At 40.4% G+C, this 243,793-nt stretch overlaps 2 protein-coding genes and 1 long non-coding RNA gene across 3 annotated transcripts; 1 reads left to right on the top strand and 2 right to left on the bottom strand.

The window, feature by feature from the left end:
• Positions 1–373: 373 nt before the first annotated feature.
• Positions 374–9,570, bottom strand: LOC144721033 (thrombospondin type-1 domain-containing protein 7A-like). Its single transcript, XM_078598328.1, has 5 exons — positions 9,333–9,570; positions 8,286–8,368; positions 7,132–7,345; positions 4,157–4,244; positions 374–3,465 (listed from the first exon to the last, which is right to left on the bottom strand). Exons 2-5 carry the CDS (start codon positions 8,352–8,354, stop codon positions 3,384–3,386), a joined length of 453 nt encoding a protein of 150 aa, XP_078454454.1. The 5' UTR covers positions 8,355–8,368; positions 9,333–9,570; the 3' UTR covers positions 374–3,383.
• LOC144721148 (thrombospondin type-1 domain-containing protein 7A-like) lies at positions 9,286–192,205 on the bottom strand. Its single transcript, XM_078598543.1, has 20 exons — positions 192,148–192,205; positions 168,523–169,258; positions 167,486–167,818; positions 150,656–150,919; positions 146,413–146,594; positions 142,274–142,342; positions 141,010–141,168; positions 129,531–129,779; positions 110,171–110,362; positions 105,511–105,757; positions 79,951–80,267; positions 77,584–77,762; positions 66,277–66,497; positions 47,976–48,129; positions 39,820–39,961; positions 37,597–37,712; positions 25,496–25,613; positions 24,543–24,688; positions 16,241–16,421; positions 9,286–9,428 (listed from the first exon to the last, which is right to left on the bottom strand). Exons 1-20 carry the CDS (start codon positions 192,203–192,205, stop codon positions 9,286–9,288), a joined length of 4,206 nt encoding a protein of 1,401 aa, XP_078454669.1.
• Positions 192,206–211,950: 19,745 nt separating this feature from the next.
• LOC144721032 (uncharacterized) lies at positions 211,951–212,586 on the top strand. Its single transcript, XR_013585830.1, has 2 exons — positions 211,951–212,047; positions 212,543–212,586. It is a non-coding gene; the product is annotated as an uncharacterized LOC144721032 (long non-coding RNA).
• The last annotated feature ends 31,207 nt before the right edge of the window (positions 212,587–243,793 follow it).

Genomic DNA, 243,793 nt, shown 5'->3' with positions numbered 1-243,793 from the left:
CGACGCCTGCTCCGCGATGGCAGCAATCTTTGACCCCTCATCGAATATCCGTACAAAACTCCTGCTCCAGAAACAGGGGGACACTGAAATGGCCCTGGTGTTCTGCAGCCCTCTCTTGGACAAGTGACCCACCCTCCATGGATCGAGCTGCCCTCGACTCGCTCGCCCTAGAGCGGCTCTTCGCGCTGGCAAGGGAGCTTGGCATTGTCCTTGCCATCGCAGACGATCACATCCCTCCAAGTCGCTCGAAATATACAAGCTCACCTGAGCCTAAGAGGATGGCCTGCAGCGATGGTGTGCACTGATGAAAAATGGGACTTGGAGTCCAGCGATGGCAGTTCAGCGTATGCATCCTGAACCCAAGATCAACGGCGAGGAGAATGGCGAGGAAGCCGGCCGCCGATCGAGTGGACACCAGGGAGTGCCCCGCCGACTGCGCCCTCTTCGCGGGCATGCTTCAACTAAGGCCGGACGGGACACATCGCCAGGAATTGCCGTCTTCGCTTCGGTGGTTCGCCCAGGCCCCCCTCAATCTCTAGTGTCAGCACCTCCTCTTCCCAAGGACCAGCAGGCGAGTCACGGCGCACCATACACACGGCCGTTTTCCTCCCATCACTCATCCACATCGCACCTCGCGTCTATTCACCCTGTTACTATTCATCCCGTCACGTCGGAAGCTCGCCGTGTTGGGCCGTTGGTTGCGGGACTGCGGGACATTGAGCAGTGGTGTGCATTGGCCTATCGAGTGGTCGGTGCCGCGGCGGGTTCGTCAGATGTAATAGGCCTTATCCAGGGAGTGCAGGTCCGGGTGTTGTTCGACACAGGTGCATCGGCCACCTTCATTTCGTTACCTATTTTCCATTCATTTCCAGCGTCACCTTGGCCTCTGGAGCAGGTTGATGGGCCATGTGTAGCAGCGAATGGTGGTAGTGTTGGTGGTAGTGATGCTGGTGGTAGTAGTGGCAGTGCTAGTAGCTGTGTACACGTGGTGGTGCGTATACGACCAACTCTGGCTGCTGGTGGTGGTGGCCGCTGAACCTGGACTTGGAGTTCAACCAGAGTGCGGGGAAACTTGAAACTGACAACTCTGTGGACTCACATCGAGTGAAACGCAAGAGATCTAAGGGAATGACAGCGCAGCCACTGACGCTGCTGAACCTGGACCTGGAAAGTTACGTTTAACCCGAGAGTTATGACAGTTACGTTCCCACATGACTCGCCGTCAGTACACCGTTCGCCATGGAAGGGACATCGTTCCTGGTCCAGTTCTGGCCCTTCTCCTCCTTCGGCCGTGCTGGACCTGTTACCCGGGGACGGGCCGGCCGCAGGAACCCACTCCCGGAGAATTACGTTCCGTTGAGGAATATAGGATTGACGGCGCCACGGACCGCTGCGCCATTCTATCCTTGGCGGAACAGACTGCACTTTTACACTCCCAAGAATTATTATTATTGTTGTACTCTTTTTTTTCTCTTCTTCTCATGGTTCTTGTTGTTACCTGTGTCACGGGTTTACGCGTTACTAGAGTTGTATATGAGGTCAGCCGGGATGGCTGGGTTTTTTCATCACGGGGGAGGGGGGGGTGATGTGTAACGCGGGGGGGTTAGCGAAGAGAGGGTGCAACTGAGGTCACGCAGGTGTAAGCGGGAAGATGTGGATCAGCCGCTAGAGAGGTGGCAGCAATTAGGGGGAGAAGCATGAATCGAGTGGGTGCATCTGGGGACGAGCAGGTGAAAAGCGTTGGAACACAGGGTAGACGCCGGAGAGGTGGGAGATGGAGACGATAAGAGAGAGCACGTGTTGGAGGTGCCGAGGAGGCACCAGCTTAACTGGGGGTAAGTGAGGACCCCTAATGAAGAGGGAGATATAAGAGAGTGTGAGGAGCAACATGGGAAGTTGGTTGGTTGGTACTCAAGGGATGAAGACACAAGAGTTGGGGAGAAGACACCTGGGACTTCGCCCTCCTCACCTCGTCCTCCCCAGCAGTGTTGGTTGATCCCCTGCTGGGGGCAGGGACGAGGGTGGAGGTGTGAGGGAAGCAGGAGAGAGTTAACGGAGTATTTAGTGAGAGAGTTAGCAGAGTATAGAGTGAGAGAGTTAGCGGAGTATAGTGGGGAGTTCGGAACAAGGGTGTGTGTGTGTTAGTGTAAGTGAGAAGCATCCACACTGGATGTGAGGTAAAATAAAGTGACACAGGAGAAAAGCTAAGAGTGTCCGTGTGAGTACATCACTACACATGTAACAGTGTCATATGGTGCTCTTAAGGCAATGCCCAACCCTTCACATTGCGACAATGGCAAATATGTATGCATCAGAGACACAGAAACAATATATCCATGGCAGCCAATAGAATACAATGACGACAACGACACCCTTTTCTATGGAGCCCAGCAGAATAAATGTGCAGCACAGGACTATGATGAGACGAAGCATTAACCGTCATACAGTACTTGATGTGTTTCCAGATTGTTTGTTGTAGTCCTGTGTGCACTCTCTCGCTGCAGATGGGCAGCATTATAAAGAGCTCCGAGAGGACGTTTGTGACTGTCAAACCAAGACTGCACTAACGTAGTGCAATAAGCTGACCATTTTCACCATTTTGTATTGTCTTTAAATAGTCCTCGGTTGAGATCTGTGTTGAACATTTGAGACTATCCTGCATTTGCAGTTAATTAGTTGACATTGGAAAGCTGGCCTTCTGCTCATCCAAGGCTGGCATATCACTAGGGATTAACTGAAACTGTGAACAGAGCAATTAAATGGAAATGAGGCAGTCAAACCTGACAAAGTACGTCTGCTTCAAGTGTTCTGGAAACAAGAGTCCATCTTTAAAGTCTCATTATAAAATGCAAGCAGAATCTGCAAAGATAATTAAGGTTTGTGGCAGCTCATATTCTGTTATTGGTTTTTCTGACTTATTTTATGGATTTTTCTACAGCTAAGAATGCAGCCTTCAGCCATTTAATGCTGATTTAAACACAACTGGATTTTGAGTTACGACAGCCTTTGTCTCAATCACATGTATTTTTCATCTTCTTTGAGAATATCAAATAATCTTCTTCCCGTCGGGGTCTGCTTACCATAATTTTACACATGGCTTTAGTCCTTTCTCTTGTTTGTAGTAAAATAGAGGATGAAAAATAATCCCACTGACAAGAAAAGACAGAACACACACTTGTCACACCACTTCACCAGGATGCTGCAGGATCGGCAGTTTCTTTTCATGACGTCTGAAGAATGAGATCCGTTGAAGGCCCTTAAAGTTGTGCCAGGTGACAGAGGTCTTCACTTCCGAGTCATCCCAGCAGAATTTTCAGCTGCCAAATCCCTTAATTGTATCTTTATCCAGCGACTACAATCTGCTGTCCCTGAAGACACCATGGCTAAAGGTCTGCATCCCCATCGTATGCCAGGGGCAGAGGCTTCCTCTTTGGAACACGCCGCATTTGTCGTTTGGGTCTTTTGCTATCAACAGAGCAACACAAATGCATTAATAAGGGAGTCATACAAGCCGGTTTGCAACATGAATTATAAATGCTCACCATCGATATGAATCACTCAAAATTAATTTGCTGTACCTTGCAGCAGTGTGTGCAACAACTATAAACTTACGCAAATCATGAAAACAATCAAAATCAAGGCAATTTCCCCATGGTATGAGACCTTGAAATTGTATATATATTATTTAAAGTGCATTTTATACAGATTAGGCATATCGAGAAGAGGCATAGCATCATTATACATCTAAATAAGTGTTTAAAATATAATTCTAGTATTTACTGCGTTGGGGGTTATAAATTTAATTCCATGACCAATGGTGGGTGTTTATTTTTTCTGGGAAAACACTACGGTATCTCCATCATATGTGAACATTTTTATATTAAAATGCACCGTGCATTGTACACAAAAACGTCATGCTGAATTCTGACCACTATATGTCTGAGTTTGGCTATGAGTAACTTGGTATAAGCAGCAATGTCCCTATGACGATACACGTAAAAATATTTTAGTTAAAGCTGATCTATCCATGAATACGAAATGGGGCATATATATATACACGTATGGAAGGTAATACTACTGTAATGCTCAATGCAATGGCAGGTGTGTGCATGTGTAAATGTTTTGAGAAGTGGAAATGAAAAAGAGGACCACCCACCAGGCGAGGTAAGTCATCGAAATAATGAAAACCAGAAGCACGAGAGCCGCTGCTGTAACCCCATACACCCAAGTCCTCAACCTGCCATCTGGGAAACACAGTGGTTGGAAATTCACAATACATTTTAGTTCATCAGCAAGAGTCGTGCTTTTTTTTTACGTGTGTCACACAAAGAATCGCGTAAGCAATCATTAAGGTTCATCTAGTCTCTGAGATAATTATAAAATCACTCCAGTGACCATGACATGCACCAAACCTGTGTTCCACGATATACGTAGTGCTCTATAAAGAATGACTGATCAGTAATCAATCATATATGGAAATGCCAGTATTGTAGAGGCTAGTCTAGATTAATCCACTAGAGAGAACTTGTGAGTTGAATTATTACAGTAATAAATTACTACAATTTACTCGGCCTCATCTTTCATATCATAAATTACTGTACTTTGTCAATCAGACAATTCAATTCATTGCATGACTCGTTTTTATGTGGGGTGTGTTAATCTACAATCATTGTGGATCATTAAAAGAATGCAAGAAACAAAATAAAGAAACACATACATAAAACACTATAAAAAATCTATCACTATGCTTCATTTAATAAAATATGACCTCCAATGTCTGCATTGTGGTTATCGATGTGCAGTTCAGCTTTATGGGTACATTTTAAAAATGTGTCTCTCTTAACTGGAAGACATTTTGTCAATTTAGTATATTGCATGGTAGACGTGACCTTAATGATTTGAGCACACGGGGCATTGTAGAATTTTTCTCGTTTTGAACAAAATCTTTCATAAGCAAATATTATCTTAAAATTAAGCAGCTGCATTCCAAGCGCTGTTTAAAATAGATATATGATCAGGATCCATTTTTGGGAAAATTGGAATATAGCACAAAAAATGTAGTGTTATGTTTCTACACAGATTGATTACCTCATGCGTATCAGCACATCATATGAGGGTAATGTGATGCATGTTAAGGCTTGTTAGTAAATCAACTGCAGTGAAATTTTCAAATGCTCTATAAATGTACTTCAAGAGGAAAGCTGTCAGAATAGGACCGTAATTCAAAATCTGTTCAATGCAGAGAGATTAGAAAAAAATCTGTTCAATTGCCCTTTTCTCTACAACACATTGGCGAATTTGTATTTTAGTGCCCTTGTAATGGCTTCCCATATTACGGCACTATAGACGTTGTCATAATCAATGTTGTTAATATAGTACAGGCACAAATAATGCCACTTTCCAAAGCACACCAACATTTTATACTGGGCAGGATATAATTACACATTATTTAAGGTTTCAAATGCTGCAAGCACATTTTTTTTCAATGTTTAGGAGCAGCCGGGATGTGCAAAAATTTGCAATTTTTACTCTTCAAATTATTCTGAAGCAATTGGCAAGTGCATAAAAGTTCCACAGAGCTTTTGGCAATTACAAATTTTAACAAATAAGTGAAGTAAATCCCTACTTCTATTTGGAGGAATTAAAATGTGAAGGAGGAGACAATAAGTGGGAGAGCTTTCTGTCATTAGCCAACTCCGTGGGTATGAGGGCAGCAGAGCATAGTCTTGTTACCCCACCCCCTGTGAATCTCAGAAATAACACACAGCGCTCAGAAATAACACACAGCGCCGTCCTTGGGAAGCCCCACGAGCCAAACATGGATTAAGTGGCATTATTCTTTCCCATCACCACTGTATTTCAACTCTATTCTGGGATACTACAGATGGTTGAATGCATACCCCATGCCTTCCTGAAATTGTTTAGCCCAGATGGCCGTGTGTGCCAGTTTGTAGATGTCGGTAATGCACGTTATGGCTAGTTTAAATCTATTCGTGGTCTACAACTGACAGGGCTGGTAGACATGAAGAGCTGCACCAAGGAGGTAGTGGTTGAGAGGGCATACGAACTGCAGCATTCAAAGGTAAAAAATGGGTCTTTTGGCCTCGTGGTAAAAACGATGCATAATTAAAGAAAAGCATGGCTTTTTTGCAGAAACAGTAAAAAATTCCCCCCTCTGGTAGTTATTTGTAGATTTTAGTAAAGAATTTAATCAATCGCATTTTAATCAGATGGAATTCCCATTTTGAAAACGTTTTCCATACTGCTAGACGGCATTTTTTAAAAATAAATATAGGTGTTGTGGGAAATGCAATAAATCAGGTCAAGTTTAACAACATTGCTGGGTGTTTCCGGAGACCGATACATTTCAGAGTGCTGAACTGGAATTGTAATTACACCTGGCCCTCAAGTGCAATGACCTGATATGTCAACTTATTTACAAATGACTATACACAGAGACATTGCATTATGAATTTGGTTTGGCATATTGTAAACTCTGCCATGTGATGCAACACCTCGATAACAATTGGTAAGATATACTGCTTCGTGTAGATAATGGGCAATTCATGTGTCTTTAAAAGTCATTGTGTGATCTCATCTTGCACAGGCAACTTTTAAACGTTGGGTGATGATGCATTATGTTTTTGGGAGTCCTGAATGTAAATGTATTTGTCTTATGACACGAGGCTGGTAGCACGATTGTAGCTTAATTGGGAAGGCAAATATTTAAATTAAAAAGTCCAGCAGCAATGTAAACGCACATTAAGTAGCATTACCTGTGCAATCACCTGGACAAAACATATCCGCTGCCATCATAATATCATAACCTGGTCTGGATGCCTTCGTTGCTCTCATTCTAAGTGTTCACGCGCACACACTGAGTGAAATGCACGTCAAAGTGTTTCCCCAGTGAATTCAGCGCGAGGCAGTGCAAATTTGTTTTGGTGATCCTGAGCTACTGTCGCAAATAGCACTGCCGTAGCAATTAGTTATTGTCAACAATGACTCGGGACCATTGTTGAAAATTACACACGGGAGTGTATCATTTTCAACAGTGCTATGGCAGTGCTTGTTGCCCATCAAACAATCAACGCATTGAAAAGGTGAATGATAAAAACAGAAGATGTTTACCTGGCCCATAAGGCTGCAGAGTCCACGTACGCAACACCTCACTCGGCCCAGGGTCATCGGTGTTTTCCCATCCAGGCCCGTGGTCCGGGGTGGCCGGCTGCCCTTCATTCGGGGGCTCCCCATCCCGGCTGGGCTGCACCCTGCTGCAGTGCTCCAGGAGACCTCGAGGAGTCATCACCTCTTGGTAACCCTCCTCACACCGGCACACGCCCCCCTGCACAAGACGGAAGACGCTTTGGACATTGGTCATTCTTGACGAAGTTCTTTTTACCCTTCCCTTTGAAGGCGTGGGGGATGATGCAACGGTTTAATGGTTAGTTACGCTGGATTTTAAATACAGAGGTTGACAGTCCGATGCGGCATGGCAGTTGACGCATTGCATACGTTTCTTAAAATCCCCCAGCAGTAAAAATAGATACACCACAGTTAGTCAAGCAGTAAGGCCGCGTGAGGTGGCATGAAATGTGGGCGCTCCCACCTCTTCCAAGATGTCTGGCCAATGTGGAAGCGTAGGCCAAATACGCCCTAGAGGGGTTCTATAGAGCTCCCCGTCGTGGATGCCATTCTTCCAGCAGTGGGAAAAGCAATATATTCTTGGGCTGCACCTTTATTCGTTTATTTTTTTTACAAAATATGAGGATTTAAGAACTAAATATTGTCAGGATAAAGGTTTACCTTTGTGTTATGTCAGGCATTGGCAGACTCATGCAACATGTCGGCAACTGGCATTTTTTTTTGAAAAACTGCACATGTATAGCTTTCTGAAATGTATCAACATATGTGGCTGATATAGCCTGGCCAAAATATCCAGTTTCAGTTTAATTATAATGATTCACAATGACCATTACAAATTAAAACTAGTCCCAAACTAAATGAAGACGTCAAAAACATTGATTTTGGGTTTTTCTCGGTCTTTTCTAGAAGTTGAATGTCATGGTCATTATCATTATCATCAGCCACTACTGCATTTGGATACATAAAAAATTCGAATATACGAAAACGTATCTGTCGAGTTAAAACAAGTGATCCTAAGCACTTATGAAAGGACAGGAATAGATACTCAAATATGTGCACTGTAATGAGAACTACTATATGGCAGTTCTATCACGTGGTTTAAGAAGACTATGTATCCAATACCCGTGATCATTCCCTACCTGAGCACAATAGGAGTTTGGCAAGAGGCAAGGAGGTTCACACACTCGCACTGACTGTGGCTGAGTCATTGGTGAGCATCCTCCTGCAACAAAAACACAATTCGACATCATTTTAATATAAGGCAAAGACTTCTGTACAGTAATGAGTATTACACACGATTGGAAATGTAAGGGCTATGCCAAATAATTTACAACCGTTTAAAGACTAATATAATGACTATAATATAATGACTGCTCAAATATGCTGGTAATGTGAACAGATGTTCCTTGTTAATTTGCACGTAATAAACCAATTAAATAATAAATGACAGGCCTTTGTTGATCCCCTGCTGGATATACACCTCGTGTCGTCGTGCCAGTAATGGGAGTTGTTTGACCATACTTCCCCACAATGGTATGGTTGGGTTAGTGACGTTGGGAAGGCCAGGGCTGGTTTAGATATCACTTGCCACTGATGCTATCCATGGCTATGAATCAATCTCAGCTCTGCGCTACCAATGCGACTCCACTCCATACAATATACCCGACGGAAGTGTTTATGGGAATGTAATTCACATTTCAATGGAGCGAAATACTGCAGCTATTCAAGGATCAATTTCAGAATGTATTTCCATTATTAAAAGGCAAAAGGGTAAAAAGGTAACGGTGCAGCCCTGCAATTGATTGCTCATGCAACTGCTGGTGGAAGGGCCTCTATTCGAGGGTATTTGGCCTTCTCTTCCACACTGGTCCGACATCTTGGAAGACCCGAGAGCGCCCACACTTTATCCCACCACGAGTGACCTGCTGATCTGCGAGCTCTGGTTTACCCATTTATGCTGCTGGGAGGATAGAGGTGGGGGGGGTGGGATGTAAGAAACTTCCATTGTTAAGGGTGATATAAATAAAGAAAGTAAGCTCTTGGAGTTGATAGAAGAGGCAGTGTTTTGGACAGCAAATGTAGCGGTTGTGATACTTTTTTTTGTAAAAGTAAAAACGACAGTGAAAGCCTAACAGTCGCTTACAGCTCCCACTGCTTGCGCGGCTGCAGAATGGACTTGTCAGTACCTGTAACGTGGACGCCGTCAGAGCGCTCGCACCACACCTGCCGCTGAGCTCCCTTCCAGGGGCTGCTTTTCCACTCATAAGTGTAGCAGCTTCCCTCTGTAGAACAAGGTAATGGAATGTCAACACAAGACCAAGAAGGCACCTAAGAGACATGAGGACCCCATAGAGTGCATTGTGCCATTACTAAAAAGAAACCCAAAAATAGCTGCGTGTGCTCTCTCGTAAAAGTTCAAGTGCCTTGAGGGTGAACCTCTATTTATTATGTTTTATATTTTTATTATTTTATTACTTCCCTTCTACGTGACTTTACCGAAAGAACCAAGAAGATGAACCTCTATATTTTACTATTATGGAGTGAAAAAGACAGAAAATGTAAATTAACTATATTTGATATTCAACTGAAATTAGGTGGGAATGGCTACAGGGAGTAACTTATTTTTTTTTTATCAACATGATACGTATTATAAAGTGATCAATCCTTTAGACTGGTACAACACTAATGAATGATTTACAATACAGAAGTAGATATGATACACGTGTATGCTGAGATGTGTGTGGACCACCTTACATGACCAACTGTAACAGCTTGGAACATTTAGACTGCCTTTGAGTTCATCCAAGCTGGGTTTTTTAAAAGTTAGATTATGTGAGGAGCTCTAGATATTTGAAAAACATTGGTGGGTTATTCTCACTATTTGCGCTGGCCTGGTCATATAATCTGTATGCCCAAACACCACATGCATACGCAGCTTCGGTTTGGCTGCATAAAAGAGGCTTCATGGATATGGCATCAAAATTGACATCTGTGGAGGGTGTGTGTGAAAGATGCCACGAGGCATCTAGAAGCAACCACACACCAAAAACAACGGGAAGCAGAGAAGCAGCCGTGGCTGATCATTATTTTAATGCAGTTGGCTCACGCGCAATTGATTTCTCTAAGACTGTGTAAGCCCACTGGCTATCAACAAAGATTCGTTCATGAAGCCATCCATATATACAGACACAGACACAATTTCAACCGAGAGGATGGGTACAAACTCGGCAATCATTGGAAGGACGTCATCAAACACTTTAAGTCATAACTTGTTGTATGTTTCCTTGTCACCTTCCGTGCTTCAACTTGGTGCTCTCTGACCCAGGGCACATATGCCCCGCCCACTTCGTTCTGACACCAGTACGCTTGTGCCACACCCATTTTTAAACCTTTGAAAACAGTTGCTTTCAGTGGTCTTATCCCTTTTTCCTCCTGATGACGATCGCTTGTGTTGTAATCGAAACGTAGTTTTTATTTAATTTACTTTTATTTTTTCTATCTACGTGACGTTACCGAAAGAACCAAAGAAAACAGAGAAGCAATGTTCACAACAATGAGCAGAGCATCAGGTGACTAAAACACAGCAAGTTGGCACATTGGGGAGTATGGGTAATGCATTTGCCAGTTACCTAAGTTATTTATTCCATAACATCTGGGTCTCTTCGCCGACCTCCAGCCAGAAAATACTTGCCACTGCACATGGCTTCAGAGTATATATATCATTATACAAGTGCCATGGAGACGTAAACACAGCTTGGTTGTGAATGCTGGCTATTGCGTGGGTGTGTGAGATAAAATCGAACCGTCACAGTCGCGGGCCTCCCACGGCTGGTCAGGACAAGAGTCTTGATCTCCTCCATCCAGGGCGATGACAGCTCGGGACCGAGCTTGCACTCCAACCCCTCCCAGCGACACGCTTCCCTCGCATGTCAACTGGCATGGGCCCCACTCTGACCAGTCACTCAAACGACAGTCACCTATGGAAGGTCAAGGGGACATTTATCAAACATTTAATCATCACCATCATTAATAATGAGCATTGCCACGTCGAATTTTTTTACTCTGTGGAATACTTTCAGTTCAATTAAGGGGCATTTATACCCAGCCGAGAATTTACGTGTCAACAGAAACAAATTGAATTCACAAAGTACCATATCGTAATGAGACGGAAAATGCATAATTATATTTAAACCATTATCTCCAAAAAGTGACAACGCTCACAAATATTAAGGCGAGTTCTGCTCTTAAGAAGCTATTAAGGCAGGAATGGCACACATGGTTTGATGTATCCAGCACCATGCATGGCCACTTTTGTCTTCAAGTGTGGATATTTGTCCATGCACAAGGTAGACATTTTAGACCTGAGTCAACAATATAGACACTTCTTAATAACCTAACAGTAAACAACACGCGAAAACATGTATTAAATAACAGACTTTTGTTTTATATATGCACATACACATATCATCATTATCATTAACAATGTATAGCAAGCCTCCCAAGAAACCATTTGTTGACTGTTAACTATATTTTCCCATGTGTTTCATTGGGAAATGCTCTGCAAAATGAAACTATTGATTAGCATAATGACGAGAAAGTGTGCCAACACAAATTTGAAAAGAGACACTTGCAAATGTGCACACTACCCTGTACCACTCGGCCAGAACACATGCTGCATTACTGCATACATTTAAAATTCCACATGCAGTATATTAAACAGGGGAAACAAACAATAAAGTTTGCGAAAATAAGCCAATTATTCATTGTTGTTTTAATTTGCCCCATGAATACATTTTCACTGATGTCCCCTAACAAGATTGTGGCAAAAAACTTTTTGTTTAAGCCTTGTTCATAATTAACATTTTGCAATCATGCCAGGAAATTCCCTGAAGTCAGATTAACAATGTGAAATTATAAATGAAAGACATAAAAAAAGTATTTCCTAAACATTATTTATTTTATCAACAGTTCAAGTAACATTTGGTTCCAATCTGCCAAATATGCTGATTTATGTAGTTATTGGAATAAAAATTCCTAATTGTATAGCCCATATTTCTCAAACTGCAGGACCTTGTGCCTCTATCTGCAAACCATTTCCCACATCTGCCATTTATTTACACCAGCTGTCACCAAGACCCTAATCCCTGCTTTCAACTATGGTGAGTAAGGGTGTTAACTACATCGCCTGGTATACAGAAGGTCGTGGGTTCGATTCCGACCCTTGCATATTTTCAGTTTGCTTGTTCTCCCCGTGGTTGCGTGGATTTTTCTCGAGGTCCAGTTTTTACCTCTACATTTAGAGTCAACATGCGTTTAGAGTATTTGGTTGCTATAAATTTCCACATGATGAGCTACTTCGTTGAGCTATCATTTGTGGCCACTGCTAAACTTCTCACCTGCATCCATAAATGGGATCACATCACCCCAATACTTTCTCCACTAACACCCTATCCATCCCAAATTAATTTCATAATCGCAATCACCAAGTTCAAGATGCTCCATGGACTCGGCTCTACCTACCTCTCCCCGTAATCTCACTCTATTCACAAACACTCAAAGACCCAGGTCAACCTTTGCCTATATAATCTGAAACACTCCTTCTCAGCTGTGTTGTGCTCTCCACTCCCTGGGCCCTGTTCAAGTACAAGCTCAAGATGTGTATTCTTCTGCCTGTGACTGATTGCCTCGGTCTAGCGCCTGTTTACCTCAGTGAACTGCTCTCACGCCGTACCTCCCCTCGCAATTTGCACTCTCTGGACTCGGGGATACTCACCATATCAACGTCAAAGAGGTGAATGCTAGGTGACCGTGCGTTCAGCTGTTATGCTCCAAGACAATGGAGGAACTCTGCTATCCACCCCCCACATCAGAAATTGTGTCGACACTTTTACATTTAATTTATAGTATTGCTATTATCAGCTTTTATTGTGTTTAGTTAAAAATGTATTCAAAATTGGGAGTTTAGATTGTTCTTGTAGAGTGCGTTAGATTTCGGCATGAAAGGGGATTTACAAAATCAAGATTTTTATTACGGAACAAATATGTCCAATGTTTCCTGAAATGTGGTCAAATTTATAATCTATATATTGTATTGTACATATGAAGTTAAACGTTGCAAATAACACATCGCATGCGAAAATATTAATATTGTTTCATTAACACATCCACTGATGTCTTTTCATTTACAATGAGATAACCTATAAATCGCAATATGAATGAGAATGTAACAATGGAACCAATGGTCAGCTTTCAGCAGCTAACTTGAGGAAATTAGGATCGATTATTTTTGTCTAACTCTACGAATACACAATTTAAAAAAATGATGGTTGTGTTTACTATTCATCTAAAAACATAACTACCTCACATGAAGTAATGTTGGATAAGCGGTATGACATGTCCCAATCAAGACCACTCAACTACTTTATTTAGAGCTGCTCTTCATATTTAGTTTGTTGTCCTTCCCCCGCACGTCCGATTAGCATGGTTAGCAATGTACAGAGCAAAAGAAGTTTAACATACATTTCATACATACATAAAAGACAAAGATCCCCATATAATCTTAACAGACTGTTGGAGCAAGTGCTGTTAAACGAGCACCTACCAAGGCCGACACAGCACACGAGGCGGTGGGTAGCCAGTAATGTTCACACATCGCACCAGGTACTCATTTGAGGCTGAGTCGACCTAGGGAAGACTCAGGACCGGTTCAGATAATCATCATTGATGTTGTCCGTGAGCAGGAATCGAACCAAGTTCGTAGTGCAGCGTGCCAATTGCTGCACTACCGCTCCTATAAACGTACCACTGGTCCCACACCTCTCCCACTCCCATCACTCCTTGTCAGTTCCCTCAGCCCCTACCTCAGAACCCACATCCCCTTATTGCCCCCAGATAACTTAAGGCCACAATACACACACAGAGCGCTCCAAAGCGACCTGCTAGCCCAGAGCGCATCGCAACAGGAGCTGATGGTCTGAGGCGCTGCCTCTCTGAGCGTTTGCTCGACGTGTCAGACATGCTTCACCATCTGATTTGCAGCGAATGTCTGCCGTCTCGAAGCAACGCGACACACCCCCACCAGAATGTTTCAGCGTGCCCGTGCAATTTTGTCTACGCCGCTTAAAAAAAAAAGTGCCCTCTCCAAAACGGACCGTTCAACAAGAGCCTAAACCTCTGCCTTGCCTCGCAGCACCACGGCAGAGCTACCCTGCCCGTCGAACGCACCCTTATATGTCCGTGCCTCTGAGTCAATTGTTTTTCATATTGCGATCGAAATTGGCTCTCGATTGGTATTCATGCCATAGCCTCTGCACCTCCCTGAAATGTTTTTTTTTTGTTTTACATCCCCCCCAACCGCGCGAACACTGCCGATGGGTTGAACACTGCTGAATCGCTGGTTCATAATAAAATATTATATTATTTGATTATCTTTTATTTGTATTATTTTATTATTTCCCTTCTACGTGACTTTACCGAAAGAACCAAGAAGATGAATCCCTGCAGTCACGAAAGCTTTAAATCATTATGTTGTAGTTATGCACAATATTTTCATCGTCATCAGCCACAATCAATGCACTGCTAAATGATGGCTTAAATTTTCATGTAAAACATAACATACTCTACGGTAGTTTTATATCCAGTAAAATCATATGAAGTGCTATCAAACTGTTCAGAATTGCTGTACGTGCCATTGCTTCCAATGTGTTTTAAATATTAAGGAATGTTATATGAGCTTGTTAATAAAAAATCTAATTGTGCATGCAATTAATATCAGAAGGCCACTATTTGTCTACAGACAATGTGTAAAACGTCTTTCATATTTACGTGCAAACTTGAGATGTTTTACGGTGCAAAAGGTAATTAGTCAATTAATAGTTGCTGATGAATAAAAAATCGAATGTAGCATACATATTGCACAAATTACAAAACCCACGGCCATTCAAACAACTCCTACAGTGTCGCTGAATAAAAAATTAAGAGTCTAATTGAAATTACATTGTGATGTGACCAATACATCATGATTAATTGCGTTGTGTTTGCTGGCATATGACGTGCAGACTTTGTTTAGCAGGAACAGGGTCAGTTCGGGTGGGAGAATGGATAGTCACGGACATGTTTTCCTCGACATATTTTCCGAGGTTATGTTGCATATCTACTCAGAGCTAATTAACTTCAAATCAAATATTAAAAATCAATGGCTCTGACACAAGTTGAGGTGCAGGGTCGGTGACCACAACTTCAAATGATGCATAACACTTGACCATACACAATCATAAGACATCATGTGCATCTCCTAATGAGGTTTGTAATTACCCAGAAAGGATATATTTAAAAAAAACAGGATCAACAAGGACAGGGGAAGGACAGTTTGGGGAGAAAGAAAAATGTATGTTTTAAAGTTACGTGCATTTTCTTTTTGCATATTAGCTAGTGACTTTCCATCGCATTTGGCAAAGGGATATTATTTTTGCAAGGAGATAACATTTTTGAAAAGTTAAAGTACACAATTGTTTTATCGCCATTATCATCAATCATAACACTAATGCTTCAAAACACATTTTGCACACTATTATACTTGAACCAGAGATATGGCTTTAAATGGCCAAAAAGCTTAAACCCAACCACGAAGTATAAAGCCTCGCAAAACAAACATTCCTCTGGATCTAAATCACAGACAAGCTTATTTTTAAATCCTTTATATTAAGTTCACTTGCTTGCTTGCTTGCGCGCTTACGACCGTGCCAAATCTTTCGGTCGTTTTTTAACCCACTTCCCGTGATCCAATCGAGTTGACATTTTGCACACAGACTCGTTGTACGTGACAATTTATTTTCGTGAAATTTTTTTTCCATAACTTTACACTTTTTAGGAATTATTTTTAAATTTAATTACCAATTGCTTAATGCTGGCAGGCAATCATCTGACCCATAGGTGGCAGCCATCTCAAGCCAGAGGACGAGAGGAGGACTCCAGCCGCCACGCATATAAAGGATTTGGAGTGAAAAACTTAGTTTTTACGGGTTAATTTTTTTTTTCGCAAGTTCGCAAGGCATCTTTCCATTCGACTCGTATGTTTGGAGGAAATAATTCCAACCTGGACAGGGGACGCTGCAGGGCACTCGCAAGGCTGGTTGCTCATCAGCACCCAGCACAGGCTCCGCTTCTGCACAGAGCTCCTCCTCCACCGCATTCCCAACGCCTGCGTCCTGCTCCGTGCCGTTGTGAACCAGGCACGTGAGGTTCCTCTCCCGCGTGCCCTCTCCACAGTCGCCACCCTAGCGACACGAGGACGGGGAACACGGTTACCAGTGCATTGCGGATAAACGATGGGATGCGGCGAGCGGCAGAGGGTTTAGTCCGCCGGGTGTTTCGTTAGCGGTTGGTCTGTAAGCGGCATCACCGGAGTCAAACAGTGGTAGAATGGTAGCTTCAACAGTTTGCAGGCGTAATCGAATGGGAAAACAATGTTTGTTTCTACATAAAAATCCTATTTTTCATTTGATTTTCTTCGATATGTGATCAATATGGGGTTGTATGCATGTATGTTGAACTTATTTTGCAGCGTATGCAGCCAACCATGCTAATCGGAGGTGCAAAAGAGAGTTTAGAGATAAGCGGAGAAGTGAGGGACAGCACGAGAGAAGGAAGGGGCACGGTTGAGTGTACAGGGGAGGCGATGGAAGTATTTTCATGCAAGAGAGGAGGATTATCCTGCAAGGTGGGAGGGATGAGAAGGCAGTGGTGAGGGATGGCATCACGGAAAAGATTGAGAGCGTTTGCAGTAGTGCTGGAATTATAGATGAGGCACGAGGATGCAGTAGGGATGTATGTGTGTGCAGAAGGGAGTGATTATAGCGAATGGAAGACAAACATACACTTGCTTTATAGGGGTTTGAGAGTACAGATGGAAGGGATAAAACAAAGGTAATAAGAGAGAAAGGAAACGTGCCAGAAAGGTCGAGTTACCCATGTGCCAAAGGAAAATAGCAAATAAAAATGAAACACCAGAACAACATGGAAACAGAGACAAAAATAAATAGGGGAGGCATTTGTGTTGTGCAGGATGTTGGAGGAGATATTTATATCAGGAGAATGCAATTGTGAAGGGAGCAATATAAAGTATAGAGGTATGGGTGTGATGCAAGAAGAAGAGATTGGCAAGTCACGGAGGAAAGTGTGTATACTCTAAAGGTCGATGGCATTAAATTATCACTAATGAAAGATTCATATGTCAGTCTGCAATTCCTTTGCCTTGAAAGCCTGAGCTAGTTTTTACCTTGCTGGTTAAAGTAGGTGGACTGCACAGGATAGAATGCTTTGCAAGCAACACACAACCACAAAAGCTGCCCCATTTTGCAGAGAAGTGAAGTATAATAGATAGGGCTTTTCTCTGCTGCTCTTGCATAGTTTAACCTATTGCTCTATTTCCTTTGAATGATAGGTAATATCATTTTAAAGATTTCCAACGGGTAACAAACATCTTATTCTAATTCCCATGTTTACTTCTTCAGCTGATATACACGGAAAAATGTTTCGTTATTCTTAGACCAAAGTGGATATTCATAAATTATCCATGCAAGGTGCAGGCAATTATGATTGTGGCACGATGAATATCAAACCATGAAATCTTTTAACATTTTAAAGATGTATGTTTGGTCCAACAAAGCAATGTGCATTTGTTTAACATATCGACGTGCTTGCATTATCAGAAGAGCAAACGCTTGAAGATACCCATTGAGAAGGTTATCAATCTTATGGTCAATAAAAAAAAATACAGCTGTGTATCAATCCATGGCTGGAAGAAGACCTCCCCATGCAGTGTTGTTCATGGGAGTTTAATTCTGGTCCAGTGCGGATTGGTGAAGATGGCATTCCCAGGTCTGGCTCAAATATCGCTCGCCACTGATGTGAACCTTGACCAGGTGTCAAACTCAGGCTGCTGGGTTCACGGAGCAATGCATGAAGCAATGCACCACTGCTCCATCACTACGGTATACAGGCATGTTTAATTAATGGGCATGGGTAAGAGTGAGAGTGATGAGATTGTATATCTTAAACAGAAAAGAATAACGCATTGATCAATGTGGGTGATAGATACATTTTCAATACAATGCAATGTTTTATTGTATATTTTTTTACAGAATCTCTAAATACCATACACGGTGGGCTGATGCACTAGGAGAACAGATGATGACTGGGATAGGGGCAGGAGGGAGACATGGGGGAATGGTATTGGACACCCCTAGTAACTAGTGTCTGTGTGTCTCTTGCTTCATAAATATCTCCCTGACCGTTCGTCTACCGATGCATTGATCTAATTATTTATTCACCTTTTAGAATATTGTACACACGTTTTCAGCAATTTAGCGATTTGAAGAGTACCTTTGGGTTTAAATTGCTTTTAACAGGTGGTTAATTTGGCACACGGTGACCTTGGTGGCAATGTCGTAGGGTGATTAAGAGTTGAACGCAGATAAGGCATCAAGCTGTCTCCTCTCAAGGGCGGGACACTTTGCAATCTTCACTCTCCCTCTACTACAGAGCCTCGTTTTTACTGTCACACGCACACACAGCAGTGTTTAGTGTGGGCCAGCAAGCGGCATGCTGATTTACAAAGGTGTGAGTGGACTGAGTTAAAGTGACTCAAGGTGTAAATGTTTCGGCTGTATATGGCAAATCCACAGAAGGTTTGCAGGTCTTTAGCACCTTTAATAGTTTGAGTCAATGTGCAGTGCGCACAGGTATTTTTTTGTACACGTCAATATCTTCAATTACACAGAATGCTTGGCAGACATGGAAAATGCTGATGAGTGTTAAGATGAGCTGAATCACAATAGACATAGAATATATACGGTGCATATCGGGCCACATGACAACTTGGGTGGTGGAGGGGTTATGTATGTGCACGCATAGTCAAGCCGTGGTTTGTAAATGTGTTTGGATAAAATATGATCGTGCATACAAATTAATAATACGCAGCACTGATATCAGCTGTGTATTATTCAAATACTGTAAATAATTAATTTGCGGATTCACGTTCCTGATCATAATATGTGCTGAAAACACATTTATCTGTACCATTTGGAGCATTAATCTCATCGCATGGCGTGTTTTTTTTTAGCTCAATCAAATCTGTAAAGGACGAGAAAAAGCGATCATCACAGAGGAATAGCACAGGATGTAAAATGCATTAATGTCACTGCTGCATGTCAGTAGGTCTCATTTTCTCTCATTCATTTGTATGGTGAGGCAAGAGAAGCACAATGCACTCCTTCAGCAACATCTGACGGTTTTTGCATAATAGACAAAGGCGTTGTAGCTCTTCACGCGCTTTTAGCTGCAGTGGAATACATTGTTTTCCCACAAGTACAACACAATTATCCAGATTCCGCGAATGCTCTTCCAAGGAAATGAAACAAAAAACACCCCTACGCTAAAAGCAAGCCGTGCTGTTTAGAGGAAAATTGAGTTTTGCGTGAAGTGGGAGTAAGGCACTAACATACACCATGACACTGTATTGGCAAACTCTATTCCTATCTATTTTTTTTATGAAGGGTGGCCACCAAAAGTTCAACAATATCGCATCACTTTCTATTCTCAAAACACAAATGTGGGTCGAATGAATATACACACTGGGGCCGGTTTTTTTATATCATAAAGCATTCTGAAACGTTGATGTATATGCGTTTTTTATATTTACTCACTGTGGATGGTGACTCAGTGGGAGAGTGGCAGATAGACAGAGTCTAGGATTGCTGAACCTTGGAAATGCATGGCCTCATTATAGTAAATAGAGCCAGAAAGCTCTTACAGCTCATTATCGTGCCTTGACATTTTCGTGGTGGGAAGTCAGGCAGAACAGTCCACGGGGCACCCAAGAAGTGTCGTTGTGTTTCTACCAAAAATGTTTCTGTCTCTGTTGCCTGTGTTTTCACCTTCAACATGTGGGGATCGTTGAACACTGTTTAATAAAACAAAATTAATCATTATTCAACCCCTCCCACATTAATGAGAACAATGACCAAGTTAAAACAAAGTATTCAACGTTTGAGACCAGATCATTGCCCGTACGTGATATTTTGCGTTGAAGTCGCACGCAACACATTTAGACTTTTTGATAACACGGCACAAAAATAATTATTACACCGAACTATTAAGTCACTTAATTTGAATTGTAGTTGTGAACATAGATATGAAAGCTTTTGCCGTACATGTCAACCATAATATTTTGGCTTTTATTAAACCACTTTATGTGATATATTGACAATAAAAACAACCTATATGCATATTTATACACATTATTAATTTGGTGAAAGCAGAGCACAGAGGGAATTTATTTTACAGTTCATGAATACATTTAAATTGTAAATAGCATAATAAGAGTTTATTACCACCTAACATCTTTCAAAGGCATGTTGATGTGGCCTACGCATTGGCTAGTAAATTTTAACAAATTATAATGGAGATAGAGATGGACTGAGATATATTAATCTCTTTTACAGATACATTAATTCCCTGCAGGGGAAATAATGCACTTGAGATTTGGCAAGGCAGGGATACTAAATATGAAATTGTTCTAAAGCACGATTGTATCCACAATGCTGAGGTTATCGACAAATCCCCATGTTATCTAAGCGAAACATTTCCCCTCATTTGCACACCACACTGATCACTGTTTTCTTCGAACGAGTTAATCTAACGACCATGACTCTGATGCGTTTCTGAGATTTGACAATATAACTCTCCATTTAGATGTGCGCAAGCTGAGTGCTAAACTTTGCCGAGGACAATACATAAGTGTGATTATGACAGTTTAATAAGAACTGTCATATTCAGAACCCCCCTCCCCCAACCCTGCACTTGTTAAAAAACGACTCAACTTGAAGAATCCCAAGAGTTACTCTTTAAAACAGCGTAAATTGATCAATGAGGGAGCCAGCATGGTAGAACAATAACCACGATACTAATTAAGGGTTTCACAGGTTATTACAGGTGTGTGACATTAAATATAACTGGAAGAAGAAATGCCTGAAGTGACTTATTTTGATATTGCAAACGAAAAATACTAATATGATTTTAAGCAGCAGCTATCATGAAATGGAAACACATAGTTAAGAATCTTTACGGCAAACCATAACATAATTTTTACTTGTGAATACATATTTTTTACATACTTAAAACCTTTCATGCAACATAGTTTGCTTAAATGTTAAGCAAAATAGTCATTGTAATTGCATCATGTACATGAAAAAAATGCACATGTATATTAAGTTCATATTTTTATGCAAATCGGTTAGTTGATTCTTGACTTAAAGCTTTCGTTACTGCAGGAATTCATATTCTTTTAGGCTTTCGGTAAAGTTACGTAGAGCAAAAAAAAATAACAACAAAAAACTACGACGTTTCGATCGCAACACAAGCAATCGTCATTGTAGTTTTTTGTAAAAAAAAAATATTCTATATGACTTTACCGAAAGACCCAAAGAATACGAAAAGTTGATGTAATATGTTTTGTATATAGTATCTAATTTTTGTTGCCAATGGACACTGCTCCATTTTTTTCACCCATGAGCAGTGGAAAAATATGATCGTGCATACCTGGAGGCGAAATATAATATTACAAAACACAACAATGTAAGTACGTAAATAAAGAAACACTTGGAAACTAAGGGTAGTGTTGATATCATTACAAAACAATTGTAAATTATATTACACTTTTAGAAAATTTGTTTTATAAATATTTTTCATGTTTTACCGTTAAAAAAAAGAAACATTTCCCCAAAGTTAACATATTAAACAACATTTGTGGCGTAACGAAAGCATTTTGTAAAAATCTGCTGGAACAATGCCACTTCAAGATGCTTCTTTCTGGCAAGATAAAATGCCTTCTGTCAATAACACCTCCGTCTTGGGACTCAAATGGATCTCACTCAAGCATTAGCCTGCCTCATTATTCACCGCAAACTAATTAGTCAGACCGGAGGCGGTTAATTTTATCCTTTGTGAGAATGCATTCGGATACAATTAACGTCCGCCACTGCGAGTGTCTACGGCGGAGGAAATTGTTGTAAGGTCGCTGTGACCGAGACGCTCATACAAACTGACTGACAAACAGCGAAAAATGTAATTAACCAGAGCATGACTCAGAGGCCAATCAACATTTAACAACGTTAGTGCTCACGGGGTATGATCCCACTGGGCGTTTGCATTACTGATGGTTAAATTAATACCATTTCAGTGTGAATGTTGGTCACGATTTAGATACACAATTTAAAAAAAACCCTATACGTAAAATTATTGTATTTTGGAAATTTACCAACGTACAATATGTGAACATCGCTAAAGTAAAGCTCTTCATGTAAAAATATATGAACACAGAACATAATTTAAACATATAATTTATTTAAAAGCTTATTTGGAACAAATTGTGGTGAAATAAAATTTGCAATGAAACCGGAATTCATAATTTCAGAAGACAAACACAATTTTACTGTTCACATTTCAGGTCTTTCTTCGTTGCAACAAACACGGTATACTAAATAGAATGCACACGTACACGTGAAGTGCCATGTGTTGACCGCCTGGATGATATAAGACTTAATAAGATATATTTTTTTAAATACCAAAGATAAAAAACGGGAAAGGGAAGTTTTAGGCCCTTCCAGATGCCGTTATACAAAGGAGGCATACGAGTCTTTTTCTGACAAGAGTTTACTCATTTTACTATTTTGCTTGTTGTAGTACAGAGTTAGACTGACGGCCTTAATCTAAGTTATCTTGTGGTTGTTGTTGTTGTTGTTGTTTGACTTGCATCCTACTGGGATTTTTGCACACAGCGTTGGTGTATGGTGTTTTTCTGCAATATTTTGCTGTCTTTTCTTGGATTTTATGTTTGCACTTAGTCACATATTCACTTAAAGATGTTTTCTTGTTCATGTTTTTTGTTTGTTGCGATTGCACCCGATTCAAGAGCCGAATGGCTCACATGGCGATACTTAATAAATGAACTTGAACTTGATCTAAGATCCTCCCTGGACCATCTTTCATGAAATATATATTTCTCTCCACACACTATACAATTGTATTCCGACTGTACAATTGACATAAAGGCACTAAGCGAATAATAGTCATTTAAGGCACCGCCTACAGATTTCTACACAAACGGCAATACTCATACAATACAGCAAATTTACACAAACCAAATCGGTGAGATGCTGCAGCACTACCACTGGTGACTCTTCAATAAGCAGTGCTTACAGCCACAATGGATTGTGCAGACGAGTGGTTTGCTTGCAATCATCAAATGATGAATATGCTGCATACTTTTTACATAAAATTGGGATCCACATAAATGATTACAAATGTGATGCATGCAATGGCAATTCTGCAAAGGACACAGGATAACCTACTTTATCCCAGCTGTAACATTGACATCGAACCTAGGGTCGCAATACAACTGACCCAATAATCCAGCTTTATCAAATTTTATTTGTCAAGTGCACTGGTACCATTCACCAACTGACAATCACCAGTGTGGTGAAGTATGGTCAAACAACCCCCATGACTGACTGAATGGGAAGGCTTTTCATCAAAAAGTGCATTGACCAAGGGCTTTAATTTAGTGTTGTTATTGACGATAGAATTTATACAATTCTTAATAAACATTTTTACAAACTAGCCTTTTGCCCGTCCAAGGACGGGTGTATTGCAGTACATCTGAAACTTGCAAGCGAAAAGCAGACCACGACGTGATATTCATTGCATCAATTCGTGTGCAATTTGTAAGGGCGCGGTGACACAGACCAATTTCATTTTAAGGTTATAATCCCTTGTTCATCATGACGTCCTTTTTACTTTGATGTCTCAAAAGCGTTACGGAGATCGCGTGACGCGAGGGTTCTGCCTTTGTAGTGAGGGCTGTGAGTTGACGCTGAGGAGGGGGGGAGGCGCCTCGCCCCCCACATGTGGAGTGACGTCACCCGCTAATTATTATCAATGGAGGGGGGGTGTCAATTTGAAGGACGTCACCTGTTCATGATTATTAATGAGGGGGGCTGTTCGATGTGGAGTGACGTCACGCACGGGACACACAAGACATCCTTGGCTCATTTTCGTAATAAATTTGCTCATCTGATAATGCAAACACATTGCTCTGTTAACAACTGCATTGGGACTGAACACAAACAAATGACAACGTTGCAATAATAGTTGAGGAAGCATTTACACGAATCAATTCTGAATACTGTTAATAATATTTGTGATATTAAAAACCAAATATAATACACCTTATAACCTTTACCATTGTCTCCAAAGGAAATTTGTCGTTTTTACATAACCTTTCACGTAACCTTTTGACAGGTCATGATCGACACGTTTTATATGTGTGCGTGTGTTACCTCCACTTTGCATTCAGACCACACTCCAAGCTGCCAGCGGTAGCAGGGTGTGACCGCACAGGGCTTGTTCTGCTCCATCTGAAGAGGGCAAGATCTGCCCTCACCGCGTGGTTCCTGCAGAACCCTTCGACTCCTGTGCGTCCAACCTGTATCCGCACACAAATGAAAATGTTCGCAGTGGTAGGGCGCGCTGTTGTTGCTGTGTGTGATCCCAATTGGGTGATTTGCGGGTATATTTCAGCATCGGGATGTTTGGCAAATGCCATTTACATTGTGTGTTTCATAGCAAGACAACGTGATTTTCATCGAGTATGTGCCACAATTAACCACGTTTTACTGTGAGATGCATATTAATGTGATATATTTCCATTTACTTATTTAATTTAGTGTTATATTACTTAACATGCTTTAAAATATGACCAATAAACCAGATCATATATTTTACCAAAACATAGTGCAAGGAGCAAAGAGTACAGTGTGTCTTTGAAAACAAAGGTGTTAAGGCACTTACAAATAAATACATAAAGCAAATTACTGACTTATTACATGTCCCCATATTACTCTCTCAATGAGCAACAACCCACCCTTCATTTTATATATGCCATTACGCAGAATTAATTATTCATGCACACCCGAGTCTTTTTCCTTTTGTTGAAAAGCCCATATATGCTTTTACCTCAACATAATTATCCACGGTTATTACACGCTCACTAAAACACAAACACAAAAACATTAAGACGCTCCATCTTGTCGCCGAATGAGAATTGCATCTTTTTTAAGTTATTATTATTTTTAAAAAATTCGTCATACATTTGAATGAACAGGACATTCTTATTAATGGCGTACAACGAGAGAGGTGCTGAAACGCAGGGGCTTCGCGTCACTAGACTCGCGAAGGACATTTTCCGTGCGGGTTGTGTTGTTTTTTTATGAGACCGTGACGCGTGGCGCACCATTGAGTCCACAGGTGTGGGAGCAGGAGGTCCAGGAGGACCACTCGGAGAGTTGGCAGTTGAGGGAGCACTCCACCGAGCACGGATCACCCATGCCACGGGGTCGCTCCAAGCCCAGCTGTGCAACGACACAACGAAATAACGGAGTATTCTTAGGTTTTTTCGGTAAAGTCACGTAGGTAAAAAATCTAAATTAATAAAAGTAAAATAAAAATAAAATACAGCAAGCGTGCTGTGACGGTTCCACCTGAAGACGGAAGCTTGTGTTGCCTCCGAAACGTCGTGATTTTTTTATTTTATTTTACTTTTATTAATTTTGATTTTTTTACCTACGTGACTTTACCGAAAAAACCTAAGAATATGAATACTTGCAGTCACGAAAGCTTCAAATCTAGAAATAACGGAGAATTAGGGGTGCTTTACAATCTGAGTGAAAATCTACACATCGCCGTTGCTTGTGAACAAGCCCATGAGAAGTGAATTGGACAGAAATGTGGTTTTGGGGTATTGGACTGGTAGTACCCAGTCAGGAAACAAAGACAAGACATGTTCTGTATGAACTACACATACAACTACAGAAATAATGTCCGATAAAATATCCATAACAGTGTGCAAATTGAAAGGAGGTGGACAAACGTTGTCATCTGCAGAACAACGTATTGTATGAGAATTGCCATCAATTGAAGGTCTTTATCTTCAATTAGGCATTACATCTCATGCAGGCTTAAGTACTTGGCTAGCTTATGCAAGCTAAATTATTGCCCTATTGTTTGAACTACACAGCATAAAAACCTCACATATTTTGATCAAATACATTCACTTAAAATGGTAAATCTTATAACCATTTTTTGCATCACACCATAAATTAGTAAAACCATAATCTCAGTGCAAACGTATACCTGTTCTGCTAGTGCAATCTAGTATTGGTTACTGAGATATTATGACCAATATTCTAACGTTTGTGTTCTAAACAAACTCAGTTATATTTTGCAATATATACTGATGACTAATAATGTCATTGGATCATTGGCATATGCAGAGTGGCTCAAAATACACGAAGAGGTTAGAATGCTTAGCTGGCACCACTTTAAATCCTGGATTCAATCCAGGCCACTGCTCAAGATTAAAACTATATTCTCAGGGAAGTAAATAGATGGTCAATGACTGCACACATATTACATGCAATTCTAAGTGTCATTTTGCTCAGTTCCAACTATGAGAATTAATACAATTTATCCCAAAAATCCCATGGGATATTTTGTGGGAAATTGCCTCTTACTTTGTACAGGATACAATAGCCACTTGGTTACCTCGAGAATTTTTTTGGACAAGTTTAATGGCAAATTCTTTCTGTAGTAAGTTCTGTGACACTGTTTTGCAACAGTTTTGAAAATATTATTATTTTTCCCATGACTTGATGCCGATTGCCCAATCAGAATAAAATAGATTGAAAATAGCAAAATAAATTGCATTGTGTTTTATGATTTAAATGTTTGTTCCTTTCTGCTTTCATTTTAAATTACTCTTTTGGATTAAAAGCCACCTTCAAGGATAGCAACCCCTTTTAAAGTTACCTTGTGCCAATTTAAATATATTAGAATTATCTTTTTTGGCTGATGCTTTCACATTAAAGTATTCTAAGAGAATCATTAAAATGTAAAACCAAGACAAACAGTGCATACTCATATAGATGCGCATATAAATATGGTGTATAATGTTGGAAATATTAAGACATTTGACAAGTATTCTGACAAACATGCACGAACTAAATACGGTTCACATTATCGGAAACATTGCATGCAGTGCTGACTAACGATAAAAACAAGCTCATTAGAATGGCAGACATAAATTAGACTAAGCGAGCGACACTTATGCTTCACATTGGCGCATCCTGGTCCATTGCATGACAGCATGGAGCCCGTCTGCCACGGTGTGGGACAGTGATTTATGAAACATGATGAGCATTTTAATTGTCCATATTTTACATTAATCGCTGCGAGTTAACCATTCCATGGTCCCTATCAGTGGTGTGTGTACAATGGCTAGGTGACATCCACCCACACCCACCCCCCCCCAAAAAAATAGATCCCCTTTTGCACAGTCATTTCATGCAATTACATTTAATGTTCGGTGCTAGTTTGCGACCAATTGATATAGATTATGAAGAAAATAAAACAAAGCTTCAAGGCCATCTGCTTTCATAAAATAATCTTAGAGCACACACTTTAAGATGAGAAGTCCACTCCCACGCGAATTGCATCCAAAGTAATGCATATTCTCCGTGTAGGTGTTATACATCTGGTAGATCATTGAGTGATGTTGCTGCTGTCTTAGTGTAAAAAAAACCCCTAAAATATCACTAATTACTTCGTAGAGCATTGTCACTGCAAGTTCTGTTGCCTCATACACAATCTAGACACACCATAAATAGCACATTCTATGAGCTATAAACAGGCTGTTGGGGGGCTCCCCTGCGCTGTTTACAAATCCCCCATGCGAAACAAATAATCTCTCACAATAAAACAAATCAACTCTTATGAAAACGTGAATTATACAGCGCTCACATTTTGTCGCCGTTAAAGCGAAATGCATGATGCGTGCTAGACATCTCCTGTCTCTTAATCCTTACATCAATCCAAAAAAGGTTGACCTTGTACAAGGGGAACCCTGACAATTATTTCCGCAATGTTTCCGCACCAAAATTATTTCGTACACGTCCCGATGTTGGCTACAGTTCTACAATACAACTGTTGCAGACAGCCCCTTACGCATGAGCTGATGATATGGTTTTGAAGCTGCTATTTTGCGCAGCGAGAGTTTGAGCCATTTTTGTTCACGCTCAATTAGGTTAAAAAACATTTGAACAGCAACAACGCATTTTGCATTGGTTGAAACGATGTTTGAAAAAACAAGGTGTTCGAAGGCAAAGGTAGATTGTGGACAGATACCAATCTCTGAAAAGTTTAATATTAATTGTCTGTCTCTCTTAATCATTGGCTTCTTGCTTGGTTCCTTGATTTTCTTCTAAATTGCAAAGCTTTTTGTAACCAATCTCAGCACAAAATAAATGTACTGTTATCCAACATAGAATGCTCTACAATGAGACAACTATCATACATTTATCATTTAACAATCCAGTATACGTACACACTATGTTCTGGCTAGTGGAGAGGCTTAGGGACAATTTCATGCATCAAACTGATATATCCGCACAAGTCTGAAACGTGCAAAAATAACAATTGTTGCCTAACTTAGAGCAAATAATCTCAAGTACATGTATACGTGTACTTTTTTTTTTAATCCAGTTAATTAGCATTTTACTCTTAAAAACTGCAAATGGAAGCAGAGCAGCAGAGTAATCTGCTGATAGCAAATAATTTAGAAGAAAATTCCACGTGACTTTGATAAAACACATTTCTGCGGAGGGAGCTGGTAGGAACGTTGGGTTGCTCGGTCAATGGCCAGGGTCAATGGCGGCGTGGTGTATTCCGCAAATATGCCCGACTGTGAGGGCAGGCACAAGCCGGCGTGAGTAGGTTAAACGTTGAGTTTTATAAGGGCACCACGGGGTGACCAGCCCCTCCCCACCCAGCCCCTCCCTCCCCACTCAGCCCCTCCCTGCACGATGGACAGACGGACACAATAATCTCCTGTGGGCTGGTGTAACCAGGAGGTTCCTACCAGTAAAAAAATATATCTTTTGATAAGTTATTCTTCACATAACTTGTCTGTAGGTTTATATAATAAAATCATCTCGAAAGTTTAAGCTGATAGCACCAATAACTCATCAAATGGAACTCAACTAAGAGTCATATTTTTAATGCAGAATGTGTTACATGGTGCAAGTCATATTTGCGACAACAACAACAAACATGTTTGTGATTATACATCATGTGTGATGTTTAAATTGTTTCAGAAAATACAACATCCATTTGCTTTTATGGAAGGTATGCAATCATTGGCATACTTTGTACATTGAATTAGGTACTGATGTCGTTGGGAAACAGCAAGTTTTGTGTAAATGTGATTTTGTAAAAAGAAAAAAAAGCTATTTAATATGACAATTACTACAATAATTATATTTAGTGTATATGAATGAAGCTAATCTTAATTACTTTTGTCTTTGTTGATTACACATAATTGTTGTGTTTTTAATGTCATCAAGGCAAACATTGAACTTCATACGGATTGGCAAAGTAAAAAAGAAAATGTGTCTGCCGAGTTATTATCTCTACAAGGAAATTCAGCTACATTTTATATTTTAATTGTTAAATCTTCATAATTTCAAATATGAAGGTTGTAATATATTAACGAACCTCAAACGTTTCCTTGATGTGTTCAGATGATAACTGCATTGCCCTAAAGGCATTAGGATTTACACAAGCTACTTAAGGATCGCTGATTATTGCAATGAATTTAGCAGTACACATTTGTAAGTACAATATTAAACCCCCTCAAAAGTTGAAGTATGATGTTAATTCAGGCACATTACAATTTTCTGAAATATATAGTTCGGTTCGACAAAGAAACTTTAAGTATTTGCAATAGAATTATGTTCTACTTACTCTTAATTGCATCTCATGAATATGCATTGAAACACCAGGGCGTACATTTTATTCTATTCCAATACAGTCAAATTAGTAGAATAGTGAGTAAAACAACCACAGATGTTGCTACTATAATAGCCCATAAATGTGTGTAACGCGCGTGACGTCACTCCACATGCCACACCCCCACCCCCGTCATTAATAATCAAATAATCAATTTTACACTCACGCGGAAGGTCGAGCGAAAATATTTTTTTCGCAAAGTCGCTTCAAATGTGACGTTTCTTTACAGAAAGTGATGGTCAAAAATAAATCTACGCAGCACATTTCTACATCCGTGCGTGACGTCACTGCTAAAGAGGCCCCCCCCACCCTCATTAATAATCATGAGCGGGTGGATTTTTACACTCCCCCAGGTCGAGCGGAGAAACATTTTTTACGCAAATTCGCTTAAAATTTTACGTTTCTTTACTGACATTTTATCAAATAAATTATTCTACGCAGCAACAAAGTGGTTTTGGTATCTTTATTTATTTCTTCAGCACTTGAAACAAAAGATAAGTCAAATTTTTGCTTCTAAATTATGATAAAATATATAAATGTCTCCGTGATTTTCCAGATATTGTATCGAATTCAAATTTATTACAACCCCAGCGAGTGAAAGCAGAAGAAAAAAAAGTATCAGAGCAGTGATTTAGAACTAATTTAAGGTGAGTTAAATACAGTGCTACAGTGACATGAAGTTACGTGTTTTATGACATCGTGTTGTGCAAGATTCACTGCCATTAAATTTACACAAGATACAATAGTACTCTGATAAATGTTTTTGTAACTTTAATGGTTATGTTTGGTCTTTTTATAATTAAAAACTTACTTCTGACAGTATCAGCAGTCTACTTTCTTTACTCTTCGCTATCAATCGTCCATCGGGGAAGAAACATTTGTCAGTTCAAAGCTTCAGGTGAGTTCAAAGCAGTGCTAAAGTTACGTGAAGTGTTTATTCAACTTATTTTGAGACAGATATTGTTTGCTATTTTAAAATTGCCGTGCTCAAATTATTACAGCTCTGACTCGATCGTGTTGGAAGATCCTGAGGACGCATTTAATTACCCTCCAGAATTTTTCCACGATCTTCAGGAATGCCGCCACACACATTGGCACACACATTGCCACACACATTGGCACACACATTGCCACACACATTGGCACACACATTGGCACACACATTGCCACACACATTGGCACACACATTGGCACACACATTGCCACACACATTGGCACACACATTGGCACTGAAGACAGTCGTTATCATCATGCTGCTGCGAAATCTGAACCCGAAGAACGGTCTTTGCAATGGAACGCGTTTGATGGTCAAATCGTTACAAGATAACTTCATCACCGCAGAGATTGTGTCGGAATGCAACCGAGGCGAAATCGTCTTCATCCCGAGAATCGACCTAGCTCCAAGTCACGTCACTCTTCCTTTCGTACTGAAACGACGACAAATTCCGATAATTCCTGCGTATGCGATGACGATCAACAAGTCGCAGGGTCAGACTTTTGAAAATGTGGGTATTTATCTCAATGAACCCGTATTTTCCCATGGACAGTTGTACGTGGCTCTGTCTAGATCTAAAAATCCTCAGCGGATCAAAGTGTTCATCAAGGATAGCCAACTGCAGGGAAAACCTTTTTTAAGTAAAATTTTTGTATTTATGTGCAACAATTCCTAAAAATAGTACATCTTTAATATTACAGCTTCCGTCCTAGGACGGGCAAAAGGCTAGTATCCTATGTTCACATGATTAAAGGTGGATACATAGCTTTCTGCAAGCCTGTCAATGTGTACAAAGTATTCAAAATACACGGTGATCTATTTTGGAAGTACAAAAGCGATAATAATTGTTATTCTACCACTAAGCAAATGGCAACATGCCGGTTTCATATCGTTATGAAACGCTAGCTTGATTTTGGGGACATAACATAACAAATATACACACTTTGGACATTTGAAAAAAGTTTGATTCACCTGTAGAACCCTGCCCATCCAGTTATTGAATAATGTCATTGTTTTAAAACTGTAAACTTGTACAGTATCAGTTATTAAAATTAAGTGTTTTAATGCCTCATTTAAATAAATTATATTTCTCGGATACCTTGTCTGTTTAAAAAACAGGCACCAAATAAAATGTTGCATTTGAGAAAACACATTACCAATCATTTACTTACTCTGGATAAAATTATAGATGCATGATGGCTGTTGTTTGCAATTAATTAGCAGTTTCAAATTACCAGTCATTGGAGTTGGTTTACCCTATTTTACCGGAATGGTCAGTGTGGGTTATTAAAGGGGATACGCGGAACTGGTTTAAATATCATTCACCACTGATGCTAGCCATGACTGGGACCCGAACTCAGGTCGTTGGTTTTACGTCATAAGTCCACAAACCACTTTGCCATCGTTCTTTCCCAATTGATTCAATGACACTATTGATGGAGACTATAATACGACTATATGTCATGCTTATATTTAAGATGATGAATTTGGTGGCGTTTAGGCACACAATAACGGTGTCACAGAAATAGTTTAATAAAGCTGATGTCTGAACGGTAATTATAGCTATCCTGCTATGGCATTAATTAGTAACTAGCTTTTTTGCCCGTCCAAGGACGGATGTATATTGCAGTAAATCTGAAATATTCAATAGAAAAATTGTTCAGCTCATGATTATTAATGAGGGGGGGGGGGTTGCCCCATGTGGAGTGACGTCACCCGCTAATGGTTATTGGGGAGGGGTGCGGCATGTGGAGTGACGTCACCCGCTCATGATTATTAATGAGGGGAGGGGTGCGGCATGTGGAGTGCACGACATTCTTGTGCGTTCGTGTAAATTTCCACTCGTGCATCAATATTAATGAAGAGGGGGGGGGGCTCTTTTGCAGTGACGTCACGCACGGATGTAGCACTGTGCTGCGTAGATTTATTTTTTACCGTCACTACGTCATATTTGAAGCGACTTTGCGTAATAAATTATTTAATTCAGCTCGACCTTCCTTTGCGTTGGTGTAAAAATCCACCCGCTCATGAATATTAATGAGGGGGGTGGGCCTCATGTGGAGTAACGTCACGCGGGTTGGTGGGCCTCGTGTGGAGTGACGTCACGCGCGGGACGGACAGACATTTCTGGGTGATTATCGGAGGTGATGGCCAAGCCTTCATGACTATATTTACTTTGCAAAACACCAGAGCACTTGAAAGGTTCACATCAGTTTGCACTTTGTTCAATTTACCTTCATGCGTCATTTAGGATCTGCTGGAAGTCAGCTTTCAACTCAGCATGGATGTTGCATTAGTTAGTCAGGCAAAATTATGAACCTTTATTAATAATGCAGCAAATTTGAAGGAGTGCAAATTAAAATTTGAATCATTATTGTAATAAGGCAAATTTAATTAAAGTTGAATTTGCATGATCAAGTTTTAATGTAATATTGAAAATGGGAATCACTATTATTACGACTTTCCACTGTGTGTGTTTAAAAAGTTTACAAATATCTAACCACTGACTTATTCACAATAGGCATATATTTATATTCTGATGTAAAACAGTACACACTAATATACATTTCTTCATGTGTAATTAAACCTGCCTGTAATCATAGCTGGGGTAAAATAATTTGTGCATTCCTACTCACAGTCTCAGTTGATAATGTTACTAATAATAAACAAGGACGATAACAACATATAACACATAAAGCAAATAAAACATGAATTACATACCGTATCAACCCATACGGCTTACCCAGGGAAATTCATGTTTTAGGTCCATACGGAGTACAGCCGTTTCAATACGGGCATTTTTTGTCTATTTGTTTGTGTTTATCACTTCTGATTGGGGTCGACAGGTATGAAATTATAACAAAATATTGTACAATATATTGTGAATTTACATGCCTGGAGCTATTCACTTGTCTTTTAGAGGTGATATCATATATACCATGTTCTCATCGAGTAATAACGTGTTTCATATTAGATTTTGTTTCAGGCCATGTAATAATCTTGCCAACTTTGTGTCGTCCAGACCTTCTACTACCTGACATTATATGAAATCGTCACGCATGCAAGTGTTTAGCGTGGCAATTATCGTATGAGCTCACGGCTAAGTTGAAGGAAATGTATCACGATGTGTAATTGCTGAACACGTAATTAATATTGTAGGCAGGTAAATATATGAATAAGATATCTAATTGCTAAATTTTATTTTGAGACTTATTCTTTAACTTACTGGTGAGCTGACACAAACATAATTGTCACGTATGCATAGACACGTGACATTTTTTTCCGCTATATCGGATGGAGGAGGGTCTTAATGAGACATTCAATCAGATAATTACATGGACGAACCATAAACTCAACTATGAATGAAAATAATTGGCTGCAAAAACCTTCGTGTTAAGTGAGCGTGCCTTTTGGAGGAGTCAGATGACATGTTGCTACGGCTTCACCAGGCTCACCTCTCATCAGCCATTTTCCATATCCGGGGTACTGCTGATGATGGGGCCTACTTGTTGAAGTGGCTGTCTTTTTGTTGTGCAGCTATACCCTCTCTCCCCCTTCTCAAGCTATCACATTGTGGAAATGTTTAAAATGTGTGTTTGATTTCACAGAGAAAACATAACGCTGGAAAGCTTTACATTCAAAGATATGCGCACCTAAACATAGATGTCAAGAATGTGATTGATACATTTGTAGCACTTCTCATAACACGACAAAAAAAATCAACCATGTGCTTCCTAATGGTGTTTAAACATCAGATTCATTGCTTGTTCAAGGACAGAAAGATGCACAACACCTGGATCCATTCGAGAGTAAATCAAGATAGAATCAGCTTTAAGAGCAATTCATTATGTGATTGTTAAACACTTTTTATACCCTTCAGTTATTTTTTTATTGTCTAACAATGCTGTAGTTTATTAGTAAGTGAATGTCAAAGTTTGAAAAAAGATAAATACATTTGAGAAATGTAGATAATGAGAATGTAGTTGCAGGCAGATTCAATTGCAATTTGTTTAAGAGCTGCTAAATACATTACAGACCATGCAACATAATTTACAAGAGCATACCATACAATAACAAAACATTATTACACAATAAAGGTATCCCAATTGTCACTTGCAAAATAAAGAATTATCCCAGTGGTCTCTCACCTGCTTAAATTAAGGATACTGAGAAGATTCCTTTTTCTGGCTAGTTGAACAATTATCTTGTTCTTGTTTGTAAGTTCACGAAGGTAAAATGTATTGTTTACTGCAGCTAATTGTTCGGCCACATGATGGCCCTTTGTGATCATCATGTGGATTTTTGCATCGGTGCCCACGTGCACCAATCTCACGTAAATATGCCCTTCCACAATGTAGAACACTTAACAAAAAATGCTCTCCCTTCCCTCCAAACAATCATTGCATTGACATGCGACACACACAGCAGTATTGTGAATATGAATAAGACGTTGTTGTTGTTGTTAAAATAGCTACGTGTCAGTCTGAAACAGTATCCAGCAATTATAAACCAGAGAGGAACACAACGAGAACCCTCAAGGGAGAATGCAGGAATATTTTGTACTTTCCTTCACCACCTGTGGTAGCATAATGACCAAAAGAGGGGGGCATACACATTCAGCTACGATGACCCTGTCATAATATCATTCGAAATGAGCAAATCTGGAGGGTGACTTGCCACTCACACAAATTGTGAACATTTCAAGTCTCCTATGATTAGGACAAGGTGATTGATTTTCACACAGCTAAGTTCCTGTCGAGGGTGAAAAGCTTACAGTTGAAACATGTGAAACATTGTTATAACGATTTGAAGCTTTCGTGACTGCAGGAATCCATACTCTTTGGTTCTTTCGGTAAAGTCACGTGGGTATAAAATAAAATAAATCACGACGTTTCGGGTGCAACACAAGCGTCGGTCATCAGGCTATCCCACCTGATGACTTTCCCACCTGATGACGGACGCTTGTGTTGCGCCCGAAACGTCGTGATTTATTTTATTTCATACCTACGCGACTTTACCGAAAGAACCAAAGAGTATTGTTATAACGTTCATCAAATTAACTTACTCTTAACATGAACAAATTTGGTAAAAATCCCAGGAAATTTTACTCCACAAATATTAAACCTTAACATCACCGTGCAAGTCACTATGTGGGTCCATTCAATTTCTCAGAATGTGTTCGTAAAAGCCAAGACAAACAAATTATTGTGTTTTCTTTATCCAGTAGCGTTGACAAGTTGGAAACAGATGATAACCAATGTGACGAATAACATACAAAGCATTCTGTCATCACTTGTTGGTGTCACCTCTTCTTGGAATATTTATTGTCATTTCAGGTTAACGTATTTTAATTATAAAGTATTCAAATGTAGGATTCCCACACAAACATCGTAACAAGATTTCACGGTATAATGTTTCTCACTTTCAATTGCAACTGAAAGCTCAATGCCAAACTGTGTGTGGTATTTACATCACATTTACCGAATTGACTACTGTACCAAACTGACTGCCTCTGTGCGTGCAGAATTTCGTTTTCAAGTACGGCATTAAAAAAATGTAAGTGCATGTAATGTAAGGTATTAACAATGAATGCCTTTCAATATTCAGCAAATGGAGATGTAGATGGAACACCATTGTGGAGAATTGGCATACCCACATCCCATATGGCATGTGAATATGGAAGCTTGCTTCTATTTATCTCTTTTACAGCCATCTTCAATTTGACTCACATGTGAACAGCGATATATGGTGGTGATGTAAATCTGTAACATCAAAGGCATATCCGTGCTAAAACCAGTGACAAAGCGAAAGTGTTGACAATAAAAAGAGCAATATCTATTAGTTTATTTTTTCTTCATTAAACATGCCTAGTAAAACATATATATGTGGTGGGGGTATTCCCACCTCTTCTAACACACCTTGGCAAGCATGGAAGAGTAGAGAACATACTCTACAATGCGCACATTTTCAGAGGGGGCCCACTTTTGCCATCATAAGATATCATCAGTGTGAGGGCCGCCACACATTTGACACCATTGGGGGTTTGACAGCAGCACGATGGTGATGATGGGGGTGTTGTCACGTGGTGTCTATTGTCGGGGGTCGCACGTCAGGGGCCGCCAGTGGCCCACGGGCCTTATAGTGAAGAACACTGCTCTAAGCTCTCTGTAGTGGGAGCTCTTTTGCCACCAGTGGCGTGAGCAAGACATTCCAAGGCTCCAGCTCAAAGGTCGCAAACGGGTTTTGTTTCCTTACCCGTACCCGGCCGCACCAGGGTCGCAAATGGGTACCCGTACCCGACCGGGTACGGGTAGCCAGGTATCGGGTAGGGTACGGGTATCGGGTACCCGGTTGCGACCTCTGCTCCAGCTTCAACTTAATGTATACATAAATATGTTTAAAGCATGTTGGTTCCGAAATTTATTTCCCCTGCCTATGATGCAACGTCCTGGCAACCTTGACTCTCAGGCGACGCGCACACACACACACGCACTTACGGCTTCGCAGTGCTTGAGGTCGACAGACTTGCTGTCGCTCCGCACGCAGTCCAGCATGCGAGTGCGGCTGCCCTGTCCACACACGGCGCGCTCACTCAGTTGGCAGGTGCTCCACTCTGCAGGCCACCAATGGGCAAAAACACACGCCGCGCAACGCTGTCATAATGTGTCCACGGGAGAGCTACCGTGGGTGTGTGCGCACGAAGTTGAATTCGTAGGCTATTCAGTTTCAAAGACAATGCATATATTATCAGAGCATGTTTGTTTGCACGTTCACTACAAGTACGTGTGGTTAATGTAGACTTGATTCCTTGGCAAACAGTATCTGGGTGTTTGAACATCTTAACACCTGTTTTATTGCCAGGAAGGGTAAAGCCTATTCTTTTTTTCATACTTGAATGCGTATATTTGCGTGACTGCCGCGATACTTTTGGACGAGTACACTATTCGTGAAAATATCAATAACAGTTATTGCTTTCGTCTATCTAGAAAAACAAATATATTGGCCAACAAACGTATATCGAAGGTGCATACCCATGGTCGTACCGCTCTTACAACTATCTTGGAACCTGATGTAATTGATTGCGAAGAAATCCAAAAGGTATTTTTAGTCCAGCTCTCTGTTTGCTCTTGCATATGTTGGTGCATAACACAATAGTAAACATGAAACTGCAGTACAAATATAATTTTTACCCTCTATTTTTCTTACAATAATATTACTTGGACTTGTATCGTCTACATGCTACATTTTGCATCAAAGTAATATTGCATAATTATTTTTAAAAGCCGAACAATGAAGGATCTAAGTTAAATATTTGAATTATGGAGATTTTAAATAATCGATTCCTCGTTGCAAAACACTCCATCCACTGAGCGGTAACTACATATGTTTGGACAAGGTTTTTCCAGAATGGAAGTTATAAAACGCAGCAGTGTATTCAAGTTGTGTGCTGATGCTGCCTAAAAAGTGTCAACTAGTTTCATGATGCAACGATGAAATTTTTGAACATTCTAGAAAACAGCGTAGATCATGATGAACTGAATTTTAAACTGTCATGGAAATCATTCAAATTTGATTTCATGCCTCAAGGGAGCATGATTACATGTCAGTACATGTACTCCGATCTGCTCCAAATCGGATTGTAAAAAGGTGCATCCGTCGTAATGGACCGTTCCACATGACAAATGACATACTGCTCCAGTATGATGATTTTCTACCTCATGTCACCATGTCTGGAACAAATGTCACTGCTGTCTTAGGCCATCAGGGCACTTGTCCAAACTTCCACAGCTCTAACCTTTGTTCGCCTGATATTAATGAGCCTCCTTAGCTCAAGGTAGGAATGCACTGGTTTAAATTTGACTTTTTTGACCATAATGAGCATGATTCTGTCCACAGTGGGGGGGGGGGGGGGTACGATGAAATCTTACTCATGTGCAGATGCGAGGTGGCTTTGATATATCACAGGATTGCGAGAATGTATGTATGTATGTTTAACTTCATTTACACCATACATAGCCAACCATGTTAACCGAATGTGTGGAAATGGTGGTGGCTTGGAGATGTCTTTATCCAGCAGTGGAATGAACATGGTCATTGATGATGATGAAATGTCTCGTGGAGATGATTCTTCATTGACGTATGATCTTGTAGCTCTTAAGAACTGATGTTAGAAGAAAGTAGCCTCAAACGAAATAGTAATTTTTAATTGAAAAAAGTGTTTAATTAGTCCTATTAAAATTATACCATAAGCGCAAAAAGCATTAGCTAATTCTTGTGCATGTCACCATTATCTCATTTCCCAATGCCAGTGGCGTTAGATGGGCAACTGTCAACGGATGCAGCAGGCATTGTGGTCTGCACTGCTCTTGTTAAAGCTGTAAGTGGTCAATGATGAGCATGATGGGCGCCATGATGGCGTGATGTTAACTACGTCGCCTGGTATACAGGAGGTCGTGGGTTCGATCCCGAACCTGACGCTTGTATATTTGGAGTGTGCATGTCTCTCTCGCTATGGTCGTGTGAATTTTTCTTTGGTCCTCCAGTCATTCCCTTCAGATTGTGTTGGGAGTATTTGGCCGCTATACATTTCTTCGTGACAAGCCACTTCGTCGAGCTATCATTTGTGGCCAGGTCGCTTCTGAATTAAGAGAGCTATGCAGCCCAGTGGGTCTTCGTACCTGGTCAAATATAAAATTCGATAATAGTTCATAGTTTATTACCAGTGAGGTTATAGCGGTAGTGAAAGCAGTTTTGGTTGAGCACGCAGTGTTCGGACTCTGTGTCCTCGGGGCAAGTTTCGCCGTCGGCCGGCATGCGCTGTATGAAGCGCGAGCGAATCCGCACCGTCTCCACGTCGCACGGCTGCACTCGAGAGGACACAAAACCCATTCAGGCGGAAAAACACGCGCGTGCACACACACCACTCCGGCTCGATTTTAACATCAATGTTTTCAAAGTCACATGACCGAGTCGACTTACGTCACAATACCTTGGTGATCTCGTCGAGGAGCACAAACTGTCATGCAAACTCCGGTCATCGTCGGAGCGGCAGCGGTTTTTTGGCTAACCGTCGAACAAAGACGGTCACCGCATCGTGCGCTTTCGGATGCGCTTCTGCTGCCGTCCGGAACGCTCTTCCATGCGATATGAGGAAGCCACTGGAGCTATGCACTTGTCAATCTAATTTGAAAACTCACGTCTTTAGAACTCCTTTTTGTGTTTAGTTTGTCGTTCTTACCCCGCGCCTCCGATTAGCCCGGCTGGCTAGGTCCGATGCAAAAAATGTTGTATGTATGACATGCATACATATAAAGTGCTATTTTATTTAACATTGTTGTATATTTGTACGGTATTTGTATTTATTTAATCCATAACGCAGATATTCTGCTATGATTTTGTTTAATTTTTCCTTGCCAAATCTGTATACAGTATTTATTTTCGTAATTTTTGTGACCCAGGGCACTCTTGCAAATTAGATTATTCTGGTCTCTTCAGTTCTCACTTGGTTTAATAAAATACTCTCACTTTTACCTGCCGTCAGGAGCAATGTAACACTTGGGAGACATGCATGATTTAAACATACACATGCATTTTAGAATATGCATACATTTACAGGACAAAAATAATGATATTCGTATGGCCACATGCGGAACCTAAATGCGCATAAGGATACAAATAATGTACAAGAAGAAGTCTGTCTCCCAATGTGTAAATTAGAACAACATTTTTTTTTCAGCCATACAGGGGAGACGGAACTTCCTGTCCACGTGGGTATTCCTTACCCAGGATCCTCTACTGCAACGCACAACACACGTACACGTGGATATGCCGTCTTCAAACATTTTAATAGTATTGAAAATGTCCATAATTATGATCAACATTTTTCCTCTTTGCACAATTATCATCTGGTGACAGTTTAGAACTTTGAATGCAAAATAATAATAAAAAAATAGTCTTGCAGAGACTCACTAAATTTAATATAAAAATTACTTTCCTTCAGAATAGTTGGACTTCTGGAGAAAGTTTTGATAGAAAATCTCCATTAACAATGACATACTTTATTGCTGCTCACTGATTAGAATCAAATGGGGGAAAAGTTATATCTATCAATAAAGTTTGAATAGAAGCTGCAGGAAATGAGAAATTTCAAATATAAAATGCAATCCATAACAAGTCAGCATGACAGGATTTGCCCTTCTCCGCTGACTCATCCCACAAAGTGATGGCTGATGGCATCTTACTCTAATGCGAAGAATCCTGCCGTAAAGTCACCCTCTTTCCATGCCGTACATTTTTTAACGTCCGGGAAATGGGCAGGATTCCTCCGAGTTAAGCAGGGCTCTTTATTGAAACCTCGCACACACCTCCGCGCTCCATTGTTGACGTGAGAGGCGAGCATTGTGATTTTAAGTAGATTAAGGAGGGAACACGCCTGAGATGAGGTGAACCACGGAGATGGAGCAACGAGATCAGCTCACGTGAAGGAGCTGAGTCGATTGTTGAGTCACGAAAATCGTGAAGGATTGTGACAATGTTGGGAGGCCTTCGCCCAACAGAGGATAGAGGATAGTTCATAATTTAGTAATTTATATTTTAATACTGAAGGGATGTTTTTTTTTTACTGAGCGTGTAAGGTATATTTTAGTGTAAGACTGGTCTTCAAATGAAAGACTGTCTAGGAATATAACAAATTCCATTTGCTTGAAAAAAAAACATTTTGGAAGAAAAAATATCCATAAATGGTACATGCTGGTTTACAGCCAATAAAACTATTTAAAAAATAGTTTTTAAATTATATATATTTTTTATAGAGAATGGCAAATACAGTAATTGAAATTCCAAATGGGAGTTAAAGTTCAATTTGGGGAGGAGGGAAACAAGTAATAGTGAAGAAAATTATGCATAAATGCTAATTTTCGCAATTAGAAAAGACATTACATTAAACTTCTGGACATTATACTTTGGCAATGGACATGGTTTAAATGTCCACAGAGATTTGTTCCAGAGCATAAACTTTAACAAGAAAGTGTTTCAATGGTCGTCAAAAAAATATAGAATCTCACTTGATGTCAGGATTCAAAGTTTAAAACGTATTTTTATGGTTTTATATTTTATTGACAATCCCAATAAAGGCATTATCAATAATGGCTTTTGCGGTTATAATTAACATACACTGATACTCTACGGGAACACACTATTCATTAGTTTCAACTCAACAGAGAAAAATAGCCTGTATTGCACATATGCAGTGATATAATTAACATAAACGTACATAGGTGTTCAGAAATTATAATTTACGTTTAGTTGTGGAAATAAGGACTACTGAAACGGAGCTAATTTTGCCTATGGCTGCTTGGTGAGCTCAGAATAATATTCACTTCAAGATGGCGAATAGATTTTCATTCTTTGTGTCTTAGGGGCCGTCCATAAATGACGTCACGCGATTTTGGACGATTTTTGTTGTGTAAAACTAGTTACTACTGGCAAAGACTAATTAGAGAATCCATTGAGATTGAGAGGAACAGAAATAACTTTAATCGCTCGGACAGCTACAGGCTTAGTGCGGCCTGGAAGCGTATTATTAAATAAGATGCATTACAATTCCTTATAAGGGAAACAAGCACTAACTGATTATTAATGTAGCATAATCACAATAGAACACATTCCAAATGATTACTAATCTACAACTCGCATCGTAACAACAGCCGTATTACTAATCAAGTATATAATTACAATAACCCCCCCTCAAATCTTTGCACCTGATGAGTTAATGAGTTAATGATGACGTCACCCTGCTGCTGCTCTATATAAGAACGGGAGACACAGCAGAGCCTCACCATTCTGGCGAATTGCCCGATGATGCTGGATGCAATTACCAGCGAAACGTCGTACTCAAATTGTAAATGTTGTGGTTTCACGCTTCAACACACCGGTGGGCTAAAGCAGTGAACTATTTGTCTTTTGTCAACGTGACACTTTTTTACTGATTGGCCGTGTCGGGTGGTGGAGGGTTACGACACATTTATAAATAACGCGATCTAAACCCAAAAAATCGTTGATTATGAACAATATTGGTCGCGAAAGCCTACGTGTTAAACTGATATTTAATGAAGTAGAACGTGTTGTCTATATTTATTTAAAGTTGCGCATTTTGATGTGACGTCACATTTCTCAACCGCCCCCCCCCATCGTCACACATCGTCACAAATGTCTGACACCCCCCCCCCCCAGGTGCGTGACGTCATTTATGGACGGCCCCTTAGGGCTTCCAGAAGAGGATTTGGGAATAAAAGACATAACTCGAAACCACTGAAGAAAAAGGTAAAAAAGTGATAATGCAAAAGGACTGTGAACACAGGTCAAACGTTTTCGACAATTATCAGCCTCTGTAAGTTTAACTGGTAAAACAGCATTGGTGAATACAAAGTGTAGGTGCACTGCTTTGCAGTTTACATAATTTAATCAACAGCGTTCAGTGGTATTGTATATCATTAAATGTCCTCAATATTGGGGTCCAAATAAATTTCCATGAATGCAAATGAAAGGCGATGCAAGTGAGAAACTCAATTTCCCTACATTCTTGTGTGATTCGCTATGTTTAAATATGCTCTCTTGATGTAATATATGCATGCATGCACACACACACATGCACAGGTGGAGAATAGAATACGCGTTTATGCACGTGGAAATGTCGTTTAAAGGGGGTCACAATTCAAGCTTCAGTTCAATATTCACTGTGTAATAGATTTAAAACATGTGATGGAGCATTACCACGTGATACTATCAAAATATGAACTGCTCTATATATTCTAATGCAAGGATGATAACTTAAAATATATGAATTGCTTCCAACATGTATTTATTTACAAAAAATGTATTGAAATAGAACAATCAATCATAGAACAATTGTTAAGTTAAATAAATAAAGTTATAATAATGATAAAAAATAAAACAATTCCAATAAGAAAGCCATAGGACTTTTAAAATCGCAGCCTTTGCGATTTGCTAATCGTATTGTTTCAAATTGCGATTTTGATTTGAAATCCATTAATCGTTCAGCCCCAGCTGCAGGCATCAATCTGTCAGCTCCACACAAATTGGCTCAAGTGGTGAGCATTTCTACTGCTACAAATACTGACATATGGTTCGACGTTTTCCACAACTGCCAACAACAATCGACCGTTGAAACAACAAAACCGATTGATATATTGGTTCAACTCATCAAATACCGAATTGTCACATGATGTACATATAATTTTCACAAATACGTACATACATACTTCAGATTGCCGGTGTGTGTACAGGCAAAAGACACGAGGTTGGGGGGTTGATGACATCATCGACGTCATTGCTCATTGTCGCCACATTTGGCGTGCACTGCGGTGAGCGTCCCACGTTTCAGTATTAGTCATGTTCCGTATATATAATTTTTTTCAAACAACCTCTTGATATCTTCTTCTTAGGTTTTTTCGGTAAAGTCACGTAGAAAGTAAAATAAAATAAAAAACAAAAATCACGACGTTTCGGAGGCAACACAAGTCTCCGTCATCAGGTGGGACCGTCACAGTCAGATTAGCTGTATCACTTGATGATGATTCCTTGCAGTCACGAAAGCTTCAAATCTAGAACCTCTTGATAAGCAATCGATCGATCTCATTAACTCATCAACTTTTTTTCAGCACTGTGTTCAGTGTATCGAAGAGGTCGACTACAAAGAAGCGTAACTTGCAAAACTATAAAGCGAACGGTGCCTTTGTGTGCCTATTCTAGTATGTAATATGTCCACAATTAGTGGCAAAACATATTAAGCTATTCTTTGCAGATCTGAAATTGCACACAAACGATTAAAGGGTAGTTCAACAGTGTCCATGATTTTTCATTACCAGTAATTCCTCTATCAGTGATTATAATTATACAGCTGCCTTAAAATGCATCCCTGTGCGTACAAAATAGGAGCAAAGTAGGCGTCACCAATTAATCGCAGGCATAGCTATGAGGTCTATAGGGTGTTTAAAAACTATGAACCGGATTTGAAATCGCTAAATCTCTGCAACCACGAACCGCCCATGAATGAAACTCTTACCACTTGAAAGGGCGGGGCATAGAGTTTATAATGATAACCACTAGATGCCTCTCCCAGCGCACAAACAGCCCCTAGCCTCAGTCATTCGCAAGACGCGCTGCCTCAACGTTGGATAGGTAGCACGGGACCCCAAGACTTGGCGCTACACCCTTGGCCCCCAAGATCCCCAGACATCACATTTTCTTGTGGGGATACGTCAAAGACTGAGGTGTTTTTGTGCCACCATTAGCGACTCATCTAGATGACCTCAAAAACAGAATCACGGCAGCGGTGACTTCAGTGGAAGAAGACACTTTGAGAGGCGTTTGGGACAAATTCAACTATCGTCTCGATGTTGTCCATACAACAGGTGGAGGGCACATGGAGCATTTATAAAATGGTTACTAAAAGTTGATAACTCATTAAAACGTGTGTAACTTTTTGTGTAATTGTAATACATTGCCATCGTGAAATATACTGCTTTGAAATTGGGTCCGTCTCTTTTAAACACCCTGAATTGTTCATTTGTTGTGTACGCAGATATTGTCGTCTCCTCAGCGACAAACGAAACATTTCTAAAATCACATTTTGTTATAAGACTAGAACCGTTCATGCGTGGACCAAAAAAACATCTCAGTTGAATATCATTACAGTATAAGAATCACAACATTTTAAGTGAAATTGTTATTGACTATATTCCCACTCGAGCATTGCCACAGAATTTGTCCATGTTTAATACATCATCGAAGCAGATATGAAAACACATAGATTTCATTCAGCACAGCTGCTCACAAATTCGCATCAAATCCTGTTTTCAATAATAAAGGTGCACTCTCTGCTTGTATTGAAATCTGAATGGACATGTACAGAGTCCGACTCAAGAGTGTTCCTTCAAACATTGTCAAAACAACATCACGTATTGGCTATTCATTTTTCCAGAGTTGATGCCTGCAGGAAAAATGTTGAAGTTAGATTGAGGGGATTGACTGTGTCTGTGGATTGAGGTGATTGACAGGGTCTGGTTACCTGTGGATTGAGGTGATTGACGGTGTCTGGTTACCTGTGGATTGAGGTGATTGACAGGGTCAGGTTACCTGTGGATTAAGGTGATTGACGGTGTCTGTGGATTGAGGTGATTGACAGGGTCTGGTTACCTGTGGATTGAGGTGATTGACGGTGTCTGTGGATTGAGGTGATTGACAGGGTCTGGTTACCTGTGGATTGAGGTGATTGACAGGGTCTGGTTACCTGTGGATTGAGGTGATTGACAGGGTCTGGTTACCTGTGGATTGAGGTGATTGACAGGGTCTGGTTACCTGTGGATTGAGGTGATTGACGGTGTCTGGTTACCTGTGGATTGAGGTGATTGACGGTGTCTGATAACCTGTGGATTGAGGTGATTGACAGGGTCTGGTTACCTGTGGATTGAGGTGATTGACAGGGTCTGGTTACCTGTGGATTGAGGTGATTGACGGTGTCTGGTTACCTGTGGATTGAGGTGATTGACAGGGTCTGGTTACCTGTGGATTGAGGTGATTGACGGTGTCTGATAACCTGTGGATTGAGGTGATTGACAGGGTCTGGTTACCTGTGGATTGAGGTGATTGACAGGGTATGGTTACCTGTGGATTGAGGTGATTGACAGGGTATGGTTACCTGTGGATTGAGGTGATTGACGGTGTCTGGTTACCTGTGGATTGAGGTGATTGACGGTGTCTGATAACCTGTGGATTGAGGTGATTGACGGTGTCTGGTTACCTGTGGATTGAGGTGATTGACAGGGTATGGTTACCTGTGGATTGAGGTGATTGACGGTGTCTGGTTACCTGTGGATTGAGGTGATTGACAGGGTATGGTTACCTGTGGATTGAGGTGATTGACGGTGTCTGGTTACCTGTGGATTGAGGTGATTGACAGGGTCTGGTTACCTGTGGATTGAGGTGATTGACGGTGTCTGTGGATTGAGGTGATTGACGGTGTCTGGTTACCTGTGGATTGAGGTGATTGACGGTGTCTAATAACCTGTGGATTGAGGTGATTGACAGGGTCAGGTTACCTGTGGATTGAGGTGATTGACGGTGTCTGTGGATTGAGGTGATTGACGGTGTCTGGTTACCTGTGGATTGAGGTGATTGACGGTGTCTGGTTACCTGTGGATTGAGGTGATTGACGGTGTCTGTGGATTGAGGTGATTGACGGTGTCTGGTTACCTGTGGATTGAGGTGATTGATGGTGTCTGGTTACCTGTGGATTGAGGTGATTGACAGGGTCTGGTTACCTGTGGATTGAGGTGATTGACGGTGTCTGGTTACCTGTGGATTGAGGTGATTGACGGTGTCTGATAACCTGTGGATTGAGGTGATTGACAGGGTCTGGTTACCTGTGGATTGAGGTGATTGACGGTGTCTGTGGATTGAGGTGATTGACGGTGTCTGGTTACCTGTGGATTGAGGTGATTGACGGTGTCTAATAACCTGTGGATTGAGGTAATTGACAGGGTCAGGTTACCTGTGGATTGAGGTGATTGACGGTGTCTGGTTACCTGTTGATTGAGGTGATTGACAGGGTCAGGTTACCTGTGGATTGAGGTGATTGACGGTGTCTGGTTACCTGTTGATTGAGGTGATTGACGGTGTCTGGTTACCTGTGGATTGAGGTGATTGACAGTATCTGGTTACCTGTGGATTGAGGTGATTGACAGGGTCAGGTTACCTGTGGATTGAGGTGATTGACAGGGTCAGGTTACCTGTGGATTGAGGTGATTGACAGGGTCAGGTTACCTGTGGATTGAGGTGATTGACAGGGTCAGGTTACCTGTGGGCACTTGGTCCAGGGTCCCCACTCCGACATGACGCACTCATTGGGGCAAGGCAGCCGACACTGCCGCACTCCCTCCAGCCGCACGTCCGTGTCACAAAGAGGGTCGTCTACAGTGTCTCCAGGCCCCTCCACTGTGTTCACGACACACCTGAGAACAAAAGTACGTTTTTTTTTAATAAAGTCTAGGTTTAAAACTAATCGATGCTTTTTGCGTTTAATTTGTTGTCCTTTCCCTGCACCTCCGATTAGCACGAATGGCTACATACGGTGCGAAATAAGTTCAACATACATACAAATAGAAGTCATAAGTCTTAAAAAATCAGTTTTATCTTCCTGATCGCGTCAACGAGCATCAACCATCATGCGAACTCCGGTCATCCTCGCAGTACCGGGTTCTGGCTGGCCATTGAACAAAGATGGTCACTGCATCACGTGCTTTCAGATATGGTTTGGCGGTCGTCTGGAACACTCTTTCTTCCGAAATTAGGAAGCCACTGGAGCTATGCACTTTAAAGTCTAGATTGAAAACTAATTTCTTTAGAACAGTTGTTTATGTTTAGTTTGTTGTCCTTCCCCTGTAACTCCGATTAGCATGGTTAGCTACGTACGGTGTGAAAGAAGTTCAACATACATACATTCAGAAGCCACAAGTCTCATGTGTGTATTCTTAGGTTTTTTCGGTAAAGTCACGTAGGTAAAACATCAAAATTAATAAAAATAAAATAAAGATCACGACGTTTCGGAGGCAACACAAGTCTCCGTCATCAGGTGGGACCGTCACAGCCAGATTAGCTGCATCAAGTGAGGCAATGATTCAAGATGTAATCCCTTAAAAGCAAGTTGAGGGGGGAGGAGAGGGGGGGGGGGAGCTCATCAGAATGTGGTAGCCAATGAATGTAACGTATCGGGAGGGAGGGGGGCGGGGCTCAAAGACGGCAAGACGTGCCAAGTACAACGCATCGCGAGGGGAGGGGGCGGGGCCAAAAGGATGGGCGGCGGCGTGGACGCGATTGTGCGCAAGCGACTACTGCTGCACACGCCAACGCATTGGACAGAGAGGGGGGAGGGGAGGCCTGATACACATGATATAAAAGAACGAAAATGCCCATGTTTATACCAATGCTGGCTGAACAATGAAGAGAGTACTATTAAACACTGGGGATGTTAACACTCGGTAAAGTAAAGTAAAATAGTGTCTGTCAGATAAGATGGTCAAAAAAGTGTAATTAAGTCTTTTTTGCGTGGTTGATAACATCTTTCCAATGATTACTAAGTTTGTACCCATCATCACGGTTGAAATTATGTCTGTGTTTGTATATTTGTATGGCTTCGTGTACAAACCTTTGATGGTAGCCAGGAGGTTTGCAGAGAACCTTGGTCTCGGAAAAGACAATTTCATGAGAGCCCGCCGAGTTGTAGCAATGATCGGCAACAGCCGAAGAATCAGTTCTGCCGTGTTTCAGATCGGGCTACCACATTCTGATGAGCTCCCCCCCCTCTCCTCCCCCCTCAACTTGCTTTTAAGGGATTACATCTTGAATCATTGCCTCACTTGATGCAGCTAGTCTGGCTGTGACGGTCCCACCTGATGACGGAGACTTGTGTTGCCTCCGAAACGTCGTGATCTTTATTTTATTTTATATTAATTTTGATGTTTTACCTACGTGACTTTACCGAAAAAAACCTAAGAATATGAATCCTTGCAGTCACGAAAGCTTCAAATCTAGAATCTCATGTGTGTGTTTGCACGTTTGTCGTGCAGCAGTTAGCACGCTGCGCTACGAACTCAGTGACCCCAGTTTAATTCCTGCTCACAACGAATAATAGCGGTGATTATTTTAACCGGCCCTGGGCCTTCCCTAGGTCTAATCAGCGTCAATTGAGTGCCTGATGCAATGTGTAAACATCAGCATTGGGGAGACAAAGGTGTTCGGGCGTGGAGCTGGCCCCCCACCTGACCGTATGCCATTCTGGTCTTCATAGGTGCTCACTAACAGCACTTACAACAAACGTCTGCTCAGGCTATACAGGGATCTTTGTTTTAGTCTTATGTTTACAGAGATGGTGGAAGTCGCCTTCCAAGTGACATCAGGAAGCAGAGGCGTTGTCAGTCATAACAATTAGCAGAATTTAGGGCAGCTATCAAATAAAACCAGTTGGCAAAGTTAGAAGAACATGTGGTGCATCTGCCAGTTACCCTTGTGTGTTAACCAATAACACCTGTATCCATATGAAGACCTACAATTAATGTTGTGAACCTATTCGGGCATCAGAACCATGATGACATAATTGCCACTTAGTGGTCAATGAAAGCTGTTGTATTATGAATACATTTATCTATGGACTTATGCATATCTGCATGGGTATGTGCAAGCAAAAGTAATTTTCCTCGATAAATGCTTGAATATGCCAGCTCAGATCAACTGATGAATTTTGTGGAATCATAGGTCAGATCAGCTTTGTTCAGAATTGGATTTTCAATATGATTCAGGGCATGTGATCACAATATTAAAACCCCTGAATAGCGTACTAACAGTTTCTACATATAGATAAATGCAACAAAATGTTTGCCAATAGCAGAATAAAAGGAGTTCCCATGAGGGACCGAAATTGGTGATACTATTAATTTTGTGTTTTATCTTTTTGTTTACTGCCAGGCACGATGCCTTTTGGCCACACAATCACCAAATATAGTGTGTTGTGGGCTTGGAAAATATAAATAGCTGCTGTTATGTAGCAACAATAAAAAAATCTGTCTTTTTGGAGATTTGTGGTACACTTCACAAGATTGGACCATTGTGTTCCCACAATATGGTCACATTAACCTGACCTTCAATGTTTAAATTAGCTACCAAAGGGCTCCACGTTTTAAAAGACTTATTTATTGCTAGTGGCAGAATGACTGTGGGTAATTTCTATATTAAAATGTATTGCAAAAAAGAACAGAAGCCATACGGCAATATCTTCACGTCACTGTTGATTCAGATAAGCAATATTGCAATGAAAATTCTCATAAAATGTCAAGTGTTCATCGGCAATGACACAGCAGAAGTGCAAACTTTTATCTCTCCAAGCTAATCAATACCACCTACCATCGTTGAAGATATATCCTTTCGGTAACACGATAGTTATATAACAAGCAGTATTTATGTATTTCAATTTTCTTAGCTGTTCTTTCGTATTTTTTGTTATTGTACTACCTGTGAAATGGTGGACTTCACCTGTAAACTTGTATTATTGTCTACTGCACATGAATAAAAAAAAATTACCCAGTATTTCGTGGAATTTTTCATGTCAGCAAGCAGAAAGGGAAAACAAGGTAAACATTCTGGCCGAATGATAGCGCTCCAAAAATGCATTACTATGGGAACTGATATGGCTGCACCGAAACCTTGAGCAGAGGTGAATGCTTAAACCTGAGCGGCTTATGTCGCCGATAACGGCAAGACAGAATTAGATTCAATATCTGTTCACTCGGTGTGTGGAGAAGCATATGGTGTTTTCATATATATATAAAACGTGTCAGTAAAACAAGAAAATGTAAACATATGTCACATTGAAAATGTGCAAATGATACGTGCCCCATTAGTGAGAGAGTAAACACATCTTCCGACCTGCATAGACAATAGTAAATATTTTGCCTGTTGAAAATATATTTCTATAAGTATACATTTTTCAAATTATAAGCATAATGTGATTAATGCCTTTCAAAGAGAGCATCTGCTAATGCAATGTGAATATCTCATAGGAGAGCAATATGCATGTGCGGCTTGTGACAATATCAAATTAACCATTGGCAATAATGTCCCGTTTCATGATTAAATTCCAGTAGGCTTTCTTCGTATATAATGTTGATTGAACATGTCTGCGTATTGCGTGAGTGTGCGTTTGATTCTTCTTTTGTATCCCTTCCACATGTGGTAAACAGACCATGACTGCCAAACAACACCACTGTGAGAGGTAGAAAGCACTCGTATAGGCAATTGCGAGCACATGCCTAATTAAACGCAAATTACAAAATTTAACAAGCCCTGTATGATTTTTGGTTCGGTAACAATGGGAATAAACATCATGCTTCACTCTATAGCAAGGATCTATTTCCTCTGTGGAGTTTTCTCTGATCTGCTTGGGTCACATATAAAGAAAAAAAACTGCCATCTTCAATTGCGTTATACTATTAAATGTCTACTAACATCTACTCGAATGTCTAGAGGTATCCCAGTCAGTCTACATATGACAACAGAAGAGTATATATGAATCACAAAACCCCTTTAAAATGTTTTTACCCAATACATGCTAAATAAAATAATATATATCTCTTTAAACAATCGAAACAGGTTGATATTTTTACAGAGGCTTTTCATAATCAATATAAATATTTAATACATTTATTACAAAATTATAATGATAATTTAGGGACGACTGGTAAAGCTTAAAATAAGATGTACACCTGGAAAGAGAAAGAAACATAAATGTCTAAGCTATTTATTTTTAAATGCCATTTGCTGGCTAGGCACCTGATTTCAATCACATGGATCCAAGTGTTGCTTGATGTTTTAAAGACGGGGAAATCAATGCTTTCGTTAATGCCTAAATCGGTCTGTGCTCATGCCATTTGCGAGCTAACTCGGCCTTTATCTTTCAAGGCACATAAAATCCCTCATCCATTACTTGAGGAATTGCTGTCTCAAAATGATCGACCAGAAAGCAGAAGTCCACAAAGAGTTGCAATCCATACAGCTAAGTTACTGTGCTATAGGAAAACATTAACCAATGAGGCATAGTTTATTTAACAAATATCGAACTTAAATCCAGACATTCACAATTTGGTAATTTTCGAATTTTGAAATAATATATTTAATACTGAACAAATAACATGGTTTCCAAGTTAAAAGGGAGATATTGCACAGCACAAAATGCAAAGTATGCAGAGTGAATGGAATTTTATCAATAAAACTTTCATAATTGATGAGGCGCTTCATTAAAATACTGTATAAGCTGAAATAATTATACTTTCAATGTAGATTTTAATTCTGGCAAACTAAACATAAAAACAGCTGTGGGACAATTTAGTAATTTTCTTCAAAGGCAATGTCATTCATTCCCAGTTGAAGAAATATCAAGACTGGCTTGAAGCTGTAAAGGTAAAAATGGTTCCACTTTGCAACATATGTGAGAATATATGTGGAGATCACCTAATTTTGCATCCTTTTAAATAAATTTAAATTCGGATTTGCATCGTACCTTTCAACTCTTATATATTGAGTCAGAATATTAGTTTAAAACAAATGTAATCGCTGTAGGCAAACAGGAAATTGCACACAGCTACAAAATATTATAAATTAATATCTACATCTTATTATGTTACCTTATTTAACCTAGTAACTGAAATGCATTCTGTCCTGACGTCTCTTACTTAGTTATTTGTGGACTTGAGCGATGTCCTTTTTGTCTTTATTTGACAGCGTGATGCACTAAAAAGGAGTACTTTTTTTTCTTTAAATATAAATTGTGCATGTATAAACATTAACAAAATGTGTTTGCCCTGGTGATCATTTACAAGAGGTGGTGATAATCCGGCATGTTCATTGGTCAATATAACTCCAACATTTAAAATAACTCAACATTGTACTAAAACACTGTAATAAGTATATTATATCTGTATGCTAGTTCACCCTATAAGTAGTTTCTCCAGTGACCATAATGCTTTAAAAATATCAATACCCCGTTTATAATACTTTTAATTATACAAACAACCGTTGTTCGCCAATAAGTGTAGGTGACGTCACCACGGCTATTGTTCCAGGCGAGGTGTACCTTGAAGCGTGTTCACAGGAGGTCAGCACCACCTGTGCTGCCCAATGTGCCAACTTGCTCTGCATATTAGCCACCTGGTGCGCCACATGTTGTGAGCGTCGCTACCCCTGCCCTAAATTGTTGCTGGAGGGCAACTTGCCTCCAACTTTCCAGTAGCATCTTTCAAGAACCTCCTCCATGGAGGCCGATCTTGACACCGCTGGTACTAGTCATCAGCAAGTACAATCAGCTCAACGTCCTTCTGGACCACATCAATACATCTCTTCTCCTGCCCATGTCGTACCCATTAAGCCCCATCAATCTGGCACGCGGTAACTTCGCATGCGGCTACATGACTCAGCAAACGCAGCCTAGCCTACCGGAGAAGCTCTCTGATGGAACTGTGTCTAAATCGTTCAAGGATATGCGAGCTCCTCACACAATCCAGCCTGTATGTACATTGAACTTCTTTCGCACTATTCGTAGCCAACCATGCTAATCGGAGGTGCGGGGGAGTTCTAAAAAAAAAAAAATCTAGATTTAATAGTGACTTCCAAATATCAGAAGAAAAGGCGTTCCAGACGGCTAGCCAAAATCCACTGCGAAGATAACCGGAGTGAGATGGACCATAGGCAGCCCACCCTGAATGTTCCAACCTAGTACAGATATGCGTTTAAAGAGTGGGCAGAAATTACCAGATCATATGTATACATAACATGATTAACCAATAGGGAGCCATCCCTTAAACACACCCAGGCATTGAGCTTCCTATTATATCTGTACCAGATGGGAATTCCAGTGGCACATCCCTGGAAAGCTTCTTGAACTATGTGGTAAAAAAAATGTTAAATAGTGCAGGGGCCACAAGACCATCCCTGTTACACCCCCAGGGGAAGAGAAAATGGCTCTGACTCCAGGCCATGCCGCTTTACCCAGGCCTGCCCACAATTATGAAGGTCCGTAATGATTGGGAGTAGAGGTTCAGGGATTCTAAAAGAACAAATAATAACCCAGAGCCCTCGCCTATTCATGGTATCATAGGCCTTTGCATGGTCAATAAAACAGAGATTTAGGTCCTGTTGAAATGCTTGTGCCATTTTTAATGGGGACCACCAAGGCATCCTTCTAATCCTGCAGAACTATCCTTCAGATCAAGATGTTTGTAATGATGTGAAATAACGCAGTCTGCACACGAACAACCATCCTTCCTCAGGAGCAGTGGCAGCTCGTGACATTTCCACTAGGTGGGGCTTTTGTGAGTGACTTCTAAAACTATGGCGTTCTAATTAAGAAAAACTTCGTAATGTTATTGCCCTTCTCGTGAAAGTGATATAACTGTCTTATCTACCAATGCTGTTCCCATGACCCTACACAACCACTTTGAGACTACCAAAAGCCTAGAGCGTGTAGGCTGTGGACCTTGCTATGTTTGTGCCACCTCGCGTTGTGATATCGTCACTACAGCCATGGCCGCCTTTTCCCATCGCCCTGAATGGGTCTCAAACGGCGTGGCTACAAAGCTGCTAGCTAATTGCATTGAGATTAGTGTGTGCGAGGGGCTGTGGAAATACTCAACATTGTACATGTACAAAGATAAAGATTCCCCGTAGAGCCTTGACAGACTGTATGGGCAAGTGCTGTTATCGAGCACCGATGAAGGCCAGAACGGTACACGAGGGGGTGGGTGGCCAGCACCACGCCCCACCGCCTATGTCTCCCCAGCGACAATGTTTACACACCGTACCAGGTATTTATTTGAGGCCGAGCCGACCTCAGGGAGGCCCAGGACTGGTTCAGATAATCGTCACTGGTGTTGGCCGTGAGCAGGAATCGAATCCGGATCGCGGGGTTCATAACGCAGCGTGCTAACCGCTACACTATCGCTCCCTACACAGATACACAAGCAACATTTTTTTAAAAATCCTTCAGCTCAAACCATGACCAATATTTCATTGTGCTTTATTTTTTTCCTGCCAGTGGGAATAGCAAACCCATCCAAGTGGAAATTGTTATTTTACTTCAAATGTGAACGCAAGTCCAAACACAAACAAAAAATACTTCATATTGGTTGAACTAAGCCTACTTATTAATATGTACTATAAACTGGTAATTGTAAAAAAATACAGCCTCCAATATTTATCTCAAAAGTATATTTAAATATGTATACTATGCAAGAGCACACAATGGATATGATTGAAATATTGGAATGAAGAATCATGTTTTTTGTTCCTTAACAAATATTTAAGTTTTGATGACTCCAAATTAAAAAAATGTCAGTCCTTTGCACGCGCATTTACCCAAAAAATTTAAAATTCATTAAGCTTTGGCTTGAGGGTTCAAACGTGAATCTGCAATTGTCTTGCAATTTCATTCGTGGGTAAAGGTAAATTAAACCATGAAATGCCACGTTCTTAAGGGGGCATTACAAAGTGCTGTTGCTGGCACGAGTCCAGTTCCATGGACTCCTGTTTTCATGGCAGCACCAACAGTAACAGCTTGACGGACAGCTCCAGCAGCAGCAGAAGGTTCTGCTTTTGTAAGCGTGTTACATGCGCATTACACGTGTTACGCGCTTATACCCGAGCAGCTCTCGGAAGCATCCTACGCACTCGCCCGCGGAAATAAGGACAAATCCTTTTGCACATTTTTAGCGAGGGATGCTTCTTCAAGACTCCCCGGTATGACTTTTTTTTTCTCGAACACAAAATGTATTGGGTTTTGTTATCTGTATAAATAAAGACCTTAATCTGTGTGTCTCAAAAATGTCTAGGGTACTTCCCGACAAGGTAAAAAGCAGACATTTGGTATATAGGTAGCTTTTAGGACACAAACAACAAATCTGAAAATCCGGGATCTTTCATATTAAGACCCCCGTTCAAAATACAAGATCGCGGGTTTTTTCGTTTAATAGAGCGTTAAACAGCAAATGCAGTTAAAGCGAGAATCATTGTTCTACCTTTTATTTTTCTTGAGATATTTCGGTTTCAAGCAGGTTTGAAAGAAAAAAAAATACGCATTTTACGTTTAAATCTAAATAATTAGAGAACTGTAAAAGAGTTTCCCCCCGTAAAGTATTACTTTCATTAGTTTTTGTTCTTTCTAATAAATCGAGAACATAATCTTTAAATTGAGCGGTTTCCGATTGGTACGTCTTTAAATATAAGAGGTTTAATCAAGTCCTCAACAATTTTTGTTTTTTTTCGGAAAAATATTGTCAGGTTGAGTAAAAATATATAGTAGTTGTTAGTGTCTGATTTGAGATTTAAAAAAAATTATATCAGGTTAATTATTTAATTTATTGAAAAATGTTGCCTGGCGAAACAGGCTTCATGAACTAGTATGTAATAAATGAGTATTCACGTTCCGTCATCTTTTTAATTTAGTCATTATTAGCACCCATTCTAACTTAGGTTATTTTATGTCCTGTTGGCTTTCCGTTGTCTTTATTTTATTGTTTCAACTTAAAGCAGTTTTAATTCCAGTGTGCATGGTGTAATAGGTTGCATCACCTCCTCCAAACTTGAATTGCATATTGGCTGTGGGGACTTACCAATGTACATAAAAAGTATTGGATCGATGCGTATTGCACGTGAAACAGAAACATGGACACTGACAAAGAAAATGTAACATAGGCTCAAAAGTGAAGGATGGTGGAGATGCATGCTTGGAATGATACTGGGAGACAGTGACATGTGCGCATGGATTAGGGAACATGTGCAAGAAGAAGCGTTAAGTGGCAGCCAAAGGAGGGAATGTGCCCGAGAGGACGTGCACTGTGGAGATGGGGTGATGAGATCGGCTCGTGTGTCCGGTGCCAGGCAGACTGTTGCATCGTGAGACCGTGGGAGGTGAAAATTACATGAGGAGGGCTTCATCCAGCAGTCGATTATGACTGATGATGATGATGATTAGACTACTGATGGGCCATCTTCATGCTAAGCCCTAGGCTATGCGATGAACCAAAGTGGGCTGGGCCAGAACCCTCTTCAAAGCACTTGGGAACGCAGCACAAGATTACTGCAATCTATTTTGTGCCAGTGTTGTGCCTCACCGAATTAGATGAACAATAAAGTCATATTTTGTTCCAAAATGAGTTTATTTGGTCAACCACATTTGCTGTTTGTGGATGGTGGCCATTCCAGGCCCGCTGGCTGATGGATTTTCTTCGAGTGATTCACCTGGCATCGGCAAACAACAGAAAAGCTAAAACTCCAAAGCAGATGGACGTTTTGCTAATGTACATCGTGGCACGTAGAATGAATACCAAGATATGTGGAAGAAATAAAGACTCATGTTAAAGAGCTTAATTTCAGGTTCTGCATTCTTGTTACTCAATACTAGAAAAATAATATGTCAATTGTACTTTTAAAAGTAACACGAATAGTGATAAAAAAATGGAAAAATTCTAAAAGATTAAATTCTATAAAACTTCCAAAAAACACCTACAGATTGTTGTTAAAACATGCATAGATATTCTAAACATAAATGCAATTTAATTTGCTTCTTATGGGAATTCTATGTTTTCTGCACTGCTGGCATATGCTTCACGTTACAAATCATCACAGACACTTGCACGGCATTGGACTTGCACGTGAGTCAACGTGGCATGTGCCAATCATGTAAACTGACAGAATAAATAGCTTCGCTGGACAGAAAACCATATCAGAGGTCTGAGGGTAGGAGCCGTATGAAATGTGTTATCTACACTGACCGTCACTGAGCAGCACCGAGAAGTATTCGGAGTCCATCATGAGCTAAAATAATAAATATTTATTCCCTCCATATGTGGAAACCTCAGCAGAATTTTCTTCCTGAAAAATGTTAATTCATTTTATACGTGGTCAACATTAAAACATGTTAAAAATACACAATAGAAATGCATACACCGGACCATTCATTCATAAATTACAAATGAAAATGCTGAGCTACACTAAAAATATAATGTATTTAATAGGAACAACCAGGGTCTTGTGTCGAATATATTAATGTCTGCACGATTGTATGTTGTGCAGAGGCCACATACAGGTCAAGACACCCTCCCCCCAGGCTAGCAATAGGTCTGTCTCACCATTTAACATAATACAGCATGGCAATTACAGCCATGTAAGAAGAGCTTTCTTCAACTAAGATCCATGATACAGAATCATATGAATGTAGGTTTTATATATATACTGTATATACATAACTAGAAAGCAACCTTAGCTGGCTCCCTACTTTGAGTGCAGCCTTTGGTTGCTCAAGCAAGGGTGTTGAAAGAGCAGAGATGACATTTGTTTCAAAAAATCAGGTCTGGAAATTAATCAACCGATTTTCATGTATTGTATGTTGAACTTCTTTCGCACCATACATAGCCAACTGTGCTGATCGATGAGGCAATACTCAAGCCAAATAACAATTCCCAGAATTGTATTGAATGTAGCATCAGGGAATGTGAGCCTGTATAATAAATCTATACATGCCTTTTTTATTACCAAACAAACTAAATATACATATTTATCAGCTAATAACTGAGATATATATTTTGTATAATACAATACAACTCTTGAGGCCTGAACTCTTTCAAAATTGTTCACTAAATTAGAGAGTAATATATCATCATGAAATACTATTAAAATGTGTTGGCCTTTTATAATGGCATTCTATTTTGTATTTAAAGCATACTATAAAAGATGAGCATTTTAAAGTCTAGGCTTAATTTATTCCCCTCCGTGTACATACAAAAGTCATCTGCTGCGTGATTCTATACTGCAACACGTAATAAACACTTTATAGATTGTCGTAATGTCGAAAGCTATCACGTGCTGCACCAAAATCACTCGATCACCCAAATGAACAAGAACTCATTTGCAAAAATAAGTCAGGATGCAACTGATTGCACTCAATAAGTCAGGATGCAACTGATTGCACTCAACTGAGGCCACTTGTTAAATCACCAATGTAGATTGTGGAAACGATTAGAGGAGGCTCCAGGGCATGCTATTCCTATACATATCCCTTTGCTTTTGATACTTCATCAATAAATTATGTTTGATGTTTTGAATTGTTACGAATATAGTTATCGGGGGGCCAAATATTAAGTCTTATTTACAATATTTCCTTAACTTCCACTTTATCACTTGATGGATAATATGGATATACATCGTCACATCTATGGAAGCAATATCTAGTTAAATACCAGTTATATATGGTAGTGATATTCAGTTATATATAATTTCTTCTGGCAAAGCACTAAGTGTAGTTTACACTCCATGGCAGTCTGTCAAGGATTATGTGAACCTTATGGCGGTACCCCGGGGTACCATATAATATCCGTGATGCAGTCATTTTTAGTCTGTTGTTGTTTGGCGATGCGGCAATCGACTCATCTCGACGAGCTGTACACGATGCACCACTACGGTGCGTACGAGCGTTCAGGGTTTCAGCGCAATCGTCTTCGCTGCGTTTCGACATCGCGGAGTAGCACTGATTTCGGATTGATTGGTACCCCAGTCGCGGGGTTAAGTACAACCCTGGAAAAAACAGTGTCCCAGAAATAAAATATTTAATTGCCTCGGCCATTTTGTATTATTTGGTACCCCGGGGTAGCGCCATAAGGATTATATATTGCTGAAAACCTAACTCCAAACAGCTCAATGTGACAAACTAATTTACAAGTATTTGGGTCCCATTTTCTGGAATATTACTCAATTTCTGGGGAATTGCTGACAAATCATCTAATACAAGAATACATTTCTAAGGGGTCTTGTGAATCCTGATTTCAAATGTAATGATGGACATCCATTCAACTGTACAGTCATCTCTGTTGTTGTGTCTTCTATTGCAATGTTTTTTCAACGCAATTTTTTGCTGTTCTAGAAATTATGTTACCATTAGGTTTCTCTGGAATACGTATCATCATTATCAGCCATGATCTATCCACTGTTAGATGAAGACCTTCACATATATTTACTCAACCTGACAATATCGCAATGCCATAATCAAACTGATGCTGCATATGAGCTGATCTCACCACTGTATCTGCTGGGGTCATCCATTCTGGCACATTCTCCCAAGTGGCTGCCATTCCATCCGCAGTCTCTGCCATCTGCTGTAACTCCTTTTTACGGTGATTCCTGCACAAGCCCACTTCATTTCCTGAACAGTTAAAAATTATACCTAGATTCACGTTTGCTCTGCGATCTGTACGTTCCACTCTCTGTCACTCAGTGTCACAGCAGTCACTGATTTAGCACATTTTTACATGTAATCTTAATGCACATTTTCATTCCACTAAATTGAACAAAATAAATCACGGTTTGGATCAGATTTTAGACTAACAGCAATTGATCAAGCTGACCAAAACTCGCCAATGAACGATTATCTGAACAACATACTGCACCGATTGCAAGATCTAGAATGACATTTTGGAAGCAAGCACAAAACCCTTTCGTGATGCGATTCCAGCAATGTGTCCAACAGACTCCTGATCAGCGACCCCACCATCAGACCACCCGGTTTCGATCTTCCATGGCATCAATAGATGCAGCACTCAACCGGGTCTGTACAAACCACGGCAGATGCGGATACTTAATGCACAATTGGAAGATCAAAGACTCTCTTGTGTGCAGCCGTACTTGGAACACAATGTTGCACTACCCCAAATGCAAACGCTAATAATAGGCAGAATATCTCCAATTCACCAACTCCGAGACAAACAAATAAAATGGCTGAATTGCTTCAAAGTATTTTTTTTACAGTTGCTCTTCATGGCCATACTAATCACTTAAATACCACAGAATTATAGAGCGACTTATAAATACATAGGAAATTCATCAGAAAAAACATAGAAAATGAGAACAGAAAGACACTCAAGGTCAGTGGCGGAGGGAGCCGAGTAACGCAGGGACAAAATATCCACCCGTGTATGTACAGCAGGCCAACAGTCTACTGAGAGTCAACGCATCAGCAGAGATGCCTATGCAGTTGTTGTTAGTAGCAGCCAGTCCCGGTGGAGTTGTTAGTGACAGCCAGTCCCAGGGAAGTCTGGACAAATATGATGGGACAAAACACACAGAGCAACCATCTCAAAAACTCACCCAGCCATCACCACCACCCATCGCCACCAACCACTATTGTTAAGTAAGTATTGAATTTTTTTTTACCAACTCAGGCCCACTGAGCTGTATAGCTCTTTTTCAGAAGAGACCTGGCCATAAATAACAGCTCAACGAAGTGGCTTATCATCATGTGGAATATGTTAACAGGCAAATACTTTCAAAGCATGTTTCTAAATGTGGAGGGAAAAACCGGAGGACCCAGAGAAAAATGTATGCGACCACGGGGAAAAGACACAAACTACAAATATACAGGCGTCAGGTCTGGATCGAACCTATGACTTCCTGTATACCGTGGCGCCATAGCACCAGACACATCAGTAAGAACATCGTGGAAGAGTCCAAACATTTTTTATGAAACAGTAGCAGGCCACACTCTAATCCCCACACCTTGATATGTTGGCAGAATAGACCCCAAAAGACTAATAATAGCAGATTCTCCCTTGGTGTAATGGGAAGCACACTGGACTTGCAATCCAGAGGTTACCGATACGGTCTCCCGGCACGGCAGTTAAAACAATGGGAACGTTTCTTGAACTTCCCCCTCCCCCTGCCTCTCTTTATCCAGCAGTATGAATGAGTATACTGCACAATGTGGGTAATCCCATACCTTCCAAAAAATCTGGCCAGCATGGAATAGAAGGCAAAACACCCTCAAGAGGGGCTCTCTTAAGCTCCCTCTAGGGGATGTCATTTCGTCAGGAGTCAATTCACCAAGTAATTAGATAATAATAAAATTGAAGAGCTAAACTTCACCTAAAAGCTACTGAACAGTGGAGAATGGTGGATGACAAGAAATGGACTGTATTTCAATGCAGTTCCCAATGATGCTGGCTTGGCAATAAGCTTGGATCAATTTATTAATTAGAACCCATTAATAGCATTATGTATGCATGGAATTGGGTGTGTGGGAGATTCAATTACAGTACTTCTGATCTCTGCAAATGATATATAAATGTTACATGAAGACGAATGTAAAGGAGGAAAAAGGAGCAAAAAAAAAAGAGAAAATAAAAAACAGAAAATAATAACTGATTCGTAAATTTTGTTGTTATTTCTAAGTAAAAAAAAATCTAGATACAATTATCTGCAAGCCAAGACGTGGCAAAGTACTGTATTCTATTCTATATTAACCATTTAGTCATGTTAATTTTTTTACTTATTCACAATGTAATGTTAAAGTTATTATTGTGCCATGGGTTTAATAATTTAGCATGATTAAATGCTATGTTATGCATGACATCAAGCCATATTATGCGTTGTGCAACTGTGCAGGTATGCAATTATATATACATGCATCCTGTGTGTATTAAAACAAATGATTTTAACAATTCACTTCGTTGGTGATTTGAATTGTTACATTAATGTCGACTGGTGAATTCGAGGATGTATACTTTGTTACCCCATTTTTACTTCTTGTTTTGTATTATTTATTTCATTACGGTCTCATTTGTATAGTTTTGTTAACCTCATTTGCCTAATTGTAAAATTATCATTGTATTTATATATACTTTGCACGAATAAAAGCAATATTGATTCTGACAAAGGTGACTTGATGTAGCTTCAGCCTGAATTATTTATGTTAATTGATTAATCGATGCATCATTATTTCCTTAATAAAATAAAACACTTATTTTGCACATACTATACTGACTTACACTATGTACATGCATTCCCTTAAACTTTTTCAGATAAAAAGAAGTGGGTGGTAATCATGACAGACCAATGGGGGAATGCTCAAACTTGTTATCAATCTCCACGTAATAAAACAATTAAAGTTAAATACTCCCACTTTGGTCAATATATGGCCTCACAGCTGTGAGATTCATACAAAAAAGCACAATACCCAATAAAGGAGTAATTGCAAGCGCTCTACAAGGAACGACCCCTTTAATTTACATCACAACTGAAACCACCCATGGTACACAGCAATAAACGTTAGTAGGTAACAGCAGGCTTGTATAAGGCAATACCGTTCTGCAAATTAATATTCTCCTTTGATTATTGCAACCTGTCGAAGAGATATAGTAAATGGTGAAGTGTCAATACACATGATGTGAATTAAAAAAAATGAAAGCACAAAATTGGCTCCAATGGTATATTTTTGGCACCGTTTACACCGTCGTATGTCATGTGTTCCAGCATCCAATTCATGGGGCAAGATGACAGTTATGGAAATTCTTGGCTTTTTATAATGAGTTTAATAGAGTGAGCAATGTCAGTAGCCTTTCCAGCAATGTCAGCAGCCCCACCAACTGCTCCTTCCCATATGGGTATGGCAACACTATTTTCAATATGGCACATTGCAACAAAAACTCATCACGTATTTTCTATATGAATGCTAACAAAAATATACAGTGTTTTCTGACCCCATTATATCAAGGAACATTCTTAGTATGTTGTAAGTGTCATGATTTTCTTGTCGTTGGTAAAACCAGAGCTGCACCATGCTGATGAGACCAAAAGGTCAAAACACATGTCTGGGGAGAGCAATTCTCACCTCTAAGGTGAGAATGTGTGCATATGTGTGGATGCTCGCGAGGAAGTCACCCTCCAACAATGACAGAGGGCAATGCTCAAGACAACGAGCAGAGTGCCCAGCTGCTAAAACGCAGCAAACTGGCACAATGGGTAGGACACGTGGTGCTTCTGCCAGTCAATTTAGTCGGTTAACCCATAACCCTTGGGTCTGTTCCATGACCTCCTGCTGGCAAAAAAATGGTCCCAAAGCTATAATGGCTCAACCCGAGCTATGAATGCCTTGATATTTGCATTGCCTCTGTGCTGTTCGCCTTCCGGCGTTCCCTGGTGAGACAATGCCATAAAGGATGTTGTCTCTGGTGCAGGCCAATCAGTGGCAAAGACAATGCATACGTAATTTTAAAGCACATTTCTTTGCATGTTTAACCACAAGCATGTGTGGTTAATGCAGACTTGATGACTCGCAATATGTGTCTGTCTGGTGCCTGAACAGCTTAACACCTCCTGTATTATTGCCGGAAAGGGTAAAGCCTATTCTTTTGTCATCAATGTGTAAAATTCCAAGGGAATGTGTTTCGGCCATTCTGACAATCTGCAAAAGTGGCCCTATCCGTTATGCAGTTTAACTTACTTCATTGCCTATGACCATTCCATGCTAAACATTCTGGATCTCATCAGATTGGAAGCTTGGAAGAGATTAGCTTGCTCAGTAATTAGGGAGGTGATCATCAGGGCTTGCCAGGGTTGTGCGAGATGGCCAGGAAATTGCAATGCTGAGTGTCACCTCCGTATATGATTCGGTTTCTCAAAGTGCTGTGGTTTCTTCTTACATGCTAAATACTCATCAATGGAATCTCCTAAATATCTTAATGCAGGAGTTTTGAGATTTACTGAGGATTTACAGGGGAACACATTAGCATTAGCAGTATTGCTTCTGTTGCTTACAATACGTTCCAATCTAAATCCTCCAAGCAAAGATCGATCTATTAGGGTGATGAAACAACAACATACATTTACATTTGACAAGTAACAAAAATGTGCCTCAAAGGATTGATTTTAACATTTGGAAAAACAAATTGGTAGCAGTGCAACTGATATCTTGCTGATGAGTGTTAAAATTACGAAACAATTTCAAGATTTTTTTTTAGATGCACAATTGGCAATATATATATATCTCACAACCCCCATAAAAACATCAGAAAGGTTCAAACGAGATGGAGCCATTCGGTCCATCCAACTCATTAGGGCAGCAAACCAGAGACACGCCAGAAACTCGCGCCAACAAACACATTCCTGCGGAGGGAGCTGGTAGGAACGTTGGGTTGCTCGGTCAATGGCCAGGGTCAACGGCGGCGTGGTGTATTCCGCAAATATGCCCGACTATGAGGGCGGGCACAAGCCGGCGTGAGTAGGTTAAACGTTGAGTTTTATAAGGGCACCACGGGGTGACCAGCCCCTCCCCACCCAGCCCGACCCTCCCCTCCCCACCCAGCCCCTCCCCACCCTCCCTACCCAGCCCCTCCCCACCCTCCCCTCTCCACCCAGCCCCACCCCTCCCATTTTTGGATGCACGACGGACGGACGGACACAATAATTCCCTGTGGGCTGGTGGTACCAGGTGGTTCCTACCAGTATTATCCAAACTCTGTGGTCTGCCAGTAGCGGGTGGGGGTGTATACTTTCTATGTACGACACTTGCTGTGTATGATAAAGTAATGATTTGCACGTGTACATTTTCATATTTTGTCCTGATATATATTTACATCGTTGGAACATGAGAGGCTATATGCCAGCCTCCTCCAACAACTGGCAGCATTGCCTCTAACCCTGCTTCAACGTGTTTAATATTATATGTGACCTGTATATACATGCTATTATTTTTTATGATGTTTGTGATGCATTATGTAAAATATTAATAGACTCACCGAACTGGCCGTGTCTGTGACCCTTCTCCACAGCTGTCAGTGGCTCCGATGCGCGTCACATGGCACACAGTCCAGGGCTCAGAAATCCACACATGCTGGCCACACTCACTGTGACACGGAACAGCCTCGTACACCTGTGCACAAAAACAAAGATCCCCCCGTGTATAGCCTGAAAAGACTGTTGGGGCAAGTGCTGTTAGTGAGCACCTACGAAGACTGGCACGGTACACGAGGGTGTGGGTGGCCAGCAACACACCTGACCGCCTTTGTCTCCCCAGTGGCCATTTTTTTACACACCACACTAGATACTCATTTGAGGTTGAGTCGACCTCGGGGAGGCCCAGGACTTGTTCAGATAATCGTCACTGGTGTTGGACATGAGCGGGAATCGAACTTGGGGCGCCGGGTTCGTAGCGCAGCATGCTAACCGCTACACTACCGCTCTCCACACTACCGCTCTGTGCACACACCCCCATTCACACACACACACGACATGTACATACGCGCATTCAAACTCATGCACCCACACAAGCACACAAACGTGTGCATATTAATGTGACTCAGATGAACACGAGTGAATCAACACGGATCCAGACCTGCTCATTAAATGGCATCAATCTTGGACAGAATATTACACAGCATAAGAGATCACAAAAAAACGCTGTACACAGATGGGGTATGTAAATTACAACATAGTTTGTGCTATACTCATAGCCACTGGCACTAAACGCATCGCAGTTTAAAAGCGAATTAACTTTTATCCTCATGCAAATGGAATCATTTCAAAAGTGATACTGAAGTCATGCATATTACTTCCACCTTGGTCAACATCCAAGCAAGTTCATAGCAACCTAATGCATTTATAATGTTCATGAACAGACTAAAAATGAGGACAACCATGAGTTCACTTGTTCTGGGTCTACACATTTGCCTTATTGTGCAACAATAGAAGATGGTGCATTAAGTATTCAGGTGCACATTGGCTTTGAGGGACAATGCTCTTTCCTGAAAAGAATGCAGTGATACGAATTTATGGGTAACAGTATTTTCTTTAAACTGTGTTAAATTCAAAATTGCATTTTCAGTATCCATTAAAGATTGCACTGATTTTGGTAATGTACCCTTTTATGCACTTTGCATTTAGATGGCCATATTAGTTCTTTAAATTGAAATGACTATAAATACATAAAAAGAACACATTGTAGGCAACATTGACTTTAAATCATCATTAATGCATATTACGGTTTGGTGAGAAAGTATTTTCCTTATCGTTTCTTTTTGACACATTTATAACAATACTTATCCATAGGTTTGTCTGGCATAATATGCATATATAATGAATTTTAGTTATTTATGCCTGTCCAACATACCCCACATATTTATGTCGTGGTATGAACGCTGTTCGGCATCACACTAAACACTTTAGTAGTAATAAATCGTGATAGACCAATGCTCATGTCATTGACACGTGTTAATATCATGCAGCAATATTAGTGACAGTTAAAGCGCAAATAAAAAAACGCATTGGAAGATGCTGCCCTGTTTCTTGCTCCAGATACAAATGGTGAATGACGGCAATGGCATAACATCGAATTTCTGACCAAGATAATACCATATAGTATACGTAAATAGCCATTCATTACCGTTACATTTGTATAGTTTACATATATTTTCCATTTTTATACTTTCTACTCCACATCGTAATGGGATGTTTTGCTTTTTAATGCAAAATAAAACTATCACAATTCATTATGTATCGGAAAACAATCAATGTCACGATACATATTAATTTTAGCATTGTATATTTGGCATATAATTGCCGATATTTCAATTTAAAAAGAGTAGCCATGCCCGACATTGGCACTCCGAGAAAATGAAGGTCATAGTTAATGCCGCAATCATGTGTGGCCTTTGAATGAAACCTTATTGGGGAATTTGTGCTCATTGTTATACGTTGTACATCAGCACACTGGTATATGTGAGTCACTAATAATCCAGAACTGAATGGAACTTCAATCTCAAATAAATACCGCATTTATGTGTGGGGCCCTAAAAGGAGAGAACTGATGGGGTTCTAATAATACAGAAGAGGGTGGTGAATTACTGACCTGTGCCTTTGGAGTCACCGGGGTCAGCAAGCAATAAGGAAAGAAGGGAAACAAAATAAACAGAGAAGACTTGTTTAAACAACCCTACATGATTACATTTTGCACGATACATGTAACTTGCCGAGTGATGCACAACAATTTTGTATGGTGCAGTGGAAAAAAAATACAACATAAGATTTCCCAAAACCTTCACGACCATTGTACATCGTAGTAAAAAATAATAATGTAGATATACACGTAACAATCAATGAATAGTTTTTTTGTGTTTAAAGCATACAAGGCAAAGCTCGAGGCCAGAATATCATCACCGTCTCTCGAAAGCTACATCCCCAACGCCTTGTACAGGGATGCCACATCCCTGCCAGTCCAATTGAGGTGGTGATTTTTTAACCAGACGGGGAGAACAACCCGCTAAAGTCTGAAGCATTTTCTGGGCGAATATGTTCTGCCCCATCCTCTGAAAAGCCCCCCCCCCCCTTCACACCCTCCCAATTCAACATTTCAACTCCACCATCAACACTCTCCAACCTCCCACCACAAGCCCTGAATTAAACTGCCATTGATTTTCCTGCCGGTCATGGCGCAATTGCACCACTCAGAAAGGGACGATTAATCACTCTGCAGGCCGGTGCTATTTATCCATGGCACTCTGTGGATTTCTGGTGCCCTGAGCCAATGCTCGGGTGGTGATGTGGTGACCTCCTAAAGGCTGTGGGGTGGATTATCATCCCAGATAGTAAAACACACAGGGCTGGCCACTGCCAGCAAGTGTTCTTTGGCATATACCACAAAACCTGATCTGATTCATACTCTTTGGTTCTTTCGGTAACGTCACGTAGGTATAAAATAAAATACATTAAATTGTCACGACGTTTCGATTGCAACACAAGCAATCATCATCAGGTGGGAAAACCTGAAATTTTCTTGCTGTGGTTTTCCCACCTGATGATGATTGCTTGTGTTGTAATCGAAACGTCGTGATTTAATTCATTTTATTTGATACCTACATGACTTTACCGAAAGAACCAAAGAGTATGGATCCCTGCAGTCACGAAAACTTCAAATCTAAACTGATCTTATTCGTTTTTTTCAGATGTGATACACTCACCACAAATACCATGTAATGTTAACTTTGTATAGAATTTATGTTGCTGGAAAATTATGTTTATACAACATTGTCTGGTGCATTGCTGTGAATAGAACACTGAATAAAATGAACAAAAAAAACTGTCCACTTTGTTGCTTTGCATGCTCTCGTAAACTTTGAGTTGCAAGCAAGTGCATGCATAGTTGGTCTACCAAATTGAGAGCAATTTGTGTAATTAATAGGTTTAAAACATCAAGAATGAAAGCACTTAGCAAGCACTAAAAGAGATCCAATTCTGTTTCAGTGTAGTATTTTTGTTAATCGCTACTGAATCACAGTATTTTACACTGAAGGTGTTGAGGGTGGTAGAAAGAAGAACCAGCGGAATCTACATCTACAGAAGATTATACAACTTTAAAGCCTTTCCCCGTGATTTGTGTACATGCCGTTCAACATGTTTGGATCAACAGGAGTAAAGTTTGACTTACAAACAAATCGACTTATGAACAGACATCTGGAACGTTCGTAAGTAAAGGAGTTCCTGGATAGTGCATTATTGTGTTCTGGCTTACAAACGGATATCAAGAATGGAATCCGTACAATGGTCGGGGACTGACCTATGCAATTGTAGAGCATTCATTGTAAAGTGGTTAGGTTGATTGAGCCGAGACAGACATATTCCATGAATATATAAAGTAGTATGATAAAGAAAACACATAATAGTTCATGTATATCTATTTGCACATTCAGGGCCGGCCCGAGGCATAAGCGAACTAAGCGGCTGCTTGGGGCCCCCTGGCCACCCTGTGACCGTTTGTATTCAGAAGTTTTAATAAAAGAGTGAAGTATTTTAAGTGTTGTTTTTATTTTTTATTAATACATAACCTCACTGTATTCGTTTATAATATTCGCTATAACATTATAGTGTGACATTTGTGTCAATAATCTTCTAGCACAGATGAGTCTGCGTGGTGGGAGGGGGGCCCCCAAATCAAATTCTGCTTAGGGCCCCCAAGAGGCTCGGGCCGGCACTGTGCACATTGGTATATGTAAAACTTTCAAAGTACAGTCCATTGGGTGGCTTACTACAGTTTGAATAACATCACAGTTCCAAATAATACAATACCGCTCAAATAATTTACAAGCATAAGAAATTACAAATAAGTCTCTGGCACAAGGTAAAATAACATTTGTACATTAAGTAGTATAATTTTTTTCAGGATATTCAATCTATGCATGCATGAAAATGAGTAAAATATAGATTATTTATTTCAAGTGTATAAAGCACTGACTTAAAACTTTCGTGACTGCAGGAATTCATATTCTTTGGTTCTTTCGGTAAAGTCACGTAGATAGAAAAAGAATGATAATAAAATTGAATAAAAAACAAAAAACACTAATATAGACTGTAGCCTGGTTCTTAATCTGAGTGAGTGTACTGGAGTCTATAATGTAAACTAAGTCCCCGGTGCCTCCAGCACGTGCTCTCTCTCTCATATCGTCTCCATCTCTCTCCTCTCCGGCGTCTACCCCCTGTTCCAAGCTTTGCACCTGTTCGTCCCCAGATGCACCCGCTCGATTCATGCTTCTCCCCTAATTACAGCCGCCTCTCTGGTGCCTGATCGACGTCTCCCCGCTTACACCTGTGCTACCTCAGTTGCACCCTCCCTTCGCTAACCCCTCGCGTTACGCCACTACACATACAAGACCGTTTAATATACGATAACCATCTCTGTAGGTCATCTCTGATATTAAATAATACTGTTGACGTGTGAAACTAAAGAAGAATTGCTCTGCAATCATTTGGACTCATCGTCATCGGCCATGATCAATCCACTGCTGGATGAAAGCCTCCCCAAGCCATCACCATCTCTCACGGTCATGCAGTGTAATAACTATCCAACTAGCACCTGAGCATACGAATTTACATTACATAACCTTAATGGGAGCATTAAAATAAAATGAATTATCGGTGGTAGATGTTACAAAGCAAACATTGATTTATTTAATTATCCCATTCCCTATACACTGACAGCTTAGTCAATACTATTAAAAGTACATTAATTTTAAAAGCTGTAATTCTATTCAAAACATTACACTGCTAAGTTAAAACTCTGTGAAAAATCAGTTTAAATCATTAGGATGAAATGTTAGGCTGCAGAAAGTCATTCTAGAAGAAACGCACCATCTTAATTTGCATATTGGTAAATCTGTAACTATGAATAAGCTAATGGTCTGTTTCATCAACATTTAAGTCTGTCAACCAATGGCCCTTCTGGACATCATTAATGTCGAGCAGCAAGGCAAATCATGTCCCATCATCAACCTCTCTGTGTCTCATCAGCAGGTTGTGGTCTGCTGGCTTGTCTGGTGTTATAAAAGCCTTCCATTAGCACGTTTTGTATCTCTACAGTACAGAACATTGTCCAGATCATTATGAACTACTGCTTGTATTGTGGCAATAAAAACAACGATGTTACTTAAATCATGTATTTGTACAAAATGTTATCCACTTTGGCAGAAAATAATGCATTTGTACTTTCAGAATTTGGGAGGTGGAATGGTGCCATAAAATATAGTGGCCTGAATTCGATTCCAAGCCATGGCTAACATCAGTCACGAGTGATATCTTATCTGCTCCTGGACTCCCCTTCACTAACCTGCATTGACCTACATGATAAAGTATGGTCAATCAATCCCCAACACAACAATTTTACGAAAAGATACAAGTTGTGCCAAACACATAGCCATGTCGTCTAATATGTTATTACCGATAGGCAGATAGAACAAAAGCTTTAGTGTCTTAGAAAAAACAATATTAATTGTATCTGTTTCAGCAGCCAAGATGCAATGTATCTTTGAGAAACAATCTATAGAAAAATATATCAAACTGGTTTACATTTCTTCCACTAAGGCTGCAGAAATATTTACAATTCTTGCAAACTCATACAATAAATTTACATATTTTTGAGCCTCTCCCTTGCATAGCTACAATGCATTTTATATCAACATTTTGTATTGCTTCATGCTCCACGTACATGTGCGATGATGAATGCCTGCAATGATACATTTACAGCCCCTTGTCAATCCACTGTTGGATGGAGGCCTCGCCACACCATGTCGGAACATGAGCCACGAAGTTATCCCTCCATCAATATCGAAATGGACTCTTGTTTATATGTTTTGCAAGGATTTTTGTCAATTTATAATAGTTACATAAGCATGGCATTCTGGTGACAGGAAAAAAAACACATTGTATGTATTTCTGGGCTAAAAGGTGGCATTTCTTTGATGTTCTCAGTCCACATAGCTATCCTACTTCCCATTATGACGTTTTGCAGACACACATGAACACATATTTAATTCACTTCAGCTTATGTATTCACCTTTTTATTTTTGAATGGTGTGTTTACAACTCCAAACCTAACTGATAATTTCTAAACCTGAACATTGTTCATGCTTTTAATGCATTATAGCTCTAAGAGTAATTACCTACTACTAAGATTATTAACCGACTGCTCTTTCTCCTCTGAAGAAGAGGCATTCTGTTTTGAATGTTCACCTATTCTAAATAATGTTCTATTTGGAGGCAGTATGAGTAATGAACGTGTTCAACATAATGTTTGGGTTTCAGTGGATGTCCAATGAAGTGAGCTTGTGGTCAATTTCATATCAGTTTATTTCGGGTAAGGCCAACTGAGCTAACAAGCTCTCCTTCAATGGTAAACCGGCCAAAACGACTAATGTGGTCGCATCCAGATGTACCGAGTACAGCAGGAAGACGTTATCATCCATTGTCAATGTGGTACACTAAAATGTATGGGCTGGTTAATGAAGTGTTAGATTGTTTTGATAAATAAATTTTCATTGCTAACATGGGAGAGTTCTGCAATCAGCCAGGTGTCTGCCTCATAAGTTGTAGAGTTTTCCCAAGGGTCATGTGGCCACCAACACATACTCACATATAAGCAGGACATTGACAAATACACTCAACATTGTTTACTGCATATAGACAACTACATTCAACTTGTGTATTGGATCTGCTCTGTCTGTAAGAATGATGAGTTCTAACCTGTATTCACATGTGACGATATTAGCAACATGTGTTTTTTTCCCCACGAAATTATGGTTAACACTCATTTATTTAAATGCACTATGTATTCTAAAATCTGTTCATATATGTATATATAAAGGCATATTAGTAAGAAAACATATACCTAAGTGTTAGAATACTAAGTATAAACCATTTTGGCTGGAATTCCCCATTAAAAACCTTTAATGGAACTATTACCAAGCAAAGGTCAAATAGAATTAGATTTCACAACCTTTTATAAAGCACATCCATCTCTCTGCCTTTATTGAACTTTATGTGTGTTCTTAATACTTTGACCCCAGCACTGCATGTTGTGTAGCGACCTGTTTAATAGTAACATAAAGTGCATACAACACTGTTTTCATTAAACATGAGGATTTACAAATTCACACAAAACTGTGTGTGTGGAAGCAAGAGAGCACATTGAATATGCACGTAGTTTTGTTCACTTTCTGACACAGCATGCGGAGGCCTACATCCATCAGTGGATTGACTTACACTGCTGTAATTTGTTATATTGGGTATATAAATTGAGTAACTATAAGGTGTGCTTTAATCATGCTAAGTTAAAAACATATTCACAGATTCAAAGGTCGTTTGCAAAATATTGCACGTACGTGAAGCATAAACCAAAAAACAAACTCAATTGCTTGAAGACAAAATGAAGTTTGCTGTAATATTTCCATTACACATACCCTAGTCTTCAACTCATTTCCTCACCTCTTATCTACAGCCTGCTCTCTTAAAGGCAGACGTCGGAGCCGACGATGCTTCATGAATTTAAACGAGGCAAGGGGACTGAACCGAGCCTATAAGCCAGCATCCACAGCCAATATGCTGGTCTTTTTTAATGCTTCCCTGGATGGCGAGGTTCACATTCAGGTAATTGAGTTTAGAGGCTGTCGCTAGGAACACCGTTTACATTGAACAAACTCTGAAAATGTTTAACGCTGCATTTCACAGTGCAAAGGCCCTGCCAATGTTAAACGGCGTATAAACCAATTGAGCACAATTAATTCACTACCTCGGTAAGAGATTGATTGTATAACGTTTGGTAGGAGAAAAAAATGCTGGGGATTTTTTTAATAAATTACATTGCACATTGTAAAGTAAATTTAATATAAGCTGCACCACAGATGTTCTCGTGATAGACACGTTCAGTAATTGAATTATGATTAGCCATGTTTCACTCTATCGTTCAGTTCATATTGATTGCATTGCCCATTCATGTATGATCAACGTCGTCATTACCCTATATTGCTAACGATGATCATGTTCGGATCTTTGCCAATCCACTGCTGAAAGAAGTACTCCCCCCCTTGCATTGTCGGCCATGGGCATTGTTTGACCGCCCTACAGAATTCTGGTCAGTGCAGGTTGGCGAGGAATTGGTTCAGATATCCCTCACCTCCAATGTTAGCCACGGCTAAGAATTTAACTCAGGTCAACTGGTTCACAGTCGGGTGCGTAAACCACTGCACTACCATTCTCCTCCACCTCGCGTTTATCTATTTTATATATTTAGAAGACCATTCGGACACACTCCCAAGACATAAATATAACACACGCTGCATTTAAAGAGACTCATGAGTCTGTAAGTACATTTTCCAAATTCACTCCTGCAGGTTTTCAGGTGGATACACATCAGTTGTGGTCAAATTACATTCTGTAAGAATATTATCGAATCAAACCATATGCTTAGAAAGTTTGGGTTTGCTGACTTTTTCTAATGAACTTGGATTTCTAATAAATCAGTTGTGTTTTTCAACGAGTATTCAAAATAACAGATGTAGCCGATGCAGGTGATTTATGATGATACAATAATTTTTACTTGAATGTTCAAACCATTTACATATATTTGACTTGCACATTGTATTTAACGTCCATGTGACCCATGCAATGCTATATAAGGATACGAATTAAAACAAAACTCGTGCTACCATGACGAATTCAGAAATGTGTTTCAAACCATAACGAGCATAATGTAACATGAAAATTCGATTTTACCAACCTAGCACGACGGAGAATTGAAATAAAAAAACCTCAATATACACATTGGTTGTGAAAATGGGCTTTATCAAAGGAGATTGAAAATTTTCTTAATGGTATTCTATGCTTGAGTATAAGTGATTGGGGATGGTAATAATCTCAATGTGTGAGCATGAACACTTTCCAATCACTGCGCTCATACCAAATGAACCCTACAATTACTTTCCACCCTAGAGCATCTTATTGAAAATTTCAAATGGTCAAATTTTCACATTTCCTTTGGGACGAAAAAAAAAGATGCATTCCAAAGAAGTTTTACTTTTCAGGGAATGATGTACGTAATGTGATAAGGGCTATATGACCAGATAACTGTCAGTAGCTCGTTGACAATTACTATCACATGTTTCAGTTGTTCACTATCGGTATGAGCTAATAGGTAGGACAATCGTGAGCAGTATAGAACTAGATGTTTTTTTTAAATTTGGTGTTAAGCTGACATTTGTATTTAACAAAAGCAGGAATAAGACATTACTGTGACTCGCGACTTATAACTGATCGGACAACCTTTATACTGACATCGTGAAAGTATCCATTTTAATTAGAAATGAAATAATTATTGGTGTAAAATTAACAGCTCATACAAATGCAGTTTAAACTAAAAAAAAGCATGCATATAGAATGTATTAAATTGCACTGCCTAATGGACGTACAGGCAGATGGTCGTCGCACCCAGCCTGCCAAAATCTTGTGATAAAGGTCATAGCACACAGTGTACATCATCACACTGTTGCACATGATAAAAAGCCCGAAACTCCTTTCACAATCCAGCGGTGCTGTAATATCGACAGCGAAGGTGACCTATTTCCTTATTGCTCTGGGGGGCTATGATGCATATTGCATTTGTGCTCTTACATTTTTTGAGCAATAATCGACATTGTTTCATATTTGATTAATGGTTTGCATACATTGTGCAATTAAAAATAAAATGTTTATGATCCTCTGCATACAAACAAGAATCTATTATTGATGCATTATGTTTTAACATATAAGGTGTTTGCATGCTTACACAATAAAATAACTACACTGTTGATGACATGTACATGTACAGCACTTTGTCAATCCACTGCTGGATGAGTGCTTTAGAAGCATAGTAAAATGTAGCCACAAACGTTGCTGCAGTGCCCTCGAATGATGGCATAGCTATCCAACCACCTACAACATCTGACACTTTAAATTTAAACTTTATTGTTTTGGGCATCACCCACACAAGCGCTATTAAAGCTTCAACTTTGCTTAACTTTCGGAATTTGATTGGATCTGACATATTCCAGTTGATTTGGTCAAAGGCGCAGTGCTGGTGAAAAATACAAAATACTGTATGAAATCTTAATAGTGTTTTAATTTAGTTGAAACAACACTGTTGTGTTTTTTTTAGTATTATTAAGTACTGTACATAAAATCTCAGGCAATTTTTCGGTGTCCGTGTAGATTATTTCCCGTCATTCAATGCCTCTAGACTTTAGAGTATTTGGCTGCTATAACTGTCAACGTGATAAGCCAGTTTAACACGTAGCAGGCTTTCGCGACCAATATCATCCATAAGAGGTTTTTTGGGTTAGATCGCGCAAATATATAAATGTGTTGTTAAAACCCGCCACCACCCGACACGGCCAACTAGTAAAGGTTGTCACGTAAACAGAACATGCCAATTCGTCACTAGTACACCACACTGGTGTGTTGGAGAGCCAAGCCACAACATTTACAATCTGAGTACGACGTTTCACCAGTAATTACAACCAGCTTCATCAGGCGGCAGCCAGATTTGTGGAGAAGTCCACCTGTTTTGTTCCTTATATAGAGGCGTAGATGTGGTGATAAGCCACTTCGTTGAGTGATCATATGTGGCCAGGTTGCTTCTGAAAAAGAGCTACATAGCTCAGTGGGCCTTACTTGCGAAAATAAAATAAATGTTTAGCTTGTTTTAGATGATACACATGGAGGGCAAGTGATGTGATGGGTGAACCTCAAACCTGATTAACGTGATCCAGCTTTGGGCATGGTCGGCCTCTGTTGTAGGGTTTCTCCCGCAGCCACTTGGAGCGAACCTTCATGCCGCTCCCGCACGACTTGGTGCACCGCGACCAGCTGGACCACTCGCTGAGCTTGCAGTCCGAAGGGCACGGCACCACACACGACTCCTCCTGGTAGTCTGCACGGGTATGGTGGCGCATGCACGCGAGTGATTTTTCATGGCGTATGAAACGAAAAAGGTACTTGAGCGTCCGTTGCGTCTGTTTGGTTATTGTGCAGCATCAACACTTAACCCTGCTGCATCAACAGAAAATTCGTTTGTGATGAGTCGAAGGTAAAAGTGCAGGTCTGCAAAATATTTCGTCACTGCTAGCAGAAGGCCTCCGCTTAGGGGTATGTTGGCCTATTCTTCAATGCCGATCAAACGCCTTGGAAGAGGTGGGAGAACCAGCACTTTACCCGTGCTGCATAGGCCCTGTTCTATTGACTCAATGTGGTGGACCCATTTATTCTGCTGGGTGGCTGGGCAGATTTAAGAAACTCGCACCGTTGATTCAGCTGCCACACAGGGAGATCAAATCGGCGACCTATGGAGTGCAAGACCGGCGTACTAGAAGTTACACCACGACAGCATCCCTGTTATATATACATGTATGGGGTAAATGCAACTCATAAAGCTCCCACATGCACGTGTATATATATGCATGCACCCAAGCACACCTGTGCACAAAGAAATAAAATACATCTATTCACACACGTGTTAAAACGCCTGTAATTCATGCAACACGTGCTCGCAAATGTCACTTTAATTACACGAGGTTGACTTTGCATGGTTAGAAGTAAAATCAGATAATAATTCAATCGCTGCTAGGATGCCAAAAATTAATACATTGCATGCTTGCTCGCATTCACGTTGTCACGTAGTCAAGTTTTATTAAAGGTCATATTTTACCCCCGAAGCACTTATGAGACAATACATCTGTGATAACACCACACAGTGACGTGTTTAAAATAATGGGAAAATGAACCCTAAAAAAACACATACGGTAAGTCACTGATATTGTGGGTGGGTGTTGATGGGATGAGGGGTGAAAAACAGTGCCATGGGTTGTCGCACATTACCGATTGGTGAACCATTGCGGGTTTTAAAAAGGGGAGTGGGCTATCTGCCTTATTTAAACAAATTAAAACCATTCTAGGTCAGCATGGGCTGTATGTAAAGCTGTCATGCTGTATAGATAAATATCTGATAAGATTCAATGGAAACTGACTTAGGCAAGTCTTAGGACAATATTGGATTTGGATTGATGTACCGCGGCTTGACAGTAATAAAAATGTGGTCGTGGGTGCACACGTGTGAATAGGTGTCAACTGTGGGTTATCTATGGATTAATGAACAGGGACTTCACATGCTCCACAACAATGGCGGACATAGCATTGTGTGGTTGTGTGTTTTTGCACGTGTGTGTGTGCATTCACATGTATGTGGCTACATGGATTCATCAGTACATGTGTAGGGCATGATATGTCTATGGACATGAGTGTTTGTGTGTATGACTGGTTATAGCGAGAATAAAAAAAAAACTAAACAAGAAAATGGACAGATTCAGATAACAGGCTTTCATTAAAACACGGGGCAGATGTTTACAAAAAGACGAGCAATACTTGTTATTCCATAATTAGGTGTTGCGGTCTCAAAATGCCAGTTTAAAACAAGGTGAAAATCCCAATGAAATACTATATTCCTCCTGCCATATATGTATGTTGAACTGTACGTAGCCAACCGTGTAAATTGGAGGCGCAAGGGAAGGGCACCAAATTAAACACAAAAAGCAGTTGCAAAGAAATTCGTTTTCAACCTGGATTGAAAAGTGCATAGCTCCAGTGGCTTCCTAATATGAACATTGTTTCACAGAATAGAGTGCACAAAATTAAGCATGAACTATGATAGGAAGGTGAACGTACGTTTGTGTATACATTAAAGTAGACTTGGCATTCTAGATTTGAAGCTTTCGTGACTGCAAGGATTCCTATTCTTAGGTTTTTATCGGTAAAGTCACGTAGGTAAAAAATTTAAATTAATAAAAGGTAAAATAAAAATAAAATAAAAATAACGACGTTTCGGAGATGATACAGCTATCGTGCTGTGACTGTTCCACCTGAAGACGGAAGCATGTGTTGTCTCCGAAACGTCGTGATTTTTATTTTATTTTTATTTTACTTTTTATTAATTTTAATTTTTAGACTTGGCATCCTATGTCGGTGCGAGTACGTGGGACAAGCGCATTTGAGAGCATGAGCACAACCCTGCGTGCCCCCTGAACTGAACGCGATCGGTGCCATCTCCCGACTCTGCACGCACTCACCGGTGGTGCTGCAGAGTGCGAGGTCAGCGAGCCTGCCCTCCTGGTCGAAGCAGGCGAGCGCACGGTACGACGCGCCCTGGCCGCACTCACGCAGGTCTCCCGTCACCCGCATGCCCAGCTGCGCCTCCGCCTTTCCCTCCGGCAGGACGCAGTCGGACCAACCTCCCATGGGCTGGGGGCTGTAGTGCACGCACGGGCACGGCTGGCTCTCCAGCAGCGGGTAGAGCTGAAGGTCCCGGCAGCGTGGCTTCTTTTTGCTCTTGCCTGCCCGAACGGTCACCGGTGACGGGAGACAGAGTTCAAGCCACGAGGCCATTCTGCCGAATATCAGTTGCCAACAGGGGCAAGCCCGCAGCGCGTGGGTGGCGTTTATGCGATTGTTCGTAAGGTGAGCGACGTTCAAATGGCAGATCGTAAACATTCAACGAGCGGAGGTGGCTGGAGTATCCAACCCAATTATAAAGAGATACATTCACAAATACGCGTTGTGCTTTACTGTAAACATGCAGGAATCGATGTGAAAGATTAAAATATGTTGGTGCAACAGTCACTATTTTCAGTAACCGTTTCCTTACATTGAGATTCTGTCTCATAAGTTAACGCCATAAACAAAGTGAGCTATTAACTGCTAATGTGCTGCGTGAATGTGGCCTGCAAGCCCAAAGTTAAGGCGTTATTGCAGACCACGATATTTGACCTCAGTTGGTTGTCTATCATGATGTGATAATTTGTTTAGAAAAATTATCCTCCACTACCTTCCAAGCAGCATTAGACTGTGGTAAAAAGAAAAGCATCGCATCAAACCGCTAATTTTCAACAGCTTTCATGTCCTCAAACTATTCATGGTCAAAGACATAAAACTGCCCATATGTTGTTGTTTATGCCAAGTTTCTGTCTGCTTCAAATTTAAAGCACGACAGTTAATAGAAGGACAGGTAAACACGCGTGCACAATATTCATTATGTAAGAACGCTTCCAGTTTCCGTGGTGTGATAAAATGTGAGGGACAAAGCAAGCATGCTGTCAGTGTCCATACATTATAGAATGATCCATATCGGCAGCTGGCACTGCGACAGGCAAAGTTGTCCAATGTTAAAGATATTAAAATGAACATATGCCCTTTATATTTTGCATGCATGCCAAATACTAAAAATATATGATTTAAAAGTCGTCTAGTGTGAAACGCTGGCCAATAAAAAAAAAACCCACACGAAAACAAAATCCACATGGCGAATTACACAATACCCAGGATCACGATGGAATATAACAAAACATTCTTCCAGAAATGAATATCCCTCTAAAATGAAGACATTGTCATTCATGACTCCAAACGTGTCTTATAAATATATCGCATGCATGACTGAAGGTGATGGAGATTATTTCGAAAAAGCTATTAAGACAATGCAACAATTTATGATTCGTTTGCAACATTACGGAAAAGTAATGAATAAATAATTACCACAAAGTCATTTTCCCCTAAACAGTATGTTTGTGAGCCTTCTATTTGTTTTGTTTAAATACTTCTGACAGGAAAGATAGCTAATATATTGGGCACAGTAATCATCAATGATGGTCTATCATGAGGGAACCAGACATTGATGGTTATAAATGGGAAATTATGCGTGCAGCTACATAAATAATTTTCATTTATTTCCTTCCAATATAACTGAAATATGCAAGTATCTTAAAAACATCCTCAGCCTTCCACAGCGATTACTGTAGCTAAAATTTCTTGTGAACCGCTGAACATAGACTGCCAAGTGGAAACATATGAATGACAGAAAGTTAGTTTGTGATAAGTAACACCCTGAAATATTTTCCTAATCTGATGAATATTTATTCAGAGCTTTTGCACGTGGAAGTGAAATAAATATCAACTTCTAAATATCACAGTTGACTTCAAATAAACTTGCTTGGGATGACAATAAATCATAATACTCAACGGAACTCACATTACAAATTATGTATTATAAGAAATGCACATATTTTTCTTGGAAAATTTCCAAAGCTTTCGTTCATGCAATGAGACATGCCAATACTCCAATAAATTGCCTTAAATTGTTCTTTGTTTACTGCAATTTGCATAAATGTGTATTTTCGAGAGGAAATAAATTGGCTGCACGTTTTTGTTGCTGGTAAGAAATGTCAGTATAATGTAATCAAAATGACGGGTCTTTGAGAAAGTTGAACTGAAATTACAAAAGGACATATAGAGAGGACAGACACACTAAAACACATGATAGTCATTTTCTGGTGATTTAACAAAAGGATGAGCCACTGTAATATCAGGATATTAAATTCAGTTGCCTGCATCAATGTCTATATAATACGGTATTTAGATACAGCTGTCTCTTTAAGCTGAGGGTATAATTTGTACAATTTCCCACGGTGAAGATGCAAAGATCCACATTATCATATATATGGGTACATGTTTACATTTACTGCTAAAATAAATGAAACGTACATTTCTATTTTATAATAAGTTAACCATACATTTGGTATGCAATTTATTTCATATTTCATTACAAAGACAACCTACAATATGTTAGCACGTATAACCCATGTTGAACTTTCATTCATAGAGAGGCTGCCATACATTTTAATTTCTACAAACAAACTCAAGTTACGTACAACCCTTGTGTAACAAAACAAACCTCTGTCTAAAATCATGATAAAACCCCTAAATTTAATCACTTAGAACCAATAGAAGTGGGAGTGCAATGATTAGTGCTCCAAGTAGTTCAAAGATTCGTCTGGAATCAGAGTTGCCTTTAGATTCAACGATACATATTTAAAATTAAAGTGATTGTCGCAGTCTCTCGTGGCTGTAGGTGATCCCAGGAACCTATGACACACACCATATATAAATAAAAAAATAATTATATCTTACACACGTGATTCAATGCCTACAACATCAGCATAACAATAGGTTTACATTTTTTTTATTATTTATCAGTACTGTACGAATAATAAAGAGCGATAATGCAACTATAATTAAAATCGGTTAAATATTAGAAACCCGATCACAACAGAAACATATTGCAGGCCAGCAAACATTGATTGACCAAAACCCAAAGGTGTGAATAGCATGTACAACATATCTCAAGCCTTGTCCAGACCACGAGCTTAAATCAACTAAACGTGTGGCCATTGTGACATTTAAACCAAACAACTCAAGGCGTGAAGTTGGGACGGCTGCATTGTCGAGGTTAATCACTCTAAACAATCCCTAGCGCCACGACTAAATGAAGCGCCAGATTGGGCAGTTGAGACACCTGAGCAAGGTAAAAATTTTAAAAGTACATTATTCCTATGAATGAGAAAGTATTAAACAAATTGAGCAGAAAGACAATGCTGTGAGCACCAGGCATTAATGCACATTTAAAAAAAAAGGTCTTGTTTCCTGCCAACTTCTACAATATAAAAGCCACTTGCATTATGAGGCTTCCTTGGCCAGTAGCAAGATATAGTATTAGGTTTTTACCCTTTCATCTGGCACCAAAATCGACACCTTTATACAAGGGATCATGTTTGAAATAACCACAACACAAGCCTTTTGGCGTCATTTGGTCCAACACCAGTGGAGACTAGGCTCTAAGAAAAGCCGTCTCGGGTGTGGACCAATCAATTTCAAGGACAGTGCATATCATTATCAGAGTTGTCTCTTTTTGTTTGCATTTTGACTGCTTGTGTTGTGGTTATTGCAAACATGATCCCTTGTATAAAGGCGTCAGCTTTGGTGCCAGATAAAAGGGTAAAAACCTATTACTACTAAAAGCCACGGAAGTCTCAAAAGAGCAACAATTAACGATAAATGAAACTGCAATAATACATTCTAAGGGTTTCCTAAAACATGATTCAACAATTACCAGTACCATTATTCAACTTAAGAAAAAAAACGTGCTGCATTAATGTAAATTTAGACAGAATACAAAAAAAATCACGATTCTGTGAAATACCATTATCATCCGGATAAAGTGAATACCTCACGAACAAGGTAAATGAATCCTGACAGGGATGGCGGCCAAGGCAGGTTGGCCAGGTCGAGCATGAACAAAAAAAACATCGGTACTAATTTTCACATCAGCATCAAGCGTACGTTTAAATACCATCGCAGCGAGCAAGGTACACGAGCCACTGACCGGTGGGGGCTCGCCTTCGAGAGCGGTTCAAGCCACAGCCCGGGGCAGTGCAGGGGCTCCAGCGGGACCAGGAGGTGAACACGCAGTCGTCCTGACATGCCACGCGGCATGGCTGGGTGAGCCCTGGCGCTGGCGAGGCCCAGCGGAAGCATTCCTGGGGGTCAGCCTGCCCCCCGTCCTCCCTGCGGCATGTCAGCGCTGTGGAAACCCCCCCACCCCCACCCAGGACATAGCGGACGGCATCATCATCACCGTTGTTATTGTCAATATTGTAATAATCATCGGTGTATCGTAATCATCATGAGTGTCTTCATCAAGATGCATCAATGGGCTCTCTCTCTCTCGCGAGAGAGAGAGAGGAAGATGGCACCCTTTACGCGGCCCACTCTGTTAAGTGAGAAATCACGACGAATGGCATCAACGCAGCGACCGAACACCGACCATCAATCTCCTGGTTTCCAGAGCAAAACTGAAAAAAAGGGGTTCTCAATTATAGCGATGAATAATATAATTTTCACCACTCGATATCCTTCTTCAACAGATACAAACAATTACTGGACTGGGCAGGGGTGTGCAGGCACAACTAAACAAAAAACACATTAATCATGAGCACTGCCTCACAAAGTAAACGTGTAGTCAGTTCTAGATTTGAAGTTTTCGTGACTGCCAGCATCCATACTCTTTGGTTCTTTCGGTAAAGTCACGTAGATGAAAAATAATAAAATAATTGAGTTATTTTCATTTAGTCAGCTGACGTTTCGGGTAATGGCCCTTCCTCATAGCAGAGAGATAGAGAGAGGGAGGGCCGATATATGGAATGACTAATACAGCAGACCTCCTGGCATCCTATTATCCGTGTTTTTTTTGGGAAGGAAAAAACTACGTGGAAATGATGATTTTGTATCTAAACTAATCTTATCCATGAAAAAGTCCATGGATAAAACAAAGTCAATCGACAATGGGAATAAATTCAGAAGTAATCACTGACATCAGGATTAATAGGGGTGCAGATAAAGTTATTTTCCACGGACCATTTTGGCGCCATGGATAATGAATAGGAGTTGCAGATAACAGGGACATCAGATGAATGGAGACCTAACGTGGTTGGAAATCTAAGTGTTAGTGCGTCATTCATTGTTTTTGTTGGGGCATAACGAACCTTCTCTCGAGGGTGTTTAGGCCCCATTTGGCATAGTTACAAAAACAAATAAACAGCATTACAATAATTGACACATAGGTATATATTATAATGCAATAATCAAACGTGTAAGATTATAATTTGAGTTTTTTAAAATATAAATTGTTCTGTAATGCTCCTTATTTATGGACAACATAAAAAAAAAATTGGCATAAAAAGTTCCATAATTAAAACTAAAATATATATTCTTGGGCTTGCTTTAAAGCTCATACTGTGTGTACATGATATAAATATTTCAGACATTCATGGTTAAAATGAGGTAAATTAATATTTCCAGGGTATTAATAAAGCAGTGTCCTGCAGAAATATTGTAATATTTAAATTATCATATTAAATGTCTTGATTAATTCAGTTCCTTGTGTGAACAATCAAGATCGTACTCTGTCTATGAAAGTTGAATAGCGTTAATCCGAAGTAATGGCATGAATGTACAGCTTCACAACCTTAAAAGTGTTATTTAACCAATCGATCTGAGACACTAATTCAAGTCTTCATCTTTTCATAGTGGTCCTTTAAGCATCTCGATAGCAGCTGCCATTACCCCCACCCCCATGTTTAACTGTGCCATAAAAAGTTTGTATTCTTGGGCCAGATGGCAGCTTAAGCATTTCACTTTGCTGGGCGATGTACTGAAATCCAATAGCATTTCATGGTGAATGTATTGCAATGAAAACGGTAACAGCGTACATGGCGAAAAAATAGGCCAATATATAAGTACATCAGCGGGGAACAGAAATGGCAGCGTGAGTCATGGGGCAAGACAGAGGGCAACTGATTCTGAGAGAGTGGAGGAACAGAGTGCAGACAGTCCTCTGAAAAGGCAGCCCCCTTTTCAATCTCTTATTGAGAAATAGTTTTGTTGTATTATTGTGTACACATTGTCTCCATACGGCAATAGAAATCTACACCTGAAAGAGGTCAAATACACAATTGCACTTCAAGAGAGGACATCACAATTGTCCTTACATCTTAACCGGTGGAGAAAATTTCCCCATATTTTTGGGAAAATAGACATTTCTAAAAACGTGCCAATTGCGTCCATCCAATATGCCACAGCTCAACACGCTCACAGAGATACTGGCACACTTCCGTCTGTGACCAACAGACCCTTTAGCAATGCGATCACACGCTGGTCCAATTCCAATGAAAATACCACCTCGGCTCATAACTCTTTCTGATTCGAATTACCAAAAAGGACATTGGGGGGCCATGCAGGTCAGGGTTTGTGGAGGTGCCCCCCCCCCCATCATCATCAGGCACGTGTTTTGTTATGTTCGCCAATGCTGAATCACATTCTAAACACGGAAAACTGGCAATGCAGCGTGAGATGATGTTGAAAGTTGTGAGGATTGATCCTCGAGAAACAGGGACGCTAAAAGCCCAAAAACTTTCCAGTTTACGGTGGCTTTGTGATCGAATTGGCAGATTATGTGGCAGATTAAACGTTTCCTGTTATAGATAGAGATGTTAATTTGACCCCCTGCATGGCCCACTGGCCAATGTGCCAGGCTTAAGGTTAAGTATTAAAGGACATTCGCGTACACAGTGAAGAGCGAAGCATGCAGAAAGATTAAAAACCTGAGTTTCTAACATCGACAGGAGTGTAGCAAAATCGTGTAATTTAATCATTCACTTTTAGTGATAGCCTTTGCATAGCGCTCAAAGCTGCTCTAAGTAAATGCATAGTATATGTATCACAATAGCACAATGATAACCATTAAAATTAAAATTACTCCTAATGTTTTATGAAAGAGTAAGACATCACATTAAAAATCAAACAATGCGTTTTGTACTAAATAAATACGCTCACACCCTCGAACTGGTAAAGCAGAGCACAATTTGTCTGAGCACTTTGCTCAAGTTTACAGGCAGAACCATAAGTATGCGACTGGCATTCAAATGACCTTCTGTAATAAACATATCTTACAAACCTATGGGAAAGATTTGTGCTTCTGATCACCTTTTGGGTATTTTTTTGCTGAAGTAGCTCTATATGGATGGTTCCATCCAGAATATAGATATGGAACCTAAAAGGGGGCTGTGTTATTATAGTCTCAAGGCACAACAATTATGGCTTGTTTTTAAATCGGGATGGACCAGCAAATCTTTTTTTTTAAGTGTAATACCGCATTTAATTCTCATCACGGTTTACTGAAAGACATTAACCGTTTCGGGGCTCAGCACATTTGTAGATGTGTAATGTCATTTTAATAATTATTATTTGCTTAATGAGGAAGAAAAATCATGCATATGCATGGCTTCTGAAATATTTCCTACAAATATTTGCCGCAGGAAATGTTTCATTGGTGACGTTATTTCCAGAGCCGCACAACAAGATGATGTTTCGTGGTACATGCCATGACATCACTCATAATGACGCATGATGTGTGACATTGCAGAATGATGTGACGTCACGGGGCGATGTCATGGGATGACATCACATACAATGATGCCATGGAGAACCATGTGACGTCATCGCCATGGCCGACAAGCATGAATAATTATTGCTGGTGTTTTATTGGCAAGTGCTCAGGGTACACTATGATACTGTCATACTATATTAGAAAAGTATTTGCTCACTGGCTGGCTGGCTGGTGGACAGGAGAAGGTTAGGGAGGGGAGTGAGGAAGGGAGGGAGGGATGGACGGACACATCCAAAGATCATGTGGGCTGCTCATCTTCCTGAAAACAATCTTCAGAATGAGAATAGCTCCCTGGCATGAATACACGAATTGGCATTCATTTGAGGGTGTTAAATACTCTGCTTCACAACATGAGAGTGCTGATTAAAATATGTCAACCTGTTACATAAACACACGTGTTTTTTTAAACACATTTAATCAGTTGTGTGTGTGTGTGTGACTGCTTTACGCGATAATGTGGCGGTACACATTCCTGTGATGTGGCGGCACACATTAACGTGTCGATATTTACATTCGTGAGTGATTGCCTCAACATCTGTTATGAAAGCCGGAGTAAATTATTTTCATCCTATGCCCAATGACACACAATGCGCTGAACTTAGAATGAGGGGCTTGAACTGGTGAACTTTGAATCCAGAAGCAAGTGCACTACCTCAGAGCCAACCAGCCACCTCATTGAACTCTATATGGCAATCAATCAGGATGAAAAATTGCTTGCTGCAGCTCAGTTCAATTCCCCCAGATTCACCTTTTTTCATTGACTTATACGGTGAGGATTTTGTTATGGGTTACTGAGGGGAAAAAAATCACTCTGAACCACTGTGCAATTTAGGAAGCAAGCATTGGGAATGTCATTCTGGCTCAATGCAAGCAGCGTGAGAAAGTATGACAGGAGGCAGCCGTGCAGGGTGAGGGGTCGGTTTGAACCCTGGGGGAAGAACAGCACGGCTGATGGACTGGGGAGACGGAAATCACTAACTTCCTTTAACAAAAATCTCATTTCGTTTCGAAGTAATAAAAGAATGCTGATGGATTATAATTCAGGTAAACCTGTGTGAGATTTTTTTTTCGCTATAAATTTCTGCAATTACTCAAAAGAAAGCACAAAATGTTGTCAATCAGAGTTAGTGCGAGCATAAATTGTCCTGTCCCTGCTAATAGACCCTCAAGCAGTTTGGGGAACTGCTTCACCAGGCTTGTGGATGGTTCAGTATAGGTTTCGCACGTGTGCCTCATTATATGAATGTGATACACCTCCTTGTGACCTAATTTTGAGCTCTGTATAGTCCACTTGCGTTCACACCTCAAACATGCTTCCATGTTTTATAATCCCTGTACAGTATACACCAGTGGGAGAGGTGAGGGCACTCATAGTGGTGTATGCCTGTTGCTCATTGATTGTCATACAAAAAAAACTGTGGTTCCTACAATGTGTTCTGAACCCAGTGACCTGAGTATAATTCCCGACCATGGCAAACATCAACAGTGAGTGATATCCACACTGCGTCTGGGCTTGATCCTTCATCATCTTTCACTGATGAAGCATCGTAAAAAAAAAACTTGACACAACATATACGGGCCTTCATCCAGCAGTGGCTTGGCAAGGGCTGATAATTATTGTAATTTTTAAGAGCAACATTAAATGTGAGAAACTCAAAACATCCTGATTTTTGCTAGTAACAATAAGATCACAGAGAGAACAACAGTTTGCATGAGCGATGTGGATATCTCGATGTCGACATGTGTGTAAACGTAATAAATTAAAAGTGCAGAAGGAAACACCACAAACATCTTTCGGCTGCATCTTGAGGCATTGATCAGAATTTGTTGGCTCGAGGGGCATGTGAAATCTCACAAGATTTAAGTTAATGCTGCCCACGAACGGTTAGATTCCCCCTGAGATGTTACTTCCAAGGAGATCTAAAAACAATATATCACGTAATTTTACAGGTAAAACGAGACATTTCTGTAAAAAAAAAACAATCCCGGCAAGATGGACAAGCAAAGGCATGTCTTTAAAAAAAAGTGGTGGATAACAAGAACATACAGATTGAGACAGTGACTGATAGGCATGGAAAAAAGAGATTCATCGGTACACCGATTGTATTACGGACCTCTGATCTGGAGTCCGGGTCCGCAGCGCTCTGTGGTGCCAACGTGTGTGCCCCTTGCACCATCACCGCTGTGCCTCAGTGAATCAGGCACCAGCTGGCAGCGCCGCCACTTGTGTGTTTTCCATCTGTGCACGGAGTCGCAAGCGGCGTTAGAAAACAGGTTTAAAAAAAAAATGGGAACAAAAAGATGAGCTATGCCTTCAGGCAGGTATCCGGACAAACGTATCCATTCATTTATGGAACTATAACTGCTAAATTATACATTCTTGGCCTTTAAGTTCAAATCAATACACGTTATAATTCATCTTTCCAAGTACACTCTTTCTCGTGGTAATTACTAATTTGTTCAGTCCGTACGTACATATACTGGGTGAATGAGGTTGCCCTTTTCCTATTGTGTTTGTGTAAGACTTGTTATGTAATTTACTGAATATAATATCCCATGGTACAGTGGCGTGGCTATTGAAGGCACTGACAGTGCAACAGCACTGGGCTCCCTCGGGCTGACGGGGCCTGAGGCAACAGGCTTGTAAGGGGCCAATACCAACCACGCTTTGCCACTGCAATGGTACTTAGTGAGGAGAATGTTTCGTTAATGTGAGGCTCATTGGCAAAACATCCCATAACGAGTAGTAGTAGGTTTTTACCCTTTAAACTGGTACAAAAACTGACACCTTTATACAAGGCATCATGTTTGCAATAACCACAACACAAGCAGTCAAAATGCAAACAAAAAGAAAACAACTCTGATAATGATATGCACTGTCCTTGAAGTTGATTGGTCCACACCGAGACAGCTTTTCTTAGAGCCTAGTCTCCATTGGTGTTTGACCAGATGACGCAAAAAGGCATGACGCCTTGTATAAAGGTGTCAGTTTTTGTACCAGTTTAAAGGGTAAAACCCTACTACTATATTTTGCCACTGGTAAAGGAGGTCTCATAGTGTAGATGCGTATCCCATAACGAGTTAATAAAAACGATAAAATAACAGAACACACGGATGAGAAATATTAACCTATTCCTGAAAAAGAGGAGACTACAATATTCTAAGTCAAACTTACCACAGGAAATAATGTATATATTTGATAAATAAAAACATACTTAGAGCATTTCAGATTGTTGCAACTTAATACGTTTTCATAATAACAACATAAGTTTGATGATTATGCAGCACTGTTATTTAACTGCGCTGTATCAGAAAGCAGACAAATGGATAACTGATTCAGTCACTGTCCTGGTAGTGATAGAAAATAAGTTTGTGATTATTACGATGAGCGATCGCATGATTTCAGCAGAAAAAAGTAAATTACAAAACAAAATTGGTGATATTTATGCATTTTTATTTTTTTGACGGTGATGTGTTTGACAATGGATTTTGATTTGATTAAATTGAGCGTGTGTGTGTTTGTGCATGCTTATTTATTTGATCAACAGATGAACCGAAGCTAACAAACCATCTGGCTCCAAGCTGTCAGTACATGTTGTTCTTTAAATAAAATCGTGTATTTTACTGGTGCAACTTTAAATTCAACAGTGTCTAAATCATAGCAATTCACAAACAGAATGGGTATGAATTGTGGCCGGTTTGTAAACTGTGTATATGGTGGGATATAAAGCAATATTGAAGATAAATTTCAGGAGCCAATGCGTCAAAACAAAACTTAAATGTAGGCATTTTAACGGTTATCTTGCATTTTTGTATTCGAGCTGAAAATGGGACCTTTTATTATTGCACAGTCACTGCCTTAGGGTTTACATAAGCATTTAGACAAGGGCATGAAGCAATAAAAGGGAAATGTGGTATTTTAATATCAAAATGCAAATTTGAATGGTTATTATCTGGCCACACGTGTCAAAGATCGTTAGTGCCAATGTGTCCGTGGATCAATTTTGACATTTTTGAAGGTGATCCAATTTTTACCGATGAAGGCACATCGCAGAACCCACGTGCACACACAGTCTGCAGCTATCGCAGTTACGACTCGATGGACAATTTAAACAAGAAGATGCTGCTGACTTTGATTAAAGTCACGTTTTTGTTTGTCCTCATTGGTTTGTGTTTGTCCTCCAGGCTTGTTTCACACTTTGGGTGTCATCGTCTTGAGATCCAATTTATTTTCGAAGCTATATGAATCCATATTTATAGTAATGCATCATATTTGAAATAATTTCATAACTGTATAATACCATTGGTTTCTATTGTTTTTGTTCGATCAGCCATGATTAAAATCCAGTACATTTGCTGTATTTAGTGGGAGAATCAATGTTGAAATAAAATAAACTGCAGTATTACGTGTTTAACGTGATTGTCTGTACTTCATCCAGATTAGCACGTAAAGACAACTACACTATCGATATCTGAAAATGATTAGAAAATCAATATGCTTTAATGTTATTTTTTAACATGTTTGTTCTAACTGAAATATATTTGTCTCTGGCATAGTATTGGCAAGCGATCATCACGCCCTTACCTACGTAAAACTGATATATGATGCTAACGGCATGTAAGACAGAAGAATTCATCAAGCGCACAGCAGGGAGAAAAAAAGGTCACTGAGCAGGAAAGCACATTTAGCAAGGACGGTGTTTGTAAGTGTAATTCTACAAAATGATGGATGATCCAGGGATAACAGTGTTTTAGCTATGTATTACATTTACGTTACAAAAGGTAGTTAATATAGCCAACACACAACTTACGTGAGCCAACTTTTGCGAAATAAAGTTTTGGCTACCCTCAGCATGCCTCAGAATGAGCAAAAATGCTAAATTAATGTAAAAATTTCAATTCATAATATAGGTTTTTGGGTCAGATCGCGTTATTTATAAATGTGTCGTAACCCTCCACCACCCGACACGGCCAAACAGTAAATAAATGCGTCACGTTTTCAAAGGACAAATTAATTTACTTCTTTAGCCTACCAGTGTGCTGAAGAGAAAATCAACAGCATTTTAAAATTTGAGTAGCACGACGTTTCGCTGATAATTACAACAGCTTCATCGGGCAAGAATGGTGAAGCTCTCCTGTTGCTTCCGGTCTTAAATAGAGCAGGATCAGGGTGACGTCATCATTTAATTCAATTCAATCTGGTGCAGTGATTCGAGGCAAGGAGGGGGAGGGTATTGTAATTCTATAGATTGGTAATCATTCTATTGTTATTCATTGGTATTAACTGCTGGGTTTTGAACTTTCTCGCATTATACCTATGTTGTTCCCATATATGTCTATATACCACATGACCCAAGGACATGTTATACTGTAGAAAGAACTAGACATAACAGGAAGGTTACCTAATTCATTTAAATCTACTTTCATTATCAGCTTATGCACAGACACAGTCTCGCTTTAAAAAGTAAAAAAGAAATCCAGTAGGCATAGTAACGTTGTGTAGCCGTTGGTGACCAAGCTGAGTTCATAACTCACTGCACATGAGAACCCTTTAACGCAGCAGAGTACATGTTCATTTTATCACTTCGCCACCCTGAAGCTATGATCCAGAATATAGGGGCTGCCAGAATTGTACCTATCCCGGGTTATTAACCCTATGGACCATACAGCCACCTCAAGATGACTGTTGCACCTTACGAGTCACATGTGATGATGTTGCATTAACACGCTAACCTAAATCCATGGTCAGAGTTCAGAGAAGAAGAGACCCCCACATTTACGGGGTGTTATCAGGGTGAGTGGTAACAACACTGAGTGACATGAGCATTACACTTTAACTGCTGGGTTTTGACCTTGAGCCTTAGCATTGTAAAAAAAAACGTATTGTCCAATCCTATGTGGATTGTATGTGTAAACTTTTTTCCTCTGCTTTTAAATGGAACCAATCTTGACAAGAGCTGGAATAAAATGCTGGAATTTTCGTCGGGATAAATGGTCGATGCCTATGACCACAACAATCATTGTCCAGGAATGATCCTGGATAGTACGTGGATGGATTACCACGATGTATTGCAGGTGTTACAGGGTGCTGCGCAGAGCAGTAGGTTAGGGTTAGCGCGTTGTGCTACGAATCCGACGACCCGAGTTCGATTCCTGCTCATGGCCAACACCAGTCACGATTATCTGGGCTTGTCTTGGACCTCCCCTAGGTCGACTCAACCTCAAATGAGCACTTGATGCAGTGTGTGAACATTGCCACGAGGGAGACAAAGGCGGGCGGGTGTAGTGTGAGCCACCCACCCCCTCGTGTACCGTGCCAGCCTTCATAGGTGCTGGCTAACAGCACTTTCTCCAACATTATCTTAAGGCTATACAGGGGATCTTTGTCTTTTGTTTTTTTACGGGGTTTATGCTGTGGCTGCAGAGTGCAATGCAGGGACATTAATTGCTGTATTGCACTTATATCACCCCACGTCTTTGCTCTGTGCCCTCACCAACCCAAACTGACCTGTGTGGTGAAGTATGGTCAAATAACCACATATGACCTGCGCATCTCGGGGAATGCCCTTTACCAGCACTTTATTTATAAAGGGCTGTACATGTACATGCTGTATGCCAATGGTCTATATCACAAACCATGGGTAATGTATGTATGTATGTTGAACTTCTTTCGCACAGTACGTAGCTAACCGAGCTAATGAATGTCACCTGTACTTGGGGCAGGGAGGGACATCACAGGGTCGCTCCTCATACAGAGTTTCAGGGCACTCTCGTCCGCCGTTTGCTGCTCGCTGAGCGACCATTCGATAGCGTGATTGCCTGGCAGGGAGCATCCCTTCTGCAGAGAAATTCACAATGTTTCATTCAATCTCTCGATGCATTATCTACACCAAAGGACAGCCACTGCAGGAGCAACACACGCACATATATGTTCCATTAGATAATATATTAAACGTTAAATATGTGCCAATAATCTTTAAAACATGCCATTATAGTTTATTACAGTAATGTAGTTTGCGAAGCCCTAATTAGTGAATATGTGACGATAATCTTCATGCAATTTACTGTAATCGTGCCCATATATTTCCACCGCAATCACGCCATGTAAGCCAAGTAATTTTATCAACAACCGCCTAATGTGGCAATGCAAACACCACACGTGGCTAGGCCATGGAGGTCAGTGAAAATTGCTCTTTTGGGAACGAAATCTTCCACTTCTTTCTTAACGCTTATTAAGCTTTTTTAAAGCGTTTATCTCCTGGAGTTGTAAAAACTTTTGAAATGCCAGCAAAGGTTACAGAGAACAACCTCCCATGTGTATTGTGTGAACTTAAAAGGTCTTTCCCGGGAAGTCTGTAGTCTGTTTAGATGGGGTTTTTTTTCTGGCGGGCGGGGGGGGTAAAATCCTGAAAGCTTAAAAGGAAGCGTCATGGTGCAATGGTGTGCAGAATACAAAGAACCTTCACCAACAATCCTGCACTGCGGCTGCTTTAGAATAAATATACACGAGGTGCAAAAAAAATTATAAAGATTTGATAATTACTTAAATGTACTGGACTATCGTGGATATAAACATAGACCATGTTAATTTGCATGCAATGATGAACTTTTAAACAGATAAACACAAATTTTCGCAGAAGCTATCTTGGCATCTTTAAATGGAGATGTAGATGAAGAAAACCTCGCCTCCAAGCAGACATTTATCAATAATATATGACAGAGTAGCCTCTGAGTGACCTTACCCTTTCACAGAAGGTTACTATTTCCACATTTTTCCCATTTCTTTTTGATACTCAGAATGGTAATATGAGGAGAATAAAATTTATCATTATGATAATGTCATTGTTCATATTATGCTATCAAGTGACATTGCAAATGTTTGTGGCATTTGTTAGGTATCTATTAGTTACTGTGATCTACATGCAGGAAACACCTTTTTGCAATTTGGCACAAATATATCCATGCCAGTCCAATGTAGGTGGATCCAACTTTATGCTGTGATGCACCTGTGAATTTATTTGATACTGGGTTTGCATCATTATGTCCGTAGACACAATGTATGTTGAACTTCTTTCACACCGTACGTAGCCAACCGTGCCACGTCACTCCTACATTCCATATGAGCATACGTTGAATCCCAACGTGTACACACGATGTGTGTCAATACAATAACATTAAACATTTCATTTATACAGGAACAAAATACAAATAAATCAACATTTGAATCATGATTGTTAACCCTGAGAAATGCTCAGCAATGCAGTTACCCTTTGTTCGTGGTGATATCTGGTTTGTCCCATTATTTTTCACTGAGAGACAATTTTCGCCGATAAGCATAATAATGATGTATCTGTTTTTACTTCACTCACTGCACCAGTGAGAATTTTATATTTGGTTGATCTCTTCGGCATATTCTGCCTTGATCAATCTACTGCTGAATTAAGGTCTCCCCAGGCCAATACCATATCTCATGGTCCTGTGATCTAAAAATATATCTGGCTTCTGCACACATTAATTTCATCATTTCATCTCTGCGGTGGGCATCCTGTCAACTGTACAGTATTCAAAATACCACATTACATTTAAAGAGTATAATTTTTACAGAAAATTGTACACATAATAAACAAAAAAATAATGTTCATTTGAATAAAAATATATATTTTTGTTTAAATGTGCTTTTCTTAAACCCCACCCACATATACCATTGCTGCAAAATTAGCACAAGTGATTCATGTGCTGTCAAAATCAATGTTAAAGTTGACATTCGTATAAACATTTCCATTGTTCGGTAATGAATATTATTTCGTGTAATGGATACTGTGGGACCTGGCGTCTTACCATGCAGGCAGGTGAGAGAACAGGGAGTCCAGTCACTATAGGGGGTGACGACACAGTCCTTCCTGCACAGCACCAAGCAACGGCGTACGGGATCTGGGCGCAGGTTCTCTGGGCACCTGGGCATGGATGAGACAAAGGAAATACAGAAATGCACATACCATTGGTTATCTGGTATTGATGTGATTTTTATTAATCCTCTAAATTCTTGTTTGTTTATTTTCCCCAATTGATTTGTATAGTGATATTGGCGCCATATTCTATCCTGAGATGATAATCCAATGGGAAATCTGACACAGCAGAGTGCTCCCGTTTGTCGGAGAAAAATGCAGACATTTTAAAAAGGGAACTCCTACAAAAAATCTTAAAGTGGCCTCTTTTTATTAATTATAAGCTTGGGGTAAAATGCAGGAATTTAATCAACCTAAACGGCAAGCATAATTGTGCTTTATTTGTCACGCAGTTATTGGCGACCAGGCTGAAACCATCACTCTATTATGCCTGTGAACACAGCTTATTCATGGCTGGCAGCCCAGATTCAAACCCAGGTTCTCAACGGTGTTGCCTTTTCGCTCTGACATTTGAGCCACCCAGCCACGTCTGGAAAGCATGTTTAAAGAATAATGCAAATTTAATGGAAATACACAGCAAGCATCTGAGCCATTGATCTGTGCACGGGCTATGAAAATACCGTCGTTAGAAATGTTCTGTTTTGCGAGAGATAAAAGTGTGAGCCGCACAGTGTGGGATACGTGAGCCTCGTTTGAAGTGCTCGGTCTGTCACTGAAAAAATAAAGTCACCCTTCCCATAATTAAATCACATTGAGTTGTGTGCATCTGCATCGGTGGTTCTGAGGCAGTGTTGGCAATTCCAAATTCCCATGGTTGGGACAAGTTGCTCCATTTGACATCCAATGTCATCTCCGCACTGAGTGGTACTTATTGAATAGTTCTCTATCTATTGACCATACATTTGATTGCGGTTTGATTCCAACTCTTCATCGGATGAAGCGTATCAGTTGTTGCTGGCAAGCACTTGTTTCATGGTGCAGCACCGAAGGTGGTGGAGAGTGCAGTGACTATCGAGCCAGGTCACACCTGCGATGTTGAGGCAAGGTCATAACGGAAGCCCTTAACAGGTGCACTGAGCATGGGCAATTTGCATAGATGGATGGGTTGGGGATTTTTTTAATTTTATTTCGAGGAGTGTAAATAAAGTACCACTCAGTCTGGAGATTGCATTCAATCTTAATTTTAAGTTTTCGTGACTGCAGGAATCCATACTCTTTGGTTCTTTCGGTAAAGTCACGTAGGTATAAAAAATAAAATAAATCACGACGTTTTGGGCGCAACACAAGCGTCCGTCATCAGGTGGGATGTCATCACGCTTTCCCACCTGATGACGGACGCTTGTGTTGCGCCCGGAACATCGTGATTCATTTTATTTTATACCTACGTGACTTTACCGAAAGAACCAAAGAGTATGGCATTCAATGTCATATGTAGCAACTTGTTCCAACCATGGGAATTTGGAATTGCGAACACTGCCTCAGAACCCCCAATGCAGATGCACACCACTCAATGTAATTGAATTTGGAAAGGGTGACTTTATTTTTAAGCCGGCGAAACTACCAAACTTGTAAATATTTTATGTTACGGTACTTACCTTTGCTTATATTATAGACTACAGCCATGTGTATAATTTCATTACGTGGCCATATAATTAAAACACTCCAGCTGGGGACTGTGCAAACAAATGCCTTATTGCGTTAATCATGCTGGTGGCCTCTGGGAAATTAAGCAACAATATGAGCCTTTAGTTGCCTGCCAACCCACCCTGTGTCACAATATTGTCCTTGTGACAATGCAGTCAGCATTCCGTTTCTGTAAAATAAGGCACTGTATTGTGACAATTTGATCACAAGCACATTCTGCATTTTCATATTGTGCCAGACCATTGGGATACTACCTTGGTAATTTGGTGTAAAAAAACAAACTCTGTTTGAAAACCATTCAAATCCAGTGTTGTGAGTAAATGTTATATTACAAATTATCATTGGCCATCCCAAAACAATGTCTACTTATCTTAAAACACATTTTTTTTATTAGAATACTTATTATAAATACATATCTGACGAAACACATGTTCTTTACAGTTTCTCAATTTGAAATAGCACTTAAAAAATAGCACCATTCTGTTATAAGAAACAAGCTTTGGTACGTGACAATATTTTGGTAATGCCTGCAGAAGCATAAAAAAAGAAATTTTGTGAGGATAGACTAAATTGGGCAATAAAAAAAACACCCTCCAAAATATGTGTCCACAATCATTCCATACACCTGCTCACACACAACAGCAGCAGCAGCAGCCCTTGAGAGACCGCACAGGTGCAAATCAGGTGTGGGAATACTCGCGTTTTCAAGAGCTTTTAAATTCTACTAGAGAAAGAGCTCACACGGACCATAATCCACCGTAGGTGAGGATATGCATTTTCATCTGCATGTTTGAGCACAGCTAAGTGAGACTTGAGAAACTGATTATTTAAAAAACTTACGTTTTTTAGTGTATATTTGTTTTCTGCCACACACAAACCACAACAATAATATATAGTATTGCTCCCCTTTACATTAAAGGAAAATTTTACTTGCTTATGCAATATTAAATACTACCCAAATGGCTCATTATTGATGGAGCAGTAAAAAAAAATATTCAGCTGGTGAAAAGGTGAAAGGATTTTCCAGAAAACCTGTTTCCAGTGATATTTCCCTGAAAAGAAAAGTAACATTCACAGCACGTCTGATTCCCCAGTGGCCAAATTGTGTTTGTATCTCAGCAGGAACCAACACATATATATAAAAAAAATTATTATTATTATTATTATACAAGTGTGCATATATGACGAAGACAAAAATCTCCGTATAGCCTTAACATACTGTAGGAGCAAGTGCTGTTGGCGAGCACCTATGAAGGCTGGCACGGCGCACGAGGGAGTGGTTTGAGAGCACCATGCGTGGCCACTTTTGTCTCCTGAGTGGTGATGTTTACTACACACCGCACCAGGTACTCATTTGAGGCTGAGTCGACCTAGGGAGGGAGGGGCAGCCTAGGACCGATTCAGATAATCGTCACATGGTGTTGGCCATGAGTGAGGATTGAACACTTCTCACTTTTATTTGGCTTCCTGCACAAACTTTTTGAATATTTCACATAGCAGATATTCCAACTGTTAAAAAAATTACAACAATATATACGACTTGTTATATCGTCAATTTGTGAACAACGTTTAGCAATAAGAGCCAAGGTTACTTATATTTACTCCTGTATGATTTGTGTACGTTGCTAAAAAGCCTTGCTGGGGCTGTAATCATTCGGGGAAATGTAGCATTGCTGCCAGTGCGTAACATCGGCTGGGTAATTTTTTTTTGGTATTTAATGATATGGGTTATAAACTTTCCATCTTTTCTGATGTGCACAAGAAATCCTATTAAGATATGGCTTATTGAGCCAGTTGATTAAGATCAGCTGTGTTTTTTTCTAATAGTTTGTTTCATCTGTGTCTTTTGTAGTGTTTTATATAATTTAACCATGTATTTGAATTGTTAATGTCACTCCCATGGTCACCTATAAGGAGTCCTCTTATCTACAAAACAATGATGAATCTGTTAATAATAGAACTCCCCCTCCCCCTCTCCTTTGAAATAGCTAATAAATGACGTTTTGCTCTTGATTCATCATGCATAATTATCTGGTCTGTACCAATTCAAACGTTGCCCAGCAAGATGAAAGTGTTTCCTAAATAGCATTGGGACATTTTACATTGGAACTCGCACAGGTAAAAGTAATTCCACGTTGACCAATGCATCTCATCACGGATATTGCTTAAAGGCTGTGCTGTATGTCTCCGGCTGGCAAAGCTCTCAATCAACTTGATAAACACTTCCGGGGTGGCATCACGTTTGCACCAGCGAGCCTGCAAGCCACGAAGCCTGACCACCCCTCAGCAGAGGATTTTTTCAAAACCAACCCTTCCCCCCACCCCGTCTGCTGATATTTCCATTATGGAGTCGAATGACCACAAGAGTCTTATGGCATGAAATGAAAGTAGCTAGGAAGACTAACGTGCTCTGACAGCCTCATTTTTCATGCAATATGCTGCGCGTTCAATGTGCAGGGTTTGAGTCGGAGCCTTCTTTTCGCTTCCAGAGCCCAAAAATTCCAAACCATTATAATTAGTCTCATATATATGCCTGCATGCACCCTTACAATAGAAATCATCGCAGAATTGGTGTTTTAATATCGGAAGAGGCCACCGCATGCTGCAGTGGGTGTAAATTATATTAATTTATCACATACAATCTTTTGCCTCATTACTTTTCAGCCTTTAAAGCAGAACATGAGGCTTTCCAGTTAATACAATTAGCGCATATGAATACTTTCAGAGCACGAAACAAAGATTGTTTTAAAAGTGCAGTACAAAACATTCAGAAGATAACAGCCGTTCAAAACTGGTTGCATGATATTTTAAATTCATGCAATGAATAATGTTTCTTCAATTATGATTTAAGATAAGAAAATTAACCGTATTCATTTAGGCTTGTTGATACAAGAGATAGGAGCTGAAAGAGCTATGGTGCATTCTTGAGTAAGGAAAATATGTACACAATGTAAATAGAATATGTTACAAATATGCATGATATATAGTGCAGCTCAAGTGTTTTTTGGAGTGACACTCGTGACAAAGGACATGTCCTTTGACCTTCTACTGATAATGAACCCCAGCGAGTCATGGGGGGGTTACTTCACCACATTCGTGGTTGGGGAAGTGCAGGTTTGTGAAGGTGAGGAGAACATGCCTGGGAGGATAGAAGTACAGTAGAGCAATGGAATTTGTGGCATCAAAGCATCCCCGCAGCCTAGAACACCTGTTACGTATGGTAGTTGGCCATCAAAGAGCTGAAGCGGATTCAAACCTACTTGGCTTCTGAGATCTAAAGACATCGGGTCCATGCTGGGAAATGTGATCATAGGCAATGGACATATCTAGACAACCTATATGTGTAAACAACATACACACACCATACCTACAACACCTGAAGTATATCCACACAAAGACACTGCGCGATTGAACACGTTAATTTAAAGATTATTGCAAAAAAAACGTATTATCGTGTGTGCAGACATATGCATCAATTATAAAGCATGTTATTTGTCAACTTAATGTTACTGTCCAGTTACATCCCCTCACTTTTGGCAATATAGGCTGTTGCACTCAAGATTCTAAATCACAATGGAAACAATAACTTCCATTTTAATCTGCAGAATAATCTAAACACACTTGGGAACAGGAGACGACAATGCTCAGAAGATGAAGTAATAACAGACGATGGTTGAAAACAAAATAAAAAATATAACAAGCATATATATATAAATAAAAATTTTTCACAATAGGTCACGTGGCTCCTGCCGCTGGTGAAGCGAATGTAATTTAACAGTCTGCTTCTTATCGACAATGGAAACAATATCAAAACACATGTGCACGAGCAGTACCTAAATGTAAGCGTTCAATGCATTCACACACTCAGATTAGCAATGATAGTATATATGAGGGTACAGCCCTGGGGGGAGGGGTAAAAGCTATCACTCCGCGGCGTTCTTGTGCAGCTTCAGAGCACATGTGTTAACAGTGTAATGGTAAAATATAATCGATACATGTGAGATTGTGCTCTTTGGATTTATATGCCTCGCTGACCTGAACATTTGACACCAATCCCATACTTTGGAGAAATGATTTGACTGTAATATAACAACAATAATGTGCGCATGAGTTCAGTATATCTACACAGAATACAAACATCACCTGCACTACCATTGCACGCATACGACAATAGTAACGTATAGCATGGGGTTAATGTTTTCTACGTTAGTTTTTATTTCCTGGAAAGTATTAAGTACACATTAAAAATAAACGTTTTTTTATTAAAACATAGATATACTTCTATATATTCAAATTAAGAAAGCATGTCACTTAAAAATAATAACGTTTCTAAAGCACAAACTAACGACAACTTTCTTCGACAACATCGGTTTGATTTTGATCATATTTTTTTATAAACACATTTTATGACACTATCATCCGCTTGAGCACTGTCATGTAAAACCGGGACAAGGCCACCATAACAAACACTGCACCAAGCTAAATCTGAATATTAGGCCTCGCTTTAGCGCTCACGTTGAAAACCTGCTTTCTGAACGTGGCCATCGACATGTTCATCAATTTATTAACTTCACCCCCCCCCCCCAATTTGGGCCTAACTGAACCCTGCGAGCATTATGCACATGTGCAGTGACACCCCGATCATCACAATCTCCGGAATGATGTGAGAAACAAAACCTACGCTGAGCCCGGCATATCCTTGACACACACTGACCTACCAAGCCGGGTCCACAGAGGAACTCTTTGTACAATATCACAAAGGATGTCATTAAGCCTATAGTCGGATTCCACTGTTGGGGGAGATACAGTTGAAAAGCTCTGATCCTCAATCTCAGATTTCACCGTTGCTGCCATTAAGTCGAGGAGGATCAGGAAAGGGCCTCACAGATGCTATGCCGTTGGTCAGCAGGCAGCTCACCACCCTTCAGATCCTGTCTACTTTATCGAGTAGAAAAAAATGCTTTCTCCACTTCTCTGTAAAACAACCTCTCCCAATTGTTTCAACTGCTGGAAAGATGTCAGGGAACAACTTGGAAGATTGACCACGAAACAATGGTCTTCAAGATTCAGGTATAACTATGGAAATTACCCGCTTGAGGTGTTTCCTAGGTGAACCCCTCATCAGCAGATGATCCATGTACGGTTCTACGTGGACTTTCCTTCCCCTGAGGTTTGTCACCAAGTGAATCAGAACTTTTGGAGAGGCTGGTATTAACTCGTGACAGACCAAAAGGAAGGGAGTACATTGAATTTGTTGGTGATATCAGCAAACCTCGGGAAGCAACTGTGACGCCTCCCTCTAAGCATCTCCATCAAGCACCCACGAAAAGGTGCAGATTTTGACTTTGAGGACACAAGCTCATGAGCATGTTACCCTTATCTCTATTTTCCGTCTCTTTAATCACCTTCTTCAACTTCTCAGTATGGATCATTGACTGCAATGATCCATACTCTCTGGTTCTTTCGGTAAAGTCACGTAGGTATAAAACAAAATAATCAAATAATAATAAATAAATTAAATCACGACGTTTCGGAAGCAACACAAGCGTCCGTCAGTGTACTTGTAATCAGGAGGATCATATATACCCATTTTGTGTACCATGTGATGTCTCCATGAGAAAAAAAATATCTATTGGGATCCTGTCCCTAAATCATCACTAGATCAACATTCACCACCTTCCCTTGGTGACCTTCTAGCCCTTGAGGAATTCAGAGTTCAAGAAGAAGAAAAACTGGAAGATAATTCTCATATTGCTCTTTTATGAGCCTTCCCCTTGGACTTTTTAATTATCCCTTTCTTAAACATGAAACGTGAATCACACAGAGATGAGATTCTGTTAGCATCCTCTGGGCCATAATTTATCTTTCTCTCGTCCATAATTGTTGCCTCAGATCAAAGCCTCAAATTGCTGGGCCTTTTACCTAGGTATGTCTGTAAGTGATCGACTTGGGCCCTCGTCAATTATTTTGGCTCCTCCTCAGCCTCGGAATCGTAATAATTGCCCTGTGAATCCCCCTCTTGAGAGGGTGACTCACCCGACCACTCATAGTCATCGTAAAATGGTCCCCTAGTTAATGCCCATCCATCTCTCATGAATGATACACCTACTCAAGATGCATAAGTAGACTGTGAGGGAACTCGGGGTAAGTGAAGCCCCCCTCTGTCGAAGGCGACTGACCTTGCGCTAGCAGAGGTAGATGGTGTTTGGCCTCCTGACTTGTAGCTGTCTGACTCGGGTGAAGCTGTGCGGCTGCTTGGAATCAATTTGGTACCTGCTGTTTTCCTGTATTTTTGCACCCGTTTTTGGCACGTAAAATGAGCCATCTGAGCTTTGCACCTGCGGCCAAACCGACTCCAGCCTCTGTTCTCCGTGTTGTGAGGCATGCTCCTTCCCTCTAAGCGCTCTCTTTTGTCGACAGTGCTGTACACATTTCAGAATCCTGGGTCTAACAACCATGCAGGAAAAACATCATCCGTGGGCATCACACGTCCTCAGAGATGTATCATAGTCTGAATAAAAGCCGGGATAAGCAACCATAGCAGGATCCAGGGCACTTGAATTTGCGAACCCTGTAGGCCATTTCCTTCAGCGAGTGGCTTCCCAAGCACCTGCAACTGATGTTGAAGAATGTGTCGAGCATTGATTGCTTGGGCACAATTTTAAATGGGAAGTCTGCCAGCGCTAACATCTTTGAAAGACTCTCACGGTATTGGAACCGCAGGAATTTCTGGTGATCGGGATCTAGAAATTTTAAAACTGACGTCACTGTGCAGGGCGGGATGTAAGGTGTCACTGAACATGCACATCATGCCCCCAGGCCGTGCGTGTGTGTTTGAGTTTGGTGTTTCTTTGTCGGGTTCTGGAGGTCGGGCTGTATCAGAAATCGAATTTCAGCAATGTGGGAATGTATACTTTCAACAGTTGATATTCTATATTTCATCTCGTGGTATTTTTTTTTATTGTTGTCAGATGTTTTCAATGAATATAATGAATAAATAAGCTCTAAATACCAAATAATAATATTGTATATTCTTTGCACACATACTTGCTCAATTATATATTTGAACGCATTACAGATACACAGATGGATTTCGCGTTTCCGCGTGCGAGGCAGAAAGACGGTGTGTGTGTGTGTGTGCATTCAAGATCCTGCAAACCCAAATGTAGCGTAAGTCACGGGTTCTGCTCAGAATGAGATTTCCCCCCCCTCCCCATTCCCCACCCCACCGATGGCTGCTGGCTCACTTCTTGGCGCTGACTTGCCCCACGTTGATGCGAACGCATATGACCTTGCGCGTCTGCACGCCAGGAGCGCAGGCCGTTTCTCCAGTCGATGCGGCCGCCCCCTCCGTTGCGTTCTGCTGCACCCCGAGGCTGGGTTCCTCGGCGCAGGGTCCCCAGGGCCCCGCCTGCCAGTGGTAAACGGTGCAGGCGTGCTCGTTGCACGGTCGCCACTCCTGGAGGCCAGGCTCGCCAGGGCAGTCCTGTCCGCCTGCGGTGTTTTGAAAATTGGCGGTCGTTAAAATAAACAAAATTAAGCTGGAAACCCAAAAAAAACCGGTGTCAATAACAACCTCTACGCGCTTTCAAGCGTCAGGTTGATGCCTGCAGCATCGAGCAAATGTGCTCTATTGGTGACGCGCATCACATTTTTTTTAAACGATCAATGCTAATGCTTCATTTGCTTAAAAGCCACGAATGCAAATGTGCCTTTGTTATGGGGGCTAATTAGTAAATCTGTCCATGAGGCTTATGTATATTTTCATTTGAATTATTTTGGAATGCATCGTAAGGCACTTAGCATATGAGCTGTTTTACATGTGAATGTTTTTTTAAAATAGATATCTGATAGCACTCATATTAATTGTGCAAATGTTGTGTGCATTAGTATTTACTTCCAATGAACCTGGATGCGATATGAAAATTGTTCAGTACAACAAATTATACTTAATTTGCAGATGACACCTACAGCTGTCAAGTCGAGCAGGTGTACAAAAACGCGTACATCAAGGTGACTATTTAGGCAATTATATAACCTGTTTAAAGAGGTGCTTTAATACAAGTATTATAAGTTATAGCAGATGTTCCGTGAGAGAGTAGCAAGCACATACTGTAATTGTACATGGCACATCAACAGTGCAACATATTTCATGCCTAAATTAAAGTTTCAGACTCAGCACAAACACATTAGACTTACTAGTCTTTTTCCATGTACTTTAGAAATATGTAATATAATTGAAGTTATATCTATGGGACCGTTTTGCCAGTATCCAAAATGATCCATAATAAAGGTTTTTTGGGTTAGATCGCATAAATATATAAATGTGCCGTTAAAACCCGCCACCACCCGACACAGCCAACTAGTAAGGGTTGTCACGTAAACAGAACGTGGCCAATTCGTCACTAGTACAGCACACCGGTGTGTTGGAGAGCCAAGCCACAACATTTACACTCTGAGTACGACGCTTCGCCAGTAATTACAACTAGCTTCATCAGGCGACAGCCAGATTTGTGGAGAAGTGTAACTCGTTCCTTATACAGACGCGTCGATGTGGTGACCACGCTTCTGCGCTCTTGCGCCCTTTGAACTTGTCCTTCCTGTCTATTGTGTATATTAAAATAGTCGTACCAACGGTAATCCCTATTGAAGTAAGCTGCCCTTTGTAGGCATGCATTTATATAATGTATTATTTGATGATTCGCTTCCACGCAGCACTAAGGCGGTAGCTATCCGAATGGTTAAAGTAATTTTTTTCTTTCAATTTCGATAAATTCTCTAAATAGTCTTGGACAGAGGTAGCTAGTTTTGCACAGAACTTCAACATTATCAAAATCAATTGAGTGTCCTTGTTGGCAAGCGTGTTCTGCTACTGCTGACAGTTGTATATGGGAGAATTTAATATTTCTCTGATGTTCTTTTAGTCTTGTGCTGATCATTCGTCCTGTTTGCCCAACATAACATTTATCACACGTGCAGTTAATCCTGTACACACCTTCTGTTGATAGCTTCGGTATTACATGTTTTTTTACCAGATATTAATTTCTGTATTTTATGTACCATGCCAAATCTGACTCGGATGTTTTATTTTTCCATCAGTTACTCCCGCAATGTACGGTATTTTGATCGTTTAAATTACTGGGTCAGTTGCAATGCTCCTGTTATTTGATTTGGTTCTGGCATTCAATCCTCTGTTGATTTGTGCATCATTGTAATCGTTCATTTGCAGCGCTTCTTTAACATATTGAATTTCACTTCTCAGAATGTCACCATCTGACACTTTCTTAGCTTGAAAAGAGCATCTTTCTGTGCAGGGTGATGGTGTGACTGCATTCAGATAGGTGTCAGTATGTATTTTCTTTCGGTAAACACTGTGTGTTATTTTACTATTTCGTTGGTACGGCTATTTTAATACACACAATAGACAGGAAGGACAAGATCAAAGGGCTCGCATAATGCACATGAATAATGTACGTTGACTCAGTACTCCCCACCCCCCACTTTGCGCAAGGGCGCAGAAGCGTAGTCACCACATATACGCCTCGATATAAGGAACGAAACAGACTTCTCCACAAATCTGGCTGTCGCCTGATAATTACTGGCGAAACCTCGTACTCAGATTGTAAATGTTGTGGCTTGGCTTTCCAACACACCAGTGTGCTGTACTAGTGACAAATTGGCAAGTTCTGTTTACGTGACAACCCTTACTAGTTGGCTGTGTCGGGTGGTGGCGGGTTTTTTACGACACATGTATATATTTATGCGATCTAACCCAAAAAAACCTCTATTATGGATGATATTGGTCGCGAAAGCCTACGTATTAATCCAAAATGATGAAAAATAATTGAAGTTAATGCACTGCCATCTGCTACCCACAACATAGCCTTGCAGCCTATATCACTTGGTATGTACAGTAGTGTCCCACACAAGCACTATCCAGGCTCAATCCTGCTTCTGACAACAGACAAGATCTGGTGCATTCTGTGTGATTTCATTTATATCCCTTTATTAATATTCTGCTTGATGAAAACCTCCCCACTCCATGTTGGTCATGGGGATTGTTGTTATTGTTATTATTATAGACAAAATAATCAACAAAACAAAATCGAGAGTACATTTTCATTTCATCTTGTGTTACGTGTAAAATGTTCCTTTGCAACATGGTTTTGTTTCCAGCATCATATCCTGTTTAGATGTTTAAAATGTCATTAGTGCAAAAATATGGCCCTGGGTGCGGGGGTTAGTTGTTATGAAGCATATTGGAGAGGCATATATGATCCCTACAGCAATTGATACTTATTTAGTCTTGATACCACAGCACAATAGCCAAGTCATTCAATGAGAGGTATTGCTATTTATGAACCCACAAACAATCACGCTGCATTCCCCAACAAAAGAAGTCACCTGTGCACATTTTAATGGCTCAGCGAGACAGGACAAAGCATGACATTATTTTCAAATTGGTATCTGTTGACAAAGAGCATGACAAATCGCGTGCTGTGGCCATGACAATTAAAGGACATATCTCTCAAAATGTAACATTTACAATGAGAGTTTTAAATAACAGCAGAGCAATTGTACGATTGTCATGTCACATTACAAAGTGGTGTCTAAAAGGGAAATAAATACTTATGATTATAATTCATCGAAGTGCCTCAAGAGATACAAATGAACAAATATTTGCTCTGTGTGTGGGGAGAGGAGTAACACAGTGGTCTCTGCACCCAGTGAGATGAGTTGAATGATTGACATCTGAACTGGTCCTGGGCCCCTTTTATGAGTCTGCACTGACGAGGAAGGTGAAATATGGTCAAACAGCGCCCCAACTAGCATTGTGTGCGGAGGCCTTGATAATAATTGAAACTTATAATATCAATAGATGTAAGAATAGAAAAATATACATAACTAAAAAAAAATCTCCAAATTTTTAATTGGCCCACAAATTATTTGATTTGTTAAAAACACGTAAAATATCGCCCCTTACTGGAAGACTATAACTGTCATTGAAACGTAGTGCCTTCATGATAGTATATGTACTACAACAACAGCATGGATACAAAATGTATTCACTCTAAAAATTACATTGAATACCATCTACTATGAGCATTTCCATATGTTCTTTAAAAAAACTATAAACTGTTTTACATTTAACAACACACTCATGTATATCCATAATAAAATGCATGGATATTTAATGCACACATATTTAGACAGACAGGATCACATATGCAATTTAAAGGTTCTCAGGTAATAAATCATATTTTTCACAGTTGTGTGCTATAGTCCTGCATTGGGTGCAGCTCATTAGCGCATAACCAACCGTCTTGTCCTCCCATCAATCGACACTTCATTTGTGACGTCTTTGTAAGTATTCATTATTTTCCCAATGTGTGTCAGTCACTCTGCCCACAGGGCAGAAGAACCGTTTTCGCACTTATTATTGAACAGAGGGCAGAGCGCTGGGGTTTGACACTTAAAAACATGTCTTGCTGTGTAGGCTAACAACTTATTTTTTCATGAAATTAAGAGCAATGTTTGAAAAAAGGACAATTTTTATCTTCTTTCCCCACCAGTATCATTGCAGAAAAATGCATTATCCCCGTGTGCACTTGAGACGTCAAAGTCAGCCCCCCATTTTAGATTGACCCAAATGCCCTGTTAACAGTGACACAATAAAACGGTACGTCAAGTGCACTGGGGTTTTGGGAGCTTTTTCCCTAAAAGCACAAGCACATGATTACTTGAGGGCCTTAGTGATGCACACATCACCTTGTCTCTGCTTTCAAACCCTCACTGAAATGATATATTGAATCCGAGAGCTGCTCCTTTTTGCTCTAAATTAGAAAAAAAATAGCGGCGTGTGTACGGCCAAGTCGCGCCGCCTGCAGTCGCGTTAACACGACACACCGTCTCCGGAGAAGGCGAGGATGGAGCGCGTGCGCGACTGCTTGCCCTCCGCGTTCTTGCTCGAGCAGGTGTGCGAGCAGGGCGACCACATCGTCCACTCGCTCAGCACGCAGTCGCTGGGGCAGGGCACCAGGCACGACAGCTGTGTGGGGAAATCCGGGTCTCCGCACAGCTCCGGCCCTGCTTCTGTGCCTGAGCAAAGTCCAAACACACCGACGATACGAACTCTGGTGATTTCTTCAAACATTAAAGTTCGTGATGCACGCACCAAAGCCAACGGGGATGAAAGTATCCGCACCTCCGATGAGCACTGTTGGCTACGTGCGGTGCAAAAGAAGTTCAGCATACATACAGTACATGCAAGCCATTGCACACAGCTTCAACTCAAGACGATGTAGTAGTTTGTGAGATTGCATCCCTTTGCCAATCAACCACTGATTGAAAGACTCCGCATGCCGTGTCAGTCACGGGAGCTGTTGGACCAACTTCACAACGCTGGTCAGTGTGGGTTGGTAGAGGTGGGACCCAAGAGGAGTTCAAAAATCATTCACCACTGATGCTAGGTGTGGCTGGGAATCAAAGTCTGGTCGCCAGATCAAATCACCACTATGCCACCGCTCCACCTGCACACACACACGCACACTCTACAAGGCGATCCATTTATAGATACCCCAACAATTTTTGTTTTCTCAACAGATGATTAAATATTGTGAGAGCGATGGCTCCCTATCTTACAGAGCAGGGTGTTGAAATATTTAACGACTGTAGTGAGATTGGTGGGGGACATGTAGAGGCTTTGATATCAATTGATATTTTCTATAATATTTATCATCCACCAATCAAATACATGATAGTTGAAGGTTTAACACGTAGGCTTTCGCGACCAATACCATCCATAATACAGGTTTTTTTGGGTTAGATTGCGTAAATATATGGATGTGTCGTTAAACCCGCAACCACCCGCCACAGCCAATTAGTAAGGTTTGTCACGTAAACAGAACATGCCAATTCGTTACTAGTACTGGACACCGGTGTGTTGGAGAGCAAAGCCACAACATTTACAATCTGAACTATGTATGTTCGCACCATACGTAGGCAACCGTGCTAATCGGAGATTTTAGTGGGGTATCTGTAAATTAATTACCGTGTACAGGCGTCCCCTCCTCCCCCCATAGCGTGAATTCGCAGTGACACGATTACGCAAAAAATGCGTAATTAAATGTTTCTAAACAAAAACTAAAATTCAATGATAAAAATTCGAAGTGCAGAAATTATTTTTCGTCGGTTAACCAAACCGCCATCTGATGACGTCACAGTGTCGTTGCAGCGCCCAGTGTCATGGACTCTGTTTGCACCACGTGGAAGCATTCAAGAAGCTCTGAAGTTACTCCACATGAAGTAATCTTTTGTAGGAAATAGTATAATTAATTTCAATTATTATTTGTCATTAAACTACTTATTCATTTTTTTTCTTAATGTTAGCATGTATTATTAAGTATTATATTCACGCGGATTTTGTAAATTAGGACTAAAATTATTTTTTAATTCGGTAATTTTTATTCGGTACCCACCCCCCCACCCCCCTTATAACGTGTCCTCGGGAAAATATCCTTCATACAGCGAGATTCGACTTGCGCGCTATTTTTTACGCGAGCGACGCCTGTATATCCGAATTGTAAAATTGCTGTCACAGGGCCATGTGCTGCTAATTTGCAGAATCCAAAAATTAAACTTAAATAATGCTTAAATTTTTTTTTAACAAAGTGTGTTTTAGCATAACATTTTACCCCATTCTATCATTAAATAACTTGCAGTATCGTAACATTCGAGTCACCTGTTACTCGAGTGGAGACCTATAATAACTTTATGTCTCGACTAATTAAGACCCATTTTCACCATTTAATGCTTTAATTGGCTGACTCCACCTCCACCAACTCCTAAGCGAACCAATTATAAAAAAAAACATTGGAAACGGATACTTCTAAATAGCGCCATGTTATATCAAAATGTACCGTATATACTTTCTAAGATGTCCCTTAAGACTCCACAGTAATTATAGAGGACTAGAATTGCTTTAATTTATTTTGCGGATGTGATTAAATGTCTATTCGGGCCAAGACTATTTGTGTCTGGATCACGATATGGCAAAGAAAAAGCTATATTTACATGCAATTTGCATAGATTTAGTGGCCTTTTAATAATTTATTCATCATTAAAATGCAACATAGATGACAATTTGTTCTCATTAAGTGTAATATTGAGCTGTATATATATATAATTAGCTACGTTGAGTACAGATTGGGAGATATTCTACAGATAAATAAAGTAGATGAAAGGTAACCTAAATAAGTAATTCAATACCTCTAAAATATGCATATCCATCACTACCCTCTGATTTGAATTTTACATATTACAAGGCAGGACAATAGAGCCACAGTATGGATTTATCCGAAATTGTAAAGCATGATTCCGGTAATGCAAGCACTGCCACTGACTATTTCCCATCAATTCCATACATGTCAAACGCAGCCACCTCCCCACCCTGCTAAAATCCAGGCTTCACTTGGCCATCACTAGGCCTTCCAAAATTGGAATTTAGATCTGGCTCAGGGTCCAGGCTTTCGGGCAATGTCTCTTTCCAAGCCAGTTTTACGTACAGGCAAGGTTTAAGATAGCATGCGGGAGGAAGCAGAGTGGGTGGAATATAAATTGGATGCAGTGAGAGCATGCAAGCAAAAGGCCTGAGTTCAGCTTTTGGCAAAAAATATTTTTTTAAAGGTTAAGGCAGATGAAAATATACATAGTTCCCAAGTTGTCTTGTGAGTGTGATCAACACAAAGTTTGCAATTCAGTGCATGTAATTGCAATTCAAATTCTCTTCGTTTATTTAAATTACAGTGCTGTTTTGTATACAATGAGCTGTATTGGTAGTGTATAACAACGCTTTGTAACATTACATAATAGCAAGACAGCTGTAACTGGTGAATAATATTGTATATCAAATAAAGTTGTTTCAAGGATAAATGGATTTCTGGAAGTTGTTTGAACGGTAGTGCCACATTAAAAATGCAAAACCAACTGCATTCAAATGCTGTGTAATAGTACATTTAAGAATATACATATATATTTGGAACAGCTAATTAAGTCTAAAAATATATATATATAATACATACAAATTGAAGTGCAACTAAATGCGATGTAACATGGCCAAGAGGGGGGTCGAAGTTATAATGATAAAAGCACGTATTAAGACAGGAACGGATGCTTCCAGTGCTGGGCAACATGGAATTCAATAACAATGTAAGAAGACAAGACATGCACCCGGGATTCTGCAGAGCCGAGTTCGTGGGGCCTGCTTCAGGGCACGTTAACATCCAAATGCCATTGAAGGTTACTTCAATGGCATTTGAATGGCATTTCAGAACACACGCAGGAAGTATTTTAGTTGATTTTTAGTACCATGTACGTCTGCTAAACTGTCGGTCATTGGTGTTCCAGGTTGAAATATATATATTTGTCTGAACAGGACAAGTAACAAAAACAAAATACCATTTGAGCAAAGTTTTAAAATAAATTATCTGGAAAGGTGATACTAAGGCTTACATCTATATCAATATACGAGTACGATATGTTTACGTTCATGACATTGGTGACAAGGTAAAAAAAAAAGCTTTTCTCCCATTACAGGGATGATGTCAGACCGTAAAGAGCATTCCCTTCGGCCATATATTAGACTCAGACATCCCTGTGCACAAGTGGAAGAGTAATGAAGCTGCCCAGAGGCAGTAGCTCTTCTCAAAGATGCTTGGCCAATACTAATGTGTGGGTCACACTCCACACCTTCAACACTGCATGGCTGCCCAGACAGACCACTTTTATTCGGCATTAACATTTCAGAAATGACTTTCTCCTTGAAAATGATTTGGAAGACTTTTTTCCATACTTATATTCATTATTTTAATATAATTCACGCGGTTTTTCCCCCTAATTAACAATGTGCTATATACATACCAATTGATTGAAAATGAAATTGTAACGCCTCAATGTGCATCCGCAAGCCCTATACCATGGCAGGTAAAATATGAAAAAGGACATTCAGTTCTAACGCAGTCACTTGATCAACGCACTTAGATTCTGACATGAGTACATGCATGCTATTAATTCCCATGCTGAGCACATGCCTATTTAGCACTCTCTGAGAAGACGCACATTGAAGCACTTGCATCTTAAATTTGTAGAGGTTTTGTTGTTGCAATCATTGCCGACTGCGCTGACATCACTTGAAACCCCTTCTGGGCAGAGGTGGCAGCATTCATTTTTCACTTTGATGCCCCAGGGCTTAAACCTGGGACTGCAAGGGTGGGCTGGCTCAGTATCCTGACACAGTGTATGAAGACCCCCAAGGCATTGAGCCATATTTGTTAAGATCAAATCAAATTGTAAAAAATAATATTCACTTTAATGTTTCCCCAGAGAGTTTCTTCAATGTACCACCCATTCCAGGTAGGCCAATAACACATAACCATAGTATCTGTTACATTTTGGCGTAAATTGGAAATGAATATATGTTTAATTCTAGATTTGAAGCTTTCAAGTTTAAACATATTTGAATATATGTTTAAACTTGATTTAATAGTTGAAGCCATGGCTTTAGTTCAGTTGACTGAAATATCAAAAATTTGTGTATAGATTCTACATGAGTATTTAAATGTGTTCAGGAATGTTTCACACCAACTTTCATTTCTTAATAAAACATGTTACAAATGCAACAACCCAGTCATTTTATTTAACCATTAAGGAAACTATATATGTGTGCACTTTACACAACTTCTTAAGACAAAACGATACCAACACATGGGGCTGAATGCAATAAATACTTGCAAATTAATGCATAGAAAACACCTTACAAACTTGTAAAATGTACTCTTTATATCACACCTGATCATTCTCGCTATACTACATCTCCATTGCAACTGATATTTGTGAACGTATCGACCTGCCACAATCATACAAAAACACTTGAGAATCTAATGTGAGCGTGAGCTACATATCATAACATTTTTTCGAAGTAAGGTAATGTAATTAAGTTGTTGTACATGTAAAATATTTGCAAAGAATGTAACACAGGCACAAGTGAAGTACAGTCTAACGAGAGACTCTTTGCCACATAAAATGGCATGTCTATGTAAAACAAAAACCAGTTGCTAATCATTTACAATATTTAAAATGGAATGATAAGACGCGAAGTGAAAATAATGTTTAAAAATGTACAAAAACCGCCTGCCTTGTAAAATATTCATGCCTTGTGAGAGGACAGATTTCACGATAAAGTACTTGTGGAGAAGCACTTACAGAGGGAAAAAGGTCTATTTTCTATTTTCCCTGAGGATTTTTGTTTTGTCATCTCAGCAGTGGCTATGATGTTTGCTTGCAAAAAATGCAGGTGAGCAGCTGTCGAATCAAGAACACAAATTACGAGGAAAGTTATTTTAGGTGTTGCCTTCAGAGAACAATCAAAATAATGTAATTGGATTTTTTGCCCATTGCAAGGGCACATTTGAGTAAGCGGAACGCCATGTAACTGGTAGACACTCAAGCTTTTGCATTCTTCTCTTTTGAGATTTCATTAAAGATACTCTTTTCTCAATTGTTCGACACTGTATTTTGCAACATTTGTCCTAAACTAATACACATAAACTTAAAACTAAAACATACACTGTATACCCTGAGGGACGTACCACAATTATTGTTTTTTTTTAATGCGGAAAAAATAGCAGCATATAGACACACTTCGACACGAATGATTTACTGAAACATTGTAGTGGGTATATCATCAAATGTGTGGAACATAGATTCACCAGGGTAGTCAAAGATGGGTTATTGTAAAAGAGCGTTGCCAAACATGACGCTGTGAAACACAACACACTAAAATTAACAACTTACGGTGTACACTTTCGTCTTGATGGCTATATTATCTTAATAGGTCACTTTTAAGATCACTCTTATGATGTAAAGCATAGCAGACGTTTACCAGTTTGCAACTGTGTTGATGTGGCTAAAAGAGGCATGTAATGCCCATTGGGCTTATGATCCTCTTTTTTTCTTGATGCTAACAACATACAAATGAAATATTGAGTATTAAGTGGAATCTTTTATGGAGAAAAAGGGCATTTGCGTCAAAAGGAAATGCATTTTAAATTCGGCAGCCTCATACACATAGCCTGCCATAGAAGTGAAGAGAGAGGTGATGTCAAGATGCCCTTGTGGATATTTTGTTTGCAAAATTCATCTTGCCCCAAAAAAATTATGTTTACGAGCTGAGCAGGAGGGAAATTAGTTTCCTCCTTTCTGTTTTTTTACTTTGGAATTGAAGAAAATGTGGATTATTACCTAAAACTCGAGCAAAGAGTCGTGCATAGCTCATGGCATTTTCGTCTATACATTTTATAATGTGTTTAACTGCTGGGCAAACAATTTATTAAATAGTGAGCCAAATTCATTTCATCAAATGGCAATGAGAAAAAGGCACCGTAGCCAATTAGTTTTCGGGGTTTTTTTTCCACCCGACATGAACCCACGGCGTTCTGCAGAGCAGGAGCACAGTCATATTTCATAAATAATTAAATGCGTGCATATGTACTCATTTGAGTAAATAGGATTTTTTTTTATTAATGCCCTAATTATACTGGACATCTCGTTTGTTACGAAGCGCAACTTGTAAACCAACCTTCCAATCTCCTAATGCCTCCACTGTAGGCAGAGTGCTTCATCGTAAAGTCCATTTGCATTGTTGAACAAACTGATTAGAAAAGTGCACAAAAATGCCACCTCATCCTTCGCTGTCTCAGGATTGTCAGTTGCCCCTTCTCGCCCTACTCACAGCATCCCGCAAGCAACAGGTCGCTCAACATCTGCTTCATGGCGCCGTGTTGCATTTTTATTGTGAGAGCCACACCTGTCGTGCTGACCGAAAAGCCAACTCGGTGGTGTGCAACTGTGCACCAACAACGGAGGCTGTAAATTAAACGTGGTCACAAGCTTGATGCATATACATAGCCTGTCAACCACATGTAAGTTTGAGATGTCAAATCTTACTGACGAGGCTTTATGCTGCTCTGCAGTTTGATGTTGTGAGATAATGTAGTTTTTAAGCAGTTGTTCAATTAAACATAGATTTCGTGTTGTGGCTGTGTGTGTTTGCGTGTATGCGCGCACGCGCATGCTCTGCATCCCACGTACGTGTTAAAGATACAGATCTGTCGTGTTTACGATGTCCGCACTGTCGCACATGAATACTTCCCATCACAAAATAATTGTTCAAATATGTGGAACGAAGCCAAACAGAGAATTAACAGGTACGTTTGTCAAACGATGATATTGAAAATGTTTAAGCATCCAAAAATGTAGATGAAAACATTTTAATTCAATGCAATATATAGTTAACATGACAAGTGCAGTTCAATTATGTTTTAACTGTATGCATTACATTACTCAAACGTATATTCAGCTGTGCAGAAGCAACGCGGGCAACTGTTCAATCATCACGCTTGTTTGGTGTAAACGTAATGTGTGTGTGTTGCTGGGCATGCAGTTGTGTACTGCGTAATAGGACATACGCTTTTTCCTTCCAGAGATTATAGCACATGCATAATTCCAAAGGTATTGCATTTTTTTAAATCGGCGTAATTAAATGAAATACAACCTTATAAAATAAGCAATGTATTGTACATGTACCCACATAATAGACTACTTTTTAGATAATTACCCTTTTTAGAGCAGAGAAAGGGGAGATGTATCACTTGAGAAACAGTTGGAGATCACACTTAATACCATGATAAGTTAAATGCCTTGAAGAATGTTGGCATATGAATAGTTTTGCATTCATGTGGAGAGTTTTGTCCCCATTAAACATTTAGTATTAAAACAACACTCAAATATGTATCAACATGTTTCTTTAATTCTAGATTTGAAGCTTTCGTGACTGCAAGGAATCATCTTCTTAGGTTTTTTTCGGTAAAGTCACGTAGAAAGTAAAATAAAATAAAAACAAAAATCACGACGTTTCGGAGGCAACACAAGTCTCCGTCATCAGGTGGGACCGTCACAGCCAGATTAGCTGTATCAAGTGAGGCAATGATTCAAGATGTAATCCCTTAAAAGCGAGTTGAGGGGGGAGGGAGAGGGAGGGGGGAGCTCATCAGACTATGGTAGCCAATGAAAGGAACGTATCGGGAGGGAGGGGGGGCGAGGCCAAAAGGGTGGGCGATGGACGTGGAAGCGCTTGTGCCCAAGCGGCCAATTACTGCACACGCCAACACAATGGAGCGATTGTGCGCAAGCGGCCAGCCACTGCACCCGCCAACACAATGGGCAGAGAGGAGGAGGGGGAGGTCTAATACACATGATAGACAAAAGAACGAAAATGATGATGGGTACAAACTTAGGGGGAGCTCATCAGACTATGGTAGCCAATGAATGGAACGTATCGGGAGGGAGGGGGGGGGGACGAGGCCAAAGGGTGGGCGACGGACGTGGAAGCGCTTGTGCGCAAGCGGCCAATTACTGCACACGCCAACACAATGGAGAGAGAGGGGGAGTGGGGGGTCTGATACACATGATAGACAAAAGAACGAAAATGCCCATGTTTATACCAATGCTGGCTGAACAATGAAGAGAGTACTGTTAAAATAACTGGGGATGTTAACACTCGGTAAAGTACAGTAAAATAGTGCCTGTCAGATAAGATGGTCCAAAAAATTTGTGATTAAGTCTTTTTTTTTTTTGCGTGGTTGATAACATCTTTCCAATGATTACTAAGTTTGTACCCATCATCACGGTTGAAATTATGTCTGTGTTTGTATATTTGTATGGCTTCGTGTACAAACCTTTGATGGTAGCCGGGAGGTTTGCAGAGAACCTTGGTCTCGGAAAAGACAATTTCATGAGAGCCCACCGAGTTGTAGCAATGATCGGCCACGGCAGAAGAATCAGTTCTGCCGTGTTTCAGATCTGACTTGTGCTCGCGGACACGATCAGAAACATGACGTTTCGTTTCTCCAATGTTTGTACCCATCATCATTTTCGTTCTTTTGTCTATCATGTGTATTAGACCTCCCCCTCCTCCTCTCTGCCCATTGTGTTGGCGGGTGCAGTGGCTGGCCGCTTGCGCACAATCGCTCCATTGTGTTGGCGTGTGCAGTAATTGGCCGCTTGGGCACAAGCGCTTCCACGTCCATCGCCCACCCTTTTGGCCTCGCCCCCCCTCCCTCCCGATACGTTCCTTTCATTGGCTACCATAGTCTGATGAGCTCCCCCCTCCCTCTCCCTCCCCCCTCAACTCGCTTTTAAGGGATTACATCTTGAATCATTGCCTCACTTGATACAGCTAATCTGGCTGTGACGGTCCCACCTGATGACGGAGACTTGTGTTGCCTCCGAAACGTCGTGATTTTTGTTTTTATTTTATTTTACTTTCTACGTGACTTTACCGAAAAAACCTAAGAAGATGTTTCTTTAAATTAAGATATGTGAGAGATTTTCAGAACCGCACGAGTGGAAAAAGCTGGTTATATGGATTACAATCAGCAGTAGAATGATACTCTTAAACCAATTGGTATGCCAAGCAAATCACCTCTGTAGTACTTTCTGAAATAATTCTGTTATTGTTATTCTGGTTTTCTAGAGGATCTAAAATGTGTGTGTCTGAAAAACACATGTACAGAGTGACATTTCAATAATCTGTAACCGACTTAAAGCTTTCGTGACTGCAGGAATTCATATTATTTGGGTCTTTCGGTAAAGTCAGGCAGATGACGAACGCTTGAGTTGTGATCGAAACGTCGTAGTTTTTTTTTGTTATTTTCTTTGAACCTATCTACGTGACTTTACCGAAAGACCCAAAGAATAATCTGTAACCGGTTATCTATGACTCCTAATTCCCACAGGATCTGGTCATTCTGTGATTCAATCTGCAGACTGGTCTTAAAATCATTGCGATGAGAAGAAGCAATTATGAATTGAGACTAAATTCTCTTATTATCAGCAGGATCCTTGGATAATATGAAGGCCGTTGATGTTGATGTGTTCAATTAATCTTATTATTATTCTGATTTCTAGAGAACTCCTCTTGAGCTCCCGCCAATGGAGGGTCTTTCCAGCAGTGGCATGAACGAGTAATTTCAGGGCTGCACCTTTATCATTCACCTTTGTGTTGATCCACAGAAAATACAGGTGATGATGATGATGCGTATGACTCTGATAAGAACGATGCTTAAAGATGATTGTCATGACTGCCTTTGTCACTACCGTAGTTACTGTCACCACTGCCGATGGCTTGGTGATGATAGCAGTGGTAAATGTTTGCCCGCGTTATCAACACCAGGCACTGCTGCTGAGCATTGAGGCAGGCACTCAGGGGAGGTCAACCGATGGTCGAGAGATGAACAGCGTACTGTTTCCGACTGATGGGATACGTCTACGTACGACTTCTTTCTCACCGTACGTAGCCAACCGTGCTAATCGCAGGTGCGGATACAGTACAAGAAGACTTCACAGATCGTGCCATTAATACAATAGTTGTGGGACGATGACGATTATTAGAATGATGATGAATGAAGTGGTTGATGTTGTTTGTAGCCACTACATTTTATTCCAACAATTAAACCTGTTGGCTATTGTAGTAGATGCTGGATATAAGCACGCCCTTGGTAACAATGCCAGCAGTGCTAATGTCAGGAGTTGGGTAATTGAAGGGTGTGTTGCAAACATCACAATTGTACCTATATAATTCGGTGGTATCCAGCTCTTACTGTATTGTAAATAACAGCTGCAGTACTGAACCATGTTCTATATTCATTCCATGGACATCAATTACTAGTTATAATGATCAACGATAAGAGGAGTTCGACTATTTCTCTAAAAATCATATGGACATCATAGTACCAGCAGGACAAGATCAAAGCAACACAATTAAAACCAGGATGTTTAAATGTTGCCTCTAGTTTCATCAAGTCTACCATCTAACATTTAACTTGAATATATATTTTTTCATGAGCAAATACACTTGTACATAAATATGTATATAGCGTGTACACTATATTAAAATGTATATTGGAGCAAGAATACTCTAGAGGCCGATATTATTTTTACAAGCCAATAAAAATATCGCGTTTGTTTTTATAAACTGAGTTAGCTTTTCACGAGGATTTGTCATCTGTTAATCCTGTTGGGTTAACGAGGATTCCAAGAGTAAAGTGTGTTACCTTTATTGCCTAGCTTGGCATTCCCGGTTGGGTATTCCTAGCTTGGTTACACTTTACCACGCAAGGACCATGCTTAGACATGTCAACGGGACTGTGGTCACCACTTGTGTAGTGATAAACCATCACACGCGTTCCCCATGGTGAGCTGACTTGAGATGTTGGCTACACCTGCTGCCCGGGTGTTTACCAGACTTTCCAATATCATTGCGGCTGCCCACAGAGTGGACAGATGATGCAGTAAACCCGACTTTGTCAAGCTGTTCTGATTGGTGTGTTGGTATTGGTGCATCTACCGTCGGCAAGAAGTTGTGCCAGGTAAGCAGTTAACAATGGCGCCTCGCATTGGGATCTATGGATGAAATGGGCCTTAAAAATGTCAATTATGAAAACATTTGCACCAGACAGTTTCGACGGTTCGTGTCTTCAGAATTTATAGAGATTGATGGGGTTTTTTGAATATGGTCAGTGATTGTGTCGCAGTGTTTGTGTCACTGTTAATACACAGTCAACTAGGTCAGCAATAAGTAAGGGTTGTCACGTAAACAAAACGTGCCAATTCGTTACTAGTTCAGCACACCGATGTGTTGGAGAGAAAACTCACAACATTTACAATTTGAGTACGAAGTTTTACCTGTAATTACAACGAGCATTATCAGGCGGATAGCCAGAATCGTGGCGAAATCCTCCTGCTTCAGTCTTAAAACACATTCCTGCGGAGGGAGCTGGTAGGAACGTTGGGTTGCTCGGTCAATGGCCAGGGTCAACGGCGGCGTGGTGTATTCCGCAAATATGCCCGACTGTGAGGGTGGGCACAAGCCGGTGTGAGTAGGTTAAACGTTGAGTTTTATAAGGGCACCAGGGGGTGACCAGCCCCTCCCTACCCAGCCCCACCCCTCCAACCCCCCACCCAGCCCCACCCTCCCCACCCAGCCCCTCCCCACCCTCCCCACCCAGCCCCTCCCCACCCTCCGCACCCAGCACCATCCTCCCCACCCAGCCCCTCCCCACCCTCCACTCCCCACCCAGCCCCTCCCCAACCAGCCCTTCCCTGCACGACGGACACAATAATCCCTTGTGGGCTGGTGTAACCAGGAGGTTGCTACCAGTATAATATTGATATATATTAAATTCTGCATTGAATGTATTGCTAAATGTAAATATAGTTTTTGCAATGACAACAATTACCATAATAGTCGAGCATGTGTAAAACTGTAATTACCCAAAGTGGATAAAACTTATAACAATGTATTCCCATAGAGGAATCAGTACATTAACATAAACAAAGTATCCTGCTAGAAGGCAACAAAAACCTCTGCTTTCGCTAACGCATATTTTTTTTAAATAATTAGCAATTAAATGTACTTCCTTGTAATGTATATTTACTTCTACAATCACTGCTTATGCATGAAGTTTAGGTTGCTAATCAACATACAAATTGTGAATTATATTTTATGCAAACACACTTGGCTTTCTATCTGTACATGATAACGTTTATAAAGTAACCGTTAACATATGTCCGTGCTGTATCATATCGTGTCATGGGCAAAATACATCTCAATAGAGTATTTAAAGAAAACTAAAATATGCAAATATAATTAAGATTTTGAATGAATTTAGAAAACGAACAGCTTTGTTTTTATTTCTCTAATATCTTCAACGTACTGTGATGTTAATTGTAAAATCAAAATGCAGTGGTCTATATTTTGAGTTTACTTACTACTCTGAAAATAACAATAATAATCGGAACACAGCTACTGTGAATACACCGCAACAGTCTGGAATCAATACTCACCTTTGGACACTGATTCTGAGTTAACATGTACGGCACATTTGTTGTTGTTTACTCAAGGGGTCTGCAAACCGGGAAGATGCCACGGAGATGGATGCCCAATGCGAGGTTGCTGGCTGGAAGACGAATACAACATTTTATTAGAGCGGTTGCTCTGTGCCTGTGGGAAACATGGCTCAAATGTGGCCCTGTGCATTGTGCCGTCCGCTTTATTAATACGATGACATCGTTACAATTACATTTTGTGGCAAGCTCGGAAAAGTATTGACAAATCACGATGTTGACAATTCACTTTAGGTCCAGAGAACAAAGTAAATATGTTTTGTTGATGTAAAAAAAAAGTGATCAATATTAAAAGTTTGAGATTGAATTTAGGAACATCTGACCTGGTTCTGATCTCACGCGCTCATCATCAACTCACTCTGACCAGTGTGCTCAAGTCAGGTCTAACGACCCCATGACCAACATGGCATGGGGATGCCTTCACGCATCAGTGGATTGACAAAGGGCTATAATGTATGTATTGTTTATCATTATATAAACAATCTCAGCTTTCTTTCACCTGAATTATTTCATTATGAACAATTTGTTTAGCCTAGATTATTCTGATCAGTACAAATAAAATATCGAACGACTGCACTAGAAAATTGCCTAGATATGTTTCACAATATCAGATACAAACATAACTAAAATAATATAAACAGCGCGATAGATCGTTTTTTTATGCTCACAACTTGCACCCCGCTTCTCCGGCTTCAGTTGCAATATGGGGATGTCTCAGGTGACAATATGACAATAGCTCTCAAAATGGCAATATCTCTCAAAATGGCAATATCTCTCAAAATGACAATATGCCGATCTCAGCTCTCAAGGCAACCACCAGCCATTTCAGTCAACCACTGGCAAACCAACGTCATATTTTAGGGGTCTGCATAGTCTGCAGGCAATCTGCCACCCCACCGCGTGGCTCCGAGATCCATTTACTTCAGAACATTTTAATCTGGCTTGGCTACACAGCCGTGACTCACGCCCACTCCAGGTGCTGTATCCCTTCGCAACATGCACAATGAACTTCCTCAACTGCAATCAGATTTTATGAAATACGACCATATATTGAGCACATCCTTAGATTTGCTTTGAATCTTTTTTTAGTCATCTTCCATCGGGTATGCATTCCCTTCTGTAACCAATGCTTGTTTTGCCCAAATGTTAGTTTGCCAATTGTTAACGTTACAGTTGTGATTCTTGTTTAATATTATAAAAACGTGCTTGCAATGTCTTTATAAAATGTTTAAGCCACATCCTTTAAGTATAAAGTAGGGCATCTGGACTTGGAAATCACAAGACAAACATTCAAATTCGTGACCTGTACCCAAGCCAAATGTGCAAGTCCACTGTCATCATCCAACCAAATTGTATTTCTAGAAGCCAAAAAGACAATGTTTACAGAAACAAAATCAAAGTCATCTCAAAAGAATACAAAAAAGACAATTTCTATCCGCTAACAATGCACGGTCATTTTACTGCAGTAAAATTAATGTGTTTTTCAGAATCTTTATTTAGTTGGACTGGAGGAATGTGATGAAGCTCTTTTTCACAGACGTCCAGTTGGGGCAGGTCAGCAAATTACAACAGCAAACAATACAGAACAAAAAACGATAGCGCTGCAAAAATAGGGAAAAGATCTCGATAAATACGTAAATAAAGCATAGAAGTAAACTGTGATACTAGCTTCCCCAGGAGCCAATGTTACATTATTACATTGTAATGTAAACCTGAGGCAACTGAACTTTTTTTTAATAAAACATAATCCACCATAATTCAGTTATGTAATAAAATATACCAATGATTTTACAATATGCACAACCCCATGAGTTTAATTCGAAAACACATTTTCACGACACTTATAATCCAGACTTAATAACATTTACAGGTGTTACTGCATTACATTATGTAACACAGAAATGGCACGCAGCTACTCAAGATTGTATTCAGTTATGTACTTTAAAAGGAATATTATAGGCACAGATGTTTCCCTGAACTCAACTGCTCTCTTTGGGAGAGACTGCATGTTCATATACAGCTGCATCTCGATCCGGAATGTTTAAAACAAATCCAAAGGCAATTGCCTGGCCTTTGTTTTTGAACCCAAGACATTATGGAAATATTTGTTAAAATGCTATTAAGTTTAGAATAATTGATGGGAAAAGAATTGAGACAGCAGGTTGTGGAATGAATTTGCCAATCACATCACGAGCCTTCAGGTCAGCAATGTGTAATATATTTTCATCTTGATAAAGAAAATGAAGCAATGATTGTTCTGTTATTCATATACGAAACTATGCATTTTTTTATATCGTATTGTAACATGCCCATGCATTTACTAATAAGATGAATGGTGCATAACAATGTACTGTTTATGCTCTAAAATAATACGAATATTGCTGCGTCGCCCCGTTTCTTCATAATAAAAATTCGTTACATTTATAAAGCACCGAAAGTAAAAAAAAAATCAATATCTAAATAATTGTATCTGTATATTTACTTAGACTGTTAACTTCATTGGATGCATATTTCCATCGCTGGAGACTCCGACCAAGTCCTTCCAAAACCACCAAAAGCGCTTTCCACCTCAACAATCATGCAGCAGATGTACACCCTTGATGGTAGCACAGTGCACTATGACCCCACTCCAAGATATTTAGGGGTTATCATGGATAGACGCCTGACCTTCCAAAGCCCCACATAAAACAAATCTGTGAAAAGACCAAATAAAGAATTACCCTGCTGCAGAAACTTGCAGGAAGGACCTGGGGAGCCTCAGCTGATATGCTACCAACTGCCGCCCTCACACTCATCAACTCAATGCACTCCAGCCTGGTCCGGGAGTTCATGCACAAAATTGCTAGGTACACAATTAAATAACGCAATGTGCATCATAACCGGAACATTGAAACCGACACCAAAAACCTGGCTCCCTGTTCCGGTGAATAATATGCCACCAAGCTGCAAATGAGTTTACACATGTTTTTGCCAACGATGACCTACCCCATCAACCAAGACCTCAACAATGTAGCTCGCTGCTGACTCAAGTCCTGATCCCCCTCATGAGGTTGTGCTGTTACCATCATAGAATCTCACCCAGATCCGGAAGAATGCTGGTGAACAGTGGAACAACTCGGATATCGAGAATAAACATCTCATTCGAGACCCAGTCATCGAACCTTTTAGCTTTGACATTTCCTCCTTGAAAACAGTGGTGTAACCATCAACCACATCATCAGAAGATGCACATCTCCTTCATGAATCGGCAATTAACGACAAGCCACAGTGTGATTGTGGCCATGCAACCTAAACTATGGACCATGTAGCAAACCACTTTAGTCTGTGCTCCCTCAAAGAAGTAATCGAAAAACTGTCCAAACTCTCTCCTGTATGAATGCATGTAGAACTCCTTTTGCACCGTACATAGCCAAACGTGGTAATCTTCCTGAAGCCCTCTCATGGCTCGCAGCCATTGACATTGGCATTTAGCTCTCGAACATATTGCCATGGTATGCAAGAATAGAAACAGAAAATCTTACATTCTACAAAAATGCACACTACCGTTGTACAATTTTTGCTCCCCTTACAAATAAACGTATTTGTGCATAATGAGGCCACTCCGAGGTCATGTTTGACTGCATTATTGCTGTCGTATCGTCTGTTCTTCATTGTTATGATTGCAAGCATATTATTTTGCACATCTTCAACATGTTCCATTTAATGAAAAATTTTGAATTACCAAAAGCGTTTTCCCTGCTTATATCCTTCGACATTTTTCTTTTTTTAGCATTTTATTAACACAGGTAGTCTCTAATGAAAATAGTCTGAGGGATAAATGGAGCCAATGAAGAAATGCATGTTCCTTTATACGCATTGAGGGGGGTCAGGCACCTTTCTCTAAAAGTAAGCCATATTCATCCACTTAACATCACCGCACGTTAACCATAGCACTATTCTCACCCCTGAGCTGCCAGTGTTAATTGGAAAAACAAATGGTGACGAATCGCTTCGTAAGCACAGTTCCGATTAAAAATTTTACTTCATAGGTCCATTGGTAGAAACGGAAAAGGCACAGGTCAAGGAAAAGAGCAATGTCGGAGTTAATTCAAAAACGAATGCTCCATCTCATGCAATAGAAACTCCGGATTTACAAGTTAAGCAACCCTTAAAATTCCGTGTCTTTTTTCTGCGAGCTCCTGAGTATATTTGCATTCAGTATCGTCAGCCAAAAATGTCTCTTGCTACGATAAATATTGTTCAAAATATAATGCTAAGGTGGCAATTTAATAGTGTGGCTATTGGCAAACTCATTGGTGTGAGCAGACCATCAGAAAACTATCATTGAAAATCTTCCATAAACTCAGGAGACATCACGTGGAGGGACCTGGGGTATATTGTTCATTATTGTTTTATTTAATATCTTGTGCTCTAGCTTACTTTATGCTCCACCTATTCCGCTGTAATCTTTTACAAACTAAGGATTGTAAATCTAAGAATTCCACGAGATCCATTCTGAAATGGAACTAATTATATGTTCTTGCCAGTGGTGCATACATATGTCATAGGTGACAATTTGCACTTGCAGAAAACGTATTCTTTGGTCACATCACAATGCTGATTTCGATGATCAAGTTAAGATTTTCAAAATCACATAAATCAAGTTCTTGATCACCTTTTTTTGTTCATAATTGCATCTTCATCCACCTTTATTTATGGCCATATATATTTTTTCTGCTATATTCATGTGTTGTCCCTGCAATGGTTAAGTTTTTTTCTATTCACATAATGATCTTAAGTCAAATACTCCAGTGTTCTTTGCACAATTTTTCAATCATTTTCTGACGTTCATTTTCATTCCTTCGAAGCTTTCACAGAGGCTTCATTTTAGAAAAAAAACGTTTTCAAAACATGTACCAAGAGGACCCACCAAATTGAGACTACATGAAGTTCGCAGACAAATACAGATTATAAGTCAGTTGACATTTGCTTTTGCCAAGGCTATTGACAGCAATTTCAAGTAATTTTCATAAAATAATGTAAGAAGAACAAGAGCATAGCCATAAATGGACAGCTCAAAGTATGTATGCTACATTATCAACTAATTACACGACATCTATAAATAATATATGAAACATGTTCTTTTTTTAATATTTATTGATGAGACTTTTGTATAGATGGCTTTTATAGAATGCTAATAATCTTTAAATGTATTTCCTAAGCGAACACATTGTTTTTTTTTCTCAACTAGCATTATAATATATTACATTTTTAAAATGTATGCCACTTCATGGTACAAGTTACGTATGCTACATACATTATATGTGGGGTTTGTTTTGAAATAAAACAGTGAACTCGCTATTGAGCCCCCACAATTCCTATGGCTGGGGACAGCTTCTCTATAGGACAACCCCTGTTGACTTTCCACAGAGTACTACTGATTTCATTGACCTTGTACAAATGATAGAAAGGCAGAGGAAGACAGCAACAGGGATGGCAGTAAGACCAAATCAAAGCATTTGGAGGCTGCTAATGAATTGGAACAACCCAGCAAAGGAAGGAATGGAAAGCAATGCCCAAAAGTGAGAATTTACAAGCTGACAACAAACAGCTGATGGGCTGAGTGTGAACACTTGACCAAAATTTGAAATTGTGACTTTTAAATTTCGAGTTGAGGATTCTACCACCGGAATTTACAGTGTGCTTGCTTGTGTTGCAAAATGAAACTCAATATATACGTACAAAGTAGTAGCACAGTGGTTGGCACACAGTGCCTTGAGAACCTGGCAACCGGATCACAATTCCTGGTCCGGGCTAACACATCAGCAGTCAGTAATATTCAAAGCACTCCTGGGACTATCCTAGCCACCATCCTGCACTGACCAGTGTGGTGAAGTATGCCATACAATTCTAGATTTGAAGCTTTCGTGACTGCAAGGATTCATATTCTTAGGTTTTCTCGGTAAAGTCACGTAGGTAAAAAACAATCTCTCATTTACTTGATACAGCTGTCGTGGCTGTGACGGTACCACCTGAAGACGGAAGCTTGTGTTGCCTCCGAAACGTCGTGATTTTTATTTTATTTTACTTTTTAATGTTTTTTACCTACGTGACTTTACCGAAAAAACCTAAGAATATGCCATACAAGCCTCATGACCAGCATGGCATTGGGTGGTCTTTATCAAACAATAGGCTGATGAAGGGCCATACATCATTGTTATTATTAAGTACAACCGTAAAGAATGTTCTGATTACACTGTGCACTCACCATGCCGGTCGTAGCAGACCACTCGCTGGAACTGTGTCCCAGTGCCACACTTGGTGTTGCCGGGGATGCAGATGCTGACTTCGGCTACGTGCCAGCGATGACAGCGGGCGTCCTCACAAGGGATGGACTCCACGAGGTGGGGACAGCCACCCAGGCCGGACTCGCGTGCCGACAATGAGGAGACGGAGTAAGGAGAGGAGGCGGATGTGAAAGGTGGTAACAGCACCTTTCGTTCGCGCAGCATAAAACCTGTCAGACGGAAAGAAGAGCAGTGCAGGATGGTCAGGTGACCGACGAGAAAAACGTACGCAACATCAGCACAAATATTAACAATAAATCGATCTTTTTTCTCATTTAGGATCCAAAGTATGAAAAGTGGGGTTACACTTTCAAACTTGAATTTTATCTGAAATGTACAAAAATGTAATACACTTATGATATTCATATAACATATTTCAATGAAGCCTCGTGAATATTTACACGAAAACAAAATTTCTCAAATTAGAAATGATGCCTCAAACATCATTATATGAAAAAAATGAAGACAGAACTTAGCTGAAGAATTACAGAGCCATTCTCCTCCTATCACACATATATAAATGGTCCACATAGATATAAGGACACCGAATGATGGGCATTTTAGAAGGTAATCGACCACAGGATCAAGCAGAATTTATTTTCAATAAAAAACAGTTTTTCTACCATTTTCCACATACACACTATTCATCAGATATTATTTTAGATAAAAAAATATCAAATAATGAATCATCATTCCTGGCTTTTATAGACGATAGCAAGTCACTTGATTAAGTGAAAACTGATGCAGTCATCCAAGCTCTTACATACCAATGCCTTTTTATATATATGTACATAAATAAAAGTTTAACTGCTACGCTGACATTGCATGAAAAAGTGACAAAATACAAATCAAAAGATGAGTGAAGCAAGCAGATAAGCACAAAACAAAGTGATCCATAGCAACATTAGAAGATATTTTCCAAAAATGATGGAGAAATGAAGCAAACGTAAATACAGAGCATATTGGCCATGTCAGATTTTCTCAAGACAAGGCCATTGTCACAAGCAATGTAAATAAGCTACATTCAATGATTGAAAACATTAACACAAATGCTGCAAGGTTAGACTCAAGATAAACGTGCACAAACAAAATCCAATATACAGCAAGTTCACAAAGCAAGATATAATCATTGTTGGAGGAAACAACTGGAAAATATATCAAAAAGTGTATATCTAGGACAGATATTTAAGGTGGATCGAAATCAAAAGGATGATGTAAAAAGTTGGATAATAGGAGGTGGAAGTATTTTTAGAAAACTGAACTTCATAATGGAAGTCAAATCTCCGCTGTGACATATGGATCACAAACACGTATATTCATGACAAGACATTGAAATAAAAGGTGAAGTGTGCGGAGAAACATAGCGAGGCATTCACGTGTAGTGACACCAAGAGGAAGAGGAATGCAAGGATTAAAGAACGCACACGTAAAACACATCGAAAGCAGCACTCGTGCACTTGGGCAGAGGAACGAGTCACTAAAAGTGACAATGGCTGCTGGTCAAGGCTAACGACAGAGTGGCAGCCAAAGGAGGAAAACATGTACGAGAGAGCACATCGATCGTTTAGATTGAGCAATGACATAATCTACTTCTAGATTTGAAGTTTTCGTGACTGCAAGGATCCATACTCTTTGGGTTTTTTCGGTAAAGTCACGTAGGTGAAAAGAAAAAATAAAAATAAAAAAAATAACTAAATTTAGTTGTCTTCATTTTTATTTTAGTTCCCCTACGTGACTTTACATAATCTACTCTTGCGCAAGTGCTCGGTGGACAGATCATGGCTGATGATGACGATATATTTAGGCTTCTCAGCCATCCATTATACTGGTAGGAACCTCCTTGTTACACCAGCCCACAGGGGATTATTGCGTCCGTCCGTCCGTCGTGCATCCAAAAATGGGAGGGGTGGGGAGGGGAGGGTGGGGAGGGTGGGGAGGGGCTGGGTGGGGCTGGGTGGGGAGGGGCTGGTCACCCCGTGGTGCACTCACGCCGGCTTGTGCCCGCCCTCACAGTCGGGCATATTTGCGGAATACACCACGCCGCCGTTGACCCTGGCCATTGACCGAGCAACCCAACGTTCCTACCAGCTCCCTCCGCAGGAATGTGTTAATTTGAGCTAATTTACTTCTCATCAAACCATTTGCACATCCTAAACAGGCAATTGTTATACTTGCTGAGATGTTTTGCTCATACAATATACCCTAATTGGTTGTCAAAGGTCAAGTTACCTACTTCCCGTTTGAATGAGCACAGGGAATTTTAAACAATAAAAAAGAACACAATAGGAATAACAAAATTAATAGCAAGGGCTTATTTGCGAAACTTTTAAATGCTAAATGTGCCCTTTGCGTATTTCTTCAATGAAATGAAACACATTTAATGGGGAGCAATTTAAATGGCTTTGATGCTTCATGGTGCAGTCTGATAATTGTTCATTTTTGGTCACACCTCATCACATTCCTTGTGAATGAATTGCATGGCAAGAATAGCTTTTTAACAAGTTTTGCACAAAGTCATGATTATAATAATAATAATAATGCTAAAGAAGGAAAGAAAAAAAACAAATGCAATCTTGCAAAAGCGAATAAATCCAAATTAAGGTTAGCACCTCACAGAAAAACATTGGCTATAATCACCCGCAATCGTGTTTCATTAATGTTGTTCGAAATTAGATTATCCCAGTGTACTTAGCAATTACCTGATCTCACCAATGTCCTGCACATTAAATGCAAATTATTAAAATTAAAGTCAATATTAACCTGTTAATGTTGGTTAGTGAGTTTCAGAATGTAACATTGTAATACGTACTATAATATTTTTTTTATGTGTTATGTTTCCCCTTATATTCATCAAGACATCACAAAGCAAACATGTGCAAAGCCCTCGTTGATAAAAGGTTTAGAAAAAAAAACGCTATTTGCCCAAGTGATTTATTAAACTTTAATTACATTTTTAAATAGGATTTAACTAATTACCTTTGCAAAAAAGAAAAAGAAAATTTTGCCTAAAAGTGCCGCTTTAATCCTAATACTTACAAATCACTTAAGTTAGACTATTGACCACCACTTTTAGCCTCACATGAAAAAATCCATGGCCACTACAAATAGCGGTATTATTGAGCTAGGCCTGTCTAATTGAGAACCAAAGCTGGCCCATTCAATCAGACTCTGCGACATTCAAACATTCAAGTAAATTTACAGGAAGGATCCTGATACCTAACCATGCCTGGCGATCAATGGCCCCCAATCGACCAGGTACACGCAATATTAGAGAGACGAGCAACATGGCTTGTGCTCCAAAAACTTTACCATTTATTGATGAGGCTGTGAATCTAGAATGACCTAACCATCGTCTTGACATCCAATAACATCGTATAGAAGGACCAACCATAGTTTTAATCCAGGAATGTGCAGGTTGAAATAGAAATGTAAAATAACGTCTCAAATTTTATCATAGATTGAACTTTGGCAGATAGGTATAAATGTCCATTTAAGACATGGAGGGACATTTTTTGTAAAATGGGTTCGTATTATTTTGCAGAAAGTTACTATTTGAATAATGCTAAATACATTTAAAAAAAATCATTGTTTAAAAGTCGTTGTCTGCATGCAAGCAATTCCATACCCTCATTATGGTTCATGCTTTTGGAACCTTGATTTGTTTGGAAGTCGATCAGCCAATTTCCTTTGAAAAAAATATCCAATTAATTCAATGTCCTTTAACACTTGTGAACTAAGGCTCTAACTCACCTACCTCTACCTAACTATGAAGATATGTCGGCAGCTTCCAATATCGAGTGGACAAGAACTCAACAAATGCCCAACTACTGCTCTGCTTGAACTCAAAGCATCATCGCCTCAGGCGAAAAGATACCATCCCACATGCTGCTGTAATAGCCCATCTTTAGAACTTACTGAGAAGATACCATCCTACATGCTGCTGTAATAGCCCATCTTTAGAACTAACTGAGAAGATACCATCCTACATGCTGCTGTAATAGCCCATCTTTAGAACTTACTGAGAAGATACCATCCTACATGCTGCTGTAATAGCCCATCTTTAGAACTGAGAAGATACCATCCCACATGCTGCTGTAATAGCCCATCTTTAGAACTTACTGAGAAGATACCATCCTACAGGCTGCTGTAATAGCCCATCTTTAGAACTTACTGAGAAGATACCATCCTATATGCTGCTGTAATAGCCCATCTTTAGAACTAACTGAGAAGATACCATCCTACATGCTGCTGTAATAGCCCATCTTTAGAACTAACTGAGAAGATACCATCCTACAGGCTGCTGTAATAGCCCATCTTTAGAACTTACTGAATCCCCTAAGGTTCCATATCTCTCCACCCACAATGTCTTGAATACCGTACAGCGGATGTAATTAAATGATGACTAGGTTAATGTGCACTTGTCTTAGCCCTCAATAGGCATATCACCTGCAAGCTGGACTAGTGCCACACTTTTACTGACAAGGAAATGATCACACTAACTCCGAAGCACATATCCAAAGACGAATTGCCATCAATAATTTGCTAGCTTGGCCAGTTTTCATCCATTGATTGATTACACGGTGAGGCATTAGATATACTTTTAAAATGTTACGATTAAAATTTTATATTTCTCTTGCATAATACATTTGTTACAACCTGTTCACAAATCTATTTAACACAGGCCGCTATTAAGAAGTTTAAACATTACAGTGAAAGTTACAGCTGTGATGTATCCTAAGGACTGGATAACGACCATCTCCCCTGAGTGCTTTACAAATCCTGAAGACATTAGTGGCTAACGATATCCTTGGTCTGATTATGCAAGCATTTCTGTTTACTGATGCTCCAATAAGATGTGTACGCACTGTGGCCCAAGTACAATGTTCTTATTAAGTTAAAGCTGTGGATACTCCCAAGGCTATTGAAGAAACTGCATTTAAATCAGGAGGATGTATTTGCGGTTGTTGAAAATGAATATAACAGTTAACATTACAATAATAAGAATAGGTTTTCAAACACCAAATATATATCTTTTGCAAAAACTCAAGAAAGGGGAAAACCTCTTCTTATTTTTCACACTTCGATACTGGCAAAAAAAGGTTATTGCAATAATATGACAAATTTACAGCCCTTTACATCTATTGGTGAAGTTTGTGCCAGCAACGAGTTCCAATATCACTAAACACAGTTGTGAGCTATGGCGTAGAATTAAACTCAGGTTGCCAGGTTCACAGCGCAGCATTCGAACCTGCTCACACCACCACTGTACCTGCATCAATAATGTATTTTACAAACGTTAGCGCAGTGTGGGAATGGGATTCTGAAAGCTTAAATAAGAGTAGCACTATCACTGTGTTGATCGATCTGTCCATGTGAAAATATCAGTCTTACTGGTGATTTTCTTGGTGGCTAGGAATCTAACTTGGGTACGTGCATTACCATTGTGTGCAACTGATCCACCCTCTATATTAATGGATGATCACAAATAATATTTCTATTCCTTATTTTTTCACTCACTTGACAATCACCAATGACTATACTTCTTAGCACATTGCAGGATAATGCAACATAATTGAGAGACAGGCATCTACATTTGTATATTGCAACAACATTTTAGGTGCAGACAATACATAACACAAAATAGCATGTATTCGCTATCTCCAGACGAACAAGCCATCTATTTATCTGGCTGCTGTAGCCGTGACAGTACGTGACACTTCAGTCATTAATGTTGTTCATTTCAGGAATAACAAACAGGTACAAACGCAGATGGTAGGCACACATTTTTGTTGCCAGGGGTGTTTGGCAAGCATTACCGATGCAACAGTGTCAAAAAAATAATTATTGAGAGGTTGTAATTCTGACTTGATATTTTTCAATATGCACTGACTGCAGCTGATGCACAGCCCATCACGTACAGAGTATTTTCATGTTATGGAAATTACAACATGTACATTTGAGAGAATAAGGGCATTTAAGATTTTCTACGAAATATAACCTGCTACAAATCACAAGAAGAAGTAATGCATCGTACCATTGTTTGCCTAGAGACACAGTTGCTAGTAAAGGTAATGCAGACATAAATTAAACGTGCTTACCATACGCTTGTATTAATTCACTGGAAGACATGTGCATAACGCAATGTATTTAGGCTATACACAACGCCGAAATGCAGATTTGAAATTAAAACCCTCTGATTCGTGCCATGCCAACAGATTACATTCTGAATAGCAATTATCCGATTTATGTTTAGGGCATCCACTTCCATTCTTTACCTTTCATTTACTTTCACTCACATTCGAAAATGTTTCCAAATCTTCTTGGTTTTTTCGGTAAAGTCACGTAGAAGGGAAATAATAAAATAAATAAAATAATACATAATAAAATGTTTTATTTTTATTCTTTTATTATTTCCCTTCTACGTGACTTTACCGAAAGAATCACGAAGATGAATCCCAGCAGTCACGAAAGCTTTAAATCTAAATGTTAGAATTGCTATTTTATACGTTTCTGGTTATCGAATGAAAATCGTATAAGGCATTTGATAACTATTTGGCAAACTTGAAGTTTATAATTGAATCGCAAACAATAAATTATTCTAAGTGCAATACAGCAGGACTCCGTTTAATGAGACTTCAACGATTCGACCCAGTGGATTGCAAACGCTTTGTAAGACTGCAAAGTGCTCTCCGTAGGAGTGGTGCAGGGCTAAAGCGGAGCTACAGGGAAATGCAGAGGTAAGAATTAGATTTTCTTATGAACATTTTGCTTGATTAGAAACGATTTTAGCATTATTTTTTTGACTTAGATATCAAGTCTAAAACATAAAGAAAGCATAATTTAAGATAGACCCATATGGCACATTTCCACCACGTGGTTCTTAGAAAAATGCCAATGATTTATAAATCCGCAAATGTGAGGATGCCAAATTATCTTCTTGGTTCTTTCGGTAAAGTCACGTAGAAGGGAAATAATAAAATGATAAAAATAAAACATAATAAAATAATTCTCACGACGTTTTGGCCACAACGCAAGCAGCCGTCCTCGGGTGAAGACCAGGTCTGTCGGGGAGACAGCGTCTGAATGAAACACCACCACGCTTGGAGCGTATATTTAAGCTGTTTGGAAGGGGGAGAGCGCCTTGACAAAAGAATCACATATCTGAATTTCCCATAAATATGCTAAATTCCTCTTGATATGCAAATGCTTTTGTCAAGGCGCTCTCCCCCTTCCAACCCAGCTTAAATATACGCTCCAAGCGTGGTGGTGTTTCATTCAGACGCTGTCTCCCCGACAGACCTGGTCTTCGCCTGAGGTCGGCTGCTTGCGTTGTGGCCGAAACGTCGTGAGAATTATTTTATTATGTTTTATTTTTATTATTTTATTATTTCCCTTCTACGTGACTTTACCGAAAGAACCAAGAAGATTAATCCCTGCAGTCACGAAAGCTTTAAATCGAGATGCCAAATTACCTGCTTAATTTAACATACTGCCGTGTACACCGGATACTTTTACAATTATGTAGTGCTAAGCCAAACAACTTAGTGGTACTTAAAACAATGATAACGATCACTTCTGAACATGCGGAGTTGCACAACTACCAGGTTAAGTCAGTGCAGACATTGTATTCTGGAATCTGTATGGAAATTTGAGTGAAATTCCCTCCTAACGTGGAGTTTCTATGGGTACTCCAATTTCTTCCCACATGCAAAACAATAATAAAATGAATCTTGGGACACAGTGAAGTTTTCTTGAGGATACTACCTGAATCACATTAATCTTTCATTTTTAGCAGTAGCAACAGCAGAATCAGCAACAGGAACATAATCATAATTAACACGTTCCTTCGGAGTAGGCAGGTAGGAACTTGGTTGGACTGTGCATTTGTGCACGACAGACAAATATGCACGACAGACAGACAAATAATCCCTGGTGGGCAGTGTGGAACCTGTTGTTCCTACCTGTATCATCATCACTTTCATCTATTTTCTGTACATGCGTGCCTCCATCCATTGCTTCACACACTGCTTAGAACATCCTATCAAAGAGACCTGCACATGCCATGTCCCAAAGTGTGATTGAGGTAATCCCGCAAGGGTGGCCGGGAGTGTTTCGTCCAATGAAGGAAACTGTTTGCCATTCATATTCTTGGTTCTTTCGGTAACGTCACGTAGAAGGGAAATAATAAAATAATATTGTATTTTCTTTCTGTGGATTTCACACCTGAAGATGATTGCTTGTGTTGCAGTCGAAACGTCATGACAATTTGTATTGTTTTAAAAAATATTATTTTATTATTTCCCTTCTACGTGACTTTACCGAAAGAACCAAGAATATGAATCCCTGCAGCCACGAAAGCTTTAAATCAAAATTTGGTTGCCATTCCTTAGGCTTCACCATAAATCCACTGCAATCCCACCAACGCTAGTCCATGACACATTTGGGGGAATTAATGGTGGGGGGGGGGTAACCATGCGCTTTCCGGCATGAAATCAACCCATGTTGAATTGAAGTTTTCAGAATGGAGCTTAATTTTCTGCAAAAGCAGACTTTTGTTTTGCCGAAATGTGACGGAATTACGGCCAAATTAGGTACACTTCGGTAAATGCCCCGACCGAGAGCCCTGTGAACTGTGAAACATATTTTAAGTAAACCATTTCTAAGATGGATCTACAGCAGTAATAATTTTGAATAACAGCAACATTTTATTAATCTGAACTATAAATTACTAATAAGCACCAACAATGTAATTTAAGTGGCAACGATGAGTTGCAGCTACAAAGAAATAAGGGCACATTAACTGGTTGGTAGATATTTTAATGTGCTGCCCATTAATAAGCTAAAGGTCAATTTGTACATTACACACACACACTTAATTTAGATTAGATTAAGTTAAGTAAACATTAGCCTAAGGTTAGTTAGCTTTTGTTTAATTTTCACACTTTCCACTTTGCCTACATAATGGACTTGTATTATTAATTAAGCATACAACAAGTAATTGTGTGCTTGCTTTGCAATTTTAACAAGGAGTCTAAACTGTTGTAAACATTTTAATACCTATCTATTGTTTTACTATGCCATGTGTAATTGAACCTTATCGCGGGACCCCATAACCCCCCGGCTCTCGCATAAACTGCGTTGCAACGTCATTTTACGTCTGTCGAAGGCGAACGACACGGCCATCTCTTCCTCTCGACGAGCTCTACACGATGCGTCAATCAAAGTTTTGTTTCTTCTGTGCATTCGCCCTCGCTGCTGCGCTTGGACACGACACGACAACAGAATGATCCGCGCCAGGTGTGTCGCCGCGTTTGTGTGCGCGGTGGGACAGAATCGCCAAAAATAAATTCATTAATTACGATTTTCACTTCCGTTTATTCGGGACCACGGGGTCCCGCCATGAGGTTCATTTGTTGAGCCGTTATGAGTTGGGCATGTAGATGAACAGATAGAATCACTCCCCAGAAAATCATGCAATTTACCAAGCAACTGTGCAGCCCTGAAAACAACTCAGTTCGTTAAGATAAAAAAAAACAAGTTACTGATTCACCTGCAAATAATTTAAATTCACAAATTTCACTGAATTTACAAGTCTTAATAATCAGCTAACAAACTACACGTTACAATCCGTTTGATGGTGTTGCAATAAGAGAGTGCAGCATGTACTATACTGCAGAGGTGTGGACTCGAGTCATGTGACTTGGACTCGAGTCAGACTCGAGTCATGAATTTGATGACTTGCGACTCGACTTGGACTTGCATAACAATGACTTTGTCCCACCTATGAGATGTGGACTCGAGTCATGTGACTTGGACTCGAGTCAGACTCGAGTCATGAATTTGATGACTTGCGACTCGACTTGGACTTGCATAACAATGACTTTGTCCCACCTATGAGATGTGGACTCGAGTCATGTGACTTGGACTCGAGTCAGACTCGAGTCATGAATTTGATGACTTGCGACTCGACTTGGACTTGCATAACAATGACTTTGTCCCACCTCTGCTATACTGTAGTGCATATCTAAAAATACACGAGGGTTTGCTTACTAATGTGGAATTGCAACAAGAGCTAATGTAATGGCGGTAGTAAAATGCATTAATCACTTGATAATAAAATAATAATTAAAGCTCTGCACACCACATTGCTTAAATGTACTGGATGTTGGATGCTATACAAATAATACTATTATATATATCCCTGAGGGTTGAGAAAGCAGCAGTAGCACTGTCAAACAGCTTGAAAATGTAGTACTGCATGATACATTAAATATGAACGTGTTTACACTTCAGTTTATTTTTTGTAAAGATATGGCAAACATTAACATACAATTAATATAATTATTTTAACAGTACTGTGGAATGTCTAAATATTGTGATCTTTTAAATGTTTAATAACTTCCTAATTGACCAGATTGCAAATCTTTAATGCAAAAATGCTAGGACAGGTACAAAGACCATATTTGGCAGTTCAAAGATATTAAGGAAGAGAGCCTAGGCATTGCTATGAGTTATATAAAACGTTCCTTCACAGATGAAACAACATGGATTGGATGCTTTTTGAAAGCATTATATTGAGCAAAAAGGCTGTCAACTTGCACTCTGCATTGGGGTTTGAAATAGTGACTAAACTGACAGCAATTATTTTGTAGTGGTCTTGTTAGTGGTCTTATTATAAGGTCGTGCTAATTACATACAAAGTGCTTGCCACAAATGAACCACACTACCTTGCTGACCTTGTCAAGGAGCATAAACCATCACACGAACTTCAGTCATCCTTGCAGCGGCTTTTGGCGAATCATTAAACAAAGACGGTAAGTGCTTCGCACACTTTCAGATGCGTTTCTGCAGTCATCTGGAACGCTCTTCCTTCTGATATGAATACACCACTGGAGCTATGCACTTTTAAATTTAAAACTCATTTCTTTAGAACAGTTTTTTGTGTTTAGTTTATCTTTCCCCCACACCTATTAGCACGGTTGGCTAGGTACGGTGCGAAAGATGTTCAACAAACATACATAATTACTTTCCCATATACCTTCTGTCTTGAAAATGTTTTTCATCATTGTACTAGAACGTGGTCTGAACTCCCCTAGTGATCAATTTCCCTATTTTAGGGTTATAAGAGGGCTTAGTGAAAAGCATAGACAGAGGAAGATGTACTATGACAGATAAACTAATTTTGCTGAATTTCAGGAGGTGTCTGGAAGTATGCAAGCACCAGTGGTCTAAGACAAGTAATTAGAGCAATCCTCTCTCACTCAAACATCAACAAAGTTACCCTGTCAAATTGTTGATCACAAATGTGTACCACGTTTCGTTTTAACCCATGCTTCACCGCAATTATGTCTCGGCGAGACACGATTTTTTTGGCGGAGCACATCACAACAAATGTGTTACCTTTCTTGGACTGGGGTTCCTCGCAGCTCTCGGGGACGCAGGGCCCCCAGGCAGTCCACGCTGACACGGGACACTCGGCAGGACACGGCAGGTCACAGAGGCGGCCAACGTCCAGACTCCGCTGTGCAGGGCACACACTGCCATCCACGGGCTTGGGTGCTGCCAAAGTCATCAGACCACACACGTGGCATTTTTGCAGGATTGTAAGTTGGGTCAATTTGTAAAGGCGGAGGGTTTGGGAATGGAATGAGCATAAGAAAAGGGACGGTGTCATTCAGACTCTGTCTTCTCGACAGACCTGTTCTCCACCTGAGGACGGCTGCTTGCGTTGTGGCCGAAACGTCGTGAGAATTATTTTATGATGTTTTATTTTTATTATTTTATTATTTCCATTCTACGTGACTTTACCGAAAGAACCAAGAAGACGGCAAGGATGTTACAGTGAAGGGAGATTAACTGAAAAGAGTGGGTGGGGGGAAGGGAGTTCAGGAGAGAGTGCAATGGGTTGGAGGGTTTATTGGGGTCAAGTGTGCAATGCTTTCAGAAAATTCTTTGGAAGATTCCAAAAGTCATGCATACTATTTAAACGTTCCGATGGCCTTGACTAAGCGTTTTTCTAATAACTTTCACTAGTTATTACCATGCAAATTAGCATTTTTAGTAAAGTTTTTTTAATTTCTTGCTCTGCCATTTACTTCCATTTATTTTGAGCTCAAGAATGATGGGTATCTGCTAAATGAAATTAAAAGTTCGGGTAACTTTCATTGGCTATAACTGAATCATTATCACAGTCACATTGTACATAGTGGATTCATTAATTTAGTGAGAATATATAATTTGGAGTTGCTATTTTATTATTGCATGTCTACTATTTTTTATCCTGCAGAAACTGCATTAGAGCAGCCCTAAAACTGTGAAGTTTGACATTTCGTTCAACACTGTCACATCGGCACCTGCAGGTACTTTTCACATCACACAGGAATGGTTGACACTCATGCCATTTCGTACAATGTATTTCATGCATTATGGTCTGACCCTTATGCAGACAGAACCAACCTGCCTTCATTAACTTTCCATCCATCCACAGTGCCTCAGCCATGCGCCATTTGTCAGTTACTGTTCTGCACAAAGGGACTATTTTAATTGACATCTCATGTCGCATCGCTTGACTGAATGTCTTATTTCTTTTATTCTTATGGGTGTTTTTTTCCACCCACCCCTCAGTGTTTCCATTGAGTCCTCTTTAAACTTTAAATTGGCTCACCTGAGATCTCCAGTGGGACAGACAGCAAGGGTACAATAGTAGGCCTCCATTTTTCATTTCCAGGCAGCTCTACACAAAATGCAGCAGTGATTTTGGTTTAACACGGAAGGTGGATCCGATGGAAACTATCAAATATTTCACTGTAAAATATTGATTCAGATGCACACGAGCAACATTTGTGATAACGATGTAGTCATTTCAGCACAGGAGAAAAATGTGATTCAGAGTATATACTGTCCTCTACATTCTAAGTTTGTGATTCATAATAAAGGTTTTTGGGTTAGATCGCATAAGTATAAATGTGTTGTAACCCTCCACCACCCGACACAGCCAATTAGTAAGGTATTTGTCACGTAAACAAAATGCTAAATAGTTACTACTTCAGCCCACCGGTGTGTTGGAGAGTAAATCCACAACATTTACAATTTGAATACAACGTTTCGCTGGTAATTACATCTGGCATCATCGGGCGATTTGCCAGAAAAGTGAAGCAATCTACCTGCTTCCGGTTTTAAATAGAGCAAGACGACGTCATCACCTGAACCCAATGAGGTGCAGAGATCAAAGGCAGAGGAGAGGGGGTATTATAGTTATATAATAGGTTAGTAATTAGTTAATTAGCTTCCAGGCCGCACTAAGCCTGTAGCTGTCAGAGATGTTAAAATCATTTATATTTCTCTCAGTTTCAATGGATTCTCGAATTAGTCTTGGCCAGTCATAATTAGTTTTACACAACACGTCAACGTTATCAAAATCAATTGAGTGTCCTTGTTGGCAAGCATGTTCTGCAACTGCCGACAGTTCTGTTTGAGAATATTTAATATTTATTTGGTGTTCTTTTAATCTTACGCTGTCGCGAAAACCTACGTGTTAAACTGAATAAGTTTGTGAGTTAGTGCTGCCATCTTGACCAGACATTATGTCTTATGTTCGTTATAGTATAATAATTTCGCAATGTCCGATGTATTCTCAATATGTTAAAATCTTACTTTGATTATTATAAGATAGAATATTCTTCATTTTATTCACCAGTTACGCCCTTAGTTTTTTTTACCTGTGCTTGTGAAATACTCAAATTGTACTATCAACCATGGGTATTAATGATGGTATATAAAAAAAAAATTGGGCATTACAAATAACAAGAACAACTCAGCTTCTATGTGGGTGATAAGTGGATGGCCACATTGCATGACTGCGAGAGATAGTGATATTTAGGGAGGCCTTCATCGAGTAGTGGATAGATCATGGCTGATGATGGTGATGATGTCTATGAACAATGATCAAGGTGGAATAAAACGATACATTCTTCACTTGTATACACTTGGAAACTTAGGTACATATCCTGACATGTACATAGAGGGAACTTGATTTCATCTATTGCTCTTTGTACCCATAGCCATCTCTGAATATTCTTGGAAAATTTTCTCAGAAATTAGATCAAAATGTTCATACCAGAGTGTGTGTATGAGCTGATGTGCCAGTTAATAGGTGCTTGCCCACAGCAATTGTACTATGCAAAGGGAATATTTTTGGATTTTGTCATGAAACAGGATATGCTTGCATGGCTTTGTGTTATACTTTGTATGGGCATTAGAATTCCATCTGATGTACAATATGTCAGGCCACAGTTTGGCATACAGACCCTCAGTAGTATCGACAAGGGGCATTTGAAAGGCAGAGTACATCAGGGGCAGATTTCAATTACAGTACAGTATATGTGAGATGCAGGACTTGAACATGGTCAATATTTAAGGACTGTATGAATGGCAAATATGTGCAAAAGAATACAATTTTGCCATGGTCATATGCAGGAGTTGTATTTATTTTTATCAACTACAATACTCACTGTAATGTATGTATATTGAAGTTCTTTCGCACCGTACGTAGCCAACCATGCTAATCGGAGGTGGATTACATATTAATGCATTACACATTTACGCACATTCTTGTTGGATTTCTGAAGTGTACATTAATATGTATATGTGTAAATATGCAGAGACACTTTAGATGACTGGAAAGAAATGTAGAGTGATGTTAGATTTTGGCAGAAGCAAATGCATGCAAGGCCTGCGATTTCTGCCTGTGCACTCTTTAACAGTCACCCCTCGTTGCTGACAGAGGTGAAGGAAAAATCAATACTCTTGCCACAAACTAGCTAAATGCCTTACATTTATCTTTTGCTTACTTGCATCAGAAAAAGTCGATGTTTTAAAGCACTGCTGGGCCAGTGGGACTTAACCCAAGAGACCCAGAATATCCCTAGATAAATATTTTTCACACAGACAAATAACCTTTGACCAATAGCAGTTAAATTAAACTGGCCAAATCCAGCACATGTCAGTTTAACCTTGTGCTGCTAATTTGGATATATGGCAGCAGTCAACCAGAAAGCTCATTCCTCACGTGCTAGAATAGCTGGAGCGTTTGAGTGATCTATTCCAATGTTATTTCGATATATTTAAGGGAACATTGATGTTGAAGAGGCTCAGCGAAGAATGGGTTATATGTGTGGCCACATATTATAGCCACCTTTTTAATGTCAGAATCAGCATCTATGCAGGTAGTCCCCGACTTACGATGGAGATGCGTTACGACGACCCCATAGTAGGTCGAAAATATCGTAAGTCGAAAATGGCCTAGCCTACCCAGGAGTCTTAAAGAATGGTGATAATTTAGCAAAACAGAGCAATTTACAGTACCGTACTGTATAAACTATATGCGTACAGTACATCCTGGCAGCGTCCCAACGTACAGTATCGTACCTCGTAGGCTGGTGCATTTGCCTGCCGCGTGAAATGTAAAATATTTTACAATTTTGTCATATCGATATCGCCATCGTAAGATCGAAATATCGTAAGTTGGACCATCGTAAGTCGGGGCCTAGCTGTATTTAGACTGCAAAAGGAGGAATCCGATGAGCTATGAAGCTCTTTTTCACAGATGTCCAGTATGGGCGGGCCAGAAAGTTACAACAGCAAACAATAAAATAAAATAAAAACCGACAGGAGTGAAAAATAGAGAAAATGGTAAACAAGTCACTACATTTCGATGTAATGCTTTCGTGACTGCATGGATTCATATTCTTGGTTCTTTCGGTAAAGTCACGTAGAAGGGAAATAATAAAATAATAAAAATAAAACATAATAAGATAAAATTCTCACGACGTTTCGGCCACAACGCAAGCAGCCATCCTCAGGTGAAGAACAGGGCTGTCGGACCCAGCTTAAAAATACGCTGCCAAGCTTAGCAGTGTTCATTGGGATGCTGTCTTTCCGACAGCCCTGTTCTTCACCTGAGGATGGCTGCTTGCGTTGTGGCCGAAACGTCGTGAGAATTTGATCTTATTATGTTTTATTATTATTATTTTATTATTTCCCTTCTACATGACTTTACCGAAAGAACAAAGAATAAGTCACTACATATAAATAAATAATGAACACATTCATTATATAAGTGCAATTTTTCAAGATTGGGCAAGGCAGCAGAAACAATAAGAAGCAGTCCCAAACGGCACCAAGAAAACACACAAGTTGTCCCTCAATAAAATGGCACATTAACGTGAAAAAAATATGGCTGTGAAAAGTGATTTCATTATTTTTTTATATATAATGTAACCATGTTGCAAAAAAAATCCACCGTGAAAATGTATAACTAGAATTATTATAGCAGTCAAAATTTCAGCACACCAAAGCCTTGTTTTGCATAATGTGATATTGGACAAAATGCGTATTATTCCCTCAAAAATAAATTTCAAGATCTTAAATTGAGTGCCAACTGCATTCGTCATCAAAATTACCTCCTAAATTCTTGATACAGGTTACAAGTTGAGCTTATTACACTCACGTATCAGTGCATAAATAAGTCAAAGTGTGCGACTGAAAACTTTAGATAAGGTATTCACATTCCAGAAGTTTCCAGTGAGCTGTTCAAAATCGACATTCTGCCTCAGCAGATAGGGTATCTCATTTTAATATGCGCATACTGGGGTAACTCTTAGATGAGTGTGGCTTCTAGGTTAATGACAGCACGATACAATCATGCACCTTAATGCAAAGCTATTTATCCAAATGAATACCGTATAGATTATATTCCGAGCAGGCTGCCCCTCGGGGTGTTTCGGGCAGCTCCTACTAAATTACCTCCGCGTTCTCGCAAGCTCTTCAGGTAGGAGAATATGTTCTCATCGTCGAGGATGCAATAAAGGTCCCGCGTCTGAATCCCCCCACCGCACCACGCAGTCTGGTTTCCGCGTCGGCGGTCCTGCTGGCTGAGCAGTGCGTCCACTCGGCATTCGGCCCACTCGGCGCCCCTCCAACGATACCTGCGCGCCATCGCACGAAGCAGCGCAATGAAGTGCGTGGAGGGGACGGGGGGGGGCACGAGGCGAAGGAGATCGGCATATCGGTGTGCAATGGTGTGCATTGGTCCTTGGTCCTGTCACTGAAACCAGCATAGCTGAAATGTGCCCGAAACATTAGCAAAGCGCACATTTGGTGCCGTGTGATGTAATTTGCTTATTCCCGTCCGGCCACTGTACGGAGGCTATTGGATTAATTAACTTCCGTGAGCTACTTGTTGGTAATCATCATTACATACCATCTGTTGCTGATATTTCCATGTCACTCCTTCCTGTTCTAGTGCCCCCCCCCCACGCACTGCTTCAAATCCACCAGTTCACCTTTTTCTCAATTATCCTCTGCCTCTGTTACCTTCTACTCACGTCGCCCTGGCTTTTGCTGTCTTCCTGTACGGTGGCATTTTCTACCTAAAGTTATGAACCCTGACATTGTTGAAGTAGACTCAGCCGATCGTCCTTCTACTGGTCAAAAGCAGTAGTCCTATGGAGATATGGGGCCCCACCACAAATATGTGGAATTTCCCCGACAGGCTTCAGAGCCCTTATTGGAGGTGAGCACCACTCCGTTTGAGCACGGGGACACTTAGAATTTCCATGTTTACTGCTGTCGATTTTGTGTAGTCTGCTCAAAACAGTGTAATAACTATTTTATTCTGCGTTTTCTGTACATTGTTGATTTGTTTTGTTTGTTTCATTCAATTCCATTTCATGAATTCCACTGGTTGAGTGCACAGTTTATTTAAGTACTGTAATGTCTATGGTACTGTATATTTGCTCAGGCATCTGATTAATGCAATATAAGCTTTGCACCATGGTTTAAAAAATATTATTCATGCACAGAAATATTACACCAGTGCATTTGACAATACAATGTTATTAAACTGTCCCACTGAAGGCGTTTGAGCACTTGAGTCAATGGCATGGATATATAGCATTTATTAAAACTGGTATTTTTGGAAAAAATATTTCAAGACCGTATAATTTTGAGAGTATTATATATTGGTCATCTCTTTTTTTCCATCCAACATTATCAATTATATATATGTACATATATACCGTACATACTTTATTTTGATCTATTTTATTGTAAGTCTTCTGCAATAGATCAAGTGCTGGCAGACCTAATTATTAGAGACACATTATTTATATATCAAATAATCTTAAAGCACTCTAGAGTTTAGAGTTTCTCAGACTGTTGTAGACTGATGGAGTTAAAGCCAAAAGACATTTAGTGAAGGTCTTTGCAGCCTTATCAGTTTTTTAAAATATATATAACAACACTGTATCATTCCAAATGTAATTCATACACTCAGCAACAGCAGTAAATCGACTTTGTAATTTTTTGGTGCCAAGAAAAATCGCATGGGAAATGCGTGGGTAGAATGCATTGCGTTACTTTCCTCCAACCATATCGGATTCACAATAACATAATGACATCTCACATTGTTCCTCAGCCAAAATGTGATGTGTTCATCTCTACAGTACAGTGAACACTATCAACAGGACAATACTTTTGGGCTCAGTGTAAATGTTCCACAACGGGCTGCAGAAATGTAAATCCGCCCAAATTAAATGTGTGACCTTTGATTTTGTCAGTGTTAGTTTACGCCAATGTGCCTGACAACAGTTAATTTTCTCTTGTTTTCCCTTTTCGTTGACATTGTAGCAGAAATATATTTTCAAAAACATTAATTTGATAATATCCTTACATTTTATTTGAGTAAATAAAATGTGGAATTTATCCAATGCAAAATGTTTTCATTAAATTATTGATGTATACGTGATCAATAGTAAAACATCTAAATCTGATAACCAGATAGTATTGTTACATTAGAGGTTTAGTATGAAAAAAGAGGCTTCAAAATAGGCCTAACATTTGATGATTGATGTAATTTTCAATATCCTGTTTTCAAAAATGTAATCTCTACACTGCTCTGGCAGGGATATAGGACTAATGGTCTTAGTTTAAGTGCTGCCCCCACCCTGCTTCCCGTGCTTATCCACGATCTTCCCACTGCGTTCGCTTTGTTACTTTATTCCCGTTCAGCTTCGTATGTGGCGCGAGGCATCCACACACCCACATTCGCCCAACTACACGTGCCACCTCTGGCCACCCCACCAGACGTACCTTGAATCAATCAACACGCACACTCGCCCACTACACATGTAACCTCTGCCTGTCCCAGCAGACGTACCCTCACTCAATCAACACGCACACTCGCCCACTACACATGCCACCTCTGCCTGCCCCAGCAGACGTACCCTCACTCAATCAACACGCACACTCGCCGAATGCCACAACCCCACAAGTCACCCTACCTCCATAATGCACACCTTCTTCTTGGTTCTTTCGGGGAGACAGCGTCTGGTCTTCACCTGAGGACGGCTGCTTGCGTTGTGGCCGAAACATCGTGAGAATTATTTTATTATGTTTTATTTTTATTATTTTATTATTTCCCTTCTACGTGACTTTACCGAAAGAACCAAGAAGATGAATCCCTGCAGTCACGAAAGCTTTAAATCGAAAAATGCACACCTTCTTGGGTGCCTCCCCCACAGCGCTCCTCAAAGCATCACCCCATCCACTGTGTCTCTTCTACTTAGAACTTACCACCCCCTGTGTGCAAGACACTAACTCGCTTCTTGGTGTTACTCCGTGACACTTTACCTCTCCCTCGTGTTCCCTCACCCAACCCCATCTGACCGTACGCTGTACCATTCCCCTGGGGTTTTTTTTGCAGTAAAATAATTATTGTGAAAAAAACACATATTTTTAAATAAGATGTCAAATTGCATCATTAATCATCCAGAATGGTACCGTGAGCGAGATAACATAAATACGTGTTAAATAAATAGCCATGCCTATTTACACGATATAGCTACTGGGGACATTATAATGAACAATAAATACAACAGATGCTTTACATATATACTAATTTTTGTTAATTAACTGAAACACTCTTTTTCCATCAGCAAACATAAATGACAGTATACTCTTACAACATTTGAGTTCGAAGATCCTTATTCCTGAGACTTGTTTTATGTTACGTGTTACATTGCTAGAATAATTTAATCTATTAATGGAATTAACATGCACTTTGAAATTATTAAAGCTATTTTAAAATATAATGATTGAAAATCACTCGTTTAAATTCAAGATACTGTTTTTAAAGGCTTCTCTGCGCTACTGTTAATGTCATTAAATACAATGCACCCACCATAGAAAATCGTATATTATTTTGTTAACGAGTCTATGCAGTCCACAGTTTGTAATTCAACTTCATTATACATTAATCCCAGTTAAGCAAACGTAAAGTGAAAATGAGTAACATATATAATCTTCAACACAAATCTGGCCATGCATTTTTTACAAATCCATTTTACATGACAAAAAACAGTTTTCGGTGATACTGCTGAGGTAGATTTGAAATGTAGTTACTTTGTGTGTAGAATACAAATTCTCTCTGTAATTGTATGCGCACACAGTGGCTCAAATCATTTTACCAAGCAGTCCTTGCTGGCCATTTAATAACTGGCTGCAGCCTTGTGTGAATAGTGTTCTTCCCAACCAATTTCATGGGTGGTAAATGGAGGTGTTAGTTAGCTTTGAAACAGCAGTTTGGCTACTGTCAACGCGAAACACAACCACTTTGCTTTCATTTGATAAATCACAGGAAAAATATTGGAAAATAACGATGATCAGTGTTATTAAATGTTGTGAATTGTAAACAAAAGGCAAAGTAACTTTGGTCAGAAATGAGCATTCATCAGTGATCATTTCTGTTGGTTGTCATAAAACAGTAACGCAAATTCAAGATTCTATGGCATAGACCAGTCACACCAAAGGACAATCAATGTTCCCCTCCCACAAATGAGGTTGAACTTATTGACTCCAAAGTGACGATGCCACTGGATTCGAGCTGAATTAAAATCCTTGATTGCCTGCTCGCAACCCAAACTTTCTGCCACAGTTGCTGCCTGGCTAGATCGAATTAAAGCATAAATAAATTATGTGCAACATATACCGTGGGCAAGGTGGCAGCTCCCGATCACTGGCGCTGCAGGGCTCCTCTTCCTCAAGTGGCGGGCAGTCCCTCCCGCCCCCCAGGGCTACTTGCACCATGGGCCGTGTGCGAGATCGGAAGCCAGCCCCACCCATGGCGCCAGGTTCCTCCGAGCGACAAGAGCGAGAGCATGGGCCCCACGCTGACCACTCGCCCACCTCGCAGGCCCGCGCCAGCACGCACGGCTCCAGGGACTCGGGCTGCCCGCCAGGGTCCCCACAGAACCTGGCAACCACCGATGAGCAGGAAGGGGGAGCAATTGGGTGTAGAGAGAGATAGAGAGGGGACAAAAACAACAGAAAACAATCAACACTACTCCCCTTTCCATTAAGCAAATGGTCGCTGGGTTAAATTAGAGAAATTAAAAGTAATTGCTTGGTAGTTACTTGTACATGACTCCAAGGATTGATTCTGAAATAATTATATCCTTCTTGTTTATTTAAGTCTGTGGTTATTGTATACTGCGTAACAATGCCCCGTCACACAATGTAAAATATGAGGCTCGTGTTTATATGATTCTTTCTCACAAATGGTAACATTTATACGAAGATAAAACTGTACATTTATGAGAAAATGGCTGATTTCTAATTCAAGAATTTAACTCCACAGCCATTCAATTATACTCTTAACAATACTCTCAATCACCTCCTCCTTTGATGCGAGACTTTCATTTCTAAAAAACAATCTTCTCCAGCACACATACCCCCAAAACAGACCTTAATATCTAAAATCAATCTAATTCAATATTTTTTTTCATTTCAACTTGAACAATATGTTATGCTATGCTGTGCAATTGTAATTTATCTATCTAAGCCAGCGTTGGTGACCATACCCTTAAACCCAGTGGGGTTTTAAAGTATTAATAAACCCACACATATATTTCTCCTACACGTGGGACAATTTATGTCAGTAAAACGTCACATTAAATTATTCCCAAGAGTGATACTTGGGAGAAGGAAGACGACAGAGTAGAAATAACTCCTGACAGGAGCTTAACAATTTAACCCACAATGTTCAAATACAGTTATGCCATACATTTGTATTGAATGCAGTGTCCTACTTTATTTTCTCACAAGGAGTTATAATCTGTAGCAAAACTCACACCAGAATAATTTTAGTATTAAAAGTTTTGCCTCGCACCATTATTACTTTAACACGCTGCCCAAAAGGGAATTTAATATGGACACCACTTTAATTTTAAAATAATTCAGTTCGGAAAATGGTTAAATGTCAACTATTCTCTATGGGTACACAAATGAGCACCTTAACCATAGTACAGGGAGTTTGGTGTGGGATTAGTTACCGTCGATAAAATGGACAAAACATCAGTTTATACCCATAACAAATCTAAGACCACGTAACATTTTTGATGTCATAATTATCACAACAAGACGCATTCTTAGATGACATTTAAATGTATCAATCATAAATGTAATAAATACTATTATAAATATACATGTCGAGCGCAGTGGTTAGTGTGGTGAACGTTGAATTGTTGCGATTCAAGTTTGATTCCTGTCCATGGCTAACAATCAGTGGGGAGTGATGTCTGTGACCCCCTCTTCACCAACCTACAATGACCATTGTGGTGACGCATTGTTAAAAGCCTCCCAATCAACATGGAGAAGCGTTCATCTCACTGTGTACTGATAACGGAGCTGTGCATTCTTTCATTTATTGATAAATGTACGAATAAGTAATATTATGGAACTATCAAACTCACAAACCACCATGGTTAAATGATAACATCAAAGTGTATGTGCAAGATAAAAAAAAACTGCATTCTAAAACAAAGGCTAATCTATCACGTTGCTGTTTTTTATATTCTTCAATATTATGTTGATGCTATTGAATTAAGTTAACAGAATAAGTGTGAGGTGTATGAGGAAAAAAACTGCTTTTTTTCAGCTAGGGGATCATGAACAAAGTGGGTAAACTCCAGACACAAATGCACAAGCCGTGCGAACATTTGAGGTCATACATAATGGACGTCTAGTGTCCTTTCCCAGGTAACAGCTTGAGAGGGATTCACAGTTACCAGAAAACATAAATGTTATTACTGTATGTGCTTTTCACAAGGACATGACAACTTTTGCCATTTTGTCACTCTGTCAATATATTACAAAATTGGGCAGGATAAACAAAGTATCTGAAATATAGCATGGTATGCAATAATTTGGTACCTTCAAACCTACATTTGAACTTGAGCTTCAAGGAAGAAATGTTGTTCAAACTGTTCATGCACATGCTAAATTTATGTGCGCGATGATTAAGCACGCAGGGCATTATGGTCCCATAAAAGTGACGCAGGAAAGCTCTCCGAGCAGTTATGAGCATCATTTATCTGCAAACCACACCCAAGGCCATTAACCTGAAGAATCATACAAGTGGCGGGTAAAGCGGAAGGGAAACCCATTTAGCTGCATTTTTACATTCCATAGCCACAAAAGTAACACGAAAAAATGGGTTCACTGGCAATGGCAGGGGAGAATATTTATATCTGGCAAAAATATATATGTATTGTATTTTGAACTTCTGTCACACCGTACGTAGCCAACCGTGCTATTTGGAGATGTGGGGGAAGGACAACAAACTAAACACAAAAATCAGTTTGAACGAAATGAGTTTTCAACCTATATTTGAAAGTGGCTTCCAAATATCGGAAGGAACAGCATTCCAGACGGCTGCAGAAGCGCATCTCAAAGCGTGCGATGCAGTGACCTTTAACCACAGTGTATGGCATCTCATGGTTGAACATCAAGCACACTGAAGGGATACAACACTGGAATTTGTAAAGCGTGTCTCAATGAATAGCAAGAGTTATTTATTTTATGCCCTGAAATTCAACGTTTGTCATTAAAACACTAAAGCCAGATTTTCGTCCTAAACAAACAATTTGACTATCAATAAACTTCAAAAAGAAAAAAAGATGTTTTCCATATGATCATTATCATATGCCAACTCCTCATTTCCTAAACACTGAGCATATAAATACTTCAAGGGGGGCATTAATCAAACATCTTTAGCAGGAACTATTTACAAACGACCCAAATGTTTAGTGCTGTTTAAAATATTAAAAAAGAAAAATTTAAACATATTAAGCTGAAAAGGTTCACAGTTCATGCCAGTCATAAATAAACACTCCAGCTGCTCTGCATTATAACATCTACTTTTGCAGGACACATTATGGCATTCACCTCCAATTTGCATCTGTGTATCTTAGATGCGCAGCTCAAATATATTAAAGAAATATAATGTACGTTTCAAAAACTAAATACTTTACACGGTAAAACCAGAGTTAATATGAAAAGTGGCAAAATGTTCTTGCACATCAGAACAATTTTTATGACTTTCAGTCTCTTAAAGTTGTAGTCTTGACATTTAGTTTTATTTGAGTGCTTCAGTTTGGCTCGAGGCGAAATGCCTTCCCATTGAGTTTGAAAATGAAGAAAATAATTGTTTATAATGCACAGCCAGCAATCGATAGTGTGTACTGAAATAAAAAAGTATACTTGAAACATGATACACTTCGTATGCTGCTTTTTTGCACAATGTCTGTAATGCATATTGTCTATGCCCGAAAGCACACTACATACTGATTTGAGTATGTGGTGTGCATAAAAGGTTCTGCTCGCATAAATGTACTTTTTTGAAGATGAACAGATGTATAACAAAAGCGCCTTCGTTTAAATGCACTTACGTCATATAAAATGCCTAGCTTAAACAGTTATTGATGCTTTTGTAAATTGATGAGTAAAATATATGAACACCATATAACAAGCAAAATGTTTTGCAATAATTTATAACATAAAGATATAACACCCAATGTACGTAAAATTTTGTTTTGCACATTTTTGTGGAATACCAGTATTATCCGGAAAGTCCATTAAATAGATTGCAGTGAATTAATGTGTCAGTGCGTGGCTTGATTTCCCATTCTGATTAAGTGGAGACCCGTTCTGAAAAAGATCTCACAGCCAAACAGCAGCCACGGAAGTTCCAAGAGAAAATGAGGCTGTGTTAGCCCAAACCACTGACAGATCCAACCATTCAGGTTCCATCTATATCACACAATACACACACAGCTCATGTGGCACAGCCAGAAATCGAGCTCAGGTCGCCAGATTAATAGTTGCAGCATTGATCGCCCTACTCCCAAATCCCCTTCTATTTGTTTTCTCCACCATATCACCTGCTAACTGTGCACTCGGCTGGGGGGTTCTGGCTGCCCAGGATGAGCATTGGTGAAATGGGTGCATTTTGCGCATATATATTGCAAAATGCATAATGGGGCTGGTTTTATGTGAAAATAGTCCGTAGAATTGCCTCATTTTATCCCATGTCAAAGGAAACTCGCAGCCCATATTTCATGAGAGATGTGTTAAATGAAACAAGGGAAAAGTGAGGATTGCACAGTATTAACAATGTACATGCATTCAGCTTGATGAAACCAAATACTATTTATATATATATGAACTCTTAACATTAATTTCACTCTCAAAAAATGTACCAAAATGTACAAAAAGTAACAATTTATCATCGCAAAATTGGTCTTCCTGAGACTTTGCTTGCAAAATGTAACTAAAACAATTTGAAAAAATATTCACTCAAAGGTCACATGTGTTTTCAATTCTAATTCCTTCATTTAATCACGTTATAATTGCCTTGGATTACAGCTATCAGAAAAGGGTCTTCATTATAACATAGCAGCACTACTATTGTAAGTGGTATTACCACTGTAATATGTGTTAACATCTGTAAGGCAATTACTGTTATGAATTTATTATAAACATCCCAAAACGTGTCGTATTTGTGCAAAAGACTGTCTGGCACAGTTTATCCATATATAAAAAAGAAACTAGAAATATCTCCCATTAAACTGGTGTTACAATGCTCGGAACACACATCACGTGTTAATGTCATCAGAATCCGAATTAGTATTTATCCTGGGGAAATCCGATGAGCAATGAAGCTCTTTTTCACAGATGTCCAATATGAGTGGGTCAGAAGGTTAAAACAACAAACACTACAAAACACGGTCGGAGTAAAATGGTCGTGGAGGCTCTGTTATAGAATGCTGAGATATACAGCGCTGTATTCATTGGTTAGGCAGGACACATTCTTCGAAAGGATGATGGTTGCTGGTCAAGACCAACAACGAATAAACAGCCAAAGGAGGAAATGCAACTGAGGGAATGTCCACCTCAGGACAGTAGATTCATTCTTGTGTCATGAGACCAAGAGAGATGTTGACGGCTTGGAGATGCCTTCGTCTAGCAGCAGATTGATCATGGCTGACAATTACGATCTTGAAATCTACACCAATCCAAACAACAATCACATTAGCATATTCATGCTTAAGCACGAGCACTGAATTGTAAACCTACTAATGTTATTTTGATATGGAATCTGATTGACTCAGTAAAACCAAGTCATCACTGAGACTTGCATGTGACAGGCTGTTTAAATTTACCCCATCAAGGGCAATATATATTTTGATGAATTGAAACGCTGTGGAACGATTGAGTGATTAATCTACACACACTGACGGCTGGTGGTTTCACAGTATATATATATTTTTTGGTTGGGCATGGAAGCTCATCCAAGGTAAGAAAGTATTTATAAACATTGATTTGTGTAAATAATACATTACTGCACTGTACACTCAGCACTCTTGGCCTATCAATGTATAGCACCGGGGTGCCTGTTATCTAACACGTTAAAGCATTAAGAATGGAATATACTAAATTCTAACCGATGAAGGCCTAACCTCACATTAGGCTTCATTGGTTCGAATCGAAGACCCCAGGTCATCCGCATGCGCCTCGCGGAGATGAGGGCCCGCATGCCCCTGACATCGTTTCAAGTTTAGTGACTGAGAAAGTGCACGCTCGGCACGTTCCTACTTGCTGTATTAATTTAAAACCACAGCCTAATCACTTCACAGCGTGCAGGTAAGCGTGGGCCAGCCTCGGCAGCAGCAAACTCGCGTGTAATCTCTCACACTTGGTTTACCAGGGGCACAAGCACTTTTGTTTGGTTAAGAGCAACTTTTGGTAGATTGCGATCTATCTGGTGTAAAAATGTTAGTTAATGTGCAGCTTTAAAACTTTAAGTGTGTTGGTGAGAATTGTTAACATTTTTCCCAATGTATTTTTCCACTAGAGGGATCAGCATCTGCCGGTTCCAAAGGACAAGCCGCTACATTTAAACGTTCAGCAACTTTCAAGTCACGATTTTTCACATTTATTGTATACGTCTGTTTCTGACATACCGTGTTTCAGGTGCTATAAAAAAAAAGCAACTGATTGGTGTGCATAGTATTGCAATTTGTGCAACGGCAATCATTAATGCAGCCTTGAATACCATCCGCTTGGCATGTAAGTCACATACCTGTCAACACTTTATCAGTGCCCTACCTTATTACAGACCAATGCAGACCTTATTGGTCATCCCCGTGACCTTATAAATCTCAACGTTTATCCTACAAAGTCCCATCACAAGCGAGAAACACAAACAAATACACACAAACATGTTTTTGCCCATATTGTAAAGGCTGTACGCCATATGGAAACTGAAAACTGAATTCCCCTGTATAAAAATACGGGTAAACCGTATGGGTTGACAGGTATGCATAGAAAAGTGGTTGATGCAAGCACCACAATTAGGCTTATTTTCTCCTGATGGTTACACTCAACACCAGGTATTCATTTAAAGGCAAGTCCATCATGCGGCATGCTGACCGCATCACCAGCATGGCTTCATTTTGTCTCACACAAACACAAAAAAAACCCTCCAAGCTGTTTGGCAGGACAAATGACGAATGGATTTAAGGGTGGAAATAAATAAATAAATAGATTTCACTGTTATTTTTAAAACAGGTGCTCTCAAAATAATGTTGCAGAAGTATAGCATGTTTAAATTGTTCCTTTGATCACATGTTTTTTTGTTGTGTAATTATATTTCATGATGTAACAGCTATTCCAGATCCGAAAGTTGTTAATTGCAGAGTTAATTTATAGCAGACAGGTTCATGGCAAAAGCAAAACAAGTCTATATATTTTTCAGCTGCAGAGTACATGAATTGCATCTCATCTCTGTGAGCTATAGGACTACATTAAAATCTGCATTCGACCTTACAACCAAGGGTAGGTAATGATAGTTTAATTCGCTGTTGAAAAAAATATTCTACGTAGTTAATAATACTTATCTTTGGACATGTGTGTGAATCAAACTAGCTGCTCATTAAATTACTGTTTTTTTCCATGCTGATTTTTTTTTTCGTACATGTTGAACTTCTTTCGCACCGTATATAGCCAACCACACGAATCAGAGAAGCGGGGCTAATGGGTTGATTGTAACACCCTAATTGCAAACCTAATACATGTGGGTTGTAATAAAGCCTATGCATAACAATCAAGATCTCAACAAACTCCATAAACACCATACCTCAGACAATCAGAGCTTATTTTGTCAAGCAAATAATATATACTGGAGGGACACGAACGAAAAAAGCAAGATACGTGCAAGGTAGTGATGGCCACGCTGATGTATAACGAGAACATAATGGTTGTCTGTCAATGTAGTGAGTGTGGTGTAGAGAAAAATGTCAGGGATTATAGACATTTCCTATTGAGCCTGTGACAACATCCCAATGTATGCTATTGGTACATGGGAAACATTAAATTTGGAAAACAAAAATCAACAATCCTGATAATATTTATACTGTCTGTTCTAGGCAATCATTCCATTCACATTTAAGAATATTCCAGGTATGGAAGTTTTTTTCCAGGGCAGAAACTGGACTGCCTTGTAGTAAAATATGAGCGAGACGACTTACCCTTCATGTAAGAATTTCAAAAAATTGAATTCATGCAAAATGTCTACAAAATGTCCCTTTTTATATGCCACTGTTTTCCTGAAATTGATTGAGTGCATATACCAAGAACAAATGAAGACTTCTTACAACAACTTGTTATTTTTTCTACATTTTTATCTTGCAAGCCATCACCAATAAAAAAAAATCTGTCAAGCATCAAAGTTCTGACAAGCTCAGACTATTTAAATAATATCTCATTTTGTACAATTATGAAGTACAGTGCAAGTTTTACACATTCACGAGATCTGCATTTAAAGAGATGAAAGTGTGTAAATAAATAAATGTAACTATACATGTAATATACTGAACAGCATTTAGATATTTTCTGATGCACATACACTCACACACAGACAACTTTTTCTTAATCTTCTTAAAAATGAATGTATGCTTTCCCGAACAACAGAAGCCACTGCAGCTGCCTATTGATGCTGTCAACTGGAGTGTGAGGATGCAAGTGATCAGCGCAGTGTCGCACGCCCACATGCAGACTGCAAGGGTGTGTGTACTTCACCCAACAACACCGTGTGCTGCGAGCCTTACCTCCAAACCCAGCAGGTGTCCTCACCCAACCCCACGTTAAATGTCCCACATCTAATGTTACTGCCAGGGACAGAATTAATGGATTCGCTATCAAATAACACATGGCCGAGTTTAATCATGCTGCTGGAAGAGAGGCACAGAGAAAAGGCAAGCAAAATAACAAGCACATTGGTCATGTATGTATTCTGTATTTTAGGGGGAATTCATGATCTAAAAAAACTGCTCAGGAGATAGGAAACCTATGCAATACTTTTGCAGAATACCATAATTGGCCATATTTAAATAGGAAAAAAACATTTTAACCGTGTATATCAGCTCTTTTAATGTATGAGAAGTAAATACTTCATGAATACATACATTTGGTGAACTAATATATTGGTTACATTTGAATTTCATGGGTACATCACGATGTAAAATATTGACAGAAGACATGCATTCATATATAGTGAATAATCACATGTTCTTAAAGGAAAAAAATATATCAATTGAGACAGGAATATCTCCACAGTTGTCATGAAATTTAAATGTAATATTTACAAGAAAAAAAAATATTAAACCAAGTAAGTAATGTCACATCGATATGCTAATTAATGAACCGTGGCAGAGTCAGTAGAATCAAGGTTGAATAATAATCCTGTGGTTTGCCCCTGAGAAACCTTGGTCAATTGCATACCTTCACGTGCAATGGCTAATGAAGAGGGAATTTACACAGTTAGCGAACAAAATGCGCTATCTATGGGTTATTTATTTAATTTATTGAATCTCAATCTCGAGAAAAGTGTGAAGGTATTTTCTCATGTAATAAAATCAAAGTTTAATAGCTTTGTTTTGCTGAGATGTGACTCACAGGATCAACTTTTATAAATATTTAATACTACTGTCGCAGACAAAATGGAAATCTAAATGCATCAGTCAGTTTGTTACTTGTTCACCAAATTATGAAAAAACATTAAAGGGCACTAATTAGCTTCCTGTCACTGCCATTGGTGATTTGATTAAAATGTAATGTGAGTAAAAAAAACATGAAAATAAATGTAGTTTTTATGCAACAAAAATATAATAACTTTCATATGCTCTCACAGTAGATGCAGAGCTCAATCTCCAAACTGGCTTTCATTTCAGGCAACACGTCTGCATGAATGAATCGTTGCTTTTCAAGCCATACATTTTTTTATCGTACAAATCGGCATTGGCTGAAAGAAAATATACATTCGCAAGCTCGATTATATTACACGCTGGCGACTTTTCTGCCACTGCTGCCGCCACCCGGCTGCTTGCGGCTGGGCCCTCCTCTCGCAAGACTCCCACTGAGCGAGCCTGGCGGTCCTGTCTTCTTGGTTCTTTCGGTAAAGTCACATAGAAGGGAAGTAATAAAATTATAATTATAAAACATAATAAAATATGTTTTATTTTATTATGTTTTATTTTTATTATTTTATTACTTCCCTTCTACGTGACTTTGCCGAAAGAACCAAGAAGATGAATCCCTGCAGTCACGAAAGCTTTAAATCGAAATCCTGGCGGTCTGGTCAAGCAATGCCTTCCCCCTCTTGCCTGAAGAATGGTGGTGGCGGGGGGGGCATACCCGGGAATTTCTCACTTGTTTTGGATCGTTCGTCACTTGTTGCCATGCTTCGCGACATGGTTCAGCTGCAGATCTGGGTCAGTTCTTATTCTGCCCTAACATCCACATGGTCACGGAAGAGCGCCTTCATCGGCATACTCTTGCTGATGTTGGGTATCGAGCCAAACCCTGGACCAGGGATCCTCAACTTTGGATTGGTCAACGCACGCTCCATTTGTCAACAGGACAGCGCTGATCCACGATCTGACCAACGAATGTGGGCTCGCCATTGGCCATTACCAAAACATGGGTATATGACGGCTCACGGGACGTATAAAGAACGAGGTTGCACGCTATTGTACATCAACATCGTCCGCAGGAAACCTGCCAATGGCAGCGAGCATGGTGGAGGGATCGCACCGATTCACCAGATAAGTCCTGAGCGACTCATCAACAATCACGTGTTTGGAGCTGCTGCTTGTGAAAATGACGAACAGCATGCGGGGGGGGGGGGGCTTACGATTGCCATCGTCTATCGACCACCACCTTCACCGCTGTCGGAATTCTTGTCCAAGCTTTCAGTTCTGCTAGACTGTGGGTCACTTGGCTCCCTACATCATCTGTAGTGACCCTGAACTGTCCCGGACTGTCTGGTTCTTGCAGAAAAAATCAACCGTGATCTCGCCGAAATTATCGACAGTCACAGTTTGGCCCAGCACGTCAGCGGCGCAAACATTTCGCTCGGGAAATATGCTGGATCACATCTTCACATCCGCCGATGCCGTAACTGTGAACGGCGTTATCGAAGATGTGGGTATTCCATATCACAGTCTCGTGACGTGCAAAGTGGAATGATCGATTATTCGCCCACCTGTCACACAGATATCATATAGAGACTGGAAATGACTGAACCATGACGCTTTCCGTCAGAAGATCCGGTCATCATCGGCATATCTAAATCCTGCATTGACGGTCGATTAATCTTGGCTTGGATCGACAAATCTGCACGTGGGCAAAATAATGAGTGTTTCGTTTTATAGCTTGCCATATTCGTCTGAAGTGTCAGTGTGGGACATGGTAATTGACTTAGTAATAAGATACAAAAAAGAACAAAACCTAATTTCATTTAAGTCTCAGAGCGTGGCAACCCTTGGTAACAGCAAGAGACAACATCCCCACTGTGTGTTCAAAGTGCTGGCAAATTATACCCATGGAGCTGATCTGGAAAATAATCCAGTTCAGTGGAAAGTACAGCCAACTTTTATCAATGCAACCCCCACTTTCATCACCAAAACAAGTGTATTTATATATATGTAATTAGAAGTTGCATGTAATATTTGAGTCTGAAAAAAAGCATGTCTCGTTCATCGATCGAGGAAACACAGAAGTGCAGATTGGTTTGAGTGCTTTTCTTTGTACAATTCTGCCTGTAATGGTGTGAATAAATACTTCATAAACCACCTGACCTCTAAATGTGTTCATTTGAGTCACTTTTATTATACAACATAACCCATGTATTAAAATGTATTTTGGTAACAAATAAATACAACGTTAATAGTTAAATAATTGAATACAAATATTCAAAACTGTTAAAAAGCCAGAAGTATTTTGGGTCGTTACACCAACGTATTAACATTATTTTCAGCCCTATCATTTTACCTTAGGGGCCGTCCATAAATGATGTCACGCAATTTTGGACGATTTTTGACCCCCCCCCCCCTCGTCACACGGCGTCACGAAAAGTCAGACCCCCCCTCAAATATGACGTCACAAAGCTCTGCCCCCCCCCCCTCCCAAATAAAACATGCTTCAAATCGCTTTAAACTATTGTCATTGTAGTGCGTATTTAATGTGGCGCTACACTCTGATGTTGTAGGAGAAAACATTTAGTTAAAAAGTCTATTTAATTAAGTACAACGTATTGTCGATATTTATTTAAAGTTGCGCATTTTGATGTGACGTCACATTTCTCAAACCCCCCCCCCCCCCTCGTCACACATCGTCACAAATGTCTGACCCCCCCCCCCCCCCCGAGGTGCGTGACGTCATTTATGGACGGCCCCTTGACTAAAAAATTACTATCTATAGGACCCTTTTTTCCAGTCCAGTATGATGATGATGATGAGAAAAGAAAAAGCTTTACCCATTTTGGCAGATGGCTATTTTGTATTTGAACATCATAACACCTGTATTATTGATACTGGCAAAAAAATGGTCCCATAGATATAACTGCTTAACCTGAGCTATTAATAGTTTAACGTTTGCATTATTACTGAACTGTTCACCTTTTAGTCTCGCACTGGTGAGACAAAGCCATAAAAGAGGCTGTTTCTAGTGTAGAGGAATCCGTTTCAAGAATAATACATTATCAAAGCATATGTATTTGATTGTTTTACCACATGTATGTGTTGTTAATGCAGACGTGATACGTCGTAATGGATGTCTATTTGGTGTTTGAACATCTTCACATCTGTATTTTTCGGTAAAGTCTGAAAAATAATTGGTGTACCTTCAATGTTCATTTATATAAATTACATATATAAAATATTGATGATATATTTAAAGTGTTATCCCATGGCATTCAGGGTAGATCAGATCAAATGCCATTATTCCTGGCTTTTATTGACAAGGAAAAGGCACTTGATTCAGTGGAAACTGATTGTCATGCAAACTCTTGCAAACCAAGGACTTCATAAAATATATATATAAATTATGAAATAATTATGAAATAATTTATTTCCATGAAGATGTTTTCTTCTTTTCCCCCAATTTTTTCCAATATTGTGCTTTCGGACGGAACACATCGATGCAAGAAATGATAGCATGTGGATGACACTGGTGACAGAATGGCAGCCAAAGTAATGAATGCACCCAAGAGGATGACCACTGCGGAGGTGGACAAACAAGATTAGCTCATGCGCGGGAGTGAAATGGATTGTGGCATCATAGAACAGTGAAGAAGAGCAATGGCACGGGGAAGCCTTCATGTAGAAATGCATAGAACACGGATTATGATTATGGTGACAATTATATAACAGATAATACTGGTTAGTTACGTGTATTTTTTGTTACATTTATATTGCATTCTTTCCAAAATATTGCGCAAGAAATGAAAACCATAAAAAAAATCCGTATCTTTTTTATAGCTTTGACTATAACACAAAAACCACGTACAGTACAAAGTTTAGATGGGAAGTTCAGATGCAATGCATAATTTAATGTTTCAATAAAGGGTTTTCACTGGTTGACCAATAAAGCAGCGTGCAAACAATCATTCAACTGCGCGCCCAGAGCACACAGGGGTCTCCATCATAGCCCAACAGTGATATGCCACCAGCAATGTAGCTTCTCTCTCTTGACCCCAAGGGTGAGCATGCAATAACACCAGAGCCAGTGCTTTCATTTGGTACAACATAAACCTAAAGCCAGTGTGTCTGGTACAGAACATATTTTATATCCATTATTTTCAACTTAACGATTCATTATTTTTAAGATAAATTGTTTCTCGTGACTGGGTTATAGTTCAGGTAGTAAAGCAGTAAACCGTGATTCTGGACATCGTGAGTTAAAATCCACGATTCGACTGAGCCCATCATGATGTTTACATTAAGATGATTGAACTTCAACAGATAGCTAAAATAGCAATGTCGAGGTCTGTTAGCCACGAGAAGGCTTGAGGAGAGAGTTTATGTAGTTTTGATATTGCCCCAAGCACAGACTACAGTGGTTGACTGTACAAGTCCATAGTTTGGGTTTCATGACCGCACTCACACTGTGGCTTGTCTTTCATTTTCAACTTATCAAGGAGATGTGTGCATCGGCCTGTTCATGTCCCGATGCAATTGATGTTTTACACCAGTGTTTGCGAGGAATGTCAAGACAAGAGGCGTGATTCATGGGTCCTAAATAAGTTTTTATTATGAACGTCTGAATGGTTCCATTCTGTTTGTGAGTGTCCTTTCGGATTTGGGTGAAACTCTAGGATGGTGACAGCACAAACCCATAGGGGGGATCGGGACTTGAGTCTGCAGTGTGGTACATTATTGAGGTCTTGGTTGATGGGTAGGTTATTATTAGCAATAAAACTTGTAAACCCCCTTGCTGTCTGTATAGCTCTGCTGATATTTGCTGGCAGAATGGTTATGATAAGCACTGAGAGACCAAGTTGTCAGAGGAGCTGCACGGCTTTATGACTGGGGTGAGTGAAGTTCAACCCTTACAGTGATGTACTCTTTGGCTCTTTCGGTAAAGTCCCATAGAAAGAAATTAAATTAAATAATAATGGAATACGACGTTTTGATTGCAACACAAGCAACCATCATCATGTACAAAGGAATGAGAAAACAAACATAGTAAACTTGGAATTTCAACCAAGAAAATGGGTACAATCTTAACAATAATTGGAAGAATATTATCAACCAGTTTAAGTCATAACTGCTGTGATGTTCCCATCCTACCACCTTCTGATGTTAGTTGTTATTTTCAGCTCTCCAATTTTACATTAACAGGTAAAATTAATCACACTTATACAGCCACCTTCGCGCGCTGACCTAGAGGAGGCTGCGACTCTGCGATCTTACATTGACATGCTAATCTTTCACATTAACATAGCCACCTCAGCGCGCTTGCCGTGGAGGCCGCTCACCGATCTTACATTAACATGCAAATTTTTACCTGGCAGCCCTTTAATTGGTGTAAAACCCACCACCATCGCGGTCACTGCCCACCACTTATATTAACATTAGCTGCCCTGCCCTTACTGCTGACATTTGGGCTACGCCCATTTTAAACCTTTATAAACAGTTTGTCTTTAGAAGCTAACCCCCTTTTCCTAATGACGACCGCTTGTGTTGCGATCAAAACGTCGTAATTTTTTGCTATTTTCTTTGAACCTATCTACGTGACTTTACCGAAAGACCCAAATAATATGATTGAAAACTATCCTTTTATCAGCTCATGAATATGCGGCATTAATTATGATAATAATTTGCCTTATATAATTGCTTTCAGTCTACATACAAATTCTGCTAAAGCTTCCTATTGGTATGTTAAATTACATTGACCAAAACAATGCAGCCTTCATTGTTAAGTTCCTTAAATATGTCTTGTATTTTATTTCCATTTCCAAATGTAAAATGTTTAATACTTTCTATATTCATGTTTTGCCTTTATTTTAGCAATCAAATGTTCCGACATTGCATTATGATGTCGCTTTGAAAAGGCCTAGTGAAGGCGTATCTCCTTCCCCTCCCCCCCTATCACGTCTGTCAAACGACTTTAATGCACATAAGAATTAATACTTGTTTAATATTTATGTCCATGCGAACTGCATGGATGCCGTTTTAGTGGGCCATCAAAAAATGGGCTTACCATCAAATATTAAGGGGACCATAAAGAAATTTGTGGTACTTGGAGCACTCTGGGAATCGTGCATCATTCAGACATGTGCCAACCCATGGAAAACCACGAAGCCAAGGGAAACTTTGTGTACCCTCCTAGAACAAAGTAAAGGCCACTGGGTTTTATAAGACTTTTCATTCATTCCTGGTTGCATTGCTATGCAATAATAAAGTAAACGATAGTACCTTTAAAGGTCAAGGCTATAGGAACATTTTAAGCCAGGAGCTCTTAAATAGGCTACCAAAAAGCCACGTCAATGATTCAATATGCAGTTAGAAAACGTTTTATGAACGTGAGCACGCTTAGAGACACCTAAACACTACTCATATACATGCACCAGCTGCGTATGAGGCTATCATTACAAAGTGAGATATGATACAATTGCAATTGTCATAACAATATATGTTTTAATACACTACAATTTAGATCATAGCAAATCTCCAAATCACGTGCTGCAACAATTTAATATACTTATACGTAACTTACATTTCATTCTTAATGTATATAATATTAAATATTATGTATGCAGTATGTAATTTAGTGCAATACTCTTTGTTGAATTCGAATGACAAAATCATAACACACAATATAACAGCTAAACAATTCTGAGAATATGGTGTGAAAATTATGTGCAACCTTTTTCAAAGTTATTCCAATATCCCAAAAGTCACACTTAGATGAATGCCTTGCATTATTTCGTGAGTGGCACAATCATGGACTGTCAGTGACAGCCAAACAATGTTTTGGTGTGACCTTTCACCTTTGTACTGCCTTATTTTCATGACTGTCCTGAGGTGTGGCAGCATTCCCATGCTATGTAAAATCCAAATTGTATTGTGTAATTGTATTGTACATTTGGCACATACATCAGATGCATGCACGTGTGTGAGACTACCTCCAATTAGCAGGGAAATTCTACATTCAGTGGTGATGCCAGCCCATTGGGACCTTACTCAGAAATTAATGTTGGGTGCATCACCTGAATACAGACGTGATTTTCTGCAAAATATATATATATATTACTATATCACAATTGTGTAAATGTAATTCGGGTGATAACTAATCATCGCAACGTATTTATTTGTGTTATTCGAAATATGAGCTTTTGGTATTTTCATAAGGAAATGACGTTGCGCTGATATGTTGTGCACCCCTATTTTATTTATAAATCCTGGGCTCGTTGAGCCTCTTGGGGCCCCTAAACTTGTATTTGGTGTTGCTATTACTCAATCGAGATCACACGTAGCAATCATCGCCCCCCTCATGGAAAACTACAATGTTTGCGAAACATAACACCTCCGTGATAGCCTGCACTGTCAGAATGGCATGAATACCAAGTGTATATTATTACGACGAATATTAACATTACTAGTGATGCCCGCCGACTGGCACGGCAAGCGTAACTCACTGCAGGTCGACACGCTTGCCGTCGCGGCCCAGGCACAGCACGGAGCGGCGGTGGAATCCCAGCTGCACGTCCCACAGGCGCACGTCCTGCTTGCGCTCGCGATTTCTGCTCCGGCGCAGCTTGAGCAGCTCCCGCAAGCGAGGCGGGCTGGCCTGCTCCTGCTGAGCGGCCTCGCGCGTGCCGCGCGCGTGCAGAGGCGCGGCCGAAGGCGCCACCGCCGAAGACGACAACGCCGGGGACAGCGACGAGGGCACGCGGCGGTCGGTGTGACGCGCGGTCCTGGGCTGGGGCATGGGGCGGCACGCACTCCACGCTCCGACCTTGAGCCGGTACCTGTGGATGCGAGGACATCATCAGAAGCAGAATTTACGCTGGAGGAATCCGATGAGCTGTAAAGCTCTTTATCACGGATGTCCAGTAGGAGGTGGGTCGGAGAGCTACAACAACGAACAATACGAACACATGATGGGAGTGCAAAGTATAGGAAAGGTAAGCAAATCACCACAAACAACTTTAATTTTAGCAGGTAAAGCCCATTGAGCTATTAGCTTCTTTTCAGAAGTGACTTGGCCACAAATCGAGACATGCCTGGGATGTCAAAGTTTCTGTAAGCGCAGTTGTACCAACGTCGCATATCCGACCATCGTATGTCCGCCTTGACCAATGAGCCACCCACACGCAGCGCAGTGTGCGCGTGATGTAACGGTAATTTTTAAAAAAGATTTTGAAATATTCGACTGTTCCCATATGGTAATTTGTTCTTAATCTCGCGAGCATTCCCCTCTAAAGTACAGCAAATAATGTTTACATGTTAAAAGTGGAGCATTCATCATATTTACTGTTAGGACATGTAAGTGGGCTTGAGCAGGACACACTGCTGGAAGGGATAATGACTGGTGGTCAAGACCAATGAAGGAGCAGCAATCCAAGGAAGGAATAAACCCGACAAGATGTCCAATGAGATGAAGCAATGAAATAATTTGCTTGTGTGCAGGTGCTAAATGGATTGTTGCATTGTATGACCATGACGGCGCTACGAGGCATTAACAAGGCCATAATCCAGCAGTCGATAACGAACATGACTGATGATGATGTATATATATATATATAGCCAAAGATACATGACATAATAAAAAACAATAGGAAAACAATAGACATACTGGCTTTTGATGTTCACGTCTTCTACATCAGCCGTTGGGCACACTTCCTCCACTAAGCACGGCTCGGCTTGGGACAGCTCGGGGCACTTAGTTCCTCCATACGAGGGCGGCACCAGCACGCTCCGCACGCGGTAGCGCGACCCCTCTCCGCAGGTGCCCATGCCCACTCGCTGGCACCGCGACCACGGCGCCCACTCGCTCGCCACGCAGTCGCGCGGGCAAGGCAGCACGCAGCCCTGCTCCGCGCTGGGCCGCTCGGCGAAGTACGCGCACACCTCGTCGCCGACCGCCGCCGAGCGGTTGGTCTTTTGGACGCAGCCGAACGTCCGCGTGCGCACGCCGCGCTGGCCCTCGCTGTGCTCGCATCGGCGGCTCGTCGCCGAGGGGCCGCGGCTGAGCAGGGGCCTGCAGCTGCCCCACTCGCCGGTGTCCCACTCGAAGAGGTCACGGTGCCACTCGCACACGCGGAAACAGTTGCGCTGGTTCGGCGGACGCTCCTCCAGGCGGCAGTTGCCCAGCAGCGTGGTCCAGTTCTCGGCGTGAGCGCACCACACCGCGCGGGACTGAACGCCGACGGGGCCGCACTCCTCCCCGACGCACTCGCCCCAGGGACCTGTGAGAGGCACGTTGAACAAATGGGACCGCGTGAGAACGCTTGGCGATACGGTACCGTGCTGCAGTCATTCTTATGAATACCTCTGTTCTTTGAATTAATTTGTCTTTGCTGTTTCACACGAAATTATCGACATCGTTGGATAGGTTTGCAGTTCTGAAAAATCCCCGAGCTTGCATTTCTGGAGAGCTGTAAATGAATCGGAAGGCAACATTTGAGGTAATTGTCAAGTGAAGGACAAAACGTCACCAATTCCAGCCCGGGTGAGTATTGCACTTCGTCTTCATTACATCTTCCGTACAATGCATCACATGGCAAGGCATTACTCCGTTCAGGCCCCCTGAACCCCCGTTCCATCCCTCCTTTTATTCTCTTCCCCATCCTTTTTTTTTTTACTTTCCACAACTCCCCACCAATCCCCTTAATTTCTCCTAATGGTCTCCCAACCGACCCCTCATATCCATGTAGTTCTCCCCTGATGACCAATCCGATTTGAATGCACTCCACCTTCAATTCCGATTGTGTGCCCTACGTGGGCCCCCCCTGTAATAGCTCGCCAATGAGAGACGAGCGAGATATTAAAACTCAAACCCACAAGACCCGGGGAGCGTATATTTATTTCCTAATAGGGGTTGCCTCTGGGCATCCCTTACACAGTGTTATTAATAATAATGACTAATGTGGTGGGGGGGGGGAGGTTTATTTGTGCTTACACATCACTGCCAATACAGTTTCTTAATATTGAAATAGATTTTTTTTTAAATTGCTGAGAACTGAGACGTTAAATACTACAGAAACACAACATTTGCATATTTATAATTATTCAACAGTGAGATCAAATGTACTGTAAATACAAACTCTACTTTTATTTTAAGATATTACTACATTTCAACTGGAATATGTGTCCGTAAGATGGGTGGTTATCGGAAAATCTATTATTTTCCTAATGAATCATTAAACTATTATATACAGAGCATGCTGTGTGTCTGTATAGCATCTTGATATGTGATCTCATTTAGATGCTATATCAATTTAAATTGTATGGTGTAGCATCAGCAACTGTGACATGTTTTCAGTAGATACTGGAAAGATACCAACGGCTGCCCATGAGTAATCAATTTGAGTTACTGAGTGTGTACAACAACACTAATTAGGAATTCCACCTTCCGTTAAAAGAGCTTATGCACTCTCATACTAATGACACCTGTCATAATCCATAATGATTTAGTAATCTTCGCCCCACCTTCCAAATGACGTTTGAATACAGGCACACTCGACTGAATGCAGTAAATAAGTTAATAAACGCACCACTGCAGTATATCAGCCTGCTAGGGATGTTATTAATAAATGCGAGTTGCTCCTGGCCAGCCACTCCCACATGACAGGGTGAAAATGAGCACTCATTTTGACAGTGAGTATACATCATCGGCATACAATCCAATTAACAGCTCGGGGATTATGTTCGTAGAAGGGTGTGTAGCCTGGGATATTTGTTAAGAGTCACTGGGCGGTAGTGGGAATGAGAAGCAGCTGGATCAGCAGAAAAATCGTAAAGTGGGAGTCGCTGAGTGAAATCTAAGCCGATGATAAATTTACAGTCAGAGGCTTTCATTGGCAGGAGGCTGCATTGCGAGGTGCCCTATCTTCCACCGGGGATTGACCAAAATTTACGCCAACTGCCTCAATGGAACCCCGTGCACTATCAGCGAGGATTAATTTTCTTTGAGAACCTCTGTAAAAAAAAAACTCCAGTATATTAATTCATCACTAAAGTTAGTGTATTCACATTAATCACTCTTAAGTGGGTGGATAATAAAGTGCTCATGACATTCACTATCAGGTCATGTTGCACTGAGGAGGTGGTTTGATCCTATTAAATCAACTGCTCATATATTTGTGTATTTTTCAGAGTCCATTTGCTGTAATGTGATCATTAAAGACCTTTTTGACATCATCATTTGCAAGAATGGGCAATTATATTCTAGTGTCATAGTCAAAACTGAAAATCCCCTGCAAATAAATAAACGTTAACCCTTGCTATTACTAAAATGAACCAGGCTTTTCTCACAAACGATGTGTGGAGCTGGAATCTCACAACAGCAACCATACTATCATCCAGCTAGTTGGTGCTAGCTGGATGAAAGTCCTGCGAATTGAGGAAAACACTGGCCTTCCCATTCATCAGGACCTCGTCATTGCTTGAAGTCACACAACCCTTTAACACGTATGTGCTTAACCTGAATGCAAATTCAACCCCGATTAAGCCTGGAGAGCGAAATATAGTTCAAAGAACTCACAAACATCGATTTAAAGCATTCGTGACTGCAGGGATTCATCTTATTGGTTCTTTCGGTAAAGTCACGTAGAAGGGAAATAATAAAATAATAAAAATAAAACATAATAAAATACAAATTCTCACGACGTTTTGGCCACAACACAAGCAGCCGTCCTCAGGACGCTGTCTTTCCGACAGCTCTGTTTCTTCAGCTGAGGACGGCTGCTTGTGTTGTGGCCGAAACGTCGTGAGAATTTTTATTTTATTATGTTTTATTTTAATAAATTATTTACTTCCCTTCTACGTGACTTTACCGAAAGAACCAAGAACAACTCACAAACACATTGTGATAGACCCAACACAGAAGATCACTGGGTCTGACCTTCCACAAAGCTCATGGTCCACCTATAAATCGTATCTGCACAAACCATGGCAGATGCGGATACCTGATACACAAATGGAACGTTAAAAATTCTCCAGTGTGCGACTGTGGTCATCCAGAACAGACCGTACAACGTATAACGACGCACTGCCCAATGCACAAATGCGAAGTAGACATCGCAGCGATGATACACTCTGCTACTCCTGACGCGGTTATCTGCCCTGGCCACCTGAATGTGAAATTGCAGTTGTTGCGCTGCATCTACATCAGCAGCCATACGCAAGAAGAAGAAGAACAGGAAGATATATTACAAACAACACCTTGGTCACTGAGCGAAAGGGCCACTGCCAACAGGACTGCCATCGTTCTGTGCCAACCTTCTGAAAACAGATAAAGTTGTGCGCTCCAACTCTCTCCGCCTCGTTTAACAATCTGCTGAGAAAAGTCACCTGTGCCACAAAAGTGAAGAAAGAAACCTTTCCTTGCCTCCTGCTCAGCAATTGTCAGAGCTGCCCCACTGCGACTGGCCAGGCGTTTGAAACGCATTGTGTGCAATGTTTTTGAAATCCCACCGAAGTGCTCCGAGATGAACATTGACCTCCTGTGAATGGTCAACAACTGTTGAGGTTTGCAAGCGTGGAAAGCGCGATCAGTCTCACTGATGCATGGATGGTTAACATCCAGATTGTATCTCCAATTACATTAAGCATTCAAAAAATACAGTTGAGGCAAAAAAAAATAGATTCTTGAATCAAGACTCCAAATCACAACTATTCACCAAATTACTGGAGTTGAAAATTGCTTGTGTACCTAATGCACAAGCCATTTAAGGCACAATGAAATATATATTCACGTAGTCTAGTGTTATGTGGAAAATCCCCTCAGACCCAGTCTGACAAAAATGGGTAAATTCGTTTTGTTCTATCTTGCGTGACATAACAATACTAACTGTACAGAGCAAGTAGGAAATTATACTTAGTATTGCACCACTGAGGCTCATATAGTAATTTCCAGACACCATAACGAGTAAAATATAATTATAATAATTTAAATCCATAACATTAACATAAAACACCAATTATACAATTTCAGTGGTGTACTGATGTGTACATGTATTTTAGTAACAATCTTTTGCGGGCCAATATAGTAAAGCCTAAATTGCTGCATGTTAATGAATAGTGGCTGATAATAGCTATACAGATTAATCGGTTTCTAGCAGTCATATTGCAAATAAGAAACAGTTCTTACCAATTGGCAAAATTATGTATAGAGATGGGTATGACAATTTTACCAAATATAGTGTCAAACAATGGTCAACACTTATCTCTTTACGGAGTGGTATTTTCAGCACGTCGTGGTATGTCCAGCACCGCTATACAAACTCCAGCCAAGTGATTGGTTATGAACTAAGCAGAAGTGCGGCGTACTCTGAATTCGGGGAAGAGTAGCCTTGTCATTACAGCAGCATGTATGGCCAGCAAGGCTTAGATTTGCACATCAACGTGAAAAGATCTGCTCATCACATGCATGCAAATCATCACGTGGTAAGCGGGCATTCCATTCTCCATTGACTTGTTTAAAAAAAAACTGGCAGCCACATCGCAGAAAATGGCCCCTGCGAGGTTGGCTTTGTCAGTTTGTCTATGGATAAACATTGACTCGCGGTGTAATGATACTTAGCCAATATTTACCACCTAAGACATTTGTGCAAACTGTAAAGGACACTATAATTCCCTTCAAATTGTGTGTAAGCTACAATTACAATATATGGAGGGTTGTGTATCTCGGACACTAAACAAAGTGTAATTTTAAGCACTGCCTCTAAATACATTCATATTCTTTCTTGTTTACTGTCATACTGCTTACTGGGATCAAATTGTACACCAATCATTTATCTTTTATCCTAAATTAGTTTACGGTTTTAGCTTCCTCTGAAAAAAACACAGTATTTTTTAATGACAAAACGTATCTCTTTACATATGCTAAATACGAACCTCACTTGAATATCCGACATTAAATGTTGACGTTCAAACAATTGTTCACGATGATAATAAAGGGGTGCAATTGACACGTATGCAAGAAAAAAATATCACAATTAACGATACTATTTTAAACTGCATCTTCAATTCTACTGACGAATTATCCCCTCATCCGATTATGGTATTCTAGTCGTGTTCTGAACACAGCAACCTGCGTTGTTAGACCCACACTCACCAGCATGGTGAAGTATAGTGAAAACAAGCCCCATTAATTATGCGGCATAGAGAGGCCTCCATTTAATAGCATTGGATTGGTTATTATTATGAAGCGTAATAAACAGATACAATTAGTATGGGACAAATATGCATCATGTATTAAAAAAAATATATAAATTCAAACATTGTATATACTATTGTACTTTTAAGTTATACCATGAGAAGTAGAAGCACAACAATGAAAAGTGTTACATTCGCAGAACCAATAAATAAGTTGTAACCCTTGTCGGTTGCAAAATAGTTCAATGCGTGCAAGTGTAGAGGGGGTGCGAGGGGGGCACGCAGAGTAGATGTAGGGGTCACGTGGGAGGCAGGAGACCAGGCAGAGGAGTTGTAGGGGTCACGTGGGGGGCAGGGGACCAGGCAGAGGAGATGTAGGGGTCACGTGGGGGGCAGGGGACCAGGCAGAGGAGATGTAGGGGTCACGTGGGGGGCAGGTGACCAGGCAGAGGAGATGTAGGGGTCACGTGGGGGACAGGAGACCAGGCAGAGGAGATGTAGGGGTCACGTGGGGGGCAGGTGACCAGGCAGAGGAGATGTAGGGGTCACGTGGGGGGCAGGGGACCAGGCAGAGGAGATGTAGGGGTCACGTGGGGGGCAGGAGACCAGCCAGAGGAGATGTAGGGGTCACGTGGGGGACAAGGGACCAGGCAGAGGAGATGTAGGGGTCACGTGGGGGGCAGGTGACCAGGCAGAGGAGATGTAGGGGTCATGTGGGGGCAGGGGACCAGGCAGAGGAGTTGTAGGGGTCACGTGGGGGACAGGGGACTAGGCAGAGGAGATGTAGGGGTCACGTGGGGGGCAGGAGACCAGACAGAGGAGTTGTAGAGGTCACGTGGGGGGCAGGAGACCAGGCAGAGTAGATGTAGGGGTCACGTGGGGGGGCAGGGGACCAGGTAGAGGAGTTGTAGGGGTCACGTGGGGGGCAGGGGACCAGGCAGAGTAGTTGTAGGGGTCACGTGGGGGGCAGGAGACCAGACAGAGGAGATGTAGGGGTCACGTGGGGGGCAGGGGACCAGGCAAAGGAGTTGTAGGGGTCACGTGGGGGACAGGGGACCAGGCAGAGGAGATGTAGGGGTCACGTGGGGGACAGGAGACCAGACAGAGGAGATGTAGGGGTCACGTGGGGGACAGGGGACCAGGCAGAGGAGATGTAGGGGTCACGTGGGGGACAGGGGACCAGGTAGAGGAGATGTAGGGGTCACGTGGGGGGCAGGGGACCAGGCAGAGGAGTTGTAGGGGTCACGTGGGGGACAGGGGACCAGACAGAGGAGATGTAGGGGTCACGTGGGGGCCAGGGGACCAGGTAGAGGAGATGTAGGGGTCACGTGGGGGACAGGAGACCAGACAGAGGAGATGTAGGGGTCACGTGGGGGGCAGGGGACCAGGCAGAGGAGATGTAGGGGTCACGTGGGGGGCAGGAGACCAGACAGAAGAGATGTAGGGGTCACGTGGGGGGCAGGGGACCAGACAGAGGAGATGTAGGGGTCACGTGGGGGGCAGGAGACCAGACAGAGGAGATGTAGGGGTCACTTGGGGGACAGGAGACCATACAGAGGAGTTGTAGGGGTCACGTGGGGGGCAGGAGACCAGACAGAGGAGATGTAGGGGTCACGTGGGCGGCAGGGGACCAGACAGAGGAGATGTAGGGGTCACGTGGGGGGGCAGGAGACCAGACAGAGGAGATGTAGGGGTCACGTGGGGGACAGGAGACCAGACAGAGGAGTTGTAGGGGTCACGTGGGGGGCAGGAGACCAGACAGAGGAGATGTAGGGGTCACGTGGGGGGCAAGGGATCAGGCAGAGGAGTTGTAGGGGTCACGTGGGGGGCAGGAGACCAGACAGAGGAGATGTAGGGGTCACGTGGGGGGCAGGGGACCAGACAGAGGAGATGTAGGGGTCACGTGGGGGGCAGGGGACCAGACAGAGGAGATGTAGGGGTCACGTGGGGGGCAGGAGACCAGACAGAGGAGATGTAGGGGTCACGTGGGGGGCAAGGGACCAGGCAGAAGAGATGGAGGGGTCACGCGGGGGATGGGTGACCACGCCAAGGAAGATTGTTGAATAAAGGCACCGGGAAAAAGGCATCTTGGGGGAAATTTTCTACAAATATATTTTGCCAGGAGAAAGGAGGAGAGGAGAGAGGGTTGCGTGTCTAAAGAGTGCTCCGGGCTCTGAGAAGAAAATGCTGGGAGTCGACCACGGTCCAAGTTTTTGTGCCTGCGAGTGTTCATGTTAATGGAACAATACAATTTCACTTGCCAGGACGACTCGTGTGGAATCCCTTTCACAAGTTACACAATCATAAAAACACTTCATGAAGTCAATAAAAACATAATTCTTTACCCTGTACGGGTTTGAGCAAATATTCTCAGCAGCTCTCCCGCTATATTTTTTCACCTGATGACGATTGCTTGTGTTGCGATCGAAACGTCATGATATTGTTATTATTTTTATTATTTGTTCTATCTACGTGGCTTTACTGAAAGACCCAAAGAATACGAGCTTTTTTTTTACCTTAAAAAATAACCGCAAGCGCACGTGTAAAATATTTCGCGCAGTCGTGTATCGAACCTCAACCCCGTGTATTTAACCATAAAGTCGAGCTTGTAAATTTGCTACAGAAAAGTACAGTATATTGTGGCCATGAGTTAAACAATGGCCATCTTTTTCAATATTAATTCCACACTATGATGGGAAAATCGCCCGCCTGCTACAGGGTATTCCCATTATAACCAATGTTCATACTCTTAGGTTTTTTCGGTAAAGTCACGTAGGTAAAAAATAAATAATAATCAATAATAGAAAAATAATAGAAATAAAATAATAAATCACGATGTTTCGGAGGCAACACAAGCTTCCGTGTTGTCTCCGAAACGTCGTGATTTATTATTTTATTTCTATTATTTATTATTATAATTTTTTTACCTACGTGACTTTACGAAAGCTTCAAATCTAGAATTAACAATCAATGTTGTTGCGAAGGACAGCGCAAGCCACTGTAGATGGAGAGAGGATTTTCAATCGACAAATACATTGTGTAGCCTGAAGAGATAACCAAAAAATTATCTTCGAAAGTGGCTGCGCAACTCCTCCCATGCATGAGTATGACGGGCATGGCTATGGACATATGTTCCAACTGTATATGCATGCAAATATGCGCGCCATTAAGAAACCAACGGAATTCTTATACGGATTCTGCATCAAATTGCATTTTTCACACAAGCATACATTTTACATGAAGGCGTAATTGTATATAATGTCTTAATTAGCAAGCCTGTCGGTAGCTACATATATTTCGGCAGCAACTTAAAAATGCCCTCCACCTGCAGTGAGTAATGCACCCTAATGAATATAATTTACTATTTCTGTCATGTTTATATAATGCACCTTGAATAATTAATGTCTATCCCATCTATAATGCCATGTGACCTTATTCTGCCACCAGGACTGAGCTGAAAATGAGATGCTGCACTGTAGTATTATGTACTGCCCCATTGCATTCACTTATTGCTACAGTGCAAATGGTATTGTAACATGAGTGCACAGAATTATGTTTCTTGGATCGCAATCCTCAATCTTCAGTCCAATGTAAGAACTTCTTCATTTTCCTCCAAGCAAATTATAAAGGGGTTGCATGAACTAAATTTGGACCACTGATTAGACACGAAAGTATATATTTACATTTAAATGATACTGTACACTGCTTTAGATAAATATGTAGATAAGATGTTTAATTAATAATCAATGAATACATAACATCATTACAATGCAAACGTCGAACAGTTCACATATCAGCATACATTTGGCGTGTCAATTTCCTTCCAAGGAAGAGAAAAACTTTGCCAATTATTTTTTTGTTGTGAACATTAAACATTAATATCACGGACGCTTAAATAAAAGTTAAAAGCGAATCGCCTAATGCGAATTCATTACAATCAGCGTAAAGCCCTGTGAAAATGATGGCCAACTCCTGGCACAGGTTCTGACCATTAATAAAACCAATAATGCGAGGGTTGGTAGCAGCAAATGAGAATTATTTATAGAATAGTAGTTGACCCACTATATTTGGCCTGACCTCCATCAGTAGGCTATACTTCTCTGTGTGTGGCATCCTTTCCCAGCACTCACAGTGCAATGGTAAAGGTACCCAATTACAGTGAAGAGGGCTGGGTGTTGATATGGGCTGTGGTTTTGGGGGGAGGGAGCACAATTATAGAATGTAATACAGCTCTGTTCACAAAGCCAAAGAGTCAGTGGGCATGCATTTTAAATTGTGCTGGAAACCGTTTTTATTCCTTAACAATTGGGAGTTAATGGTTAGACCTATATCATCAGGGTTATCTCCACAGTTTTCTATACTTTAAAACAATACCATTGATGACTATGCTGGTTCTGATGGCCATTACTTCGCTTTTACTCGTATTTGAACATTTTGAGCCATAGAGAACGTTATAAGTCCAGGCTGTAAAATGTTTGATCTGCCAAAACTCAGAGATGAAATTCAGTCACATCTTCAACAAAGTCGAATAGCCAAGTTTGGATACTTCCAAGATTTATTTTTACAAGCCGGGACTCTGACAGCTCATTTACGTGAAGACTGCGAAAGAACATAACACGCATGACAGTAAATGTTTCAATACAATGTAATTAAATATCCTTAATTTTACCACATGATCACAAATGCACGTGCGGTATTTTGTCATGGAAGGTGAAACATCTAGACATGTGAATCACTACGAGCAGGAGAAAGGTATGATACTAATTTATAGCCTGCCAATATACTGCTGCATTAAGGCCTAGCCCATGCTGTTAGTCACGGAGGTTGTTCTGATGATACTTCATTCTACTCACTGAGCTGCATTGGCTTCCGGTTGCTGAACAAATACATTAGAAGGTCGCAGTCATTACATACAAAGTGCTTGCCACAAAACACATTCCTCCTGCGGAGGGAGCTGGTAGGAACGTTGGGTTGCTCGGCCAATGGCCAGGGTCAACGGCGGCGTGGTGTATTCCGCAAATATGCCCGACTGTGAGGGCGGGCACAAGCCGGCGTGAGTAGGTTAAACGTTGAGTTTTATAAGGGCACCACGTGGTGACCAGCCCCTCCCCACCCAGCCCCACCCCTCCCAGCCCCACCCTTCCCAACCCCCCACCCAGCCCCACCCTCCCCACCCAGCCCCTCCCTACCAGTATTAACCAAAATACCTCGCAGATCTCGTCAAGGAGCATGAACCATCACCCAAACTCCGGCCATCCTCGCAGCAGCTTTTGGATAACCATCGAACAAAGAAGCTCACTGCATCGCGCGCGTTCAGATGCGCTTCTGCGGCCGTCTGGAACGCTCTTCCGTCTGATATTAGGGAGCCACTGGAGCACTGCAATTTTTTTTATCTAGATCTGCTTTTTCTGTTTAGTTTGTTGTCCTTTCCCCGGCACTTCCAATTGGCACGATTGGCTACGTACGGCGCGAAAGAAGTTCAACATACATACGTGCATAGTCAATATGGGATGGGGACGGCGATAGAGCCCAGAAGCTCTAACAGATATAATTCGTCATTGCTGTTAGCTGTGTGCAGTGTGTTAAAGACTGTGCCACCTCTCCACCTCCGTATATAGTTTTCATATAAACATTTTTACGTGACAATAGTATGTTTTAAGAATAGCTGTGGATTATGGCGAAAACACATTTTTTTTGTTTAAATATTCAAGAGATGAATTTGTCCTCTAATTTTGTAGCTGTCATTTATGAGAGGCCATGAGCAATTTTCAGTTTCGCTGGAAGAAAAGTGAAAGGAATAATACAAACAAAATCTCATCTATCTGCAGGGGTAGTGACACACTAATGGCAGAACAGTCAAGTACCTGAAATCTATAAGCTTTTTGTGTCATCACAGACCTCAAGTGTTATAAATGTTTGGAATGCTGCCAATTGCACAGACTGCTTGAAACTCAACAATAAAAGGACTTATTTTTTCAACACAAAGGCAAATATAAAGATCCCCCATAGCATTATAGACCACTGGGACAAGTGCTGTTGGTGGGTACCTATCAAGGCGTACATGGTGCACAAGGGGATGGTGTGGCCAGTATTCGACCCTGCCACCTATGTCTCCCCAGTTCTGATGATTAAAAACTACACCAGGTACTTATTTGCAACTAAATGAAACTAGGGGTGGCCCAGAATCGGCACAAATATCACTTGCTATCAATGTTCACCAACGCTGGGAATCACATTCAGATGACCGAGTTAATTGTGCAGTGTGCTAACCACTGTACCTATCACTCCCCACAAAACACACATGCACACAGAAAATATTGAGATTCTCGAAGCCAAATTCACATATATTTTTATCAAAAATGGGAGGTCAAATTAGTTTATAATACTGTCAAGTGAATACGTTGGTGGAAATTATAAACACGTTTTTGTGAACATTCTACATTTGAAAGATGAAAAAATAGATTGAGGTAAAGTAAAAAACAAATTAGGTTAGGTAATTATAGGTAATGTAATGACGATGATATAGATAGTTTTATCTGTAATTATTACGACAAAAAAATTGGCTGACACATTTAACATAACAATGGGAGCTTTAACAGTGATCAGTCTTATTCCATAACTAGATTCTTTATAAAAAAAAATTAGATTAAGGTGAAATGTGACTAATTCTTGAATATAAAAAACTATTTTGGTGGGATTTGTATTTAATAGCCTGCAGGGAGCAGTTTGTATGTAAGCTATTTTTTGTCATAAACAGTATCTCAGTCACGATATAAAAGCATGCCTTGAATTAGTATAATGGATTGATGATTCGAACAGAACAAGGACGAACAATTGTATTCACACAAGAGTGAGCGAAGGTTCAAAAAATCACTTTGCTCATATCTGCTGAGGTCAAATGAGAACATTAAAGAGTAAACAGAAACTGCGTCTATGCAGTTGAATACAGTACGGACGGAAGGAAATAGAGGCCTCCGATTAAAAACTAACCGACAAAGGAAGGTTCTTGCTTGAAAGTATGACCTTTTTTAAAGAAAGATCAAATGGCATGCAAAAACAATTCTACTAAACAAAATAAGAGGAGGGGACAAAAGTGAGATGCGAGATGGCAAAGGAGCGTGCGAACATAATGAGGGGAGAGGGGGGGTGGCCAGGGTTTTCATAAACTGTGTGCCCAGTGCCCACAAATAAAACATTAATTTGCCTTGCCATATCTGTGCAGTTGATGGCATGTGCAGCTGACACCGCCCAAGGCTAATTACGAGTGAACTCTCTATATGCTGAGCCTTTGAAGAGCCCTATCTGCACACATGTGAATAAGAAGTCTTTTGCGAATAATATTTTTTACATTTCATCTGAAACAAGTCAAAAATCTTCTGGATTTACTCCGTTATTGATACCATGAGCCTGATTTACGTGGAGTTTGTTCTCACATTTTTGTATTATCCGCTGTAATTTCTGGCATTATCTGTAATATCTGCAAAAGCAATTCTGTCTAATTCAAGAGACATATTTGGTCCAAATCACTGTATGGAATGAGTGACGCCTGTATATGCAAAGAATATCTCACAGCCGGGAGATTGTCGAAAGGAATCGAAGCTGTAAATGCTGATGTCAGCACACTGATCCTGCCACCAGACGAAGCTGGCCAATCAGGCTCCATCCATCTCACACGTGAATTCACACATGCTAATGTGTGCGTGAAACTTATTTTGCCCTTCACCGTGGTGCGGAATGTCGCGTAAGGCATATGAGAGACTTAGCTCTACATTCTGCCCCCATTACTGGGCTCTGTCATAACCCCACCTTACTACAACAATGTTGGGACATGATGCAATGGTGACATGATAACTGGAGGAGTGAATGTGATTTTTCAAGAAATTAACCACATACGAATTACAAAATGTGTAATATTTCATATGTTGTGCAACAGCGGTAGTTATTCCATCACTTTGTGGCACAATGACAGCCAAAATAGCTAGATGAATTTGGCCTATGTGTTTTTAAAATTACACCCCTGCATTGCAGTTTTTCGATTGAAAAAGTTTGCAACTTTTTGGAAGTGTTGCTGCTGAATTCATGTTAAAAGTTGTCCAAATAAACATGTTTTCATAATATTATTTCAAGAACAAGCTCTTATCCAATGCAATGAAAACTGCTTAACAAGCAATGCATCGAAGTTTAAATGAATATTGCCACGAGAACATTTTACGTCACCGAATTATTGACAGGTTCCAAATCTACAATGTAACCGTGGATATTTTTGCTATTTCTAACTGTCGTATTAATTAGTATTACTATCCTTGCGTCAAGGTCACCTTGCAAAATGTCATCCAATCCACTGGGGTTTATGCTCATAAAAAAACACATTTGCAAAACACTGACACCACCTGGCATAAGTTGTTTTTTTGCGTTTTTTATGCATGGAATGCTACGTGGTCTTTAACACATTTCCAAAATGTCAGTGTAAAGCTCATCACTTTATAAAGGATGGCCGATAATGGAAGGCCGATAATGAATAAGAACCATATTCCACCTTTTTTGTTTGCTCCGTTTGATTTTGCCTTTTAAAATAAAATAAAAAGGTTTTATACTTTGTTAAAAAGTGGAATGTATGGGGAAGTTAATCCCTCAATCATAAAAATAGATGTAAGATAAATATATAACGAACAGCTTGCGTTGCTGTTGCCACATGAACCCCATATCTCGGAGGACAAATGTTTCTTATATAATTATTTCCACAATTATTAATCCATTCTGGAGCTGTGCAACAGTGTATTGGGGGACTTTATGCCAGTAAATTACAGCTTGCATGCTCTGCACAAACCCTGTGTGGGATTACAGTAATCTGCATCTGTACAACCATCTGTCAACCAGTGCCATACATCCCTCCTCATTATATGGACCGCACACGCTCCCTACCACCCACACCACATCGCCAGTGCTCCATTCAATCAAAGCAAAAAATATTCCCTTCCGCGATGTCTCCCACGTACGTGTGTGTGCACGACCGTGCAACTAGTATTGGGTACTCCCCTTTGCGATTCACGCTGTCAAGCGAGTCTATTAACACAGGCATACGTGTAAGAATGTTGGACAATATACAACAATTGTGTAAAATACATTTTCAATAAGAGCATTACTCTATAATTGACATTGTAATCAAGAATAACGTAATGTAAGATGAGGCTATGTGGAAGCATAATGAGTGTTACGTGAGGAATGCTGGACCATGGTTTCCAAACACAAAAAATGTGTCAATAAAGTGTATTGTACATTCCACATCTGTTCACCTTATATAGCAATTTTGAAACAGCTCAACATCTACCCCTTAACAACTTTAACCTTATTTAACATAGATTAAAGCATTTAGGCGTTAGTTACCCTTAGATGTACTGATTGGCAAGACTTATGTTCAAGTGCTTATCTGTGATGGATTGATTAAATTGTGCATATGATTGGCTCCCTAAACATCTATAACAGTCATCCTAAATTCTCCAAATTGACCAAGTCTTACAAAATCGTAACGATACTTAAACCCATGTACAAAAAATATTTTGCAATCATATTTCCCAATCTGGTAGGAACGTAATGCCATATCATCATTATTGAAAGTGGCCAATTGTATTTCATTAGGTAAATATATAATACACTAAAATGGTTCTAATTAAATATTACATTTTAAAAGGTGAATTTCAGATTGCATATCGATTGGAATAACCAACTTAAAGGTCACAATTTGTCGCATTAATATTAGCATATACATATATATCCAGGATAAAAAAAGTGAACATGTTTAAATAAAAAATGTAATGAACGTTTTTTTTATAGTGTACTTAAAGATTAATAACTCTACATAGACACATACAAACGTATGATCAGAAATACTATAAAACTGTAAGTTACTATTTTATCTAAAAAATAATAAAAACTCAATAACAAAGTGCTAATACTTCCAAGTGTGACACTGCACTGGTGACATTTTGATGGCATTTGCTATGCACACAACACATATTGATTTGGTAAATTCTGATTTTTTTTATATGGTTTGTCTTGCAAGTTTGCTTTGGTGATGCATTTTTATCTGCAACTGTTTTCTGTAAAAAATAACTGGCCGAACTGAAATTGTTTTATATATTGCATATATACACATAGATAGTCCAAGGCAACTTATCTGGAGACCAATTTCCCCCGATCCTCCCACGCCCAAAATACAAAACAGTCACCACCCTTAACATTAACAAATAACAAGGCGAGGCTGTGGAAATTGCTTTCAAGATAAGCTGAATAATATCTTATATATACCGTACGCATACATGTATCATATACATAATGTACGCACACGTGAACAACTGTATATATGGTTGAGTGTTAATAGGGTCATACGTAAAGTGTGCTTCCCAGTTGTCTACCTGCCAAGGGGCTCATTAGCACAACGACTATGTAAACAAGACGAACCACTGAGTCGCACGGCTGCTTCATCAAACAGAGCTGAAATCCCATTGCTTAGGTCAGCCAAGGATGGCCTCGAAGCAAATTACTACCGACGAGTATTGCGTTCCACCTCGTACCCACATCCACTCTCAACACCCACGCGCCACACTTTACAAATCAGGGCCAAGTGAGTGGGCAGATTGGGGGGGGGGGGGGCATACCTCACGTGCTACGGGAGGCTGCGTAACGAGATTCAGTTCGCCGTGAGAAGAAAGACCCCACAGATTGCAGATTCATCAAAGCCGAAAAAAATAACACATTTTGGGGTTTCTATATTCAACCTGCGGAATCTGTGAGACACACCTGTTGTCATAATGGAGGCAACAGAGAATGCTTGTGTTTATTTTATTTTCTATGGCGCAGTCATTACTCACAGCAACTTAATCATGTGCGTGGAAGGTATTTTTTATTTTGTAAGTAACCATTTTTCATGACAGGACTGCCTTTCTAGATAACAAAACGTGGCTACGCTGCAGGATAGTTGTATTTTTTTAAAACGCAATGTCATTTAAAAGTACAAAAATATTTATATTCGGCGTTTGTGTATGCAACCTGGGAATTCTTGCCGTATTTCGGTGTCATTTGTGGTTTACGTTTCAAATTGTTAAGATAACTCTGCAACAATTCCGTTGGGTATCAAACACAGGCTTTGTGAAGTGCACAGTGATTCAAATGCAATCCAATAATAGCGAGGGCTTGTGGAGAGACGGCGGGAAATATTGATAGCAGAAAATTAGCCAAAGCGTACCAGTCATTCGCACAGATGTTGTAGTCGGTTTTTTTGGGCCGAGTGCTCCAACAGTTGAAGTGCGAACACACACTGGTCAAATGCAAAATCACATTTGGAGCCTGCTCTAAGGGCAGCAGTGTACTGTACACATTTACGTGCACTGCACGGCAATGCCCTTTTCACAAAACAACAGGTTTCTTGATGTGCACTGCCCTTTTGCCATGGAAACTGACAATCTGGGAAGCCCCCCCGAGCTAAGCAAGCTGTATTTATAAACCAGAGTAAATACATGCGTTTGTTTACAATAATGCAATGACGTAGAAATAGATATAACATGTAAATAATTAAGACACAATATATGTTCGTGAAAGATTAATTTGTGTATGCATTTAAAGCCGTCTTAGTTCCACCGCAAGTGGGAAAATTATATCAGAACCGGTCCTGTATGCCACTCCGTGCACCAACCCGCACTGACCAACGTGAAGCATAGTTAACACCTCTGCTGGCTCGGCACGTGGTGCCTTCATCCAGCAGTGGATTTCACAAAGATTGTGGAGTTATTGTATTTATCAAACCGGCTATGCTAGGCATGGTTGAGCCCTCTTTATCCCCGCATATCAGAGGTTTAAGATAGTTCGGCATCGTCATGGATTATGGTGAACATGAGCCAGCTGAGACTCCATTGAAAAAGGTGGCCACCGTGATTTTGATCTGCTGAAAATGTGTTTAAAAGAAGCTTGCAACCGTACATTCAAATTCAACTGTCAGTCCCTCAAGGAACGGTTGTTATTTTAACTAATCTGTGTATGCCGAGCAGTCGAAGCTAATTATTACTTTGCAACTACATGTCCCAAAATCGATAATCATGTTTTAAATGTTACTTTTAGATGTGTAAGTACATATCCAAATTAGGCAGTTCCACTGCAGTATAACTGTGTTTAAATTCGCAGTGACATCAGTCCAATGTTATAAGTTATTCGTTGAAATTTTGAGCATGAGTTTGCAAGATAACTTGGGAATGAACAAGGTGCGTGCACGTTGGGTCCTCAGAATGGTGACGTGCAACATCAAGAGGGAGCGTCTGGTGACTTATCATGAAAACCTTGACCCTATAAAGGCAATTGGTACGAGTTTTAGAAGTGACGTATTACCAGTGATGAGACCCGGATTTAACGCCATGGCCCTGAGTCCAAACGGCAGTCTAAACAAGTGGCCACAACAACTGCAACACTCAAAAAAACTCAAGTCAGAGCACCACTCTGGAGGCAAGATCACGTGCACCATTCTCTGGGACACTAAATGTGTGGTGCTTATTGACTTCATGCCACACAAAGAGACAATAAACGGGTCGATATTATGCGTATTTTCTCCATCGACTCATGGAAAAATGAGATACACACCCTTGCTTCTGCATGGCAGTGCAACAATTGCAAAGGCCAATAGTGTCAAGTGTCACCGCTTCAAGAAGACCTCCACATGCTGCCGATTCTCCAGGTCTGGCACCCGGTGGCTTTCACTTGTTTCCCAAACTGAAGGAGCATCTGTATGGATAGCTTTTTTGGAGATGATAATGATGAGCTGAAGGACGCTGTGCGTGAATGGACTGGAAGATAATTTATTTCTGTCGAGAATCGAAAAGCTTCCAGGAACGATATGAAAAAAGACATTGTTAATTAGGGTTACTGTTGAAAAATAAGGTGTCTCTTATACGTGTTTTGTATATATATGAGGCTCAATACTTGTTGATCCAGCCTCATGATTACATTTAATGCACCGGGCTTCAACAAACACAATTCCAGGAATAACATAACGACCAAAAGCTACAGTCGGAATCCCAAGTCCTCCTGAAAAACACATTCCTAGCACCCTCCCATATATAGCATAAATATGCCCCTGGATCCTCCTGGTAGCAGAGTGGGGGAAAAATGTTGGAGGCAAAATATCCTCTCATTGAAAATTACGATTGTGTGTTTCTACACCAGAAAAAACCCAACCATTAACGAGTTAAAGAACAGATCCAAGGAATCACAGGTCTTGGGCAGAGACTGAATCAACGTACAGTAATTTTTTGAACCAAAATACTTCATCATTATCATTCACGATCGCACCTCACACAAATATAAAACTCAGTCCCAAAGCGCTTACGGAATTACGAAGCATGATTGACCAGAGCGCTGCACATAGGTAGTAGAGAACACATGAACTTAAATCACAAAAGGGTTTGCGAGACAGCCAATAAACTCGTATACACTGCAGTGCATCATACAATAACGCACAGGACAACTAAAGTATAAGTGACATCGTGTGCTCCGAGACTGTACAGAATGAGCGTACGTGCAGAAATAACCCAGCTGGTCATCATCATATCGCCAGGCCTACGACCAAGTCACCTGGAATGCACCCAAACTCATTCGATCTGAGAAGCTAAGTGGGACTGAGACTGAATAGTTCTTGAGTGGGCGACTACCAATGCACAACACGTTGCTATAGACTGCAGAGGGCTACGAGGTTGTGTAGCAGAGGGCAGTGAATAAAACAAAATGTGCCACGACTCTACTGTGCATCTGTACACTCCCCACCTCCACCAGCCCACACTGTGCAGGATGATAAAATACGGTGGAATAGGGGAACCAAGAGGTACAACATGGTGGAGGCAATTCATCATAATAAAAAGAGTCGAGACTAGAACACTAACTACATTTAAGAGATATTTTGGTCTCAGGAAATAAAACTATTTTCTGCATTGTTTATTATTATTATCTGAGGTACTGAACGTTAGCTTCCAAGAACAATCTATTCATTTTAGAGCGAGAAAAAACAATTGCGCATAGTGTATAGTTGGAAAACGTATATGATGCGTGTGTGCATTTATCTGTGATTTATTCCTATACAATTTGAATCTGTGTTTTAATGGAAAGGTTTATGACCAACTTCCTAACACAATGCATGCATTCGTTGTTCTCTATTACATGCATGAAATGCGCCGTGCAAACTAATGAATGCTGCGATTATGTAATTATGTGTGAGAGCACGTTCTCGTCTACACAAGTTTTCACTCATAAAGTAACTTGTTAGGAGAAAAGCAAGCCTGTAACCGTGGAAACATGGCTGTAAATATGATTGTAAAACCCCTGGGACATTGTCTTAAAATTATAAGTGCGTCTTCTTTAACGAGACATGATTAAATACGTAACCTCTTAAAATTCCACAAACCTTTGTCATGTCTATTGCACATGCTGTGGGCTTACTACACAATGCGCTTTGAACTGTCAAAACATTTCCATAAAGCAAGCAGGGTAAAGTGCTGTAGGTAGATCGAGATTTAAAAACATCATGTGCTGACTCTGCAGAAGAACTGGACAATATATATGTAGCGTCGTATGAGTTTCTTTATTTTTTTTAGGTATTCACTCTTTTACATGCGTGAGTGATCTCAGAATATTAATTTAACATACTGCTAAAATATTTAGCAGTACGGTGCAGTTATGTGTAAAGCTACGGGCTAGAACAATATGAAATCGCTCAACATCACTTCAGCGTGAGGAAAAGGGCTGACATGTGAATTGCGTGGGGCCACTTGGCTTAACTGAAGATTTCCTTCATATAATAATCAAGTGCAAGTTTGTATATCCCCTGTGCATTTTTATCCCCCCCAATACGTAGCCAAGTTCAGAATCTTATATTGCCGAATAATGTATGTTGTTCATGCCTAGGAGTCAAACCCAAGTCGAAGAAATCTGCACGCAGTACAATATCCAATAAACACCATAACTCCACTTCTAACTCTTCATGCAATCTCATATTCATGCACTCCCACTGGCAAAACGTTACCGAATGGAAGTTGAAATTACCGAGCAATAAAAGTAAAATTGGTACAATTTTAATTGCCTTGTAAAAACTGCAATTGCATAGTCCACGTGCATTATTTCAATTGAACGGTTTTAGATGTGAATATAAAATTATAAACAATATCCAAAGTTGAATGCTACACCCATCATAAACAGCCAATAAAGACATTATAAGGCATTCTATAATTATCTTGACTGCAGAAGTGCCAAGGTGAACGCTGATCATCAGCAGAAACAATCTGCAATAGAAACATCTAATAAAAAAAACAATTGATGGGTTACTCAAGTGAGCCTAATGGCATGCAATATGCACTGTAATGTAGGTCGAGGTATCAGATAATGAATTTAATAAAAACAATAAAAATGCAAAGTTATAACTACTAATATAGCCTCTCAATGTAATTTAATATTCTAAAAGACAAAATGGCAATATTGGACGCTTCATATATAATAACAATAAAAGTGAATCAGATTACGCATGATATATCTCAACCACAGAAACAAATCAACACAGTCATTCAGCATTCAGAGAACACATTCAAGTTTACAGGACGTTCACATTCGATCTATTGTTCACAGCGTCGACAAACAAACAACCAACATAGGCACGCCTTATGCTGTTCAGTGTAACACCATATTGAATGCCCTCGTGCTATCAACCCTCCAGCCTTCAAAACATCAGAGCAGCATTTGTGAAACACTGGACCTGCAGGTGCCCATTTATGGAATCCACCATTTCGTTCATACTTGCTTTTCTAAAACAACAGGTTTGAAGCCAATGTGGCCCTGCTAGTGATCCAAAATCCAAATAACAATACAGGTGATTTAGTGTAAGTGCAGCGACACCGGGGGATGTCACTGTACAGTGCCGGCCCTAGAGAGGCACGGCGTGCGGTGTAACGACATCGCGGACACCACGATGATGTGGGTGTAGTACCGGCCCTAGAGGGGCTCGGTCAGCGCTGATTGACAGCGCTGGGTGGCATCACGCTCGGCGTGCAATGCCAGCCCTAGAGGATCGGGTGTGAGAGTGCTGGCCGTCGGGAAGGGGTTACTGAAGGCCGTGCACTCTGGTTTGACCCGAGAGGACACGCGACCTGTTAGGTCTACACAGGGGCCCCAAGTGGGGAGCTAGGGGTGGTCACGTGGTCCGGGTCGAGATCCTGCTTGAGAGTTCTGGAAGGTGGGCGTGGCCAAGGGCGGAGCCAGCCACGCCGCAGTGGATAGAAGCCGGGTCCCTCAGAGGGACCGGCGTTGTTGTTCATCCTGAAGAAACCTTCGTCTACGTTCTACAGTCTCTCCAACACGTGGACCTGGACCCAAGCTGTGGTCCGGTCTGTAGTAGCTCATTACGCTGTAATTAGTGTAGTTAGCCTGGTGGTCACCACCATAGGTTGTTATTATGTTAAGGGGCAGTTACCCCGTGTGTTGGTGTTCAATAAATGTGTTGCCTCCAAGAGCACGTCTGCGACTCAGTTTAACTTACTATATAAGCATTAGGTGATTTATTGTATTCACTGGGCTTGTAACACCACATCGATCCATGAAATAAAATAAATTGTTACGTTTACAATATATACATCGAATTAAATGTGAGAACCAATTATATAATTACCAATAACGATTGGTAACAAGTGGTAACAGATTGTAAAAAAATTACCCGTAAAAACAAAGTTTTTCACTCTAAATCCTTCATATGCGTGGCGGCTAGAGTCATCTCGTCCTCTGGCTTGAGATGGCTGCCACCTATGGGTCAGATGATTGCCTGCAACCATTAAGCAATTGGTAATTAAATATAATTTATGTTTTCCTAAAAAGTGTAAAATTTTGGAAAAAAAATTCACGAAAAGAAATTGTCACGCACAACGAGTCTGTGTGCAAGATGTCAGCTCGATTGGATCACGGGAAGTGGGTTAAAAAACGACCGAAAGATTTGCACGGTCGTAAGCGCGCAAGCAAGCAAGTGAACTTAATATAAAGGATTTAAAAACATTCATCATCAAATCTCAGCCAAAGTCAATCCACTGCAGAATAAAGGCCTCCCAAATCTGCTGGCATATCTCATGATTTTGCGATATAATGCACCAAGCACCTGCCTGCACATGAGCTTATTTCATCGCTCCATCTCTTTGGAGCGATTAGCACGGTTGACTACGTACGGTGCGAAAAGTTAAATATACATTTTTAAAAACTGTCTCAGTGTCATTATAAGCATGCACGTCTGCATGTTTCTTTGGGACCTGTAAATTTTTATAACTTAAAAAAAATATGTATATAATGAGGTGTAAAGAGCAATAAAGATAAATAGCAAGTCGCAATACTAGGAAGTGAGCATTAATGAGTTAGCACAAGCGACTTTGAACGATTAAGAACGGTAAAAAGTGATGACAACCAGAAAAAATGGATAATGAGCAATTTTTTCGATTTAAAGCTTCCGTGGCTGCAGGGAATCATATTCTTGGTTCTTTCGGTAATGTCACGTAGAAGGGAAATAAGAAAATAAGAAAAATAAAACATAATAGAATTCTCACGACGTTTAGGCCAGAACAGAGCTGTTCTTTCCGACAGCCCTGCTCTTCACCTCAAGACGGCTGCTTGCGTTGTGGCCAAAACGTCGTGAGAATTGTATTGTTTATTTATGTTTATTTCATTATTTCCCTTCTACGTGACTTTACCGAAAGAACCAAGAATATGATAATGAGCAAAATAGCAACGGTTGGACGCTAACGAAGCGGTAATGATTTACAAAGAGCAATAAAAAAAGCGCTGCAGGCAATAATGAGTGATGGTGAGCGGCGACGAGTGATAACACAGTGTGGCGAGTGATAGCGAGCGATTGCACGCGTCAGTGAGGCAAATTTAGCAACAACAACAACAACAGAAAGCGATCGAGAATGGAAGGCACCGGCACGGGACTCAGCACCGCCGCTGCAGCCGCCCTCCTCCGAGGGCAATCGCATCATCGTTGGACGCAGCGGTGCACCGTCGACTTCGCGATTTTGATTGAGCGAGCAGTAACAGGAATTTGTTGAGAACAATGTGATAAAGAAGGGTGCAACGTTTTGGCTCAAGAACAAGTGCCTCCGATGGGCACGGTCAGCTACGTACGGTGCGAAAGAAGTTCAACATACGAATACGAGCGAGGCAAAAGTAAACGTGCAAAAAGTTAGCTGAAAAAAGTGGAAGGCAAAAACTGGGAAAAAAATTGCAGAATACTGGAACCTAAGGCGATTATTGAATGTGGATTGGAATCGAGATGATCAAATGATGAGGTGAATGACAGCAGGATGAAAACTGAATGCAATCATGAAGAGCCACATATCAATGTGCTTAATCTCTTCAATGTATATTGTCACCAATGACATGGCTGACCAACATGGACAGTGATAAGGGGACGTCCATAAATGACGTCACACACCTAGGGGGGAGGGGGGGTCAGACATTTGTGACGATGTGTGACGAGGGGGGGGGGGTGAGAAATGTGATGTCACATCAAAATGCGAAACTTTAAATAAATATATACAACACGTTCTACAAAATTAAATAGAATTTTTAATAAATGTTTTCTCCTACAACATCAGAGTGCAGCGGCACATTAAATACGCACTACAATGACAATAGTTTAAAGCGATTTGACGTCATATTTGAGGGGGGGTCTGACTTTTTGTGACGTCATTTATGGACGGCCCCTAATGCAAAATGAAAAAAAAGATAACAATGGAGATTTGCATGTTTAAAATTACATATGCGCATTGTCTACGTACGGTGTGAAAGATGTTCAACGTACATTTATTATTATACAGGAAGAGGCGCATATGAATCAAGGTACAAATGTAAATGAGAGTCATCATATTGAACGTTTATATAAGTGGCCTTGGTCAGGACTCATTGAATTCAATAATGATTTTTGATAGGAGGGGCAATAGCCAATGGACAGGACTGACCATGAAATGGGAGCCAAAGTAGAAAAAATTAACCCGTAAAAACAAAGTTTTTCACAATAAATCCTTTATATGCATGGCGGCTAGAGTCCTCTCGTCCTCTGGCTTGAGATGGCTGCCACCTATGGGTCAGATGATTGCCTGCCACCATTAAGCAATTGGTAATTAAATATAAAAAAAAATTCCTAAAAAGTGTAAAATTTAGGAAAAAAATTGTCACGAAAATAAATTGTCACGCACAACGAGTCGGTGTGCAAAATGTCAGCTCGATTGGATCACGGGAAGTGGGTTAAAAAACGACCGAAAGATTTGCACGGTCGTAAGCGCGCAAGCAAGCAAGCAAGTGAACTTAATATAAAGGATTTAAAAACGCGTCCAAGAATGTCGCCACTGTGGAGGTTCAGCAGTGACATGGACTGCGGGATCACGGGACCATGTGTGATGGTGGTGGCATGCATATGCCTTCATCCAGCAGCGCAGTGACCAGTGCCCGGGGCAAACAATACGGTACAGATGAGACAAAAATGGATTGATTCTTGACCTGTAATCGTAACAATTTATCGAACTTTCTCGGCGGAGGGAGGGAGGGGGTGAATAGGTACAGCATGTGCGTATTATTCGCATCTAATTTAATTATGCCGCTTTCGTTATTCATTCCGGTTATATGAAAGCCTTTTAGCCTGCTCTCATCTGGCCGTTATTAAATTATAACAGATATTTGTATGCTATCCGTATGCTTGTGTTTTTGAGCTACTATTTTTACACATAATACGATTTTCATTTCAAATTATATATTCATAAAGACAATAATGAGATCACCAGTTATAAATAAAAATGTATACATTTTATTTGCATTTTACAAAATGTATTACATTAGAGACGCTTTCTTATGGAGAAGCAGACTGCGTTTGAAATCATAGTTATGGTGTATACAATTGACGTGCTTACAACATTCTTTAGAATATAATAAAAACACCCCTCTCATTTTTTTTTGCCATGTGAAAACGAGAATGTTACAGCTGCATGCTAAATGGAAATGCCATTGTGTGCATACGAGAGATACGCGTGTAACGCGAAAGGCTAATGGCAATGCTGTGATGCCGAGTCAACAACTCAAAGAGCCCAAGTTCAGTTCCTGGAAGAGACAAAAGAATAATGGATCGCACCCTCAAGCACAAGGCAAAGAGACGGCCCTCACCTCAGTCACGACTGACTGCAGGGAAAGTGCATCTGCGGATCGGTGTTTGCGCTTCATTTGTTAGGCTCGTCACTGAGAATACGCAATGAGCAGAATAAAGATTTGTAATTGTTCGCGAGCACGCCTCTCTCCAGCTGTGCCAGGGAGCGATATCCAATCTGTTACTGCAACCCATTTTGAACTCCCAGAGAGCACTCCGAAGGGCTGGATTAGATACTCGTTATTAGTTACTGGGGAGGGGAGGGGGTCCTAAATTGTCTTCTTCAGAGCTGTCTCTAACAAAAGATGTGCAGGGAGGGGTGATGTAGAAAATGGTTATTTGTCTAATCACTGAAACCAAAAGCAAATCTGTGGCTAATTATTGGGAAGAATATATTGTGATGCAGACTCGAGTTGAATGTGTTTTGAACTGTCAGGAAAGTAATACATGCAATACTGCACATACACATACATTGGGGGGGTTGGGTGGGGGTTTGTCAAACAGGTTTGGTAATGTGTTATTATTTGGTTCTTTCGATAAAGTCACGTAGATAGAAAAAAAATATAATAAAAGTAACTAAAATAAAAAAAAACTACGACGTTTTGATCACAACACAAGTGATTGCAACGTCGTAGTTTTTTTTATACTTGATTTACTTTTAATATTATTAGTTGTTATATCTACATGACTTTACAGAAAGAACCAAAGAATATTAATTCCTGCAGTCACGAACGTTTTAAATAAAAAATGCTGATATGTTCTTGAATGGACACTCAGCTACTCTACTCTCAGAGTAAAACAATTTTGTTTAAAAATTCCCTCATTAGTAAAATAAAACTTGAGTTGGACACCATATTGTTACTATCAAGCTGCCTCTATTAAACATAACAATTAACTTGAATGAATAATGTGCTGGTGGTCCTGATTATATATTTGCGTGATACAATTATGAATTCGACAATTGCGTGCTATGGCAATGCATAATGTTTGCCACAAATATATGTAAGTACTGAAAATCTACTTTTTTTAAAGAAATTACTTTTTGACATTTTGAAAACTCAGAATGTAGCATTTTTTCAAAATAAACACGAGCACTCAAACATGGTTCAACAATCCGTAAAAAAAAACTTCATGTTCCAACCAGAACAAAATGTCCATTTAGCATTACCACAAGAAGGCTTGTATCCCCATGACACAATAGACAGTGCTTGTATGAAGAGAATATGCACATATTTTCAAGGGAACATCCATTTCCGCCACTACAAACTAAAGTTTTAATTTTGGTTTGTGAGTGTGGTCTCTATGCAATGATACCTTACGAAAAAAAACTATTTTGGTACATTTGATCACGTACGTTGTTGCTGCCTCTTAGCTTCCACGGTACAAAACGATGCATACTAATTCTGCATTGTAAAGAGAAAGGCAAGTCATTTGGCAAGGCACATTAGCTACTGTTTAAATATGCATCCGTGATTATTAATGTGAAGAACAAAAAAAAAGTGTATCGTTAAACATAGTTAAATAGGATCATGGTTAACCCTATATGATCACCTATTTAACCATGAGCATAGAGATACACACATGCTGATATATACAAAATAAGCATCGTTTATTGAGCAACATGCCTGGTCACGTGTGTGGCCCTGGGTGCTGGAGTTAACATGCCTAAGTGCTGCAATGATGATTCCAGATCGAGTCAACCTTGGGTGAAGCCCATAACTGCAGCAGATGCCAATTGAAAAGTATGGATATGGATTGGAATAAAACTAATGTCACCAAGTTTGAAATGTGATCTGCTCTCTTTATGTATGCCTGCGAGCGCACACGCATACAAAGACAATATCCCTGCATAGCCCTAACAGACTGATGGGGCAGGTGCTGTTCGTGAGCGCCTATGAAGGCTGGCACGGCACACGAGGTAGTGAGTGGCCAGCACCAAGCCCAACCGCCCTTGCCGCCCCAGTGGCGATGTTAACACACTGCGCTCGGTATTCATTTGGGGCTGAGTCGACCTAGCGGAGGAGGCCCAGGACCGGTTCAGGTCGTGGTCACCGGTGTTTGCCACGAGCGAGAATCCAACCCGGGTTGCCGCGTTCGCAGCGCAGCGCGCCACCCGCTACACTCCCACTCCCCGCGCACACGTGCACACACACACACGCGCGCAATCTGCAAGCCCTCAATCCCGTGTAGGCTGCAGCCACTGAGCTGCTTAATTAAACTTCAGCAGGAATGATTTAGCAGCACTTGACTCAATTTGGCATGCCAGCAACACACTCAGAAGTTTACAATTTAGGTCGGCATAAAGGTCACTAAACGCTTGCTTGATCAAGCCCCGTGTGTGTCGATCATTTCTTCCACAGCCCCCTTTCATATTCCTAACCTTGTTGCAAAGGGGAAAATGCATTTTGGGTGAAAATGCAACCTTATTCGGAGGCAGTGTCGATGTGATAATTTTCCCATGTCTGTAATTCACAGGCCAGCGACGTCATTGACTGCGGGTCGCATGCACCCTGGATGGGGGGGGGGGGGAAGACCCGAAACTCATTGGCCACAATTTAATTTCCATGTCAATATTCAAGGAACTGTGAGAGAAATAGTTAAATATTTAACAGCATCATAAGCTAATTTAATTACAGGCCTGACTAAGTTGCTTTGTTGATGTATGGCTGCATTTGCCTATAATGTGATATAATGCGCTATAATATGTTACATGAAAAATGAAAAGAGCTGTTTTTAATTCCATGTGCACTGTTTTTGTATTCGTGACAATGGCAATATGTGGAGTAACGTATTAAAGTACGTACTGAGACAAAGCAAAAATACAATAAAGTGTTGTGAAAGCATATGTTACGTTTATATTTAGTGTAATTTTATTTTTACATACAACGCTTTGAGATACTTCAATACGAAAGACGCTTTTTGAAATAAAGGTTATTATATTTGTTAGCCCTTTGTTAATCAACTTCTGAAGGAAGACCCACCCACCCCCCAACTCTGCACCAACCATGAGTAGCGAACAAAGAAACGCATTTCAATGTATCTATCTAAATAAGTTCCATGAGTAAACAACATATCTTGTGAAAATTACAACTTTCCTCATCCACCGTGCAACACGGCTTTTTTCTCCTTTTAGACATTCAAACGGCAGCTTCATTACAAAAACATGTTCCCTTGATAACAAAGGAGCTCCTTTCAAGATGCATCAATGTGGTCGTCTTTTAAAATATATATTTTCAATAATTACAATCGTGTTAAATCAGTCACACATATATGAACCTAAACATAATGAAAAATTGAAAATGAATATAGCATCGTGCAACACACAACTCTGATACCATGACAAGGATCTTCCCTGGCTGACAACACCTTATATAAATACAAGTGTTTTCACACACACAAAAAGAGCAATCTCACAGACAGAAGTCCTGCGTTACCCTGTGAGAAAAACAATGTTTCTCCAGTGGGTGTCCAATGGGAGCATCAAGTGATAACACCTATAAGCTACAGCAGCAGTTGTGGGTTATCTTTGTTCAACCACCAAGCCGCAGCCCTAACACGGTCCCCTCTAACCCCAAACGGCAACCCGTGCCCACTCCCTGCAGGCCTCGATCGCTATACCCCGAGATGGCAGCCCCCACCATCAGACCCATCAAACCAGCTCACCTCACACGCCGACCCTAGCAACCGCACGCAGAGCAGCAGCGGCGACGGCACTCAAATCTGTATCGACCATTCCCGTCTTCCTTGCTCCCCAACACCTGAGCATCGTGCCTCAACGAAACGCGAAAAGACACCATCTGCTACTGCGCATATCAATACGTGGATGTAGCCTTTGTTTTGTGAAACCTCATCCGTAATACGGCAGTGGGTTCTGCCCCAACGGTGTGTGTGTGGTCTTGTGTTGTTTTGAGGTCTGTAATATATACCGAAGAGTACGGTGCCACTTGAATTCTAATGGGAATCAAACAAGCACAACGTGGATCACAGCCTTCTAGATTGTACAGCTGGATCATGAAGATAAATTTCCCTACTAAACGTTCCCCCTGCTTAAGTGACCTGCTTATTTGCAACATTTGCATTGTAAACACTGGGAATATTGCAAAGCATAAAAAGAGGGGGGGGGGGGGGAGAGCTGCAAATTTTCACAAATTAAGAAGTTCGGGATGATTATGCTTCGTCACGGGAGCCTCTGTTGAACTAATTGTGATCAATGAAAAATGTAATTGCTTTTTCTGGTATTGTATATGTATTATGGCACACAACATCCACAATTTTTAAATATGTTATTGCAATGGTCTTAATGTATATATAACCAGTTCATGAAATTGCATTTCATAAGCTGTAAATAACAGTTATATATAAATTGTACGTCAATGCCATAAAAAAAGCAGACATACACACACAGATTCATATGGATCCATTTGAGTAACATTGGGGAATTTAAAAGATTTTATCAAAAACAGGTATTTTTTTAGAAAACTGATTAACCTACAACTAATTTATGCACACATTGTGCAAATATCAATTCAGCCATGGTGTTAAATTACACAAGCGAGCTGAACGAGTTGCTTTGACTTTTCTCACGACATCGTTTGCAGTATGCCACTGTCTGGCTGACAAAATGACATATGCGTATATTTCAAAGTGTGACTTGTAATGTTAATTTCCAATTATTATTTTTTAAAACAAGACTTCTCTCGTGCATATAGACATAATCCACTGGTAAGCAAGCACATAATAAGTGCTGATAAAAAACATTTTGAAGATGGAATATTATCAGTACTATCTCACCCACTATTTTATTTGTCCATATTCTAAATCCAAACATGTATTCACTTATTCTATCAGTAATAGATAAAAATGAAGCTTCGAGAAGTTCAGAGCATAATATTAACATCTCTTCATCTAAAGAACAGTTTAATTCCTGGGATATAGGATGTGTTTCCTTCGGAGGTCTACATGAGATTATTCCACTAATTTTAAGATTCGATCAATATCATGTTCCAATTTTGTCCCAAAGGGTTACCATTCTGAATAGCATTGCAAAGCATCAATATTCCTTGTTTTGCTGCATTATTATTTACCATCGATTGTGATAACGCCTTCAGTAATTTTAGTGTCATGTTCGCTGATTTGTTTTATCATTCCTTTCCTAATAATTTTCCAAAATTGTGTATAATCTTGCATTGTTTCTATCTTCGTCTGTTTTTATATTGCTCCTTTCAACATTTATTTTGTGGTTTCGGATCACTTGTTCTGTGTTTACGAAAAACAATCGATTATGAATCTGTTTACTTTTTAACCTTTTCCCCCCTCTTCCAATGCAACTGACAAGTAAAAACTAGAGATACTGGCCTTCACAATATCAAAAGGGAAAGCAAATGGCCAAGAAGGTATGCCTGAGGACAATCATGACCAGCCCATCAGCAGTAACATATTCCTGCGGAGGGAGCTGGTAGGAACGTTGGGTTGCTCGGTCAATGGCCAGGGTCAACGGCGGCGTGGTGTATTCCGCAAATATGCCCGACTGTGAGGGTGGGCACAAGCCGGCGTGAGTAGGATAAACGTTGAGTTTTATAAGGGCACCACGGGGTGACCAGCCCTCCCCACCCAGCCGCTCCCCACCCAGCCCCTCCCCACCCAGCCCCACCCCTCCCACCTTCCACCCAGCCCCTACCCACCCAGCCCCTCCCCACCCAGCCCCACCCCTCCCACCCAGCCCCACCCTCCCCACCCGGCCCCTCCCCACCCTCCCCTCCCCACCCAGCCCCTCCCTCCCCACCCAGCCCCTCCCTGCACGACCAACACAATAATTCCCTGTGGGCTGGTGTAACCAGGAGGTTCCTAGCAGTAAAAACCATGATCTACCCACTGATGGATGAAGGCATCCTTAACAGGATGTTTCTGTTACGCGTCGTCGCTTTAAGATGTTCTGTGTTCATATTTAGTTTGTTGCGGTTGCACCCGACTTAAGAGCCACATGGCTCACAGGGCTATACCCTAATAAATGAAACTTGAAACTTGAACAAATGATGAAATCAGCCCATATATAAGGGCTAAGGGGATTGTTGATTTGTGAAACTGGAAATATCTTGGAGAGGCTTTCATCCAGCAGTAGAGATATCATGCCTGATGATCATAATGATGATCAATATACACGTAAAAAGATCTGAAGAATTCTGAGAATGCTTAATAAAATGTATGTCTGCGTATTCATTGTTTGCTTTATTGTGTAACATGCAAACCATTGCATAATGTATTTATTTGTTTCATTTAGATTTGTCATTTTGAATTTCAATTATGTATACACAAATTCACACACACATGCATATAACTGCTACAATCATTAATTAGCTTTCCCTTGTTTGTCACTACAAGGGGAGTCAGTAAATTTAGCCTTCTAGAAACACAATTTAACTTTAATGCATTTCCCAGGCACAGTTGGCAATTACAAAATGAAAGTGGCAGAGAGAAATAAATAGTAAGACCAACATTTCGACAAGGCCATCAATCAGGACTTGGCTTCAAAGAATGCGGCAATTAATTGTGCTTTAGACCAAATGTGATCAAACCCTTACATATTTGCATACCATAACCAGTAACGAAGAACCCATAAGGGTGCCTATTCTTTTCTGAAATATCATCAATTAAAATATTTCCCTAAGTGGTTTAAAAAAATTCAAAATAAGTTTAAAAAAAACTCAATAATGATCAATGTAAGCCACCTCTCCATCATCATATCTGGAGAGCTCACCCATGCTTAACCACAGAAATTCTCACTTTATCAAACCCTTGGCAAGACTGCACACAATGGCCAAGCCGTGACGGACAAAGCTGTTCCTCAAGCTGCCTTCTTTCTCTCAGCTCACAGATGATCAATCCAGAGCCATCACCTTCTGCCTTGGCATCCTCATTAATTACTGTATATCATAAACAATAAAAAAAAACTACTTTACTGGCTTGAGGTATGAACGTTAACACAGATTTCTGGGTGATTCATTGGTGAATGTGTTGTCCAGCAGCACATGTGAATGCATGTCGGCAGCCCCAATCATTAATTACCAGGGCTTGATTTTCATCACGTCTGTACACTATTCAAATGGCGTTCAACTGCTAAAGACTACAAAAATACAACATGACTATAGTTGAACCTTACGAATTACGATTGTTTAAAAACAAAATAATCAGTAAGTGTTTAGTTTGGTAACACAGGTATATGTTTATATGTATTCGTAGTATCTCTTGTAACATATTTACTTCATAGTTATATAATTTGAACAGTTTTATATCAAAACATTTTTTATATTAATAATGCCAACTGGCCTTGTTACGAGGGTTGGCTACCGGCTGAGAACATTTAATTGGTAAAAGTTACATGAAATTAAAGAATGAAAGCAGAAAAGCATGAAACTTGGCATTATCAAGAGTGTTGTATTATGTTTGGAGAGCCTTTGCCAATTAAATTAAATGATCAGAATATTACATCGAGCAGCATAGTTCCTGGCCAAGTTTCATATTTTAGATGAAAGCTTGAATATTGAGGGGACTACATGTTAAGGCTAAACTCGAAATGCAAAACCATTTAGAAAAATGCTCATATACACAAGAACAGTATGTTAACATACACTATAAGATATCCATTCAAAAGTATTCAAATTAATTTAAATAAATATTTGAATATGGCTTTTCCTTGTTAAATGTTATGATTGCCGTATGCATTCTAACTGATAAAAAAAACTAATCTAGGGTGGAGTCCTTTTGGAAAGCTGATCTTGATTGTTAAAAGTACACTGACAAATGTGCCTAAAGAAGAAAATAAAGCGTGGCTTAGATGGTGTGATGAGCTGTGGTCAAGAATAATCAAGCTGCCTTGTTATTGCCAAACTGCCGTCCACGCAGAGCTTATTTCAAAGGCTCGTACAGATGTCAATGCAAGGTGGGTAGATCTCAGCTGTAAAGCAAATATTCGAGAACATCCGATCCAAGCTTTCCCAACAATTCCATCCTTGCACGTGCACTAACGTGAAGAAGCACCACCCTTCTCAATAGTCCACAGTGATTTTAATGAACACCAGGCTTAAATGTATTCACCAACAAGTTAAAATCCTAAAAAAGAGGTTACGGTCTATCAATGAACAAACGCACATTGCATGTTCCAACGATCATTACCTTCCTGGAAAAATGGTGCGACTAAAATGTCTTTATTGCAGAAGCTGGGCACCTACTCCCATCTCATAATTATAGAATAAGCTTGATTGATAATGATAACACTATGTAACACAATTTTTGTTCATGGGTAGTAAGTGTTATTTCGTAATTGCTTATGCCTAAAAAGTATAGAAAATGTCTATTATTGCCCACTAACTTTTATTGTGTGATCAGGACAGTGATATTTAGAAATGTACCCATTTTCAATGAGAAAACGGGCGAATTTGTGTCTTTTCGTTCACATAAATTCATAAGAAGAAAAAACATATGAATCAAAATTAACATGCATTTATACTAAAGTAATCCTAAAAAAATAAAATGTTTCTCATGGTCCTCCAGTTTTTCCCTCCACATTTCGAAGCATGCATTTAGAGTATTTGGCTGCTATCAATTTACACGTGATATGCTGTTTCGTTGAGCTGTCATTTGGGGCCAGGTCGCTTCTGAAAAAGAGCTACATATTTTTTTAAAAATAGATTTGCTTCATAGTCTTGTTCCCATTAAAATTTTTGTCACCCAACGGGCACACACTTCTTGGCAAATCAACTTGTTATAGAATATTGAATGGACTCTTCCCACACATCTCCCTAGGACTGCTGATATATATATATTTTATGTGTATTCACCTTGTCATCCAAAATCAACATCTCACATGAACGACGTTGACTTGAGTTGAAGCATCAATTGGTATACCACCAATTTTGTCATAACAAACATGACGACAGACAAAAACCAAAAACGCACTGCTTCTTTAATGTGCATTTGTTCACGAATGCCACTTCTAACCATATGATACTAAACGATAAACTAAAAAAAAATTCCCATGTAAGGCCCACTGAGCAAAATTTGCTTTTTTTCCCGAACCGACCTGGCAACAAATGATAGCCCAATCAAGTGGCTTATCATCACAATTCCGGCTGTCGCCTAATAAGGCATGGTTTGTAATTACCGGCAAAACATCTGACTCAAATCATAAATGTTGTGGGTTTACTCTGCAACACACCGGTGTGCTGCACTAGTAACTAATTGGCATGTTTTTTTTTTACGTGACAAACCTTACTAATTGGCTGTGTCGGGTGGTGGGGGGTTCAATGACACATTTATATTTATACAATCTAACCCAACAAAAATATATTATGGCTCATCACGTAGACATTTATAGCAGCCAAATACTCTAAACGTATATTTCTAAATGTTGAAGGCAAAACCGGAGGACCCGGAAAAAAAAAATCCGCATGCTTCAGGGTCGGGATCAAACCCACAACCTCATGTTTGCCAGGAGAGGTAGGAAACATTTCACCGTTTCTACTGCCTGAGTCTCATGATCAAAATCAGGCATGTTAAAGAACTGTCGAAGGCTTGTGAGATGTTACAGACAGCAGCACTCTGCCTTCACAACGGTGCCTGCTTTCTGCAACAACAAAAAACCAGTATAACGCTCATTATGCATTGTATTGCGGACGATCCGTGTAAAAAAATTAACCCGTAAAAACAAAGTTTTTCACTATAAATCCTTTATATGCGTGGCATCGGTTTTATTTTATTATTCATTTCTGTTTTTCTTGAGTAAGAATTTCATTTTTATCACATTGGTATTTTAAATAAAATATGAAAAAAAAATTCCTAAAAAGTGGAAAATTTAGGAAACAAATTTTCACGAAAATAAATTGTCACGCACGAGTCTGTGTGCAAAATGTCAGCTCGATTGGATCACGGGAAGTGGGTTAAAAAACGACCGAAAGATTTGCACGGCCGTAAGCGCGCAAGCAAGCAAGTGAACTTAATATAAAGGATTTAAAAACAAAAACAATGGTTCCCTCTATTAGTCTGCGGGACTGCCAAACCAATGTTTTCCAACAGAATGTACTGTATTCACACAACCAACTCTGGCTCAGTTTCCACTTTCTGAGTCCCATCAGCAGAATCAGGCCTGCATAAATAAATGCAGTTGTATTTCCTGCTGTTAAAGGAAATAGTATTTCAGTGTTCAGATTGGGGCAGACACGTGCAGAAACAAAACAATCATGCACAGTGGATGAGTTGCTATTAACATTACCCATCATCTACCCCAGTGCATAATGCATGTTATATATGTGTGTATATAAGTAAGTGCTGTATTTTCGTAAACCTTAGCAATACTCCCGTTGACACGAAGCAGACAAGAAGAATGAAAAGCCTAATACTTATTAAAATCACAGCATTTTCTCCAATAAATATGTCAACAGCACATCTGACTCGAGTGAGTTTGTTTTAACATGCAGTGCTGTACTGTACTGCACATTCTCCACTCTATAGCCTAAATAGCTGTACATGGAAATAATATGAATATGTAATACGCCACCACGCCTACCCTCAGAACATTTGTTGTGGATTCACTCTTCAACACACCGGTGGGCTAAAGTAGTGAACTATTTGTCTTTTGTCAACGTGACACTTTTTAACTGATTGGCCGTGTCGGGTGGTGGAGGGCTACGACACATTTATAAATAATAACGCGATCTAACCCAAAAACGTTTATTATGAACATTTATATTTAAACGATCTAACACAAAAAAACTCTTATGGATAATATTAGAAAGCCTGCGTGTTAAACTGACTACACCACCACTCCGCCACCATTATACAAATATCACGTACAAAATGACTGAAAGCATTCCTAACATTAGATCAGTGTGATTTGTGAAACACAGTTACGACATTATCTTGCAAAATAGTGAGATTTGCTCTCTTACTATTTGGTATTTCGTAACAAAAAAAATATCCCATTGAAAGCTTAGCTAAGCAAGCAGCATTAAAATATATTTTATTAATATCCTAATGTATCATCCTAATAACTTGTGAAGCACCTTTCACAATCAAATATCATGGCATTTCAGCCAAATGAGGTGAAGGGAACATCATGATATTAGACATTAATTACATTTAATATGAGTTATACTTCACACAAACTGCAACCATACGATCCACTTTCATTTCCACAGCATAAGCATTAAAACACTATACCAAACACTAATTTAGTAATTAATTTAATTTAAGAAAAGCTTTGCAAGATGAAGGCATACATTTTAATTCGTGTGTATACCTAATAATCAAATTATAGCCACTAGAATTAGCAGCACTGTGGCACCATTCCACATTGGCCCTCCCGCCCTTCCATACACAATAAAGTACTGCTGCCATACCTCACAACAATACAATATGAACCATATATTCACAGATATACTGTGAACATAAATTCACACGGAAGGTTTAATGAATGTGCCTTATATCCTTCAATCTGGAGGTCACAATTTTCAACTCAATTGCATTTAACCAAGTGAAACCCATAAAGATTTCGGGTTATGTTGGCCATCACTATGCTTTGGGAGTTCACAAAGTGGCATCGACTGCCACCATACTTATATGTAAAGTGCCACTTTATCCAGGACACTCAGAACAGTGCTCAAACATCCGATGACACCAGCGTGAATATGAAAATAACCTAAATTGTCAATGAAAATATCTCAGCTGGAACATCACTATTATTCTCAAGTTGTATAGTTTCTTCCCAGTAACATTGATTTGGAGTAAAAGTGTAATCTCCAAATGAAATAGTTCTGCATTAAGCCTTAAAAACCAAAGGGCCCCTCGCTGATCACCCCTTCCCAAATCGAAAAGCATTAGAAAACCAAGGCATTGTGTATTTTTTGTTTATTCTGTCTAATGGAATCTGCATTAATCACCTATTGCAAGTTTGATCATGTTCTCTATCCACTTCCATGATATAACAAAAGGTTATGTCATGGAAGAGTTATTTGTAATTAAGTCACTTTGGAAAAAATATGACACAATTAGCATCGGGCTTGAGGTTAACTAACATGCATCACAATGCAACAACACTCGATGTTGATCCAAAATATAATACATTGATGCTCAGCTTTATAGATTACAAAACAGATAACATAGACATTTTTGCGATTTATATTCTCCACAAGGATGCTCATCGTTATCTTTTGTTCTTTAAATCACTTAATTTGCTTTTGAATGATTCCTATTCGAACAAGGATGGATGCGGTGCTTACCTCTCATTGGAGTCCGAATTCAGTGAAGATGCCAAATTAAATTTGTTGGGTTTGCATCTTCTTATCGTAATATCACATTTTTATCAACCTCAAATGAATGATGGACATAGTCCAGCCCTTGACAAATATTTGAACGACCAATCTTACAATTGTGAGTCATGCTAACTAGCCAACACACGACCAAAGAATATTTATTCTGCATGTAAACATTTATTGTCACCCCCTGCCACCCTACAGCCCGACGAATTGATGAATTGTCAATTTGTGGAAGGAATCTGATTCAGGAATTGATTCATTTTGAGAATTACTTACCTATATCAGCTGCCATAATAGAGGTTTTTGAAGTTAGATCGCGTATATATATAAATTTGTCGTTAAAACCCGCCACCACCCGACACAGCCAACTAGTAAGGGTTGTCACGTAAATTGAACATGCCAATTCGTCACGAGTAGAGCACCACTTAAAAATTGCAGGAGGTCTCGGTCGACCACTCAATTCACCTTTTTTCCCTCCTTCTACAAATAAAAGCAGGTAACTCATAAATTTTTTTTAAAAACAATATGCCTTACCTTTCTCATGCGATGGATGTGCCCTTTTTTTTGCGAAAAAACTTCTGCCAGGTCCAGATGTAATATTTGTCAGCTTTGGCCTCAGGTGAGGTTCAGCATTAATTCTGCTATTTGGACGTGAGGTCGGTAAGTGATTACAATCCCCGACTCGCACAGCTACGTAGCGGAAAATGACATCAGAAAATGCGCCACTTTGTCTGGAAGCTCGAGATAATCTCCATTTCTCTAAATCCAAACGTTCCAATAGGGAACGTGATTTTAATTCTGACCTTAATTATTTTTGTCGCAAGAAAGCTCCAACAATCCCTCCTGTGCCCTGGTGAGAAATCAGCGGGCAGCTCGCTGATTACAAATTCAATGGCATATGGGTTACAAATCCAGTGGTTGAGTTTGGCTTCAAGTGGAAATTAATCTTCTAAATGTTTGTCGAGAGCAACAATGTGTTCTCCGAACTCGTGATTTTGTTGCTAAGAACTAGTTCATTTTCAGACAGAAAACCGTCCAATGTTGGAAATGCACTGAAGCTATATTTAGTCACGCAATTCAAATCAAGATTTAATCACGCAAGTCAAGTTTCTAGCATTTATTTTGTCTCGCACTTCCAGGCGTGTGACTACATCTGAGAGGTAAGCCAATCGCGAGGGCCAGGATTCATATTCAAAACAGCTTGTGAATTGGAATGGATGGTCGATTAGAAATATATGTAACTCCTGAACTTAGCTAAAAAAAAGCAAGTGCTTTGTTCCTCGACATCCACCGTACTTCTGTATGAAGAAGAAGAAGGTGAACATGAGTACAACCCATTTCATTGCACACTACACGAAAAATGTGAGAATTCAAAAATCATTATTTTATTCAAATAACAGTCTTCACCTAACAATCGCAAAACGGCCTTCATTTCCACTGCCATTTTCTTGACAGCGAGTGCCTCTCAATGAACACTACAATGCACTGATATAACATTAGGTGCCACTGTGTGGATAAGAGCCTTCACCCCGCAACGTATTTCCATCACCGCTCGTGCAAACCGTCAGTACGTACTCCGACAGAACATTGCCAATCAACGACATGCTCCTCCGCAAACTCGTCTCATAACTGAATAATATGTTCTGCGGTTGTTCTCGTTGACGGCAGTGAACAACGAAACCAAATACCTTCCAGTACTTTCCCTTCCCACTCACATCTGGTGTATTCGAGAAGATTGGCAAATACCTACTGCTGTTCACACATTGCACAAAAGTGTCTTTCCCATTAGCTGCCATATCATGAATTCCGCGTGTCAATTGAAAGGGGCGCGCAAACTAAGCGCTTTGCCAGCTTCTCTCCGCACATTATAGGCAGGAGTTATTTAGCTTCCGGCAGAATAATTTCTTCCACGATCGTGTGTGGCTTCCCTGCTTTGGTGATTCGGGGCTGGCATTATGTGAGGCTTTGAGGTCCTTCACATTTACCGTAGCATCCGCAAAACAAAGTTGTTTTCCTTTGTTTCAACTCGGTGAGTTTGCACAGAAAAGAACTCAGGTTTATCTTTAAAACGCGGCATATTTTGTCTCCAAATGATGCCAGAAAGATTTCGAAGCTTCAAACTTTCGTTAGCCTGGATCGCATAGCACAACACACATTGCAGCCTTGGTTCATCTTGTTCACTAGTCCATGTTAAAGCCAAATTAATATAGCTTGAGTCATATTTTCTTACCGTTTTTCCGCCTTTCGTTGTTTTCATTTCAGATACTTCCACTTATTCTTGTGCCTCGCACACACGGACCTGCACTCAAATCCTCCGTAGATGTCCACTTTCTGTAGTTGCATGTTCAACTTCATTATTTTTATTGGTCTCATTATCATCACTGGCTTAATTTGTTGTTGATTTCTACTTCAGAGACCCCGTTTTCAGTTAGAAATACATTTCTGGAGGTTTAACCACTGCTACTTCTGCACTAACTGCACATCTAGAAAACGCACTGAATTACTGGCGAAACGTCATACACGAGTGGTAAATGTTGTGGGTTTACTCTCCAACACACCGGTGTGCTGAACTAGTTACGAATTGGCAGGTTTTATTTATGTGACAAACCTTACTCATTGGCTGTCGGGTGGTGGCAGGTTAATGACACATTTATATTTGCGCGATCTAACCCGAAAACCTCTAATATGGATAATATTGGTCGCGAAAGCCTACGTGTTAAACTGGATTCTGGTTGCAGTACTTTCCACGTGACAATGATTGTAACCGAGTCATGCGAGCTCAGAATCAGTTACGCCAAGAGAATATGTATAAGTTAACAATAATAATCTCAAATATTAGTTCTAGTAAATTGCTTATAAAACTATATATTACAGCAGTGCCCATAGTACGCTTAACCATCATCTTATTGTGTACGTAAAATCCTATACTTAATGCAGGATCTATAAACTCGCTGCCACTTCTTTTCAACGTTGTGTGCAACCTTTCCGTGGACCACCTTAATATAAATCACAGTACACGGGCGGGGGGGGGGGGGGAAATATCGATGGGCCACATTTGGATAACCGCTGCATCGAAAGTGAAACTAGGATTCACATTGAGGAGCGGTTTTAATGACTGCATTACAAAAGTGCAACAATAAAAACGTCCCACAATGCACAATGAACGATTTTCCAAAGTTTGCTATGCACCCCGTTTGTTGTTGTTCGACTACAGTTGTAATGCTTGAGATTCAATACAAAACACTAATAAAAAAGCAATGGCTCATGTTTCACATGAATGGTTCTTCAATGTGACTATACATTGTTAGAAAACACTTCGGCGAGCTAAGAGCACTCTTGGGGCAAAGCTCCACAGGATATTTCCCAGCCTCAGCAGGAAGTCAGAAAATGAATGTCTTCAATGAGAGTTTCAAAAAGTAAAAATAAGTAAATAAGAGAAAACATGTGTGAACATGCTGCTAATCACTCCATTAATTGGACATCTTGATGTGAATCATGAAAATCGCTGTCACTTATGAAACCCTTTCAGAAAACACTGGAACAATTGCAAAAAAATTACACTATAATAAAAATGAAGTTTATGAACACATATCACTTGGGATTGCGTACACTGAATGTCCTGCTAGATTACCACTGGTGAGATGCTTATCAAAAATTCTGCTCCAGGCTACATATCTTTTAAAAATGAATCGGCATTACAGATTTGTGCAAGCGACATGACTTTTGACAATTGGAAGGTATAGCTGGAGGCAAGTCAGAAGAGAGAAAAAAAAAGTTCACTGAAAAAGAATGGACCATAATTACGTATTACGGATATAAAGGAAGATAGCAGCATTTACAAAACAACACGTCTTCTGATGTGAGCCCCGGAACATCTCAAATATATATGGGGATATAAGTGTGAGCCAAATTAGACAAAATAACATGTTAAGTTATTTAACAGACATTTTGAAAAAGTATTCTATGTGTTAAATAATATTAGTATATGTTTCAGAAATTATTTAAATGCAACTTGTGTTTTAACTCTGGTCGCAACACAAGTGACATCCTACCAACTGGGTGACATTTTTTTTGGGTACAATTAAGCATTGAAACTTTATATATGAAACAAAAAATGTAAGTCAACAAATATTCATATCATATACCTACATATCAATATAAAAAAGGCTTAAAAACAAACACTATTCCAAACGGTATATTGTTGAGAGAAAAAAAACACCACTAGTGATTGCAGAGGCCAGCAGTAAACAGTGGGGTATATACAGTCGCTTCAAATTTCAACCAACAAGCTCCGAGACAAGAAACAAGGCTCCTGCACAGCCGACTAGTTTGCTGAAGGGATGTGTTGTCTTGAAGAAGCACTTGGAAATGCTTTCACACTTTACACATTAACCCTTTGGAACAAAGATGAGTGCAGTGCAACAAAGCAAGGCCTCACGACTCATACAGTCTCCACATTACTGCACCGCAGTTATAATAATTATTAAACGTCGACGTAGATAATGTTAAAATGAAATGTTAATTCTTTTTGTTTTTAACATTTGTAATGACGCTAATGATTAGAGGATTTAGTTTTTTGTCTCATACATTAGTGCGCAGGATTAGGACCCGTCTCTTTCAAAAAATGAACCTTGCCTCTAAATACGTGGGCATATTACCAGCATTGATTGGTTCAAGCAGGCCTGACTCTGCTCATATGACACTGAATCTCAAAACCAGTCCAGGGCTTTTAGTACTATGTTAAACCTCACAGAAGGCCATATGGCTGATGGGTTGTGTAAACAATTACTTTTATCTTTTACTTGGAGACGCAAATATGTGAAAGAGGTCTGATTTAAGTTGTCACTGCAGTTATGATCAATGGATAAGGTCCCTTGGGATTTCATAAGGAGTTCTTTGATATCCCCTTCAAAGACAAGAGTTTAAAATATATGATTTGTCTCAGGACGTGAGGCCAACATCACTATAAATATAACATTTGGGGGAAATGGAAGAAAATTCAAATAAATCAATCAATTGCAATCCTGAAACACTTGAATGTACATATCAAGATAATGAATTGTCTTCCATGCAAACATAGAAGACAAACCAGCCAAGTTGACATTTCTTTGGAATAAAACTGACACCGGCTTCCCACACACTTCCAACTCATAAGTAATTCAAATGAATAGGGTTTGTTATTATTCTGGTGTGTGCCGGTGTGTGTACACAGGAATTTCCTGTTTGGATGTTGAGTTTGGTCACGTGACCAAGAAGTTACGATTGGACATCCTCTAAGCCATGCGGAAGGGTATCGGCCATTACACAAAATGGTGGCACAAATAGCGTCCCAGTGAAGACAGGTGCAACTATTTATTGTGGGACTTTAAGAAGCATTGTCTGTAAGTTCGTTTATGTTCTTATAATACTGGGAATGCTGTTATAATGTTAGAATGGCCGTTATAATGCTGTAAATGCCTTTATGATGCTGTTACATTGTTATGATAAATATGAGGCCTAGTTAACAATGAAGCCTGCCACTTGCCTTATTGTGAATGATACTTATAATTGAATAAGTCGAGTCAGACTTGTACCCATTTCACCTTAATTCGATCTTGAGAGCAAGGATGACGAAATATCTCATCCACAGTTCAGTGTTATGTGTAGTGCTGTACATTTAGGCTGCAGTATGGTGATTACACAATGTGCCCTTAATTAACAGTAGCTTATTCTCTTGTATAGCTATTCAGTACTAATGTAGGTGTCTGGTTCATCCAGGATCTATTGTTGAGTTTCATGTTATCTAAGACAATGTTATGATGCTGTAGTGTTCATTCATTGTATTGATATTTCCAAGTATTAACAGATGCTGTATTTGTGCTGTCTTTTTTCATCAGTTTTACCTCGTTCAATTCATTAAATACGTTTGGAGTCGGATGTTCACCCTGGCTCTGAAGGTTTATTGAATGCGAGGTTATCTACTCAGATAGTGGTGCAACGCAGCGCACAGCGAGGCCGAGACAGTTATGTAGAAATCACTATGTACCATCATCAGCCACGATCTAGCCACTGCTGATTGAAGACCTTCCCATGATGTCAGAGTATCTCTCAGGGTCTCGTAATGCAACAATCCATATAGGTCCTGCACGAAAGCTGTTTCCATTGCTCCATCCACGGTGGATGCCCTCTCCGGCATGTTCCCTCCTGTGACCGCCACTTTGGTAATCTCGACTACGAGCCATCGTGTCGTCTACCAGAGGTGTGGACTCGAGTCATGTGACTTGGACTCGAGTCAGACTCGAGTCATGAATTTGATGACTTGCGACTCGACTTGGACTTGCATAACAATGACTTTGTCCCACCTCTGTCGTCTACTGACGCATCCTACTCATGCCCGCTAAATTGTATTCACGGTCACCATGACGTCTCTAACTTGCATATGTTTTCTGGTCCACGCATTCTTCCGTCTCTCCCTCTCAGAAAAATAAACACATGTATCTCTTTTTAGCATTTGTTAAATTTTGTTTGTCAATCTCCACGTATTTATCTTATCCATATGTCATAGCAGGTAATATGTAATTATTTAAGTGTTATTCTTTCGGCTCATTGCTATGTTGCTTTGCATTGTTCAGTTTTCTAAAAGCACTCCAACCTGCCCTCGTGAAACTTTTATTTTATCATTTTAATCCAGGTCTGCCTTCAATAAACCCCTGACTGATGTGCGTTCCAATTATGTCTCAGCAGATGTCTTCAATTGTTGAACGAACTTTGCGTTAATTTTGTTTTGCTCTTATTTATCTTGAGACCAACTTTACAGAACTCAATGCCCTCGATATTTGCAAATGTAGAATTGACTTTCAATTGCCTTCACTGGCATCGAAATGGAGTAGCACAATCATCTTCATGGCTGAATGCAGCCTTCGTAGGTCTTTTTTTCCAAAGTGATGTGTTTAATGCATCACATCACACTTGCATGCAGTAGGTTACAAATGCCAACTCGTCTTGTCTAGTCGTAGCCAGTGGTGGCTCGTCATTACAGGCTGGTGAAGCCAGACCCCTAAGTAAAAAAAGTACAGCGTACAACATCCAAACAATACTATTCCGCACAATACGTGTCTACTGGACATCTGTGAAACTACCGAACAATCTGGGAAAAAGAGATTCACAGCTCATTAGCTTTCTCCAGGATAAATAAAGATTCTGAACGATAATCACCTTCATACACACCCCTCGCCACCCACGGGAGATGCTGTGCCCCACCAGTACATTTATCCACCAGCTGGAATTTATCTCGGATAACATATGCAGGAAGATTAATTGAATAATTATAATGTAATCGATGTGAATACACAACTCCTTAGGCATTGAATCGCAAATGCAATCTATGCAGCTTCCCGGGAGACCTGGACTGGAACAATTTCAGCATGGCTAAAAGTATCGCGAGCAGGAAACTTTCCACTGAGTGGGGTTTTGTTTGGTATTCAAGGGTTCTATCACACCTTTTGCCCCAGTGGAATAAATGGCACAATCCTATCGTGGGGAAATCGGTGTATATGCCGGTGTGTACTTTCTTTGGAGACGATACAGCCAGGTGTATACAAACGGGGAGACGCAAGTCTTGAGCCTGGACATGAATGGGGGCAGGGAGTCAAAAGAGCAGATGACTTTCAGAAAATAATTACAGACAACAAGGGCAACAGAAAAGGAGTGACCTCCCACTGAACTAAGGTTTACTGGGGGCTTTCTCAGCAGGCCTTGGATTTCAGAGAGAGGAGAGCGTGTGCTTTTGGGGGGTAATTCATGCAAGATCGTGAAAATTGTCAGGGTGATATTGAAGTTGATCCAGGGATCGAATGGGAGCCAGTGAATCCAAGTATGGTCACGATGGGGTCTTGTATATTGGTGCGTGCAGGTTAGGGCAGGGTTCAAGTGGACTCCTCCTCAGTAGCTCCGTGATATCGTGGTGCAATCCCCACCCATAGGTGGAGCAGACGAATTAGATTCCAGCTCTTCCGACACATGGACAAACAACAGAGGCCGTGGGAATAGTGGAATTAAACTGCGAAGCAGAATGGCTTCGCACATTGCCGACTCTCTTTGCAAGAAGCAAAATATAATTCCGCTGGCTCATAATTTGAGCTGCACATTGAACGGCAGAGAAACTAGCAAACTGGCAAAGCCACGTATCCCAATCTGCCTCACTGGCCGAGATGCACTCTGCACGAAACTGAGCATTATTCCACTGAAACAAAATGGAATAATAGCCAGAAAGTGTTCTTTAATTATACCCCTGGTCTTGTGGGTCTCGAGCACGGGTTCGTTATAGCCAGTTGCTTTTACATCCCATTTATTAATCGATCCATTTGCATTACCTGAGAATGTAAAACAAAAGATAGTGGGATTTTTGTTTTCTCATGCTGGAGCCCCAAATCACCAATTGCAAAAAATTTACCTGGGTAAAATAAAAAAGAGGTCTACCACACAGTGAGCATTGTGCAAATATCACTTTTTTTTTGTTTTGAATGCCAGTAGCCACGACTGGTGTCAACAAAGGAGCAGCGTGCAGTATGTGATTGATGGCATGAATAAGAAGTATCAACGCCAAGAGGTAAATGTATCATGAGAGTGCCACGATTCTGTCATTGAAAAATGTTACAGCTCGGTCAATTTTAACAAGCACAAAACGTAGCTAATAAATAATTAGCCGTTTTACTTATCCTCATGGTTCAACTTGTCTTGACATTAAACGCGGCTAACTGGTTCCCATAGACTCTTCAATAAATTTTGCGTAAAAGTCAATTGAAAACAAACCGCTCAAGACAACAAACAGGGTGTTGGCTTTATGGGATTGTATAAAATAGCTCCCCGCTCGTTTCTCTAGGGGTACATATATATTGGCTACAAAACATCTCTGCAGCACCATCCAGAAAATATGCTGTTTGGCAATGAGCATTTGTTGTGGCCACAATGAAAGCAATTAGGTACACAACAGTCATCATATCAGAGCACAAAGTCCTGAGTACGTGGCAGGTTCGATGTAAGAAATTGTGAAGAACTCAAAAATATATTATTTAAATCAATGTTTAGGTTTAGATTTTTTTTTTTGCACTGCATTTAAATATCGTGCCTTTTACAATTTCAACATTTTTCCATAATAATTATGGATAAGGAACCAGCTTTAATGAATGATTGACAACAGTCTTGTATGTTATCGAATATGTTCTGACATGGAATATTAAGAGACTAAAATTTTGTTGTGGTCGTCTGAGTATGACGTTTAGTTTCTATATTAATGTAAGAAACTGTTAAATAAATACATTCCAAATTTGTTTTAAGTTTTAGAACATTAATGTCGTAAGTTAAGAACAAATTATATAAGGGGGTGTTCAGTCATGCTGTGAATTGACAGATCATTTAATCACATACGATATTATGTGGTAATTTTCATGTTGAGCTATTATACACGACGTTCAAAAATTTATAATAAATAAAATATCAAATGCATCGCTTCAGTGGTGTGTACGTGAAAAACCCATTTGATCAAAACATGAACTATGTGTTTTAAATTTAAAACTTTGCTTGGCAAGGTTATGCATTCTCAAAAAACTTGTGTTGTCAAACACATTTTGCTCATTTGTTTGAATTATACCAAACACTGAAAAGTGCCATGCTGGAAGAACACAGCCTGCACTCACAGAACAACAGAACATGCCATCTTCCACGGGTGGGAAGCCAAGTATTTGATGATACATTGGACCACCCAGATTGTATTCCACACTATGTATTCCATGACAGCCTTGTATTCTACTTTTCAGAGTATATGGTGTGAATAGGGGGAGGGGGGTAAAATGTCAGCAGAATCATCATATGGATATTTTAAATCAGGAAAATACTGTTCATCCTGTACCCTAAAACTGTAGAATATACATTCAATTGTGAGGCGGTACATTAAACACACCATTGTGGTAAAGGCTCACTGAGACTGATTGCAGCGATGAAGCTGATTTTGCTACACCATTTCAATGCCAATGAATGCAATTTAAAGGCAATTATACAATTTATAATATCGAGGGCACATTGCACTGTGGTGAGATAATGCTACAATAGAAGAGTGTTTTTTTCTGCCACTTCTAAACATGTGAACACAACTTGTGAATACAACATATGGCTGAATGCTATGTTGCAGATGCTAGTGATAAATAAACGCCTAAAATGTGCAATAAACTTCGTAACCAAATAGCACGTAAACATCCACCAATTATGAAGGTGAGTTGCACGTGCTGACATCGCGACGAACAAATGTATTTTATCTCATCCTATAGCTCGTGAACATTTATAACCGAACAGGACAGTTTTCATTTCTTATTTCTCCAACATCTTCCCCATCTATCCCGGTGCCTTCCTCCCTGTAGCCAATTTGTATCGGCTTTTCCCTTTGAAGTCTCAGAAGAATTTTTTTTAAAATTTGGTGACTCATTGATTGTCAACGTTGATTTTAAGTTACATGCAGAACAAAATATATGCAAAGTGAGTTCGCATACATGAGCCGATTGATTTATCTTTATATATTTTTTATAATGAGTACGGTTATTTCAATCATATGCTACATACATAAAATGAAAGGTCTTATCAAGATAACTACCCTTCCCTTTGAATTATTTTGTACAATGCGTATTTGGCATAATCTAAAATGTTATTTGCTTTCAATATCCTCACATGTAGTCGACAGAAGGTAAAGGTGATCAACTACCTTTCATATTCTTTTCGGCTGAATGTTAACGCAAAACAACAAGAAAATCTCATTCATGTTGTCATTACAAAAGTGATTATTAGCTAACAGTGAGGATTTCTAAATATTAGGATGCGCATTTATTTGAAGATTACATACTTGAATACTGTGAAAGATACACAGTGTATGTCCAAATTATATTATTTGATCACGTCAATGCAGTTAAAATAACCCCAATAGGTGGAAAATTGTTCTTGATTAACACATGATTTTCTACAATAATCTTGCATAGGCCCCATTTCTATTTGTGCACTGGAAGAACTCTTTATGCCTTGACGATTGATTTTGCTTATCACAACTGCTGTCTGTACACAACTCCATTATCCCCTACTGAAATGTATATACATATATATATACCATCTATGCTGTATTTATTTAAAAAAACATTGCAGTGATATGCATAATGGTCTATGGTCTCAAGACTATCAGCAAGGTCATACTGGCAAAGATTTATAGCATATTAACAGTTACACGAGACGTAAATCGTTGTGAATTAAATTCAATAAAGGATGGAGTAATATTACAATGGTTCGCACAGTGCTACGAACCCAGTGACCTTAGTTGGATTCTGACAGAAGTGGCAAGTGAAACTTGAACCAGTCCTGTTTGAAATTATGGTCAAACATCTCCCACGACAAATACAATGTGCGGAAGCCTGCTTTCAGCAGTAGTATATTAACAAATGGCTGCAAAATGTTATTGTTTTTTGTTATTATAAAGGCAACACATTTTAAATGATACGCAAAAGCCTACAACTTGTTCATAACTTACACTCAGTTTTTTGGGATTTAAAATGTTCATACCGACATATTATTCCATCTTTAACACCCTAATGACATTTTTGGACATATTTTGTATGTCTAAATAGCTTAATCATTCCAAGGGCAGAAAAGAAGACTTTTTTTTACTTGGCGATTTACTGTATCGTTAAAAAAACTTTATAACTGTGCATAACGTCCACATGAACATATCAAAAATCTAAACAAAAATACCCATAGCTATTTCAACAGTTGCTACTGAGACATTCATGACTATATTTAAATCACATTTATTTTGGTCTATACAGTACAAGAAAGTCCATTAATGTACGCGCAATTAACATTGATCTGACTTTGAAATACATATCTTTAAGTGGAACCACTTTAAAGGCAATTACATTGCTGCAAAATTGATGATTATATTTTTTATGACTGGTAGAATTAACTGGATCGACATTTGAATGTATCACATTTATTCTGTTTATGTTTGCAAGCAAAAAGCAGACCGCGACGTGATATTCATTGCATCCATTCATGCCATGTGCAATTTGTAAGGGCGCGGTGACACAGACCTATTTCATTTTAAGGTTAAAATCCCTTGTTCATCATGACGTCCTTTTTACTTCGATGTCTCAACAGCGTGACGGAGATCACGTGACGTGAGGGTTCTGCCTTTGTAGTGAGGGTTGTGAGTTGACGCCGAGAAGGGGGGAGGCGATCCCCCCCCCCCCCATGTAGAGTGACATCACCCGCTCATGATTATTAATGAGGGGGGTCCATTTGGAGGACGTCACCTGTTCATGATTATTAATGAGGGGGGCTGGTTGACGTGGAGTGACGTCACCCGCGTTACACACAAACAGACATTCTTGGCTCATTATGGTAGTAATACTTTTCATTTAAAAGTCCTGAGGATATACATCCACCAAGAGTCACCCTAATATTTATTGTAGAAAAACTGTTTACACCTCAGACATAGACAAGTGTTGGTTCTTTCCCATTCATTAACCATTAAAATTCACGAACAACAATCTGAGCTGATATGTGCCACCAGAAAAAAAATTATCCAAGACCCATTCTATAGGTGTCTCAGGTTTGCAGTGGAATTTCAGTGATAAAATGGCAACTGCAATGTATTCTAGTATTCGTATTCACCTCGTTCCGAATAAGCACAGGGTTGAAATGAAATTATCGTTGTGAACTTGTGATAAGATAGTATAAAATACACAGTTCTATAATCTCGTTGTTATCAACAAACAGTATATAAATCACGTGCATATGCAACCGAATTAATAGCGCAATGCTCCATTCAGTTTCTCATCCATGAATCATTAAATCCCTCCCTCATGCATACGTTAATTCATTAATTTAATAAAGAAATATTTCACCCATTCATTAACACACGCTTTACTCTTTGTACTTGCGATGCATTTTCATTTAGACGCCATGTAAAAATCCTAAAGGAACACTGCTAATTAGAAAATGTTAATGTTGTTATGCCTATGCACACACACACATATAGCTCCATTGTTAACTCACAAGGCCAACTTCAATCCATAATGTTGAACAAGCAGCAGCCCACGTTTTGGCTGTCAGCATTATTGGGTTATACAAAAAACAATCCATTCCAGAAAACATACGACTACAAACTGGACCACTAAATGAGATATGAACAGTACATTTAAGGTATATCTAAAGGGTGCTTACATTTTTTTTAAACACTTCTGAGAATTTGCAACAATACTACAGGAAACGTGCCTCCGGCCTCTGGAGACCACCTGGAGAAGATTCCAGGCACGCGTTGACAACGATGACGAACAAGTGGAGACTCTTTGACTTTTTGAAGCTATTAACATTACATTTGTTATCGTGTTACAGTGTATTATCCGTTCTCTTTCCATTAAAAACGATAATCCCATGTAAGTGTTTAAAAAAACTTGAAGCACCCTGTAACACATTCCTGCGGAGGGAGCTAGTCGGAACGTTGGGTTGCTCGGTCAATGGCCAGGGTCAATGGCGGCGTGGTGTATTCCGCAAATATGGCCGACTCTGAGGGCGGGCACAAGCCGGCGTGAGTAGGTTAAAAGTTGAGTTTTATAAGGGCACCACGGGATGACCAGCCCCTCCCCACCCAGCCCCACCCCCACCCAGCCCCTCCCCACCCTCCCCACCCAGCCCCTCCCTCCCCACCCAGCCCCTCTCTGCACGACGGATGGACGAACACAATAATCCCCTGTGGGCTGGTGTAACCAGGAGGTTTCTACTAGCATATTTATATATATGGAATGAGCGACTTCCGAGACACATCGTGTAGAGGGCTTATTCTTATTTATTCTCTCACTGGGCACAACACTGGGAAATATATATAGTCTCGACTTTAGTTACCCACAGCCGACCTCTCTAGATAGTCCCATCGCCTACATCCAACCACACGGCTGACTGACTGGTGTGACGATGACGGCGATGGGAGCCGTGCGGAGGATCTTCCATGCGGCCGGACGACGGAGAGAGATGACGGCGAGCGGCGACGCAGCCAGGACCCTGCAACAACCCTGAACCTGCGGTTCCATCCCCCTTATATACCTCTCAGCGTGGCCAGGCCCCGCCTCTGGCCACGCCCCCTTCCAGAACCTTCGAGCAAGTTCCCGGAGCTTCCTGACTAATCCCACCGTTTACCTTTAACCCAGATACGCCCCCTTCTGATTGGTTGTTACATAACCTTGCCCATACCCGTGATTACCCTTCCAGGCCGACAGGTGGCATCCTCGTCATTACACATGTCACACATGATGAAGTGCGCTTCTAGGTGCTACAGATGCAGAAAATGTCATCCTCAAATCTGCACTTCCAAGCCTGAGGCCTACATGTTCTCCTTCTATAGCTTGCCGAGGAAAGTAGCAGGGTGTTATAGAAAGGTCGTCTGCATTTACAGCCCATTGTTAAACTAGTCGGGATTAGTATGTCTGAGATCCCCAACTTGCTAGTTCTGCCGCACCCAGAAGCGGACTTTGTCGCGTATCTGAAAAAAGCATCTCAAATCTCTTTTTCAACGGTTTTACTTAACTTGATTCTCCTGTTTGGCGTGGTCAAATATTGTAATCAAAATTTCGTCCACTTCCCGTTGTCCAATCAATTCCACATTTCGCACACGTACTCAGATCTGGTGACAATGCATGCCTGTATCAAAATCGGCATCGATTAATCAATTAATTCGCTACTATAAAGCAATCTACATTTTGTATGGACACCTTATTATTTACATATATATTTTTGTGGGTCAAAAACGCTGCGGTCCCTGAACTGTGGAATCGGCTCACTCAAAAACGTAGGCGCCGCGTGTCTCAGGCGCCACTGACGTACTTCTCGACCGCGAGTTAAACGAAGTTGTTAATAAAACCGTTGTTTTGTAAAAACTTTTTAAAAGGAGTTGATTTATATATAAATCTCCAACACGCTTGTGAATAGGCAACAAGCAATGTTAAAATGCCACGGAAATATCAATTTTTAAATTGCTCAATTGCATGATGTTGAATGGTCATTATAATTTTAATGAACTTGTAAATCCTAATAGATTTGAGAAAGTGATTAATAAGATAAACACTATTCGCAAGAAATAGGGCTATAGGAACTAAAGCCAGATAAATGATCCCATGATTCATCCTAATTCTTAAAATCCAATACAAGAGGTGCTTACTAAATTTTATAATGCTACTTGATATGCTGAGATGCAATTGCTTCTGCAGATGCTGTGGATTTTGGGCAAAAAAAATCCTAAATAGTGCTGTTAGGAAAAATATATATAATATACATTTTGCCAGAAAAGGAAATTGAATATGCATAGCAGCATGGGGCTGCAGAGATCTCTCCAGATGGCAGCTTTCCTTATGCGAGCTGTATTGACGATTAAAAGCAAGCAGTAACAGCGGCATAATGAATCAGTTTGACCAACTACTTGTACATCAATGCAATACAATTTGGTTTAAAGGGTGAAGCAGTGGTGCAGTATCATGTGCATTGCACGCTGAACCCAAAAACCCGAGTTCACATTCTCGAGTTCACCACGGCAAATATTTGATATTGGAAATGGTTTTGGCTCCCAATCCCCTGCTCCCTTGAACCAATCAGCTCACAGTGTGTCGTCAACCCCCCCTCCCACTGACTGGCATGGGGAGGCCTTCATCCAGCAGTGGATTGACAAAGGGATATAACATTTATATTTGTGTATTTTTGATTTGGCTTAAAAGAGAGCATATGACAATTTCTCCAGAAGAAGATTATGTACAATCAGAAATGTCACATTTAAATTCCAATAAAAATACTGTAAATAATTACCGATGGTATTATTGAATTATTTTGATAATTACTGTGTAACAAAAGTGGGAGAGATCCTTGGTCAATCGACACCTGTCGAAAGCCTCTCCACGTCATGGGGGTTGTTTGACCACCACACTTGTCATTGCAGCCTGGTGAAGGTGGGGAGCAAGGATTGGTTCAGACATTACTTGCCACTGCTTATAGCCATGGCTGGGAATTAAACATAGGTTGTCAGGTTCATAGTGCCTTATGCTAGTCACTGAGCCACTGCTCCCTGCTGCCAATACTGTAAGAGTAATATAAAGAAACGCTCTCATGGGAAAAAGGGGGAGTTTTAACCAGCCTTTGGGCATATATGAAGGAAAAAAACACAGCTGCGAGTTTTGGAACACTCTGTGCATCCACAGCAGGAGGGAGTTTAAAGTGGAAATATTCTGCTCACTGGAAAAGCTTCCCTAACATCGTGTCCCGCACAGCAGAATTCTATCAATTGTATCTCACAGCTGCCATTGACAATCATGTTGCACTGGCTGGTTCAGTGAACTATAACTGAGTAACAGAGCTATGATCTTGACACGCATAAGGTCCTCGCATGCATTTATTCCGAGAAAACGATGATTCAAATCTATTCTGCTTTGACTCTGAAAGTGGGTGATGGCGTATTGTGAGCTATGGTGGTTAGGTCATCCAGTTCACGCCATTGATGGATATACATTACAATGCAATTTAAATACATAAAGCATGTTAATAATTACGTATATCTGGACAATGCTATTAATTTTCAAATAATCATACCATTACAAAATTATGTTTTTATATTTTTATTTATTCGCATCGCTAACTTTTATCTATTTCAACGCAATACTTTGATTTGGCTTGTGGTATTTTCCACCATAAGGTTGTAGAGTCAGGATAGCAGTGATTTTGGTTTAGTGAATTTAAGTAAACATGCGTGCATTATTATAATAGTTGTAGAAGTGATGTGGCTTGATTATAAGTATTGTTTCCAAAAACTCTTTCAATGTTTCTTTGGAAATATATAACAGAATGCAAATACATGTTTCTGATTAATGTATCGCATCATCTTATCGTAAATTATTCTTACATTTGCAATAATTTGAACGTAAATACATTTCAATATCCTATCCTGTTTAACAGTTGAATAGATGTTATAGTTTTATTGGAAAAAAAATGTACACATTTAATACATTTTATACTTCTAAATGAAAACGTAAAAATTATATACACATGCTGAAATATAAACAAATCAGGGTTATACTAAATGCAAATGTTTGCTGCTCCATCAAACGAACTTTTGAAGAGATTATGTCAAAATACCTCCTTAGTCTTGCCAAAATCCTAGGATCAAGTAGTACAGTGGAGGGATGGTAGATCATGCACGTAATTCTTGACTTAAAACTTTCGTGACTGCAGGAATTCATATTCTTTGGGTCTTTCAGAAAAGTCACATAGATAGGTTCAAAGAAAATTACAAAAACTACGACATTTCGATTGCAACACAAGCGGTCGTCATCAGGTGGAGAAGAAAGAGGGGTTAGTCCAGGCCTCCTAAAACTGTAGATTCGCTATAAATAGCGCCACATATCTACAAACTAAGCCTGGCTGCGTCTACAAACTAGTGAGTGCGTGGAGTGCGCAGTTGCGTAATCCGCGGCAAGACGTACCGCATCGTTATACCGAGCATTGCAGCTGCAGCAACATGGGAGGGAAGAAAGTGGCGACGCCGTTCCAATCCTCACACACCCTTCAGTATGGGATGGAGCTCATCACGACGGAGGCCAATGGCGCGCAGTCCTGTCGTTGCTTGTTCTGTGTTCACCAAGGCCGTGATGTGGTCGAGGTGACGGGCGACTCGAGCCGCAAGCGCAAGAACCGCACCGACATCAAGTACTTCACGAAGCCGTTCCTGCCGCATCAGTACCGCCACCATCTTGAAGGGCAGCACAAGGAATCGTGGATGCTCTACCAGACGCTGTCGCCCGATGAGAAGAAGAGCTACTTCAACGGCATGGCCAAGCGCACCAACACGCTCCACAACTACATGGACCTGTCGACCGCGTCGATCGACTACGTGATCCAGAACAGCATCATTGAGACAATTATCGGGGACTTGTTCTTTCGCGATGACGACGAGGACAGCGGCGACGACAACGACGACGAGGACGCGGCTGCAGCCATCGCCAAGAAGGCCGCCAAGAAGGCCAAGGAGAAGGTCAACGCGATGAAGCTGTTCGTCAAGAAAGTGAACATCGAGACGGGGACGTATACGTACACGGCAACAATCAAGAACGAGATGCGCTTCGAGCTCGCCATGGACCACGTCGGTGTCGGCATGTCGTTCCGTCAAACGGCTGCTGCCATCGATCATGCCAGGATCCGCACCAACACGCCGAAGCTGCAGGGCATGAACGACCTCATCGTCGCACAGTCAGTCCGTGTTCTGGTGGCCGTCGGGCTGCAGATGATCGCCAGGATAATCGACGATCCATCAGTGTGGGCCTTCTCTCTGGCTGGCGACGGCAGTACTCACCGCGGCCAGTCGTTCTTCGACCTGCGCACCCGCGTTTGTTACCGCGGCTTCCTCGTCAATCTGCACCTGGTCGCGATCCCTATGTTCGAGCGTCACACTGCTCAGAACATCTTCCGCATGCTCGTCAAGTTCCTCGACGCGCTGTACCCCAACTGGCGCGCCAAGCTGATCGGCTTTTCATCGGACGGCGAGAATACGATGACTGGGCGTCATGGGGGGCTGGTGACGCTCATTGTGAAGGAGGCCAAGAACGACGTCATTCGAATCTGGTGTCCGCCTCATCAGATCGATATTGTGGTCAAGAAATCCGCCGAGTGCGTCTTCGATGGCAGCTGGGTGAAGATCGTGTACGACTTTTCGGTGTACCTCCGCGCCCAAAACAACCTGATCATCAAGATGAAGGTCAAGTGCCCCAGGAAGGCTAACCGATTGGCCAATCTCGGGAACGTGCTCAAGTTCTACAAGCAGTACCGCCGAGCATTGATCGAGTACACTACTGAGAACAACCCCGCGAAGCTGCCTACCGCCGATTGGTGGGTTCTTACCTACGCGCTCTCGCCCGCCATCGACGCCATCAATGTCACTATCGTCCAGCTCCAGAGCCAGTCACTACTCATCGCGCAGCAGGAGGAGCATATTCAGTCGCTTATCGGGTCGCTCACCGTTTTGTTCAGTGTTGAGATTGTTGATGGCGTCAACAATCATGATGAGGCGTACGTGTCGTATCATGATCAGTCGATGCGCATCGCGTCTGCCGCGATCATTGCCCACATTGAGGACCAGGGATCGTTTGCGCAGGAGAGCTACGAGGGTCTCAATGAGGTCGACAAGACAAGGATCGTCAAGGAGATCTCGATATATGCGATGACGCTGATCGCGGGTCTCAACGACGTCAAAGCAGAGCGTAACGACGCCAATCGAGCTCTCGACCAGGATGCGGCGCCCGTGATGCCCGCTCAGCTCGTGAAGATGCGTCCTGGTGTGTTCGTGAAGGACGTGCTAGCAGTGCGTCGCGTGCATGTTACGAAATTCTGGTCAGCTGTGAAGGTCGACATGGTCGAGGAGGAGCATCGCCAACTGGTCAAGCTCTACAAGGAGGACACGATCATTCACGACGCCATCAACAAGCACACCAACACGACGACATTCAACGACGCGTGGGATGTGCTGCCGAGTGGTTTCGACAACCTCCGCGCTTTCAGCGGTGGGTTGGCATCGGTGCTCGCCAACACGACGGCGGTCGAGTCGGACTTCTCGATACTCAAGTGGGAACTCGACGAGTTCCGCAGTTCTATGATGCATCTGTCCCTTGAGGGCATCTTCCAGACAAAGCAGCGTCGCCTCCTGGTGTCGTTGCTTCGTTAGCGAGCGTAAATCAATGAAACAATGGGGCTCTATAGATGATCTACATTTATTCTACAAACTAATCCTGGCGGTGTCTACAAACTAAGCTAGTCTGTATAGTTTGTAGATATGCACAGTTTTAGGAGGCCTGGGTTAGCCTCTAAAGGCAAACTGTTTATAAAGGTTTAGAATGGGCGGGGCACAAGGGCACTGGGGCAGCATGGGCGGAGGAGGAGCTTATGTTAATGTGAAGGATTAAAAACGGTGGGCCTCTGCAAGTAGGGCAGAGGTTATGTTAATGTGAGGGGTTAAAAAGCTGGTGAGCAACGGACAGTGCTAAAATGGAAACATTACAGCCAGTTACGACTTAAACTGGTGGATAACGTCCTTCCAGTGATTGCTGAGTTTGTACCCATCCTTTCGGTTGAAATTGTGTCTATGTCTGTATATATGGATGGCTTGAAAAAAAAAGGAAAATGCACATCACATTTGAAGATCCTAGCATGAGCAACCATATCTACACAAACTAAATAACAACCTTGCATTAGCACTTAACTTTGAACCTAAACTCAGTGTGCAAAGCCTATTTACTTTTTTAATTATAAGCAGATCTCAGACATATTTTCCCAAATGACTGAGACCAATATTCTGTGTTCGAGTAGAAGACCCTAACGACACGAGTGCAATATCGTACATGTATATTTTTTAATTGTTTACAGCTGAAGATTCTGTGGTCGGGTTCAACTGAAGCAATGACCACCAGACGGTTTTATATATGAACCTACAAAATGCGCAATTCGTATAGACCCATAATAAAGGTTTTTGGGTTAGGTAGCGTAAGTATAAATGTGTTGTAACCCTCCACCACCCGACACAGTCAGTAAGTTTTGTCACGTAAACAACACGCCAATTAGTTACTACTTCAGCCCACCGGTGTGTTGGAGAGTAAATCCACAACATTTCACTATTCGGCGATTTGCCAGAAGAGTGAAGCAATCTACCTGCTTCCGGTCTTAAATAGAGCAGCAGGACGACGTCATCACTGAACCCATCAGGTGTAGAGATCAGAGGCAGATGAGGGGGGGGTGGTTATTGTAATTATATAATAGACCCAATCACCGAGAATGTACCTCAAACGAGGTTCCAAGCCGGAAAGTTGCTCCATGTTCCAAAAGCTATACACTATTGTGGAGAAACTTCAGAAGCTCAGATTAAAATTCATGAAAGCGGTGCATTAATTGTAGGGAGAAAGCAAACTCCTCCCACTTCCTCTCAACCAACCGCAAAGACAAAGATCCACCGTACAGATTTAACAACCCTTTGGGGCGAGTGCTTTTAGCGGGCACTTATGAAGGCTGGTACGGCACAAGAGGGGGTGGGTGGCCAACACCACGCCCGGCCGCCTTTCTCTCCCTAGTGGCGATGGTTACACACCACACCAGGTACTCAATTGAGGCCGAGCCGATCTCGGGGAGGCCCAGGACCGGTTCAGCTAATCGTCACTGGTGTTGGCCGTGAGCGGGAATCGGACTCGGGTAGCCGGGTTTGTAGAGCGGCGCACTAACCACTGCACTACCGCTCCCCACACAACCACAGTTGCCACCCTTCACCCACAGTTCCATATCTCCCCAACTCCAAAGTAACTCCCGCTTATACCCAAACCCCTACAACAGACCTTTTTATAATGCCAAGTGTCATAAAAATTTACAGTAGGAAGTTAATTACGCTATAACCACCTGGACTGCATTTTCGGCAAATAGAGCAAACCATTAACAAAACATTAATCTTCAGCATTGAAGACAATCACTCAAGACAGAGTTCGTAGTTTTGAAGTCTAAGATATTTTGAAGTCTAAGATATTTTCCCAGAGTCTAAGGTGCATCGCCTGAGTGCACAGCTCAGCAACATTTTTCGATTTAAAGCTTTAGTGACTGCAGGGATTCATATTCTTGGTTCTTTCGGTAAAGTCACGTAGAAGGGAAATAATAAAATAAAACATATTAAAAATACTTTATTATTTCCCTTCTACGTGACTTTATCGAAAGAACCAAGAATATAGCTCAGCTACAGTAAAGTGTAAGGGGCTATATCTAAAGTAGACCGATCTTCCACAATAATATTCTACCGCACTCCTCTGATATGTGCATAATTGTACCACTGTAAGATTGGCAGTCCCATTTATAAAGTAAACCAATATACTACTGGCAGTTTGACACATAGGAGGCTTTCGCGACCAATATCATATATATAATATAGGATTTTTGGGTTAGATCGCGTAAATATAAATTTGTGTTGTTAAACCCGCCACCAGCCACAGCCAATAAGTAAGGTTTCTCACGTAAACAGAACATGCCAATTCGTCACTAGTACAGCACACCAGTGTATTGGAGAGCAAATTTACAACATTTACAATCAGATTTCTGTGTACTTGGCAAACCTTACTCATTGGCTGTGTCAGGTGTGGGCAGGTTTAACGACACATTGATATTTATGCGAGCTAACCCAAAAAAACTATATTATGGATACTACTGGCATTTTCCCATTTTGATAATAACGTAACAATGCTTATATTTGCCTGTCAACAATACAATTGAAAAAAAATGTTAACACAGATGACAGTCTTCCCTAAGTATTTATTATTTTTTCTGTATTTATTTAAATTTGGACTTAAAACTTTAGTGACTGCAGGAATTAATATTCTTGATTCTTTCGGTAAAGTCACATTGATAGAAAATAAAAATGTAAGTAATAAAATAAAAATTGAAAATGTTAATAATAAATTTAAAATAATAAAAGCAAAAAACCCACGACGTTTCGATCGCAACACAAGCGGTCTTCTCTCCGCCTGATGAAGATCGCTTGTGTTGCGATTATTATTTATATTTTATTCTTTATTTTCTATCTACGTGACTTTACCAAAAGAACGAAGAATATGTATTTATTTATCTTAATGTTTTAATTATCAGAGCTTAAAAATAGGTATATGCCATTGGTAATAAACACACCTCACCAGTAGATTTTTGTTAGCACCTCTGCCAACTACCTCACAGCTGATAATTTCTACTTTGCACACTGTGCCAATTTTGCTCTCAGACCTGACAATGGCTAAACCAAGGACAAAGACTAATTTTTAAAACAGTTGGGTGGTAAGACATTATTCTTCAATACACTTGCCAGCAAACCCATTTACACTATCAGCAGTTTTACTCTCACTGCGAATAAATAACTAACACCAGCTTTCACACACAGAAGCTACACCATACAATAAGTTCATTTTAAATGACAATTTCTATGAGATTCATTCTGATCTATATACTCCAATTTAATCAGTAATAAACTCTTCCTGCGACCTCTGCTATAACCCTGATGTAAGTCAGACCTTAAGCTACACACGAGCCATTAGCAGGCCTTCTGCATGCCATTAGTGCATTATCTACCTCCACTTTCTCATGGAAATAAAAATAATTTGAATACACAAAATGTAGCCATGTGCAAGATTTAAGCTCCTTTATTAAAGATAACATTGGCTGAATTCATATTACTCCAACATTTGCACGTAGCAGGGGTATGTTTGGCACAATTAAAAGTAAAATGGTCTCTATTAAACAGTTTTAATAGAACAGTCATTCTTTACATGCTGCAGAACTTTTAGAATAAATATAAGCGTCAACACCCGTTATCTTTACAGAGTAATGAATACTACCAAACCTGGTATATATGCGTTTAACAACAAACCAAAGGTTTCTGATTTGTTTCAGATTTTCCCATAATCATCACTACATTGTAAAGGCCATGTAGCATATCATGTACAGTACTTGTAAAATAAAGTACATTATTTTGCTCATGATATGTGCATCAAACGACATGTGTCAGATTTGCTTATGCTTTATGCAAATACGTTGAAAGAAAATGGCATGAGACTCAGCAAGTGAGACTACAAAAGAGCAATATAAATGATACGATACGAGACAAAACATGTTTTCTTGTTGAATTTAATTATCAGTGACCCCGAGTTTTGGAAATCAATATAAACACATTGTGGGTTGGGAGTGACTCGTTCCATGCCTATTATCGCACTATTTCGAGAAATCAAATATAATTTCTTGTGGAAGAAGATTGTGCAGGTTCATTTACTTTGTGTTTCAACAAATATGTGAGACTCATCATCATCATCAATCATCCCACTATACCATATCTCACGATGATGTTACGTAACAATTCATCTCACGCCTGTACGCAATCCGATTTAATCTCTCCATATTCTCGATGGACATACTCTCAGATGCAACCATACAAACATCCACATTATGCACCATATCAACCGATGGAGAAAGTTACATTCACTTTATTAACCTACTGCCAGAATCAATATGCCAGTAGCAGAACAATAGACCCACACTGTCTCCCTCTTCATCCTGACCATGCCTTAAACATGAGATGTAAAAGGCAACACAACACCACATGAGATGCTCTCATTTCTAATTTAAAGGAGTGGAAAGCATCGAACTTCAGGGGGCACAAATTCAACAGTGGGTAGAAGCCACCAAACCAAATTTTCAACCGTGAAGTATTTGCTTTTTGAGACATAAGCCTCTATCTATGAAGGAGTGGATCTGGAATGATGGCTGGCTGGCTGACTGCAGTAGTCTGATGACCTCCATTCGCTGAGTGAGACTCAATCTGGCTCATAAGCCGGCGGAGACAACACTATCTTTAGATGTCGTGTGCAAGACTGCTGATCGCCAATTCGAGGGCCAACTTGTCCAACATTCTATGGGCCCACTGCTCCCAATGGAACATTTTAGGGCCGATAGGTCGGGAAGAGCAATCCCTAGCCCATCACTGCGAGATAGGGGTGGGAAAAGGGGTGTAAGTTGAGGAAGAGGGTGCTGTGAATTGGTTGGGCCCTGCAGGGCCAGCAAAAGCACCTCTAGAACAATGGTTCTCACATCTTTATGGTCCCACGGACTCTTGTCAACCCCCCAAAAATGTGCAGGCCACCATGCAGTAAAACAATGTTTTTCTTATGTCAAAATCATATCTGCAACAGTGCCATGCACCACTTCCCTAGTCCTTTTATGGATGTTTTTTTATTTAGATGTATTCCCCTTGGTTTATCCAGGAAAGCCTCACCATGCCACGAGACTCTTTTTCAGGAGAGTTCGGTCATGTGTTTTCACGGGAGGGCGTAATAATTGCTATGCGTGTAATAAAGGACTTCGCCACGCACTGCTTGGTCTCCGTCACTCCTTATTCGGGTTAACACCCGCACCCCGCTGGTCCCGACACCGGACCAGCTGCTCCTCGCAACGCGCCCTGCACGCGCTCTTCCATCAGTCTTTTTTCGCTCCTTCGCTCCGCACACCGCTGGCCGACGGTGTGCTGAAGCCCCTGCAGCCACGTGGTTGATGGCGCGGATTCCCTCCGGCCACCCAACGTGGTCCCGCTTCTTCACTCCAACAATTGACCAGGAGCCCTTCCGGGCTCCCACCTATATCCCCTTCACCACGTGACCCTGTCTCCTCCCTCACACCACGCCCTTCCAAACCTTCCAGATCTCGCCTCCCCATCGCGCCCTGCTGGCTCCGCCCCTAGGTTCCACCCCCACTCACCTCGCTTCAGATTGGACCCGAGGTGAGCGGGGATCTTCACATACGCCCCCATACTGGCTCCGCCCCCCAATACCCCGGGCCGTATGATTGGCCCAAAGGCCAGCAGCGAACCCCGCTTGCGCTCGCATTACATGCGTATTCCCAGCTGATTATTTAGCAGATAAGTTTTCCAATTTGGCACATTTGTACCATGAACTCCGGTACACAGTGGCCTACCTACTGGTATCACAGATCCTTAACATCCAATGTGAAGATGAAACTGCGTATTATTATACTTAATACACCTGCGATATTGATCAGGGCAACTGCTGGATTTGAACCGTGAGCCTTTGCAACAAGCAGCAAACGCTTGTTGCTACCTGTGGTCCACTACTCTCCACTGTCCTGCTCACATTCCAAAGCAAAAAAACCCCAATGCTATAAACATGTCTGTGACTACACAACACAGAGATATGTCGTATATTGCAATGGCCATGCTAGAAAGACAAATATCCTGAAATTATAGCTTTAGGCGCTTCGTGAACTCTACCTTTGGCCTGCTGACCTTAAAATAAATCCGATGTAAGATATCATGCTCCTGGACCATCCCTGGCAAATGTCATCAAGATTAGAGAGGTGCTCAATGACGCGGGTGGAGGCAGCGGAAGGGGTGGTGACTCAATATGTTTTGGTTTTGGTGAGGGCCATAAAAGAATCGATTTTATTGATTGATACAAATTAATATGATGCATGGTGAGCTATTAATCAATTCATGTTGCTACCTTCACATATCACTTACAAATACACATATTTAGGTTCTGCATATATGGAACTTGTGAAAATTAAAATAACATATTTAGCATTTCATTAGAGCAGATATAGTCACGAATATAATTCTGGCCATGTCTTAAATAATCATATGTTTTATTGTCACTATATTAAAAGCATCAATGCAGCAAAGCTATCATATATAATAATGGCAATGAAAGACTGCGAGCTCATATCACGGAACATTTACAATATTTTACATCGCATTTTGGGAGCAACGTGGGCTCACTGGCTCATGAGCTACACGATTGACCCAGTGACCTGGGATTGGTTCCCAGCGACCTGGGATTGGTTCCCAGCGATGGTCAACATCCACGGTAAGTGACATTTCAAACTGTCCCGCGACCCCACTTCACTTACACGAAGCTGCGCGGATCAGCACGGTGAAGTATGGTTAAACAAGCCCCACGACGTACATAATGTAGGGACGTATTCGCACGTCGGTGGATTGACAAAGGGCTGTACATTAATATTGTTATTAAACATGATTATTTTCTGATCTTGTATTATTATTTTTATATATAGAAATAATAATGTGGGTAGTGGTGGTGGCATATTGGTGTGCACACTGTATGATCAATCCGGAACCTGTGTTTGATTCCCAGCAGACAGCATTATAGTTATGATTGATATCTGGAGCCAGTCCTGACCCACATGGTGAGGAACGGATAAACAATCCACATGACCAATACAGTCCGGAGAGTCCATCATCTAGTAGTGGACTGAGAAGGGTCTACGAATTATAATTATAAATTTGACTATGAATATAAGTATTCATTGTTATCACTTAAAAATGGCACTCCTTTATTTTTATAAACAGTATATATTGCTCAAACGCCCTTGACCCCAGCCTGAGCTATGCCTGCATTGGTCTGTCTGATCTTTGTGTATCAGCCACCTTTCAGAGTGCACCGACCACCATAATGCCAGCGTGCGGCAAGGAATATTGATGGATGTATTTTTCGATTTTGCTTTGATGTCGAGATCAGAGAGGGACTGATTGGGCACCGACTTTTTTTGTCACCAATTGTGAAACTTTTGGTTTTCATCCAACAAACCCAATGGAATACATTTGTTTGTGTGGGTGGGTGGGTGGTTGTTATTTGCTCGAGCTCACTACCCATCTGCGCTGTCAACAGAGCTCTCTCCTCGAGGAGAATGAGAAAAAGCGCCATCTCATTGCCTACGCAGTGCTGTGTGAAACTTGCCGGTGTGAAACTTGCCGCCTGTAACTGCACACAAGAGCTCTGATGGCTGCCTCACCCACAATCTTTAACTTCTTTTTATCTGTGATTGTGAGATGTGGACCGTCTTACCAAAAAAAAAAACTTAACCAAACAGAATCATTCAGACTGACCTGCATTGTGTTTCATCCTGGGCTTATCGAGGCTGGATCACATAGTGAGCTGACGGTTACATTGCAATGAATGACTCATGTAGCTCATATCCACAGCTACCGTTTGCCACAATCAACTTTCAATTTACTACAGACCAGGACCATCATCAACTACAGGAGTAGACTGAGATGGTTCAATTTAACCTTTAGCTAACCGACTGGCTGCGGACACCAGCGGTGTCACAAATGCCTTTGTAGTGAAGGCGAATGATGCCAATGATCACTTGCCAGGGGCTGTCATTCATTGACTAAATAAAAGTGGAGGATTGGCACACGCAAAAACAAGCAGAGGTTGCGTCGTTGTTCATTTGATACAATGATCACTGAAATTAGGAAACACGTAAGAATCACCAGCTTGCTCTTGTAACCTCATGTGAGAAAGATATCTACACTCCCAAGAGGTGGACAATGTCATGAAGCCCGCTACATATGTATTATTCCACCATGCCCATCATTTGCACAGGACATCCTTCGAGTCTTGAAAACCCATCCTCAGGCGGGTCCTGAATTGGGACAATTGGCCAATTTGAATAATGAGTGTTTGGCATGTGGTAAAAAACCGGAATGCCTGGGGAAAACCCACACATATAGGGCAATGATAAGTGTTTAATATAGCGGAGTTCATGCAAAACTGCATCTCTAAATGCTGTCCAAGACAACAGCGATCAATTAAATAAAAAATATGCATTTGGCAAGACACATATCACACCCATTCCAAGATCGGCTCAATTACAGGCCGAATTGCATTCAAAGCTCCACATAGGTAGATTCAATCCACACACATATCCAGTTAACTGAATCTATATATCTTCTAACTAGCCATTATACAGCCCCACGTCTACAAAGTCGTGGATATACCCTGGTGGTCTCCCATCAACACCCAACAAGATAAGGGTGCATTCACAGCAATGTGGTCATTTTCAGTTTTCAAAAAGCTCTCTCACCGCCTCTCCTCTGCCTTTTCATTATTTTGATCCTGGTCCACCTTGCAATGATTTCTCTGGGTATACATAATCTTGCATATTCACCCCTGGAACAACCACATGTTGGTTCGCTCATTGCACCCCCTGTTACTCTATTGTTTTACATATTTCAACCGCAAGACTAACTTGTTTTAGACGTGCAGATGTTGTTCCGGTGGAAGTGCCTCCACTAGAGGCAACTCTAGAGAGCCCTTCTCAAGGGTGTTTGGCCTACTCTTCCACGCTGACCAGATATCTTGAAAGAGGGTGGGAGTGCCCACAATTTACTGCACTCAATCTGCCGATCGACTAACTGTGGGTTCACCCATTCATTTGTTTTGACTGACATCCTGGGAGATCGAAGTTGAGTGGTGTACCTCCGGATTTTAAATCCAGTCGCGAGCCATTACACCATCATATCATTCCCCAATGTGAATTGAAAAATAACCTTTCTGACATAAAAAAAAAATATTCCAATGCCTTGATATTACTGCTTTTGACCCTTTTTCAATTTTGTACGTTTTAATTGGTTCTTAACAGTTATGCTCATTATGGCGAATGCTGAGAAGTTTCGTTACTTATTGCAGTTTGTCCTTTGCGGTACATTAAGGGCAATCGTCTATTCCCACTGCCTGCAATTTTCCTCAGTGCTGTCAAAAGTTGCGAGTTATTTATTACGTAATGGCAGACAGCAGTGGTGTGTTACGCGAAAGTTGTGAACGTTTTTTAATTAATTTCTGCTTCATTTTCTCTATTCCAGACATATGATTCGGAATCATAGTAAGTGTTATTTCGTAATTGCTTATGCCTCAAAAGTACAGAAAATAGCTCTTATTTCCCAAAAACTTTGCTTTTGTGACCATACTTTTAAGGCATAAGCCTTTAAAAAATAACACTTAGTACCCAGGAACAAAAATTGTGTTACACCGTGTAATGTTTCTAATTTAGTTACCATTCACATGAACAGTTAATGCTATTTATGTATATGAATTACACGGTTTACATTATAAACTATTACAATAAATATTTGAAATGACTAAAGTAGCATAAAAAGGATAATTAGATTAAAGTACTTCATGCAACACAAATATGCAGAGATGCTGCCTCCATGAAGCTATTCTTTGAGCAGTGCGATTCACGTTCCTTTGAGCAACTGGACAAATTAAAGTTTTTAATGTTAATAACTTTTTGGGATACTTGAATTGTTATATACACACACTGTTATTTACATCCTTAACATGCCTGTTATTTTATGTCATATTTTCAATTCATTCCTTTTTTATCTTGATTTACAAAAATAAAACAATAGGGAAATTCTGTATAGCTTATTATTTGACAATGGCTTTTGTCAAATTCTGTTTGTGTACAAACGTTCACCCTTAGGACCGCTCACCTAACAATATTTTCACGTAATATATTCTGCAGTTCGTGAAGGTTCTGCAACATTAATCTTGAAGCTAACACCAATTTTTTTAAAATCAATCAACGGTTCACAATCAGAGCTTAAATTGCATTCAATCTGTCAAGCTGACTCATTTCAACTGAAGACAAAGACCCGACGTATAGCCTGAACAAACTGTTGGGGCAAATGCTGTGAGCGAGTACCTATTAAGACTGGCACGACACACGAGGGGGTTGGTAGCCAACATGCCATGCCCGGCCACGTTTGTTTCCCCAGTGGCAATGTTGACATATTGCACCAGGTACTCATTTGAGGCTTAATCGACCTAGGGGAGGCCCAGGACCAGTTCAGATACCACCACTCCCCACAAGCCAATGCACAAAAGCAGCATGTGAATCATTTGTGAAATATTTACGACCAAAATATTTTCATGTGCGATTTAAAAAAAAGAAAGGGTTACTACTCCATGACCGGATTCATAGCCATGTATTCATAGATATAGTAATAAGGTTTGGTATGGTGGCACAGTCCTTATCGAACTGCTTTATCGACCTCGGGACCTGAGTTCTATTCTCGACTACGATTAACTTCAGTGGTGTGTGATATCTGAACCAGATCTGGATTAATTCTGTAATTTATAATTCATTATTAATCAGCCTGGGCCGACATTAACTGCACCTCAAACGTACAGCTTTACCATTAGGATTTACAGCATATACCAGTGTTCATTTGTGAGAGTACAATCAGCAACAAAAATCTCCTATTTAACTTTGCATGCAAAATCCAAAGAAAAAAACGAAGGCACTCTTGTACTGTGAGGGTTGCTGCAAAGTCGTGGCTGAAATCAAAACAAAAATGTGTTTTGCAATTGATCACACAGTGTATGCTCTGTGCCGTTCTATAAAAGAGGAGTACCATTACTGTGGGACTGCTGTGCGTAATCCCATTCGGGACGTGTTTCTAATTTCATAACATACCTTACTGTCCCCAGGTGATTTGCTCGTTAGTTTCGATTCAGTTTCTCTGTTCACCAAGGTTCCTGTGCCTGATACCATTGCAATAATTGAATATTTGGTCCAACAAGGACTGCATGCTGATGTACCAGCCCTGGTGAGACACTGCCTCACCAAAACATACTTCACTTGGAATGGAACATTCTAGAAACAAACTGAGGGCACTCCAATGGGTTCTCCCTTATCTCCGGTTGTGGCCAACATTTTCATGGAAAATTTTGAGACGGACGCCATCCAGACATCCACTCTACGCCCGTCCTTGTGGAAGAGGCACGTGGATGACACGTTTGTCAGAGTATTTGGCTGCTAGATATTTCCACATGATAAGCCACTTCGTTGAGTTTGTGGCCAGGTCACTTCTGAAAAAGAGCTCTATAGCTCAGTGGGCCTTACACGGTAGAATAAAAAGAGTTTATTATTTTAGTTTTAACTTGAGATTGCTACGTGCTTTAATGGAACTGCCCGCCATGATGACGGAAACTGGCACGTTCAGACGTCGTAACCTCTGAAGAGTTGCAATGATCATGGCCCCAGACTTTGACGGGTCAAGTTGTAGGCTGTTAAGCATCAGCCAGTGTTGTAGAGGGGATTCACATTTTGAGAGCAGGTTTATTGTATGAGGACCAGAAGTTTTTAAAGGGATGTAGAGCTGAGTATCATCAGCATATTGATGTACATATACGCCAAGACTCTATGAGTCTGGCTACTGGAGACACGTAATCTGCAAAGAAAATGGGGCTGAGAACTGATCCCTGTCGGATGCTAAACAGAGATGGGACGATATACGTTTTATGAAGCTGGAACGGTCATTCAGGTTAGATCCCTTCCAGCAAATGTCATTGTCCGTAATTTCGAAGTTTGTCTGCAGGCAGTGCTAGAGGACACAGCGTTTCGCTGGTGTCAAAAGCGGTAGAAATGTCCAGTCTGACCAGTGCTACCACCAACCCAGCATTGAAAGCCACCGGCAGGTCGTTGACAAAAGCTAACGACCGTGGTATCAGCAGAGTTCAGGGCTCGGTAAGCAGACTGGACAGGGCTGAAGTTTATCGAGACAGTTGTATGCAGTCGTAGCCATGCCTGCAAGAGCCGCTCAACTGTTTTTGGGTTTATAGAAAAGAGGCTGATAATCTGGAGGCTAATATTTAGCGAATTCGTACACCTGCCAAGATATATTTCTTCTTAAGGACTGGGGGGGAGGGGGGCACTCCTTCCAAATGAACGGAGAAGTGCAAGACCTGAAAGATAAGTTCAACAGGTGTGAAAATATAATGGGCAGTTCATCTTTGTAGGCCTTCAGCAGCATGATCGGAAAGTCTTCTTTCTTCTGGGATCCCTCGTAGTCAAATAGTATTACCCTCCAAGTGTCACTTGTCCATATTGTAAGGTGGGCCTGGATTGTCATGGGTCCGGAGATGGCTGAATAGGCCAATCCGTGAATCTGCAGATCTTGACACAGTGGGGGCAGGGATGGTCCATCTTGGAGCTCCCACTCGTTGTTGTCTCTCTCTCTCTGGTGTATGTTGGTCTGTGGCATGCTCTTTTCCTGGCTATCAACTCTCTTCGTTCGGCCTCAAAGTTCTGAATTCCAGTGTTGAATTTGGCCCTCCATGATGGTCTATCAAGAGCATAGATTTACCAGTTGTTTGGATCTATGTGGCTTTGCTTGAGGTGCATTTTAAGGTTGTCATGGAAACGCTTCCTTTGACATCCAGGGGCACGTGATCCATCCCTGAGTTGGGAATAGAATATTTGCTTAGGAAGCATCGAGGCATTCATCCTCACAAGGTGACCTGTGCATCTGAGTTGGTACTTCATGATGATGGCATCGATGCTGGATGAGTTGGATAGCTCTAGGACACTGATATTAGTTTTTTTTATTTTCCTGAGGCAGCGTTGATTAAACATTTCGAGAGATTGTATGTGTTTGCGATAGGTGGTCCAGGTTTCTGCACCATATAAGAGGGTTGGGATGATCACAGCATTATACACAGCCACTTTGATCTTGGTGGTAATGTGGTGGTCTTCAGAGACCATGTTCTTAAGTTTGCCAAAGGCAGTACTAGCTCGGACAATCCGATGTTGGATTTTATAATTAAGACATTGCTTTAGAGATGGCTGCCTAAGTATGGGAAACTGGTAAGGTTTTCGAGTATTGCATTGTTGGTAGTGATTGTATGGGATGGTAGGTGTCCTCCAGGAGCTTGTTGGAAAATTATCTTTGGTTTGCTGTTATTGAGTGTTAGACCCATCCTGCTGTAAGCATGTGTAAATATGTTGACAATGACCTGCAGGTCAGCTTTTGAGCAGGCACTGACTTGGGCATCATCAGCATGTTGGAATTCAACAACGGATGTGATTGATGTTTTTTGAGTTGGCTCTGAAACGGTTGATGTTGAACATGTTCCCGTCTGTCCTATATGTGATATTTATGCCTCTGGGAAGTCCTGTTCTCTGTCAGATGAAGCATTCCCACCAGGAAGATGGAGAAAAGAGTTAGTGCAATAATGCAGCCTTGCTTCACACCGGTTCTTACTTCGATTGGCTCTGAGGTTTCACCACCCGAGAGGATGATGGCCTTCGTACTGTCATGCAAAAGGCGGAGGACATTAATACATGTTGTTGGGCAGCCATATTTTAGAAGGATTCTTCATAGTGCATCACGATTAACAGAATCGAAAGCTTTAGTCAAATCTAAGGCCATGTACAATGGTAGTCTCTGCTCCTGGCACTTATCTTGGAGTTGACAGGATGAGAAGATCATGTCTGCAGTTCTCCTGCCAGGTCGAAAGCCACTCTGAGATTCAGGAAGGAGTTTTTCAGCAAGTAGTAGCAGTCTTATTCTTTGGGTTTTTTGGTAAAGTCACGTAGATAGGTTCAAATAAAATAACAAAAACTACGACGTTTCGATCACAACACAAGCCGTCGTCATCCTGATGATGACCGCTTGTGTTGCGACGTGACTTTACCGAAAGACCCAAAGAATATTAATTCCTGCAGTCACGAAAGCTTTAAGTCAAGATTTGGTAGAAGTATGTTTAGTATGATTCTTGCCAGTATTTTGCCAGTGGTAGCAAGAAGAGATATTCCTCTGTAGTTGTCACAGTCTGACTTGTCACCTTTTTTTAAGATGGTGACAATGATGACATCTTTCAGTTCGTTGGGAAGGTCTTTATCATTCCAGATCCTGGCCATGAGGGAGTGCAAGTGTTCAAGTAGGTGTTGTCCTCCATGTTTGAAAATCTCAGCAGGAATCTGGTCTAGCCCACTAGCTCTGTTGTCTTTCATCTACTTGACAGCTTTAGCCACTTAAAGCATCGTTGGTTCTCCAGCTAAGTCCTCAGTGGTAGAGTGTTACGGAATCACACTGAATATAGAAGCGTCTATAACGGCATTGCTGTTGAAAAGACTGCTGAAGTGTTCCTGGCAGAGGTAGATTATTGCATTTTGTATTTGAAGATTTGTCCCATCTTTAGACTGGAGTGGTGCAAGGCCCTGTTTTGATGCTCCATATAAAACTTTGGTTGCTTTAAAAAAATTAATGTGGGTTATTGGAATCTGCAAGATGTTGTATTTCTATTGCTTTGTTTCTGACCCAGTTGTTCTTCAGTTCCCAGATTTTAGTTTGTACTTCCGATTTGGCCTCCTTATATGCTTGTTTCTGTCTAGACTGTTTGTGTTGTTGCCAGGCGATGAATGCTATCTGCTTCTGGTCAATGAGGCTTGTGATTTCCTGCTCGTTGTCATCAAACCAGTCACGGTTTTTCCTTCTTGTGTAGCCAGCTGGTTATAACTGCCGTCTTCAGTTGTTTCCAGTACTCATGAACATTTCTTGAAGCCTGGTTGGTGCGGAGTCTTTGAGCTAGTTGTTCTTTCAGTCGGGCCTGTACTGCTTGGTCTTTTAGTCTGGTTACATTGAGTCTTATACTCCATAGCTTTGGTCGGTTTACGTGTTTGTAGTCTAGTTTGAGAGTCATCACCGATCGAATTCGTCTGTGGCCAGTCCAGTAATCCTCTGCATTGATCATGGCACGAGTGATGCTAACATCTTTGCTGTCATGCTTCCTGACAATCACGTAGTCCAGTAAATGCCTCCTGGTGCCACCCTCGATCGTAAAAAGTAATCCAGAGTAGAGGTAGGTGTTGTAGCAGTATATCCAAATGGTCTCGGATTCATATAAAATTGACCTGAATCGATTGAATACTATAGGCTTAAGATTGGCAATACAATTCGTCACGTCTTTGCACAATTTTTTAAAATAACAGATGTGATATTTTTGTATTGGATGTTTTTTCATGACACTACAATGTAATTATATCCACCTAGCACCGACACACATGAGTTGGTTTTATCACTTATTTTCCTCGATGGACATACTCTTAGATGTGTTCCATATAGTGTTGGCTTGGATACACTTCCATCCAACAGTAGATAAATTATGAATGATGATCATGATGATGATGGTATTGAATGGTTGTATTAACCAGTAATAAAACCAATTCACTGAAATTCTGGTGTGAGTAGTTTTCCTCAGCTTTGTCTATTGGATTAAGGTCACTATTTGCTCTTATGGCCTCAACAATATTGTAAAGAGTAATGTGCCAACTGCATCCTTGAATGGTGCCTTAAATTATTTATTATAAAATTAGTCCATTGGCTTGTACTCTCGTTGAATGATCTTCTGATGAACAGAATATGCATTTGTATTATTATTTTTAAACCCAAATGTACTGCTAATCACCAATAAAATCCGATTTCTAGCCCCTATTTTTTTTCCTAGATGAATATAATGGAGAACACCATTTCTAATATAGATTTTTGTGTTCAGCCATTGTTGACTAACCTGGGACCATCAAAGTCACAGCAATGGAGAACCGTTGCAGTCAGGGGAAACAACGTTTATGTGTCGCCTGTCTGCCCACAGGCTTGCACCAATAACCTCCAAGGTGCTGAATCACCGCCCTGACACAGACGTTAGCTTACTGAGCCATCAAGGCCCGTCATTTAGTGCTAATATAAGTATACCAAGTTGTATATGCGCTACATCTGAAAGATCATCCGTCCTATGCAACACATCTAGGCTTTGGGTTATGACAGCCTTGGGTGGAGTAGAGTGAATCCTGAGCAGTTTTGGCATGTTTTCAGTATCCCAAAAAATTGAAATGTCATGCACATTGTTCTGCATTACATCACTGGCCTTATGCAAGCACTTACATAAAAAAAATCACAATTCTGCTTTGCACAATAGTGCCAACATTGTTGAGGATTTGTTTGATGATTTGCACACTAGAGGCTGACAAAACCTGCTTGTTGTAAAAAATATATATATATTATACAATAACAGTTTAGCTTTCTAAAGTTTGACCTAATTTGTTCTCATGCAACTATAGAATAATTTTACAATGAAACTTATATGTGAGTAAGTTAGCCATTTCAACAATGAGCATAAGGAAATGCACAAAGTATGGCAAAGATTGCTATATTTCAATCTTATTCTATCTTTACGGTGCTTAAAATGCATTTGAAACAGTACTGTCATATGGTAGATTGTCATTCGGAAGTTATACATTTTCATATAATCGTTTTTGTTCATTAGATTGTGTACTGTCCATGTGTCTGTTGAAACAACTATCGTCAAAAGTTTTTGTGCTCATTATCTGAAAATATTTAATTCGGTGCCATCGATTTGTATTTCACATCATTCTCTGTTATATATCTGGAATCATGCTGCAAGTACAAATCGTAGCCAATTGCCTTCGTAAGAGTATCTAAATTGCGAAAATATTTCTCTCCCGGTAGTTTTTTTACCGTACAGTTCTTGTGCCACGATAATTTCCATAATGAAACGATTTCGTGCAATGCTTTTAGCTGCAATATTTATGCTAAGCTCAGTGCGTTGACCTAAATTGCAGGATAGGGGTGGTGGTGGTGGGGGGGACCCAGGCTGTGTAGTAAAGGGTTATCATAGTTACTCAGAACTGAAATGCATCAAAGAGTGCCCTGGATTGGGGGCTTGGTTTGTTCCACTGGAAGCAACCCTGGCGCTAATCCTCCATTGACTGTTAGCGATGTGGGCCATTCCCTGACAGACTTGTTGCCATTGTTATATATATACCGACGGTACACACCACCGATTGATGGATGGACAGCCAGACGTCGAATGGGATGCCACGTGCGCATTTTCTGGGTCACGACATTCTAA

The sequence above is a fragment of the Lampetra planeri genome, chromosome 10, assembly GCF_965212315.1.
Source record: "Lampetra planeri chromosome 10, kcLamPlan1.2.h2, whole genome shotgun sequence".
Taxonomy (NCBI): Eukaryota; Metazoa; Chordata; class Hyperoartia; order Petromyzontiformes; family Petromyzontidae; genus Lampetra; species Lampetra planeri.
Note: the sequence above shows the minus strand (reverse complement) of the source record. Positions and strands in the feature narration are given on the sequence as shown.

Excerpts from the sequence above, each read along its gene's own strand:
- LOC144721033 (XM_078598328.1), bottom strand. The coding sequence starts at position 8,354 with ATGACTCAGCCACAGTCAGTGCGAGTGTGTGAACCTCCTTGCCTCTTG. Across the intron at positions 7,346-8,285 it reads CAAACTCCTATTGTGCTCAG|GGGGGCGTGTGCCGGTGTGA; the intron begins GTAGGGAATGAT and ends CGTCTTGTGCAG. Across the intron at positions 3,466-4,156 it reads TCGATGACTTACCTCGCCTG|CAAAAGACCCAAACGACAAA; the intron begins GTGGGTGGTCCT and ends CTCTGTTGATAG.
- LOC144721148 (XM_078598543.1), bottom strand. The coding sequence starts at position 192,205 with ATGATGCGATTGCCCTCGGAGGAGGGCGGCTGCAGCGGCGGTGCTGAG. Across the intron at positions 146,595-150,655 it reads GAGCTGCCACCTTGCCCACG|GTATCGTTGGAGGGGCGCCG; the intron begins GTATATGTTGCA and ends GATGGCGCGCAG. Across the intron at positions 37,713-39,819 it reads CTACCGCTATAACCTCACTG|AGTGGAGCACCTGCCAACTG; the intron begins GTAATAAACTAT and ends GGTGGCCTGCAG.